At 40.0% G+C, this 288358-nt stretch overlaps 3 protein-coding genes, 2 long non-coding RNA genes and 1 other non-coding gene across 24 annotated transcripts; 2 read left to right on the plus strand and 4 right to left on the minus strand.

Annotated features, from left to right (window-relative positions):
• Positions 1 to 1448: 1448 nt before the first annotated feature.
• Positions 1449 to 84388, minus strand: Snx14 (sorting nexin 14). 5 transcript variants are annotated; one of them, XM_059268333.1, is made up of 29 exons: positions 84229 to 84388; positions 54187 to 54307; positions 51690 to 51766; positions 51312 to 51390; positions 44700 to 44743; positions 41604 to 41691; positions 35727 to 35811; positions 32452 to 32608; positions 30661 to 30736; positions 30045 to 30089; positions 29861 to 29941; positions 29653 to 29767; positions 28262 to 28417; positions 26999 to 27123; positions 26769 to 26827; positions 25522 to 25548; positions 23276 to 23408; positions 18986 to 19187; positions 16763 to 16846; positions 16271 to 16371; positions 14495 to 14606; positions 11385 to 11425; positions 11156 to 11275; positions 7668 to 7791; positions 7277 to 7441; positions 7017 to 7112; positions 5127 to 5218; positions 4491 to 4547; positions 1449 to 1646 (listed from the first exon to the last, which is right to left on the minus strand). In XM_059268333.1, exons 1-29 carry the CDS (start codon positions 84276 to 84278, stop codon positions 1608 to 1610), a joined length of 2751 nt encoding a protein of 916 aa, XP_059124316.1. In that variant the 5' UTR covers positions 84279 to 84388; the 3' UTR covers positions 1449 to 1607. The 5 variants fall into 5 exon arrangements, with proteins under 5 accessions (XP_059124316.1, XP_059124314.1, XP_059124317.1 ...); XM_059268331.1 differs by lacking the exon at positions 84229 to 84388 and adding an exon at positions 70877 to 71171; XM_059268334.1 differs by lacking the exon at positions 84229 to 84388 and adding an exon at positions 70704 to 70817.
• Syncrip (synaptotagmin binding cytoplasmic RNA interacting protein) lies at positions 81763 to 121404 on the minus strand. Of its 9 annotated transcripts, none has more exons than XM_059268341.1 (13): positions 121041 to 121148; positions 119556 to 119715; positions 118727 to 118845; positions 118495 to 118602; positions 116005 to 116118; positions 115737 to 115913; positions 100427 to 100562; positions 98647 to 98852; positions 96781 to 96930; positions 96367 to 96488; positions 91280 to 91646; positions 89233 to 89324; positions 81763 to 81878 (listed from the first exon to the last, which is right to left on the minus strand). In XM_059268341.1, exons 2-12 carry the CDS (start codon positions 119701 to 119703, stop codon positions 89283 to 89285), a joined length of 1689 nt encoding a protein of 562 aa, XP_059124324.1. In that variant the 5' UTR covers positions 119704 to 119715; positions 121041 to 121148; the 3' UTR covers positions 81763 to 81878; positions 89233 to 89282. The 9 variants fall into 9 exon arrangements, with proteins under 9 accessions (XP_059124324.1, XP_059124326.1, XP_059124323.1 ...); XM_059268343.1 differs by lacking the exon at positions 81763 to 81878 and adding an exon at positions 84306 to 84414 and having other exon boundaries at positions 89233 to 89321; XM_059268340.1 differs by lacking the exon at positions 81763 to 81878 and adding an exon at positions 84306 to 84414.
• Positions 121405 to 169610: 48206 nt separating this feature from the next.
• On the minus strand, positions 169611 to 170416 carry LOC131914431 (uncharacterized). 2 transcript variants are annotated; one of them, XR_009380134.1, is made up of 2 exons: positions 170302 to 170416; positions 169611 to 170100 (listed from the first exon to the last, which is right to left on the minus strand). It is a non-coding gene; the product is annotated as an uncharacterized LOC131914431 (long non-coding RNA). The 2 variants fall into 2 exon arrangements; XR_009380135.1 differs by having other exon boundaries at positions 169611 to 170106.
• LOC131915744 (small nucleolar RNA SNORD50) lies at positions 170181 to 170252 on the minus strand. The gene has a single exon (XR_009380400.1). It is a non-coding gene; the product is annotated as a small nucleolar RNA SNORD50 (small nucleolar RNA).
• Positions 170417 to 174214: 3798 nt separating the features above from the next.
• LOC131915257 (uncharacterized) lies at positions 174215 to 186453 on the plus strand. Of its 2 annotated transcripts, none has more exons than XR_009380306.1 (5): positions 174215 to 174540; positions 177237 to 177507; positions 177875 to 177983; positions 183477 to 183683; positions 186069 to 186453. It is a non-coding gene; the product is annotated as an uncharacterized LOC131915257 (long non-coding RNA). The 2 variants fall into 2 exon arrangements; XR_009380307.1 differs by having other exon boundaries at positions 177237 to 177414.
• A 25302-nt stretch (positions 186454 to 211755) lies between these two features.
• Positions 211756 to 236478, plus strand: LOC131915258 (zinc finger protein OZF-like). Of its 5 annotated transcripts, XM_059268350.1 has the most exons (7): positions 213168 to 213506; positions 216289 to 216492; positions 217269 to 217440; positions 225384 to 225510; positions 225747 to 225839; positions 227939 to 228087; positions 236270 to 236478. In XM_059268350.1, the coding sequence occupies exons 3-7, from the start codon at positions 217402 to 217404 to the stop codon at positions 236438 to 236440; spliced, it is 579 nt and encodes a 192-aa protein (XP_059124333.1). In that variant the 5' UTR covers positions 213168 to 213506; positions 216289 to 216492; positions 217269 to 217401; the 3' UTR covers positions 236441 to 236478. The 5 variants fall into 5 exon arrangements, with proteins under 5 accessions (XP_059124331.1, XP_059124329.1, XP_059124332.1 ...); XM_059268348.1 differs by lacking the exons at positions 213168 to 213506; positions 236270 to 236478 and adding an exon at positions 211756 to 213134 and having other exon boundaries at positions 227939 to 229552; XM_059268346.1 differs by lacking the exon at positions 236270 to 236478 and having other exon boundaries at positions 213160 to 213506; positions 227939 to 229552.
• Positions 236479 to 288358: the final 51880 nt, after the last annotated feature.

Here is a 288358-nt window from a genome sequence, read left to right on the forward strand (position 1 = left end):
GCTGTGAGTATTGTCTTATGGGTGATAATGTTAGGTCACAGAGGACTATGAAGGCAAAAAGTCACACTTGGATCTCTCTAATCTTGATGCTCTTGTTATTGTTGAAATATAAAAACAGTCTTGGCCCCTTTCAGAAGCCGGCTACCCTGGTGTATTTCAAATGCTTTACTGTGCCCATTCTTTCCCATCTGTTTTTATGTGTGTCTTAATGTATGAGCTTCATGGAGAACATTTTTTTGTTTTTGTTTTTGTTTTTGTTTTTTGAGACAGGGTTTCTCTGTGTAGCTTTGCGCCTTTCCTGGGACTCACTTGGTAGCCCAGGCTGGCCTCGAACTCACAGAGATCCGCCGGGCTCTGCCTCCCGAGTGCTGGGATTAAAGGCGTGCACCACCACCGCCCGGCAGAGAACATGTTTTAAATGTGTTGCTACAAACAGAATTACCAAAGGGAGTTATATGGTTAGAAGAATACAGTAAAATTAATACTATCTGGAAAACCCTCTGAAAATTAAAAAGCACATTATAAGATTGTCTATGAAGTGTTCTAATTTAGATACAGGTAGATCTTCAAATTGTTAAAAGCAAGCATTTACTCTTTACTGACATGATAAAAATATTTAATTTTAAAATAAAAATATAAACAGAAGTCTAATATGTCCAGTGTTGTAAGCAGCCTACGTATTTATGATTTCAGATATAGTTAGCATTAACATAAATAAGTGAGTATGTCTTGCCAATTGCTGTAAAAATGTGCTGTGTTATGTATATATGAACTAGCACTGCTAGACACACAAGGAGAAACCTTGAACCTTGGCCCACTTGCTTCTGTGTCTTCACACTAAATGCAACTGCATTCGGAGCAAAAGAATACAAAGATTGTTGGTCTTACTTGCTTGCCCTCTGCTGTGGGATGATGCTTTTGTATACTGTTTTAATAAAACACTGATTGGCCAGTAGCCAGGCAGGAAGTATAGGCGGGGCGAGCAGATAAGTAGAATTCTGGGAAGAGGAAGGGCTGAGTCAGGAGTCGCCAGCCAGACACAGAGGAAGCAAGATGACAAGGCAGAACTGAGAAAAGGCAATGTGGCTAAACATAAATAATAATTATGGGTTAATTTAAGTGTAAGAGATAGTCAGTAATAAGCCTGAGCTAATGGCTGAGCAGCTATAAATAACGTTAAGCCTCTGTGTGATTATTTTATAAAAGGCTGCAGGACTGTGAGTGAGAGATTTGTCTTGACCTCGGTAGACAGTGATAGAGAAAAATACCCAGTATCAACCTCAGGCCTCCACAGAGGTGCACACATGGGCATGAAGAGCCACACACATACCCCAACACACATGAACACATATGCTAGCACACACATACACACAGACTCAAAAAGCCCCTAGCAATAAGTGACTTATGGTCTCCTAAAATCAAGATAGTAAATATAAAACAGAAAGCCATAATACTTAATCACTTTTTATTGCTATTAAGTTTGTTAGTCTTTATTAAAACAAAAAAATATATTCCAAACACTAAAGTACATGATATTTATAAAAATATACAAAGTGAAAGAAAAAGTACATTTCTATTATACTGGTATTTTATTCTATACCAAGTGTTTACATCCAGGATGTCATGGAGGTAGCTTCCTTTTGTACCTAAAAGTAAAAATAAATCCACTTAATAGAAGCCAGTAGGATAGGGTTCATTTTTTTAATTATCTAATAGCTCTACTATAGTAATATGAATATGGTGAAGAGCCATCCAAAAACTCACAACATCAACCTTTGGCCTACAGATCACTCATACAACACACACACACACACACACACACACACACACACACACACACACAAACACACACAGAGCAAACCAAATACTTGCTGGCACACGCAACAGATAATAGCAATACACTGTCACAGACCTAATAAAAATCTCAAAGCTAAAAGTTTTCTGGTATTCATTTCAATGTAATTTAACATAAAATATCTAACGTTACGACCTTTTTTAAAAAATACATTTAATATTACTAAAATTTGAAAACTTACAATCAATAGATGAACAATCCAAATCTGGTTTCCCTACTCTACAGAAGTGAGTTAGTTTGTTTCAATCTAACTAAAGGGATTAGTCAAAAAGTAAGGGAGCTGGAGAGATGGTTCAGTAGTTAACAACCCCTGCTATGCAATTATGAGAACTAGAATTCCAATCCCATTAGCCATGTCACAAGCTAAGCACTTGTAACCACAGCTCCTAAGAAGACAGAGACAGGAGAACAGCTATGACTTCTTGACTTCCACATGTACATACACTCACACAGACACAGACATACACCCCCCACCCCCCCACAAGTACATATATACATAAATACATACATCTTTAAAAATAAGAAATGGTTATAAGACCCTACTTACAAGGATGCCGCACTTTGGCTATAGTACATAGAGAACTCAATCTGGAATTGACTGGGAAACATCCTCCCTGCTGGCTAGGTTTCAAAGTTCCAAAGGGTCCTAGACAGGCTACTAAGGAAGAGAAACAGCCAACAAGTGCTAGACCTTGCATGCTATGAACCTGCCAGCCAAGACATGCCCTGAGTACAAGAGCAGTGTGACTGTTATAGGGCTAAAACCTTTTTCTGATTGGATCTGAGGCTGCTCCACAGCATCGAATTCATGCCTGATACTGTAAATCTGGTCAATAACCAATGGCTGGAACAGTCATAGGCCTTAGGAGGGAACCGAGTATGGCTGCTAAAAGTCTTGTTATCGAAGAACCTTCTAAACACGTGTATTTACACCCATAGATTAGTGCTGCTCTCAGCCTTAGTCAGAGAAACGGCATTTTGCCATGGACAGCAGTTAATGAAGACTCCTAACTGGTCAAAGTGCTGAAGATATGTGACTGGGAGTGTTCAACTCTAACGGGACACTTATATCAACTCCCATATCCCAAGGCAAAGGAAACATCTAGGAAGAAAGGAGGGGAAGAATCCTAGAGCTTGAAGATGGGGAACAGTACTGTGAAATGCTGGTACCCTCATGAACTCACAGTAACTGGGGGTTCCTGCACAAGATTAAGGCAGTCATACAAAAGGCCCTAGGTTCAATCCCTAGCATCTCAAAAAGGAAAAAAGGGGGTGGGGGTTGCACTAGAACAAGACAGCTCAGTAGTAAGAACATTGCTACCAAATCTAACAACCGGAATTCAACCTGATAACCCACACAGTGGAAAGAGAACCAACCCTGAAAGTTGTCCTGTGAACGTCACACTTGCACTGTGGTGTGTTTATATATATTACACATGAATGTACCCCCCACACACACACACATCAATTAATCAATCTATCAACACATAAAAAAAAAAACCCAGTCAAAATTTCAGGATGCATATAGGAGGGGGTGAAGAGCCCCACTCCTGAGTAACCATTGGCCATTGACAGCTGTTAAGAGGAGTCATCCATGACAGTTGTATAGCTTGGTCTGTTTGTGGGACCCCTAGCAGCGGGATCAGGACCTGTCCCTGGTACATGAGCTGGCTTTGGAACCTATTCCCCATGCAGGGATGCCTCAGCACAGCCTTGATGTGTGAAGCAGGGGGAGGAGCTTGGCCTTGCCTCACCGTGATAAGCCATGCTTTGCTGACTCCCATGGGAGGCCTGCCCCTTTATGAACAGAGGAGGAGTGGGTGGGGTAGGGTGGAGGTGGAGGACAGCAAGGAGGTGGGGAGAGGGAACAGGAAGAGAGGAGGGAGGGAAAACTGTGGTTGGTATGTAAAATAAATGAAAAAACTTAATGGAAAAAAAAGGAGTCATCCTCTTCACGAGTGGCCTCTGGGAGGCTGCTCATGCTCCACTGGGTGATGTCCCCACACCGTGCACACATGGGCAGCACTAATTGGACTCAGTGGGTTATTTTAAAAGAAATGAAATTGGGAGAGAGACGTGTTGAGAGGGGGTCCAGAGGGAGTTAGGGGATTGAAGGATAGAAGGCTAAATGCATGGTATACATGTATGAAATGTTAAAAGAAGAAACTGTTAAATTACATTTTTAAAAAGCTCAACCTCCTCAAGATTAAATATAGTAATAACACCATGGACTACCTCCATTTCATTTTGTGTTCTTGAATTCATTGATCCATGTTCAAAAACCAGTGAAGTCGCTGATTTATACGGCAGACAATGTTACAGGTGACCATCTGAACAGCTAGGTCCATTTGAATGCTAAGGTCAGTGACATCGTCAGCTGAGAGCACAGTAAAGGGCCCTTACCTGCTTATAACTATGGAAAGGGGACATCAAGGCAGAGACTGTTCAGCATCTGCTACCCCAAATCCACTCTACCTTTGGACATGTTGGCTAAGGACAATACAAAAAGCCACTTGTCTCAGGTTGCTCAGCTGTCAAATGACTGCAGTCACAACGGCTTCCTTAAATTCTGTCTCTAATTAAATGTCTAAACACCATTCAGAGAAGAACAAATAAATTACTGCTTTCCAGTTACCTTATTTAGCTCTGGAAACAGTTCCTGTATCACAATGTCCAGCAAAACATAGGTCAGCTGCAGCACGAAAACATGTAATAAAATGTAAGGTACTAGACAGTAAAAATGACAAGCACAAAATCCAGGACTCTGGTAATCACTAAGTGAGAGGGCAGGGAACGCAATGGCAACATAAAGCATAAAATATACCTAACACCCACCAATAATGCTCTACCCTTAAAAGCATGGTAGAGACCTTTGTGAATAAAAAAAAAAAACTGACACTATTATATTTCACCCATAATTATGTAAATTTTTTGAACAAGTTTTAAATAAACAAGCAGAACATTGAAATTATATTAAAATTTCAACAAAATATACAGGGACTATATATATAAAAATGTTAGCTGGTTATTCTATGACTTGAGTTACCAAAATTTAAATGTTTACTTCATGTCATAAATTTTCTATACATTCAAAACTTTCTACTAAGAAGATACATTAACTTTAATACTACATGTTGCAAAGAAAGACAGCCTGCAAAAACAGTATATATGGATTTTCCTATCTGAACGCTTAGATTACATAGACTTGATTTTGTACAGTGACTCATACACCTTGTTGCTCAGCAAACCACACCAATGCTAGCCTACTTACCTGCTTGTTGAGCACTGGCTGCTGCAAGCCATCAAACAGAAGCCTGATGCTTTCGTACTTGGTTTCTTCACCAATACACTTGACTATCAGATCTAAACAAGAAAGTCACATGTGAAAACAGTTCATAATGTCACCACTAGCTGCCTCTTAAAGTAAAATGCCTCCTCTGTTCACAGACAACATGTAAAAGCTGTCAGTCAGTATTTCTCAAACCAGCTTTTGCAAGAAGCTCCTAGAAACAAGTTTTATGGTCATGTCAAAAAAATGTAGTTGTCATTAATCCTTCTGGAAGTTTACAATGCACAGGTCGTACTGCAGCATATAAATCAACTACCACTAAGTGATAAAAAGACTTAAAATTATACATATTTTATTACACATTAGGGTAAAGCAAACCAATTTTTTTAAGATTTATTTTTTCCTGTTTTTTGTTTGTTTGTTTATTTATTTATTTATTTATTTATTTATTTATTTATTTATTTATTTAGTAAAACCAAAACTTACTCCAAGCCACAGTCATCCTAGGGTCCCCCCTGCCATATAGCCTGCTGTGGGATGTATGGCAAATGTGTTGCTAATTAATCAATAAAACACTGATTGGCCGTTGGCTAGGCAGGAAGTATAGGCGGGGCAAGGAGGAGAATAAAGCTGGGAAGTGGAAGGCTGAGTCAGAGAGACACTGCCAGCCACCACGATGAGAAACAGCTCATGAAGATGCCGGTAAGCCACGAGCCATGTGGCAAGGTATAGATTAAAGGAAATGGATTAATTTAAGCTATAAGAACAGTTAGCAAGAAGCCTGCCACGGCCATACAGTTTGAAAGCAACATAAGTCTCTGTGTTTACTTGGTCGGGTCTGAGAGGCTGTGGGACTGGCAGGTGAAAGAGATTTGCCCTGACTGTGGGCAAGTCAGGAAAACTCTAGCTACAATAGCCTCCCTGGTTCTGTTAGAACAAGATTTACTTTTAATTATATATACAGTTTGTGTTTGTGAGGAAAGATGTGCAAATGAGTGTCAGTGCCCAAAAAGGCCGGAAGAGGGCATTAGAGTTTCTGGAACTTAATGTTCTCTGCTAGGACAGTATGTTACACCGTGCCCACCCCCACCCCCCATCCCCATCCCGCCAGGCCCCTCAGCCCTGAGACAGAGTTTCTCTGTGCAATAGCCCTGGCTGAATCAGAACCTACTCTGTGGAATAAGCTGGCCTCCAACTCAGAGAGCCACCTGCTTCTGCCTCCCGAGTGCTGGGATTCATAGTGTGAGCTATAATGTGTCCAACTGTACACTAAACTGTACTCTTAACTACTGAGCCGTCTCTCCAGCCCCCAAGCAAAAGAATTTAAACTGCAATGATATTTGTGCATTTGTGTACACACATATAGAAATACACAGAACAATGTCTATAACCAGATGTGGACACCTGTAACTTCGTCATTTGGGAAGCAAAGGTAGGAAGATGAATGCAAATGAGGCCAGTCTGCTCTACACAGCAAGTTCCATAGGAAGCCAGCCACATAACAGACCCTGTTTCAGAAAAACAAAAACCAACCAAACAAACAAAAGACCCTGATTATTGTGTGAGCAGAAATAACCTTGTCTTAAATTTTAGGGGTGAGCCAAATATGGCAGCTCAGACGTATAAATTCTAGTACTCAAAAGACTTAAGCAAGAGAACTGTTGCAAGTTAGAAGCCAGCCTGGGCTCCTACTGGAGAGTCTATCTCAAACAAACAAAATACTAGTGATATCAACAAAAGAACAAATTGCATTTATGAATGGTTAACTATTTCTAAGATTAAAAACTCATAATAACTACTAGTTTCAATAATCACATTGCAACTTCAGAGGGGTGCTGATCTATATGAAACTGAGTTATTTAAGCATTATACCTGGAATGTAATTCATCATTTCTTCAAAAGTCTGTTTTGCTCCTTTTTGCTTATCTTGGAGGGACCGAGGTTCAGTATTTTCACAAAATATAGCATCTAAAAATGAGTACAAGAAAATTATACAATTATTCTCCAATTTATACACAGTATTTCCTAATAGAAACGTTAGTTAAAACAAACAAAGAAAGCACCCTTTACTTTCTTAGCTCTAACTAAAATCACAAGCACACAACACGAAGAAAGACGGCTCAGATGCAAACCTCGGAGAAGCGTTATGAGGGAAACGAGCCGGTGCTCCTGAAAGAGCTGCTCGAGCTTGCACTGCAGGTAGTAGTCAGTGTACATTTCCAGTGTGTTCTTGAAGAGGATTCGAGTGCCCATCAAAAGATGATGAAGCCAATCTGGAACTTGAAAAACTACTCGTCCTGAGGAAAACCAATTGAGAATCAACTGAGATGGTTGTTGCTCAAGATGATAAATGCATACAAGCAACAGGGGTCAGTTTTACTCACAATCACTAGTAACTTTTACATGTTCAAGGCCAATGTATCAAATCTGTGAAAGGAGTGTCTTTTACAAAGCTGAGGTAGGGCTGTTATGTGCATCAGGAGGCAGATTAATGACGAACAACTCAGAGCAGTTAGACCTTACCTACATACATCAGGTAATCATAGACTCCGTCCACAGTCATCACCTCCATGAAGTAGTTCTGATTTTGCTTTCGCTCTGTAGTCTCAGCACGGTTTGCATTATTCTTAAACAGATCATTGAAAAGCTGAAGTAAAAATTGAAATAATAAAGAGATGTACAATTTATTGCACCTACTGATAATAATCACTAAAGGTAAAAGAACAAAAATGGCATTAAGAAAGTTTAAAATCTGTTTTCAAAGTTTCACATTTGTAACCAAAGCTACAATAAAAACATATACTCCTCTCAAACTATTACATAAAAGAGTATATTCACTTCTGACATTAGTTAATTCATTATCCATAAAGAATTTTTTTTTCTTTTCTTTGTGCATGCGTGTGTGTGTGTGTGTGTGTGTGTGTGTGTGTGTGTGTGTGTGTGTGTTTTAAACTATTCTGTTTGGTTGTTTGCTTTGTGGTGCTTGGTTGTTCTAAACCTGAGCTTCATGCAAGCAAGGCAAGTGCTCTACCACTAAGCAATATCCCTGCCCCCTCATTTTTACTGTTAATTTTTCAGAGAGATGCAGAGATAGGGCAAAGCTATGTAGCTCCAGACTGGCTCCTCCTTGGCCTCCCAAGAGCTAGGTTTTACAGGAATGCACCACAACAGCTGCCTCCCTTCCTTCGTGTTATGGATGTTAGTGTTCTGCATTTGGTCTCACTCTTAGCCCAAACTGGCCTGGAATCCAGTATGAAACTCAGGCTGATTCAAACTTTTTTGTTTTGTTTTGTTTTGTTTTTCAAGACAGGGTTTCTCTGTATAGCCCTGGCTGCCATAAACTTGCTCCGTAGACCAGGCTGGCCTCGAACTGACAGAGATCCGCTTTTCTCTGCCTCCCAAGTTCTGGGGTTAAAGGCATGGGCCACTACCACCTAGCAGACCTCAAACTCTTGGCAGTTCTCCTGCCTCGGCCACCTAAGATGCTCTCCTTTGTTTACATAAATCCGAAGAAACAAACTAATTTGTAATGGTGTGTAAACATATTACCAACAGCTAATTTTAAACTAGTATGATTTAAAAATCACAAATTGCTCACAAATACACAGATATAAAAAAGTTCACCTTTATACAAAGTTCATTTGTGCACTATTATTCAAACCCAAAACAGTTTAATTAATACAGAGAAAAACTGTTCTGGGGATCAGCTTAGTTGGACAAGTACTTGTCTAGCATGCATGAAGCCTTGAGTTCTATCCTCGGCACCACACAACACTGTGTGTGGTGCATGCCTAGACTCCCAGCACTCAAGAGGTAAATGCAGAAGGAGCAGTTCAAGGTCATCTCTGCTGGCTACACAGTGAAGGCAAAGCCAGCCTAGACCACATTAGATCCTACCCCAAAAAGACAAAGCAGTCCTACTGATCAAATCTTATAACAAGCAATGACTCTGTGGGCAGTAACAATCTAATATATGTTAGGTAATTCATTCTAACAAAGTCATTGTTTTCTTCATTTATGCAACCATCCAACAAACATTAAGTTCTATGAGCCAGAGATCATACAAAGAGCAGTAAGTGCAAAAGAGAACAGAAACTGAACATCTAATAGAAACAGATCAAGAAATACGCAAACTAAAGTCAGGCCTGGTGGCACACACACCTTAAATGTCAGTACTTGGGAGGCAGAGGCAGTCGGATATCTGTGAGTTAGAGGCCAGCTAGGACTACACAGTGTACCCTCCCCGGGGGTGAGGGAGGAGATGAAGATAAGAGAAACAGAGCAGCGGCTACCATAGAGGAAAGTGTATTTAACTGTACCTGAAGATGAATCTTCCCTCACCCACCTACATTTTAAGTTTAATTTTTCATTAGAAAACACAGAAAGGGAGAAAACCCAGCCCCCTATAATCCTAACTACTGTACTTGCTGTATATCCCTGTCTAGTGTCTGAACAGATCTGTAATCATTTGGATTCAAGAGAGCATTCCCTGGAGTTGCGTACTTAGCTCAGTGGTGGAGTACTTTCCTAGCATGCATAGTGCTGTGAGTTTGGTCTCCAGTTTAAAAAAAAAAAAAAAATTAAGAAAAAAAAAAAAAACCCAAAAAGATCAAAAAATGTTTTTCTACTTTCTTCACTGAGTTAAGTATCCATATTGTGCTTTGTATATTTTCATTAATATGATTTATCTGCCGATAACATTCTTTAAGATAATTAATCAGGCCTGTAATGCTAGAATTCATTTCTAAATGTCCCTTCTATAAGAAAATTTTAGCAGGTATCTTTACATATTATAGGCTTTTCTGTTAATTTACTTTCTTCTGTGAGGTCAAAGAGTATAAACACATGACGACCTATCGTTATATAATACCAAAATTTCTTATCCTAAAGACTGAGCCCATTCACAAGCCACCAGTAAAGTAAATTTCCAGTAATGACCACTTGCCTCAACTTTGCAAATGTGCCCTCTGTGTATGAAAATTCACACTCCAGTATACATCCTCTTTCCTTATGCTTCCCCCTGGACAATGCTCTGTGATGCTGCCCATCAGACAGCTAATATTCCAACACTCACAAGTATGCTAGAATGAAGGCCACCTAAAGGAGAAGCTCCGAAAACTTCAGCTGTTTTTGAGTTTCAACATGAAGGTGTATTCCCAATCCAGGAGAGAAGTGGGGATTACCAGGCAGGGGGTGTGCACTTGTACCTGTCTGCATCTGTCTCTAGGGAGCCACACTCTCAAGAACGGGGCTGAGAACAACTTTCAGCGATGGCTGAGGAGAGGAAAAAAGTGAGGCTCATGTTTTAATTTCTCCTCTTGAACATGTTTTTCCCTATAGCCTTTAATGGAATTTCTACGTTCAATACAGGAGAAAATGGGGGGCGGTGTCAAGTGTTTTGTCTGAACTGTCTGCAGAAAACAGTGAACCATTATTGAAAACAACAGCAGACTCGGAGGGAACAGTTTTTTAATTCTAAAAGTAAGCAACACAACTCTTTCAAAAGTCTGGATGGCTGGGTGGTGGCGCATGCCTTTAATCCCTGCACTCGGGAGGCAGAGCCAGGCGGATCTCTGTGAGTTCGAGGCCAGCCTGGTCTACAGAGCAAGTTCCAGGACAGGCACCAAAAATACACAGAGAAACCCTGCCTCTAAAAAAACTAAAAAGTCTAGATGGGTTTAAACAGCAGACAGATGAAAAATAAACAAGCTGCAGATGGATCAGGATAAACAGAGACACAAACAGTGGGAACGAGGGGGACAGAACACTGGAGAGCACTGGACGACGATGCTGGAAACAGAATGAGAATTGCATCCGTGCTGAAGGGAGACAGTGAAGGAATGGAAAAGGCATGGCTGCACAGAGAATAGCCGAGAACTTTTCAAAACCAGTAAGAACACCAAGACTGAAAAGTCAGCCCAGGGCCGTCCCTTGCAGCGTCTCCCGCACGCCCCCCCCCCCCACAGCTGTCTTCGGCATTACTTACTGCCTCTTTACACAATGTGCAGTACCTTCTTGTTGTTTTCAGAAGTGGGGCTGAGAATAGTCAGTTCTGGTCTACTCGGTTTAGGTTTTGGGGATTCACAAGAGTTAATGAAACTCATGATGAATGGTTCCAAGTGCTGACCTTTCTGTGGTGACAGAGGAGATAAGCACTTTTAATATCACAGAAGCCATACAATTCATCAGTAATTAAGAACATCACCATCATTTATAAATATACATAAATTGGTAATTCACCTCTTTCATTAGTTTTCCAGGAACAGACTTTATAATTTTCCCTGTAATTAAAAATAAAATATTAATTTTATGAAAATATAACTGTTTAATTGTTTACATGAACATTTCACTAGGTAGTTTTAAACAGTAAATAGTCAGATAAAAAGCCAAGGCTGTATAAACTATTTATAATTTATCATTTCACATTTCAACATAAATTTATAATAAAGGTGATACCCCAAACTATTTCACAGATACATTGGGATTTAATGTAAAAATAAGTCGTGAAGACGTACTAGAGATGCAAGAAGCTCACTGCTGGTAAATGTTAGTGTACAGCAAGGAGATGAGAACATAATCCTCTACTTTGATGTCTATTTGACCTAATGTTTATTCATTTGCCCACTCATTCATTTACTCCTTCCCTCCTGTCTCCCGTCCTTTTTTGTCTTTGGTGCTGGAACCAAACCTAGGGCCTTTACATGTCAGGCAAATGGTCTGCCATTAGCTTCATGCTTTGCCCAGAAAAATTTTATAAAGATGTTTCAACAGGACTGGAGAATTGGCTTAGCGATTAAGAGAACTTGTTGCTCTTCTGAGGACCTGAGTTGGATTCTCAGTCCAAGTTGAGCACCTCACAGCTGCCTTTAACTTCAGCTCCAGGGGATCTGATTGCCTTTTCTTGATTCCATGGGCACCTACACACAACATGGCATGCACACACACACACAAACACACACCTATACACACAAATTCAAAAAAGTTTTTTAAAATGCTTTCAGAAGATTTTAAACAATGATGACTATATCATACTGAAACATACACAAAAGTTAGTCAAATATATAAGAATGTTTTGAGAAATATTTAAGCTACTGGAATAGTTGATATTCTAAATTTTTAAATTTTTCCATTCTAGACAGGCATGGCACATACCCATCACTCCCAGTGACTGTGGCAGGAGGATCAAGAGTTCAAGGACATCCAAGACTATGTAGCAAGACCCTTTCTCCAAAACAAGGAGAGGAAAAAAAAAAAAAACCTATGCTTTCCCAAATTATTTATTGTTTATATCTCCTGGTTCCCTTATCAAAAATACTAAACATCTGAAGACTTTATCAAGTATTTAGAAAATAACATACAAATTAATCTAAATTTCCAAATACAACTTAAATTTCTTCTAAATTTCTTTAAATTTCTTCTACCAAATTCCATTTGGTAGGCATAACAATCCTAAGAAACAACGACAAAGACTTTTTTTAATGACAGAGAAACTATCCAATCCTCTCACAGCCTACTACCAAATCACTAGTCCATCTGTCTGTCTACTGGCTTCTTCTGCCCTGGAAAACTGGATTCTTAAACTCAGTAAGTGCAAAACTGTTCTAAAATGATCAAAAATCACAAAAAGCAACACATGCATTCAGTTGTTTATATTTTTTCACCTCCTGTCAAACCTAATAGGAAACCAGGTTAAATTAACTCTATTTCCTAAATACCAAATATAACCAAGTATAAAAAGGTCCTCACAATTTCTCCTGAGAAGAAGGCTACACATAACAAATGCTTTAAATCAACTAAATGTGTTCATATAGAGGTTTAAAGGGAAGCTGGTTCAGTTCTACTTAAACCTGTATCTTAAAAGACATTCTGAGAAACACTGGATTTATCATATATTGGCTTCAACAATTTTATACAAATATTTCTAGCAAGTTAGTTTAGCTAATTTGAACTTTACATAAAAGAAATGTTGTAGCCAAGCAGTGGTGGTGCACATATTTAATCCCAGCATTTGGGAGGCAGAGGCAGGTGGATTTCTATGAGTTTGAGGCTAGTCTGGTCTACAAAGTGAGTTCCAGAACAGTCAGGACTATTACACAGAGAAACCCTGTCGTGAAAAATAAAAAAAAAAAGAAAAGAAAAAAGTTGTATTTATTGATTTTCATGTGTGCTTTGTGTCTTTCATTTGACATGTGCTTTGTTTTGAGATGGGGCTCAAACCCAGGACCTCATGCATGTGGAATAAATAGGCAAATCCCAATGTCACACTTCTAAGACTCATCCACACTGTTGCAAGTTACTTCAAGCTACAGGCATTTATTTCTACAGGACTCAACATTAAGACTCTATAGTTTGGGGCTGGAGAGATAGCTCAGTGGTTAAGAGCACTGGCTGTTCTTCAGAGGACACAGGTTCAGTTCCCAGCACCCACATGGTGGCTCACAACTCTCTGTAGCTCCAGTTCCAGAGGATCCAACATCCTCACACAGAGCTACATGTAGGCAAAACACCAATGTGCATGAAATAAAATTAAATAAATTGAAATATATATATATATATATATATATATATATATATATATATATATTTTAAAGACTCTACAGTTTATCTGTCCATTCTTTCAATAATGAATTTTCATGCTGTTTCTAGCTTGAACTATGATCACAATCTGGCTATAAACATTCTCAAACACAGATATAAGATCCTCGACAGTAAATAAATGAAAAGAAATTATATAACTTGAAGTTAGAGGGGGGAAAAGGCCCAGATGAGTCTCTATATCAAACATCAAAAGCTATGGTATTTTTAAAGAAATTTTATTAAAGTTACTCATATGAGTGATGACTACGTATATTTACATCTGCTGGAAACACACTATCACTTATTTTTCTTATATGTATACCTAAGGATGGGGATACATCCTTAGAAATTTGCTGCTAGGTGATTTTGTTGCACAAACTTCAAAGAGTGCCCTTACACAAACTTATGACAGCTATAAGTCACCAGGTGACATAATTTAAAGGACCACTGTCATTTATGCAATCTGTCATTGAGTAAAGCACTGTTGTGCAATACATAACCTTATTTAAATATACAAATAAATGCAAGGATATTACTGGCTAATAGTTTTCTGTGATAAAACAAGTGGTTAGAAGTGACTAGTAAAATAATCAGGATAACATATCTCTAACTTCAAAAGAAGTCCTTTGGAATTTATCACACAGCCATCCATATTTTCAAAACCATTTTTCTACACTAGTCTGAAAACACTGTTTTTACATATATATATATATATATATATATATATATATATATATATATATATTTTTTTTTTTTTTTTTCAAATGACTTACCAAGATTTACATCTGGAAGTATCTTATCAAGAAACTGTGTTTCTCCACCATTAGGGGAGAGAAAGTCTGCCAGAAGTTGACTGTTACTCAGTTCCGGATGCTGCAGAAGTTTCTTCAATAAACAGAACAGAGGAGGGAAACAGATCAGAAACACAGAAGCATAATCAAACTGGTCTAAAATGATTGTAAACAAACAAAAAGCAAGAAACCTTAAGTCACCAAAATGTATTTCCTATTTAACCAAATGACTTTTAAGATGATTATATTATCCACTGAAATAATTTACATTGCTTACGTATATATTTTTGTAAATGATTACAGTGTTTGTGTAACACAATGTACATATACTGAGAAACATGGGAAGTCAATTCTGAGTGGTGACTGGTAGAGAGCTGATCCTAGGGAACCAAAAAGCAAAACCTACAAACTATATAATAAAAAGGACTAAGTAATAAAGCGAGAAGGACAATTCCCAAGCTGAGAAAGTTAAGCATCAAATCAGAGTTCAACATTCTTAGAATACATTTAATTTTTTTATACTAAAAGGTTTTCTTTTTAAGTCTTTCATATTAAGATTTTAATTAGCATAAAACCAATTAAAGCCCTCTCCAAGAAATAGCTATTATTTTATTGGTCATTAATTTTAAAAAAATACTGAGGATCAGGGATATAGACCAGTGGTAAAGTGCTTAGCTGACATGTGCAAGACCCTAAGTTTGATTCCCAGTGTCACAAAACAACAATACAAACAGTATATATATGATTTTTTCCCCCTGAGACAGGGTCTCACTATGTAGCTCTTTCTGGCTGTCCTGGAACTCACTATGTAGACCAGGCTAGCCTCAAACTCACCAAGATCTAACTGCCTCTGCCTTCCAAGTGCTAGCATTAAAGGTGTGGACCACCATGCCCAGCCAAAAGTTCATTTTAAAATACACATAGAAAAAGGTATGTTGGGCTGGAGAGATGGCTCAGAGGTTAAGAGCACTAGCACTTCCAGAGGTCCTGATTTCAATTCCCAGCAATCACAATCATCTATAATGAGATCTAGTGCCCTATTCTGGAGTACAGGCAGAACACTGTATATATAATATGTAAATCTTTAAAAAAAAAAAAGAAAAGAAAAAGGTATGTTTTAATTCTGTGGACAGGTATTACAGAGCAAAGCATGCATGGTGAACAAGAGACATCTGCATATCCATGTTTACTGTGATACTACTCACAATAGCCAAGTTTCAGAATCAGACCAAGATACTTACACATCAACAACAGGTCATGGATAAGTAAATGTATTGTGCATGCACACTGCTGTTTCATTCAGTCACAAAGAACAAAGTGATGTAATTTACCAGAAAAATTAATGGAACTGGAATCATCATATCAAGCAAATAAGCAACTCTCAGAAAGATAAATATTATATATTTTGTCCCATAAGATTCTAGATTTTTTAAAAAAAGATATGAAAGTGGAAGAGGGCTATTTAGGAAGAGGAAGGCAACCAGCTGGAGGTGGGGAAGGAGGAAAACAGAACAAAGGGTTACGAGGGAAGTGAATATGATCGAAATACATCATCCACACATACGGAAACGGCATAATAAAAACATTATTTTGTACAATGAATATATGCAAATAAAAACGTGAAGAAATAAATGAGGAAAAGAGGAAAAAAGCACATGCACATAAGAGAAGAGAAACACACTGGAGTTATTGATGTCTCGAATCCAGCACGTGAGGTGGTGCCGCAGCAACACACAGAGCATGGGCACTGGTGCTTACCTGCAGGTATTCCTGAAACTCCTCTCTCTTTGACTTTAAGAACTCATAGTTTTTGGGACCAATGATCCTTTTGGATGGAAGCTGAGCATCAGGAAACGTGCCTGAAATTGGTGCATAAAGTTCTTACTATTTTGGCTATTTGAAACTACTATGAAAATTCAGGTTCACAATACTGCCTTGTAGAGATACGACATTATGTTTGAATAATCTTCACACAATCAGAGTTAGATAGCACTTTTTCCAACCACAAACAGCTACTTTTAAACTTTTATCACTAAAAAAAGTTAATGTGCACTATAAAAACTTAAAATATAGATAAGGAAAAAAAGCAGAAAACCAACATTCTTATTTTCAACAGAACTACATACAACTGTCAACATCAACTTACTTAAAGTAAAATTTACTTAAAGTAAAAAAAAAAAAATCCGGCACAAGACCTTTCAAGAAGGCCAATCGCAGAATTATAATGTTTTATATAAGAATGCAACATACCATGAAATTCTGTTAGTTTTGATTCAAGTACATAGAATTCAAGGTATCTTCTATAGACAGACCAATGTTCAGGCTCATGTCCAACTGCAAGTTAAAAATAAGCAATTTTACAACCTACTACGAAAAGTGAAACATTAATAAAACTAAAATGGGGGATATTACATTACAGTCTTTATTTTAGTTATCACATTATCATATTTCATCCCATATTTTAATTCTAAATTATCTAGAAGAAATTGATAAATTTCATTTTTTATGATATGACAAGCAAACAGATGGTTTTCAGTAATAGAATCACAAAGCGGGTAGGAACTTTCAAAAGTATGCAATTACTGTTTTTAAAATTTACAAAATTATTTATTTTTGTATGTTTGTCTGTATACACATGTATGCCATGCCATAGCACACATGTACAAGTCAGAGGACAACTTGTGGGAGTTGGTTCTTTTTCACCATGTGAGTCCCAGAGCAGTAAATCAGGTTGCCTGGCAAGTACCTTCTTTTATTCAGAGTCATTTCACTAGCCCATAAAATCTGAGAATTGTATTTTCCTGCCCCAAAAAAGAAATCAATGTAACAAATGATGAAAATGATATACACTTTTCTCCTTCGGAGGTCATGCTTCCTAAAGGCACATTATGTGGACAGCAAGGCTCTGTGATGTTGATGACTATAGTTATTTTTAGATTATATTTATATTTTACATTTTAATTATTAAGCCAAACTTTTAAAAATAGAGCACAAAAAATTTAAATGTTTGTTCAAAAAATCAGTAACAAAAGCATTTGACCAATAAAAATGAGGCCTGAAGGGGAGATCAGACTCCAGGAAGGGTAATGATTTCACGATGTACTTCCTCAGCAGGACCAACAACAACTACTGTGGAATCAGCATTGCCTCTGACCCAGATGGGTAAGTCCTGCCTGCTACACAGTCATCACAGGAAACATCACAGCCAGCTACTCAGAACAATCTGCTCCTCATTTTATGCTCTGTGTTCCTAAAGTAAAATTAGTTTCTGGAAATATTTTTTGAAAATTCAGTAAGGGAAATGATAAGCACTGGCCTTCATTGCTACTCAGTTAACTAGTCTGAAAACCTCTTAACTAGTCTGTCACTCCCTCACCTCACAGATGCTTCCCCCTTCCTAAGCTTTACTTTAAGTTTCTATTGTCAGACCCAAAATGTACAGGACTTTGTGTTCCCTGTAGACTGAATGCCCCACCTGCTCAACAAAGCTGAGTGGCGAGGATTATTCTGCTGTCAGTGCTGCTCAGTTCTCAATTACAATCCACACCTGAGTCAGCCAAAGGAGAGATACAGCAAAACAAGAAGACATTCGGTAAAGTTGTGTTTGATCATAGTTCATCCAATTCTACTTCGCCTTTAACAAAAAAGGGGAGGGGGATGTGAGGAAAGGAAAAACATGATCAAAATACACTGTATGAAAAAAATGTAATTAAAAAATGGTTAAAATGAAAAAGAAATGGGAAAAGGGAATGTTGTTTGAACTGGTATAATACAAGGGCTGGAGAGACAGCTCAGTACAACCAAGCTTGATAGCTAGGATCCACATGGTAGAAAGAAAACCATTGTCCACAAGTGGCCTCTGTGGTGATATATTGTGTACTCTAATAAAGCTTCACTGCATATAAATTAATGTAGTAAGTTGGTGTAATACTTAATAGAGTGGCAAATGCATTCATGATAGCGAACTAAGTACAACGCTAAGGATGACGGCAACAAAACCAGTCAAAAGAGGCCCGGAGAAGTGGCTCGGGGGCTAAGCACTGGCTGCTCTTCCGGAGGACCAGGTTTGGTTCCCAGCACTCACCGGGTGGTTCACAACCACCTGTAACTCCAGTTCCAGAACTGCAGATACCAGGCGCACACACACACACACACACACACACACACACACACACACACACACATAAACATATAGCCAAAACTCTCACACACATAAGGTAAAAAAGAAATAATCTTTAAAAAACAAAACAAAACAGTAGAAGACCATTACATAAGATTCCTTGGGCTCTGCGGTAACTCAGTGTTGGCTGAATAAATTAGTTAACTGGTAACAAGTAACCTAGGGAACACTAAGCTTTCCTTCGGTTTTTGTTCTGGACACTTATAATCACATTCAATAGTTACAAATGGCGACAAGTTTACACTCAGTAAAGACAGACTCGTGGGCATCTTAGGAAGGCTCAGAAATCTTACCTGCTCGTCTATCGTTTCTTTCAACATCAATACAAAACACAGGAATTCTCTCCTTCTTCTCCTTCCTTTCCGAGGAAGGATCCTCAAAGAAGTCAACATATGGAATGCTGATCTTCCAGGCAGCAAGGTTTCGGGGAGTGTGAGGTGTGCTCACAGCTTCCACTGGAGAATCATCTTCCAGTACCACAATACCTTCCTCAATCTGCAGAAAGTTAGCAGGTGAACTTCATGTTCCTAACATATTGATTTATTTAGAGACAGGGTTTCTCTGTGTAGCTTTGGAGCCTTTCCTGGAACTCACTCTGTAGCCCAGGGTGGCCTTGAACTCAAGAGATCCGTCTGCCTCTGCCTCCCAAGTGCTGGGATTAAAAGCATGTGCCATCACCGCCCAGCCTAATTTTATTTTTTTAACTTAAGAAACTAGGTGATATAAAATTTTCTAAGAAAGTAAAGATAAACAGTTAAACTTTTTGTTTTGTTTTGTTTTTCCAGACAGGGTTTCTGTGTGGCCCTGGCTGTCCTGGAACTCACTCTGTAGCCCAGGCTGGCCTCAAACTCATAGAGATCCACCTGCCTCTGCCTCCTGAATGCTCGGATTAAAAGTGTGCACCACTACCCAGCAAAAAGTTAAACTTAACAAGTTACTAGCATCAACCCATGCTTCATGATATCATCTATAGGTCAAAGTATAAAAGAAAACAGAGAATAGACATTTTAGATTATGGAAAATAGATAAATGATGAAAATATAAAAAGTTCCAGAGGCTAGAGAGATGGCTCAGTGGTTAAGAGCACTGGCTGCTCTTCCAGAGGATCCCAGCACCCACATGGCAGCTCACAACTGTCTGTAATTCCAGTTCCAGGCAACCTGACACCCAAAGCAAAACACCAATGCACATTAAAAGAAAAAATTTTTTTAAAGTTCAACCTTGGTTAATAAAAATTATTATGCTCATATCTTTCATTTTCAGGGTATAAAATTTCATAAATGGCATCACCACCATTGATGTAGTTGACACAAATAAGCTGGATCTGTGGCACATGCCTGATGCATGTCAGCATAGTCTTTCTGAACTTGGCAATATATTTCTACAATGAGTCATTAAACAGTCTTGAATAAGACTGAAAACATTCTTACTTCAACTAATTTTTTAAACTGAAAAGGTAGTCTAAATATATTCACAGTAGCATAAAGAATGTACAATTCAAAAGAAGATCTAAAAAGGATCTACTTCTATAGAATTAGACTTTTGTTTGTTTTGAGATTGGGTTTTTCTGTGTGGAGAGACCCTGGCTGTCCTGCAACTGGCCTGTAGACCAGGATGACCTTGAACTCACACAGATACACCTGACTCTGCCTCCTATGTGCTGGGATTAAAGGCATGTGCCACCATACCTGGTAAATTTAATTTCTTACCTCTTTGCTTCTAAAATCATAAACATCTATAATTTCATTTAATATCTAAAAACAAAATAATTCTTTTAAAAAAAATGATCATTTATAAGCATAGTTCTTTTAAATCCTTCTGAGTCTCTGGGCACCTAGACATCTCTTAGTCACGTTAAAGGAGATAATTACTATAAATAACATATTCATCTTATTTATGTATTTGCTTTTTGAGACAGAGTCTCTTGCTATACAGCCCACACTGGCTTTGACCTGAACATCCTCCTGCTTCAGCTTTGTAGACGCTGAGATTTCAGGTGGGTACCACCATACTCAAGCAAATGTTAATAAAGTAAACTAAGTAATTTTTGTTTTATTTTAAAAAAAGATTCCCTCTAAGAAGGGTGTGGGGAATAAGGAAGACAGGGAGAAAAGGCTAGCTGAGGTTCTCTACTTACTTAAGAAATAATAATGTTTCCTATCTTTGCCTTTCCTATACGTACTTAACTGTCAACTTATTAATGGGCATATTAGGCTCCAGAAATTTATTTGTAAATTAGCTCTGAACTTGAACAGAAGCATATTTTCAGATGCTTTTTGAGACAAGGTCTCACTTCAGCTCTGGCTGGCCTTGAACACATGATTCTCCTGCCTCAGACAGTCATAATCTTATACACCAGGTTTTCATCCCTGAGCCAGTTACCACAGTGATGTGACCCTATCTGTTGTATCCACAGAGCTATGAGCCCTGATGGTACTGTGCTATACAGTGTGCAAAGTGCTTACTATACACCAGGCATCGTTCGTAGTGCCAACTGCTTCTTTAACTCTCCTAATTATACCCCATGTACAACAGATAGCATGGTCCCGATTTCCCTCTGTAAGGGAAGGAAATCACAATAAAATCGGGCAATTTGCCTAAACTCACATAGCAAGTAGGAACCACTGCCAAATATCATTTCAACTTTTCAAATCACACACCAGGGAGATTGGCAATTCCTAGAAAAACAATTCTCAAGGTCCCACAGCTCCTAACTAGCACAGTATTGTGTATGGGCTGTGATAAGATCAGCAGTACAACCTGCTCGGTGTCTTCTAAACTCTAGTAGCATCGTCCTTAGCACTTGTGCTTTCTTTAGAAACAAGATGACTACGCTCACTAACAACTACTTCAAAATAACTAGGAGAGAACACTGTGAATGTTTCCAAAATTAAAAACGTTAAGTAAGGGTTAGAGCTACCAACTACCCTGACCTCATCGTTATTCATTGCATATATGGATCATATATACATATTTATTTACTATACTCTATACCATATGCTATACCATATTATACTATATACCATATGTAAAATTACCATGTATTATTCAAAATAATAATATCAAAATTCAAAATAATAATAATAGTAACAGTAGCAAGGTCACAAAGTGAGGAAATTGAAAAATAAATAAATAAATGGTGAGAAAAGACTCAGGTCTATTGGCAGTTCATGTAAAGGTTAATGGACATAAAGCAAATTTAAAAGATAAATATGAAGTTTTCTGTGTAAAGAACAGAAGGAAAGGACCATCAAGTAGGACTGCATGTGCAAAGGCACAGAAAGGCCCAATAGCATGGTGAGCAAAATACACATACACACAAATAAGGAATCTTACCAAACAGGTCTAGCATGAGGCCTGAGAGCCTACATGGATAAGTTTCACAGTCTAAGCAATGGGAATTGAGGCTTCTAATAACACAAACACTCCTGAAGCATATGGTTGGAAAGAGATAACATCAGGATTGAAACAAAAGCCCAATGAAAAGATGATATAGGGCTAGGAAGATGACTCATTCCATAAACTGCTTGCCTTGCCAACAAAAAGGATCAAGTTAAATCTTCAGAACAGACATGGAAAAGCTATGAGCTGGATGTGGTGGCGTATGCTTTTAATCCCAGCATTCAGGAGACTGAGGCAATACCAGCCTGGCTTTACATAGTGAGCCCCAGGCAAGCCAGGGCTACATAGTGAGACAGAACCTGATTTATTTATCTACTTGTTTGGTTTTGGTTTTGGTTTGAAGCAGGGTCTCACTATGTATCTCTGGCTGGCCTGGAACTCACTATGTAGACTGAGGCGAGCCTCAGAATCAGAGATCTGCCAGCCTCTGCCTTGCAAGTACTTGGATTAAATGTATGTACCACTATTCCCAGCTAATAGACCCTGTTTTAAAAAAAAGCTGTGCACAGTAGTGCAGTAGTCCCCATAGTAGTTCCCACACCAGGAAGGTAGACATTGGCAGGTCCTTGGCTCTCAATGGCATGCTAGCCTAACGTACTTGAGCTCCAGGCCAGTGAGAGACACTCTCTCAATACATAAATAAATAAATAAGGCCAGCAAGATGCCTTAGTAAGTAAAGGTGCTTGCTGCTAAGCCTAGTGACCTAGTTCAATCCCCAGGGCCTACATGGTAGAAGGAGAGAACTGACTCCTTCCAAGTTGTCCCCTGAATTTCACATTCTCTCTCTGAAAAGAAAAAAAAAAAGAGGCATATCATGCCAGATGAATGGCACCTTACTTAGTCCTCTGGCCTTCACATACATGTGCGCGCACACACACACACACACACACACACACCTGCACACATACAAACATACATACACAAGCAAACACAACAAGTAGTAAACTGTTTGACGACCAGAAATGCCTAGGCTTATTTTCCTTAACGATAACTCGGGTCTAAGAAAAAAATTGTAATGGGGTAAGTACAATGAAACTACAAAACTAATAAAAAAAATTAACATTTATATATAAAGTCTGAAAGAAAGGGAAAATAAGTCACCCCACACTTAATGCTACATTAAGCACGAAACTGTAGATATAGCAAGTTGAATTTTTTTTAATTAAATAATTTTCACTTACAAAGTCATCTTCACCTTCAGCCAAACCATAATTGGGCAACATAGCTCCCTCCATTGTAGTACTCTTGAATACTCCTTTAATTTTGCTACCTATTCTGCTGATTCCAAATGATTCTCCTCTTTTTTGTGTGCTTCTAAATATTAAACAAAAACATATCAGGTACATAGTAAATTATTGGCATCTACTATACTATACACAATAGCAAAGAAAAAGCAAATTAGCTTTGAAATCGTAAATTAGAGGAAGACAAACAGTGTTTGGAGTTTTCAGTCACTGATTAAGTCTCAACATCCAGAAGCCAAAATTGTCAGAACATTTAAATTCTTTGTTTGAATGAGATAAAATTTACTAACTAACATTTGAAATGTAGCTAATGCTAACTTCAAAACATTAACTGAACTAAAAGTTTTGAAAGAATGATAGCCCCCTAGTGGTATATAGTTCTCATTGCCACAAGAATTTTGTCAAAACATACACATGTATGAACCTGCCAAACAATTTTTTAAAAACTGTACGTCCATTTAGAATAATGATTCTCAACCTGTGGGCCGTGACCCTTTTGGAGTAGCCTAACAGATGTTTATATTATGATTCATAACAGTAGCAAAATTACACTTATGAAGAAGCAATGAAAACATTTTATGGTTGGGGGTCACTACAACATGAGAAGTGTATTAAAGGGTCGCAGCATTAGGCAGGTTGAGAACCACTGATTTAGAAGAACTGAATCACTAAAATAAGAATGCAACATAAAAATATAAAACTATGATCTTCTCATTACATTTTTTAGATGAAACTTAATGAAAAACAATTTACCTCTACGGCAAATGCTCAACTAAGTTCAATTTTATAATCTTGGATTCCAGAAGGAATTAGGTATAAAACAAATGTACTTAACTTCAAAGTAACACAAATAAAAAAAAATTTTTTAAAAAGATGAGGGCTGAAGAGATGCCTCAGTGCACAGGCTGCTTTTCCAGAGGTCCTGAGTTCAATTCCCAGCACCCACATGGTGGCTCAGAGCCATCTGTAATGGGATCGGATGCCCCCTTCTGGCCTGCAGGAGTACATGCGGATAGAGCACTCACACCAAAAAAAGAGGGAAAGGCTAGCAGTGATGGAAAGAAAAGCAGGCATAGCTCCAAGGAAGCAACTAGCTCTGCCATAAACATGAAATACTAGTTCTACAATATTTTCAAAAGTGAATTTCCAAAAGCAGAAATAGCTAGAAAGAAAAAAGGGGGGAAAAAACTAAATGCAGCAAAAAAAATGATTCATTAGAGCCAAATGTTCCACATTTCAGGAAAGCAAATTATAAATTGTATCTAACTTAAAACATGCATAGTACCACCAGAGACCCAACTACAGAGACTGCTGTTAAATCTGCCCATTTGTTTAGAATACTCAGCTCAATGGAAGCTATTATTCCTGTAAGCACAATGTATCCACTACATTTGATATTAGAGATAGCAAAGAACACTGATCAAGTTTCAAATGTACCATGTTTACTGTGACAAGATTATTTCATGCATTGTCTTTGGAACAAACCAAACTTATCTTAAAGTTAGAAAACTATTAGTTAGTAGTGAACAGTACTAGAAGCAAACTAGACTACTTTTCTCTAAAGAAGCGTGCAGTTAAGTGTTTTAAAAAATAACAGTTTTAGACATTGTGAGCTCTAATAACAGGACTATTGCCATATGAAAATGTAAATGGCGACAAAAATACTAAAATTTCTAGACCCTAGGCAGGCTGTTCCAGGCTCTAGAGATTATAAAACAATACAGGTTTTGAACTGTGACATATTTTTAAAGGTCTAATTTGTGATTATGACTAGATCCACAGAAACATCATTATATTTATTTGGGGCAGGAAGAGAAAAAATAAAACCCACAAGTCTTTAAACCCAAATAATTATAAAAATTGTTCAGCAAAATCAGCAACTCTCCTTACCCCCAAAGGGAGTCAACAACTTTGAAAAGTAAGATACTGGTAAATAAATAATAAAAATATCTTAATAATATTAGGCCATTTTACTTTATAATTATGTTATTTCAAAAATATTTCTAGAACCAAAGTAGAGATCCACTTTAAAAATTTATCCTAAATAATTTATATAAAGGCAGGGACAACACAGTGATTCATATTTTTCCTTTTTGGATGCACCTAGGTTGCTTGGGGTGAAACTTTCTAGATTAAAACAGATAATTTATACTGAAAAAAAAAATCATATGCTCAAGACTTACCGGAAATCATCCAAACTTAGGCTACCTCTGCAATATCAGATATGTGAGATTATATGAGGAGGAGAGAGAGAAAGCCCAGATATTAAATAGGTTTCACTTTAGAATATAAAATCAAATTTAAAAAGCTTAAAAGTTATACAAGTGGATAGCATCCACCCTTGCAAAAGGAAGAAATCCTATGAATAACACAATGTAGGTGAGAAAGAACAGTGCATGGCTGTTTGGGTGTATGTGATCTAGATTACTAATGATCTTGAAAACACTATGTCAGGAAATAACTCATCATTTTCTTCTCCTTAGGCATCCCATTTGACACAGCAGAAAATATGTAAAGACTAAGCTAGCAAATGGCAGCTCCGATTCTTTAATGCAGAATGGTGTCTATGTTAGATGTACTCATACATGCTTCTTAACATACCTTTATTTATGCGGAAGTAAAGAAGAGTGCTTTTCCAAGCCTGCTGTCTCATACCTAGACCTATAATCCTAGCACTGCCACAAGTTTGAGGCTAGCCCAGACTATGCAGTGAGCTCCTATCTCATATAAACAACAAAATGTCTGGGGGCTAAGGATGCCAGTGGTAATATTGTTGCCTAATATTCATGATGCCCTGGATTCAATCCCAAACAAATAAACAAAAACCCACAACTTTTTAAAGAATACTTGAAGCTAAAAAGTAAACAAAATATTCCTAGAGTTATGCTTTGAATACATAATAAAGTAGGTCAGAATTAGCTATGTGCACTACAGTTTTACTTTTAAAATACAAGTAAACAAACCAAAAAATTAAAGACTACTTTATATACTGTAAGTCATTTAACAGCAACTTTTCCAGGCCACTCCGAATTTTCAAATTAAGAATATTAGCAAACTCTTCTACTGATTCTATTTAGGTACACGAATTCGTAAGTATCACAGAAGGAGTCCTCTTAAGTGTGATAGTTAACATTAAAGTCGGGTGAATATAAAAAAAAAAAACCAACATACTTTAAATGGCTATATTAGTATCTGTATTTTCATCCTGCTGTTTTTATATTTTAAAACTAGATAAGGATGTGCTAAAGATATCGGTTGCTCTTAAAAAGGCAAAGAATGCTTCCCCCCTAAAGCTGAAGCCTTTGACTTACATTTCTCTAGCAGGTGGATTTCATTCAGAAAAACAGTTGATAAAGACTATAATGCTATCACAGAATGATCAGCAACAGCAAGTCAAAATCAGTAGACACCCAGAGTTAAGTATGCCTACCTGTTGAACTTGGAATTGCGTGTTGGCGATTCTGCACCTCTTAAAAGATGCCTGAAATACTTCAAAACAATAAATACAAATTAGGATTAACGAAACCAGTATTTGACATTGAAATATACCTGTTTACCTTACTTCATTTTGTTTTAATTTTGCTACTTAATGACTACTTACCTAATGCTATCAGAGCCACTATGAAGTATAGAAAGTCCTCTATTGAAAGCTTGACTTACCTCATCACTGTGGCAGAACATAGGGGTAAACACATTCTCCAAGAGGGAAAGAACATGTTCATATGCTTCAAAAAGACATCTCATGGTTTGCAGTTTCACAACATCTATGTATGGGCCTTCAGCAACTATTCAAAAAAAATTAATTGTACAAATTATTTCTGAATAACAGAAATGTAATATATTCATTTAAAATCCATTAGTAAAACAAATGTACAAATTATGTTTTATAGAAACACCACCAGAAGAAATCTTACTAGAATGAGAGATGAGAATAACCTACCTCCGGTGCTGACAAACATTAGTTACATGAGTTGTTTTGGTTTATGAGTTTTTTAAATGACAGGATCTTACTAGGCAGCCAGACGATAGTGGAACTTGTAGTAAGGCTGTCCCAGAAACTGATCTTCCTGCCTCCATCTCCAAGTGCTAGGATTACAGACCTGCACCTCCAGGCCTGCCTCAGTTATGCAAATAGCCAACACTCCTCTTCTCAAAGCTTTCATCTTAGCAGTGAAATAAGTATGGAAAAACAGAATTCTTTAAACTAAGAAAGTTAATAAAAGATCTCTAGTATTTAAAGAAAAATAGCAACTTAAGCTGCCCATATAGCTTCTATAGCTGCTGGACTAAGTAAAGAATACACGAAGCGGTCAAGAGTACATACTGCTCTTGCACAGGACTGGAGTTCAGTTCCCAGAACCCTCGTTGGGTAGCTCACAACAACCTGTGACTCAAGTGCCAGAGGGAACGGAAGCCTCTGCCCTCCAAGGGCACCTGTGCTCACACACACACATGCACACACGCGCACACATGCATGCACACACACACACACACACACACACACACGAAAATAATAAAAAGGACCAGGTGTGGACCTAGGCTTTTAATCCCAGCACCAGCGAAATAGAGGCCAACTTGGTATGTAAAGCAAATTCCAGGCTAGCCAGGGATATACATAGTGAGAGAAACTTCCCTCAAATAAGTAAATGTATAAATACATCTTTTTTAAGAATAGAAAAAAATGCCGGGCAGTGGTGGCACACGTCTTTAATCTTAGCACTCGGGAGGCAGAGCCAGGTGGATCTCTGTGAGTTCGAGGCCAGCCGGGTCTACAGAGTTATCCAGGACAGGCACCAAAACTACACAGAGAAACCCTGTCTCAAAAAAACCAACCAAACAAACAAACAAAAATGGAAAAAATACATGAAGGAAACTTAGCAAACTGGAAAGATCTAGAATATCCACTCTCATTTTTTTACTTACTTCTTTGAATCTCTTCTACAATGAAGGGATCAAATCTAATTTTGTCAATACTTTCATCCAAGCAATATGTTTTATAAATCTTCTGCAATTCCTCATGTAGAGATAGCATTTCATCATTTGATAACTCTGGTCGCAAAATTCTATCATTAAATTCCTCTAACAAATCAAAGAAAGATTAAGAAAAAAGTTACTTTATTATAAATGCTTTCATGAAAACTTCATATTCTTATTCTAACTAAAACCAGCAAATACAATCAAATTAATTAATTTAAGCTTTTAAAAAACACTTGAGAGTAGAATACTCAGATGAAAGACAAAGTCAAGATTTTTATGTTAATATAAAATATGTCAATGTATAAATAGCAATACAAATTTGCAACAACAGAATAGTAAGTATATTTGTAAGATTTTCTCTAAAAAACATATTGGACTAGTTTCTTTCTTTTTTTTTTTTTAAAGATTTATTTATTTATTACGTACACAGAAGAGGGTGCCAGATCTCATTACAGGTGGTTGTGAGCCACCATGCTGGGAATTGAACTCAGGACCTCTGGAAGAGCAGTCGGTGCTCTTAACCTCTGAGCCATCTCTCCAGCCCTGGATTAGTTTCTTATACTAAAGGTCTTTAAATATTTTAAAATCTGATGATTCACTAAATAATAAAAATACAGCTTGTTGTAGAATAATCCTTTTGTACTCTGTGAAGATGTGCCTTTGCCAAGGTGCCTTCTGATTAGCTTAATAAAGAGCTGAATGGCCAATAGCTAGGCAAGAAGAGGTTAGGCGGGACTTCTGGGTAGAGAGAGAAGGAGAGGAGATAAATCGAGGTAAGGGAGAGATGCCAGGGGACACAGAGAGGAAACAGGAGGTGCAAGATGGAAGAGAGATAAGAAGCCACGAGGCAAAACATAGATTAATATAAATGGGTTAATTGAAGTTATAAGAGCTAGTGGGACAAGCCTAAACTAAAGGCCAAGCTTTCATAATTCATAATAAGTCTCTGTGCCATTTTTTTGTGAGCTGGGAGCCCAAAGGAAAATTCGTCTACAAGAGCTCATAAAGTTTCTCACAAATCCAATGACCCGTGACATTACAGTTTGATATTCTGAACAAAATGAAGACAAGGTGGTACTGATTTGGACTGTTAGTGTGATCTCTCACACATATCACTATGTTAGATTTTTAGTAATTCTTTTCTGCTATAGGATTTGACCGCAGCCAAAGATAAGATGATGCCCCACGTGGAAAGGGGTAGACACCTGAGAGAAATTCAGTCACTCTTAGAGTATCTAGCAGGTGAAATTTAGGCTGGGGACATCAGATCTGCCCTAAATAACCAAAGCATTAACAATCATGACAAAGACACTAGTAAAATGCAAACGAAGCCTCACCAACAGTCAGACAAAACTGCAGGACGTGCACGGCTCCTTCTTGTTTCAGAAAGTTCATAAACCGAAATAACAGATCTTGTTGTTCTCTGATTTGCTTCAATTCTAATTTCAGCACCTTGTCACAATATGAGAGGAAGAATAAGTTAAAGATACGTAAATGTATTTTAAAACTTTTATCTCAAAAAACGTTAGTGCTGAAAATACTCACAGATGGTTTTTTATTTCTAGGTTCTGCAAATTTCTGCAAGAATGGAACCAAAGGAGAAGCTGGTTCAGTCGCTTTTTCAGGCTTTGAAGAAACAGAATTATCATCTCAGTAAAATCCACACTGGAGTTGGCATACACAGTCAAAATTGAATGCAGTTATGTGTTGCAATATGTTCAATACTCACAGGACTGTCATCTAGGAAGATGATAAGCAAGTGATTGACAGTATCCTAATAAAAAGCAATAAACACAGGTCAAAACAATTTCATTGTCATGTTCTGCCAAGAATTCTCAGAACTTTCACATTATCAAATTCGCTAGAAAAATAAACAGCACAGGCTAAACTTCTGCACATACATATTACAGAGGAACTCCTAAAGAACTATAATAAGAAATTCTTAACTGTCTAAACAAGAGCAAAGAGCAATATGCTTTGCCATTTAAATTATACCTGTTTTTCAAAAATCAAACTGAGCCTAAGTCAGAATTGTCCAAGTATCCATCAATGGATAAATGAGCAAAATGTGACACATACATGTAATAGATTATTATTGAGAACTGAAAAAGAAAAGAATTCTAAAACATGTTATACAACTGCCAAGGACTCAAGGGGGAATAAGGAATTATTCTTTATGGGTACAGAATTTATAGGGTTTTGGTTTTGTTAAGACCAAAGTATTGGAAAGTGATGTTGACAGCTGCTCAAATAAGTACACATTTCATAACAATGTACTATACACATAAAGTAGTTAAATAGTGATTCAAGTATATTTTATAATTAAAATAAAAATTTAATCTTACTGGATCGGCGAGGAAATCCAAAGAAGGAAGAAATACAGAACCAGATAGAATCTCTCTTATAAGTAATGTCAGGGACCTGGAAATAGTAATAATTCTGTATTTAGTGATTTGCATTAGTTCCTCATCTTCAAGCACCTCTGAACTATAACTAAAGACCCTATTAAAGTAAAATTATGGAGCTGGACATGGTGTCCCATGCCTTTCATCCTAGCACTGGGAAGGCAGAGGCAATTAGATCTCTGAATTCAAACTAGCCTGATCTGTATAGTGACTTCCAGGCTAGCTACAGGGCTATACTGTGAAACCCTGTCTCAAATAAAATGATGGGGCTAAGAATGTAGTTCAGTGGAAGGGGGCTTGTCTGACAGGATTCCTCAGTATCCTCCCCCACCCACCTACCCAATCAACCGAAAATATCAGATTAAAATTCAAAAGGATGGGGATGGGTCATTGGACTCTGCACTTTCAGCAAGTGCCAGGTGATGTTTATGCTGTAGATTTGTTAAAAGTGACTGTTGTTTAAAAGAAATGAGTACTTTCTTACAAGAAGGACTAAGGAGACATCAGAACACTGCTCCTTCTAGAATCTTTAATATATTTATAAATTCATGTTTACAGGCTGGAGACCTAGTTGAGAGCTGACTAGAATGTACAAGGTCCTGGATTTGATCTCCAACAACACACAATATCATTTGTGAGCAGTATGTTCAATAGTATGCTCCCTAGGACTGAGAATATTTTCATTAGTAATACAAATTAGACTCAAGATTTCTTAAGATGGAGGAGCTTAGTATGATGCCCAGCATGCATTTTCAAGTTTGCACCCTCTCCTCCAGCTTCAGGTACCTACAGTGCTGAGATTACAGGGGCACATCCAGCTAAAGACAGCTTAATCAAAGTGTTAAAATACTCTACCAACATGTACTTATACATCATTTAATGGATACGTATTTTCAGGTATACCGCTGAGCTGGGCCAGGTGGCACATACCTACAGTCCTAACACTGGGAGGCAAAGCAGGCAAGGAACACTCCATAGTGTGGTTCTGTCTCAATAGATGGAAAGAAACAGAAAAGGGGTGGAACAGAACAGAGGGAAGGAGGGGACGAAAGAATAAGCCACAGTTTTTCCCTCTAAGAACTATCAGGCAGCACTCAAGAGGCAGATGCAGGCAGATCCCTGTGAGTTCGAGGCCAGCCTGGTCTACAGAGCGAGTTCCAGAACAGCCAGGGCTACACAAAGAAACTGTCTCGAAAAACAAAAACAAAAAAAGAACTCTCAAGGTAAGGGCAATGAAGTAACGTATGGGGAAAATCTAAATATACTTCTACCAGAAGAGGAGAGAATGGAGGACAGGACACCTAGTTATTCTTTCCAGCCAGACAGCTTAAACCCCAAACTTAGCTGCAGAGTCTGCTCAAAGTGCTTCTGCCTGTAAGAATCATAGTGTGCCTATCTTTTAAAAGAAACATCAAGAAAATAAAGCAGAAAGATTTCAAATAAAATTAATATTACTTGTACTTATTTCTAAAAATCAGTTTTTAATAACAAATTCTAAGGCCACACAACACACTTCAAATACTCAGCACCTAAACTGGCGTTTTAAAATCTGACCAATTATTCTCAAGTGAGAAACTATTCATACCATAAATTCATACCAAGTTTTAGTGAAGTCCTATTATAATAAAACATAGCAATATATCCATATAACATGTTAATGTATATATTATATATAATATATATATATACATACACACACAAATACTACTATATTTTCTAGTGCATTTATACCTGCAGTCAGTTGCTTTAGGAGGCAAAATATAAGGAAAAAGTAACTCAGTAAGTTTCCTTAAATACTGTAATTCATCTCTTCGACTTCTCAAAGCCACATGAAGCTCTGGACCATATTCTTCTAATGCAGCTTGTTGTAAATACTCCGTGTTTTTTACTGTAAATAACAATAAAAACTATTGAATGAATTAGGATATATTAAATTACTTCATTTCTATTACCTCATTCCTCTCCTAGCCCTGCTCTCTGAATATAAGGGGAAATTTTTCAGAAATAGGGCATAAAGGGAGATTTTCTCCTTTGCTGTGAACTTACTTACTGTGGTGGTTGAAATAGAAATCCACCCCCACAGGTTCATAGTTTCCAATGCTTAGTCATTAGGGAATGGCATACTTGACAGGGACTAGGAGGTGTGGCCTTGTTTGGAGTAGGTGTGGCCTTGCTGGAGGAAGTGTATCACTAGGGGTGGGCTGTTGCTCAAATTTCTAAATGGTCTTTTTAAAAAAAAATCCCAGAGCCAGATATTGGGGTAAATGCTGAAAGATCAGAGAGACAAAGGAACAAGCCACCTTTTACCTTTAGGACTCCTCAGCCTGAAAAGCTCCAGCCAAAAGGGCTTCTAGCTGAAAAGGACACTTCTGCTGAAAAGCCTTTAGTTCCTGTCTCCTCTCGCCTTATATACGTTTCTCCACCCAGCCATCACTTCCTGGGATTAAAGGCATGTGTGCTTCCCAGTACTGGGATTAAAGGAGTGTGCCACCACTGTCTGGCTGTTTCTCTCCTAGTCTGAATCAATCTCATGTAGTCCAGGGTGGCTTTGAATTCACAGAGATCCAGATGGATCTCTGCCTCCCGAGTGCTAGGATTAAAGATGTGTGCCACCACTGCCTGGCCTCTATGTTTAATCTAGTGGCTTGTTCTGCTCTCTCTGATCTTCAGACAAATTTTATTAGGGTACACAATATATCACCACAGTGGACTTTGGGGTTTCAAATGCTAAAGCCAGGTCCACAGTCTCTCTTTCTTCCTGCTGCCTGCCCATCCGGAAGTAAAACTCTCAGTTACCTCCCCAGCACCATGTCTGTCTGTGTGCCACAATGCTTCCTGCCATAACGATAATGGAACTGTAAGCCAGCCCCAATTAAATGCTTTCCTTTATAAGAATTGTAATGGCCAGGAGGTGGTGGCGCACGCCTTTAATCCCAGCACTCAAGAGGCAGAGGCAGGCAGATCTCTGTGAGTTGGAGTCCAGCCTGGGCTATGGAGTGAGTTCCAGGAAAGGTACAAAGCTACACAGAGAAATCCTGTTTCAAAAAACAACAACAACAATAAAAAAAATTGTGTTAATCCTGGTGCCTCTTCACAGTGATAGAACACTGACTAAGACACTTACTTTGCAATAAATTAATTTTCTGAGTCTATTTCCCCGAGCAAATACCAATTTAAACTCATGATTTCTACATAATATACTAGCAAATGACTTAATTGGGGGGAAACTATAGAAAATGTGTCCTAGTATACACAAGAGTTTAATTTTCAACTATCTTGTTCATTTTCTGTGACAAGAAAAATTACCAAATTCAAAATTCTTTGCTGCTTTTATATCAATATTATCCAGATAGCCACTAAGAGTATGGGAGAAAGTGGCTTCTTCAGGAGGTTTTGTATTTTTAGCCAGATCACAGGATACAAGAGGTATAATTGAATAACCAAAAGAAATGAGTTATCACACCTTTGAAAAGACAAAGGAGAGCCTTAGCTACTTGTTGCTAATAAAAAAAAAAATCAGCCTGAAACAGATGTGTGATTCCAACTATATGACACTATCAAAAAGTCAAGCCTAGGCCAGGTGGTAGTGGCATACGCCTTTAATACTAGCACTCGGGAGGTAGAGCCAGATGGATCTCTGGGAGTTCAAGGCCAGCCTGGTCTACAGAGCAAGATCCAGGACAGGTACCAAAACTACACAGAGAAACCCTGTCTTGAAAAACCAAAAATAAAAAATAAAAAAGTCAAGCCTATTGATATTTTTTCCTATCCTTCCTGTCAGTAAAGTGTTCTTTTACCACATCCAGCTCCCAAGTGTAAAATCCTTTTTTTTTTTTTTAAAGATTTATTTATTTATTATGTATACAGCATGTATGCCTGCAGGCCAGAAGAGGGCACCAGATCTCATTACAGGTGGTTGTGAGCCATCATGTGGTTGCTGGGAATTGAACTCAGGACATCTGGAAGAGCAGCCAGTGCTCTTAACCTCTGAGCCATCTCTCCAGCCCCCCCCCCCAAGTGTAAAATTCTTACCTGATGTAAAAACACAGAACAATTTTAAATAGTAAACTAATAGTTTTATTTAATTTAATCTCAAATCTAATTGCAGCACAATTTCCCAAAATGTGCACTAGATTATGAGGGATGGAAAAGTGGCTCCATGTTCAAATAAGGTCACACTTAAAGCTGTTTCTCCACTGCAGGATTATTCAGAGCTTTTGCTTACAGGGAATTTTGAGAAGTGAATACAAATAGTAATACCAAAAAATATGATCACAATACCTGTTTCTATATAGCCACCTATGCAGAATGGCATTCTGCTCTGCATAATGCATTTCAGAAAGCACTGATGAAGAATACTAAATACGGAAAAATCTCAGTCTCACACAGAAGCAAGTGCAAACTGTTAAAGGGGACATTTTAAACTTGATTTTAGAGCAAGAAAAGTCCTTACTCAAGATTTCCTTCATTCAATCAGAAAACACTTATTTAACACAGGCTTGGTGTAAATCACATCAGCAAAAGGCCTACAGATGCTGGAGCAGAGTTGCTTTAAAAGGAAAAGGGGGGGGGGGGGAGACCTGGAGAGAAGAGATGGCTCAGAGAGATGGCCCAGCACCCACACGACAGCTCACAGTTGTCTACAACTCCAGTCCCAGGGATCTAACACCTTCACACCAATACACATAAAATAAATTAACAGAAGAACTACGATATGGAGAAACAAACATGATACATGGTAGTCATATGTAGGATGAGCTAGAATAGTCTGAATTTTTTTTTTTTTTTTCGGGGCTGAGGACCAAACCTAGGGCCTTGCACTTGCTAGGCAAGGTCTCTACCACTGAGCTAAATCCCCACCCCCTGGGTTTTTTGTTGTTTTTTTTTAATTAGGCCATTCTTAAAGCATCTGTGAAGAGCAGTAGTAAGGGTGCCAGCACTCACACACTTTTAAATGGAAGCTGATGCATAAACAAAATCACTCAAACTACATAGAGCTGGATTACCTTTCTGTCTCGCTTTAACAATCACTTCTATATGTTTCATTGCTGCTTTTAATAGTTTCTTGGTTATAATAGATGGAATATCCACCTAGAAAAATGAACAAAAAAATAAATAAAACTTAAAAATAATTACTAAGTTGAAATGGTAAGAACACTTTATTTATAATACTAGAACAAAGCTGAAAAGGGCTAGATCTAAGAAGAATGAAGTGGGATATAATTAATAACAGAGATTGCACATTTCAAAACTGCTCTCACCACAAAAAAAAAAAAAAGAAAAGAAAAGAAAAGGAAAAGAAAAAAGTTAAGTATCTGAGATTGTGGGCATGTTAACTAGCTTGTCTTAGTTATTCCACACTGTACTGACATACCCTAACATCATTTGTATCACAAAATACATATACTTTAAACTGTCTATTTAAAATAAAAATTTAAACACTAGGAGGCACAAGATTTGAGTGGATATTTCTTCAAAGAAGAGATGCAACAGCAGATAAGCAAATGGAATGATGCCCAGCGTCCCTGGCATTGGGGACATGCAAACCAGTCACAAAGCGTTCACTCACCCAGGCTAGATAAGCAGAAACAGTGATAAAGAGGGTGTGATGGGCATGCCAGTTATCCCAGCAGGGAGAGGCTAAGATCTACAAGTCTAAGGCCAGCCTGGAACATCTAGGGAGAACCTGCCTTAAAAAAGAGTGCAAATCACAAGAGAGTGAGAATAATTTTGACAAGGGAGTGAAAGGGGCATGTTCACACACAGGCATGGCAATGCAAATGTGCAGCCACTTCGGAAAACAACGGATGAAACAAAGAGCTTCTGTCTCATCTCACCAAGCAATTCATTCTACTCTTAAACACAGACTCAAGACACATGAAAATACAACTACTAAATATAAATCTTCATGAGACTTAAGTTGAAAATAACCCAATATCCATCAACTGAAAATGATGAATAAATTATGAAACTGAAGTGCAGATATATGCTACAATATGACAATATAAATGGATCTAGACAACATTATACCAAGAGAATGAAATCAGTCACAAAAAGCCATGTATCAAATGATTCTATTTTCCCCCGGGTAGTGGTGGCACACGCCTTTAATCCCAGCACTCAGGAGGCAGAGGCAGGCAGATCTCTGAGTTCGAGGCCAGCCTGGTCTACAAAGTGAGATCCAGGACAGGCACCAAAACTACACAAAGAAATCCTGTCTAGAAAAAAACAAAACAAAACGAAAGATTCTATTTTCATCAAATATCCACAGAGACATGGAGACAGGCAGCAAAATGATTGCTGGCTAGGTGAGCAGATGGGAGATTATAGCAAACAGGTACAAGGCCTCTTTTCAGATAACAAACATATTCTGAAATTGATTATATGAGTGACATATGCAGAACTCTGAATAGGCTGTGAAAAGCCACTGAATCCTAAGCTTTATATGGATGAATTACATATGTTACATATCAATAAAATTGTTATAAAAATAGAGTGCATGCTGGGCAGTGGTGGCACACGCCTTTAATCCCAGCACTGGGAGGCAGAGCCAGGCGGATCTCTGTGAGTTCGAGGCCAGCCTGGACTACCAAGTGAGTTCCAGGAAAGGCGCAAAGCTACACTGAGAAACCCTGTCTCGAAGAAAAAAAAAATAGAGTACAGTGGTTAGTGCACATCTATAATCCCAGCACTACAGAGGCTGAGGCAGGAGGACTGCAAGTTTGAGGCCAACTTGGGCTATATAATAAGACCTTGTTTCAAAACAAGGTAAGAAAAAGAAAGAGGAAAAAGGAACATACATGCTCTTGCATGTGCATATAAATACTATACTCCAAGTACAAGGTACTACTGTTTTAGAATCCACTAGGCTAGTTCAAGCCTAACACATCAGTTCTACTAACTAATGACTATTAACTAATTCATCTGAAGAACAATTTATTTAAATGCTGTATCATTAACCATCTGATCTCTCTACCTCTCTCCTTTTCTCCCTCTGCAAGTGTGTGTGCGTGTGCGTGTGCGTGTGCGTGTGTGTGTGTGTGTGTGTGTGTGTGTGTGTGTGTGTACATGTGGAAGCAAGAGGCTCCACCATTTTTGGCTAGGCTCGCTGGCCAACAAAAACAAGGATCTCCTGCCCCGCCTTACAGACCTTACAGGCATATACAGTGTCAACTAGTTTAGATGTAGGTGTTAGAAATTTGAATTCAGGTCCTCATGCTCACTCAGCAAAAATTATACTCACTGAGCCACCTTCTCAGCCCAATCATCCAGTTTTCTCAATGAATAGTTTTCCACACTTAGTCCATTATGAAACAGTTGTTCCAGAACTATTTTTCAAAACACATGATTAAAATCTATTAACTTTGTTTTAATCATGAATATTTTAGACATGAAGATTGCATAATCCCAGCACTGGGGGGGATGAGGCAGGAGGATCTCAAATTTGAAACACAAAATAAAGATCACACACACACACACACACACACACACACACACACACACACGCATACACAAAGAAAACTAAGTAGAAAGACCGAAGACAGCATCCACACACCACTACAACCAATATTAATAGTGGTGGGATATTATTATGTCCTTAAACAGGCTTAATTTGTGAGCTTCATCCCTCTCAATGGAAAATGCCACACATATTATCTATTTCCCAGCATCTTCCATTTACTATTTCCACTTGTAAATAAGTATTACTCTACAAAGTGATTTTTCATAACTGTGTAGTTAGTTGTATTACAGTTACCCAATAATCAATCATTAGATATCAGTTTTTCATTTTGGTTTTCCTTATTTTAAAACTTACAAATATTCCTTAAGCTACAATAAATCTTTTACTGTGTGTTTTATATACATCTTTGCATATGTCATAAAAATGCAATTTAAAAGCCAGGCATGGTGGTGCATACTTTTTATCGAAGTACTTTGGAGACAGAGGAAAGAGGATCTCTATGTGGCTGAGGCAAGCCTGGTCTACAAAGCAAGTTCCAGGCCAACCTGATGTACATAGTGAAACTTTGCCCCAAAATAAATAAATAAATAAATAGATAGATAGATAGATAGATAGATAGATAGATAGAATTTAACGTGAATATAAAGATATATTTTCCTCTTTTTATTTTTTATTTTTTTATTTTTTATTTTTGTTTTTGTTTTTTGTTTTTCGAGACAGAGTTTCTCTGTGTAGCTTTGCGCCTTTCCTGGAACTCGCTTTGTAGACCAGGCTGGCCTCGAACTCACAGAGATCCGCCTGCCTCTGTCTCCCGAGTGCTGGGATTAAAGGCGTGCGCCACCACTGCCCGGCTCCTCTTTTTTATTTTAAATTAAAATATAATTACATTACTTCCTTCTGCCATTTCCTCCCTCTGATCTCTCCTGTGCCTCCCTACCACCCCGGAAACCACAGTTTCTTTTTTTCTGTTATTGTCACATATATATAAAAATATCTATATATATAAATACAAGCTGCTCAGTCCATTTAGTGTTGTGTGTGTATAGATATATAAAGATAGATAGATAGATATGATTTCAGGCTAACCACTTAGTACTGGATAATCATTTAGCGGATCATCCCTGGGGAAGACTATTTATCCTACCTATCCCTTAATTGCCTGTGTTCTTTGTCTGTGGCTGGGGGCCATGAGATACCCTTCCATCTTAGCATGTCTCTCGGTAGCGTACTTCTTCAGGTCTTATTTCAGCAGCCATATGGTTGAGTTATACAGATAAAGCTTCCTTGTCATTTCTAAGAGACATAATCACACAGCACATGTCTTGATCCCCTGGCTCTACAATCTTTCTGTGCCTTCTTCCAAAATGCTCCCTAAGCCTTAGGTGCAGGAGCTGTGTTGTAGATAGATCAATAATAATATTTTAACTTGCAAATCTAAATATATTTCTTTTAATAAAAAATAGGATATGGTATCACAGGTCTATAACTCCAGCATGCTAGGGTCTGAGTTGGGAGGATTGCTGAAAGATTAAGGCCAGTCTGGGCTACACACTCAAAACCTTGTTTAAAAAACAAAATAGGCCAGGTGGTGGTGATGCACACCTTTAATCCCAGCACTAGGGATGCAGAGGCAGGTGGATCTCTGTGAGTTTGAGGACAGTCTGGTCTACAGAGTTAGGTCCATGACAACCAGGGCTACATAGAAAAACCCTGTCTAAAAAAAAAAAAAAAAAAAAAAAAAAAAAAAAAAAAAAGATAACAAAAACCCAGACGTTTTAAAAGATTATCAATCCCAGCGAGGCATGGTGGCACATACCTGTAATCCTAAAATCTAGAAGGCAAAGGCAGAAGGATCTTAAGTCTAGGGCCACACCCTAGGTTACATGTAAGTTCAAAGCCAGCCTGAATGCCAGAACAAGGCCCTGTCTCAAAAAATAAACGACTAGGGAATAGATCTCAATGGCAAAGTAAATGGCTAGCATGAGCAAGGCCTTGTGTTCAATCTCTAGCACTAACAAAAATGTGTATTATTTTAATACTAAACTTCCCTCAAGAAAGGACACACCAATTTGTGCATGTGTGGAATTCAACTTTTACTCATTCCTTCTTTTAATAACTTCACCTGTTACCCAGAATATACAAACAACAAACAACTGATTTTTCAAAAATATTCTGTTGAACTTTCATCATTTTACTATTCCAAACTTTTTTTCATCAATTCAATATTAACTCTCTTTTGAGAATTTCATACATACATACATACATAGACTGTATTTCTATCCTTCTCTCCCTCTTCCAATTCCTGATTACCCCCTACCATCTCACACTCAAGACCCTCTTCTGTATTTATTTGTGAGTGTGAGTGTGTGTGTGTGTGTGTGTGTGTGTGTGTCTGTACATATGCATACACAACCTATGGAGTCTAATTAGTGTTGCCCCTTATTTGCATGTGTTTAGGGATGACCCCTTAGGATTGGTGTCTAGACCCTGAACAAAAAAAGGAAAAAAAAAACAAAACTAAGGGAAAAAAAAGAAGGAAAAAGGAGGAGGAGGAGGAAGAATGAAGAAGAAGAAAGAAGGGAGAGGAGGAGGAAGAGGAGGAGGAGAAGGAGGAGAAGGAGGAGGAGGAGGAGGAGGAGGAGGAGGAAGAATTGGTTCTCCCACGCCTCAGCAGCCACTGACTGTGTATAGCTCTTCATCTAGGGGTGGGGCCTTGTGAAATGTTCCTCCATCCATGTTGGCATGTCAATTGGAAGGCATGCCAATTTGAATTTCACATGCTTTGCCTATTTCCCCACAATCAGAATTAGTGGATATTAATCTCTTTTCTCATCTTTCCAATTTGACAGGTAAAAGAACAGTACAGTACCTCATTGCAACTTATATTTGATGTGCAACAACACGTTTCCAATTGTTCGCAAGCCATTTTATATTTTTCTTTTGTAAACTCATTGAATCAAGTGGATATAGAAACATTTAACATGGTTAAACTTTATTTTGTTAATTAATAGTAGATATTTACATTCTATACGTTGTTTATATGTTTAATCCTAGTGAACTGACAAAGCAGTAGAGAAGTACTGTTTATAGCCAACAAATACATACATACATATATATGCAAAACCTAAATAGACAAAATATCACTCAAAAATATTTTAGAAGGTAGATCATAATCACTGCAATTCACATAAATTCATTTAAATAAAACATGACAGTGTTTTCTACAGTTGTCTTTTCCTTTTAAATTCCACAAATCAGGAAAACCAAGTATCAAAGGAAGCAAAACTGACCAAGGGACCAATAGTGATTAATCAACTTTTAATCTAAGAAACGAAAAATGAAGAACAAATATGCATACTATAGGAGAAAAAATAAGCTTGTCATGATAATGTCCCAAATTGCTCATTATAATCATATATACCTTGTGAATTCTTCGTACTAAGACAGATGCAAAAAATCGTAAGGTGATTCTCAGTTCATCAACAAAGGATTCATCATCTGTCACATCCCTTCAATTAAGGAGAAAAGCAAAAATTCAGAAGTTCTGAGAAATACAGTTTCATCTTGTTGAAACCAAGAAAATAATTTTCCTTTTTTTAAAAAAAAAAAACTTATTTATGCTATTTTCTCTTTTCACTTACAAACAATATATTTTGTTGAAGAACAGAGAGAATGGATTAAAAAAAGAAAACAAATCACTCATGATTTTAGCTCCAAATCCTAATCACTATTAATTATTTCCTTGTATATATGCACACAAGAGCCTTTTTCAAAGACTAAGACCATTTTCTAAGCATCACCAAATAAACTTCAAAGAAAACAAAACTATCAATGATGGAGAAATAATAAGATACAAAATTTTAAGTTAGTTTAAAAATATTTATAAAGTAGTGTAATTCTCAAAAAGGGGGGTGCTCAAAGAAAACTAAACTGAAAATTCACTTTTAGGCAAAGACTCAACCATTGAGCTACATCCCATCCCCACCCTGCAAACATTCTTAAACTGAAATTCTTACAAATTTCACAGGAAGAGGTACTTTTCATTGTCCTGAAATTTTTTTTTGTTTTGTTTTGTTTTTTTTCTGAGACAAGATTTCTCTACATAGCCCTGGCTGTCCTGGAACTCACTATATACACCAGGCTGGCCTTGAACTCAGAGATCTACCTTTGCCTTCCGAGTGCTGAGATTGAAGGCATGCACCACCACACCGGCTAATTTTCCTGAAATTTTAACGTCCTTATAGGAAGTACAGCATATTTTTTAACCAAAGACAAGAAAGCCTGATGTGAATAATGGCCAGATCCTGAACTTGAGGATGGAGCTGTGACATCTCTAAGCAGAATATGAAAGACAAATGCCTCCCACTGCCAACTCAGAGGAGCTATTATAGCATTACTATATGCGCTTTAGAAATACAACCAGCCGGGCAGTGGTGGCGCATGCCTTTAATCTCAGCACTCGGGAGGCAGAGCCAGGAGGATCTCTGTGAGTTCGAGGCCAGCCTGGGCTACCAAGTGAGTTCCAGGAAAGGCGCAAAGCTACACAGAGAAACCCTGTCTAGAAAAAAAACAAAAAACAAAACAAAAAAAAAAAAATCTTTAAGGCTGGAGAAATGGCTCAGAGGTTAAGAGCACTGACTGCTCTTCCAGAGATCCTGAGTTCAATTCCCAGCACCCACATGGTGGCTGACAACCATCTGTAATAAGATCTGGCACCCTCTTCTGTATACATAATAAATAAATAAGTCTTTAAAAAAAAAAAAAAAAGAAATACAACCAGATTTTATGTCGGAAAAGTCTCAATTTGGCAATGAAAGAAAGGAGATTTAGAAAGTCTTTAGAAAAAGATTCAGTTTACAAAAGGTTTCATCAGTACCGCTGTTTAAGTGACAAATACTCCACATTTAAAACATAATCAAATGTAAAGAAAAAAATTATAGAGCTCGTGAGGCCACTCAGTAGGTGAGGGCACAAGCCACTGGAGCCCACATGGTGGGTAGGAAGAGAGAAGCAACCCAGGCAGGTTGTCCTCTGACCTCTACACTGTATGTGTAGCACATTCACGAATAAGCAAGTGCGAAACAATTGCATACCTTTTCAGAAAAAATATAGCATATAAACTGTTGTATTAAATTAGTCTTAACACACTGTGAACGAACTCAAATAGTAGGATGTTTTTAATTAGAAAATACAAAAAAAACCTGAATCAATGCAAAAGTGAGGTATATCATTAGACTGTCAGATTTATATGTTCAAATACAATAAACACACAATGATTACTTAAAGAAACATGCATCAATCAAATGACATTAAATTGGATGCCTGACTCTAAATTAAAATCTCGTTTTTCTTTTTATAGCACTAGAATGTTTTCTATGTCCTGCAAGAAACAGCATTCATGTACCTTGTATGCACTAAAAACAAAGTTTCTTGGGGTGGGGGGAACACGATTTTTTCAGAGAATCTATTAAAATGATCTTTCAATTTGTGTGTGTGTGTGTGTGTGTGTGTGTCCGCGCGCGCGCGTGTGTTTGTGTGTGTGTGTGTGTGTGTGTGTGTATGTACCTGTCTGTTTATGTATGCAACTGTTTGTGCATGCATGTGTGCGCACATGTACACAGAGACCAGAGGTCAACCCTAGCCGTTCCTCAGGCATCATCCACCTTACTAGGACCTCGTACTCACCAAGCCTAAGCTAGGCTGTCTGACAACCAAGTCCCCATGATCCCCAGTGATCCTCTGGTCTCTGCCTGCTCAGCACTGGAATTACAAGCATTCATGAACCACACCCAGCTTTTTACCTGTGTACTGGGGATAAAACTCAGGGTCCCATACTTACATGGCAAGTACTTTACCAACTAAGTTATCTCCCCAGACCCTGTAAAAATTGTATAAGAAGCCGGGCGGTGGTGGCACACGCCTTTAATCCCAGCAATCGGGAGGCAGAGCCAGGCGGATCTCTGTGAGTTCAAGGCCAGCCTGGGCTACCAAGTGAGTTCCAGGACAGGCGCAAAGCTACACAGAGAAACCTTGTCTCGGAAAACAAAAAAAAAACAAAAAACAAAACAAAAAAAAAATTGTGTAAGAAAATTTTGTTGTTGTTTGTTGCAGAGAGGATTTATTTCCTTATATAGGCCAAGTGGGCCTCAAACTTGTAATTCTCCTGCCTCCCAAGTTCTATGATTAAGGGCTTGCTTCACTATGCCTAGCTCATCAATGATTCTTAATTGGAGCCAATTAAATCTTCCAGGTATTACTGTGTCATTTCTGAGGTAGTGAGATTGAAAGAGAGTGTACTACCAGCATTTAATGGGGAATAGATCAGAGACACAGCTAAATATCCAACAACACACAATGTAGCTCTCCACAAAAAAGATTTGGCCTTAATTGTCACTGACATATCCTGGCTTACATGGAAAATACATCATTAACATGTTTAGTTTAATGCTATTGGCCACATTAGGGGCAGGGGAGGGGGAGTAGGGGATGGAGCTTTTATGGAAAAAAAAAAACATACCTGTACCAAGGATAAACAAAGTTTTCCAACACTAATTCAAGAACCTGCACAAGAAAATTTTAAAGAAAAATAATTAACTATAGGGAAATAAACCATACTACTATATGATATATATTAGCAACAACCAATTTTATTATACCAAATACCTCCCTTTTTTGGGGAGGGGAGGGGTTCAAGACAGGGTTTCTTTGTATAGCCTTGGCTGTCCTGGATTTAGCTCTGTATACTAAGCTGGCCTTGACACAGATACCCATCTACCTCTGCCTCCCAAGTGCTGGGAGTAAAGGCTTGTGCCACTGCCCAGCTGACAAAACTTCTTGACAATATATTTATGTCAACTTTACATGGCTGTGAGGCTCAATAAGAACTGAAGGGAAAAAAAACCTTGAAATTATATAATCCAGAAAAGAAGTTTCTATTAGAATGGCACACATATCTTGAATATCTCCATAATCAAAAGTGTTTCAACAAGGGCCATCAAGATGGCTCAACATGTAAAAGTACTTACTTGGGTAAGTATGGTGACATGAGTTTGATTCCTAGAATCCATGAAAAGGTGGAAGGAGGGAATTGACTCCAGAAAGTTGTCCTGATATATATATACATACACCATGCATGAAAACCCCACACATACATCATGCACATAATACACACAATAATAAATTTTTAATGTTTTTTCAATGAATTGTTCCTGACTGGTTTCACTAGACAAAAACCAAAACTGATCAACCAAAAAAACTAGTACATAAGATTTATACAGAGAATCAAAATCAGGTGTCCCTGATTTTCTCTGAAGGAACAATGGTGACTGAAGGGCATGAAGGGAAATTCTGGGATACTCCTAATGTTTTATTTCTTGCTCTGATGATACTTACATGGATGCACTTACTTTCTGAAAACTTTAGCTGTATACTTAAAACCAGTATATAAGATAACAGATCAAAAGACCCCTACGTTCAGTTAAATATTCCATTTCTTGGGTCTGAGTGGAGCTGCATGTTGTAACTTTAACAAGGAGTTGCAGCATTGTGCAGTAACTCACAAAAGCAAGAGAGAACAGGAAGCAATATGTGTTCACTAGTTTTATGTCAACTAGAGACATTATGATTGTGGTGGCTCACGCCTTTAATGTCAGCACTTGAGAGGCGGAGGCAGGCAGATCTCTGTGAGTTCAAGGCTAGCCTGGTCTACATAGTGAGTTCCAGGACAGCCAGGGCTACACAGAGAAATCCTGTCTCGAAAAACTAGGAAAGGACAGAGAGAGAAAAGAAGAGAAGAAAAGAAAAGAGAGATTGAAAAAAAATGCTTCCATAAGATCAGGCTGCAGGCAAGCCTGTAGGGCATTTTCTTAATTAGCGATTGATGGGGTAGGGCCTAGCCCACTGTGGGTAGTGCCATCCCTGAGCGGGTAGGCCTGGGTTCTATAAGAAAGCAGGCTGAGCAAGCTAGGGGCAGCAAGTCAGGAAGCAGCATCCCTCCATGGCCTCAGCATCAGCTCCTGCCTCCAGGTCCCTGCCCTATTTGAGTTCCTGTCCTAATTTCCTTTGGTGATGAACAATGATATAGAAGTATAAGCCAAATAAACCCTTCTCCCCAACTTGATTTTAATCATGTTGTTTCATCACAGCAATACTAACCCTGACTAAGACACAATGTATCTTTAAAAAATGATTTCCCAGCCAGGAGGTGGTGGCCCACACCTTTAATCCCAACACTCAGGAGGCAGAGGCAAGCAGATCTCTATGAATTTGAGGCCAGTCTGGTCTACAGATGGTCCAGGATAGCCAAGGCTTCACAGAGAAACCTTGTCTCAAAGGAAAAAAAAATAAGATTTGCCATTTCCTTTCCTGGCATCAGTAACCAAAGATGTCCATTTCTAAGCAGTAAGGCTAAAAATCATTTGGTTTTTTTTTTTAATTACCAAAACTAAACATTAATTATACTGGGGTGCGGGGGTGGGGGTGGGGGTGGGGGTGGGGGGGTGGGGTGGGGGGTGGGGGTGGGGGTCACTAAACCCTCAGCTCTCTTCTGTGGCTCCATTGCTTGAATTGTTTCCCAGCAACTGACTCTCAACCAGTCTCCCTGCTTCCAAGCTTGCTACCCTCTAGCCTCCAGATGTACCAGTGATCTAAAACATTCATTCACCACACACTTCCCTATGAAACCCTCAACGGATTATACCAAACCAAAATACCTGAAAAGCAAAACGGCTGTGCTAATTCTGGAGAGCCTGTATGCCAGCAACCACAGCCACTTCCTTCCTTTTCACTTCCTGCTACACCCTAAGTCACATCTAAAGCTCTAGTCACACAGTTTGAAAATCATTAGCTTCCAAGTTCAAATAATCTGAAGCCTTCTGATTTCTTTTTCTTGGAGACAGGGTCTCTCTATATATTCCTGGAACTCACTAAGGAGATCACAGAAATATGTCTGCCCCTGCCTCCCAAGTCCTAGGATTAAAGGTACACACCACCATGCCCAGCATGATTTCCTAACAGCTATATAAAATACTGGATAAGAACTAAACTGGACCTGACTTTTTTCTTTGTGTGTGTTGTGGAATATTATTTTAAGATGTGTTATATTTGTTTATGCTGTGGAACATTTGTTTAATAAAATGATGCAAAGATGTGTTGCATTCTTTTATGTTGCATTTGTTTAACTTTGTGAAGCTATGTTACTGTACCTGTCTAAAACACCTGATTGGTCTAATAAAGAGCTGAACGGCCCAATAGCAAGACAGCAGAAAGGATAGGCAGGGCTGGCAGGAAGACAGAATAAACAGAAGGAGAACAAGAGAGACAGGATCGAGTAGAAATAAAGAGGAGGAGGTCATCAGGAGCCAGCCATCCAGCTACACAGCAAGCCATGGAGTGGAAGTAAAGAAAAATATACTGAACAGACAAAGATAAAAGTCCAGAGGCAAAAGGTAGATGGGATAATTTAAGAAATGCTGGCTAGAAATAAGCCAGGCTAAGGCCAGGCATTCATAAGAAAGAATAAGCCTCTGTGTGTATATCTATTTGGTAGCTGGGTGGTGGGCCCCCCAAAGAGCAAAGAGCCAAAGAGTAAAAACACAACCAACTACATGTGTGTCTGTGTGCATGGAGGCTAGAGATCATCTTCAGCACCTTTCACTATCAACTCCAACCTCTTTCTCTCTCTCTCTCTAAATGGAAGTTCTAGCAAAGAAGGACCAACTGCACCTCATTTTTTTTTTCAGCCCCTAAGGCCTGCTACCCCAGTTCCTGTCTCTATCAAGATCATTTTAAATATGGGAGCTAGTACCAATACTGTGAGCCATACTAGTATGCTTTCTGTTGCTGTGGTAAAACACAGACCAAAACCGACTTGGGGAAGGAGTGGGTTTATTTCATCTTACACTTTACAGTTCAACAAGAGGGAAACCAAGGCAGGAACCTGGAGGCAGGAACTAAAGCAAAGGCCATGAAGAACTCTTGCTTACTAGCTTGCTCTCCATGGTTTGCAAAGTCTGCTTTCTTATACAACCTAGAACCACCTGCCCAGGGGTAGCAGCACATACTGTATGCTGGGCCCTCCCACATCAATCATCAATCAAGAAAATGACCCACAGGTCAGTCTGATGTAGGTAAATTCTCAAGTGAGAATGACTCTAGTTTCTGTCAAGTTGACAAAACTCCCCAGCACAACAGACATAGGGTTAAGAGCTTTACCTAAGTTTTTTCATTTTGTAATGAGTGAAGTGGTCCAAATTCTCTAGTAGCCACGTTTTTCAAAATGTAAAAAGAAATAAATGAAATTGTTTTATTTAACCTAATATAGCCAAAACTATTATCATTTTTTAACATTTAATCAATAGCTGGGCGATGATGGCACACACCTTTAATCCTAGCACTTAGGAGGCAGAGGCAGGCATATCTCTGTGAGTTCAAGGCCAGTCTGGTCTACAGAGCTAGTTCCAGGACAGCTAGGGCTGTTACACAGAGAAACCCTGTCTCGAAAAAAAAAAAAAATTTAATCAATATAACAGACATTTAACATTTCCTCTAAGCCTTCAATATAGTATGTATGCACATATACGTGTGTGTGTGTGTGTGTGTGTGTGTGTGTGTGTATGTATGTATGTATGTATGCATGTATTTATGTCTAGCACATCTTGGATTGTACTAGAACACTTCAGGTATTTACTGATGCTACATGTAGTTGTGAATGCCATACTGACAGCACAATAAATATCTTCCCAATGCTAGGGATGGAACCCAGGCTCTTGCACATGGTATACAGGCATACTACCACTGAATTCCATTCCCAGCTCTGGATTTGTTTTAAACCAACAAATCAAAGAAACAGAAAAAGCCCAAGAAGTAACAAGAATGAAAAATGCCAAGTGTTTGACACTGCATGCAGCTTACATTTAGAACACACACAAACTGAGATAAAGGACAAAGCAGGGCTCAGCTGCCTGGTGCTATTCTTGAACTAATTAGTATTCAGTGTAATTCAGTACATAGCTATCATCTATCATTGGTCAACCGCCTATGTTACTCCAAATCAGCTGTTGAAAAAGTGAGATACTCCACACTCCCTATCTTTAAGGACTTGACTAATATCTTAGATGCAAAGAAAAGGTATGTCTTTTCAAACAAATAAATAAATATGAAAGAAAAGCAAAGTAAAAACTTTGTGACTAGAATAGGATACAAACTTTCTAGAGAGCATTACCCTACAGCTTAGTCAGTGTTAAAACTGGGGTCATACTTCATTAAGATACATGCTTAAGAGTTCAATGTTCCTTTGCAAATGGTTATTTCCCTATCATAAAGACACCTGCTCTTACAGTAGTAGTTTCCTTGACTGAAATGTCTATATAAATTTGACATAAGTGTAATTTAGAATAGCTTAATATTCAAGGTGCTTACTTCATGATCATTATCCAACTAAGAACTCACTAGGTGATATACATTAAGATGTGGTTGTGGGGCTGGAGAGATGGCTCAGAGGTGAAGCGCACTGACTGCTCTTCCAGAGGTCCTGAGTTCAATTCCCAGCAACCACATGGTGGCTCACAAACATCTGTAATGAGATCTTGTGCCCTCTTCTGGCCTGCAGTCATACATGCTGTATACATAATAAATAAATAAATAAATAAATAAATAAATAAATAAATAAATCAATCAATCTTGAAAAAAAAGGTGTGGTTGTGTTTTTTGTTTGTTTGTTTTCATTGCTGTTGTTTATTGTTTGTTTGTTTGTTTGTTTGTTTGTTTGTTTAAGACAGGCTCTGTACTTACTCTGTAGCCCAGACTGGCCTCAAACTCAATCCCACTGCCTCAATCTCCCAAGTGCTGGAATTATAGGAATGAAACACCATGCCTTTTTGTTGTTTTTTTTCTGAGACAGGGTTTCTCTCTATAGCCTTGGCTGTCCTGGAACTCCTATAGACCAGGCTGCCCTTGAACTCAGAGATCCATCTGCCTCTGCCTCCCAAGTGCTGGGATTAAAGGCATGCGCCACCACTGCCCAGCAAAAACTTTTTTTTACCATGCCTAACTTAATAAGGTGTATCAAGATTAGATTTTCTGATAAAAGTATCAGGAAATTTTCTCTATTGGTATTCAATATTTTTTATTTGGATATATAGTCATGCACCAAATAATATTTCAGCCAACACAAATGGCATATTTAACAGTGGCCTCATAAGACTATAAAAGTTCCCACCTCCTGGGAGTTGGGAGTGGGTATCACAGCTGCTATAGCACATGTCTGCTAGAATGTTCATAGCAATTCAGGTATAAACAAAACTACTGTGCTGCCAGTTATAACAATCTATGCCACATAAATTATGCATAGTATATAACACTTGATAAGTACATTACTGATAATAAATACATTTACTATGTTATTCATACTTTATAATCTATGGCATACTATATTTTATAGTATATGTTTATATAATTTTATGCTTATATCTGTGCTACTTAATTTTAACTGTCAACTTCACATAACCCCGAATCACTGGAAAGTCTCAAATAGGAATTATTTAGATCAGGTTGGCCTATTGGTATATATATAATGAATGTCTTAATGGTTAATCAATGTAGGAAGACCCAGGCCACTATGGACAGCACCATTCCCTAGTTAGCGGCTCCTGAATAGTGTAAGAGAAAAGAGCTATCTGGAAGCAAGTATGCAAGTATCCACATGTCTACATCCTGCCCTAACTTTCTCACAACAATGGACTACAACATGAAACTGTAAGCCACATAAGCCCTTTCCTCCCCTAAGCTGTTTTTGTCACGATAGTTTATCACGGCAACAGAAATTAAATTAGAATAATACTGTACCTTTTATTTTAAAGATTACTCATATTTATTAAAATTAAAAAAAAGAATTTTCTGTAAAACAATACATATGCCATGTTAGGCCAGGAGCAGCTTCAAATCCCTCACATTTGCACAACTCTTGACAGCATCAAGAAGCCCTGTGCAATGACTGAAGTTACCATCAGAGTTTGTACAAGCACATTTTGTGATGCTCTCATGGGGACAAAACTGCCTATGATTTTCAGAACACAGTCCCATCCTTAAATAATACATGCTCATATTTGGCAATGTTAGTTAAATTACTTACCTCTGAGAGAGATGCATCTACCTTAGAAGAAACTTTCAGGTCTAGCCAGGGCTGGTAGTTTTCAAGTAGCAAGGAAGGCCTAAAGTAAATCAAACAACTAAATCACTTACAATAAAGTAATAACTTGTAATAAAATATAATAAAAAGATCAACAAATAAAAACATTTAACTTGAGGGCCAGCAAGGTGGCTCAGCATTAGGTAAAAGCACTTGCCCTAGAAGCTCAATTACTTGAGCTTGATTCTCAGAACCCAGATAAAGGTGGAATGAGAGGACCGACTTGTGCTCCGACCTCCTCCAGACATACAGCATGGACACACACACACACACACACACACACACACACAGAGCACAACTTTAAAAAAAAGTTTAACTTACCTATGTCGTTTACATTTTACTTTACCACAAACAGCACAGCTATGACCTTGCGGAAATAACTCTTGAAGTCCTAATTGCTAAAAAAGGAAAGAAAAAAAAGAGATTGGTCTTTAGTTTCCATAATATCTCTTTTACGAAGAATCAATTTTCAATAGCTTTGTTGCCCTCCATGAGAGCATTCAAAGAATTTTTTTTGTTTGGTGCTTCAAAACTAAAACTATTATTTGTAATAAGTACCCGCTAAATTAACTGCCAGTGGACACAAAACACCTTATGAACTGTTTTACCATACCTAAGCTGGGCCTGGGGTGTATGAACCACTCAGTGGTCCAGTAGTAGAGAATTTTCTAGCATATACAGTGGCATAAGTTCAATGCCTATTACCAGAAAGGTAAGAGTGGGAATCAAAAATAAAGGTTCCCTTAGCAGGCATGGTAATAATGCCTATAATTCCAACTCTCAGGAGGCCAAGGATCTAGAATTTAAGGCCCATGAGACCCTATCTTTAACAATAAATAAACAAACAAATAAACAAATAAATAAATCTATCTTTGACTGTGTCTTCAATTGCAAAAATATAAGAAAAAGAAAAAAAACATTCTTCTCCATTTCTCCCAAAGCTTGGCTTCAATGAGGGGGAAGGCATGTGATAAATCCTAAGGGCCATGACCAAATACGGCCCAGACTTCTATGTTCCCTCTACATAGAAATACCACAAACCTACAATGAGGGACTGTAACAATTTAAAGAACCATAATCCATGATTCAAAGATAGGCCCCTAGGGGCGCGAAGCACAGCTCTGAAGGGCAGCACTGGAATAGTAGGTATAAAGCCCCATGCTTTCTCTTCATCGGTGAGGGGGAAAAGGGTATCTCACTAAATCCTGACCTGTGAACAGAATTTTTTTTTTCTTTTTTTATGGTTTTTTTGAGACAAGGTTTCTCTGTGTAGCTTTGAGCCTTTCCTGGAACTCACTTGGTAGTCCAGGCTGGCCTCGAACTCACAGAGATCCGCCTGGCTCTGCCTCCCGAGTGCTGGGATTAAAGGCGTGCGCCACCACCGCCCGGCTAAGTGGACAGAATTTTAAAAGTCAGAATTTTGCCTTACAGAGGACAGAGTTAATATACTACTACCACTATTAAATTTCAGAAATACAAATTATTTTGGCTAAGCAAATTGCCTAATTATTTTGTTTTCTATTGTACATATATTCATTTAAGAGATTTGTAGGATTGGAGGGTTGGGGTTAGCTCAATGCTAGAACATTTGCTTAGGCACAAGGCTCTGAGTTCAATCCTTAGCCTGTGAGAACACACACACACACACACATAATTAACAGGGTTGGATTATTATTGAACCCAGAATTCCTTAAATGTCTGTGCTTCAGAACTATCTGTAAAGCTTTTAACAACACTATTTACAGGGCAGTAGCCTAGAACTTTTTAATCAAAATCTGGGGGAAAGGCCCAACAATCCAGATTGTTGATTATGCCCAAGGGGGGTCTTTTGTACAAGACTAAGCTAATTGCCCTTGTGGTTAACATGTACCCAGGGAACAAGCTGACATTGAGAACTGCAACTTTCTGAGAAGACTGTATTTCCTTTTTACAGTTGTTATTAGAACTGTAAGCCTTACAACTATGATTGAAGATGCAGCTCAGTGGGGAATTACATGCAAAGGCCTGGGTTCAATCTTTAGCACCAAAAAAATAAAATCAACTTAAAATAAGTATCTATGCATTTATACATGCACATATATAAAAATATACATAACGCTCATTTTAAACTTTTTTTATGGACTTCATGTGTTCCATTATAAAATAATAACAGGTAGATTTTTGAAAATCATTGCTTTAAGACTAAACAGCACTGAGCGGTGGTGGCGCATGCCTTTAATCCCAGCACTAGGGAGGCAGAGGCAGGTAGATCTCTGTGAGTTCGAGGACAGCCTGGTCTACAAAGTGAGAGGCAGGAGAGGCGTTCCAGGAGAGGCGCAAAACTACACAGAGAAATCCTGTCTAAAAAAAAAAAAAAAAGACTCAACAGCATGGAGTCACATAAACTGACTTTTAAAATTAAAAATCGCCAGGCGGTGGTGGCGCACGCCTTTAATCCCAGCACTCGAGAGGCAGAGGCAGGCAGATCTCTGTGAGTTCAAGGCCAGCCTGAGCTACCAAGTGAGTTCCAGGAAAGGTGCAAAGCTACACAGAGAAACCCTGTCTCGAAAAACCATAATTAATTAATTAATTAAAAAATCACAAGGCTGGAGAAAGGGTTCAGCAGTAAGTGCGCCTGCTGTTTTTCCTGAGGACCAGAGTTCAGTTCTCAGCATCCACATTGAGTAGCTCACAACTGCCTGTGACTCCAGCTCCAGGGAATCTAACGATCACTTCTGACCTCTAGGAGTATTCACACTTGTGATGTACGCTCACACAGACATACCATGTACACACATATATTTTAAAAAAAATTAACTTAAAAAAAACACAATTTTACCTTAGGTTTGTATTTTATTGTGAAGAATATATTTGGTAAGAGAGAATCGGGTCCTAATGAACAGTAGAATGTCACAACTCCAGCAACAAATGACCAGAAGATCATTAAGACATGAAGATACCTTAGAAATAAATAAAAATGATCAGAACCAAAGAAATGTATAACATTAAAAGTGATTCCTTTATTGGTCTACCATATATTTTAATCAAAATCAATTTTAAGTTTTCCAATCAGCTAACTTTCTGTAATATATTTGTTAGATATAATATAAATAATAGAATTATATTACCAAATACACAATTTCATTTAAGTATAGGAGGAAATTAAGTTCAACATTTCATAGTTTCATTTCTATGTTAAGTTTAAGTAGTCTGAATTCATTCTTCCAGAATACCTTCTATTCTCACATTCCACCAAAATTATGATGATCATTAAAATTAATTTTTCCAAGTGCCTACTTTGTGCTAGACAGTGTTGGGCTCTGGGGATATAACAGAGTACATCACTACCATGGTCTCTAGTAACACAGAGATCAGTCTGGCAGTGAAAGTTGAATAAATGAGCGTAATACAATGTGAACACTTGTTTGGTATTATGAAACAGAACTCAAATGCTGTAGAAAAACTTAATGATTAGATAAGGGAAAACCAACAGAAGAAGGTAGGGAAAGGAACGAGGGACTGGGAAAGAGATAGGGGAATTCAAACTTGACAGCACTGCATCCCTATGGTCTGCACACAGTTTCCACAAAGTAGAGGTTTAGGACACTTGTTGCTTTTTCATCAGAGGACCCAGGTGCTGTGGGATATCATTCTGTATGCTGTGAATACGTGTTGCTCTGATTCATTGATAAATAAAATGCTGATTGGCCAGTAACCAGGCAGGAAGTATAGGCAGAGTAAGCAGACGAGAAGAAGGCTGGGAAGAGGAAGTCACCAGCCAGACACAGAGGAAGCAAGATGACAAGGTAGAACTGAGAAAAGGTACCAAGCCACATGGCTAAACAAAGATAAGAATTATGGGTTAATTTAAGTGTAAGAGCTAGTCAGTAATAAGCCTGAGCTAATTAATATAAATCTCTGTGTGTTTACTTGGGGGATGCAAGTGGGAGAGATTTTTCCGACCGCCAGCCAGCCAGGACACAGGAAAACTTCCAACTACACCCAGGTTTGAGTCCCAGCACCCAATGGTGACTCACAACCATCTGTAACTCCAGTTCCAGGGGATCTGATGCCCTCTTCTGGCCTCCACAGGCACCAGACACATAGGCCAAACATTCATATATACAAAGTAAAATGAGTAGATCTAAAATAATTTTTTAAAAATGGCCCTAAGAGGAGCCTGAAGAGGCAAGAAGCCAGATTAGTTATTGTGTCATATAATATACCGTATTAAGGTGTCTCAAAACAGGCATGCTCAGTATGATCTTACAGATACCAATCTCCTCACACAGTTCAAACTTCAATGACCACAGTATGCTTTTTCTTTTTTTAATTTTTTTTAAGATTTATTTATTTATTATGTATACAGTATTCTGCCTGCATGTGTCCTTGCAGCAGAAGCAGGCACCAGATCTCATTACAGGAGGCTATGATTTGTGGTTGCTGGGAATTGAACTCAGGACCTCTGGAAGAGCAGTCAGTGCTCTTAACCACTGAGCCATCTCTCCCACCCCACAGTATGCTTATTAATTGTGAATAACTGCATAAATCATAAGCTTTACTGTTAACTCTTCAATACAAAAACCATAATATAAATAACAGATGTACAGGTGAGCAATTGCATCACCTCTGTTGGTAACTGATTACTCACATACAACAGCAAAACATGCAGTGTGCTACCTCCTTGTTCCCAATGATAACCTTGTATGACATTTTATAAAAATGGATAATTTCACAAGGAAACTGACTCACAAGCATAAAAGTGTGGTGGTATTGTGTTCCCTGAAGTATTGTGCACTCTAATAAACTTATCTGGGGTCACAGAACAGAACAGCCACAATATTAAACATAGAGGTTAGGCAGAGGTAGCACACGCATTTAATCCTAGCATTCCAGGGGCAGAGATCTGCCTGGATCTCTGTGTGTTCAAGGATACAGCCAAGCATGGTGACTCACGCCTTTAATCCCAGGAAGTAATGGCAGGAGGCAGAAAGGTATTTGAGGCGTGAGGACCAGGAACTATAGCCTGGTTAAGCTTTTAGGCTTTTGAGCAGCAGTTCAGGTGAGATCCATTCCGGATGAGGACACAGAGGCTTCCAGTCTGAGGAAACAGGATCAGCTGAGGAATTGGTGAGCTGAGGAAGCTGTGGCTTTTTCTGCTTCTCTGATCTTCCAGTGTTCACCCCAGTACCTGGCTCCAGGTTTGTTTTTATTAATAAGACTCTTTAAGATTCATGCTACATCTGGCACCCAACATTCGTGGTATGAATTCATGAAAAAGCCGCTTGCCTGTGGCCTTGCAGGCCCCAGCTCAGACCTGAGCTACCCTCAGCCAGTTGTGGTGGAGCACGCTTGGGAGGTTTGCTAAGGAGGGAGCCAAGCCACAAACAGTGGCAGTGGGACCATGGAGGCTGCTGCTCCGAGTTGCTGGCTGCTTCTCTTCGTGCTGGGACAAAGGGTTTACTACTGCTTATTCAGAGAAGAATTGCGAGGACCATCATGCTACAAGAAAGCATCGGCAAAGGTCAGTTTGGAAAAGTTTGGTAAGACAAATGGTGGGGAGAAATTGCTGTGAAGATATTCTCTTCTAGGGAAGAACACTCATGGTTCTGAGAGACAGACATTTATCAGACTGTGATTGCTCCAAACCACAGAGGAGGTACAATAAATAAATAAATTCTAAAGGGATCTATGACCACGCCTAACAGCAACTTTGAAATCTTCAAAAGGATGATGAGACCCCACAACGATGACTCCACATGGACTATGGTAAAGCCATTAAGCCGATTAACACCATCAAAATATCGACTTTGGACTACAAACTACTCAGGACAATTTTGAGATGGTTAGCTGAGAGGATCCAGATTCACAGACTACTCGAGCAAGGATTTTGAGATAAGCCCTGCATTTTCCCATTATGCAGATAATGGACAAATGATACAATTAACCCTCTCAGGACTTGACAATTAACCTAAAAATTTTCTTTTCAAGATTCCCTAAAGATGCCTTCACCCCTAGAAAGCAGGAAGTAATTTTAAGAAAACTATACCCATATTCCCAAGAGGTGGGGTGGGTGTTTTTTGGTCATTCAATGGATTATGGATAATTGTCATTGTTTACCATGGTGGGTTACAAGTTGTTAATTGTTAATGGTCAGGAAAAAAGCTGAAAAAGGAGATTAGATTCAGAGTTTTTGTTTAAAAAAGAAAAAAGACAATATAGATTTTTTACAATAAAGAGGTAGATCATTGAATCTACTCTAAAAAGAAAAATGGGAAGATATAAAAATGACAAAAGGTAGATTACTGAATCTATTATGAAAAGGAAAAAGAGAGAATATAGATACAATAAGATAAAAAGGGAGATTATTGAATCTACTTTTAAAAAGGAACTACTTGTTTTAAATAGGATAAGTAATGAAATTTTTTGTCTGAGTTTATCAAATGTTACTGGACTGGACATTGTTAATATATATAATAGAATTTTTGTCTGAATCTGTCAAATGTCAATGGACTCGACGTCATTAATGTAATTCTTGACTGTATATATTGTATATACTTATTGGATATAGTTTTTCTTGTATTAGTTATAAGCTTTTTTTCATTTTAGACAAAAAAGGGGAAATGTGGTAGTATTGTGTTCCCTGAAGTATTGTGCACTCTAATAAACTTATCTGGGGTCAGAGAACAGAATAGCCACAATATTAAACATAGAGGTTAGGCAGAGGTAGCACACGCATTTAATCCTAGCATTCCAGAGGCAGGGATCTGCATGGATCTCTGTGTGTTCAAGGATACAGCCAAGCATGGTGACTCACGCCTTTAATCCCAGGAAGTAATGGCAGGAGGCAGAAAGGTATTTGAGGCGTGAGGACCAGGAACTATAGCCTGGTTAAGCTTTTAGGCTTTTGAGCAGCAGTTCAGGTGAGATCCATTCCGGATGAGGACACAGAGGCTTCCAGTCTGAGGAAACAGGATCAGCTGAGGAACTGGCGAGGTGAGGAAGCTGTGGCTTGTTCTGCTTCTCTGATCTTCCAGTGTTCACCCCAGTACCTGGATCTAGGTTTGTTTTTTTAAGATTCGTGCTACATGAAAGTGGAACAGGAAATGAGCAGCAATAGTGCTAGAAGTGAAATTCAGATCAAAGAAAATGCAATTACAAATGAAATAGGTCCTTGCGGGAATTTGGACACTGCTATTGTTAAAGACTCTAGATAAGCAGGACTGAGGATGTAGGTCAGCTGGTAGAGTGCTTGCCTGGCATGCAGGAAACCCTGGGTTTGCTCTCTAACAGCACATTAACCAGGCATGCCTCTGATCCCAACATCTGGGAGATGGAAGTCTGCCTTAGCCAGCCTGGGCTCAAATGGTGACAGGAATATTAGCAACAAAAAGTGAAAACATCTCAAAGTGATTTGGGAAAAAATCTTTACATTTAAGGAAGTTTGGGAAATATGTTATGACAGTGAGTGAAAAACTGAAATCAATCCACATTTAGAAGCTTGGCCATTAGACACAGAGAAGATATCCCATATACTAAATTCAAATTACTCTATTTATAATTTTTTGCAAAGAAATAAATAAGAATGTGAACTATGTGAACTACAAACTAGTACCCTAAAACTAGGGTACAATCAGCTTGGCCATTAGACACAGAGAAGATATTCCATATACTAAATTCAAATTACTCTCTGTTACACATTTTTTTTTTTGCAAAGAAATAAATAAGAAGGTGAACTATGTGACCTAGAAACTAGTACCCTAAACTAGGGTACGATCAGTCTTTTCCCCTCTCAAGCAATGCTCTCATAACTGACAGCTATGTATCTTCAAAAAAAAAAAAAAATGGCAGTGAGAGAGAATGAAGTCACATTTCAGGGAGAACCCAGGAGAGTAAACGAAGAGATTTGTTGTTTGGTTTGGTTTGGTTTGTGAATAGGGTCTCACTCTGTAGTGCTGGCTGACAAAGAACTTACTATGTAGACCAGCCTGGCCTCAAACTCTCAGATCCATGGGCCCCTGTCTCCCAAGTACTGAAATCAAACGTATGCCCCACCACACCTAGCACAAGAAGGTGTTAGTAGTATATTCTCAATATTGTTCCGTGTTTCTCTGAGGCCTAGTTAACAGTATTCTGTTATTTAGTATTCTCTTGGCCAAACCTAGTACAAACTGAGTTTTTATTAGCTATTATCAAAAGTCCTAAGTGGCCTGGAAGATTGCTTAGTAAGCAAACATGCTTGCCTCCTGATGGTGTAAGCATGATGACCTAATTTGATTCCCAGAAATCACACAAAGGTGGAAAGAGAGACCCAATTTCACAAAGTTGTCCTCTGACCTCCACACAGGTGCTATGAGCTCCCATACACATCTACATATCTGACACAGACACATACATACAAATAATAAATGAAATCAAAAATACACAGTAAAGATGAAGGACAACTGCAAATACACAGGACAAGAAAAAAGAAAATATGAAAAGAGAGCACAAGTAAGTCCTAGTGATGCTAAGGAAATGATAAACAATCTTATGGAAGTCCTAGGAAGGAAAGGGACAGCATTATGCTGAGTCCACGCTGGCTGCAGTACAGAGATTGGCCTCGTCTAGGAACACACTGGCTATGTCAAAGCTGTTGCAATAATCCAGGAGAGGAGATAAGGACCCTCACCAGGGAAGAGACAGAGAAAAAAGGAGCTGATTCTTTTGACAAACAGAAGAAAAATGTAAAAAACTGAAGTAGCTGGTTAGGTATGAACAAAAAGAAAAGCCTTCAAGAAACAAATCAGTCTTTGGACTGGCCAAGTTTCAGGTGTCTTAGCATGTGCCACAGAAAAATGCCTACAAATAGCTATATATGGTAACTCTTTGCAGAGAATGTTAGTTAAAAACAAAGGATTAGAAATTAGAAAAAAAAAAAAAACTGAAGTCACAGGAATATATGACGTGACCCAGTAAGAAAAGGAAGAGTTTAAAAAATACAGAGAGGAAGCCTGTAATCCCAGCAATTGGGGGTTAGAGAGATGGCTCAGAGGTTAAGAGCATTGGCTGTTCTTCTAGAGGTCCTGAGTTCAATTCCCAGCAACCACATGGTAGCTTCCAACCATCTATAATGCGACCTGGTACACTTTTCTGGCATGCAGGCGTACATGCAGGCAGAACACTGTATACAGGATAAATAAATAAATAAACAAACAAACAAACCCGGCAATTGGGAGGCATAGGCAGACAGATCTCTGTGAGTTCAAGGCCAGCCTGGTCTACAGAGTGAGTTCTAGGACTAGCTCCAAAGCTACACAGAGAAACCTTGTCTTAAAAAAAAAAAATACAGAGGGCTGGAGAGAGGTCTCAGGAGTTAAGAGCAGAGACCTGCGTTCCATTCCCAGCAGCTCACTACCTGGCTCTAATCTGTCTATAACATCAGATCCAGGGGATCCAGCACCCTCTTCTGGTCTCCTTGGCTATGACGTGTGTGATGTACATAAACTCACACAGGCATACAGACATACATGTTAAAATAATATTTTTTAATTTTTAACTAAACAGAGAAGTAGCTAAGCGTAAGCCAACAAGCTGTATTCCTCCATGGTTTTTGCTTCAAGGTCCTGCATGGAGTTCCTCCCCTGCCGTCCCTCAATGATGGACTGTAGCCTGTAAGCTGAAATAAACCCTTCCCGGCCCCCCCCCCCCCCGCCCCCAAGCTTGTGTTTGATTTTACCAAGGCAGTGAGGAGGCTAGACCTCCCTCCCTGACTCAAGATGCGGACTGTGTCAAGTGAGTAGATTGAAAGCTGTTGAAGTGGACTAGCTGAAGTAGTAGGCCTTGAGATCTGCGTTAGCAGGACTCCAAACTCTAAACTGTACATGACAATAGAAGAGGACAATGGCTAGGAGGACAGTAGAGGAGTCAGGACACCAGGACTGACAGAATGAGAAATGCACACTAAGTCAACAGTACAACTTTTCATTTTACTTATTTATTTAAAAACAGAGTCTTGGCCGGGTGGTGGTGGTGCACGCCTTTAATCCCAGCACTTGGGAGGCAGAGGCAGGTGGATCTTTGTGAGTTCAAGGCCAGCCTGGTCTGCAGAGAGAGATCCAAGAAAGGCACAAAGCTACACAGAGAAACCCTGTCTCGAAAAACCAAAAAAAAAAAAAAAAAAAAAAAAAAAAACCAGAGTCTTAGTCCAGAGGAGGTGGTGTACAGTTTTAATGCCAGCACTTGGGAGGCAGAGGAAGTCTGATCTCTGTGAGTTTGAGGTCGGACTGGTTTACAGAACAAGTTCCAGGACAGCCAGGGATACACAGAGAAACCCTGTCTCGAAAAACCTGAAGAAAAAAAAAAAGTCTTGCTACAGGGTCCAGAACCCAAAGCCCAGGCTGGCTTTAAACCTGTGGTCCTCCAGCCTCAGCCTCCTGAGTGCTACCATCACAAGATATTTGAGTCTTAGGAGTACTTTCTAAGTGACAGCAAGGTCCACTGTATGTATGGTCAAACAAATGGGAGGCTGAAGAGTCACCTTGATATAGACTAGATTATCTGATAGTTGCTCACTCAAGCACTGAGGTCACCTAGTTTGGTAGCAGAATTTAAAACAGAAGCCAGTCTTGTATAAATGAGTCCAGCTGACCTGGAGAATGTCCTCAATGAGAAAACAGATGGCAAGTAAGCTCAAAGACTTGTGCTTCCTTGATAGAGTAAGCAGTACCAGACTTGTCTTCCCATCACAAAGAACCATGAAAGTAGATGAAAGACATGTGGCAACTATTTCTCAGCAAGGCAAACAGCACTGCGGGGTTGGGACCCATGAGAGAAGGGAAGCATCCTGCTGGGCTTCATGTGCATCCCAGATTCTTCCCTCATATCTTTCTACTTGCAAAAGAAATTGTGAGACCTAGAGCTCAGAATTTGAGTGATGCAGCAGCTAAGATGGGAAAAAATGTGGAAATGCTAATATCTTATGTATAGACAGTGACCAAGTAAGTCAAAAGGTCAGGCCACCCAGCTAGTGAAACCACCTGAGTGCCATGCTCTGAATTCTACACCTGAGAAACATCCACTCTGTGCCTATTACTAACAATGCTCTCGCCCACTGGTAAAAGGAGCCCGTTGCCAAGCCTGACTACGTGAGTTAGATCCATGGAACTCACACAGTGAAGGAGAGAACTGTCTCCCAAAAGCTATCCTCCCCGTGTAGGGGGGTAGGGGGTGGGGGGGGGGTGATATTGTGTTCGCCAAAATATTGTGCACCTTAATTAACTTATCTGGGGTCAGAGAACAGAACAGCCACTAGATATAGAGGCCAGAAAATGGTTGCACACACACCTTTAATCCTAGCATTCCAGAGGCAGAGATCTGCCTGGATCTCTGTGAGTTCAAGGCCACACTGGAAACAGCCAGGCATGGTAACAAGAGCCTTTAATCCCAGGAAGTGATGGCAGAAAGCAGAAAGGTATTTAAGGCGTGAGGACCAGGAACTTAAAGCCTGGTTAAGCTTTTAGGCTTTTAGCAGCAGTTCAGCTGAGATTCATTCTGGATGAGGACTCAGAGGCTTCCAGTTTGAGGAAACAGGATCAGCTGAGGAATTGGTGAGGTGAGGTGGCTGTGGCTTGTTCTGCTTCTCTGATCTTCCAGCATTGACCCCAGTACCTGGCTCCAGGTTTGTTTTTATTAATAAGAACCATTTAAGATTCGTGCTGTGTGTGTGTGTGTGTGTGTGTGTGTGTGTGTGTGTGTGTGTGTGTGTTGTGTGTACAATAAATGAGTGAAAGTTCTCACTCAGTAATTAAACATCAATACCTACCCCTCAGAAAACCACTATGGCTCCAGTGTTTACAAAATCTCTGAAGCCTTTCCAGTTCATGCTTCACCTTCCTAAATTGTTTCCTTTATTCAAACTTCCCATGGAACTAAAGAAGTATACTCTACATCTAAACAAAAAAAATAAGTAAATCTTACATTTGTAAGTAGTAACTATACCCATTTCCCCAAAATCATTCCAACTATGTATAATCCAAAATTCAGAAATTTAAGATTAATGAATAATTACGGCAATTTATATATATATATATATATCATTCCCAAGTGATATCGATGAAGTGTTCACATCATATATCAACCTCATTTCTATAATAAATTATATAAACAGTGAGAAATTAATCACTGAGAAATAAACACCATTAATAGTCTCATGTCTCTTCAGGTTATCAAATGTAATTTGGTACCTAATTTAGAAAAAAAAATTTTTTTTAGAGTGCTTTTGAGGGCTGGAGAAATGGCTCAGTGATTAAGAGCACTGACTTCTCTTCCAGAAGACCCAGGTTCAATTCCCAGCACCCACACGGCAGCTCATAATTATCTGTAACTCCAGTTCCAAGGTACCTGACACCCTCATGCAGTCAAAACACCAATGCACATAAATAATAATAAAAATAGAGTGCTTTTGAATTCTAAATTACAACTTAAGAACTGTAGAACCCACTACTAGTTACATGCCTGTGGTCTTGGTTACCTGGAAGGCTGAGGCAAAAGGAGGAGTTTGGAGCTAGCCTGGAAAATACAGTAAAAGCCCCATCTCTTAAAATAAAAAATCCTGTAGCAGGAAGTTCCCAGCCTGAGCTACATAGAGAGTTCAAGGTCAGCTTGGCCTACCTAGCCTGAGGCCCTGCCAAAAAAAAAATAAAGAAGACCTATACTTAGAATGAATGATAGTAAACTCTACATTCATTAGTGCTAGCTATAACTAAAATCAACTAGAACAAAGGCATTAAGATGAAACTTTCTAGCCTTAACGTATTAAACCAGAAATGTATAGCTTTAAAAGAATCAAGCTGGTGCTTCCAACCCAGGGATGATCTGGCTGCCAGGCAGCATTTGGCAGTGTACAGACAATTTCGCTGTAGCACCCCAGCACAGCACTATTGTCATCAAGAAGCTAGAAAAATACCCACAATGCACAAGAAAGCCCCCAACAACAAGGAATTATCTGGCTCAAAACAAGCTAAGCATTCCAAATGCTAGGGGATAAAAAGAAATTCCAAGTACACAGCAAGGAAACTATAAAGAACAAAAAAACAATAGGAAGGACAACAGCAGCAAGCAAACTTACCAAATATAAGGTGATTCTTAGAAAAAATAGTAAAATCAACCAACCTCTAAAGGAGTCTATTTACAATTACTAGAAAATCAGTTTTACTTTTTGTTGTTGTTTTTGAGACACGGTTCTTCTGTGTATCCCTGACTGTCCTGGAACTCAACTCTGTAGCCCAGGCTGGCCTCGAACTCAGAGATCCACCTGCCTCTGCCTCCCCAGTGCTGGGACTATGCACTTGCCACCACCGCCTGGGAAAACCAGTTTTTCTTTTTCAGACTTAATTCACTTTATTTTTCTTGTATAAAAACCCTTATGTGGTGGCCAGAGCTGGAGCCTGGGTCCTCTGAACAGACACTCTGGTGTGGGTTTTCACAAGATGGTCAGTGAATTCCTGATAAGGAGACTTGGTGAACACAGTTTCTTTCTAGAGGTCAGGGGTCAGGTAGCTGCAGGTCTTAGAGATGGCATCAAAGGTGGCCTTGGCAAAGTTACCCAGGGTGGCAGTGCAGCCCCTGGATGATGTGTAGCAGTCAGCAATACTGGCCATCATCAGTAGCTTCTTGGGCACAGGAGCAGAGACAATGCCAGTGCCTCTGGGGACAGGATGAGACACACCAACACAGAGCCACAGTTTTTATTGTAGTCCCTAAGGCTGGAATGTTTATTTGTTTGTTTGTTTGTGGATGTATACATGTGACTGTAGTATATGCACACTTATACACATAGAGGGATGCCAGGGGAGGATGTCAGGTGTCCTCCTCTATCACATCCTACCTTATTTCTTTGAGACAGGGGCTCTCCCTGAACTTGAAGCTCTCCATTTTGGGGTTTTGGGTTCTTTTTGGCTAGGCTAGTAGCCCCAGCCATCCTCTTGTGTCCATTTACCTCAGTGCTGGGGTGATGGGCATGGGACTAAGCCTGGCTTATTAGAGGAGTTAGGATCTAAACTGATGATCCCCACATATGCATAACGAGCACTCAACCACAGAGCTATCTCTACAGCTCCTCTAGTGCCCTGCTGCATTTTTTTAATCAAAGAATTTTTAAAGATTTAAGTGTGTGTGTGCATATGCATGACAACGTGAATGAGGATATGTACTGACTGGGTGGAGAGGTTGGATGAGGCACAGAAAGGACCTGTGAGTAGTGGCAGATATGTACATGTATGTACAAGTGCCCATAGAGGCCAGAAAAAGATGTCAGCTCTCTTAGAGCTAGAATTCCAGGAGTTTGCGAGCTGCCCAATTTTTGGTGCTGGTATCCTACTCTGGTCCTCATAATAGAGCAACAAATGCTATTAATACCAGAGCCATCTTACCAACATTCCCTCTATAGGTTTAAAGGACTGCCTTATCTGCCACTACTCACAGGTCCTTTCAGTGCCTCATCCAACCTCTCCACCCAGTCAGTTCTTCCACATCCTTCTCCAGGGTCTAGCCTGGTACTTTCTGCACCTCATCCAACCTCTCCACCCAACCAGTTCTTCCACATTCTTCTCTAGGGTCTAGCCTGGTACTTTCTGAACCTTATCCAACCTCTTCACCCAGCCAGATCTCCCACAGTCTTCCCTGGGGTCTAGACCTGTGGATCTGCTGACCTCCCAATCCATGCATCATCCCCAATCTGCCAGTTCCAGCCCTGGTCATACATCCAGTCCTCTGGCCTTGTCTGATCACCCTTGTGGGTTTGACAACAAAATATTTTAGCTGAAGAGAGGAATGAGCATAGCAAAGAGACTGTAAAAAAAATAATAAAAATACAAAGGCATAAATATTAAAATACAAAGTATCACTGAGAATACAAACAACACCACCAAACATAACAACAGGATGAGTCACATACACTTTTCCATAATAACTTTAAATATCAGTGGTTTCCGTTACCCAATAAAAAGACACAGGCTGATTGAATAGATCAAGAAACAAAATCTACCTATTGTCTACAAGAAATCCATTTTAGCTTCAACAATAAACACCTCATAGGGTAAAAGGATACACAACAGTAGCCCAAATCAGAGCAGAAACCAATGAAATATAAACAAAGAAAATAATATAAAGAATCTACAATCTAAGACCTGGTTCTTTGAGAAAATAAACAAGATTGATAGATTGCCCAAAAGAAAGAATGAGAGGACCCAAGCTGACAGAATCAGAAATAAAACAGTGAAACATTATAACAGACACCAAAGAAATTCAGAATATTATAAGGAAATCTTTTCAAAATATGTATTCTATTAAGCTGCAAAACCTAAAAGAAATTGATGCATTTCTAAATTCAGCCAAATCACCAAAATTAAACCAAGAAGTCAACAAACCTAAAAAGACCCATAACAAATGAGGTGATTAAAATAGGAGTTAAAAAGCCTTCCAGCTTTAAAAAAAAAAAAAAAAAAAAAAAAAAAAAAAAAAAAAAATTCCAGAACCAGGATTCACAGCAGAATTCTACCAGACTTCCAAAGGCCAATCCTTCATAAATTATTCAAAAACAACAAAAACAGGAGGAGCACTTCCGAATTCCTTCTACAAAGTCACTAATTTCTCTAATACCCAAACCAGGTAAAGACAGCAAAAAAAGAAAACTACAGTCCATATAATCTTAGGGGGGAAAAAAAAAACCTGCTCAATAATATGCTTGCAAACAGAATACAGACATATATCAAAAAGATTCTACACCATAACCAATTTAGTTTTTTCCCTGAAATGCCAGCAATGGTTCAACACATGCAAGTCAATGAATGTAATAAACCACATAGATGCACAAAAAATCACATGATCATCTCAACAGACACAGAAAAAGCCTTTGACAAAATTCAACATGCCTTCACGATAAAAGTCCTAGAAGATGTAGGGCTAGAGGGAACATACCCCAACACTGTAAAAGCTATAAAGGGGAAGCCCACAGCCAACATCATCCTAAATGGAGAAAAGCTTCAAGCAAACCCACTACAGTCAGGAACAAGACAAGGATGTCATTATCCCTGTGCCTTTTCAACAGTGTGCTCAAGTGCTAGCTGCAGCAATAAGGCAAGAGAAGAAAATTAAAGGGATACAAATAGGGAAAGAAGACATCAAACTATCCCTATTTGCAGATGACATCATACTATCCATTAGAGATCCCAGAATTTCTACTAAAGAGCTTCTAGAAATGATGAACAAATCCATCAATGTGGCAGGATACAGAATCAGCTTGCAAAAAATCAACAGCTTTTCTATACACTAAGAAGAAACATACAAAGAAGATCACAAACACACTCCCATTCACAATATCCTCAAAATAAAATACCTAGGAATAAACCTAACTAAGGAAGTGAAGGACCCCTACAATGAAAATTAAGCTCTGAAGAAAGAGACAGAAAAAGGCATTAGAAAATGGAAAGATATCCCATGCTCATGGATTGGTAAAATTAATATTGTGAAAATGGCCATTCTATCAAAAGTTATTTACAGATCAAATGCAATCTCAGTCAAAATCCCCTTCTCATTCTTCACAGAAGTAGAAAAAAAAAAACTATCCTAAAATTCTTATGGAACTGCAAAAGACCCTGGAAAACCAAAACAATCTTGAGAGAGAAAAAAAAAAATGTGGGAGGGATTACAGTTCCACATCTTAAAATATATTACAGTCACAATAATAAAAACAATATGGAACTGGTACAAAGACTGACAAATAGACCAAGAGAACAAATCAAAGACCCAAACCTGAGTACATGTAACTTTAGTCATTTAATATTTTACAAAGATACCAAAAATAAACTGCACAAAAGAAAGCATTTTCAACAAATGGTACTGGGAAAACTGGATGTCCAAATGCAGGAGAATGAAATTAGACCTGTATCTAGCACCTTCCAAAAAAATTAATTCCACATGGATAAAAGACTTAAATCTGAAACCTGAAACTGCTAGAAGAAAACAGTACGCTGCAGGATATAGGTATAGAAAAGAACTTTCTCAATAGGTCTCCATTTGCCTAAGAGGTGAAGGCCAACAATTGGTAAGTGGAACTTAAAAACTAAAAGGCTTCTACCCAGCTAAGAAACAATAACCTGGGTAAGGAGGACGCCCACAGAGTGGGAGAGAATCTTTGCTAGCTATAATCTCACTGGAGATTAATATCCACAATATATAAAGAACACACAAAAAATAAACAACCCATCCAAAAATGGACCTGAGACCTGAACAGAGAATTCTCAAAAGAAAAAAGGAAAATGACTAAGAAATATCACAAAAAAAAAAGTTCATCATCCTTAGCAATTAGGAAAATGCAAACCAAAACAACTTTGAGATTTCATCTTAACCAGCCAGAACGGCAAAGACCAACAAAACAGCTGACAACAAGTGCTGCTGAGGCTGTGGGGAAAAGGGAACCTTCATCCATTGTTGGTGGGATTGCAAAATGGTGCAGCCAGGAGAGAAAGGAGTGTAGAGAAATCTCAAAAGGCTAGAAGTAAAGCTGGGCAGCAGAGGCAGTCAAATCTCTGTGAGTTTGAGGTCAGCCTGGTCTACAGAGTGAGTTCCAGGACAGCCAGGCCTATTAACACAGAGAAATCCTGTCTCAAAAAAACAAAAAAAACAAACAAACAAAAAAAAAAATCTTAGAGTAAATGAACTAATTAGTGCCTATTGGCAGAAGGGACCAGGTTTTCTCATATGACATTCCAAGGACAACCTAATCATACACAGCATACATGTTTATGTCTCTCTGTCTCTGTCTCTCTGTCTCTCTTTCTCTCTCTCACACACACAGCAGTGCACATCTTAAAGAAAATTTATAAAAAAGTACATTATTCACTCTGTTCTGTACCCTCCCTAATACTTTTCCTGAAAGAGGCTCTCTAATCATTTATTTAAAGACAGCACTGTGGAGGCTGGAGAGATAGTCTCTGGTTAAGTATACAGGCCGCTCTTCCAGAGAATGAAGGGTCCATTCCAACACCCACATTCTCTAACTTCAGTTCCAGGAGACCCAAGGCCCTTTTCTGGCCTCCATCGGCACTGCATGCACATGGTGCAGACACATCTGCAGGCAAAACACCCCTTTACATAAAATAATAAAATAAAAAGACAGCACTGTGATATTTAAAGTCACTTTAGCTGATTCAACAATAACAAATGGGAAAAGAGTATGCAAAAACAATTTCACTCATAAACATGCCCACATCAGAGACAAAAATATATGTGTACTTTCTCCCTTTTTTACATAATACAAAATTCATGGTACAGATCCTATGTCACATACACCAGACAGCATTTTATGATTTAGCAACATATAATATTAGAAGCTATGACTTCCTAAGTTGATGACCTCAGAATGCTAGTTCAATATGCTCTCAACTAATGACTGTCCCACCTTAGAGAGGAATTACACTTAAATTCCTGTTGAAGAAAGTTGAGGACAAAACTTAAATCCTGTAGTTTACATTTAGTTCAATTGAACCTGTTAGTCTAGCTTGGAATGCCTTTCAGAGGACAGAATGGTAGTAATAATTTTTACTGTTTAAACGATCTCACTTCTTCCACAGTCCAACAAATACCTCACCATCACAACCCAAGCACTTTTTTTTAAAAAACATAGTAATCACTACTTAAGTCTACTTACTTGAGCCCCAAACCAACAAACAAAGCCAACATGAAAACAAAACAAAAACTGCTGTCACAGTCACTGGAAATGGTTAGCCTTAGTGAAAATACTAAGTTAAATCCCTTGTGTATGCTTTCCACTGTTATGCTTGCTGATGAACTACTTCGAAAATAAAATGACTGCTCGAAACATCAGAGGAAACAACATGATGTTCTTAAGTACACATCTTTTCTACTATCCCCTGCACTGATACTACTTCAGGAAACGGCAAAACTAAGGAAATCTACAAGCTTCAGGGGCGGGACCTGACCTCAAAATTTCAATTTAATCATTTTAACTTTTCAGAATATTTCAGCTCTTAAAAAGAGAGAAACAAGAATATTGTAGATATGTGATGGGTATTATTTCGCTTTCTGATTTCGGATCAAAAATCTTTAAAACAGATGAAACTGTGGCTACCAAGGTGTGTGCCCGCGAGTGTGTGTATATACTACTGCAAGAGAGAAGGGTTCCGCCTGGGACTGCGGCTGCAACCGGACTTTAAACCCTCCCTCCTCCGGTGACTGAATCGCCTTTTACCGTCTCGAACTGAGGTGGCTATACATATTTCGGTTGTGAAAAAAATGGGCGATAAAGGCCCAGATTTTGAGAAATGGTCAGAAAAGAAAGGTTCAGCGCTAGGTAACCTCGGAAGATGCCCGGCCCACGGGCAGCTGGCCAGCCCGCATATCCGGGCGCGACCTCGGCCGTCCCTCCCGAAGCCACTGTGCGGAGTTGGCTCTCGCCCGCTGTCAGCAGCCTGCAGCCCAGCACAGCCCGCGGGCTCCCGAGCGGCCTCCGCGGGGCCAACGGCAGGTACCTGTTGAGGAGCAGCGAGGCGGCGCTGAGGCAGAGCAGCAGGAAGCAGAACAGCGGGTACTGGCGGCAGATTTCGCGCCCCACGTCCAGCCGCAGCCGCTGCTTCAGCCTCCCCGCGATCGTCCGCATCCAAGACCCCATCTCGGTCCATGTAGCGGAGGACGTGCCGCCCTCAGAGGCCGAGGGGGAGGACACCCCCACCGCCCGGCGGCGGATCCACATAGCCACCCACCACCCAGCTTCGCCTCTACTCACAGCCGCACCAGGCCCCGCCCCGAGACCCTTGCCGCGCGTGCGCAGCCACCGCCCCCAACACACGCAAGACCGCAGTAGGTCCACCGCCGCCACCCTGCGGGAGGACCCGGGAGTGCTCAGACCGAGACATACTGGTCCGGCCACCCACTGGCTTATCCGGAAGTCCGGGAAAACCTAGACCGTCGAGACTGGCAGGATTACGGAAGAGTGGAGGAAGGTTACCTATGCACAGCACCCAAGTGCGGCACCCGAAGCCCTCTGGGAAGTGTAGTCCTTACAGCGTACACTGCCGCCCCACCCTTTGGATTCTTGTAGCCACGCCTAAGGGAAAGGAGGGAAGGACGCCTTGGAGTCCGCTTTTTATAGGGGATCAAACTGGAGATTATGACAGTGGGGAGAGAAACAGCCCACTTGGCCACCACCCACTGCAGAACATCAATGTCTTAGCCATGTCACTTCCAAGGTGGACCCAGAGTCACCTCGCCAGGCAGGCTTAGTCACAAACCCGTGTAGGATGGAAGCAGGTTGGTAGACTAGGTACTCCCTTTTAGAATCTCATTCTAAATTTTAATGTTCGTATTCTGTAGTAGCTAAAAATCCAAGCACCGTGCGAAGCATTTAAATTTAACTTGTACATTATCCTCATAGCGTAGGTGTTCTAGTTTCAACTATGGTATAGCCACATTGCTGGAACAAACAAGATCCTACTCCGGATCCCTTCTGATGAAACAAAGATTTCATGCTATCCTAACGCTGGCAAGTTCCATCATGTGACCTGTCATCTCTCATCCCTAGAATGTTAACCCTCCAAGGCAGGGAAACAGAAGCTCCTTATACGATTTTTTTTAAGTGTGTGCAGCTTCATCAATATTTCCTCAATTCTGAAAAGGTGGGTCATCCTTAGTGACTTGTTTCCTTTTCAGCAAGCACCATCCTTTCTTCCCATTATTACTGCTAAGCATTAAAATTTCATTGAAATCCTTGTTCTTGAAATTTACACGTTTTCCTAGCTTTTTCAGAATTAACTTTGGTATTACTTGTGGGCCAAAGGACATTAAATAACTCAAAATACATACCATCTTTGTAGATGGTAGTTAACATTTCCAGTGGCAAAGTATGCCTGTCACCATTAACTACTCTTTAAATATTATAAACTCATGCAAACCTTAAAACTTGTTTCAAGGCAATACTTAACATTAATTTCACTTTTGTAACTTTACACTATAACTCCATAGGGTATGGTAAATCACTGTAATCCTAGCACTTAAGGCAGGAAGATTAGTAATCTCAGGCCAGCCTAGAATACATAGCAAAGACCCTATCTCAAATCAAAAGACCACAGTCCAATAGTGGAGTGTTTGCTAAATATGTGAAAGGTCTATTCTCCAGCACTGCAAAATATTCCTCTTTTTTATAGAAGCACACTAGGATTAATACCAAAATAGAAAACCATTTACAAAAGGTTATGTTGAATTAATCTTCATTTATCCTTGAAGTGTGAATCTAAGTAGTTTGATCTTTGCTGGTAAACATCTGGTAAAATATTTGCTTCCAAGGCTTATTCTGAAATTAATTTGACCAAGAGCCAGCATGTACTTTCAACAAAATGTTCTCAGTTCTGTTCAAACTAGACAACTTCCTATTATTTGTCTTTCTAATTTCTTTGTAGGAGCAATTAGAATGAACTAGGGAATTTTCCTATATTGAAAATTAGAAAACAGTGAAATTGCTCCATTAAGAGTATTTTTGGCTGTAATAAGGATTGAACTTTGTCTCAAACATGGTAATCAGTGCACAACTAAGCTAAATACCCTACCTGATTCTTTAAAATCCACAAATAAAATCAAGAGGATACAAATTTCATCTAAGAAAATTAACCTTTACTAAATGCTGCTTCTTCAAAGTGTACTATTCACTTTACACTTATGTCTATAAAATGTCATTCTAATCTTGTATTAAATGTTAAGCTCCCTAGTGCAACTATGGAAATGTCTTGCCTAAGTTACTTAACAGTTAACTTTACTTCAGCACCTGAATTCTCATCTCTATAATGGATTTAATGAAGTGTGAAGATTAAACTGGGTGAAAAGTGCTTATTAAACATCATTACACATTAATACAAGGAATTCGTTTTGGATTTCAAATCATGAAAATTAAAGCCTAATCCACTGGTCTATATGAAAACATGAAATTTCTAGAGGTTTATCCCCCTCCCACCGAATCTAGGCAGTCTATTTTGGTGGTCTCTGACCCCATGACTATTAAACACATGAAATGTGTACTGTAGGTGTAAAATATAAAGCAAAACCAGAATGTTTTAAATCCCAAAATTTAGAACTTGAATAGTTTGAAGCAGTTTCTTTTTATTGGGAGAAAATTCAAAATATGCCCTGGACTATTACCATAGGGTGTGCAAGGCCACTACTATGTTAAGATTTTGGCAACATTGTCTCACACTGTAGCTCGGCTGGTCTTGAACACTTAACAATCACCCTGCCTCAGCCTCAAGTGCTAGGATTACATGCGTAAGCCACAATGCTCTACAAATGTGCATTTTTTTAATAAATAATGCAACTGTGTACTAGAGGTGTGTTTAGAAACTATGATAATCCATCTAAAGGCCCATAGACATCAAACTTCAATAGTATGTCCATTATTTTAACGAATATTTATTGAATAGCAAATAAGTGTAAGGCACTGTGCTAGATGTGGTGGAAGATACAATGAGTTAATAGTTGAGTTTCTGACCTCCAAAGGCTTACAATCTAGTGAAGGAGACAAGTCACACAAAGATGTAATGTATAAATAATACAGGGCAGATTTAAAGGCTATAAGTTTTTTTTTTCCCCTTAACAACAGGTAATGGGGCAATTTTTAATGGGTCAGGATCTGGAAATGCCTCTGGGAAGATACTTGCACAAACAGCAACTATGTTTATTCTCACTTAAATTTCATAATTAATCACTAGGCAAAGTTAAATAAAATACTCTAATGTTTCCACTTAATTTAAACCTGATTTCTCTCATCCTCCCAGCATATCCTAGTGTACAGGAGTCTGAGGTAGTACTAAGTCCCAGTTTACATTACATGTACTTTTTTAAAGACAGCGTCCAGCCTTGAACACCCAGCAATCTTCCTGCCTCAGCCTCCTAGGGCTGTAATTACAGGCAAGAGACACAATGCCTAGCTCATGTGTACTTAATCCTGATGCTAAATGAAAAACACATTTTAACACAATTCCACCATGTGAACAAATGGGGCACATGAGGAAGAGAATAGCATACTCTATCCCTAGAAGCCAGCCCCTCCCTTCAGACTCATCACAGGAGTTACATTTATTTTAAAGCCCCCTCCCTACTCAGTCATAAATCATTAAAGTATTTTTACTCATTTTTTACAATTTTAACTTTATTCTCAATATCGTCTTTCTCCCTGAAACATATAATTATGTATCAACATCTGAATATAAAAACCTACACACAAAAAAAAATGTATACTTCAAGTCCTTAAAAAAACTAACTAAAATGCAGATTAATTCACTCATGAGAAACGCAGTAATTTTTAGAGCTCTGAGGTGTTACTTTCAGCCAGGTGGTGGTGGCACATGCCTTTAGTCCCAGCACTTGGGAGGAAGAGGCAAGCAAGAGGATGAGTTCAGGACACACTGGTCTACAAAGCGAGTTCCCGGACAGCCAGGGTTATACAGTTAAACCCTGTCTCAAACCCCACCACCACCAAAAAGTGTTACTTTCATATTTAACATTTTTGTGGTATTGAGGTAAACCTCCATTAGGAAGAAACCAAGAACTACAACTTTACAGAATCAGTGGCTCAAGTATAGATACTCCCTGGGTAAATTAACCTACCACCACCAAAACTCTATGCCCATCTAGGGTTAGCACCAGAAAATTTAATATTTCACATTTGATTTATTTCTACCTTATAACAAGCTAGCTTCTAAAATCTGTTATGCAATTAAGTGTGATTCATAACTTTAGAAAATGTAACTGCCTGGCAATGGAAAACATATCAACTCACCTACTTAAAAATACTAGATTGGAAAAGGCACTTATAATCTATTATCACTAACTTGTGACAAGATTAACAATGTATATTTGTCTTATTTCTTAAACAAGTAAAATACTCTATAGTAACACTTGTCATAAAAATGTTTACTGTATTACTTCAGATGCTTAAATGTCTACATAAGCTATCTTTGTAGTTTAAATATTTAACACAAAAAATATTTTAGAAGTTTTTAACAGTTCTTACCCTATCAGTATTTCATACAACTTAAAGCACTTTGAGCCAAGTCTGATGGTAGTGTGTAATCCCAGTATTCAGGAGGCAGAGGAGGAATGCCACACTTTGTGGTGTACATAGTGCTTCCTTACACCAGCTATGACACTGGGCAAACAAACCCAAAGGGGGGCTGCAGGAACTTTGACATGGGACTTATAGACCATCCCGCAATTAGGCTTTTGGTGTACCAAATGTGGTGGCTCACAGCAGGAATCCCAGCACTTGGAAGAAGCAAGAGCCACTGCCTTGAGCTTGAGGACATCCTGGTTACACAATGGCTAGACTGGGCCACAGTATGTCCTTGACACAAAAACAAAAATTAGTGAGTTTTTCTAAAATTAGTATTTTAATTATAGTTCTACTAGTAAGGATTTAACTAAATAATTTAAATAAGTTTTTACCTTTCCTTAAAAAAAAAAAAATGGGTAAGTCTATTCTAGTTGGAAGAAATCCAACATAGTATATCCAAATTTAAATTTTGAATAAAGTTATTTTGGAAATTTTTATTGAAAAGTATTTACTGGAAAACTTAAAATGCAGTTACTATTTAGATGTGTGCTTCTTTAAATCACATGCACACAAGACTATGAAGATCCTAATTTTTAGTGAAATCAGTCTCACAGCCTACACTCAAGAGTTAGGAGTTCTGCGGTTTTCCAGGTGCTTGGATAACAGTTCAGTTACTTCTACTGTAGATGTACACAAGTGCACACACTGAATAATGTAGGATCAACTTTTATTTCTTGAGGCTAAATAGCTAAGCTTTCTTAATGCTTACAGAGTCGATGATGCTATCAGTGATGGAGCCATTCTGTGGGGATTCATTACTTCAATTTGAGACCTGTATTGCCATCATCCCTAACAGACCCTTTCAAACACTAGGTGGTCCTCAAGATGTTGAAAACACAATTGACTTAATTATTTAAATGTATAGTCACAGGCAAATTCCAGTTGTTTCCTGTTTTGTTTTGTTGTTTGTTTTACTTTCCCTATGTAAATGTAAAGAAATCATGGAAAACTAGGGATGTAATTAGCACATGAAATGCTAGAAATTCAATTTAAAAGGTATCAGTAATAATTTAAGTGGTTCTGAAGATTCAAGTAAAATTCTGCCACGTTTTAAAACTATGGCTTTCCTCTAGGATACCTTTAGGTTTACAAAGTGCTTCTTTTTCCCCCTCAAAATAGACAGCATACATAACACACATGAAAAACCCACTTAATTGCCCAAGAAAGCAATGTCAGATTCTCAGATTTATGTTCAGTTTTGATATGCCTGTAAGATTTTCGTCTGAAGAAGGTAGTTTGAAGTGTGGCACAATTCTGAAACATGGTGAGGTGGCTTAGCAGTTAAAGAGCACTGGCTGCTCTTCCAGAGGACAAGGGTTAGATTCACAAACATACGGAAACTCAAAACCATCTGTAACTCCAGTTCTAGGGCATAGGGCATGTCACCCTCTTCTGGCCTCCTCAGACATAGCATGCACATGTTGGACAGACATACATTAAGGAAAAACTATAAACATACAAAAAAATTTAATGTTATCCAAAAGCAGATAGTAGTTGATGCATTGATGACTAGTAAACTGGAGTCTACTTAAACTTGCAGTTTCCATCAGTGGCCTGCATTTAATATTACAAAGTGCTATTGTGTCTAAAACTGTATTTTTTATTCTCTTTAGAAATTTAACGTATCTGTCACCCCAGCCAAATGTTTAAGAATATTGTATGATTGGGTGTGGTGATATAATAAAAGTACTCTGATATGTAGAGACAACTACGAGCAGATTTACACATAATACAGAAATCAAACAAGCCTTGAACTTAAAAAATACTTATGATATAAAGCTGTACTATAAACAATGGAAAATAAAATAGGGAAAACACAAAAAACGTGTGATAAGAGGCTCGAAAACTATGAAGTGGTGGGGGCGGGGTTTTTTTTTTTTTTTTTTTTTTGGTTTTTTGAGACAAGGTTTCTCTGTGTAGTTTTGGTGTCTGTCCTGGATCTTGCTTTGTAGACCAAGCTGGTCTCGAACTCACAGAGATCCGCCTGGCTCTGCCTCCCCAGTGCTGGGAATAAAGGTGTGTGCTACCACCACCCAGTTGGGAGATGAGGGGGAAGGTGTGGGGTGGTTCAAGACTGATTTCAGTAACAAGGAACCACTACAAAGGCTAAAAAGTTTTGACAAATACCCAGGTTTTGTATAAGAATGCGAACATCCTGTTAATAGCTACAAAAAACAAGTGAGAAGAAACCACACTTAAATGTCCATCAATCTAATACTAAAAAACTCAGCAGAAACAGGTACAACTCTAATTATTGAGCATGATAAGTCTCAATAGACATTGTTTATTCTGTGTGAGGGGTGCAGTTACTGATACTTTGGGGACAGAGCATGTTAACTTGGAGTTTTTGTTTAACCTATACTTGTTTAGAAACATCCTAATTACCAATAAAATAAAGGTTGGTCCAGGTGTGCTAGCATACGTATTTAGTCCCAGCACAGAGAATATCAATCTCTTGTGAATTCCAGCACAGCTTGGTCTAAACAGAGGGATCCAGACTAAGCAGGGCTATATAGTCAGACTCGGTCTCAAAGACAAAATGAGAGGTTCAGCCTTAAATTTCCAGATCAGGCTCAATAAATTATCACCATTGTATTTCATGAAACTTGTCTATAACCTCATGATATTTGAAATAAACATATATCCTAGAAATTAAAATACACAATTTCTACAAGAATATTAGTTGGGATTTACATGACATGTCGACTTCCAACTCAAACATTATCACAGCAATTTAGGAAAATTTAGGAGTAACAGTAATACTCTATGGCTTGATCATTTTCCTTTAAAAAGGACTAGATGTTAGCTTCCTTACTGAAAAACTCTTTCCCTGAAGAGCAACTAAGGAACAGCAATGTACTTGAAATATTATGCTGGTTAATGAATAGCCTTCACAACACAAAGCATAAAGAAAGATTAGGCAGGAAAAGTTTGATTAAAATGCAAGAAGCTACATGTCATAGAATATGGAACACTACACTATCAATTTAATACCATGTTGTCTTCAGCAGGTATGAAAACTTGAGTTTGGGAATTAAGTACTTAACTACACATAGTTGCTTCTAACAGTTCCCATGACTAAAAGGCTTTACTGATTTCACCTAAAAATACTAAAGTTGGTGGGAATTATTTAATTCACTGGAACCATGACTCTTTAGAAGCAGCCAAGTATTTTGCTTTAGCAACATGTATCTTGTCAGTTTGTGTGAGAAATTAAAGTATAGACCAAATCAGTCGCCAGAATGAGAATCCCTATGAATATAAACACACCAGTCCAACTGTCAGATATCCAAGTTTCCTCTTGAGTATCCTGATGTATGTACACATACAGACTGAGCTAATTGAGCTTTGTGGAAGGATGAGTAAGTTCTATTAGCATTGAGAAATAACTGAGATTTTTATATTCAAAAATCTTAATTCATTAAAATAAAAATCATAAGCCTAACATAATGATCTGGAAATCCCAAAAACAACATAAAAAAAGGTCCACGTATAAAGAAAAAAAATTTAAGGGATTACTCTTTATCAGTTTAAGAGCAGTATAAAGAAACATATTCCAGAGAAGACAAACGAGCACTCATCAAATCTCAAAATATCAAATCTGAAAGCTACCTGCAACAGTAAAGAACTGAAGCCTCATTATCTGGTAAAATATGAAAGCTGTAAAATGTAAAAGAAACAACTCAGTGGTTTTCTAAACATTCTGAAACCCTAAGCTAAAATGTTATGAACCTTTGGTCTTATTTCTAGACACTTCAAAATAATCTGCTTTGCTCAGTGCCAATTTGTGTAATAAAATGTCCTTTAGGGTGTATTTAAACATTCTAGGTGCTGGTTTTAAGTTCAGTCTTTCCATGTACCCCAGGTTAACCTCTATTGCACAGGATTACAGGAGTGCACCAAGATTCCGCCCTAGTACTTGATTTTTGGTTTTGAGACAGAGTTTCTCTGTATAGTCCTGGCTCTTCTCAAACTTTCTCTGCAGATCAGGCCTGATCCATCTGCGTCTGCATTCGTCATGACGCCCAGATCTCCCTAGTGATAACTATAAAGTGATTGTAAGATGTGATATCTTAATAAATCTAGTAATATTTCCCATGATGTACTCTACTAGCCACTTCCATTTTAAAATTCAGCATTTAAACTACACTAAAAATAAAGATTTTCTCCTGCAAAAGTTATAGAACTGAAGCTCCTACATACTTTGTACTTACTGAACTATACATACAATTGCATTTTCCAAGGGAGGCAATAGGCAAGGCCTCTTGGTTTGAAAAAGTAGGAAGAAAACTGGGGTGAGAGTTGTAAAACCACTTTTTAAGGTCTATGACCAATCAAAAGTGAATACTGTGTAAGTAAGTGTTCATGACTCCTATCAATTTAAGTGTTATTCTTCTCTGTTCCTAATCTAAAAATAAAACCTGAATAGTCATTTTTTTTTCTCTCAGAGAATTTGCAGTTGGCTATCTCAATGGATTAACAAACTTTATCAATATTTCTTTCATAAATACAAATAAGGAACCACCAAACAAAAGAAAATTTAGAAGCATAAAAATAACCAAGTGGACTCTTTTTCAACTTACTGGATATTATCAACTCAGAATTCTCCCATTTAAGATTAATCAATGGTTGAGTCCAGAAGTCCAAGTCCACAGCTGAGTGCACTATATCAATTATACATCTGTAGAAATTGCAAGGTGGTGACCTCAAAAGAGGAGGGACCCACCACAACTCATGAGTCTTGATCAGTAGTGAATTAGAACCTGTGAACAGCTACTGTGGTCTGATTTAAGACACTGAGGCCCCTCTTATAATTTAAAATATAAGACTGATCTAGACAGTGCACTTGAAATCCCACATCTGCCTCTAGATTATCTTACTTTCAAGAGTACCTGTGTCTTAATCTTCATGCTTAAAAACTGAATAAAAATATTTTAATAAATTCAACTCTACTATATTAAAAAAAAAAAACCCAAAGAGAAACAAAAACCCAATACAGATAAGGCATGGTGGCACTGACTTTTAATTCCAGCAATCAGGAGGGAGAGGCAGAAGATCTGAGTTCTTGACCAGTCTGGTCTATATAGTTCTTGACCAGCCTATCTCAAAAGTTAAGAGTGTGTGTGTGTGTGTGTGTGTGTGTGTAAACTCTCAGTAACAAACTCAACACTTGATGTTGAAAGCAAAATAAGCCAACTGAGGGAGTCAAGACTATTCCATAAAGGAGAGTAAGTTATGACCTATACATGAATCCTGAAGGAGGTTAGAGAGTCTGAATGAAACAGCTTAAATAAAATTAAACTTATCAAAGTATCTCTGAAGTTCTGAGAAAAAAAAATGATTCCCAACTATCAAACAAGAGCAAGGTATAATAGTTACCGTCCACTATGAATAAGTGTTCAAAGGTCATGAAGCATTTCTCAGAGTACGACCTGAAAACAAATTCAAATGGCACTGAAGCACTAGCTACGGAACTCGGCATTACAGTTAAAAAAAAAAAAAAAATTCTCACAATGTATTAGGCAAGTGAGTAATGAGAAGCCGCCAAGAAGGTTATCTTTAAAAAGGTAACTAGAAACTCAAGAGAAGGGAGAAAAAAATCAAGTCATAGCTCTTAAGTAACTGCAATGGCATCTACCTAGACAAATGGTGATACATTAAGGAATTCATTTTGTTCTCCAAAGGACCTATTTTGGCATAGTAGAATTGTACATTATATACTATACTGTTTTGGCTATCTTCAGTCTACTGACAAGGTAAATGTAACAGTGTCAACAGTTCTGACAGAAAAAAAAAAAAAAAAAAAAAAAAAGGATAAAAGTAAAACCCAAAAAGTAATTACAAGATGAAGGGAAAGTAAAGTCTTCAGTCTACTGACAAGGTAAATTAACAGTGTCAACAGTTCTGACAGCAAAAAAAAAAAAAAAAAAAAAAAAAGACAAAAGTAAAACCCAAAAAGTAATTACAAGATGAAGGCAAAGCAAAGTATTCTGTGCTGTTTACTTACTTTAGGCCATAGTTTTGCTTTTGTGTCTCACTATATCCTCCATGATGGTATCATGTCAATTCATCCTGTCTCAGCCTAAGGACTGACATTACAGATGTGTACTTTTAAGCTCAGCAAGTGTTTTTTCTAGCAATAACAGTAAGCACATAACTAGCATGAGCCAAATTCTTCAAAAAGGGGAAATACTGTTTAGACATAGTAATTAAAAGTTTTTTTTTTTTTTAAATTAAAAAAATAAAAGGCAGGCATGGTGATGTACATCTTTAATCCCAGCACTTAGAGGAGACAGAAGCAGGTGGATCTGATTTTTAAGGCAAGCCTGGTCCACAGGTGAGTTCTAGGGCAGACAGAGCTACAGAGAAACCTTGTCCTAAAAACAAAAACAAAGAGGTTAAACATCACTACTAGAACTATGGGAGTTGGGAATGCGCTGGAATATAGGATTCATAACCTGTGCTGTTTAAGTGTTCTCCAATAAGTTTTAAGTTATTATCAGTGAGAGTGGGTGCGGAGTGCAGACTTCATATATGTAAGGTCATGAATTCCATCTTCAGTACCAAAGGAAATAGTACTATTCAAGATAAACTGTCAATTATAAACACAATAAACATGAATATCGTCTTTACTCAAAACTAAAGTCTCTTTTTATGATCTAACTTTCATTTCCTATCACTTGGTAGATTAAAAGGCTATTCATGTAGATATAGCTATTTTTTACAAAGTTATATTTTAAAGTATATAAGTGTAGATACTTTAAAATCAGTAATTTCCAGACATTAATTAGCCTCTCAAACTGCTATGTAAAGAACTTTATATATATTGTGACTAAAAACCTTCAACTCAATCTTTAAGTACCACTACTTCATAAATAAACATGAAGAGTTTTCTGTAGCATAATACACTTAAACTGAACACTATCGTGAAGGAAAATTGATAGAATGGATTTTCAGAGGGTCACTGCTAAGGATGATTTTTAAGCATTCTTTTCCCCTCCAATTTCAAATTAGGAAAATGTAAATACTGACTTTCACACAAATATTTGAAACTTTATAAAAGACATAAAGCATTTAAATTGTACTGCATCTGGTCCTGCAACTGAAGGCAACGCTATTCATAATTTTTGTAAATTTTTGTAAAGTCATATTGACAATTTAAACATGGAACTTCATAACCTTAATTTCTAGGATGGCAACATCATGTTAGCATTTAAAAGGATTCTAAATGAATTAAACAATACAGCAAATTAACTGAATATCTACAAAGGGAAAAGTGCTTAAGATTGTTTTTGATCTGCCTGCATAGCACCATTACTCAGATGCCCTGCCCTCAAGGAGCTTCCATTCTAAAATAAGGCTAAAATAAAATAAAACATGACTATAACTAGGCAACTTAAGCAAACTGATCAAAAAACAGTAAGCCATACAAACTGAATGATTATAGTATCTTCTCTCTACAGCCTTTACTTGATGCTCCTAAATGCTAAATGGATTTTCAGGAACCCAAGAGGTCCGCTAAAATTTGTGTAAATTTATAAAAATAAATATGACATCAGAAAGCATGGTAAAGTTTAAAGGAATTGCATTTGCCATTAATAATTCTGAAGCATTCTCAAGAAATAATTTTTTACTAACATGTGAGTACTATTTGAAGAGGAAAAAAAGTAAATTCTATTACCCAAAACTATACATACACGTTGACTGTAGAAAAGAAGTGTAATATACAAACATATACATAAACTTTACCGTATTACTTAGCTTTTGTTCTCTTACGTTTTTTGTCCTGAGGGACATTCAAAGTAAGTGAGAACAAGTAATGTACACCCTTTTCTAATTCATCATGGCATATTAAATAATTTCAAGCAATTACAAGTGGAGCTCATACCTCTTCAAGCTTCTGCCTCAACCTCCTGTGTAGCTGGGATTTTAAGATGCACCACCGGGTATGGCTGACTATTCTATAGCCAATATAAATTCTGATATTCTCTTTAGGTTTTAAATAATGATATATATGCCTTCATGTTTGGCAAATTTGCCCTTCAAATAATACAATACCTGTATTTCATAAATGTCATGACTACTCAAATTTCATCTCATTTTAAAGTTACCACCATTAAATGATCCCCAACACAAAGGAATGTCAGGATTTCTGTGGGATGCCATGTAGAATCTAATTTTCCCATAAATGGTATATTACTGTTAGGAAGTCTTATTTTACTCAGCAATCTGTAGTAATGGCCTGTCTACCCAAATCCTTTTGACTTCTTTCCCTGAAAAAGCAAAAACTGATGTAACTTTTCTCCAAGTTGAAATTCCATCACAATAATCCTTTCAGAATAGTTAAAGGAAATCACAATACATAAAAATTACATGTAACCTTTGTAATTCTCAAATCAGAAATCAAGTTTAAATTATAATAAACTAAGTCATTTAAGCCTGTAAAAAGCAATTTCTGTAGTGACCCTGTTTTTATCACAACTAAATTTATTGTGTCAGAAACACACTTGAAGACAATCTCTAAATGGCTTCCGATTTACCAGGACTTCCCCAATCATAAGTCTTGAAATGATATTCTCATTAATAAATACCAACTTGGGTAGCTACAACAGAAACTTTAAATCAAGTAGCAGTTACTAAAGTATTTCAAACCACCCCTATCTCCTTCCTAGACCCCACCTCCAACTAGCCTGGAACCGGGAGCCAGAAAACCCGGAATATACTTACAAGTCCTGTACGAGGCCACTGACTTTAATATGCAATGGAGCAGAGTTCATTCACATAAACTCATTTGTAGTAATCTAAATGCAAATTTTATCAAGAGATCATTTTCTTCTTCCCCTCTCCTGAATTATTTGGTACTTCAATCTCATTTTCCAGTCTTCAAAGAAATTTTATTTGCCAGAAATAAAACTGGAGAATAGAAGAACACTACATGGTGAAGCATGTTCCCAAAACAAATTATCATGGAGTTCATAAATCTATTGGCATGTATGTGACCATATATTTCCAAAACTTAAAATTAAATTAAGACCAGCCCAAATTATTTATTCTATACATTTCCCAGTCACGTGGCTTGCAATTAGAGGTATTTGGGGAATTTGTTTCTACCATTTCCTAGTTACTTTGAATGTATGCATGATCAAAAGGCGACAGAGCTCTAAAGATTCCAAGTGTCTATTAAAAAGCTGTTGAGTGAAAAATGATGAAATGGAGGACACTCACAATAACTCTTGGACTCCTGGAGATCCTAAGACATGCTACAAAAATAGGTCTTTATTCTTAGGAAAATATAGTCAGAGCTAGCTTCCTTATGCTATACATAAAATCTTAACATCAGAGGCAGTACAGATAGTACAGATAGTTTTTGAACTGATCTCCAAACAAGCACAAACCCACTACGTTGGGAAAAAAAAACAGGTAATTTGAGGTTTTTGGCGAAAGACAGTACTTCACACATCTAATCCAAATCAAAAAGCCTGCAGACAGCTTTCAGTGAGACGAAAAGAATGAAATAAATATAAACTCTATGGATAAATAAATGTAAAAGAATTTAAATAAGCTAAAATCTAATTTTTTAATTAAAATACTCAGGTACAAGCTTTTGTTTCTCAATGTCAGACTTCTAAATGTTTACCAGACTACTGTTAATATTAAAAACTTAATCTTTGACCCAGAGTAATACTGATTTGCGTTTGCAAAAAAGGTTGTCCAACTGAATGCTTCTGGTCCTGAAAAACATTTTAGGTACATTATTGAAGGCAGACTGTGGTGTTAATATGTTTTATGTTAAGAACTTTTAAAAAGTGACAGACTCCAAAAGTCCATCTATACATTGGCTCAGTTTTTAAAAAATGCCTGTGTGAGCCTTGGTTCATAATTAGCATCTTTAGTGGCATGCCCTATTGAGTGGTAAGATTACTAAGTAAATACTACACCGTAAAAATCATCCCAAGAAGTCTGTTCCATGTATTGTTAAAATAAGTTGTTTATTTGTTAACTTTATACCCACCGATTTCCTGTTTATGTTATGAGTAAGTGGGGAGAAAACAGTCTTGGAGGGTATTATTGGAGTTTTTAGGAACCTGAGCAACCATTTACTCTCGGATCGGCTACCTTTTTCATGCATGAAGCCCTTCTGTATTTTAATTTCTCCCCATCAATTAGTGACTACATCATAACATGATGTATTTGCTGTTTCTGACCAAGTAATTTCAAAAAAGCTGTACTAAAGTTATTTTTCCTGTGTGGTTTGATGTTCATCCTAATACTAAATACATCTTTTCAAATATCTTATATACAATTATATAGCCCAGATCACCCCATCAATCCATTTGTGTCATTCCTGATCTGCCATGAGAAAATGTTTATACTTTTGTTTAGTCAGATTTGCATCAAGTAGTAAAAGTTCTGCAGTAATCCATAAGTTTCTCATGATTCTGTTAAGTGCCATCGTGAACATATTCCTTTTGTGCAATTCAATTCTCCATTTTTAACATGTGATTCAATTGCAAGGACTAAAAATCTTGCACAAAAAGCATGCTTGGGAAGAATATAATTAACACAACTTTCTCACAAACTAACTTCCTAAAAACTGATAAGCTAAATTTATGAACACTTTTGATTGCCAAGTAGTCTGCAGAAACAAAATCTTGCGTCTGTTTTGGTTACGTAACTTTTCAACAATCAAAATTCTTTTTTACAAACTTTTTACCTCAAGGAAGGGACTATTAAAAACCCTTTCCTTGACAATATATACAAAATTTAACTTGTCATCTGTCCATTCTTTGAAGCTGTCAAAGCCAAGAACCCATAAACAAATCACAAACGCAATAACCTACATTAGTTAACATTCCCCCTTTTAACATGTTGACATTTTCACTAAAGGATTAGTTATTTTCGCATTTCCATTTCTCATATCCCATGACATTCCATATAAATTGCATTATTGCTTTATAGGCCACACAACATTCAAAATTATGTTTATATGCATTGCCTGTTTTTTCTTGATTTCTGATAAGAGTTTGTTACTGATTTTACTACAGAAAATTGAAGTTTGAAAATACCACGGTTAGTATTCTTCTTAGAACTTAATTGTTCACATCACTAATCACTACATGCATATTTAGCTCTGATTATATTGCTCAAAAACTGCACCCATTATCAGAACAGTGCAAATGATATTTAATTTTAAAAGTAATTATAATGGCTTAAATTCAAAGTCATTAAAATGAACACTGTCAAGTATTTTCACTTGAGTTTGTATTTCATCACCACTGTTTACATTACCCTTAAGTATAACCATCAATTCTTCACAATTTTTTAATCAGTTTTCCCTCCCATGTCCCCAAACTAAAATAGCCAAGTCTTAGAAACCCACAGAGCTCAATACTCCAATGTTTTTTTAAAGAACACATTTGTGAACCCACAAAAGTGTTCATCTTTCAACTTTGTCAATGCAGTTAAGTCAAACAACCTGTTCTAGCTTCCCAACAAATAAATCCAGGAATTAACTAAAAGACCTTGACAGTGTCCGTTAAAAATGGTATGACAGTTAAGCGCCAATAGGCATGGCAATGACCTCTTAGATGGGATCATTTTACTCCTTGGACCTGGGAAGTGCCAGCACCAAGGATTACACTGAGATTCGATTTTGCTGAAGGCTACATATAATTGACCCACTTTCCACGACCTAGTGTACTTACTATGTCAGAATGAAATGTACATGTTTTGTGTAGCCCTCAAACTTACGATTTGAGAGATGTACTTTTAAAAAGCACAGGGTTATATATAAAATCAGTGGAAGAAAGTTTCATTAAGCACCAGGAACAAATTTTTGTCACCCCATACTCATTTTGTAGGTAAGTTTCAACAACCGGCAAGGCACATTTACATATATTCCAATGAATACTTATTGACAAATTTTAAATTACACTCTATGCCCCAGCTATCCCAGTAACTGACATACAACATACTAAAATGGTTTATTAAGGTAACAAAAAAATAAAGAAAAAAAAACCAATTAATGGGAAACATACAGGCTATTGGCAACCACTATTCTAGAATTATGTAAGTACAAATGAACATACTGAAATGTGTGCAATTCTAAGTTTTTAAACCAGAAGATTTGCTATACTAACACACATTTATATTAATGACACATAAAAAAAATAAAAACTTTATTACAAAAATAAGTTACACTCGCCTCCAGCTTACAGTATAAAACAATTTTATTTGCAGGAATGCAAAAATGATTGTTTGCCATGAGCATTTTGAACATATGACATGTCTAATTTTCTTGTTAAATTTGCATTTACTGGGGAACTGGTGTGTATAAAACCTTAATTAGGTATAAGCTCTGATCTTCATCGTGGTGCCTATTGGGTATGTGATATAACTGCAGTATCCCTTTGGGGAAGGGGAGAAGGTATTTCTTTACACCAAGTCCTACTTAAACTATCATTTTACTTTTGACTTTAAGCTATCAACTTAGGACTTGGCAAAAAATTTTTTGAGGGTGATTCAATAGAGGATGCTTCACCACTGAACACTCACTGTCATCAAGGTGCTTTAGAAAATTAAAAACATAGCACAAATGATTGTACTCTATTCTACAAGTTATCATGACCTGCATAAGAAATGGAAAGCTGATTCACATTTTTATAGTGATCAGCAGTAACAAATGCACTAATGAAACATACCTTTTACCTAAAAAGCTAAACTACAGCCATATACTAATTTCTATGATTTATGAAAAAACTTCAAAATATCCAAATGTCAGGCTTTGCTGTACAATTGTCAGTTTTAGTCTGACTTTTTATAAAGGGACACTGCAGTATTTAGTACAAGTTCGGATGCACTTTTTTGAACATCTGATGTCTTACAAAAGTAACATCTTGCTAAACTATTATACATCCAAATAACTACAATATCTGAAGAAGCAAGGCTGCTTTTTCAGCCACAAAATACGACAAAAGCAAGGCCTGTTATGATGGTCATGAGGAAGTCTTACAAGCCTCTGAAACTAAAGGCAACTAAGAATGTTACATTTGGTTTATTAAAATCTTACCCTCATATCATATTTAACAAGCCTTGCTTTTATCTACAAAGATTTTCTATGTACAGTACAGACAGGGTATAGTTCAATCCTCTGCTACTGAGGTAGTTAACCAACCCTTTAAAAAAGGTTCTGAAAAGAACCACTATCTGGAATGCCTGACTAACCAGCTCTGATGATTACACCTGAAACTGCATCTGAACACAATTCAAAAGTGATTACTATAAAAAAGATATAGACAATCATGATTAACCTTGGTGAGCAGAAATAAAATTTAAGGGTACCAACAGTGGCATTCATCTATATCACTGCAATAAAATTTAAATGCACAAATTCAAGAGAATATTTCAGAATACCACTGCTGAGATCCTTAATTAAAAAAAAGAGGGGAAAAATCTACTTAGAGCAGATTTTTTAAAGAGAAGAACTTTATTCTTTATTAAGATACCATGCTAGAAGTTATGAAGGATTTTTGTTGGAACACATTTGGAAAATAGAGTAGCTTTAGTTTAATAACTTGCACTGCAGAGAAAATTGTTAAAGAAATTCATATCAAAGTCCAAGTATTAGTTCAATGTCCCGTATTTGATTCCATGATCTTCATAGGAAGGTCTTCTGCAATAGAATATGCTCCTATACAGCCGAGATATTTAAGGTTGCTTGATTTTCCTTACCATTACTCCACTGCAAGCTTCTGGTGTAATCCCACATAGCAAGTCAGTCTTCATTGTAACAGGTCAGGACCGGCCTCGACCCCTTTTCCCTGCTAGCCAGGTAACAAAAGGAATCAGTTAGATAAATCATTTTAAATTAATTATGTGTACATACACAATGATAACATTAAAAATAAGAAAGTTTTAAATACCCTAAGTCTTATATAAACTCTATCCAACAAGTTAATTGCCTTTAGAATAACTGAATTTCCTTTTGCTTTGTTTTCTCACTTGTTTCAGTTGAATCTTGAGTTTGCTTTTGTGGGGGCATATTTTGAGAACCCCACTTTTTTCACAAACTGATTTTATTTAAAGCACTAAGGGGAAAAACCTAACAACTTACACTTTAAGAGACTTGTCCCAAAATTGATAAGTATTCCCATTTTCAGACATGGAGTAATCAAAGAAAACATCTGAGATTTGTTTACCTAGTTATTTAGAATTCATTGGTTTACTTTTCTTAAAAGCACATCCTTATGTATCTGTCTCACTTAGCCTGTCAAATATAAATTTCTGAATTTTGGGAGAATTGCAGGTTCACTTTGGACCTTACATCTATCCCCACCTCTGCACAAAATGAAATAAATAAATAGATAAATAAATAAATAAATAAGCTTTAATTTTCCCATCATTGCTATTATAGACCATGGCAACAGCCATGAAATTTTTGATATAAACCAATTTGTGAAGTAAATTTAAGCTTTCAATATTTACTAATTAAAAATGTTCTTTTCATTTTAGAGGGAAACACAATAACTTAAAGAAAATTCAACTCATAAACACTCACATTATTCCCAATATCACATTAGTGTTTCTTTGCTGTCCCATGCTGCACAAAAATAATCAAGAGGGGCAATATACTCAATTGAGTTTTACACTGTTAGGATAAACTTCAAACAACTAAAGTGTTAAGTGTATCCCACAACTCTTGTACCTATAATTGTCCTTGTTATAGTTTATCATAAAGTTAAGAGCTATAAAAATACTTACCAACTTAAACTTACTACACATACTAATTATAAATTTTGGTTGAGAACATGAGTCTGTTGTATAATAGCACTTTTAAACCAGAAGCAGAAAACTGCAACAAATCAGTGTTGTGTAATGTGCAGACATATTCCACACAAGGCTTTACAAGGCACAAAACCCTTTAATTGGCCTTGACATGCTATACAATTTGAACCAAATTTGCAGGAAATTTTGTGAAAAACGAATTGTAAACACAGTTTTAGTAAGTATACATTTAGATGTGAATTTTTTATTGAAATTAACAACAGCATAAAGAATACAAGTAGCCAAATGGTTTTGAAAACCCAATTAGGTCAAAGTTCTAAATTAAAAATAGCAGTTGTGTACCAATTTACCTTATTCTAGCAATTTAAGTTGGTAACATACAAATAGTTGTCCTGATACAAGATATTAAAGACATACTTGGTTTTTAATCAACTACCTTTTCAAGACACCAAATCTAAACACTACCCAGAAACATTGTATATACTACAGCCAATGAGCCAAATTCTCAAGCAGGAATGCAAACTCATTAACTATTTTTCTCTTATCTAAGAATACCTTTATTGGAAAAAATTAAAAGTAAAAATAAATCAGTTTGCCAGAAGCAGTTAGTTAGAAGTGTGGCTTTGTTTGTGTCCAAGCGGATTGTTAAAATATATACATAACGGGAAAATCTTGCCAGATGTCTCAAATTATAATGGCACCTGTTCAGATTTAGGGCCACTTTCTGGTCAACCTATCAGTCTCCAATTTTACAGGTGCCCTATTGTTTCTATTTCCACTGTTGCCCAAAAGTATCCTGATAGAACTCCTGGTTTTCAGTTTTGTAACCATAGTTACCAGAGTGATCACCACCTTGGAGCGGTTGCTGAGCAATGGGTTGGGAGCCCCAGTTCTGATTATTGGTCTGGCGCCGCTTGGAATCTGGCTGGTTGTACCCATCAGCTTTGCGCTTTCCTCCTACATTTCCACCGCGGCCACCCCTTGCACCACGTACCCCGCGGCCTCTTTGTTGTTGGGCACCTCCTCTCGCACCACGAACGCCTCTTGCTGATCCAGGGCCTCCTCTCTGTGAATAACCGGCTCTACCACGGGGAGGAGCAGCCCCACGACCTCTGGATGGAGCAGCACCCCTTGCTCCTCTACCACCCCTTCCTCTAGCTCCAACTTGAAAATCTTCATAACCATAGTATGGATCTTCATATCCACCACGATAGTTATGGTAATCATAGCCATAATAATCATAATAATCTTCATATCCATAATAATCTGGAGGATATCCATAGCCACCTCTACCTCCACGCCCTCGACCTCTTGTTGGGGGGGGCATATGAGGTGGACCATAATAGTAGTAATCATCATACCTATTAAAAAAAACAAAAACACAAAGATTAGAGTATAAATCAAATTAGTGAGTTAACATGCAGGCATTTGTAGCAATCAAAGTCTGTTCTAAGACTTTAATACAGAATTATTTGCACTATGTAAGTTCTTAGCAGTAATAATCAGGACCAGGATAAAAGTAGACATCCCAATGTATCACAAATCTCTAGTTATGAACCTTATTTATCCTTTATGATTTTACAAGGATATAAATTTCATTAACGGCATTTTTACAAACTGGTTAGGCTTTCAAACTTATCACTCTGAATTACATCTCCTCTACTTTTATATTTCCAATACACAAAGGTCATTTATTATAAAAATAAAATGGAAATATCAAGTCAATTAAATGGCCAAAATTTTCTAATTTCTTCAGCAAAATGGTCTAAAGACACTGTAAATTTTTTGTGTTTTTTTCAGAACAGAGTTTCTTTTGTATAGCTTTGGAGCCTTGTTCTGGACCTCGCTCTGTAGACCAGATCTGCCTGCCTCTGCCTCCCGAGTGCTAGGATTAAAGGTATACACCACTATCACCCAGCTGCAGACACTGTAAATTTTTGTAAAGACTTATTATATATAATGTGTTCTGCCAGTATGACAGACCTCATTATAGATGGTTCTGAGCCATCATGTGGTTATTAGAAATTGAACTCAGGACCTCTGGAAGAACAGCCAGTGCTCTTAACCTCTTCAGTAAACTTCTAAGTTGCTCCTTTAACCCTAACAAATAACACCATGACTACAGCACTGTAGAATAAAAGTAGTATTACAAACAAGAGTAACAACGTGTAACAAAAAAGCATCCTTAAAAAGAAAATTGTTAAAAATCTCATTATTTTTCTGACATTTTTCATTGCACACATTAAACACACGAAATACTCAACTTTGGGTCTACCAGTTATTCTTACTACTAATAGTAAAGATCCTATTCAAAATGGTATGATACCCTTCCAAATAAGTTTGGCTGATAAACCAAAATCACTAATATTGCTATTTTACCCAAACAAGAGAAGCAGATATTCCATGAGAAAAACAAAAGTCTCTTAACAATGAAAGCATAAAATTTTAGCTTCAAAATATAAAAAGCAATCACAAAAATAACTTATGTTGAGACTGGAGATATGGGTCAGAGGTTAAGGATATTTGTTACTTTCAGAAGGCCTTGATGGGTTCTCAGCACAGACATGGCAACTCACAACTGCTCCTAACACTGGTTACAGGGATCTAACACCCTCCCTCTTTCTGGCCTTCATGGGCTCTTGTATGCATATAGTATACATAAATAAAAAGTAAATTGTTTAAAAAAAAAGAAACATGTTAAAACACTTTAATAATGGTCTAACTCATTCTAACACTAGTATATTTTTCAATAGTATTATTACTTAAAACTTAGATGTATGTATTACTGACCTGAGAGCCACAATAACTCCAACAAACATATAAAAACAATTTCCCTGTAAAATAATTTACTTCATTTGTTTTGGGAGATGGGGGAACTGAGTATGCCATAACTTCCATGGTAGAAGTCAGAGAACAACTTTTAGGAGAAGGTTCTGGATTCTCCTTCCACCATATAGATGGATTCCTAGGACAGAACTTGGGTTGTCAAACTTGGCAGCTAGCAACTTACTTGCTTAGTTACCTCACCCAACTCCAGAAACAATTTCCCTTTTTACACTCAATCCATTAAAGGCACAGCTTTTCCCTATTCCAACAACGGACACCTAAAAAACACAATTCTAGTACAAAAGGTTTCCAGACCTTTTTTGATAGAATATGTGGTTTTTGTTGTTGTTGTTGCTTTTTTGATTTTTTACTTCGAGATAAGGTTTCTTCTCTGTGTACCCCTACCTGTCCTGGAACTCAATCTGTAAATCAGGCTGGCCTTGAACTCAGAGATCCACCTGCCTCTGCCTCCCATATGTTGGGAATTAAAGGTGTGTGCTACTGTCAAGATAATTTTTAATCTAGCATAACGATTAGTATTTCTGACTTAAGGAAGAACACAAGACAAACGGCTAATCTATGCAATGATTCTCACTAGGGATAATGGTTCAGTTCCAACTCCTACCACTGGGTACATTTGGTAATGTATAGGGACATAAGTGGGTGCTGCTGCTACCTAGAAAAGGCTGGGGATGTTGTTAAATGTCTTACAATGAAAAAAAATTAGAAAACCTAAAATGTCACTAATATAAAGACAAAGAAGCCAAGGGTTAGGGATTTAGCTCAGTGGCAGAGCGTTTGCCTAGCAAGCGCAAGGCCCTGGGTTCGATCCTCAGCTTGAAAAAGAGAGAGAGAGAAACAGGGAAGCCATAGTATAAGTCGTTAAGCATAGAAATTATAATTTATTGTTTTTATTTCATGTACATTGGTGTTTTGTTTGCAGGTATGAGGGTATCAGATCCCCTGGAACAGGAGTTACAGACAGCTGTGAGCTGCCATGTGGGTACTCACAATTGAAACTGGCTCCTCTCTAAGAGTAGCCAATGCTCTTAACCACCAAGCCATCTCCCAGCCCCAAGCATAGAAATTATGGGGCCAGAAACATTGCCTTAGTTCAATGCCATCTCTATACTAATTACTGTATAACTAACTGGTCTTAGGCAAGTTGACATCTGTGCCTCAAGAATTTCCTCATCTCAAACTGAGTAAAAGATTCAGATGCAATGTGGATTTTCAAATACATGTTATTGCTTTAATCAAGTTACAAATGTAACTTCTCTCATCTCAACCTACAATAATTTGTGATACTTATATCTGATATTAATAATCTCTATCTTCTAAAAGAAATGTGAAAAAATCATTTTTATTTCGTACAGAATATTCAATAGCTTGAGTATTAAGACTATGAAAATTCTTTTCTTCATTTATACTCCCACCATCAAAACTATACAGTGCACTTCTTTAGTTCTTCAACAAAATACGGATCACAACGATAACTGTTGCATAAGGTACCTGAAAAATTCAATTTGACCACAACTTACTTAGTTGACGTTTGAGATTAAGGGCCAGAACTTACTATTCTCCAACTGGACATTTAACTGTGTAAACTAGAATGTGGTCACTTTTTTGATTATAAAAATAACAGGTATACATAAGAAAAACCTTTTTCTTTTGCAACTCACAGAAAATTGTCCTAAAATACTATTAACTTAGTGGGGCATGGTGGCCCACACCTTTAATTCCAGCACTCATGTGGCAGAGGCAGGCAGGGCTCTGTGAGTTCAAGGCTAGTCTAGTCTACAGAGCAAGTTCAAGGACAGCCAGGTTTGTTACACAGAGAAACCCAGTCTCGAATAAATATTTATTTTATATTAAACATCAATTACCTGTGTTTCTCCCTAACAATTTGTAAAGTACTATCTTCAGTTCTTAGACTCAACAAAATTTCCCTGACCTTTGTAAAAACATTTGGTTGTGTGTACATCATGGGAGTGCATGGTCCAGCGCACATAACAAAACCAGAGGCTAACTTCTGGTGCTCTCCTACTATGGAGTGTCCTAGAAATTGAACCAAGTCTCCAAGCTTGATGGTTAACAACACTGAGCCACCTCACTAGCACCTCCCACTTTTTTCTTCTTAATTAAAAAAAGGTTTTTGTTTACTGTGTTTGTGCAAGCATGAGGACAACTAGGATGGGCTGTTTCCCTCATCATTTGGTTTCAAGAAAATGGAACTCAAGTCAACAGGCTTCTTTACCCACTGAACAATCTTGTGGACCCCTCTATTTCCTTAAACACACACCTACACAGAGAAACTCTGTCTGGAAAAGAAAAAAATACACACACGTACCTCCTTGAAAAGCCTCTACAAAAGCGTCTCAAATTAATACAATTCATCACACATCTATTTCTAAAATTTTCTTTTTTACTTTTGTGTATGTGTATATATATGCACAAATGTACATGAACACAAGTGCCAGGAGAGGCATCAGAACTATCTACAGCTAGAGCTATATGAGATACCAGATGTGGATGTTAGGAATTCAACTCTGTCCCACTAGCACTGCAGAAAACACTTTTGACTGCTAAGCCATCCCTTCAACACCCCTAACTTGTCTAATATTTTATTTTACTATCTATACTCATTTCACAGAGTCTATTCATCAACCTATGAAATCTTTGAGTGAGGAGATTTTTTTTTAAATGAATCTTTGTATCTCTCTTTGGTGCAAAGGTAACAACCTAATAAAAGACTTAATATTCTATACCTCTCCAAGAAGAAATTCTCAACTAGTCTTGGTGGCACACACCTTTAATCCCAACACTTGTGGGAGAAGCAGGTAGAGCTCTCTGAGTTCAAGGCCAGCCAGGCTAGTAAGTGCTACACAGTAAGACGTGGCCTCAAAAAAAAAAAAGAAAAGGGAAGAAAAAAAATCGGGATGGGGAATACTTATCCTTTTACAAAAATATTAAGTCATATAGATCACTAATATACATGGTACTCTCAGAAGAATTTTATACAGTAACATTGAAGGCTGACTTTCCCTTACTCAAATATAGGCTACTAAGAATTATCACAAATATGGTCAACAGAAAGACCTTAGTAAACAATTAGATCCTTGCGATTTTTCTGTTATACAAAGTTCTCAAATCAAGTTGTTTAAGGTAGTTCATAGATTTGATTTTTCAGTAACATAAATTATAGCAAAATTATATGCATACAATTTTTCTTTAAAGTATTCATTTTTTACTCACATTTGATTCTTTGCTGCTTGCCTCTGAGCTTTTCTTTCTTTCCTTTTCTGATCTGGTGGCTTAGCAAAAACAATTTCAATATTTTCTCCCTCCAAGTCTTTACCATTCATTTCTTCCATAGCCTTTAAAATGTAAGACAATGATCAATATGCAAGAAGGGCTTTCAAAGTAATTTTACTTTAAAACTTACAAAATATTTACATTAGCTCTGAAAGCTAATAGACATGGTTGGGCTTTAATTAAAGATCTTCCTCTTCACTATTTTTACTTTAGAAATTGGGTGAGACCAATAAAGGTTTGTTTGAGTGAATTTCATAACCTGAACTTTGCCTCCAATTTATAAAGCATGCTGATTTTAAGACTAAAAACGTTGGTCTACTTTACATGCCTACTGAATTTCTACCACTTGTTTACCTTGACAGCACCATCTCGTTCATCAAAATGAATGAAAGCATAATCTTTTAGCTTCTTCACTCGTTCCAGTTTCCCAAACTGACTAAATGACTTTTCTAAAATTTCTTCCGTTACAGTATTGGCAAGGTTGCGTACAAACAGCACTTTTACCTGAAATAAAAAAGCAAATTCCCTAAATATTTCAATTTCTGAAAGCAATTACCCTATCATATAAAGCTAACTTGAATTACAACCAGTAGAACGTAAGATATATAGCTTCCAACTTCTCTCATAAATACTAAGAAGTGAAACTGCTAGTCAAGTGAAGGGGAAAAAAAAACCAGCTAATTACCAAAACAAGTTTTACCATGAAAACTGTGCTCATCAGTTATTAGCAAACAAGCAAGCTAGCTGAAGTATAAACTACACACCTTTAAACCCAGAACTAGGAAAGCAGAAAAGAGGAGATCTCTTGTGAGTTCAAGGCCAGACCGGTCTACATTGAGTTCCAGGACAGCCAGCTGTTACACAGAAACCCTGTCTTGCACAAAAAAGGAGAAAAAAAAATTCCAACAAACAAAAAAAAAAAACTACATACATATTGGGATTACAAACGTTTGTGAGGCTATAGGAGAGAAAATTTCATTCACAGAGGAAGAGATGCAAAATGGTGTAGCCCCTGTAAAAGACAGGCCCTTACAAAACTAAACATATAGTCTTACTTTATGATCCTGTGTCATTATTTCTTGCTATTTATTCAAGAGTTGAAATTTTATGTTCATACAAAAACCCGCATCCAGATGCTTCTAACAGCCTTATAACTCCCCCAAATTAGAAAGAATCAAGATATCCCTCAGAATACGAATGGACAAAGCAAAATTTTTAGATATAAGCCAGGCACTGGTGGTACATGCCTTTAATCATAGCACTCCATCCACTCAGGAGGCAGAGGCAGGGGAATCTACAGGAGTCCCAGGATAGCCAGGACTACACAGAGAAACCCTATCACAGAGCCAGGGGTAGATGTTGCTATAGAGTCATAAAGCCACAAAAAGAGGGCACTTAAAATGTTACCACCACTTGGTGGCAAACGACTTTAATCCCAGCACTCGAGAGGCAGAGCCAGGTGGATCTCTGTGAGTTCGAGGCCAGCCTGGTCTACAGAGCGAGATCCAGGACAGGCACCAAAACTACACAGAGAAGAAACCCCGTCTCAAGAAACCAAAAAGTTACCACCACTCTGAGAAGTTTCTATCATTAATCGAGACACTCTGAAATGGTAGAGACAAGGGGCTGTCACGGTTTGAGGGATAATAAGCCAAAGCACAGGATTTTTCAGAGCAGTAATACAATTTCTAGGATACTGTAATAGTGACAACATATTGTAATCTGAATCTCTACACTCCCTCAAAGACCCATATATTAAAGGCCTGGTCTAAAGGCTGTGGTGTTTTGGGAAGGTTGTGGAACCTTTAGAAGGTAAGCCTACTAGTAGACCCAAGGGCTGGAGAGATGGCTCAGAGGTTAAAGCACTGGATGCTCTTCCAGCGGTCCTGAGTTCAATCCCCAGGAACCATATGGTGGCTCACAACCATCAATAAAGAGATGTGGTGCCCGCTTCTGGCATGTAGGCATATATGCTGGCAGAAAACTATATACACGGTAATTTTTTTTTTAAAAATTAACAAGGTGCTAAGTGTCTATAAAGATTTCTATTTTCACATTCCATGCACTCCCACTTCTTAGTGTATAACTCTAATCGCTTAGTAAACTATACTTTTTGCCTTCAAAAACATCATTTAAAACAACGCATAAAATTCGTTTAGTAAGTTTTCCCTCATCCTCCTATTACCCCCAATAAAAATTGTTCTACCTAACTATATTTACCTTTGCCATAACTTCAGGATCAGGATCTTCTATGGGATCAGCCCATTCAACAGTTCCAACATTTCCCCAGACTTTGACTTTACCACTCATTAACCTACGCCTTGCCTGGGCAGCTGTTTTGTGATCTTCATATTCAAGAAAGCAAAAGCCTCTGTTTTTTTTCTTGTCATCCGGTTGGTGATATAAAATGACATCTGTGAGACCCTCTGAAATTAAGCAAACATTCCAGAAGTCAGTTAACTGGCAAAAATTTGTAACAGCAAAGCTTTGTTTTACTAAGATAATATTTAAGTTAAAAAAATGAGAAATAATGTTATCACCTTGTCAAAGGTGGTTAGATTAATTCACTGCATTAAAATTCTATTTAGGAGGGAATGGTCACATGTACAAGAACCCAAGTCTTCAAGCTTAGGTAAAACTTTTACCTAGGCTGAGCTACATCAATAGCCCTTACTTTTTGTGTATTTGAGATAAGGCGTCACTATTTTGCCAGGCCTAAAATTCATTTAAATGGCATCTTTTTCTGCTCTCAAATATACATGGTATTACTTCAAAGGAAAACAGTAAATATTGCTAATGCTGAACACTTTCGTGTTTATAAAGACTATTAACAGAATAAATTTCTGAACACTATAGGCAGATGAACAATTAAAAAAATTATACCATGTTAACAATATATCTACTTATAACCATTTGCTCCTTTAACATGGGGAAAAGCCTCATTCATATGTAAGAATTAAAAACTAACAGCTAGCTGGGCAGTGGAGGTGCATGCCTTTAATCCCAGCACTCGAGAGGCAGAGGCAGGCCGATCTACAGAGTGAGTTCCAGGAAAGGCTCCAAAGCTACACAGAGAAACCCTGTCCCAAAAAACCAAAATATAAATAAAAATAAATAAATAAAATAAAACAAAAAAACTAACAGCTTAAGTATGGAAATAAATACAAGGGAGGGATGTACAATGTCACAGACTGAACTCAAATTGCCGCTGTTTTCCCATGTTTAGTTTTGTCTTACTATTTTTAAGGCAAGGTCTCATGGTGCACAAACTGGCCTCAAATTCACTATGTATGTTGAACAACTTCTCTCCTCCTACCAAGCACTGAAATGACAAATGTGTTTGTACCACCAACACCAGGCTTTATGTAGTTACGGATATCAAAGCTAAGGCTTTGTGAATGCTAGGTAAACTCTATCCCCAGCCCTATATATTCCTAAATTAGCTTAACTGCCAGGAAATGATCCCTAAACCTCTATGTACACTTGCTTGTTTTCTTTAAATTTATTTATGTGTATGGATGCCTTTGCTTGCATATGTCTGTGTTTGGTGCCAGACGCCAGAAGAGGGTGTCAAGTCACCTAAAACTGATGTTTCAGAACCACCAAGTGTTTGCTGGGAATCTAACTCTGAGCCTCTGAAAGAGCAGCCAATGCTCTTAACTGGCAAGTCATCGGTCTCTCCAACTCAATGTTTGCTTACTCCCCCACCACAGACAGACACACACACACACACACACACACACACACACACACACACACACAATTTTTCTTTGTATCCCTGGCTGTCGTAGAACTCAAGAGATCACCTGCCTGTGCCTCCTGAGTACTGGCATCATCACCATCTGGCTTATCTTATTAACAAGGTTACCTAACTCATAAAGCTTAAGTAAAAATTCTTAGTGAACAAATACAGAATTTGTACTGTTTAGAACAACACTTGGCATCAAAGAATTTTCATTACTGATAAAGTTGTACCTCCTGCCAATTAAATCCAACTTACCTGTCACTTTACTAAATTCTTCAAGAATCTGTTCCTTTGTTTTACTCTTAGGAATAGAGCCCACAAAAAGCCTATTGTTGGCAACTGAGATGCAGACACCAATGTGCTTTCCGGAACGAATTTCATGATTATTATACTGAAAGAGGAAAAACATTTTAAAATTGTTATGATATATTCATTATAGAAGATTCTCAATCCTATGCAAAGGTAAAACTATTTGTTTGCAAAAACTTTAGTACTTTGTATCAAGTGTTTTCAGTTTTTAAAAAAGTTTCCTTTCTCTTATGGAGGGGAAGCATATAAAAAAGGTGAATTATTAGGGATGTGGAAGAGAAAAAGATGTAAGGTGGGGTTAAAAAAAAACCGGACTGGACATGATTAAGTTATATTATATGAACATAAGGAAATGCCATAATAGTTTCTTTTTTCAATTAATACCCAACAGTATAAAAATTTTAGCATAATTTCCATTTTAGAAGGAATGACAATCTAAGATTTCACACACAAACACCAAAAAAAAAAAAAGGCTCATGATTTTAATGTCAATTTGTTTTTTAATTCTTTAAGTAAAAAAACCCTTGAAATTAAGTGACAATATTTTAATCTCTAAAATCATTCTTCCATCCAGGTGTTCAAAAACCATGGAAATCTCATTCAAGATGATCAAGTTTCCTGCCTCCAAAGTAACCATAACATACATAAATACATTTTCTCATTCCCACATCCTCTTGTAACAAGTTTCAATAAAGAATATAAAATAATAAAAAAAATCTTCAAATCTAAAGATGAGATCTTTTTTATTCTATACTTAGCCTTATTCTTTCCCCTCCATTTCATTTTCGCCAAATATACAATAAAAATAAAGGAAAGGGACTAGTTGTTTTTTCTTAAAAAAAAAAAAAAGGCAGATTGCCAACTATAAAACTACAATAAAAAGTAAATGTAATATTCAAGTAACCATATCCTATAGAATGGTGAGATATGGAAGAGCACTTCAAAATATAATCTTATCAAGTGACAATGTATCAATCTTACTATTTACAAAGTTTTGTTTTGTCTTTTTGTTTTGTTTTTCAGGTCAGGGTCTCTCTGTGTATCCCTGGCTATCTTGGAACTCCCTCTGTAGACCATGCTGGTCTCAAACTGTCTCTACCTCCTGAGTGCTGAGATTAAAGGTTTGTCCCATCATAGCTGGGCCAAAATTAATCTTAAGAGTTGTCCGGTAACAACGAATTTTATGAATTGTAGTTCACAAACTTTAAATTTTAAAAAAAAACCCTCAATTTTGTATGTTAATAACAATGATAAAGACAGGAATAATTCTTGATGAACCAATCCCACCTATACTTGACCTCAAAATCTACTTTGTCACAAATGGTAAGAACCAAGATGAGTTCTAGTCTTGCAAAACAGGCGTTATCTGCTATTACTGGACATAGATAATTCAGAGAGGTGACTCCTCATCACCTTGTTCAATTCATCTCCAGATAATTAAAGTTCACATACTTTATCTACAGTTCAAAACAGTTTAATGGCTTCATTTTTGATCAAGCCAATTAAAGATTTACATCTAATTCTCAATATTCATACCAAACACATGACTTTAAGATTGCAATTTTTGCCTATTTTCATCTCAGAGCTAGAGGTATGTCTCAGTAGTTCAAAGCACTTGTTACTCTTCCAGAGGGCACAGGTTAGATTCTCAGAACCCACACAATGCCTCACACCCATTTGTAATTCCAGTTCCAGAGGCTCCCATGCCCTCTTCTGGACTTTGCAGGTGCCAGTTAACATACATGGCAGACACACATACTTCAGATACACAGTAGGCAAAAACACCCATAAACACATAAAAACTAGTGTTGAAATTAAGAAAAAAAAAAAAAGAAAAAAAGAAAGTCTCAGTTTACCATGCCAATGAGATACATCAAATATATCCCAAAACTCCTGGCTTATTTTCATTTCTCTCCACAATATCTATATAGTTTCTAAGATACATAATTTTTGAACCTCTGAGCCTCAAAAAATTTTGTCAGGCGGTAGTGATGCATGCTTCCAGGACAGCCAGAGCTACGTAGAGAAAGGAGGGGAAAAAAAGTTTCCCTGAAACTTTCACCAGCTAAGCTCATCCTATAAACTGAGCTCATACAAACACTCTTGATCCACAAGTCCTGTAACTGTCAACAAAAGCACTCTTTCATGATGACATCCCCCTAAAGTACTCACTAAGAGTAATTCTGGCCCCCAGGAGACATCTGATGTTACTGGTTGCCACATAATGAAGGGGACAATTGGAAGGCAGGAATATCGCTCCTGGTATATGATGGATAGGAGGTCATACATTCTATTCTAACACAGTACACCCAAATTTATCAGTTAACAAGAGGCTGACAAATCTTCTCATGTATTTTATTTCTTCATATAGCATTTACATTTTTATTTACATCTTATCCTTTAGACAAAAAAAAAAAACAAAAACAAAAACCTCTCATTTTTGTTTTGTTTTGTTTGTTTTTCGAGACAGGGTTTCTGTGCAACTCTGGCTGTCCTGGAACCCACTTCTGTACAAAAGCCTCCTATAAACTTAAAAAAAGAAAAAAAAAAAAAAAAAGTTTTCTGAAAAGAATGATACAGTGGTTGAATCTATTATTGCAGGAGACTATGAGTAAGAAGTAGATTACAACATCTTATTTTCCAAATAGCTAATCTAAATTGTATTTTACCATGTAGCGTTCTACCCAATATTCACATAATTTAGCATTAAATACCCAGCCTTAGTAATATTAACAAATGCTTTCAATTTGATCATTTAGTCTGTTTAACATTTAAGAATTGATCAAAACAAGCCGGGCGTTGGTGGCGCACGCCTTTAATCCTAGCACTCGGGAGGCAGAGCCAGGCGGATCTCTGTGAGTTGGAGGCCAGCCTGGGCTACCAAGTGAGTTCCAGGAAAAGGCGCAAAGCTACACAGAGAAACCCTGTCTCGAAAAACAAAAAAACAAAAAAACAAAAAAACAAAAAAAACAAAAAAAAAAAAATTGATCAAAACAAAATATCAGGAATACAATGGAAATTACAAACTTTAAATATAGTCAGATACAAGTTACAATAAGGTTAACAGAAACTTTTGATTCATATTCTCATTCACATTTTCTCTCTCCATTTAAATGCTCTAAACAAAAGAAGGTATTTACTTAAAATACTTAGGCCAAATGTGATGACATGCCTTTACTTCCAGCACTCCAGAGGCAAGGCAGGTGAACTCTATTGGTTTTGAGGCCAGCGTGGTCTACATAGTGAGACCCTGTATCAAGAGCAAAGCAAACAAAGAGAAAAAAGAACTAACTTTAAAAATATCCTGGCAAAAGTTTCTTGGTTATACCAACAATTATTATTGAAAGCCAACAAAATCCTTAGGGGGGAAAAAAACCCTAGGAAAAGCAAGACCAAAAAAAAAAAAAAAAAAAAAAAAATTCCATAAAGGCAACAGTAATTAGAAATTCTAAGGACTGGGCATAGTGGCACATGTCTAATTCCAGCACTCCAGAAGCAGAACAGGTAGATCTCTGTGAGTTGTAAGTCAGCCTGGTCTACAAAGTGAGTTCCAGGACAGCCAAGGCTATGGTTATGTCTCCAAAAGAAAAAGAAAAAAAACTTTAAGGGAACCTGCCTATCTGTAAAGTAGCAAACGCTTCTTCAGTCACAAACATTACAGCACTACTTCTAAGTAATGAATATTTCTACGAATTATTATCTACAGAAAAACCATGTCCTCCCTTCTAGACCATCATCATATGCCTGGATCAACACAGGGTAAAATGAAAGGTTTGAAGTTTAGAGTGATTTAAATAAAATAAATAAAATTGTAACCTTTTCACCTATATTTGAATAAACAAAAAGCTGAGTGCAGTGATGCACACCTGTAATCCTAGCCCTTGGAAGGCTGAGGCCAGAGACCAGCATGGGCTATATATGTGGACAGACTACAAAGGAAAGAAGGGAGGGGAAGAGACAAGGGAGAGGTGAGAGAATACCTACCTCATTTCCTACAGAACAACCCTGAGTCAAAGGGAAAGAGTACAAACAACCTGATTTTTATGAGAAGTTCTAATTTAATATGATAGGCCCTAACTTTTGAAACATGTCCCTCAGGCAGTTAGAGTTTTTCAGCACAGCATGATGGTATGAAGGATGAACAAAATGTGAAGCATTACATATTTAGCAAAATGGGTTCTCAAAAAGGTTTTAAAAATCCAGCTTTCTGGCCCAATGTCAGTGAGGTGACCAAGAATAAAATAAAGATGAATTCTGACCACTAATTAGACTGTGAGGAGATGGCTCAGGGGGTAAAGTGATTGTCATCCAAGCCTAAGGCCCATACCATGAGTTCCCATACCCAGAACCCATGTAAAGTCAACACAGTAGCATTGTAATGTAACACAGCACATCTTACAGAGATGGGAGGCAGAGAGAGAAGAATCCCTGGAAAATTACTGACCAGCTAGCCTGGCATACATAGCAGCAAACAGCAAAGATACCCTGTTCTCAAGGTAGAACAGGACTAACCAACACCTAAGGTTGTGCTCTGACCACTCTATGAGCACTGTGGCACATGAGCACCTGTGCATGCATACAGACGCATTTTCTTTCTCTTTCTCTCTCTCTCTCTCTCTCTCTCTCTCTCTCTCTCTCTCTCTCTCTCTCTAATAAGCCTGTACACACTCTCTCACTCATACAATGAAGACAAAACACTCTCTAATAACCACCTGCGAATACTCTCTCACACACAAGACAAAGCACACACACACAAATTTAGCAATCTCATATTTGAATTGTAATCCAGAAGTGATTACTGTCATAACTCTTCTCAAAGCCACTATATACTATAAGCCTGTTCATGTATTTTAAAACATTTAATTAAAGTTTTCTCTATGTTGAGACAGAAACCTATCCGTAAAAATTCTACAGTGAAGCCAGGCGGTGATGGTCTACACCTTTAATCCCAGCACTCAGGAGGAAGAGCCAGGCGGATCTCTGTGAGTTCAAGGCCGGCGTGGTCTACAAAATGAGATCCAGGACAGGCACCAAAACTACACAGAGAAACCCTGTCTCAGAAAAAAAAACAAAACAAAAAAATAAATTAAAAAAAAAAAAAAAAAAAACCTGTCTCCTTACCAGAAAGACAACTCTTCAGATTCCTACACAAAATGCTCAGGACTTAAGTTGTTCTTTATGTTTGACTAATCATTCTATTCCAACAATGGCAAGCAAAACTACCTACCTCCAAGAAGCCAGCACTCTCAAGTATCACTTCAAAGTGTCATCTACAATATAATATTGGTAGATACAGACTGAGATTGAGGAGACTACTAAATAATCCACCCATAGACACATACACCTCTACTACACATACTCTACCTTATTTAACAGTCACAGCACATTACTTACATTAGTTACACAAGGATTTGACTATATCTTGTGAACTATTTTTCCTAGGCTATCAAATGTTTCAGACCCTGATTTTTTCATCCAATGTACAATCTTTTTTCTTCAAAATCTTTGACCTCCTCCTTGTTGTTGTAATCCCTCTTTTGGCCTCTGTTCTTTTCATTCAAACATTTTCCATTATTCAACCATTTATGTCATGCCACCCACTCCAAGGTTCAAAACTTTATACTATGCAAGAAAGCATTGCCATTTTATAAATAACTACCTCTGGCATTGTTACAGAAGCTTTATCTTATATTTATTTCCATAAAATGTTACAACTAGCCATATTTTCTTCACTGTGCCACTCACATCTTTCTCAGGCCTTCTCTACTAACCCCAACCCATGTAAATCCTTTCACCCTTCTTCCTTTATCCTTTGCCCCATTTGCTTGCCCCTCTCCTGTCCATATAAACTCTCCAAAATCAACACTTTATCCACCTATAGTAGAAACTGTCACGCTAACATTTCTCTCATATATAGACTACAGGATTTATAAACACGTGACATGAACGCAAAAGGGAAATTATGTGAAGGAAGAAAGCAGACCAGTAAGGGAGAAAAACAGGAGACAGAAGGGGAAGCAGTGACAATGAACAAGGGATTATTATGCAATGTATGTTAAAATTTAGTAATGAAAATTATAGAGACCCAAAAGAATTTAATAAGTTCACATGTTAAACACATTTAAGTATTTTCTAAATTGCTGGTAAAATATTTCATGGATTTATTTCACCAGCTTCATTGTTTAAAATGGTTATATATACATGATGGTAGTATACACATCTATATGTGTATGCATGCAAGTTTGTGTTTAAGAAAGGGTCCCATAACATAGTAAAATTAGCTTCAAACTCATGGCAAGAACCTTAGCCTCTTGCATGCTGCATTTATTCACCAGCAGACACAACACAAGGGTGAGGTATGTTGTTTGAATGTCTAAGACCCCAGCACTAGCAGCCTAAGGTAAAACCCTCTTCCAAAAACAACAGGAATAAAAACTGCACTGTCAATATAGAAGTAGACATCTCATCTATCAGTGTTAACACAGGTACTACTAGGCAGAATTTTTTGTTGTTGTTGTTTTCCATGACAATATTTGTACTCTGGAGAATTATTATGGACCCTGCAGCCACTATTCACTGAATCCAATTCAGCAGCACAACACACAAGTAAACATACATACTTGCCTGTACTGTCCTCTTTCCTGTTGTTTTTTTGTTTCTAGGTTTTGCTTTTTTTTTTGTAAGGGAGGGATGTTTATTTTATATGTACAAGTGTTTGGGCTGTTTATGTGCCTGGTAACACCTGAAGTCAAAAAAGGGTCTCAGATCTCCTGGAACTGAAGTTATAGATGGTGAGCCACTATGTGGTGTTATAAATGGAACCCAGGTCCCCTGTAAGTGCAGTAAGTGCTCTTAACAGCTGAACAATCTCTCCAGTCCCTTGTTTTTGGCTTTTGTGTGTTTTCTAAAGACAAAGTCTCACATATCTAAGGCTGACTTCAAACTTAGGTAGACAAGGATGACTTCTAACTTCTATTCCTCCTGCCTTTTCTTTCCTAGTTTTAGGACTATAAGTGTGCATCACATACTTGGTTTGTGTGTTGTCTAAGATCAAATCCAAGCCTTTATGAATTCTAGACAAGCACTCTACCTCCAGAGGTTCATCCCCAATCCCATTTCTTGGTTTGTTTCTTTGTTTGTTTAGACAATCCAAAATACTATACTCCTAAGCATCTCAGATGAAAATATAACCCATTAATCTAGTCTTAAGCCCTACAAGTGAAAATTGTATCACATTTAAAATTATTACAAGTGGAGGCTAGAAAATCATCAAGCTACATACAAATATAAATTCTGGTGTAAGAAATGATGACACTAGTTGGGTTATTTACCCAGCAGCTACACAGTGGCACTGTTTTTTGTTTGTTTGTTTGTTTGTTTGTCTGATTGTTTTGGTTTGGTTTTTTAAGACAGGGTTTCTCCCCGTGTAGTTTTGGAGCCTGTCCTGGATCTCACTCTGTAGACCAGGCTGGCCTCGAACTCAGAAGAGATTCACCTGGCTCTGCCTCCTGAGTGCTGGGATTAAAGGCGTGCACCACCACCCCCTGGCTCAGTGGCACTGTTTTAACTGAAATAATTTAAAAGCAGGCAGAGGCATGCAGTTCCAGGCCAGACAGGACATCATCTCAGAAAAAAAAAGAAAAAAAAAAAAGAAAATTTCTCTATAAACACACATGCCATGTCAGGTACTGTATACATATCCATCCATACATATATACATGCATGCAAATGGTCTTACACATAAAAGTAAACTTTTTTATTCTAGAAATGAAGATATTATTTACTTTGAAATCCTCTATACTACCTAACTGCATTATTCAAAAATTATGCCTAGTTTATGTTAGGCATCCCAGATAAAGAAACCTAGTATCACACTAACGCTATGCTAATAAAATACACGGCCTCACAGATCACTCACTCAGCCTTTATACAGATTCAGGTAAACTGCCCTCTCAATTTTCTCTAAACTCAAAGATTAGTACAGTTCTCAGAACTCAAAGAAGTTTCTTTGAGCAATGGATGATGGTTCAGGCAGAAACTCACAACTCAACAAAGTGTTAAGGATAAATGTCAACTGGTACTCAGTCAAAACTGGGACCTTTATCAAGAAGAGACAGAAGGGCAGGGAGGACAAGAGGACCAGAGGACCAGAGCAAAATGTCTTCTAGATGGGGCAGGACCACTGCACTGATGAATACACAAGCTAGCCAACACTTCAGTATGGAGAAGCAAGAGGTTCACTAGCCCCCAACTCCTAACCGAGCACATATAGGCAGTTAATGGCTTAGGGGTAAAGGGAGTCAAGTTTTAAGGGTATGGCCCCTAGTAGGTTGACCACACTCCCTGGATGGCTCCCACATCCAGAAACATATAGGCAGCACAAACTGGACTCAATGGGTTAAGTTTTAAAAATAATAAAAATTTAATGATACTTGTATTTAATTCAAATGCTCAGAGGAAGAAGCAGACAGATCTGTGAGTTCCAAGGCCAGCCACAACCACTTAAGACTTTGTCCTTAAAAAGAAAAAAAAGAAAAGAAAAAAGAACATTGGGGAGAGGGACAGAGAGGTAGTAATGGAGCTCGGGAATACTTAGAAGGAGGAATGTGAATACGATCAAAATACATTTTATGAATTTTTAAACAAATAATACATATATACTGGCTTCCAAGACAGGGTTTCTCTGTATAGACCAGGCTGTCCTGGAACTCAGAGACCCTCCTGCCTCTTACTACAAGTGTTGAGATTAAAGGCGTATGCCACTGTGCCCAACAAAATTAATTTTAATAGAAACCTGAAGTTGTTTTAACCTCATGACTTCCTTTAGCTATCAACAATTAATCCAGTTTATAACCATGAGTTTATAAAAAAAAAAAAAAACCTATTGTGCCGGGCGGTGGCGACGCATGCCTTTAATCCCAGCACTCAGGAGGCAGAGGCAGGTAGATCTCTGTGAGTTCAAGGCCAGCTTGGTTTACAGAGCGAGTTCCAAGACAGACACCAAAACTACACAGAGAAACCCTGTCTCACCAAGGGGGGGGGGGGGGGGAGAACACCTGTTTTATAGATAACCCACAAGAAAATGCAAATTTATTATCTGTAATAGTTTGGGTTTTTTTTTCTTTGTTTGTTTTGAGACACAGTTTCACTATAGAGGTCTATCTGCCTCTCCTCCCAAGCACTATATTATAAGTGTGAACCACCATGCCTGGCTTAAAATAGTTTTTATTCTAAGGAAACAAACCACTATACATTTTTTTTTAATATCTAAACATCTTAACCTAAAATATTTCTCAAGACACTACATAGAAGGAAAAAGTATCTCAATTTTATCTGTGAATAACTCAGAAGAGACATTTTCTCATTATTTGGTTGTATATAACTAGAATAACACTCCAATTACATAAAAATTCACATTAGTCAAGAGTTATAACTCAAATAGAACCTCAAAATATGATCCAAATCAGGATAATTTCTAAAATATGTTCTATTGAGAAATTATTTAGGAAAAGCATGCTCATTCATATCCAGACACAAAGTAGCAGAAAACATTTAAGTCAATTTCAATTTTGTATTTTCATATGTTTCAATCATTTCATTCCCTCCAAAATCTAGTTATTTTTCATCTTAAAGTAAATCTCCTAAATCCCATGCACAATAATGAATCCCTTTTTAAGGGGCTAGGGAAATGGCTCCAGCTCTAAAGAGTATCAGCTGCTCTTTCAGGACTGAGGGTTCAATTCCCAGCACCCATATGGCAGCTAATCTTCTGAACTCCAAGGGCACACAGTGCCCTTGTTGCACAGAAATATATGCAGACAAAATACCTTAAAGAAATGTTATTTTTAAAGTGGCTGGAAGAATACAGACCAGCAGTTAAGAGTACTAGCTATTCTGTCAGAGGACCCAGATTCAATTCCCAGCACCCACAGGGTGACTCACAATCATCTGTAGTTCCAGTTCTTGGAGATCTGATACCTACTTCTTGCCTTCACCACCCACAACAGGAACACACAGGGTTCACATACATACATGCAGGCAAAACATTTATATACAGAGCTAACTTTTATATACAGAGCTAACTTTAACAAGAAAAAAAATCTTAAAAATAAAGGACGATACATCCAAGAGATTACAGTGGATCTCAGTGCCACCAAGAATATCTTTTAAAAGGTACCAAATTGCAAAGTCTCCTATTTACCCAAAATTAAAACATTATGAGGACCATATAAGGACCTGAATCATAATCAGAAAAACCTAGATATATGGAAAGGAGCCGTGCAGTGGTGGCACACGCCTTTAATCCCAGCACTTGGGAGGCAGAGGCAGGCGGATCTCTGTGAGTTCAAGGCCAGCCTGATCTACAGAGTGAGTTCCAGGACAGGCACCAAAACTACATGGAGAAACCCTGTCTCAAAAAACCAAAAAAGAAATATGGAAAGGTTAAGGATGAGAGTTCATAGATCAATCAAAGGTTAAGGATGAGAGTTCATAGATCAATCAAAAAGGCTATATGGTCATCTATGTTAAATTTCTGTTATTAGTCAAAATAAAAATTAATACATGTATATTAAAACTACACAAGCAAACCATAATAATACAAATTTGGATTGTATTTATTAAACCATGGAAGTTTTCTAAACTAAAACATCTCATTCTATTTATTGGTACTCAAAAATCATGTTAATAGTGAATTATATGTTCTTTTTTTTTTTTTTCCGGTTTTTCGAGGCAGGGTTTCTCTGTGTAGTTTTGCGCCTTTCCTGGAACTCACTCTGTAGCCCAGGCTGGCCTCGAACTCACAGAGCTCTGCCTCCCAAGTGCTGGGATTAAAGGCGTGCGCCACCACCACCCGGCTATTTAATACTTCTTGAATTCATCTAGAAATGAGAATCTGATACAAAAAAGTAGTCCACAGGAATGGAAAGCTGACATGGCAGTTAAAAGCACTGCTGCTTTTGCAGATGACCCAGGTTCAGTTCCCAGGACTCACATGGTGCTTCACAACTATCTGTAACTCCAGTTCCACAAGACCAGATACCCTCTTCTGACCGCCTCAGTACCAGGCAAACCATACAACCCACATACATGCATGCAAGCAAAACACTCATACATACAAAATAAATCTAAACTTTCACGTTAATGCCACTTTAACACTTTTTTCCCTCAAAAGTTGAGTCTAGTATCAATAGATAAAATTCTCTATTAGCTTTTCTTTAGTAAGATGGTTCTTTGTCTTCATCATTTATATTACTACTCCAACTTTAAAAGGCTTCTGGCTTTTATTGTTTTTAAAGAGGCTAGAAAAATGGCTCAGTCGTTAAGAGCGCCAACTGCTCTTCCAGATGACCCAAAGTTTGACTCCCAGCACCCACCTGGCAGCTCTCAATCCTCTGTTAACTCCAGTTCCAGGGATCCAACACCCTCTTCTGGACTCGACAGGCACCAGGCACACAAGTGGTACAGATTTACATGCAGGAAAAACACCCATACATGTAAAAAAAAAACTTTTTAAGCTACTTTGTTGCTACCTAGCATAAATGGTGTGATTTTATACCCCAAGCAAATGATTTTTTAATGTGTTATGTACACATGTATACAGTGGGCATGCAAGCTAACTGACACTAGAGGTCTTCCTTTTATCAATTCCCATCTTATTTTTAAATGACTGGGTCTTTCAGTGAACCTGAATGGAGTTCACAGGCAAGATGGCTGGCAAATTGGTTAAAAGGATTCTTTGTTCCCATCCACCAGTGCTTAGGTTACACAAGTTTATCACCAAGCCTGTCTTTTACATGAGTGCTGAGGATCTGAACTCATATCTCAAGCTGGCATTAACAGGCACTAGGTCACTGAGTCATCTCCCTAACTCCAAGATGATTTCTAAAGCACTTCTTTCTGCAGCTTCAAAAAGTCCTTCATTTCACCTCAACTGATGAAATTCAACTTTTGATAGCTCAAAGGTTACCAGGCTACCAGAGAATGGCTCCCTGCAGAGCTATATCATATTTCCTCTGAAAGAGAAGTATTCTTGTAAGGAAAAAGTGAGCTATTATTTAAAAAAAAAAAAAAAAACACCTGAATTCCTGAATTCTTTAAAGAAATCAAGAAACATAAGCATACATATTCAATTATACTCATCAGCAGAGATTCACACAATAGAGAACTGCAAAATACACTTATTCTTTCCCTTGAGGTCTGCCTTAAAATGATGGTGAGAATATCAAATCTGAAAAATCAGAAAGATACAGCATACAAAAGTTTGCTTTCAAGCCAGTCATGGTTAAGATTCAGAAGAATCCTGAATACAAGGTTTTCCTTGGCTACACACAAGTTCAAGGCCATCCTTTGGCTACAAATACCCTTTAAAAATAAGGTGGTCTAGCCGGCGGTGGTGGCGCATGCCTTTAATCCTAGCACTTGGGAGGCAGAGGCAGGCGATCTCTGTGAGTTCGAGGCCAGCCTGGTCTACAGAGTAAGTTCCAGGAAAGGCACAAAGCTACACAGAGAAACCCTGTCTCGAAAAAAAGGTGGTTAGTCATGAGGCTGGAGACGGCTTAGAGGTTAAGAAGAGCACTTGCTGCTCTTCTAGGGGACTTGGGTTCAATTCCCAGCACCAACATGGCAGCTCATAGCTGTCTGTGACCCTTTCTGGGGATCTGATTCCCCCATACAGACATACTTGCAGGCAAAACATCTATGTATATAAAATAAACTTTTTTTTTAAAAAAGGTCTATTTTAGCACATTTCAGAATATTGAGTTATGTACACTATGCCACTATGCCAGCAAAACAACCACTTTCTAATTGGATAAGGTCACCTCCTTGAAAGAGAATACAGGTCCAATATTATAAAACCTAGTGAAAGTCTATGGCTGGGGAGGTCACAGGCAAGCCCAAAGAGGCCAGTATCTGCTGATGTTTTGCTAAGCAGACATTTAGTTAACTGTCTTCTAAACATTTATGAGTTTCTTTTTAAATTTTATTTCATTTTTTTGATTATGTTCTGGCCCAAGGAGGCCAGAAGATGGTGCTGGATTAACCGATGCTGGAGTTACAGGAGACGATGAGCCACCCTATGCGGTTACTGGGAACTAAACTGGAGTCCTCCACAAGAATATATATGTTCTTCATTGCTGAGCCAACTCTCCAGACCCCCTCAACATTTGTTTATACCCATAAACTAGTGATGCTCTCAGCCTTGGGCATAGAAACCCTTATTGCAAAGGATAATGCGCAATGTAGACTCATAACTGGTCAAAGTGCTGAGAATAAGGGACTATTGATTGCTTGGCCCTAAATGGGTCAACTATATTATTCCCTCCAAAGCTCAGGGAGCAGCAGAGGTGGCAGTAGAAAGACTGTCAGAGTTGGAAAATGTGAAGTACTATGAAGCATGAACCCTTTGCAATCAAGAGATACACGGGAGCTGAGCTACCATTAGCTCAAGGATTAAAGAGGGCCTTAGGAGGCCCTACCCCTCCCTGAGGAGCACTTCAAAGTTAATAGAGGAAGGGTGAAAGTCATTTTCTTCAGTCGTGTAACCACTACAAAGTAGTCCAGAAAACAGCATCCTCCTCATGCTCATACTAGTTGAGAAGAACAGGGTGTCAGCAAGAGAGGGAAGGTAATTGTTGAGGGGATAAATATGATAATATATTGTACACAAGTATGAAATTTTCAAAATTTTAAAAATGACTGTAAATATCTCAAATTTAAAAAAAAAAAGCAGCAGCAGCATGCCTTTAATCACAGCACTACAGAGGCAGAAGCAGGCAGATCTCTGAGTCCAGAGCTACAGTGAAACCCAGTCTCAAAAATAAATACATATATACATACGCCTCAGATATCTGAAGGACTTCTAATTCAAATATCCTACTTATCCTCTTTAAGAATTTTCAGGAGAAATCAGCCTGAAGATTTCAAATTTGTTTAGATTCCACAAAATGGATAAGCCACTGTAACAAGTAGCAGTCATAGTGAGTTGTCTACAGAAATCATAGGCACGTGGAGAAAAAGGTAGAAGATTTCTGGAAGTCTGAAGCCAGCTTGGCCTACAATTTCAAGTTACAAGTAGGCTAAAGCTACGTAGTGGAAAAGAAATAACACACTCCTTGAGTTTTAACTAACCCCTGGCTCTTAAACTTTTTATAATTTTTAGAAGTAAAAATATAATTACATCATTTCCCCCTTCCCTTCATCCTTGCAACTCCTCCCATGTACATACACTCCCTTGCTCTCTCTCTCTGAAGTTAATGGCCTTTACTTTAATTATCATTGTTGCAGGTGGTGGTGTGTATACACACTATTGGGTTTCTTACTACCCTTCCTGGCTGACCTCAAACATGGTAATCCTTGTGCCTCAGGTACATTCAGGTGTAAGCCACTACATCTTTCTCAATCTTTTTGATTCATATAATTTAATAAAACCAATCTGTTATACAAGCCATTAGTTCTTAACATTTTTAGAATTAGAAAAACCAATTAGGTCTCACCTGATATCCAGTGTTTTTAAATCAAGTACTCCCACTCACAATGAAATCCTTTATGTTGCTATCTAGAAATTTATCATCCTGGTCTCTGATATTTATTCATTTATTTATTGGTTGGTTGGTTGGTTGAGACAGGGTTTCTCAGTGTAGCCCTGGCTGGCCTTGAACTCAGAGAACCCCCTGCTCTGCCTCCTGAGTGTTAGGATTAAAGGCATGCATCACCACCACCTTCCACCTGAATATTTATTTTTTGATTGTTTTATTTAAGTGTATGGATGTCCGGCCTATATGTATGTTTGTATACCACATGCATGCCTGGTGCCACCAGAAGAGGGCATCAGATCCCCAGGAACTAAAGTTACAAATGGTTTTGAGCTGCTCTGTGGGTGCTCAGAGTTGAAACCTGGGACCTCTGGAAGAGCAGCCATTTCTTCAGCCCTCTTTTGTGCATTTCTGATGAAAGGAAAAATATGGTCCAGGTGTGGGAAAAACCTTTGGGAGCTACATCATAAACCTTTTCACATTCCTTTAAACTTAAAGATATAGCCAAAGACATGTTTCAGTAATCAACTAGGAATTCTATACAACCATCTTACAGATCCTGAATCTTAGAATCCACTAATCCCTGCTATAATATTTTCATAGGAAAGTAAAAGGCACATTGACTCATCAGCACTTCAAAAACTGCCTGATATGGCACATAAGAAAAATCTGACATTAGGGATAGAAAATGAAAAGTCTAAAAGAGGGTAGGGACAACTTACCAGTTTAACAGCCTCTTGTGCTGCTTCTTTTGTACAAAAAGTGACAAACGCATAACCTCTGTTGAGACCAGTGAGTGGGTCCATCATTAAACGAAGATCCCATATAGGTCCAGCTTTCTCAAATAATGGAACAAGCTCATCCTCAAATAGATCTCTGGGGATCTTCCCCACAAATATCTGTAAATTAATATGAATTCACAATCATGGCGAATTCTTTAGGAAATTAGATACCTTTTATACAAATGGTACAAGTTTTAAGTTTCTTTACCTCAGTGCCAACAGAAGGCTGCTGACCTGAATAAACGGAATCTGGAGGTGGTCCCCCATACTTCCTCTGTCCGGTTGTCACATCAAGTGTGTAGCCTGTTCTTTCCAAGAGTGCCTTGAAAAGTTCAAATATTATTAATGCTTTATTCATATGATCACATACATAGAATTACAGTTAAGTCAATCCTGTTCAAATCTATCCAATTATTTCAGCAACATTCCTCCATACAAATGTGTATAGTCTGTGCTAGAACTCTTCCTTTTACATATACTTATCAAAATTTCAGGATCCTGTAAATATTAGTTTCTAGTGTCCAATTAATTACTGAGCAATAAAAAGTAAAATCAAACTATCAACACTTTTCAAGATATATCCACTCTGCCTCATTTAAAATGAACACTTCTGGCCGGGCGTGGTGGCGCACGCCTTTAATCCCAGCACTTGGGAGGCAGAGGCAGGCGGATCTCTGTGAGTTCGAGGCCAGCCTGGTCTCCAAAGCGAGTTCCAGGAAAGGCGCAAAGCTACACAGAGAAACTCTGTCTCGAAAAAACAAAAACAAACAAACAAAAACAATAAAATGAACACTTCTGATTATCTCCCAACTCTGGATTTCTTAATAAATTCTTATAACCCACCCCTAGACACACAATGCCATTTATGGGCATTTTGTCACCTCTGAAGATACCACTCCACTCCTCAAACCAAGCCTATACACTTGGAAAAACTTTATTATCTGGTGCAGAAGTGGTGTGCCACACAGCATGGCTCATTCAAAAAAAATAGCCAAAATGACTTTGAATATTTTATGAAACTACAACAATGTAACGTCTAGATTTATTCCTCTCAACTGTTAAAACACAATTAAGAGTTTCTCTTCATCTCTCATTATAGGTAAAAGTAACAAAAGGATGTATGTAATCCATTAATAAGCCATAAAACTCCATTAAGCCACAAAACCCCAAAAGTCCTGTTCTCCATTATATCAACTACAGAACAGTTTTGTAAGTAACAAAAACTGTGTTAATAACTAGCTGGCAATTCAAAATAAAGACATGTTAAAACTTATCAAAATGTTAAATGACTAGAGACTGAGTCACCTCAGTACCCCAAAATTTCATCTTTTCTACTCAAACATGACCTGTCCAAAAAAAAACAACAATTACTGATTTATGAAAACATATCAATTTAAAAAGTATTCATATACTTTTTTAACAAAATTTCTTAAACAGCTAAGAATCTTAAACAGTTCTAAGAATCTTTTTCATTACTCAAATTTTTACTCCTTAAAAGTTTAACACTAGGGGTTAGGGATTTAGCTCAGTGGTAGAGCGCTTGCCTAGCAAGTGCAAGGCCCTGGGTTCAGTCCTCAGCTGGGTGGGAGGGGGGGAGTTTAACACTAAGAATATCAATTAAACCAAATAGGTCATCTTTCCTTTCCCTCATATAAAATCCCTGTGCTACAAAAGGTTTTTTAAATGTAATATTATTCTTATGTCCCAAATAACACTGTCAATCTAGGGAAAAACTACTTTATCACTTCCATCAAACATCCTTATAAAAATGTCATAAATTTAAGTCCCATTCAAGTTCATTCAAACCACCTCTTTCCAGACTTTTAGAAATTTTTCATAAATTCCCCAATCACTGGAATAACTGCAATGGAAACAACTACACCCCCTTTTTAATGGAAATCTAAATTATAGTTCAAACTCAATCCACTCACAGCTAGGTATGTCAAAACTCATGGTTTCTGATAACTACTAACTTCATATTCCAATCTGTCCATGATCTAAGCTTTCTTTTCCAATATGGGTAAAATACCACATTTATGCCCTGTTTAGCAACTGGTTTTCTTACACTATAGCCTTTACCTCAAGAACAGTGGAACAACAGTAAAGAACATCAACTTAAAAACTAACAAACTATACTCAACTATATACATTCAACAAGACAAATATAAAAACATAGCTAAATATGAGGAAATTTAATCTCCTTTATGACCTTAATAATCAACTAACCAGCAACAACAACAAAAAACTTTCACCCCTAACCCAATGTCCTTGCTTACCACACTGAACAGTATTATTGTCGAAAAGTTACTTTTAGAAATAGCTATCCTTGGTAACCCAATTTAAGAGGCAATTATTAAAATTCCAAATTCATCAGGACCCAAGCCTCCCAAGAAAAACAACCATTTGCCCCCAGTTGTGTCAGTAACCTATAAGTATGAATTTAGACTTAACCATAGATCACACAGCATGGAACATTAGTGGCCAGACAAGATAAAAATGAATTGTTTTTGAAAACCAAAATAAAAAACTGGGTAAGTTACTTTTCAAAATTTAGTCATTAGAAGACAATACCTTAGAAATATACTCTGCCACACACAAGGAATATTTACCAAAGCTAGAAAATAACTCTTAAAAAAAATTTAATTAAAAAAAAAAAAAAAAAAAACCTTAAAGCTACAGAATGCTTTTAAAGACATACCTTAATCTTTGCCTCATCTGGTCCTTTACTAGAGTCCGCTACTTTGGTCCCTTGTTTCTCTCTCTGCCTGTAAGTCTTCATGACTCCACATAAAAAGGCACTTTTGTTCTGTAAAGAAATTTTCCATTCATATTAACATTACTATTATGTCTGTGTCTAATTAAATTTAAATGAGCAGATCAAAAGTACTCATTTTTTTATTCTTTTTACACTGACATTAAATTAACATTACCTGAACATGAGAGAGATCACTGTCTTTAAACTGTTGAAGTACTGCCAATGCGCCGTCTTCATTGAACTCTTTTAAAGCTTCGATAGCTCTTTCATCTAAATCACTATGTGCAACTAGCCCTGGAGAAGAGAAAATTTAGTTAGTTATCACCTTTTAAAATTTCCAAATTCTTTCTTCAGGAAGTCCTGTATTGGCCAATACAGGTACACGTGTGACAGTGATTCTACTCCCCTTATCTACATAATGAAGATCATACTTTAGCCATTCTGAACTAAGTAAGTCCTCTCAACCACACAGAAGTCAACGTAATTTTATATCCTGTTTTGTGTCCAAGTAATCCTGAACACTGCAATATTTCTACAGTGAATACATAGGCCTACAAATCCTAAGTCAACCAACAAAACACCAAGCATAACAACTGAACATCTATCTACTCAATGTCAAGTACCACTAGAAAAAGGAACTACCACACCAAGAAAGACAAGAGAACTAGCCTACACTTACCAAGTTATTAAACAAGAATCCTGCTTTAAAAATACCCCAAAAAGTCACATGGGCTGCTCTCAACATTTAGCAGCTGTTGCTACTATCATATACTTATCCATCAGGCCAGACAGCCTTCCCCTAGGGAGGTCTTTCCCCCCACTTCATCCCTCCCTCTACACTTTGGAAAAACTCTAGATCAAACCTAAATTAACCAACTATCAGAACAAGGCAAAGCTCCAGTTCCCACATTTATTGGAAACCACAAAAAGTTGCTATTTTAGCTCAAAGCCAGAAATCCAATAGAAAAATTTCATAATGTAATTTTGCAAGTGTTAGTTCTTACCTGCAACGTAAATTTCATCTAGTTTTTCAGCAACTTTCTGTGGTAAACCAGCATCAAGCAATGTCTGAAAATTTTCTGAATGGATAACTGCAGAAGTAGTATCCATGGGCTCTTCAGTACCATTTCCATTAACATGTTCTGTAGCCATGTTTCCAGAGATCTGTTCAAACGCAATAAGCAAAATTAAACTAGGATCTTCAAAAAGAATAGAGGACAATGACAGTCCCAATCTTTACTTTCTCTACCAGTAACTACAACCAGCCAGCCTGCGCCTCCCTTGAAAGAAACCTCCTTAAAGTCACCATCTCCTGACAAGCCAGATTTGGAGCCCGGGGTACAGAAGGACCGATTCACTACATTCTTCCTGAGCACCACCCCTGACTTCACCTGCTAATAACACTCGCTAGGAAAAACATTACTACCAATGAAGCCCAATCAGCACAGGGACCGGCCCAGCCTGCCACATGCAGCAGTTCCGAAACGGAGAATAAGGTGTGTGTGTGTGTGTGTGTATATGCGTGTGAAGAAAGCAACGCTGGGCTTGTCTCTCTCCAAGGTAAACCAGAAAGTGCGCTTTTCCCGCCTGCCGCTTATAGATCAGTAACAACAGCCAGCGAAGAACAAAGCGCTCACACAAGCCACCTTCCCACCACCCAATTCCTCCACCCTTCACCCCCACACCCCAAAGCCCGCCCCCGACTCCGCACCCGGAGCGGCAGCCTCACCACTGCGGCCGCCAGGAGCCCATTAGAAACACGTGCTCTGCGCCTTCAAATGTCCTACAACTTCCTTCAACGGAAACCCACCGAGCACCGGGCCAAGGCGGTCGTCACCGCCTCCCAACATCAACCCGCAGTCGCGGTCCGAGCCCCCCGCACGGTGCAGCCGCACAATCTCGCCCCTCAACACCGAGGCCGCGGCGGCGCCAGGCCACGGGCTCTCCCCGCCCCCCAGCGCCGCCGTCTCCGCCGTGACACATGGCTCTCCGCCCCGGGCGCTCCCCAATCGCCCGCGACCCCCGGCCTCCCGCACCCCTCGGTGTAGCGGCTGCGGCGCCGAGGCCGACAGCCCGCGCCGGGAGGGCGTTCCGCCGCCGGGCGCACGCCCGCGGGAGCCGAGCACCGCCCAAGCCCGCCGGCCGGCCGCGGGACGGCACCCGCGCCTCTCCGCCCACTCCCGCGCCGCCGGCCACGACAGCACACCAAGTCCGCCGCCGCTCGCGGTCCGCGCGGGCCACGGGGCTGCCGAGGCGCCTCCTCCCGGAGCGCCGCAGACAAAGCCCAGCCGCGGCAGCACATGGAAGAGGAGGAAGTGGCGGCGCGGCCGCGGCCTACTCCCTGGCAGCCCCGGCCAACGTGCTCCTCTCTCCCCCTTGGAATCCATTTTCCAGAAAAGCCGGTTTTCCCCCCCGCGCCGCCCTCCCCCAAGCTCCCTCCACAATGTCATGGAGCTCCCCTCCCGGACCCGGGTGCCGGCGGTCGTTACCTCCCCGCGGGGCTGCGGCCGAGGAATCCTGTCCGACCGGGTCGGGTGGCGGGGAACGCGTGCTCGCTGCTCCCTGTGTCCGGCGCGAGTGGAGCTGTTGTAAAATGGCGGCCGAAGCTCACGCCGCTGGCAGCAAACCCGATCCAGTTCCACTCGCCTCCGAGCGCGCTCCCAGTGCGCGCGCGCGCCCCCGCGTGACCCCCCTTCCCTCCCCTCCCTGGCGCGTCCGCTTCTCTCACTCACTCCCTCAGCCCCTGCCCTCCTCCAGCTCCTCCTTCTCCCCCTGCCACCTCCGCCGGCCACCGGCCGCCCGGTCCTCTCGGCCTTCCTCCTTTCCCTCCCTGCACCTCCTCCACCCAGCGTCCCCACTCCCCGTCCCGCGGCCGCTCAGACACGAGTGGCCGCCCTTCTCCTCCTCGCTGGCACTCTGGCTCACGCCCTCCCTCGCTAGCTCTCCCGGCCCGTCCCCAGTCCCTGCCGAGTCGCTCTTTCTCTCTCCCGCGCTGACGTGACGACGCAGCCGACGCCTCAGGACGCGCGCCCGCGGGCCCCGCCTCCCGCCCCGCCCCTCGCTCCTGGGTGGGGGGGGTGGACGAGACCCCGCCCTTCCGCCGCCGCGGCGGCAGCGGTGAGGGGCCAAGTGAATGAGAGACCCGCCCTCTTGTGCGGACACTCCCTCGTGCTCCGCGGGCGGGGCGGCCTGCTCGGCGTGTCCCACTCGTTCTTTGTCAGGAGACGAGCAGCTCCCCACCCCGCCCTCCCCGCCCCCCACCGCCGGCCGGGGCTCCGAGGGTGCCCGGCACTGGACGCCCCGTTCTGCCGGGGCCGCCGCCGCCGCCGCACCGCGCCCTGGGCGCTCGGGAAGCTGCAGGCGCACGTGTCCCCCGGGGCGGGGCGAGGCGAGGCAGACAATGGGGCTGCGGGGGAGGGGAGCCGCACGGGGCGGGGGAGGGTGAAGAAGGGGGGGGGGATGGCGGAGCTCGGGGCGACCGGGTGGCGGGGCTCGAGTTCGGGAGTCACCCCGGGGAGCCCCGGCTCCCGCCGCTGGACAATGGGGCATCCCGCGGCCCGCCCGGCGCGCGCCCTCCTCCGCTTGCACCGATACCCTGGGCGGAGGGAGGGAGGGGCGCCGCGCCGTGGGTTCGCGAGGAAATCCCAGTGCCTCCCGCCCCGGGGATGACACCGAGGCCAGATTTGGAAGCTTAACCCGCCCGGTGGTGTTGGGTTGTGCAATATTCCGTTTCTGTCCCTGGCCTTTTAAGCAATTGAGTGCTCCTCCTGGCACACTTTGAACAACTTGAAGCCGCACAAAGCTTCGTGATTAGGACAACTGTAAGGAAAATGTCTGTGTTTCTTTTCAAACGTCTTGGCAACTAAATGTTATGTGAAGTGACATTTCCTTTGTAACCGTTTACTAGGTACAAGAAAGACAAGACAAAGGCGTTTGTATCTCAGACGGTATGGATACTAATTTTATCCAGAACAACTGTAATGAAAATAGCATTATCCTTTTTACAAAAAAAAAAAAAGCTTATTTTTAGAAAGCTACTGGTTCCCCCCCGAAATGAGCTTTATGCTTTAACAAGCCAGTAGTCCAAAGAAAGTTAGACACTCTTCAAAGTGCCTACACACATAAAATTGTAGGGGTTTTTTCCGTTGGCAGGTGGACCAAATAGGAAATACTTCTGAAGTACTATTTAACCAAAACCTGTTTAATAAGGCTATCCAGAGCCTAATTTCCTTGCTATCAAACATATTCATGCTATGGAATTTTATTAATTCAACAAGAGATTTTAGTTCATATCCCAAAGGTCTGGATGATGGTATCAATGAAAAAACAACCAAAACGTTAATAGGGGTAATAAAAAAGCCTATGGACTAGACAAGGCGGACAAAGATTGAAACGAGGTTTTATTTAATGAGTCCGGAATACAAGAGCCTGCTTAAAAAGCGCCGCTCCCTAGGCAATGTCAAGAACTCTCAGACTGAAAGCTCTCCATCTCTGACCTAAATTCCTTTCGTGTCTTAGACCTTACTTTTCCTTGCACTTTTTTCAAGATTTAATTATCTGTATGTGTGTGTCAACATGTGAGTATGTGCTTGTGAGTGCAGGTGCCCCCAGAGGTATTGGATCCCACTGGAGCTAGAGTTAGAAGCAAGCAGTCATGAACTCCTGGACTTGGGTGCTAGGAACCAAACTTGGGTCCTCTACGAGGCAGCAGTAACCGCCCTTAACTACTGGCCCATCTCTCCAGCCCGCAAACCTGTTTTGTTTTGTTTTGTTTTGTTTTAAGGCTCTCTGATAATCTCTGATGTTTCAAAAGAGACTGAACACCAGACCCTTCCTTTAATTGTTTCCATAATCCCAGCAGGAGGAGGCTAGATAGCAAGTTCAAGGCCAGCCTGGCACTTTGAGATGCTATCTGAGAAATAAAACAGCAACATCTCCAGAGTCGCCACTGACAAGACAGTTATCCATTAGCATCCAGCATCATGAGCTGGAAAAGGAGTCATGTAGGACACCAGATTCTCTTGCTGACGTTATCAGTCAAATCCTGTCAGTTATCTCCTCCCAGAGTTCCATATCTGCCTTACAACCATCCAAAGCCACCACCCTTTACCATGTATACTAAAAATGGATCATTCTGATTCATCCACTCTTGAAGTTCTGATCCATTCAAGGCTAGCCCATTTGTGTGCACTCTCATCCCCCTGCCCAGCCTAATACTTTTTAAAAGAGCCTGTGAAACATTTGTAGTTCAGTGCTCAATCCTGCTTGATCTCCAATATCCTCCCCCACCCCCACCCCCAAGGGAAAAATTACACTTAGGAGAAAATCCTAGACTGTCTGTGTCTACCCCCTAGCCCCCACCCTGCACCCCTACAGAAGTAGGTAGTTCAGCTGGCCCATGATGACCTTGAATTTCTGATGCTCCTAACTCCACCTCCCAAGTGTTGAGCCTGGCTTCAGGTAAGCCAGGCAAGCACTCTGTCACTTGAGCTATATCCCAAGCCCAAGACCTCAATCCTGAAGTCAACAAGGCCCTCCACTACCTAACACCCTTGTCTCCCCATTTTAGCTACTTAGCCAACCTCAGCTGACTTTTCCTTGATTCTGGCATTTTTAAGGTATCTCAGACTAAAGACTCAGAGAAGTGGCTGGGGTCCTGGGTAGAATTAAATGAAAAACATTCAGCTATGCTCACTTACTGAACAACTCTCCTCCTTGTTTCTTCTCTGTCTCTCTGTTTCTCTCTCTCTCTCTCTCTCTCTCTCTCTCTCTCTCTCTCTCTCTCTCTCTCTCTCTCTCTCTCAGATAGAAGGGTAGACTTCATTATTTTCCCAGAGTGGTCTCAAACTCCTAGGCTCAAGTTGCCCTCATGCCTCAGTCTCCCAAGTAGCAGGGACTACAGCAAATAACCACAATACCCAGCTCATTTGACATCTTTCAAATGAGAGATGAAACAATAATATAATTGTCCTCCTGGCACTCAGACATTCTGGTTCCAGGCTTGATCTGGAAGTAGCATTACTAAAATATGGGGAAATCCCAATAAGCTAAAAGCAGAACAGGGCCAGGCATGGTGGTGCACACCTTTAATCTCAGCACTTGGAGGCAGAGGCAGGTAGGATCTTTATGAATCTGAAGTCAGCCTTGTCTACACAGCAAGTATCAGGGCAGGGAAAGCTAACTATTGAAACAGTTTCAAAAAAACAAAAATTAAAATTTTATTTAAAAAGCTGAACAGATGATGGCTTTTATTTAGTTTTATGGTATTTTTACGTTTATAGCACAGGGTTTCTCTGTGTAGCCCTGGCCGTCCTGGAACTCAAGACTCACCTGCCTCTGCTTCCCCGGTGGAATACTGGGATTAAAGGCATGTGCCACCACCACCTGGCTGGTTTTAGGATATTTTTAAAAAGAGGAAAAATTAAAGGCACATGCCTTTAATCCCAGCACTCGGGAGGCAGAAGCAGGTGGATCTCTGTGAGTTCAAGACTAGCCTGGTCTACAGAGCGAGTTCCAGGACAGCCAGGGCTACACAGAGAAACCCTGTCTCGAAAGAAAAATATGAAATTCTCTGGTCTGAGAAGTCTTATTTCTGTGTGAGAATCGTCTTTATTATCTAGACAAGAATTAAATGCTGCATTAAGCCAAAGGATATAACAGGCTGACGTCCCAGATCTGCTACTGAATAAACTAGGGGCTTTCTCATCTTAGAACTACTATTTCTTTGTTTAAAAATCATTAGTGGTGCAGGAGGAATAGGGGCACCTGCCAACTTAGTGCGAAGGTGAGAAGTCAAGTCTGTGCAGTCAGTTCTCTGCTTGCATCTTTACCTGGGTTCCCAGAATCAAACTCAAGTTGTCAGGCTTTTATGGCAAGTATGTTACCCACTGAGCAAATGTACAGGCCCCAAATTGAGGTTTCCATATCTATTAAAGAGGTGACTTGAAATACAAATTTCTACCTCAAACATTATAAATTTTTCAAACTCCAGTTTCATGTTATTTAAATATATGATAATGCTTTGCCATTTAAGGTTTTCTCCATTTGAATTTTAGCTTGTCTTTATAGAAAAATAGCCTACTTTTTCCATTATGTGGACCCTCACTGCCCCTACACACACACACACACACACACACACACCAAAAAAAAAAAAAAAAGCAATAAATCTAGGTATGGCTGTACACCCCTGTAATCATAGCCCTGTGAAGATTGAGGTAAGAGGATCAAAAGTTCAAAGCCAGGGCTGTTGAGATAGCTAAGTAGATAATAAATTCAGTCTCCAGGACCTACATAGCAGCAACTCCCCAAAATTATCCTCTGACCTCAACATGTGCACTAATAGACATACATCCACAGGTGTAAACATACACAAAGAAAGAAAGAAAAAGAAAGGTTTTAAAGTACAAGGCTAGGGCCAGCAAGATGCTGTAGTAAGGGAAAGCGCTTGTTTCAAAAGCCTGCTGATTATGGGAGCTAGAGAGATGACTCAGTGAGTAAGCGCACTGACTGCTTTTCAAGAGAACCTGGGTTCAATTCCCAGCACTCAGGTGGCAGCTCACAACTGTCTGCATCTCCAGTTCCAGGGGTTCCAACACCCTCCATACAGCCACTGCAGTGGCGTATGGACATACATGCAGGGGAAAGATCCATATAAAAAAGCTGCCAATCTGACTTGGTGAAGAGTACTTGCTGCTCCTGCAGAAGTCCAGGTTTAGTTCCCAAGGAGCCACACATGACAGCTTACAAACTCCAGTTCCAGAGGATCCAGTACTCTCTTCTGTCCACTATGGTCACCAGGCACAAAAGTAGAACACATCCACTTTTGCAGGCAAAAGCACTCAAACCCATCAAAATAATTTTTAAAAATCAAAACAAAACACTAAGGGGCTAGACAGATGTCTATGTCAGTGAATTGCTTGTTGTGCAAGTATGGTGTGCTGAGTTCACACCTCAGCACACATGTAAAAAGCCAGGCATAGTTGCACACTCCTATTATGTCAGCATTAGAGAGACAGAGACAGAAGGGGCTCAATGCTCAGCCAGCCTAGCCTAATCAGGTCCTAGTGAGAAACCCTATTTCAAAAACAAGGTGAACTGTCCTGAAAAATGACGCCAGAAACTTACCTCTAGCCTCCACGAACACAAACATGTATGCACATACACACATACATGCTTGTGCACACACATGCACCGCCCCCCACCACCACCACTGCCCCCACCACCACCACCACCACCACATACACACACACACACACACACACACACACACACACACACACACAGGCTGATAATCTTTGGTTTTGGAATTTTAGAGATCATTCCCAGCTTGTATGTGGTGAAATCAACACTCACATTCACTGTGCATGACTCACATTTTTGTTTTTTGCCCAGACAAGGTCTCTCTATGTAGCCCTAGCTGGCCTGGAACTCACTAGTTAGATCAGGCTGGCCTTGAATTCACAGAGCTCTGTCTGTCACTGCCTCCCAAGTGCTGCAGTTAAAGGCATGCTCTACCATGCCTAGCTGATAATTTGATTTTAATGTTTACAGATACATATATATGAAATATAAACAATACCTGTGCCGGGCGGTGGTGGTGCACGCCTTTAATCCCAGAACTCAGGAGAGAAACCCTGTCTCAAACAAACAAAAACACACAACAACAACAAAAAAAAATTATTCTCTGCATTTCTAAATTTTCTGCAATGATTGTATATTAGATTTTTCAGGCGAGGAGGGGATCCTCCAATCCACCCCCTCACCCCTCCCCCACCCCCTCCTCCGAGACGGGGTTTCTCTGTGTAACAGTCCTAGTTGTCTGGGTTGGCCTCTAACTCACAGAGATCTGCCTGCCTCTGCTTCCCAAGTGCTGGGATTAAAGGTGTGCTCCACTGCCGCCCAACCTAAAACAAAGTTTCTTGGAGGGGAAAAAAAAAACACATTATTTTTTTCAGAGAATCTATTGAAATGATCTTTCAATTTATATATATCATATATATATGCAATATATAAATTACATATATAAACAGACAGGTATAAACTTGTCTGTTTATGTATGCAACTGTTTGTGCATGCATGTGTGCACACATGTACACAGAGACCAGAGGTCAACCCTGGCCGTTCCTCAGGCATCATCCACCTTACTAGGACCTCGTACTCACCAAGCCTAAGCTAGGCTGTCTGACAACCAAGTCCCCATGATCCCCAGTGATCCTCTGGTCTCTGCCTGCTCAGCACTGGAATTACAAGCATTCATGAACCACACCCAGCTTTTTACCTGTGTACTGGGGATAAAACTCAGGGTCCCATACTTACATGGCAAGTACTTTACCAACTAAGTTATCTCCCCAGCCCCTGTAAATATTGTATAAGAAAATTTTGTTGTTGTTTGTTGCAGAGAAGATTTCCTTATATAGGCCAAGTGGGCCTCAAACTTGTAATTCTCCTGCCTCCCAAATTCTATGATTAAAGGCTTGCTTCACTATGCCCGTTCATCAATGATTCTTAATTGGAGCCAATTAAATCTTCCAGGTATTACTGGGTCATTTCTGAGGGTCTTTATGGTAGTCAGATTGAAAGAGAGTGTACTACCAGCATTTAATGGGAAATAGGTCAGGAATAGATAGAGACACAGCTAAATATCCAACAACACACATAAGATTTGGCCTTAACTGTTACTGACATATCTTGGCTTACACAGAAAATACATCATTAACATGCTTAATTTAATGCTATTGACCATATTGGGAGGGGAGTAAGAAGGGTGGAACTCTTATGGGAAAAAAAAAAAAGACATACCTGTACCAAGGATAAAGTTTTCCAACACTAATTCAAGAACCTGCACAAGAAAATTTTAAAGAAAAATAATTAACTATAGGGAAATAAACCATACTACTAAGCTATATATTTTAGCAACAACTATAGCATGAATCTAAAAAGGTCTTATTAATAAAAATAAAACCAGGAGCCAGGTTTTGGGGTAAATTCTGAAAGATCATAGAGACAGAACCAGCCATAGCCAACCTCACCTTGCCAATTCGTCAGCTGATCTCATTTCCTCAAACTGGAAACCTCTGTGTCCTCATCCAAATGGATCTCAGCTGAACTGCTGCTCAAAAGCCTAAAAGCTTAACAGACTCTAGTTCCTGGTCTCACACCTTATATACCTTTCTGCTTCCTGCCATCACTTCCTGGGATTAAAGGCGCGTGTCACCATGCCTGGCTGTTTCCAGTGTGGCTTCGAATTCACAGAGATCCGGATGGATCTCTGCCTCCAGAATGCTAGGATTAAAGGTGTGTGTGCCACCATTTTCTGGCCTCTATGTCTATCTAGCAGCTGTTCTGTTCTCTGACCCCAGATAAGTTTGTTAAGGTGCACAATATACTGGGAGACACAATATCACCACAAACAACCAATTTTATTATACCAAATATTGACAATATCTCTTTTGGGGGAGGGGAGGGGTTCAAGACAGGGTTTCTTTGTATAGCCTTGGCTGTCCTGGATTTAGCTCTGTATACTAAGCTGGCCTTGACACAGATACCCATCTACCTCTACCTCTCAAGTGCTGGGAGTAAAGGCGTTCCCCACCACTGACCATCGGAATTCTCCAATTTATATGAGGGAGGGGGAGAATCCATAATACAACATCCTTCTTTAGACAGAACTATAAGAATCTACCTTGGAAGAAAATAAAGAAAGAATCCAATTTGAAAATAGGCAAACCCTTCTATTAAAGGTGCATGCCTTTAATCCCAGCAGAGGCAGAGAGGCAGGCGGATCTCTGAGTTCCAGGCCAGCTTTGGTCTACAGAGCAAGTTCCAAGACAGGCTCCAAAGCTACACAGATAAACCCTGTCTCAAACAACAACAACAACAACAACAACAACAACAAAAAGTGAACTATCTGAAGAGATATCTAATGAAGAAACACAGGCAGAAAACAAGCATATGAAACAGTTTGGTTTGAAGGAGAAATGCACCCTATGGTCTCAAGCATTTGAACACCTGTTTATGGTGTGGCTAAGGGAGACTTAAGAGGTGTGGTCCTCTTAAGTATGTCCCTGAAGACAGGCTCTGAGAGTTTAAAAATTCAAGCATTGTTGAGTTTGCATCCTCTGCTTCATGCTTGCAGTTGAAAGTGAGTTCCCAGTTGTTCCTGCCACCATACATGCTGCTGGCTGCCATGATTTCTTCCGTAATGGACTCGTATCCCCTAGGAACCATAAGCCCAAACAAACTCTTCCTTCTATAAATTGCCTTAGTCATGGTGTTTTAGCACAATAGAAAAATAACTAATACAGAAACTAAGGGATAACAAAGTCAAATCATAGCAAGATGCTATCATTTATATTAGGATGGCCCAAGTCCAGAACACTAACATCACTAGGTGTCGGGAAGGATGTGAAAACCAGGACCTGCCATTGCTGTTGGTGATGCAAAATGGTACAGACCCTTTATATGATGGTTTGGGCAGCTTATTGCAGTTAAACAGAATCTTATCATTCAACCCATGAGTTGCACTCTTTGGTATTTATACTCAAAGGATTTTGAAATATTTGTCTACCAAAAAAAAACCTGCTCATGGATCTTTATGGTAGCCTTTCTACAGTTGCCCCAAACTAGAATAAACTAGAAGCATCCTATGTGATGACCTTCCATAGATGAACAAATAAACAAGCTGTGAAATGGATAGTTTAGAGGCACTGGGAAGGCTGGGGCCAGCCTGAGTTTCATAGTGAGTTCCCTTCCAGCCTAGGCCACAATGTGAGAGCCTGTCTCAAACAAACAAACAAATGAACCAAATTCTATAAAGCAATAAGTAGACATAGAGAAATGCCGAGTGTGTGTTACTCAATGAAAAGAGCTAATCTGAAAAGGCTGTCTACTGTGTGCTTCCACCTATGTGATGTTCTGGAACTAGAGACAGGCTGGAGAGACAGTTCAGCACTCACTAGTTGCTCTTACAGAGGTCTCAAGCTCTATTTCTAGCACCCACTTGGTGGCTCATGACAATCTGTAACTCCAGTTCCAGGGTATCCAACGCCCACTTCTGGCCTCTGTGGGCACCAGTCACATACATGGTGCTCATATGTTCATCCAGGCAAAATACTCACGCACATAAAATTATATATATAGTTATATATTTTTTTTAATTCAAAAAAATGACTGGAAGCTCAACATGGGAGAAGGAAGGAGAAACAAGATCTAAATGGGATACACCAGGATTTTTAAGGTTCTGTGATGACTGGTTTTAAGTCAACTTGCCACAAGCTAAAGTCATCTCAGAAGAGGGAGCCTCAAAGAAATTCCTTCCAAATGATCTGGCTGTAGGCAAGCCTGGGGGGCATTTTCTTAATTAGTGATTTGATGGGCAAGGGGCCATCCCATTGTGGGTGGTGTCACCCCTAGGCTGGTGGTCCTGAGCACTGGGCAAACCATGAAGAGCAAGTCAATAGGCAGCACTCCTCTGTGGCCTGCTGTGGGATGTATGGCAAATGTGTTGCTAATTAATCAATAAAACACTGATTGGCCGTTGGCTAGGCAGGAAGTATAGGCGGGGCAAGGAGGAGAATAAAGCTGGGAAGTGGAAGGCTGAGTCAGAGAGACACTGCCAGCCGCCACGATGAGAAACAGCTTGTGAAGATGCCGGTAAGCCACGAGCCATGTGGCAAGGTATAGATTAAAGGAAATGGATTAATTTAAGCTATAAGAACAGTTAGCAAGAAGCCTGCCATGGCCATACAGTTTGAAAGCAACATAAGTTTCTATGTTTACTTGGTCGGGTCTGAGAGGCTGTGGGACTGGCAGGTGAAAGAGATTTGCCCTGACTGTGGGCCAGGCAGGAAAACTCTAGCTACAGTGGCCTCTACATCAGCTCCTGCCTCTATGTTCCAGCAATGTTAAGAGTTCCTGCCCTGACTGCTTTTGATGATGAAATAAAACCCATTCCTCCCGGAGTTGTCTTAGGTCATGGTGTCTCATTACAGCAATCGTAACCCTAAATAAAACAAGTGGTAAAATTGTACTGTACAGATAGATGTCACTATATATTTTACCTAAACATATAGGGTGTAATACAGCCAGAGTGAGCTCTAATGTGAACTATAGACTTTAATAAAATGTATCAATATTGGTTTGCCAATTGTAACAAAAGTGTCAACTAATGTACTATGCTAATACTAGGAGAAAGGTTTGGAGAGGCAGTATGTGGAAACCACACACTGCTGTTTTCTGTGGAGCTAAAAGTCCTCTTGTTGTAGTTTGTTTCTCTGTTGCTGTGATAAAACACCATGACCAAAAACAACTTAGGGGAGGAAATGGTTTATTTGGCTTACAAGTAAGAGTCCATCACTAAGAACTCAGGGCAGGAAGTGAAGCAGAAAACATGAGGAATGCTGCTGGCTGACTTGCTTCCCATGGCTTGCTTTCTTTTACAATCCAGGCCCTCCTACCCGGGGATGGAACCACCTATAGTAGTCTGGGCCCTCCCACATCAATCACTAATCAAGAAAATGTCCCACAGACGTGCTTACAGGCCACTCTGATGGAGGTAATTCCTTAACTGACTGTCACTTCTTCCCAAGTGACTCTCGTTTGGTTCACATTGACAAAAACTAACCAGCACAGCTCTAAAAATGAAGTTTATTAAAATTTTAAACTCGACATCTTCAACATGAAAAAAACTAGAACTATATTTTGATTATAGCCTTTTTGTTTTGTTTTGTTTTTCGAGACAGGGTTTTTCTGTGTAGTTTTGGTACCTATTCTGGATCTCGCTCTGTAGACCAGGCTGGCCTTGAACTCACAGAGATCAGCCTGCCTCTGCCTCCCAAGCACTGGGATTAAAGGAATGAGCCACTGCCACCCAGCTATAATAGCCTTTTTTAAAAAAAAAATCTAAATTACATTTATTTGTATGTGGATAGGGGCACATGTTTGTGTACATGTACATACATGCCACTGGGCACATGTGGATAGAAGACATTGGGGGGGAGTCTGTTCTTCCTTCCATTGAGAGGATCCTGGAGATATAACTGAGATCATCAAGTTTGGTGGCCAGTTCCTTTACCCACTGAGCCATCTGACCAGCTGTCATGATTATAGCTTTTTATCTCGATATGCAAGATTCATAGCTCAGTCTCATTTTAGTTCCTTGGTTCTAACGTTGGTAGTGGAAAGGTAGATTTTAATTATAAGAAGCCATGCACTGGGTGTGGTGGTACACACCATTGATCTCAGCCCTGGAGAGGCAGAGGCAGGCAGATCTCTGTGAGTTCGAAGCCAGCCTGAGTGTCTACAGAGTGAGATCCAGGACAGCCAGAGCTGTAATACAAAGAAACCCTGTTTTGAAAACAAACAAATAAAAAAACAGAAAAAAGAAAAAAAAAAGGAAAAAGGGAGTTTGTAGAAGAAATAACTACACAAAGAACAGGGTTATGCAAACATAACTTCTCAAAATTGGTTTATAAATGCCTTCCCAACTCGCTGACTAGAGTTCAGTATATGAGCAACCTTCGGTTGTTGTGACTTTCAAGATGATTTATTACAAAAAAAAAGAAAGCATAGCAATACTTCTTTCACAGAGCATGCCCATGGCAGGATATCTCGAAGCTCTTCTCAAAGGTGACTTTATTCAAACACTACCCCTAAACACACACATACCTGCTAAGGAAGCCACAATGGCTGTCTCATTGTTATTATAGCACACTTAGCCTAGGACACATACTCCATGTCTTGCCTAATTACAAATAAGGAATGACCGAACACAAATTATGGGTTGCTTTATCTTTCTCTTTCTTTCTGTGTCATTATTTCCAGTATAATGACAGGCCATTAAGGTCTGTAGTCACAAATATTTCTTAAAATGCCATTGCTCTTTTTTTTCTGTCTTCAAAGCAAGTTCTGGGCCCTCAGTGGAAAGCCAGACATTTTTTGTGTTACTTTAGATTACCTTGTACTCATTTTAAGCTTCACCGCACTCTGATATGTGGTAAGTCCACTGGAATCCTGTGCTTAGGGGAGGTGCCATGGCCACTTTAATGAAATGGAGTGGGATGAAATGACAGGCACACATATTGTTTATATCTCCCCTGCTCACAAACATATCCTATTACAGAAGCAGAGTTTCTTTGTTGTTTGTGTATTAGAGACCTGGTTTCAGAAAGCCCTGGCTGGTTTTGAACTTACTCTGTAGCTGAGGATAATCATCTCCCTGCCTCCTCCTGCTCAAGTACAGCAATTATAGGTATACACCGCTACACTGGGCTCAAAGTACAAGTTTAAGATACAATTATAGTGATTAAAATAATGCATGCCCATAATTTCAACACTCAAGAGGCTAAGAAAGTTTCAAAGTTGATGGCCCTCCTTTATTGTATGAGGAGTTCAAGACAAGTCTGAACTAAATAGAAACGTTGTCTTGAAAAGAAAGAAACTGCCTAGGAATACTAGATTAATTAAGCACAGAAAAAACCTGGTACAGAACATTAAGTAGCATCAACAGTGCTATAGAAGATGGATATTGAAAAGATATAGAATATGAGGAGCCGGCCGGTGGTGGCGCACACCTTTAATCCCAGCACTCTGGAGGCAGAGGCAGGTGGATCTCTGTGAGTTCCGAGACTAGCCTGGTCTACAGAGTGAGATCCAGGACAGCCAGGGCTGTTGCACAAAGAAACCCTGTCTCAAAAATCCAAAAGAAAAGAAAGATGATGGAGAAGATGATGTTAGAGACATTGAAGGAAAGACCATTCAAGAAGGAAGAAGTGGTCAACATGGTAGGCTTATTTAGGGTTCCTATTGCTGTGATGAAACACCACATCTAAAAGCAACTCCAGGAGGAAAAGGATTATTTCGCCTACATATCCTGAGTAATAGTCTAGTCCATTGAGGAAAACCAAAGCAGGAACTCAAACCGGGTAGGAACCTGGAGGCAGGAGCTGACGCAGAGGCCATGAAGAAGTGTTTGAAGGGATGCTGACCCATGCAAGCATGTGGCTCTGACAGGCCTTGCCCTTCCCCTTCCCTCTGCCTTGCTCAAAACCTTTAGATTATATCCATAAAGCTAGCTATCAAGGTCTATTCTCTTATTTAGACATTTTCTTTTTCTTTATTTTCTTTTTAGAAGCATAAATATTTATTTGTAACAAAGGAGTTTGTGTACAGTGTTGAAAGTCTACAACTTCAGCCAGGTGGTGGTGGAGCACGCCTTTAATTCCAGCACTCGGGAGGCAGAACTAGGCAGAGTTTGAGGCCAGCCTGGTCTACAGAGTGAGATTCAGGACAGGCACCAAAACTACACGGAGAAACTCTGTTGTGAAAAACCAAAAAAAAAAAAAAAAAAAAAAAAAAGAAAAGAAAAGAAAATCTATAACTTCTTGGTAAATTCACATTTGCACTTCTCCTTTTTAAACAAACATTTATAATCATTATTTTATACAGATGTAGATAGTAAATACAACATCAAGTTCAATGGTCCTTCAGCATTTTTTATGCTTTGGACATTTTCTATGCCTGACTGATTCCGGAGGATTAATACCAAAGTCCAGCAATCAAAACTCCCCTTTGGTTCACCTAATTAACATGCCCAATCAAAATATATCACCATATCCTAGCCCATTCTACCACAGACTTTCCCTTTTTCTCTTTTTTTTTTTTTTTTTTTTTTTTTGGTTTTTCGAGACAAGGTTTTTCTGTGTAGCTTTGCGCCTTTCCTGGAACTCACTTGGTAGTCCAGGCTGGACTCGAACTCACAGAGATCCGCCTGGCTCTGCCTCCCGAGTGCTGGGATTAAAGGCGTGCGCCACCAGTGCCCGGCCCCTTTTTCTCTTCTTAAAAATTACACCTACCAGGCAGTGGTGGCGTACACCTTTAGTTCTAGCGCTCGGGAGGCAGAGCCAGGCAGATCTCTGTGAGTTCAAGGCCAGTCTGGTCTACAGAGTGAGATCCAGGACAGGCACCAAAACTACACACAGAAACCCTGTCTGGGGGGGGATGGGGATGGAAGGGGGGAGGAATTACACCCGTGTGGTGGTTTGAATATAATTGGCCTCACAAGCTCATAGGGAGTGGCATTATTAGGAGATGTGGCCTTGTTGAAATAGGTGTGGCCTTGTTGAAGAAAGTGTGTTACTGTAGGGGTGGGCTTTGAGGTCTCCAATGCTCAAGCTATGCCTAGTTAAGTTCACTTTCTATTGCCTGCAGATCAAGATGTAGGATTCTCAGCTCCTTCAGTACTAAGTCTGCCTGCATGTGGCCATGTCCTGCCATGGTAATAATGGAATAAATCTCTGAACTGTACACCACCTGTGTTAGTTAGGGTTTTTATTGCTGTGAATCTCTTCATCTCACCATGACCACAGCAACTCTTACAAAGGAAAAACATTTAATTGGGATTTTCAGAGGTTCAGTCCATTAACATCATGACAGGAGCATGGTGGCATGCAGGCAGACAGTAGCTGAGAGTCCTACATCTTGTAGGCAACAGGAAGTCAACTAAGACACTGGGTGGTATCCTGAGCACAGGAAACCTCAAAGCCCGCCCCCACAGTGACACACTTCCACCAACAAGGGCAAACCCACGCCAACAAAGCTGTGCCTCCTAATAGTGCCACTCCCTATGAGATTATAGGGGCCAATTACATTCACACTACCACACTACCCCAATTAAATGTTTTTCTTTTGTAAGAGTTGCCCTGGTTGGGGCTGGAGAGATGTCTTAGAGGTTAAGAGCACTAGCTACTCTTCCAGAGGACCTGGGTTCAATTCCCAGCACCCACATGGCAGCTCACAAATGTCTGTAACCCCAGTTGTAGGGGATCTGGCTCCCTCACAAGGATATACCTACAGGCAAAACACCAATGCACATAAAATAATAATAAAAAATAATTTAAAAAAAGAATTGCCATGGTCATGGTGTCTCTTCAAAGCAATAGAAACCCTCACTATGGACAATGTGCAAGGTCATGTGCTGCTGTTTTTTTCTGACTGAATCGGAAAGCATCCACTTGAACTTTTCTTCCCCACTTAATAAAGGATCTCTCTGTGAAAACTGGTGTTTGGGTGTGGTTTACGCTGATCTGGGGCCTGGGAGGGAGCCCCACTATACAGGCGTCTCCTTCAGTGCTGCTTACTGGCTTGCTCTGCCTGCCTGCTTTATCATGGAACCCAGGACCACCAGCCCAGCAATAGCAGCACCTACAATGGGCTGGCCACTTGCCTCTTAGTCACTCATTAAGAAAATGCCCTACAGGCTTGTAATGCCTACAGCTCAGAGACATTTTCTCAATAGATGCTTCCTCATCTCAGATAACTCTAACTTGTGGCAAGTTGACATAAAACTAGCCAGCACAGCAGGGTGGTGGTGGTGGCAGCACAAGCCTTTAATCTTAGCACTTGGGAGGCAGAGGCAGGCAGATCTCTGTGAGTTCAAGGCCAGCCTGGTCTACAGAAGTTAAGCTTCCATTGGATTTGAGGATAATGAAGTTATCTATTTAGAGTGGCAAGAGTAGTTGAGTAGAATGGTACAGGTAGGTAGACATGAGAATGCAGTGAGCTAAAAGTAAGTAGAAGATAAGCATACAAAGACAAGTGTAGACAAATCTTTCAAGAAATGTAGCAGGGGCTGGAAAGATGGCTCAGAGTTAAGAGCACTGACTGCTCTTCCAGAGGACCTGGGTTCAATTCCCAGCACCCACATGGGGGCTCACAACTATCTGTAACTCCAGTTCCAGGGGGCTGGACACCCATGGCAAAATACCAAGGCACATAAAATAAAACTAAAAAAATAAAAAGAGCCGGGCGGTGGTAGCACAAGCCTTTAATTCCAGCACTAGGGAGGCAGAGCCAGGCAGATCACTGTGAGTTCAAGGCCAGCCTGGTCTACAGAGTGAGATCCAGGACAGGCACTAAAACTACACAGAGAAACCCTGTCTGAAAAACCAAAAATAAAAAAAAGAAAAGAAATGCAGCATAGGAGCCAGAGAGGTGGCTCGGCAGTTAAGACCACTTCCTGATCTTGCAAAGGACCCTGGTTTGTTTCTCGGCACACTTATGGTGGCTCACAACCATTCATAACACCAAGAGAATCCAACAATCCCTTCTGCTGGCCTCTGCAGGCACCGGGTACTCACATGATGCTATTGTGTAACAGTTTCCTCCAAGATTAAAACAGTCCGACCTACAGTGAAGCTCCTTAACCAGGAAGGTAAACACTCAAAATAGCTCCAGGAAGTCCCTGAAATTGATCAGATTCACTAGGCCTCTCCTTGCCAGAGTAAACAATAAAAGCTGAGAGTCCATTTCAGGAGAAGAGCTTAGCTGCTAGGAAGACTTACTGACAAGCTGGGCTGCAAAGATTCCGAGACAAGACCAGCTTCCTGGAAGAGGTTTTAGCCAGTCACTTTGAAAGGATACGCTCCAAGCTGTTGAGCTGCCTGCAGGCTGTGCATTATGCTGCAGGTTTCCCAGCACTGTCTGGGAGGGGCGGGGGAAGAATGTGGAATTACCTTTGAGCTAGAATGAAATACAAATCATGGAATATTTCAATGCTTATATAAAGTGACACTTTTTTTTTCTTGAGACAGGGTTTCTCTGTGTAGTTTTGGTGCCTGTCCTGGATCTTGCTCTGTAGACCAGGCTGGCCTCGAACTCACAGAGATCCGCCTGGCTCTGCCTCCCCAGTGCTGAGATTAAAGGCATGCACCACCACCGCCCGGCATAAAGTGATACTTAGTCGAGTGGTAGTGGTGCACACCTTTAATCCCAGGCACCAAAACTACACAGAGAAACCCTGTGTCGAAAAAAACCAAAATAAGTAAGTAAGTAAGTAAATAAATAAATAAAATAAAGTGATACTTAAAGTTGAGAGGAGCTGGAAGAGAGGGAGAAATTGAAGATAGAAGTGAAAGAAGGAAATGTCTATCATCTGTGTAGTATTTGGGTTTATAGAAACTAGTGATGTTCCATACATAAGGACAGGGACCTTTGCCTTCTTCCCTTTTTGTGTCTAGAACAGTACATTCTTTTCATAGGAATACCACATGGAAATACCTTGAGCTGAAAGGCTCAAAATAACACAAAGGTGTCATCTCACAGTTTTGAAGGTAAGGTGTGGAGAGTCAAGGTTGGTAGATTCCTGCTTCCTTTGAAACCTTCTTTGACTCTTTGTCCCTGGAGGTACTTGGGCAATCTTTAGCATTCCTTAGCTTGCAGCTACATAACTCCAGACTTTCATTGTCACATGGTTTTCTTTGTTTTTTAATAGCCCTCTGCCTGTAAACATAGTAGTCACATTGGGTTAGGAACGTGCATTACTCTAGTATGACCTCATCTTGAGTAATTTTACTTGCAAGTTGCCTATTTCCAAATGAAGACCCACCTTGTGATATTGGAAGTCAAGGTTTGAACATCGTTTTTTGGAGGGAGGCATAATTCAGCCCCAAGTAAATAGAGTAAATCCTGAACTATCATTGAATGAGAGGATGAATGTGCTACAGAGCACTGGGGGAAGAATTAACTTTACATTCATTGTAGGACACCATTCCATTTGGTATGCTTTGCATCTTTAATGTCCCCTAAACCTCATGCATCAAAGGCTTGGCTTCCTATATAATGGTGCTGTTGAGAGATGGGGGAAGCTTCCGGGAGTGAGACATAGTTGTGGGAAATAGGTCATTGAAGTCATACATTTGGAGGATCCACTGGGTTCCTCTCCGTCTCTTTCTCTTGCTTTCTGGCCTCCACCCTATGAGCAGTTATCTATGTCCTATGCTGCTTTCAATGCACAGCCTTACCACAAATCTCTGAAACAATAAGCCAAATACATCTTGCAGTTCAGAAGACTGAGAACAAGTTTGTGGAAGGAATTTGAAAACTTTTCGAGTTGCTAGCTAGGAAAATCTTGGAATACTGTAAGCAGAACTTGATGGGTAATTTTGATGTGAGCCCAGAAGACCAGAGTGCTGACAGAAAGGCAGACAGCGAAGAGCATTCTCATAGGGTTTCAGATGGAAACAAAGACTCTACTGGAAATCACTGTGGCAAGTAACTTGTTGACACTTTCTTCATGCCTTGAGACTTTGTGCAAGGCTGAGCTTAAGGTTAGGGTTGGGGATTTAGTTCAGTGGTAGAGCGCTTGCCTAGCAAGTACAAGGCCCTGGGTTCGATCCTCAGCTCAAAAAAAAAAAAAGTGACAGATTAATTAGACTGGCAGAAGGAATTTCAAGGTAGCCCACATTTGTTCTTTGGCATGGATGTTGCTGGATGCTTTTAGCCATGCTTAGAAGGATAATTGTGAAATGAAGCCAGAGTAGACAAACTTGTAGATTCACCAAGAATGGAATGCATTTAAAGTTGAAAACAAACTGGGTGTGGTGGTGCACTCCTTTAATCACAGAGGCCGAGTCAGGCTGATCTACATAGAGAACTCAGACCAGCCGGAATGACATAGTGAGACTCCTTTTAAAAGACAGTAATAAAGTGGAAAACAGCCGGGCGGTGGTGGCGCACGCCTTTAATCCCAGCACTTGGGAGGCAGAGCCAGGCGGATCTCTGTGAGTTCGAGGCCAGCTTGGGCTACCAAGTGAGTTCCAGGAAAGGCGCAAAGCTACACAGAGAAACCCTGTCTCAAAAAAACCAAAAAAAAAAAAAAAAAAAGTGGAAAACAAAAAGAGTGTGGTATTTAAAGCTATTGGCACCACTAGTAGAAACAAAACAATTTACATTGGGAGAGATTTTAAAGAAGAATTCAGAACTCAGCAAGACTCCACTCATCATAAACATAAAGATATAAAGTTGTAAACTCATTTGAAAGACTTAGCTTTGAGAAGTGCTCTCTAGGGCCCCCTATTCTCACAGGGTCATTTGGGGAATTGTTTCCCCATATTACTATTGTGCTAGCTAGGTTTTTTGCTTGTTTATTTTCTAGACCAGGCTGGCCAGGAACTCAAAGAGATCCTCCTGCCTCTGCCTCCTGAGTGCTGGGATTAAAGGCTGTTTGTTTTTATCAACAACACAGTTAGGATCACCTTCGAGGAGGGAATCTGGACAGAGAAAATGCCTCCATAAGATTGGCCTGTAGTCAAGTCTGTTAGGACAATTACTTACTTCACTGTGGGCAATGCCACCACTGGGCAGGTGGTCCTGGGTTGTATAAGAAAATAGGCTTGAGGGCCATGGGGATGGCTTCACTGTTAAAGGTTAGGTTCACAACCAAAGAAAGCAGACTGAGCAAGCCATGGAGGGCAAGCTCTCTTCAATGATGGACTTTGATCAAGACAGGTAACCCAAATAAACCCCTTCTTCTAATTGCTTTTGATCATAGTCTTTATCACAGCTATAGAATGTAGCTGGAATTTCTCTCCAGCTCCCACTGCCAAGTCCCGCCAGTCCTGGAGCCCATTTATAAAATAAACACACAGACTCTTACATTATTTAAACTGCTTGGCCATTAGCTCAGGCCTATCATTGTCTAGCTCTCACTCTTATATTCAGCCCATTTTTATTAATCTTTACTTTGTCACATGGCTCGTGGCTTACCGGTACTTTACATCTTCCTTGTCTTGGCAGTGGCTCCAGCCGGTCTCCCTTTCCTTCCTCCTTCCTCAATTCTCTCTCCTTGTCCCACCTATACTTCCTGCCTGGTCACTGGCCAATCAGTGCTTTATTTATATAGAGCGATATCCACAGCGATAAAAAGCAAAAACAAAACAACCACCATCTAGACACTGATGTTGTGGTGTTGTGCCCCAGGGATTGGTGGGGGGGTTGATTGATGCCCAAGCTGGCAGCAGCCTTCAGTCTTTGGTGTTATTCACATGATGCTGGTTTCACAAACATCCGAAAGATAAGAATTGTGAGTTATGGAGGCTTCCACCCAGATCTCAAGGTAAGCACTAGGAAGCTAGATAAGGTGGAGCAGGATTGGGGTCCCTTTGGCATCCTCTGACAGGGTATGTTTGAAGCTATGAGAGTGAAGTCCACAGTGCAATAAGGAATTCAGTAAGCTAGAGACGTCAGGTGCATGGGAGACATGCTGATGAACACTGCAGGTAGCCTGAGTCCCAGAAAGACCTGTGGCTGCAGTGGGAAAGTCCATAGGGATGGGGATGCCCAAACCCTGGATGATGGACCTGGAACCATGGTACTTAGTTTTCTGGGGAGAGTTTGAACTTGTACATTTGTTTGTTTGTTTTGTTTGTTTAAGGCAGGGTTTCTCTGTGTAACCCTGGCTGTCCTGGAACTCACTATGTAAACCAGGTTGGCCTTGAATTCAGACATCCGCCTGCCTCTGCCTGCTGAGTGCTGGGATTAAAGGCGTGCCCCATCACTGCCTTGATGAATTTGTAGTTTTGTACAGTTACAGAACTATTGAACTATCAGAGGGAAAGAATTTCAAATTTTATTGTACTCCAAATAGTTATATTATGTTAGGTGCCATTATGAGCTTGTTATCTTTATTTTGGAGCATTTTTAGACATATTTAAAGAAAGTATGTTTGCATGTCAAAAGAAGAACTCACGATGGTTAATCTTTTTGTTTTGTTTTCCGAGACAGGGTTTCTCTGTGTAGCTTTGCATCTTTCCTGGATCTTGCTCTGTAGACCAGGCTGGCCTCAAACTCACAGAGATCCACCTAGCTCTGCCTCCCAAGTGCTGGGATTAAAGGCGTGCTCCACCACTGCCCGGCGTAATTTGCTTCTTGATTTTACACAATTACAATTAAAAGATTACTTTGAGCTAGGCTTGGTGGCACACGCCTTTAGTCCCAGCACTCGGGAGGCAGAGCCAGGTGGATCTCTGTGAGTTCGAGGCCAGCCTGGTCTACAGGGCAAGATCCAGGACAGGCACCAAAACTACACAGAGAAACCCTGTCTCAAAAAACAAAAAAACAAAAACAAAAACAACAACAAACAAACAAAAAAGATTGCCTTGAGTCTCAGAAGAGAGTTTAGACTTTTAAACAATGGTGAGACTGTAAAAAACTATCCAGACATCTCAAGCTGGACTAAGTGCATTTTGCATTAGGATACAGCCATGGAACTATGGGGGGTCAAGAAGTGGAAGTGGAATATAGTGTTTTAAATGAGAATGTCCTCCCAACCCCACCCTGTGAACTCAGGTATTTGAATACTGGCAGTGATGTTTAGGGAGGCTTAGTAGTTACGGACTTGCTGGAGGAAGTACATCACGGGGGGGGGGGGGGTAAGATTTTAGAGTAAAGTCTCCCCTACTTCTAGTTTGCGCTCTCTGTTTCAAGCTTGAGGTAAAAGATGTGAGCTCTCTTCATCCTTTCCTGCCACCACACCTGCTGCTTGCTGCCATACCTCCCCTTGGTGATGGTCTGTTAGCCCTCTAAAAACATAAACCCAAATAAACTCATTCTTCTAAAAGTTGTCTTTGACAATTTGTATTTTTATTATAGCAACAGAAAAGTAACTAAATACACTAGTGAAATGTTAACTATTTGGAGAATCCATTGATCATATAATTAGTCATCATGGTCGTGTTCAAAGCACCTTAAAGATTCAGCATTAAGGAATTGGCCAAAGCCAGGCGGTGGTGGCACACGCCTTTAATCCCAGCACTCAGGAGGCAGAGCCAGGAGGATCTCTGTGAGTTGGAGGCCAGCCTGGGCTACAGGGTAAGTTCCAGGAAAGGCACAAAGCTACACAAAGAAACCCTGTCTCTGAGGACCAAACCCAGGGCCTTGAGCTTGCTAGGCAAGCGCTCTACCACCGAGCTAAATCCCCAACCCCACTAAACCAATTTATATACATCAGCACTGACCTTCCCAAGAGCTAGGAAACTCGTGTATAGTTTAAGATATTTTGAGTTGAGTTTTAAATTAACTTCATGCAAAAATATCATTAGATAGAGATGACAGTATATTAAAAGATATTTTAAAGCTGGGATGTGGTGGTGCATGCCTTTAGTTCCAGCACTTGGGATCTCACTGAGTTCCAGGGCATCCAGGACTGTTATACAGAGAAACTCTGTCTGGAAAAACAAAAATAAAAACAAAGCAAACAAACAAAAAAGATATTTTGAGTTATTGCTTGGATATTAAATAGCTTCAAAAGTTCAGTGGTAGGAAATATGATTGCCAGATGATGGGCTTTTCAAAACTAACTGGATTGTGGTATTCATTGGTGTATTAATCCACAATGGATTCATAATTTGATGGCACTATTAGGAAGTAGTGTAAACTAGGAGATGTGGCCTAAATGGAATGGGAGTGCCCTGGATTAATTTATCTTGTCCATGACACCTTCCTTATCCTTTTCTTCTTGGCTGATATGAGAACAGTAATGCCTACTGCCTAGGTGTTCTACTTTACAACATCCTAGATGCTACAGAGCAAGCTAACCATCTCAGAAACTATGGGCCAGGACAAAAGTTTTCTTCTTTTATACTGCTTCTGGTATTTTATCACAGTGATGAAGAGTGACTGACTTGTTAGAACATAAAATGGTATGTTTTGGAAGTTTCCATTAAGTTTAGTAATTTGTCCTTTAAAAAAAACATGGGGACAGAGAAACAGTTCAGTAGTTAAGAGTACTTGCTGCTCTTGCAGAGGACCTGGTTTAGTAACGGGTACCCTCATGATGGTTTACAACCATCTGTAACTCCAGTTCCAAGGCATCTGATAGGCTCTTCTGAACTCTGCAGGCACCAAGCATGCACATGTACACATACAGACTAACAGACAAAACACACATATAAAATAAATCTTTTTAAATTATGTAATGTTCTCTAAATTTTACAAAATGCTGAAATAGTGGAGATAGTCAATTAATATGAATTTTTTAAATTATATAGCAAAAAGAATAGTATATAGATCTTTAATCAGTTAAATTAATGATTTGAAAAGGAGAAGACAGATGTTTATGGCTTCAAGTATCTAATACATTGTTCTTTCATATTTCAAAATCATACTTGAAATTCTCATAACAAGAAGATGGATAGATATAGAGCTTATTGGATTGGGAGGAGATCATAAAGAAATAGGGCAGAACTAATCATAAGAGGAATATTAGCTGTCTTGTGTAATGCATTGTCATCCCTCATGCATTCTGTTAGTCAAAATGACTTTTCTGGACAGTGGTGGTGCATGCCTTTATCCCAGCACTCAGGAGGCAGAGGCAGGTGGATCTCTGTGAGGTCAAGGCCAGCCTGGTCTACAGAACTCATTCTGGGACAGCCAGGGCTACACAGAGAAACCCTGTCTTGAAAAACACATACAAAAAACAACAAAAAATGACTTTCCTGAGCCAAGGAAATGAGACACTGTATAATTTCTTGTGAGATACATTTCTCCTACCTACCAAGTACACTATTAATTGTAAGTTTTAATAATCTGACAATTTGACAGTAAATTTAAACACACAGAAGCCAAATTCATCTTTCAGAGATAAAAGTTATAATGAGAAGAGACGTTTCCATAGTTATCTGTGTAAAAAAGTGAAGCTAATGGGACTGGTATCAGATTGATTGCTTACAGAACTGAATGAAAATAATCAACATTTGTTGTGTGGAACTCTGAGATAAAAACCTATCTTGGGGGGAGGCTATTTAAGACACAGGATATTCTCAGGGAGGTGAAACATTCCATATTGCAAAGGCTTCAGGAAGTCCCTGAAACTGATCAGACACACTGGACCTCTCCCTTCACTAGCATATATAAGTAGTAAGGACTGCTGAGTGAACCCCAGATCAGCTGAACTGCCCAGAAGAGGCTCAGAGCAGCTGGGCTGTCTGGAGGAGGAAGAGACCAGCTAAGCTGCCAGGAAGAGACACGTCCTGACCTGTTGAACCTCCTGCAAAGTGTGCAGTGAGTTCCAGGTTTCCAGCTTGCATGAGCTATCATCCATGCTGGGGTGAGATTTTGGTGATTCAGTTACCTGAGTAATTTCTGCTCCTGTAAATAACTCCAATAAATTCATTGCTTCATCAAGTTTGAACTTTGGCAATATCCTTAACCTGTCCTCAGTTTCTGATCTAGGGTGAATAGACATTTGGTCACTTCTTCCTAGGAGTAATGTCGTCACTTTGTAAATTCTCTTCAAATAAGTCATGGAAGGTAGACTAAGGAGCTAAGACAGAGCATGGAGAATAAATTTATTCTAATATGGTGATATGTTTTTTAAGTTGCAAGACATGTACAAAGCCCTGAGTTTGATTCCTAGCACAACATGAAACCAGGCTTAGTAGAACTGTGCCTGTAAACTTATATTCAGGAAGTAGAAGTAGAAGGATCAGAAGTTCAAGGTCACGTCTCCATTTGCATATGGGAGACTGTTGAAGGAGGAAGGGAAAAAAGAAACTGGTGAGAAGCTGTATTTAGTTGTTTGTACAGGCGTGTGACAAATCACACACACACATTAGTGCTGGGTTTCTGCCCAGGTTCTTCATACATGCTGTCAAGTGCACTAAAAGAATCTTCCAGGCTAACCATACATAGTTCCAGTTGGAGGAATCTGATGAACTTGTTCAACTATAGTGTCTCAAATACTATTTATTTATTTATTTCCATGAAATAGAAGCACTCAATTTTGTTAACAGTTATAGCTAATGCACAGAACACTACATTAGTAATTTTTTTTTTTGAGACAGGGTTTCTCTGTGTAGTTTTGGTGCCTGTCCTGGATCTTGCTCTGTAGACCAGGCAGGCCTCGAACTCACAAAGATCAGCCTGACTCTGCCTCCTGAGTGCTGGGATTAAAGGTGTGCACCACCACCGCCCAGCTACATTAGACATTTTATACATGTTATTTCATGTAATACATGTGTGATGGTCAATACTGTCAACTTGGTTTACAGAATCACAAAAGAGACAAGTCTCTGGGCGTGCCTGTTGGGGATTATCTACATTAGGTTAATTAATTAAAGTGGGAAAACCTACTCTAAATGTGTGTAGTATCTACCATTGTAGGGGTTGGGATCCCAGACGACAAAGGGGATATTTAGTTGAGCATTCTGCGAAGTCATCTTCCTGAGTGCAGACACAAGCTAACAAGCTTCTTCAAGCGCCATCCACTGTGACTTCCCCATCATGAGAGACTGTTCCTGGAACTGTGTGTCAAAGTCAACCTTCTCTTCCTTACATTGCTTTGGTCAGATACTTTGTCCCCAAGGGAGAAGCGACAGACACAGCATGGCCAAGAACCTAGTGCCTCTGCTCTGAGCTGCATGTCTTGAAGTGACTCACCAGAGGTACTCAAACGAGAACAAACACAGGTGACAACGGGGAAGCTGTCCTGTCATTGTAGTGCTTTGAATGCAGCGGAATGAACTGGTGAGGAAACAAAGAATCTTTTTGGTTTAGGTTAGTTTTGGTTTTTCAAGTCAGGGTTTTTTTGTTGTTTTGTTTTTGTTTTTGTTTTTGTTTTTCGAGACAGAGTTTATCTGTGTAGTTTTGGTGCCTGTCCTGGATCTCATTCTGTAGACCAAGCTGGCCTCGAACTCACAGAGATCCGCCGACAGGGTTTTTCTGTATAGTCCTGGTTGTCCTGGAACTCACAAGTGGGAACTGGAAACTGAACTCAGGCCATCAGACATGTTGGCAGCAAGTCCCTTTATCCACTGGACAACCTCACTGGCCCATTAGAACTTTGTAAAATGTTTAACTTTGTTTTGAAAAGTTGATTTTAGGGTGGCAAGAGGACTTAGCAGGTAAGAGCACTTGCCACTAAATCTGAGGACCTGAGTTTGATCCCTGGGACCCACTTGTTGGAAGAAGAGAATCAACTATTTATTGCAAGTTGTCCTTTGACCTCTATGAGAGCACTATGGCACATTTGTGTCTCTTTAACACCATAAAATAAATAAATAAATATTAAAAAATTTCAAGTTGATTTCATTTTTAAAACTAAAAAGATAGTCAGGCGGTGGTGGCACATGTCGTTAATCCCAGCACTTGTGAGGCAGAGGCAGGTGGATCTCAGTAAGTTCGAGGCCACGTGGTCTACAAAGCAAGTTCCAGGATAGTCAGGACTGTTACACAGAGAAACCCCATCTCCTATATTGAAAAACCAAACAGGAGAAAAAAAGAGAAAAGAAAAGAAATTCCCATGAACCCACTTTCCAGCTCCCATATTTGTTAATTTGAGACTAATTTTGCTTTACTTATATTTACTCAAGCACTTACTCAGATTTTCATATTATTCTGTAGCAAATTGTAAACATCAGTTTCATCCATAAAGAATTCAGTATGTATTTCTAATAATAACAAATCAGAAACAACACCATTATCCTACCAAACAAAAGCCCCATTGATGGCATACATCTTTAATCCAGAGACTCAGGAGGCAGAGGCAGGCGGTTCTCTGTGAGTTCGAGGCCAGACTGTTCTACATAACAGATTCCAGGCCAGTCAGGACTTCATAGTGAGTGAGAATCAGTCAGTCAGTCACTTTGTATACCTGTCTGATTGCCTGTCACACACACACACACACACACACACACACACACACACACACACACACACACAAAAGCCCCAATGATCTCCTAATTATGTGAAATACAAAGTCAATGTTCAGATATCTCATAAATGTCCTAATTTCTTACAATATTGATTCAGAATCCAAGTACAAACATTGGGAATATAGCTGTATCTACCTAGTCTCTAAGTTTATAAGTTACCCATCCATTCATCTCATTTGTTAGAGTGGTGTTTTGGTTTGGTTTGGTTTGTTTTTTTTGAGGCAGGGTTTCTCTGTGTAGCCCTGGCTGTCCTGAAACTCACTCTGTAGACCAGGCTGGTCTCAATCTCATAGAGATCAGCCTGTCTTCTCCCTCCTGAGTGCTGGGATGAAAGGTGTGCACTTGGCTGGTAGGGTGGGTTTTTTGTTTTTGTTTTTTGTTTTGGTTGTTGCTGTTTTTTTTAAACTTGTGATACGTATGTTAAATAAAACATTTACTTTCCCATCGTTTGTATTTTTTTACTATAGTTCTGTGTGTTCTCTAAATTAGCAGTTATACCCAGATGCTTTATTAAATTCATATTCAATATTTGCTCTTTTGAGGCAAGAGCTCTTCATAGACAATGTACATTGTTGTCAGGAACATATACTATCTGGTTGCTTCTCTTATTTGATGTCAACAGGATCAGTGCCTGCATATATTAATTTATTGAACCTTGAAAAGTGATGATATTAAGCTGGGCAGCAGTGACACATACCTTCTATCCTAGCATTTGAGAGGCAGAGGCAGGTGGATCCCTACAAGTTCAAGGCCAACCTGGTCTACAAAGCTAGTTCTAGGATAGCAAAAGCTACGAAAAGAAACTCTTGTCTCAAAAAACAAACAAACAAAATGAGAAGTGGTGATATTGGGGCTAAAGAGATTAAAGAGATGACTCAGTGGTTAAAAGCACTTACCGTTCTTCCAGAGGACCAGAATTCAGTTTCACCAACAACATGGTGGCTCACAACCATCTGTCATTATAGTCCCAGGTGATCTGACACTCTCTTTCAGCCTCTGTGGGCACCAGGCATTCTTGGGGTGCACAGATATACATGTAAGCAAAAAAAAAAAAAACCCACCCATATACATGAAAGAGGAGGAGAAAGTGGTGCTATTATGATTATGTCAGTGTATTTTAATTACTTACTGAAATAAATCAATAAAAAGAAACTTATTCTCACCTTCTATCTGGTTATCCACTGGCATACTTAGTGTTGAAAAGACCTTTCATTTACAGTTTTGGTATGAATAACCTGTGACATTATATTTAGCTTTCTTGTCACTGTGATCGAATACCTAGAAAAACACAACTTAGAGGAGGGAAGAGAGACATTTGCTCATGGCCAGAGGTTTCCGTCATCATGACTGAAGGGGTATGGTAGAGCCAACTTGCTCACCTCAGCAGCCAAAAAGCAGAGAGGCAGAATACCTGCGCTCACTCACAGCCTTCTTTTATTCTTCCCTGGTACCCAATCTTGGGTGGATGCTCACATTTAGGGTGGCTCTTCCTTCTTACTCTCTTAAAGGCCTTCATAGACACACCAGAGATGTTCTGTGATGATTTCCTAGGCATTTCTTTTTTTTTTTAATCATTGAAAATAAATTTTTCAGCCAGGTATGGTGGTGCATGACTTTAATCCTAGTAGAGGCAGGCAGGTCTCTATGAGTTTGAGGCCAGTCAGTGTGGTCTACAGAGTGAGTTCCAGGACAGCTATGGCTGTTACACAGAGAAACCCTGTCTCAAAAAACAAAAACAAAATAAGAAGAAAGAAAAGAAAAGAAAAATTTTAAGTCAGAAGAACAGATCAGTGCTTAGCCCAATCATCATCAGAGGCTTCCTCCTGCAGCCGATGGGAACAGATGCAGAGACCCATAGCCAAACATTAGGTGGAACTTGGGTAATTCTGCAGAAAAGGGGGAGGAAGGAGCCAGAGGGGTTGAGGACATGTCCCACAAAATTAACTAAGCAGGGCTCATAGGGGCTTGGAGAGACTGAATTGGCAATCATGGAGCATGAGGGTCTGTGCTAAGTCCTATTATGTTATGGTTGTTAGCTTGGTCTTCTTGTAGGACTCCTAAAAGTGGAGGTTGGGGTGTCTTTGGCTCTTTCACCTGCTCTTGGGATCCTTTTCCTCCTACTGAGTTGCCTTGTCCAGCCCTGATATGAGGGTTTGTGCCTGGCTTTTTTTTTTTTTTTTTGGTTTTTCGAGACACGGTTTCTCTGTGTAGCTTTGGAGCCTGTCCTGGATCTCGCTCTGTAGACCAGGCTGGCCTCGAACTCACAAAAATCTGCCTGCCTCTGCCTCCCAAGTGCTGGGATTAAAGGCATGCTACCACCGCTCAGCTGTGCCTGGTCTTATTGTAACTTATGTCTTGTTTGATTGATATCCTTGGGAGGCCTGCTCTTTTCTGAAGAGAAATAGAGAAGGAGTGGATCTGAATAAGAAGGGAGGCAGAAAGGGGCGCTGGGAGGAGTAGATGGAGGAAAAACTGCATTTGGGATGTATCGTATGTGAGAAGAATACTTTTTTTTTTCCGAGACAAGGTTTTTCTATGTAGCTTTGGCACCTTTTCTGGAACTCACTCTGTAGCCCAGGCTAGCCTCGAACTCACAGAGATCCACTTGCTTCTGCCTCCCAAGTGCTGGGATTAAAGGCCTGTGCCACCACCGCCCAGCTGAAAAGAGTAAGTTTTAAACAAGAGAAAGAAATTAATTTTTCTCATAAAGTGAGCCTTAAGTCAAATCTAGAGGTTCATGTACTTTCTGTCATGTGATTTAGTCTCCCTTCAAGAGTCTCAAAGCCACAACAGGTTCAACATCGTTTTAAAGTTCAAATCCAGCCAGGCGTGGTGGCCCATGCCTTTAATTCCAGCACTGGGAAGTACAGACAGGTGGCTCTCTTGTGAGTTAAAGGCCAGCATGGTCTACAAAGCAAAGGACAGCCAGGCTGTTATGTTAAGAAACCCTGTTTAGCGGGCTGGAGAGATGGCTCAGAGGTTAAGAGCACCGACTGCTCTTCTGCTCTTCCAGAGGTCCTGAGTTCAATTCCCAGCACCCACATGGTGGCTCACAACCATCTGTAATGAGATCTGGCGCCCTCTTCTGTATACATAATAAATAAATAAATCTTAAAAAAAAAAAAAAAAAAAAAGAAAAGAAACCCTGTCTAAAAAAAAAAAAAGTTCAAAACCAACATCTCCTCTGAGACTCCAGGCAGATACTTGCTGTGAAACTCTCACGAAATTAAAAAATAAGTTACGTGCCCCTAAAATCACAATGACCCAGAATAGGCATTCTTGTCCCAAAAGAGAGGAGTGGAGGAGGCACAGAAATCAGGACTGGAATCCAGAATGACAAACATTAAACCCTATAGCCCCATGCATAGCATCTAGGGCACATAGTAGGATAAGCATTCCAAAGGGTTTAGGAAGTGCCACCCCTGCGGCCTTGTCGATTCCAGACCACTCTCGGGCTGCTACTGCCTGGTGCCTGCAGACTTCCTAGGCGGACATTCCACGTTCTTGGCATCTCTGACTTCACATGCTCTCTATGCAGCTTTAGCTTTATCCTCGGAACTTCACATATTGTCCTTCCAAGGGAAGCCTACAGAAATCTTTACTATGCAATGCATCATCTGGCTTCTCGGGCCTTCCTATGAAATCTAGGTGGAAGCCTCAAGGACCCTCTAACTTGGTTTCAGTCATTCATTTTGAGGAGGACCAAGGCTCATGTAGCCAGTGTTAGCCTCAACGCTGCTGTGTAGCTGGCTGGCTTCCAGTTCCTCATCCTTCGGCCTTTGCATCCCTAGTGAAGGTATTACACATGTGTGCCACTGTGCCTGGCTGACCCTATAACTCTTACACTATACGTGCTTGTAACACCTGCAATGCCAAGGTCAGCTGATAGCTAGAGCAGTACCCAGCCACTCTTGGATAATAGCTGCGGTGGCCTTTGAGTGACTAGATGGCTAAAAATGGAGAAACGCTTTCCTAGGTGGCCCTGTGCAATTAGAAGCTAAAGGCAGCCAATAATAGCCATGTGAAAGCCAGAATGCTGGAAGCCATCACATTTTCTTCACTAACTTAATCCATTAGACACAACCAACCACAGGATCTTAGGTCAAGAACACACACAAAATGTTACATTGTGGCAAAAACTAAACAACCCCCCCCCCAAAAAAAAAACCTTGTCCACATTTTTCCCAGTAGAGTCCTCTTTCTCATTTGAAACCTCATGAGCAGTCTTTTCTGTCCAAATTCTTCTTCTTCTTTTTTTTTTTTTTTTTTTTTTTTTGGTTTTTTGAGACAGGCTTTCTCTGTGTAGCTTTGGAGCCTGTCCTGGAATTCACTCTGTAGACCAGGCGGCCTCGAACTCACAGAGATCCTCCTGCCTCTGCCTCCCAAGTGCTGGGATTAAAGGCATGTGCCACCACCGCCAGGCTCTGTCCAAATTCTTATCAGCAGTCTAATTTTCAGGACCCTCACTAGACTCCCCATTAAGTTCTGTCTGCCTGCCACATTCTAGAATTTCTCTACTGGCTTGCATACCTAAATTTTTCCAAATTGCTTCCATCAATGATTCCATAGGCTTCTAAATCATATCCATCAAGAATAAACATGCTGGTCTGTGGTGGTGCAGGCCTTTAATCCCAGCACTGGGAGGCAGAGGTAGGCAGATCTCTGTGAGTTCGAGGCCAGCCTGGTCTACAAAGTGAGTTCCAGGACAGCCAGAGCTGTAACACAGAGAAACCCTGTCTTGAAAAACAAAACAAAACAAAAAAGGAATAAACACTGTGGTAGGTAGTGGTGGTATACACCTTTAATCCCAGCACTTGGGAGACAGAGGCAGGCAGATCTCTGTGAGTAGCCTGGTCACAGAGTGAATTCCAGGACAGCCAAGGCTAGCTACACAGTGAAACCATGTCTCGATCCCCCAGCCACCACCAAAAAAAGGACCCTACAACGACCCCACATCTCTGGCATCAATTTTTCTGTTAGCTTTTTGTTGTTGTTTCTGCAACCAAATACCCAAGAAAAACGATTTAAAGAGAAAAGATTTATTTATTTATTTATTTATTTATTTTTGGTTTTTCGAGACAGGGTTTCTCTGTGTAGCTTTGCGCCTTTCCTGGAACTCACTTGGTAGTCCAGGCTGGCCTCGAACTCACAGAGATCCGCCTGGCTCTGCCTCCCGAGTGCTGGGATTAAAGGCGTGCGCCACCACCGCCCGGCGAGAAAAGATTTATTTTGTCTCGTGAATTCAGTCCATTGTGGCAGAAGGGTATAAGGAACAATATTCCAAACCTCGTGGCAGCCAGGAAGCAGAGAGACACAACACCTGAATTTAGCTTCTAGTTTCCTTGCTTTACTCAATTCTGACCCCCAGCCTGCCATATTCAGAGTGGGCGTTGCCCCCCAGCTAATCCTCTCTGGAGATGCTCTTACAGTCCAGCGGTGTGCTGCTGATAGTCTGCTAGGTACTTCTTGACTGCTCAAGTTGAAATGTGTTCCCTCTTTGTCAGTGGGAGATCCTCCAAGCAAGCTCCTGAGTTCTAACGCATCCTGGCATTTGGCTTCCTTGGAGTGTCCTAGAGAAAGATTTCCTAAGCACATTTCGTACATTCCTTGTTTCAGATCTGTAGTCAGCCTTTCTCCTTTGAGCTCTGATTTCTTCAAACAGTAAAAGGTATTTAGGAGTCACTCTCTGGGCCCTGGGGGGTTCAGGCATTAAATGTGCATGAATCATTTTTAGAGTCTATGTTTTCTTTCGCAATGCTTCCCATTTCACCGCAGTTTTGGATGACTCATGAGGGTCTATATAATCTGCATATCCTGTTTCTACTCTCCCCTTGCCGTGCATACTCCTGTGCCCGAGGCACTGCCACGGAAAAGGCCCTCTCCCAGATGTAAGTGCATGGTTCAATCCTTAATACTCTAAAAACTTTTGCTTCATTAATCTCAACTTTTTATGGACATCTTTCCTGTCAACCCCATTTAATATTGCAATAATTTGCAATTGTGTAATAATTTGCTAGTGGTATAACTCAGTGGTAGAACATGTGGTTAGCAAGCATCAGAGTCTGTGTTTAACCAAAGTAACAATAAGAATTACCCTCCAAACCCACCTAACAGCTCATATTCTATTTTTATATCAGTTTTCATTTGGTAGCACACTTTATACTATTGGTGGTATTCTTCCTTTTCTTCTAAACTATGAGCTCCACAAAGACAGGAATTCTCATCTGTTTGATTCATTGCCATCACAGAACAATACCCACACATGCTAACCATTGAGTATGTGTTTATTTAATGAACAAATGAGTGTGAACCTTTGTATGTTTCTGAATCATCACACATCTAGCCTATTAAGATGACTTGATACCAAAAATAGCTGATCAGATTTAAAGCAAACCAGATGCTTGAAGAAAGTAAAGCCATGGTGGCATTCACCTGCAATCCCAGCCCTTGGGAGGTGGAGGCAGGACAGTCAGGAGTTCAAGATCAGCCTCAGCTTTGTCAAGAGTTCAGCCAGTGTAACATACATGAAACCATGTCTCAACACACCCAAGCTGCCCTCCTCCCACCGCCATCTGCAAATGAAGAGCTGTATTCACAGATGTTGAGATGGATCCACAAATTTCAAAGCTGTTTTGACATTTTGGAGATATCAAAGTCTGAGATATTTTTAAAATTACAGTGTGTGTGCGCGCATGCATGTGTGTACATACAGTTATGTACCAGGCCACATGTGTGGAGGTCAATAGACAACTTGCAGGAATTAGTTCTTTCCTTCTTCCATGTGTCTTAGGCATGTAACTCAGGCTGTTAGGCTTGACAACAAGTGTCTTTACCAGCTTAGCTTAGCCATCTTGCCAGTTCTCTGAGAGTGTTTTTGCATTCATTTTAAAATTGTATTTGTTTGCTTCTTTATTTGTTGTTTGTTGTTTTATTTTCGGTTTTTTTTCTTTTCTTTCTTTCTTTTTTTTTTACTTTTGGAGACAGGGTCTCACTATGTAGTCCTGACTGTCTTGGAACTCACTATCTAGACCAGGCTGGCCTTAAACTCACAAGAGATCCTCCTACCTTGGTTGCTGGGATAAAAGATGTGCACCAGGTTGAGACAGGATCTCTCTACATAGGCCTGGCTGTGTAGATTAGTCACACCTCTAACTCACAGAGATCCTCCTGCCTCTGCTTCCCAAGTGCTGGGATTAAAGGTGTGCACTCCCAGGCCTTGCTCATTTTTAAATTTTAAATACAAATATATACATATTATATACATAAACAAATTAGCCTCTAGTTATTACAATATAAATATTATTAAATGTTAAATTATATTAAATATTATTAAATTATATTAAATATAAATATTACGATATAAATATTAGCAACAATAAAAACATAGGCCACATACATTACCTTTTTTTTTGTTTTTTGAGACAGGATTTCTCTGCATAGTTTTGGTGCCTGTTCTGGACTTCGCTCTGTAGACCAGGCTGGCCTCGAACTCACAGAGATCCACCTGGCTCTGGGACTAAAGGCATGTGCTACCGCTTCCCAGCTTTTTTTTTATTTTTTTTTTTATTTTTTTTTGAGACAGGGTTTCTCTGTGTGACAGTCCTGGCTGTCCTGCAATTCACTTTGTAAACCAGGCTGGCTTCCAGCTCACTGAGATGTGCCTGCCTCTGCCTCCCGAGTGCTGGGATTAAAGGCATGCGCCACCACCACCTGGCCTACGTTACCTATTTTTATAAGAAAGTGTGGTTCCGGGGGGCTGGAGAGATGGCTCAGCGGTTAAGAGCACTGCCTGTTCTTCCAGAGGTCCTGAGTTCAATTCCCAGCAACCACATGGTGGCTCACTACCATCCGTAACGAAATCTGGTGCCCTCTTCTGGCCTGCAGGTGTATATGCAGACAGAACACTGTATACATAATAAGTAAAAATAAATCTTTAAAAAAAAAAAAAAAAAAAAAGAAAGTGTGGTTCCGGGACTGTCGCTGATACCTGATAAATGTAATTACAGCAGTGATTACAGAGAATAGGCACCAAACACTAAAGTCCTCTGGGTCAGTAATAAAAAGTGACATCTGGGGCTGGAGAGACAGCTCAGTGATGGTGCTAGCTGTTCTTCCAGCACATGGCAGCTCACAACTGCTTGTATCTTCAGTTCCAGGGGATATGACACACCTTTTTCTGGGCTCTGCAGGCACGTAAACACAAGGTGCACAGACATACATGCAAGTAAGACACCCATACATATAAATAAAAATAAATCTTTTTATTTTTTCGAGACAGGGTTTCTCTGTGTAGCTTTAGAGTCTTTCCTGGAACTCACTCTGTAGCCCAGGCTGGCCTCAAACTCACAGAGATCCTCCTGCCTCTGCCTCCAGAGTGGTGGGATTAAAGACGTGAGCCACCACACTGCCCAGGTAAATCTTTTTTAAAAAATAAGATTTGAGTATGTCATACCCCTTTAATCCCAGCAACCGGGGGTGAAGAGGCAGGTAGATCTTTGAGTTTGAGGCCAGCGTGTTCTACAGAGTGAGTTCCAGGACAGCAGGAGCCAGAGAAACCCTGTCTCAAAAAACAAAAACAAAAACAAAACAAAACAAACAAACAAAATGGGTACCTGTAGCTAGAGTTTTCCTGCCTGGCCCATAGTCAGGACAAATCTCTATCACCTGCCAGTCCCACAGCCTCAGACCCGACCAAGTAAACACAGAGACTTATATTGGTTACAAACTGTATGGCCATGGCAGGCTTCTTGCTAACTGTTCTTACAGCTTAAATTAATCCATTTCCATTAATCTATACCTTGCCACATGGCTCGTGGCTTACCGGCATCTTCACATGCTGTTTCTCATCGTGGCAGCTGGCAGTGTCTCTCTGACTCAGCCTTCCACTTCCCAGCTTTATTCTCCTCCTTGTCCCGCCTATACTTCCTGCCTAGCCAATAGCCAATCAGTGTTTTATTTATTGACTAATCAGCAACTCATTTGCCATACAGAACATCCCACAGCAGGTACCTCTTGATTCTGGTTTCTGAATTTTATCACAGGTGAAGACTTTCAGTCCGTAATGCATTTCTTTTGGAGCAATGTTAATATGTGAATTTGGAGGGGAATATACACAAACCATCCTCAACAGCTTCCAGATTTTCTTATTTCTTTTATGTTTGTTTCAGAAAATTTAAATCATACCTAACGAGTGTTCACCTTAAACACACACACTGAATTTCATTCAACTAGAAAAATATTCCATAAAATTCACTACCCCGCTCTGTCCATTGACTTTATAGAACACACAGCTGTGACAGTCTCTGTTTTCAAGGAACTCAAGCTTCAGGGCTAGAGAAAGATAAACCAGGAATCCAAAACAATAAGCTATGGGCTTCTGTGTAGCATCGTCAGGGAGAGTCTGATTTTACTCAGTTTTCACCAGTACCTTCCTATGGCACACCTAGTGGTCACTCTTACTTGGGATAGTTTCCTAGCAGAATCTTTACTGCCCATCCTGGATCCACCAGCCTGGACCTTAAGATCCATAATTTTAACACTTTTCTTGTGTCCTCAATACCCTTGACAGCCCTTGCTCCGATCCTCCCAGGTGATTTATTCCTAAATTCGATTAAACTGGTTATCTGTTTTCTGCTCCCAAGCTGATAAGCACAGTAGGAGAATAATGAAGAAATATGCAGTTAACCTCATTCAAATATGTAGTTTCCAGCCTCCACTGACATTTTAACACTGTGAGACAAACCTATAACTTGGTCAAGGTCAACTCCGTTTCCCCAAGTTCCACAATGTCTGATGAAAACCCTTATTACACCTGTTAAATTTCTCATCTCATTCTTTCCTGAAGGTTACTTTATTGCTTTGCAAATCTGTCATCCAAAAAGTCACCCTTTCCATTTTCTTCCCATGCAATGCTCTGCATAAAATTCCAAGGTCATTTCAGCCCACGGGGGTGGGGAGGTGGGGGGGGGGATGGGAGGGGAGAACGGACCCGTGGTTATTTGTGTGGTTCTCATCCCTGGGTTTGTTTTTTTTTCTGCTCATTTGGCTTTAGGTCTTCTTCATCATTCCTGATTCCTGTTCCACATGCAGCACCTGAACCTGACAACACAATAATGTCTGGAATTTGAACGAAATGAATCTGAAATGTCCTAATTGTGGAATACCACAGAGCTCAATTTATCTATTACTTCTCTTTCCAATCATTCCCCTGGTTGTCTTATTTAGCTTGTTGGCTTTGTATGTGATGCGGTGAGTTCTCCTACTTCTGGCTACTTTAGTGACACGGGAGATTCACTTGAGCCCATGAATTTGAAACTAGCATATGGAGCACATGAAGAATATCTGAAAAATAAAACGAAACAAAAATCTCTGGGAGATGTAGCTCAGTAATAGAGCAGTTGACCAGCATGTATAAAATCCTGGATTCACTCCTGGTAGTATCAAAAATAAAATAATCTTGCACCTGTTTTTGTTTGTTTGTTACTCTTTTTTTTTTTTTTTTCCCTCGAGATAGGGTTTCTCTGTGTAGCCCTGGCCCTCCTGGAACTCACTCTGTAGACCAGGCTAGCCTTGAACTCACAGAAATTTCCCCACCAGTTTGGCCTGTGGGCAAGCCTACGGTACATTTTCTTGATTGATGATTGATGTGTGAGGACTCCCTGGGGAAGTAGTTCTTGGTGTTACAAGAAAAGCAAACTGAGCTGGGCTGTGGTGGTGCACGCCTTTAATCCCAGCACTCGGGAGGCAGAGGCAGGTGGATCTCTGTGAGTTCGAGGCCAGCCTGGTCTACAGGGTGAGATCCAGGACAGGCACCAAAGCTACAGAGAAACCCTGTCTCGAAAAACCAAAAAAAAAAAAAAAAAAAAGAAGAAAAGAAAAAAGAAAAGCAAACTGAGCCGGGCAGTAGTGGTTGTGTACCTTTAATCCCAGCACTTGAGAGGCAGAGGCAGGAGGATCTCTGTGAGTTTGAGGCCAGCCTGGTCTACAGAGCGAGATCCAGGACAGGTACTAAAACTACACAGAGAAACCCTGTCTTGAAAAAACACACAAAAAAAAAAAAGGAGAAAGAAAGAAAGAAAGGAAGGAAGGAAGGAAGGAAGGAAGGAAGGAAGGAAGAAAGAAAGAAAGAAAGAAAGAAAGAAAGAAAGAAAGAAAGAAAGAAAGAAAGAAAGAAAGAAAGAAAGAAAAACAAACTGAGCAAGCTACCAAGCTACAGGAAGCAAGCCAGTAAGCATGGCCCTTACTCTATGGCCACTGCTTCCTGCCTCCAGGTTCTTACCCTGTCTTGAGTTCCTGTTCTGACTACCTTCTGTTTGGGTGGAATCTTCAGCTCACCCCTGCATGACCTAGAAAGCCCCATTCCTGTCTCTCTAGCTTCAACTGAGTCTCCGAACAAAGAAAAGGCACAAAAGTCCAATTCCGGATTCTTAGTGACTATGGCAATTTCCTCCCGTTGCTGCCAGCAGACCAAATCCCCGCCCAACCACTCAGCTTTTGACAATACTTGGGCACAAACCCAGCTTGTGGCAGACACATCATCACCTCACACCTAAAACCTATAAAGTCTCCTGCTTTAGTTCAGGGTGCAGCTTCTTCGGCCTCAATCTCTGGGACTAGAGAACTCACCTGGGAGTTGCTTTGCTCAAATAAACCTTCAACTTGATCTGGCTTACTTCAATTATTGGGGAAGTGGGGCAGAAAACCTATTACCTTCAATAGTAGACTACGCTGTGGAACTGTAAGAAGAAATAAACCCTTTCTTCCCTGAGTTGCTTTTGATTGTGGTGTTTATCACAGCAGTAGAAACCCTAACTAAGACAATCAGGGTGATTAGTGGAACTGTCACCTCAGAAAAATCATCATTTCTTTGTGCTGGGAACATTCAAAATCTATTACTATTCTGAAACAGCCGGTTAATTGATGTCAACTACGGTTATCCCACTGTGCTACACAGAGCATTAGAAGTTATTGGATTTAGCTCAGTGGTAGAGCGCTTGCCTAGCAAGCACAAGGCCTTAGGTTTGGTCCTCAGCTCCAAAAAAAAAAAAAAAAAAAAAAGTTATTCCTCCCACTCCCTGCACCACGTTAGACATCCTTTTGCTATTTCTCCCTTTGTTATCCTTTTTGGGTTTTAGTAACTACTAGGTCTCAGGCAGTCCATATGTCTGGAATCGAGCTCAAGCTGGACTATAGAAGGATTTCTTGCAGTTAGATAAAAGCCAGCATTCCTCAGGAACTCGTGAAACAGGTCACTAAAGAGGAGTCATTTCTCTTACCTCTGGCAGAAGGGACTATGGCTCTTTACTGACATGTACCTGTGGTAGCGTATCAAATCCCATGTTGGCCTTTAGGGTCCTACAGTCCCTATTCACAAGTACCTGTTACACACTTCAAAGCCCTTCTCACCTCCCCAGACTTCCCTCCTCCCAGATATCCATTTTTTAAAATCTGTATATAAAGGCAACACCCCCATCTCTTGCTATCTCCACTACCCCCACTTCTCTAGCCCTGGCCATGTCCCCAGTTTACTTCTTTTTCTCTCTGTTCTAGACTCTTCCAGATGACTCTGGGTATTTTCTCTTTCTTATAATGAATAATATAATACATTTTCTATGATAAAATCCTTTCCCTTAATTGAGTGGGCATTTTAGCAGTTTCTTTACTGAGCCCCCATGCATACAGCAACTATTACTATACTCCCAATTTCCATGAAGGTTCCCCATGTGAATGAAACCCAGGGACTTGACATTTAACTCAGAGGTGGAGCATGTACCTACCACATACAAAGCATTGGGTTAGTTCACTATTACAAAATGAAAAAAAACAAAAACCAAAAAACAAAAACTAAACAACAGGACAGTACTTGCCAGAGACTAGCTGGCTCTTCTCACTTAATACACTGATCCAGTGCCATCATGCATGTTCTACCAAATGTAAGAATTTCAAACGTTTTTGTTTTTTTGAGATGGGGTTTCATTTAGCTTAGGCTAGCCTTAAATTCATTGTGAAGTTCAGCAAGGGGAAGACCTTGAGCTTCCAATCCTCTTGCCTCTACCTTACAAGTTCTAGGATTAAAGGCATGAACATTTTGACATTTATAGCTATTTATTTTTATTTTTTTGTTTTTCCAGACAGGGTTTCTCTGTGTAGCTTTTGGAGCTTGTCCTGGATCTCACTCTGTAGACCAGGCTGGCCTCGAACTCACAGAGATTCACCTGGCTCTGCCTCTTGAGTGCTGGGATCAAAGATGTGTGCCACCATTGCCTGGTGCAAATTTTATTTTTATTGTTCATGCATGTATGATGAATACATGAGTATGGGCATGAATATAGAGGTCAGAGGACAACTTTCAGGACTTGTTCTCTCTATGATATCTGAGGACCAAATTCAGGTGGTCATGTTCATGTGGCAAGTGCCTTTACTAGTTTCCATTTCAAGAAATTAGAGCTGGGTGATGGTGGTTCATGCCTTTAATCCTAGACCAGCCTGGTCTACAGAGTGAGTTCCAGGACAGTCAGAGCTACACAGAGAAACCCTGTATCGAAAAATCAAAAAAGAAAAAAAAAAGGGGGGCTCGAGAGATGGCTCAGTGGTTAAGAGCACTGGCTGTTCTTCAAGAGGTCCTGAGTTCAATTCCCAGCAACCACATGGTGGCTCACAACCATCTGTAATGAGATCTGGTGCCCTCTTCTGGGCTGCAGGCATATATGCAGGCAGAATATTATATACATAATAAATAAATATTTAAAAAAAAAAAGAAAAAAAGACATCATGTCAGGGTTTGCTACTGAGTTGGAGTTTCTTATATATTCTGTATATTGTCAGACGTACAATTAACAAATATATTTTCCCAGTTGTAAGGGGTTTCCCCTCCCTTTTTTTGTGGTATTGAGGATTCAAGCCTGGACTTTACACATACTAGATGGGCTCACTACCTCTCAGCTTTATCCTCAGACCTCTTCTTTCTCTCTCCCCTTCTACCCTCCTTTCCTCCTTAATATGTAAAAAAAAAAAAAGTTCTGTTCTTCTCTTTCATTACATCTATTTAGTGTGTGTGTGTGTGTGTGTGTGTGTGTGTGTGTGTGTGTGTTGAGGTGTGCCATGTCATGCATGTGGAGGTCAGAGGACAAGCTGGTTTCCCCGGCTTGACAGCAAGTGTCTCTTATTGGCTGAACTGTTCCTACTTTGAGGCAGGTGCTCACTAAGTTATCCAGTCTGTGCTTCCAGTTTGTTCTATTCTTTTTAAGATTTTGTTTGTGTATGTGTGTCTGTGTACTTGAATACCTGTGTAAATCCAAGTATCCACATAAGTCAGAGGTGTGGGATCCCTCCTTGGAGCTGGAGGTACATGTGGTTGTGACTCACCTGACAACAGGTGCTGGGATTTGAACTCGAGCCCTCTGGAACACTCTCCCCAGCCCCAGCCCCAGCCCTTCAGTTTGTGGTCAGCCTCTCAGCACACTGTCTGTCACTGTGCCCAGCTCTAAGCATTCTCTTCACTTGCTCTGTCCATTGCTATGCAGCCTTTTTAGTTCTGTGAGTAGCTTCCTATTCCCAAGTCTTGCACTTAAGCCTTTGATTCATTTTGAGTTTTTATCATTCAACCTGAAATACAGGGATCTTCCTCCCCAACCCCCAATGCTTCGTACATGATAGGCACATGCTTCACCATTGTTAAATGTCAAGTCCCTGTGTCTCGTTTACATGGGGAACCTAAAAAGCTTACTTCATGGAAATTGGGAGTATAGTAATAGTTACTGTATGCATGGGGGCTCAGTAAAGGTGCTTATTTTCATCAACGTATATTCCTGCTGCCTTTGTTGAAAATCAGTTAACTATAAATATGCAGAGTTATTTCTGGGCTTTTTATTCTGTCCCATTGGTCTATGTGTCTGTTTCATGCCAGTACTATGCCATTTGGCTGATAGCTTTGAAGCATACTTTCAAGTCAGGTATTTTAATGCATCCAGCCATGTTTTTGCTAATGATGTCCGATTACTCAAGGTCTCTTACGGTTCCTCACAAATTTTAGGAGTGTTTTTCTAGTTCTGTAAAAAATATCATTGGTATCTTGGCAAGAATTTCATTTTGTTTTTGTCGTTCAAGACAGGGTTTCTGTATATACCTCTGGCTGTCCTTGAACTAAGAGGTCTGCCTTCCTCTGCCTCAAGTGCCGGGATCAAAGGGGTGTGCCACCACTACCTAGTAAGCATGTACATTTTAACAATGTTGATTTTTCTTTTCTCTTCCTTTTTAAATTTTATTTTTTATGTGCATTGGTATTTTGCCTGCATATATGTCTGTATGAAGGTGCAGATGCCCTGGAACTGGAGTTACAAACAGTTGTGAGCTGCCATGTGCATGCTAGGAACTGAACCCAGGTCCTCTGGGAGAGCAGCCAGTGCTCTTAATCCCTGAGCCATCTCATCAGCCCCTCTCTTCCTTTCAAAAAACAATTTTTTTTTTTTTGGAGACAGGATCTCACTATGTAGCTCTTGGTGTCCTGGGACTCTGTAGACCAGGCTTGCCTCAATCTAACAAAGACCTACCTGCCTTTCTAGTGCTGGGATTACACACATGTGCTACCATGCCTGGCTCAACTCTGTATTAAATAACAGTTGTGAAACTGCAAATTCTTTTTTTGTTCTTAATTGTTAAGGAAACATTTGCTCCTTTCCTTATTCAGGACAACACTTTTACAGATGGTGTTTCTTGAGTAGTGTAGCTTGAGTTTTCCCGCCTGGCCCACAGTCAGGACAAATCTCTGTCACCCGCCAGTCCCACAGCCACTCAGACCCAACCAAGCAAACACAGAGACTTATATTGCTTACAAACTGTATGGCCATGGCAGGCTTCTTGCTAACTGTTTTTACAGCTTAAATTAATCCATTTCCATTAATCTATGCCTTGCCACATGGCTCGTGGCTTACCGGCATCTTCACATGCTGGTTGTCATGGTGGCGGCTGGCAGTCTCTGACTCAGCCTTCCACTTCCCAGCTTTATTCTCCTCCTTGTCCCGCCTACACTTCCTGCCTAGCCAATGGCCAATCAGTGTTTTATTTATTGACTAATTAGCAACACATGTGACATACAGAACATCCCACAGCAGAGTAGTTTTATTTTATTTTATTTTTTTTTGTCAGATAGGGTTTCTCTGTGTAGCCTTGGCTGTTCTTGAACTCAGATCCATCTGCCTCTGCCTCCCCAGTGCTGGGATTAATGGCATGTGCCACCACTGCCCAGCAAAGTATTCCTCATTTTTGTAATATTTTTTCATGAAGTGATGCTGAGTCTTTCCAGTATTTTTTCTTCTGTATCTATTGAGATAATCAGTGTTTACCTTTCATTCTGTTGATGTGATCTATTTCAAATTTTGTCTCATGTACTAAATCATCCTTATACCTCGAGGCAACACCTTATTTCCTTATAATCTTTATGTATTCTATAGGTTCAGGGGAAATCCTCTAGTGATTAGAGATAGTCCCTAAACATAGTCTTTTTGTATTTTGTGTGTGCACATGCACCAATGCTGAATGCCATGGTTTGAATTTGAGGATCAGAGGGCAAGTAGGGTTGGGGAAGTGGGTTCTCAGGATCAAATTCAGGTCATCAGGTTTGGTGGCAAGTGCTTTTTCCTGTTGAGCTGTCTTGCCAGACCCTGAAGGTATAGTCTTAATGTGAAGATTTTCAAATAATTACTGAAAACATTTTTAGGGGGGTTGGGGATTTATTAGCTCAGTGGTAGAGCGCTTGCCTAGCAAGCGCAAGGCCCTGGGATTGGTCCTCAGCTCTGAAAAAAAAAAAAAAAAAAAGACAAAACAAAAAACAAAAACATTTTTAGGGAAAAGTTTATTTTAGTTAATGGCTTCTGTATTGCTGTGATAAAACACCATGACAAACTTGGGGAGGAAAGGGTTTCAGTTTACAATTCTCAGGCCATACTCAGTCACTGAGAGAAGTCAGGGCAGAACTCAAGGCAGAAACTGAATTGTTCGTTTGTTTTGAGAGAGGATGTCTCTGTGCAGATCTGGTTGTCCTGGAACTTGATCTGTGGACCAGGCGGGCCTTGAACTCAGAGATCCTGCTTGTCTCTGGACCACTGGGATGAAATGCTTGGCAACCACCACCACCCAGCTCAGCTTGTTTTCTTATACTATCCAGCCCCTCCCACCATTGGTGGTACTGTTCCAGTGAGCTGGACCCTTCTATGTCAACCATTAATCAAGAAAATGCTCCATAGACTTACCTATAGGCCAATCCTAAGGGGACATTTTCTCAGTTAAGATTCCCTCTAGAGGGGCTGTAGAGATAGATGGCTCAGTGGTTAAGCGCACTGGCTGTTCTTCCAGAGGACCCAGGTTCAATTCCCAGCACCCACAGGGCAGCTCACAACTGTCTGTAACTCCAGTCCCAGGAGATCTGACACTCTCACACCAATGTACATAAAAAAAAAAATTTAAAAAAAGATTCCCTCTAGAACCAGAATGGTGGCTCATGCTTATACAATCCCAATACTTAAAAACTTGAGTTAGGTTTGAGGCCAACTTGAGCTGCACAGTGAGACTGTCTTAAAAAAAAAAAAAAAAAAAAAAAAAGATTGGGGATTTAGCTCAGTGGCCTTGGGTTCGGTCTTCAGCTCCAAAAAAAAAAAAAAAAAAAAAAAAAAAAAAACCCAGGTAAGGTAAGGGCTCTAATCCCCACTGGGCAATTGGAGAAAAAAATGTCATGAAAACAGCCAGAGGCTGATATACTGCAAGCAGCAAGCTCTTAAGGCCTTAGTCAGTTCAGAGGACACTTGACTGGAAACCAAATGCTGTGCAGATTAGGTTTCTGGCAATAGAACTAATTTTAGAAAGCACCAAATGGTAATTTGTACTTACTATATTTTAAGATTATCTGGAAGCCTGACACAAGGCAGGGGCAACTGAATTCCAGTTGGCTAAAGTTACTAAAGCCAGATATGTCAATTCTGCTCTCAACCTGCAAAACCAGTCTGAAACAAGCAAACACATTTCATATTATTGTAGTGAGGTCCCGTTAAAGTTTTTGTTCTGTTCTTTTAGACTTGAGTCTCTAGTGAGCTCTCAGGTAGGTTCCTTAACAACCCTAGGCCCCTGATAATGACTAGTTTTAGCCTTTTACTAACAAAAAGAATTACTCAGTCAACATCCATAAAGTAGAAGGCTAGTCTTTCATGTTTAGTGAAAAAAATGCCATCCAATGTGTATCAAAAGGTTTAAGCTAGTAAGTTTGATGAAAACTAATTTTAACTATAAAATGTAGAGCTTTCAAATTTAGTTCCACTAAAATGATGCCTTTTCGGACTTGTTTCTTGTTCAGGTATAAATTCTTCAGTCATTGATCTAGTCCATTCCTTTTATCCAACTCATGCCAACATCCCCACCAATTTATCACAAGCAGGTTCTAAACCATACTTTATGCATGCATGGTATTCCTTAGGCCTAACTGTATTTTACCTATTCTTGAATTGGTTTTGACTCAGTTTAATCCTTTGATAGAAAAAAATTCTCCTGCTGTGCATGGTGGCACATGCCTGTAATTCCTACACTTGAGAAGCAGGATTGCCATAAATTCAAGGCCAGCTTGGTTTGAGTGAGTTCCAAGCTAGCCCGGTCTACATAGTGAGGACCTCTTCCAAACTGATCAATCAATATTTCTTTTCTATTCTATAAGATTGCCTTTTTTTTTTTTTTTTTTTTAAAGACAGGGTTTTTCTGTGTACCCTTGGCTGTTCTGGAACTCCCTCTGTAGACAAGTCTGGCCTAGAACTCAAGAGATCCGACCGCTTCGGCCTCTGTTGGGATTAAAAGCCATGTGGAACCACCACCTTTCCTCCTGGCTTGCTTTTGATTTTTCTTGGCATCTTGACAAAGGGAATGGAGAAATTGTTTATCTTTGAGCTCCTTGGCAGACTAATACTCTGTAATACATAAAGAGCATGCACAGTAATTCAGATCAACTGAATATGCTGTATTAAAAGACCCATTAGAAGACAAGGAAATAAACGGAAGGAACTGCAGAAAGAGGTCAGAGGGCTTCAAAACAAACCGTTTCACAACCTTGCCTTGCTCTTAACTGTTTGCCAGCTGGGCTAAAGTGCAATGTGCCTTAAATTTCTTAAGTCCCTATCCCCTGACATGGTTGTTCTGGACAGCCCTGGCTGTCCTGGAGCTCTGTAGACAGGCTGGCTTTGGAACTCAAAGAGATCCACCTGCCTCTGCTGTGATTAAAGGCATGTGCCACGGGGCTGGAGAGATGGCTCAGTGGTTAAGAGCACTGGCAGTTCTTCCAGAGGTCCTGAGTTCAATTCCCAGCAACCACATGGTGGCTCACAACCATCTGTAGTGAGATCTGGTGCCCTCTTCTGGTGTGCAGGGATACATGCAGGCAGAACACTGTATACATAATAAATTAATCTTTAAAAAAAAAAAAAAAAAAGGCATGTGCCACACCAGTTTTATATATATATTTTTACTGTACAATACTATCAAGTATCTGACCCGGTTATGGACCTGAGATCTTATCGATTAATGAAACATTATTTTAGGACCTCAAAAGATGAGTTTTTATTAGATAAAGATTCAAGCAGAGAAAGACAAAAACTAGGGAACCAGTAAGAATTCAAATATTGTTCACCCCACTTCACGTACAATGTTATTCACGACTCATCATTTGTAAAGTGCAACCTGAGGGTCTCACTGTTGTCTGAGTTAGCATCAAACTGGGTTCAAGTGATCTTCCTGTCTTAGACTCCTGAGATGCATCTCCATTTTGTACTTTACGTGGAAATTCAGTAACTTACTCTTGAATAGCCAAAGAAGGATGAAATCAATAGGGAAATTATGATACAGCAAAAGCAGTGCTAGACAGGGAAATTTACAGCAATCAACATGGCCTTTAGTCCCAGCAGCACTCAGGAGGCAGAGGCAGGGGGATCCCAGTTAGAGGGCAGCCTGGTTCTACATACAGTTCCACAGCCAGGACTACATAGAAACCCTCTCAAAACAAATCCAAAGCAACAAAGCCAATAAAGAGTATCAAATGAAAAACTTTTTAAAAGTACTAAAGAAAAACAAATAAGCCAGTTAATGGAAGATATAAATATCAGCAGAAATAAAAACATTTAAAAAAGGGGGCTGGAGAGATGGCTCAGCAGTTAAGAGCACTGACTGCTCTTCCAGAGGACCTGGGTTCAATTCCCAGCACCCACATGGCAGCTCACAGCTGTCTGTAACTCCAGTTCCAGAGAACCCTCACAGACATACATGCAGACAAAACACCAATGCATATAAAATAATTTATTTAAAAAAAATAGGGGTTGGGGATTTAGCTCAGTGGTAGAGTGCTTGCCTATGAAGCACAAGGCCCTGGGTTTGGTCTTCAGCTCCCGGGGGTGGGTGGGGGAAGACAACAAAAGAAAGTTAGTCATATAATACACCAACATCGGACATTGAAGAAACCTTAGGATGTCTTTAGACAACATAAGATTCCCACCCACCCCCTTTCACCAGTTTAATTCAGTACTGCATGTCTTACAGCAACCAGGAAAGAAGGAACCTAAATTAATAAAGTTGCCATTGTCAGCAGTTCTTATACCAAAAGGCTACTCCAAAGTTGCTATTCAGTGAGTCTGTAAAGGTCTATAGGATGGAAATTTACCTATTAACATTGCTGTATTTCAGTGGAAATAAGAAAATGTACATGGAACCAGAAGCGTCCCTGATTGTCAGAGCTAAAAAGTATCACAGCTGGGGACTCAAAATCATGCTTCAAGTACATCCAAACAGCATGGTGCTGGCTTGAGGCACACAGGCCAATGGAACAGAAGACCTCATAAAGAAATGAGTACCCACAGCCATTTCATTTTCCAACAAAGGCAGCAAGATTTACTTTAGAAATTTGAAGTCCAATGGTTACCAGGAAACTTGGGTGCCTATAGGGGAGGGGAAAGAATAGATTCTGCTCATTACTAAAAAAAATTCTAGGACACTGGGCTGGGGAAAAAGCTATCTTGGATTAGACCCTTCAAAGCAGGAGCCAATCAAATGTAATTCTATCCAACTAAAAAGTGAGATCACACTAGAACATTTACCTAAAACTAGGTACAATGACACTACTTTGCAAAGGCAACTTTGGGAGACTATTTTAAAATCTGAGGTAGAGGCAGCTGGATCTGAGCTGAGGCTAGCTGTTTATATTATGAACACCAGGACAGTGGTAGAGACCCTGTCTCAAAAAAACCACAAGTTCAACCCTTGGCACTTACTACATAAGGAAAACTGGAGTTAGTTAAGTTAGAAGGGCAAGGTGGGCACTGTAGGCCACCCTGAACCTCAGCACTTGAGAGGCAGGTGGATGTGCTCAAGCCCAGCCTGGTCTGTAGGGAAACAAACCAAAAAAACCAAAACCAAAAAAAGAAGACAAAACACTATCAATGTGTTGTGTAACTTGTTAATGTCAGAGGGAAACCTGATAATAATGTGCACCTGTGAGGACAGCCCACCAACCTTGAAGCCTCAATTACCATGCAAATAGAAACACAAAGGGCAGTCAGGTTATCTGTTGGTGCAACCGAACAGTTTATTGCAGCATTCACAGTAAGCCCTGCTGGATGAGGAAATGTAGCTTGTAACAAATTTTACAAGTCACAAAATTGCTGAATTCTGTTCACTAGACAGATTGCCATAATCCTACTAGATTCTCATGAATCACTGCAAACTTCCACACAGCTTTAATTCCATCCACATCTTAAATCCAATAAAATTAAAGAATGAATATTTTCACTTATTACAAGAAATTCAACAACCCTTTTTAAGAAGCAGTGATCTCATGTTCTATCCATTAATAAAAATTAGTATCATAGTTGGCCTTATTGGCACAAAATCCCCAGCACTTGGGAGGCAAGATGGTTGAGTTCAAGGCCAGGGCTATGTAAAGACCTCATCTCAAAACCCCCTAGTCAATACTGTACACTTTCTTCTTTTGTCTGCCTTTTTTTGATGTTCACAACATCCAATTCTTATACGCCAGCAAAGCCTTGTGCCACTGTCCCTAGAAAAAGAAACACAGGGATTACAACACCACCAACACTAAAACTTAACACAACAGTGCCTTTGTAATGGTCTATCTCAGAAGCCAGATCCGTAATTTTAGTTTTTCAACAGGAATTCAGGTTCGGGATAGGATCATCATAGACTAGACCAAAGACGGTATGTTCAGCAAAACCAAAACAAAAAAGCCACTCACACTCATTCTCCCAGCAGCTCTAGGAACTTTACAGGCAGCTGGCATCTCTATGCGTTGGCAGTCACTGCTGGGAGAAAAAAGTACCACGACATACTTAAGTACATTAATTACATAAAAAGTGCTACGCTAGATTACTTCGTTCTTACATATTATAGTCGTTCTTCAGGTAACCATCTTTGAGATATAATTCATGATTGATTAGACTAATGTCTTAATAGCATAGCCACTCCAAATTAAAAAAGGCAAGCATAGGAGAAGGCATATGGATTAAGTCACATGACTACAAAATGGAGTAGCTGGTCAGCATTGTTTCAGAATTAAAATTGTGGAAGCTGTTGGCGCACATTTTACACTATGTTCTGTATAGGATAAAAATTAAAAATCTAGGCTCGATACACACCTTTTGAAATGAGAAAGAGTCAGGTCTTTAGCAAGTTACTTTCTGTTATGAATTCCCTCGGATGGTTTGGACCTCTTTCTTCCATCTAATGAAAAGAAGCAAAATTTTAAGCACCACACTACTTCCTATTGCCAAGGCAACAGTCTGCTCCTTCAATTAAAAAACTAAGCTGCATCACCCTTACCTGGGCATCTCTTTGCAACTGCTTTGAAGACCCAGAAAATGACGGCGTCATTGCTCCTGTGAAAGGATTGTGTAAACAGTCGACTCTGGACGATACCAGTACCTTCCGAACAGCACATAACTCATGAAACCTTCCTCCACAAATCCCGATGTGTCTGAACCCACCCATGCTGGGGTTGAGGAATCAGACCCCGGCGGCCATTAAGCTAGGCCGCCCAGCGACACTCTTCTGGGCCTACGCTCCAATCCTGCAGTCTCCCATTGCAGATGCGCATTTCCCCGAATAAGCTGGCAACAGCAAGCTAACCTCAAGCCTCCGAGGCTGTCCCACAAAACCGAAGCCTCCAATTTCTCCCTGCGCCATCCTATTCCGCTTGGTCATCCACCCACACCGCTCACTCACCTACAGATGAAGACAAAGCCTTGGGTTCCCGACGTAAAAGAACGAGCCGAGCCGCCCGCGGCTCCCTTTATAGCCTCCGCGGCGTGAGACCGAGGCTGCCCCTCCCTCTCGCACCCGATTGGCCGCGACGCCGTGCGGGGGCGTGGCCTTCCCCTGAGGCCCCGCGTGGGAGCGCGCGCGCCGCGGCTCTTTTCTTCCGGGCCATGCTGGGGCGTGGTGCGCGCCGCCCGCTCGTTCATTTCTGCGCGCATTCCCGCCGGCACGCTGCCACCCGTCTCTTCCGAGTCTGTCGGGCCGCTCGGCTCTACGTGGCGTGGGAGTGGCGCCAGAATTCAAACGAACAGCCGCAGTTGGAGGCGAGGTCACCGCCTGCTTCGAGCCAAGTCGGCTAGCACGGTCGGCGGCGGGGAGCGGCCTTGACTTGGCCGCGCAGGCGGCCTTTGCGCGCGGCCGCTGGAGGAGCCTGGCCGGTCCGGTGGCCGGTGCTGCGCTTGCTACCCAGCGGCGCCGCCGAACGGACCCTTGGCGTACAGATCTACGCGGGTGAAAACCGGAAAGCCCTGCGTTTATCCTTCGTGCACCCTGCCGGTACCGCAGGTCTGCAGCAGGCCACGCTGTCGCGTGCACGCCTGCTTAGGCACTCAGCCCTGTCCGGCCTTCCCCACCCCCACCCCTACCCCCGCCCCCGTTACCAGCCACTAGTGACAGTTATTCTGTGGCAATCCTGAGAAGTTAAGCACTCCATTTCACAGAGGAGGAAGCAGGTCAAAAGCCGTCAGTTGGCCTAAGGTCACACAGCTATCCTTTGCTATTTTTAAGTGTCTTCCTACTAAATTATAAATTTAAAAAGGAAAGAGAATAATTCAAACGTCAAACTTAAGATTCAAAAATAATGCTTCAGTAATTGGCATGTATGAGTGAATTATAGGTGCACATGCTACATTTGAAGTTTTCAGCATTTGGAAACTCGGCTCTTTATTTTGTAGCATTTTTCACTAATTAAAATCATGTGTGCATTTGTCATTAGTTCCTGTTACAGTGTGTGAGGAGCACCTCTGGTTTTGTGCATTTTTCTTTATTTGGCTTAAAGCAGAGCCTATGGTGAAGTCGGTGTCAGTAATTGTTAAATGAGTAAATGAATATGTGTGGTGCCTTTCAGAAAACTCGAATGATTGGACTCCAGCAAAAGGTAAGAGTAAAGATGAAATTTCTCCTTGGCGACAACATAATTACTAGTTTTATGTGCCCCCCCCCAATAATGTACATCGTAAACTTACGTATTCCTCACATTGCTTTTAAAACACCTGCGGTGGGGCTGGAGAGATGGCTCAGAGGTTAAGAGCACTGACTGCTCTTCCAGAGGTCCTGAGTTCAATTCCCAGCAACCACATGGTGGCTCACAACCATCTGTAATGAGATCTGGTGCCCTCTTCTGGCCTGCAGGCATACATGCAGGCAGAACACTGTATACATAATAAATAAATAAATAAAATCTTTAAAAAAAAAAAACAAAAACAAAAAAAAAAAACAAACACCTGCGGTATGTAAGGATATAGACAAGTATATATCCTTGTATGTAAGGATATAGACAAGTAAATGTCCTCACATCTCTGGCACTCTTCTCCCCAGTACTACTCCCAAGTAGTACTGGGAGTACTACTTGGGGGGAGTACTGGGAATACCACTATTAGCAATTTTTTGGAATTTTTTTTTTTTTTTTTTTTTTGGTTTTTCAAGACAGGGTTTCTCTGTGTAGCTTTGCGCCTTTCCTGGAACTCACTCTGTAGTCCAGGCTGGCCTCGAACTCACAGAGATCTGCCTGGCTCTGCCTCTCGAGTGCTGCGATTTAAGGCATGCAACAACACCACCCGGCTGAACAAACAGCTTAAGAATTAGTGTAACCAGGGCTGTCAAGATGGCTTGGTGAATAAAAGTCTTATCAGGAAAGCCTGGTGATTTCAGTTTGATCCTTGAAACCCATGTAGACATGGAAAGTGAGAACAAACTCCAAAAAGTTGTCCTCTGACTGTCATACATACATTGTGGCACGAATGCCCACCCACCCACCCACACATGCAATAGTAATGATAATACATGCAATTAATAATTAATTAGATAATTAATGCAATCATTTGGATAAGATATTGTGAGGGACATCACAATAGTATTAGCCATAGAAAGAAGGAAACCGATTTGTATATGTTAAGAACTTGTTATAGCATCTTGTGTTAGCTTCAAGTTAAGTGCTTTGTCTCTGGACTACATTTCCAGCCTGTGGTGTTAGTTTTGTGTTTTTAAATATATGTGCTCAGATGTGCACATGGACGTGGAGGCCTTAGGTGTTATCCCCATGAACACCACCCATTTCCTTTGAGAGGGGTCTCTTATTTTCCTGGAGCTCACAAATTTGGTTGAGATATGAGTCCTAGGGAGCCTCCTGTTTCCACCTCCCAGGGCCGAAATTAGAAGCACATGCTACAACTAGCATCATTTTTATGTGGTTCTGGGGATCAAACTCGGGTCTTGGGCTTGCAAAGCAAATGCTCTACCTATCAGACTAACTCCATAGCTCTGGTATTAGGTTGTTAGATCATTAGCTCAATGTAATCTTCAAAACGATTTTAGTATGTTTTTGTTTGGTTTGGTTTTTCAAGAGTTTCTCTGTGTAACAGCTGTAGCTGTCCTGGAACTCACTTCGTCAACCATGCTGGCCTGGCACTCACAGAGATCTACTTGCCTCTGCCTCCCCAGTGCTGGGATTCAAGGTGTGCACCACCATCACCTGGCTCTAGTATGTATTTTTAACCTTATGCGTTAGCTTTCATCACAGTAACAAGAGACTTTAGATTAGTGGTTCTCAACCTGTGGGTCTCTAACCCTTTGGCAAACCTCTTTCTCCAAAAATATTTGCGTTATGATTCATAACAGTAGCAATGAAAATAATTTTATGGTTGGGGGGTCACCACAACTTGAGCTGTATTAAAGGGTGGCTGCACTAGGAAGGTTGAGAGCCACTGGTTTAGATAATGATCTTCTGTGAAAAGAAAAGGCTTATTTTGGTTCATGGTTTGGAGGGTCTAGCCCATGACTGGATGGTCCATTGCTTTGGGCCTATTGCAAGGCTGGATGCTATGTTGGAATTGTATGACAGAGCAAAACCACTCACCTCATGGCCAGGAATGAAAGAGAAGAGAAAGAAACCAGAGCCCCAGAGTCTTCTTCAAGAGTATACCTCCACTGACCTAACAACCTGGTAGGTGCTTCTTAAATGCTGGTTAATGTTTATGGTCAACTTGACAGGATTTAGTATGACCCAAGAGCCATGCCTTTGGGTGTATTTGTGAGGATGTTTCCAGAGAAGTTGAACTGAGAAAAGATCACCCTGAATGTGGGTGGTGTCATCCCCTGGGGGGTGGGGGTGGGGGAGGCAGACAGAATAAAAGTGACAAAAGAGAAAGTGAGCTGGGCGCCAGCATTCATCCCTGTCTGTGGAAGGCTTGCGACCCGTTGGTTCACACTCCTGCTGCTACAGCTGGAGCCGTTTTTGCCAGCACTCTTTCTCCTCAATGGTGGAACGTGCCCTCAAAACACGAGCCAAAATAAATGGTACTTTGTCGCAGTAATGGAAAAGTACAACGACTGAATAACATGGCTGCTGTGAAGAATAAGTAAGAATGTGTGGCTTAAAAGGACAGGTGGGGGGCTGGAGAGATGGCTCAGAGGTTAAGAGCACTTACTGCTCTTCCAGAGGTCCTGAGTTCAATTCCCAGCAACCACATGGTGGCTCACAACCATCTGTAATGAGATCTGGTGCCCTCTTCTGGCCTGCAGACATACATGCTGTATACTAAATAAATAAATCTTTAAAAAAAAAAAAAAAAAAGGACAGGTGGATTGCCAGGTGGAGTGGCACAAGCCTTTAATTGCAGCACTTAGGAGGCAGAGGTAGGATGATCTCAGTGAGTCTGAGGCCAGCCTGATCTACAGAGTGAGATTCTGTGTCAAAAGTAAAATAAAATAAAAAAATAATTCCTGTCCAAAAAAAGTACAACCACTTTCCAGTACTGCCAACATGGGGACCAAAGCCTCTAACACATGGGGTTTTAGAAGACACCTAAGATCCAAGCTATTGTGTCTTGCTTTAAAAATGAGGAAGAAAATGCACTGAGATCTGAGTAAACTCTTATTTCCAAATGATTGTGATTCCAGACTCACAATCATGTCAGCCAAGCAGGCTATTGCTGAGGAAATGGTAGGATGTGATGGTGGACTGTAGGAGCAGAAAGGAGGCAGAGTGGACCCTAGTGGTGAAGAGAATGGCAGCCCCAGTGACTCATGGGAATTTGAGTTCAAGGACAAGAGGATGATGCAATTTTGCTTTTGTTAAATTAAAAAAAAATTATTTATTTGGATGTGTATGGGTGTTTGGTTGCTTTTGTGTCTGTGTGCCATGCATGTGCAGTGCCTACTGAGGCCAGAAAAGGGTGTCAGATCCCCTGGGACTGGAGTTACAGGTGGTTGTGAGCCACCACATGGGTGCTGGAAATTGAATCCAGGTCCACTGGAAGAGCAGCCAGTGCTCTTAACTGCTGAGCAACCTTCCCAGGTCCTTTTTATTAAATTTTAGATTTAATGTTTGGCTACTTTTGTCCAATGAGACATCAGAATTGTAAAACTGAATTCCAAGAGAAAAGTTGGGACCACAGAAAGGCTACTGGACAAATGCTGATTAGGATCTCTGGCTAAGGGCTAATATAATAGCAGCAGCCTGGGATTGGCACCACAGTGTATGCAGACATTTTACCATAGCCAGCCTTGGAAAACATAGCACCTATAATATAGGAAGATTGTTATATAATAAAAGATAAATAGCACTATTGCAGCTTTCAGTTAAATCACAGGAAAGTATGTACACCAAGCTAAGTATGATAAGCACAATTCATTTATTTCAAAGCAGAAAAATAATCTTAAAAATTCAAAAATCCTATCTTGTCAGTGTAGTGATCCCCTTTACCTCTGGTCTGAACTACCCAGCAAGGGCTAGGTTTTACAGCAAGACAGACAACTGGCAATCTTATGAAAATTAAAATCAAACAGAGTGAATAAACAATAAAGTCAATGAACTCAAGGAAAGAAACTGTCTCTTAACCACTGAGCCATCTCTCCAGCCCCGAGAAACTGTCTCATATTTGTGGAAACATTAAGGAGGCAGTTGGATACACGAGTCTGAAGTTCAGAGACGAGGTTGGGGCTTGAGTGTCACTGGCATAAGAAAGTAATTTAAAGCATGACAGGCGTGAGATCATCGGGGAAAGAATATAAATAGAGAACACGAGAAAGCCCAGTACAGGGGCCTGGAACACTAGAAACTTGAGAGTTCCAGTGGAGGATGAAAAGCTAGCCAAGGAGACCCCTAGAGGGGAAAATTGGAGAATGTGATTTTCCAGAATTGAAGAGTTTCAGTGAGAAGTAGGTCAACTGGGTTGAATGCTTCTAAAATGTTAAGTTTGATAATAGAAACAATAACTGGGGTTGGCAACATAAAGGCCGCTGGTGGCATCCCATGGTCTCAGTGGCACAGCAGTGAGGGTTGTTTATTTGAAGAGGGCTGTGGTAAGATGAAGGTGAGAAGGCAGATATGGATTAGCAGGTAGAGAGGAACGTAAGGCTAAAGGACTGCTTTTATAAGTGGGTGACACTAGACATGGACGTTGTGTGGCCTTATAAGGCAGGAAAGTGTGAAGGTATCAGGAGACAAATCTTTGACACAACAAGAACTCCTCCTCAGAATAGAAGTGAAGTCTTTGATCAGAGCAAGAACACTTCGTCTGTTAAAACAGAAGAGAGGGCAGGTGTTGGCAGGGGAAGTCCCGTGCAGCCTGTCCACCATCCGATGGCTATGTAAGAGTGTGCTTTGGCTGAGCATAGAACATTTTCTTTTTTGCACAGAGTCACGAAGTCCTCACAGGCTGTGCTGGAATATCACCGTGTTTGGCAATAACTTTCCCTGTTCCAGGGTGTGTGTGCACTTCTCTATTCTGCTTCAAGAATGTGTATTCTCCAGAGACCTACAGCCAAACATCAGGAGGAGCTCCAGGAACCCAAAGGAAGAGGGCGGGGAAGGATTGTAAGAGCCAGAGGGGTCAAGGAGAACACAGCCCACACAGTAGGCCCCTAGAGGCTCAGAGAGACTGAAGTGGCAATCCTGGAGCCTGCATGGGTCTGTGCTAGGCCCTCTGCGTATATGTTATGGTTGTGTAGCTTGGTGTTCTTGTGGGACTCCTAACAGTGGGAGTGGGGGTGTTTCTGACTCTTTTGCCTACTCTTAGAACCTTTTCCCTCCTACTGGATTGCTTCATCCAGCCTTGAAATGAGGGTATATGTCTAGTCTTACAGTAACTTATGCTGTGTTTGGTTGATATCCCTGGGAGGCCTGCTCTTTTCTGAAGGGAAACAGAGGAGGAATGGATCTGGAGGAGAGGGGAGGTGTTTGTGGGGAACTGGAAGGAGTGGAGGGAGGGGTAACTGCAGTTGGGATGCAATGTATGAGAGAATAATAATAATAATACAGAATGTGCATCTTCTAGCGCTTGGTCAATCCCACTGCTTTATCTGTCCCTGGTCAGAAGAAACAAGCTCATTTGGCCACGATCCAAGAGTAATACATGTAGATCATCACTCTGAGGCTGCTATATGGTAAGACCTGCTGGCCACGAGGGGACAATACTCACTGTTAACTAATCTCTATCTCCCTTATGTGGGGAAAGTAAGGTTCCATGTGAGCCATCACTTTCTTGGTGAACTTGACATCTATAATTTTTAGAGTGCATCACCTAACAGGTCTGCTACTCCTGTTGTTAGTTGATGAACAGTTTGGCACAGAAACAGAATCACCACAACACAGAGGACACACAGGTCTTATCATTCTAGCAAGCTCAGGGTGGTGCCAGTTCCCTGAGAAGGTGTCAGGCTGACCAAGTTGTCTTTTATCTGGTTGTACTGGGTAAATGGGATATAGACCACCTCTCTGTCAACAAGGGAAGAGAATGAAAATTCAAGAGGTAGCCTGGGCCTGGTGGTGCATGTCTTTAATTTCAGCTCTTGGGAAGGAGAGGCAGGTAGATCTCAGAGAGTTCAAAGCTAGCCTGGTCTACATAGAGAGTTCCAGGCCAGCCATGTCTACAGAGTGAGAAAAACCTGTCTCAAAAAACAAAACAAACACCCCAAACACAGCTATGACAAATGTAGCCTAGGCTTCAATCCTGATAAGGTCCAGGGACCTGTTTAACAAATGCATTTTGGGGAAGAAATCTAGGCCAGTATGTGGAATATATATATTTTTTACACTGAACATATGTCACTATGATTGGTTTAATAAATAAGCTGACTGGCCAATAGCTGAACAGTATGAGGTTGGGCAGCCAACTGAGAATGCTGGGAGTAAGAAAGGTGAAGTCAAGAGTTACTAGCAGACACAGAGAAAAGCAAGATGGGTATGTTGTACTGAGAAAAGGTACCAATCCACATGGCAAAGCATTGATAAAAAATATATGTTAATTGAAAATTTAAGAGATAGCTAGTAACAAGCCTGAGCTATTGGCCAAACATTTATAATTAGTATTAAGACCCTGAGTGTTTATTCCAGAGTGGCTGCCAGCACAGGAAAACTCCGCCTACACCAGTAGTCAGAGAAATATTGATAAAAATGAAACAAAAATTGCTGTCCTTGGAAGTATCTATAAATAAGAAAGAAGATCCCTGATTACTTAGTCAGTTTGGGTAGTGCAGATAGCATGTGTTTTATCTTGGATATTCTTTTGGCCCCATTAGTCAATATTGCCAAAAACATGACCACCTTTACAAGTGCCAAAGGTCATAAAACATGGAACAATACAGACTCTACTAATGGAGACTGCAGATTGATGTCAAATATGGTACACTTGGGAGGCTAAGACAAGAGGATTGCAAGTTCTGGGCATAGTGGCACACAGCTTTAATCTCAGCACTCAGAAGGCAGAGATAGGAGGATCTTTGTGAATTACAGCCCAGCCTGGTCTACATATCAAGTTCCAGGACTGCCAAGCTGCAAAGAGAGACTGTCTCAAAAACAAAACAAAACAAAACAAATAAATGAACAAACAATAACAAAAAAAGGATTGCAAGTTCAAGGTTGGCTTGGTATACGTAATGAGGGTTTGAATATGCAATGTCTCTCCACAATCTCATGTGTTGAGGTTCTGGCCCTCAGCTGTTGGTGCTATTGAGATGTGGAAGCACTAAGCTCACCAATGGGTATCCCACGTAGAGCTGAGTGGACTTTAAGGAGGAGGAAACTAGTCATAGGAAGGAGGTCACTGGCAGTGTACCTTTGAAGGATAGATATATCTTGTTCCTGCAAACACTTTCTGTCTCTATCTCTCTCTGTCTCTCTCTGTGTCTCTCTTTCTCTCTCTCTCTGCTTCCTGGCTGCCTTGAGGTGAGTGTCTTCTTCTACTATGTGCTCCACTGTGTGGATACTGTCCAGTTTAGGCCCAAGGCAATTAAGCCAACTGACCATGGACCAGATCATCTGAAATCATGAGCCCAAACAAATATTTCCTCCTCTTAAGTTGGCTTTCTCAGTTATATTGCCACAGCAACTTTTACTCAAATAAATTTGAGCAGGTAACAAGAGACTACTTCATCTGTACACAATACATTAATATGCTGGGGTGGTGATGGTGGTGCACACCTTTAATCCCAGCACTCAGGAGGCAGAGGCAGGAGGATCTCTGTGAGTTTGAGGCCTTCCTGGTCTACAAAGTGAGTTCTAGGACAGCCAGGGCTACACAGAGCAACTCTTGTCTTGAAAAACAAAAACCAAAACTTAAAAAAAATCCACCAAAAATCATTAATCATTAATACATAAATGACCTGAGGTATACAACCTTCAGATGGTAACTTTGCTTGCTATTGGGCCTTTCTGAAATAGAACAATCAACCATTGTGACCTTAAAGATCTATATGATGTTAAATCCAATGCTACCAATTAGTATATGGGCACTCATTCATTCTATTAATAAAAATATCTTAGCAAAACTATGTCATTAAACAAAATTTTACTACCAAGATATAGCTCAGCTGGGACCCCAAGAAATTAATCAATTCCATTAACAAATAGCTGTCTTGCTGAAGGGAACGACCAACCTACAGGGACTCTTCTTTTTCTTTGGCTAAATGGAACTCACGATTCAAAGATGTTTTAGCTGATGATATGGTTTGGTTCACAGATAGATCTTCAAATCTCAAGGTAATGGAGTCTAAAGCTCTATCTTCCCTAAGTGAGCTGGTTAATTTTATGTCAACTTGAACCAAGCTATAGTCATCTGGAAGGAGGGAACCCTAATTGAGAAAATGCATCCACAATGTCAGGTTGTAGGCAAGTCTGTAAGACATTTTCTTAACTAGTGATTGGTGAGGAGGGTCCAGCTCATTGTGGGTGGAGCCACCCCTGGGCTTGTGATCCTGGGTTCTAGAAGAAAGAAGACTGGGGAAGTCATGAGGAATAAGTCACTAAGCAGCACTCCTCTATGGCCTCTGCATCAGTGCCTTCCTCCAGCCCTGTTTGAGTTCCTGCCCTGATTTCCATCAATGATAAACAGTGATGTGGAGCTGTAAACCAAATAAACCCTTTCCTCTCCAAGTTGCTTTTGTCATGGTATTTCATCACAGCAACACCAACATAACTAAGATACTAAGCATGGCCAACTTCTGTCTGAAACCAGTCTAGTACATTCTGCCTCATGGTCCAAATGCTATATAACAATAGCAACTCCCAGTAGATATTTTATAGATATGAGCCTTACATATGTGCTAGTCATGTGGTTGATGATTAAGATTAATAAATAGACCATGAAACAAAACCTGTGGTAACACCTTGAAAACTGAAAATATACCCTTCATGTTGCAGCCCAGGACAAAGGATTATTCAAAAGGAAACATAAAATGAAACTCACAAATTGAGTTAGCAAGTGCTCAGATGGTCACAGTTGCCAGCTCAGTTCTCCATAGCATATGACATAAAAATCCACCCCATGCACAAAAGTAGACAAAATCATGAGGACTTAATGAGATATAACAGGCATGTGATTCCTGTTAGTAAGTCCCAGGCATGTGACATAGTAAAACCCAGAGTGTGATAACTGGGACATAGGTCTTATGTGAATGTGGCAATTGAACCTGGGAGCCTGACAAGTTACAGTCACAAAGATTTCAGTGGTGCTTCACGGACAAGCATAGACATTCCAGGTATGGAACTGTCATTCCAGTGCACCACGTTGATGTGGAAACCTGTAGGATTGCATCAAAGATCACTTCTGTCTTGCATTCAAATACCTAGTAGAATTCCAGTCGAGACCTGCATGCTCTTGACAGGTTACATAGCTATGGGCATTTTCTTGGGGCATTAAATGGTGTTCCATTTTGCTTTCTGTTGCTGAAACGAACACCACAACCTAAAGAAATTTGGAAAGAAAATTTATTTGTCTCACACTTCCATGTAAAAATCCATCACTGGTGGAAGCCAGGGCAGAGACTCAAACAGAAACTATGAAAGAACACTGTTTACTGGCTTACTCTCTGGCTTGTGCTCAACCCCCTGCCCCTTTCTATATTTGGTTTTTTGTTTTTGTTTTGTTTTTTCTTTTTTTCTCTTCCTTCCTTCCTTCCTTCCTTCCTTCCTTCCTTCCTTCCTTCCTTCCTTCCTTCCTTCCTTCCTGCCTTCCTCCCTCCTTCCCTCCCTCCCTCCCTTCCTTCCTTCCTTCCTTCCTTTCTTTTTCTTTTCTTTTTTTTTTTTTTGAGACAGGGTTTCTCTGTGTAACAGCTCTGGCTGTCCTGGAACTCACTCTGTAGACCAGGATGGCCTCAAACTCACAGAAATCCACCTGCCTCTCTGCCTCCCGAGCGCTGGGACCAAAGGCATGCGCCACAGCCCGGCCCTATGTTTGTTTTTTTGAGACAGGGTTTCTCTGTGTAGCCCTGGATGTCCTGGAACTTGATCTGCAGACCAGATTGGCCTCAAACTCAGAGATCTGCCTGTCTCTGCCTTCCAAGTGCTGGGACAAAAGGTGTGTACCACCATGGCCCAGTCCCACTTTCTCTAGTTGATCAATCCCTCATTGAAACTCTCTTCCCAGGTAATTCTAGGCTGTGTCAAGTTGACAGTTAAAACTAACCATCACACTATCTAAAATGTGAGAGTCAGAGGAAAGGAACAGCTTACTTCACCAAGATGGCCCCTAATTGATACTTGACAGGTGTCCACTGACATTCCCTTCTGCACATTGAGCAGTGCGATCTCAGCTGAGTTCTCAATAAGTAAGGGCCTTGAAATTGGGCAAAATTCTGTCATACTAAAAAAATGCTATGCTAGCTAAGTAAGGTAGCACATAGCTGTAATTCCCAGCACTTTGAAGGTAGAGGCAGAAACATCAGGAATTCAAGGCCAGTCTGTAGTGAGTTGAAGGCTTCAGCTATGTCTCAAATGAACAACAAATAACAAAAAAAACTCTAGCTAAACTGAAGAGGATATAGTTCAGTTGGTTGAGTGCTTGCCTAGCATGTATGAAGTGTTAGGTTTCATCCCCAGCGCTACATAAAATCTGGCATGTTGGTGCAGCTCTGTAATCCTAACACTCGAGAGGTAGAGGCAGAAGGATCTGAAGTTCTACATAACAAAATGTGTATGGATGTTTTGCCTGCATGTATGCATATGTACCACGAGCATGCCTGGTACTTTCAGAGACCAGAAGAGGATGTAAAACTGGAGTAACAGATGGTTGTGAGCCACCATGTGGGTGCTGAGAACTGAACCCATGTCCTCTGGAAGAGCAGCCAGTGCTCTTAACTACTGAGCCAACTCTCCACCCCTCACCACATGTAAGATACTTGGAGGAAACATCAGCATCTGGCTTCCCTGAACTGCTAAAGAATTATAGCAGACACTATTGTTCTTGACCTTTTCAGTGCAGATTCTGCATTTGCTCAAGAAGGTTTCCTAATTCTTACCTTTATGGTTTATGGTTTGTATGTATTGGAATCTTTTTATCTTATTGATATGGTTTCCCTTTATCGTTAGCCTTAGTTGCATAGTAAGTAAACTTCTGAATGATAGTCACTTACAAAAACCAATCTCTGTCTCATATGCCACAGAAACCCATTGTTTTGTCATCCAGGACTGCTGTGGTGGACTGTCTGTACTAGAAATTCAGACTTCCGTCTTTCTGCTATACCACCCTGGCATGTGGTTTGCACGATCTGGGCTGCATTATGAGTCTGTGTGTTCCTGTAGCTCTGGTCATTGTGTTCATCTTCCAGACAGCAGGAGAATGTGGAAAAACACTGAAGCATACATAAAAGGTCAATACTTCTCTTTTAAGAGGTATTCCCTAAAATCCTGCTCCAAAAGCTCTATTTAAATATCTCTAGCTGTAACTTAATCAAAAGGTCATGCTAAGATTCAAGGGAAGGAGAAAATGTCTTTTGTGGGGCACTTTGATGCCCCACCTATCCTGAGGGCAGGGAGTATCTAACCCATCCTTGGACAATGTCCTGGTCTGCTTTCTGTTGCTGGGATAAACATCATGACCAAAAGCAACTTGGGGAGGGAAGGCTTTTTTCAACTTAACAGTTTTATAGTCCGCCATGAGGGACATTAGGGCAGGAACTCAAGGCAGAACCTGGAGGTAAGAATTGACCAGAGACCGTGGAGAAATAGCTGCCTCTCTCTCTCTTTCTCAATATGTGTGTGTGTGTGTGTGTGTGTGTGTGTGTGTGTGTGTGTGTGTGTGTGTGTATGTGTGTGTAACCCGGGCCAACATGCCTACGGCCCACAGTGGGCTTAGATTAATCAGTAATCAAGAAGGCCACACAGACTTGCCTATGGACCAACCTGAGGGAAGCATTTTCTCAGTCGAGGTTCCTCTTCCCAAATGATTTTAGCTTGTGTCAAGTTGATTAAAAAACAAAGACAAAAACAAAAAACAAAACAAAACTAACCAGAATAGACAATTTCTGGAACCTGCCAAGCCCCAGGGTCTGTCTGAAAGCCTTGGATGTGTGAATGGTTGGCTCTGGGGTTTCCCTGGGGCTGGGAGAGTGACCACCCCTAAGGGTGGCTGGCTGGTGTCCAGAAAAGTGTGGAGCTTGGCAGCATCCCATGGTTATCCAAGCTACTTCCCTGCTTGTCGCCCTCTGTCAAACAGCCATGCCTCATTCTAAGACCAGGTCTGGCTGATCAAACTGTATTTGTTCTTTCTCAGCAGCCTAATGGCCCCAGTGCTGCCCCTTAAGGTCTCACAGTCTTCGGTGGTCAGAGAGATCGTTGATGTTCTGGTGCCCTCTCGTCTAGTTCTGGCAGAATTCTTCACCCAGAGCCTAGGTTGGGTTAAAGTCTGGTGGGTGGGCTGGATGCCTGCAAGGCTGGCAAATAGAGTCTCACCAGGTAGGACACTCTGGCATTGGCTTTGTAGCTGCTGTGGCAACGGCGCTGCAGATGGAGGGTCCACATCCCATTGACTGCTAGTGTCTCTGGGTTTTCATGATGCCAGTGGTCTGGGAGTGACAATGGGTGGGCTTGGCCTACTAGGCCTAGTCTCCATGGCTCCTTCTTGCAAAGAACTTTGCAAGCATGATGTTATTCAATCCCCTTCACAGCCCTGTGAAGTTGCTTTGATTAAACCATTTATGGATCACAAATTGAGGCTCCAAAAGTGAAATCACATGCATAAGTGACTCCTGTTCAGTTGGCCATCTTGGCTTAAGAGGACTCTCCGTGTCTCTTTCCCCCTAGGTCTTTACTCCTGACAGGGGCCCCCTGATGCATCCACGGTTGTAATCTGCATCCTAAGTCACGAGACCCCAGCATTCTGCAGTGACCTTCCGTGTCAGGGCACAGGGCCTTAGCAACCTGAGCTGGCCATGGCATCCCATAAACAGCGACTCCAGCAGGGGCTGTTCGTTTTTATCAAAGTCTTTCAGAGTCTGGTAGATGTCCTGTACTACACTCCTTCTCTAATGCTAAGTATTGAAGAATGGCAAAATTTTCATTAAGAAATTAAAAGCCAATAGCTAGTTATGTGTGGCTCTGCTTTCCTTCTACAGGAGTGTCCATTATCTTCTTCTTGAAAACAAGATGGCACACACCTTTAATCCCAGCACTCAAGAGGCAGAGGCAGGTGGGCCACTGTGAGTTTGAGGCCAGCTTGGTCAACAGAATGAATTCTAGGACAGTCAGAGCTACATAGTGAAATCCTGTCTCAAAAACCGAAAAACAAAACAAAAACCAAAAACACAAATAACAAACAAACAAACAAAAAACCCAACCCACTCAAAATAAACAAACAAAACAAAAAAACCAACTGTTGCCCCAGTTTCTTTTTTTCCCAGTCAAGTTGGTTTGGTTATTGTTTTTTTTTTTTTTTTTTGTGTGTGTGTGTGTGTGTGTTGTACTCAAACCCAGGCCTTCATAGCACACATGATAACCAACCAACCAACCTTCTTGAAGTAGCCACCCACATTCATAGGCTTCAGTTTCTTACCTCTTCAATCCCTAGCCTGTTCTAGGTTGGTTTCTACTTTATGCCTTCGTAGAAGCTGTGTTTATCAAACTAACTTCCTGGTTGGATTCATATTCCCCATTACCTACTTTGGCTTTCCTAGAACAGTTCTTGGTTCTACTAAATGTTATTTGAAAAATTGCCTAAGCATTTTTTTTTTAAACCAGAAATGTTCTTTTCTTCTCAGAAAGAAGGTGTCAATTACATAAAGTAATTCCATCCTGGACCAGGCTTGGAAGAAATTTATTTTGCAAAGGCAGCTGATTTTAAAAATCGAGGGATGATATGGGCCAAAACAAAAGAAACAATGACTGAAAGCCAAAGCAGACATCTGGAAAGAAAGAGTATGGCCTGGTGGGATGGAGTCCAGGGGGGAAGAATGGACAATGAAGGACCATGATGAACTATGACTAAATGTTTGCAGCCCCAGGAGAAGAGACTTGGTGCTTATGAAAGTGGGTGAAAGCCAACAGAAGTCTGAATAACGACCTTTTGATCTCTCTATGTATTATTAGGGAGTTGTAACTGAAAGATTATTTTATTTATTTTAAAAGTTTTATTTTTTCAGCTTTTTTTTTAGTACATTTAATTAAATCACTTTCCCTTTTCCCTTTCTTCCCTCCAGCCCCACTCATGTTCCTGCCTTACAACCTCTCCCATGTCCTCCATCTTACTCTCAAATTGATAGCTTCTTTTTCTTTGATTATTATTGTTCCACACACGTATTTATATAGATGCACAATATGCAAATACAGTCTACTGTTTTTGCTGTGTGTATATGGTTTCAGGGATAACCACTTTGCAGTAGATAACCAGTCTGGGCCTCACTCCCAGGATAGACTAATTCTCTCTCTCTAAGCAGTTATTAGTTGTCTGTAGTTGTTTGTCTCAGGGTGGGATCCTGTGAGATTTCCTTGCTTTGGTATGAGTATGTCTATCTTAGTCACTGTTCTATTGCTGTGAAGAGACACCATGACCGAGGCAACTCTTGTCAAAAAAAGAAAAAAAATAATAGAAGAAAGAAAAGAAAAAAAGCATTTAGCCAGCCGTGGTGGCGCACGCCTTTAATCCCAGCACTCGGGAGGCAGAGCCAGGTGGATCCCTGTGAGTTTGAGGCCAGCCTGGTCTACAGAGTGAGATCCAGGACAGGCACCAAAACTACACAGAGAAACACTGCCTAGAAAAACCAAAGGAAAAAAGCATTTAATTGGCGACTTGCTTACAGTTTCAGAGGGTTAGTTCATTGTCATGGCAGCAGCATAAGTGGTGTTGGAGCAGTAGCTGAGAGCTTTATATCCTAATCCACAGGCAGCAAGTAGAGAGGGGGAGGGAGAAGGGGGGGAGGGGATATTGTGCGTGGCATGGGCTTTTGAAGTGTCAAAGCCCACCCTTAGTGACACACATCCTCCAACAAGGCCACACCTCCTAGTCCTTCCCTTACAGCTCATCAACTGGGAGACTAAGCATGCAAATATATGAGCCTATGGGGATCAATGTCATTCAAACCACTACCATGTCTATTGTCACTGTCCAGGTCTTGTTTATGCAGCCATTTCTAGGAGAGGCAGCCTTATAGCAGATTTCCTGGTCTTCTGACTCTTAGAATCTGAAAGACGATTTTAGCTGCATATGGTGGCACATATCTGCAGTCTCAGCACTAGGAGACCTGAGGAAAAAGGACTGTGTTCAAGGCCACCTGGGCTGCACAGTGAAGCTCTGTCTCAAAACCTCCCAAAATTAATTATCTTAATCTCACTTTTATCCACATGCATCTGAAGAAAAAAAAATTTGTTTTTGTTTTTGTTTTTTGTTTTGTTTTTTGAAACAAGGTTTCTCTGTGTAGCTTTGGTGCCTGACCTGGATCTTGCTCTGTAGACTAGGCTGGCCTTGAACTCACAGAGATCCACCTGGCTCTGCCTCCCTAGTGCTGGGATTAAGGGCATGTAACACCACCAGCCGGCACATCTGAAGAAAAATTAAAAAAAAAAATTAGTGCTTTTACCACTTAGAAAATTTCTACTGAGTAACTCTGTGGATCTTTCTTTTGCAATTCTGTGACCTACCAGGATCTGGTGTCTGAAATCAAACTGCAGCAACGAGTGATTTATAGTCTTGAAGCTACTCTGTCAAGCTGAACTAAATGTAGCAAAGACTGAATTTCTCCATTTGAAGATAAAATGGTGGAATTCCCACTATTTAAAAATCTTTTTTTAGTTATCACCCTAGTGTGGCCTATAAACTAACTTTGCTTTTCCCCTCATTATTCCTAGTTTTCTCTTGCCTACTTACTAGCACATCTTTTTTTTATTTTTCTTCTCTCCTTCCCACCTCTTTTTTTTTTTTTTGAGCAGAGTAAATGTAGATTTATTAAGTAAAAGGAAGAATACCCATCTCATGTTTTTGTCATGAGACAGTTTCCAGTGGATGTTCGTGGACAATCTTTTACATCTTAGGCAGTCTCCAAAACATTAGCATTATCAGCACCGTGTAGTGGCTCACACTTGTAATCTTAGCATGGAGGTGGGGGTTGGGGAGCAGAAAACAGGACTGGCTGTTCAAGGGCAGCTATAGGGTGAATTACAGGTCAACCTGGAATGCTTAGCAAGATCTTGTCTCAAAAACAAACAAACAACACCAAACAACACCAAAAAACACAAAACAAAAACAAAAAAATGCAAAGAACTGCCCCAAACAACAAAAACTCTGAACTATCTAATGATTTACCTCATGTGTAATCTTAGCAAGTTCTTGGCTTTATTTAAGAAAGGTGCTGGCAATCTCTAATAATAAGAGTGGTAAAGTGATCTTACTTATCAGCAGAGTGACAAACTTATTACCAGAGCAGGGCATATGTACTAAGCAGCCTGTGGCATGGGCTCTGGAGCCCATAAAACAAGGTTTATTTGTCCAATCTTTTTTGGTTTTTCGAGACAGGGTTTCTCTGTGTAGCTTTGCGCCTTTTCTGGGACTCACTTGGTAGTCCAGGCTGGCCTCGAACTCACAGAGATCCGCCTGGCTCTGCCTCCCGAGTGCTGGGATTAAAGGCGTGCGCCACCACCGCCCGGCTATTTGTCCAATCTTAATCTGAGTAAGATGGGATAAAGAGAAAGCCAGAAGAGGCTTTCCCTTTTCCTGGTTTGCCCAGATGTGTGGGAGTCCACAGAGACTCTCTAGTGAGACTTTATTCAGGGTCAGAGAGTCTGAGCTTGCTTTACCCAGCAGGGCTGCATAATGGGTGATTTAACCAGGGGTGTGGTTACCAGGTGTTTGGAAGGGTCTGCACTTGGCTGTATGGTGTGCTTTGATCTTGCAACGGGGAGGTCTTTTGGGTGAGGCTGTTGGGTATTGACCCAGGCCCTCCCGAAGCTATCCTGTGTTTCTGTCTTTCTTCTCATAATCTAGGTCTCCTTTTCTTCTTTTCTTTTCTTTTCTTTTCTTTTCTTTTCTTTTCTTTTCTTTTCTTTTCTTTTCTTTTCTTTTTTTCTTTTCTTTTTTCTTCGAGACAGGGTTTCTCTGTGTAGTTTTGGTGCCTGGATCTCGCTCTGTGGACCAGGCTGGCCTCAAACTCACAGAGATCCTCCTGGCTTTACCTCCCGAGTGCTGGGATTAAAGTTGTATGCCACCGCCGCAGCCACCGCCCAGCTGAGATCACCTTTCTTTCTGATATTTTCTTATCCCTCTCTCCTCCACCTAAGAACGCTTCGAAAGGTGGGACTTGGACTCCCACACAGATGTTAGCAAACAGCTTTATGCACCTATTGATGTGGTCAAAATTTCTCTTGTCTCCATGTTTTTCCTATCACAAATGGACTGTATTCTCAAAATTATCAAAGTAAACTTCCTTTCCCTTAAAAAACTGAGAGGGAAAACAGGGGATCAGAAGAAAAGAAAAAGACTGTCCAATAACAAACAAAAGAATAAACGATCCAAGATAAAAGTATGAAGGGGGAAAATCATGAAAGTTTAAAAAAAGCTAATAAAGTAAAAATACCCCTAAAATTATAGTTTAAAAAAAAAGATGAACAAAGGGAATATACAAGGGGTGGGGAGAAAAACAAAAAAATATGAAATGTGGAACTGTTTTCTTTCTGAAAGCTGGGGAGGGTAGGCTGAATCTGTTTACTATGGTCTTTTTGGGTCTGAGCCTGTATAGGACAAGCATATGGTATCTGCCAGAAGTGCCTTCCCTTCATAATTTTCCTTCTTTGCATACCAGGGTTCTCTGCTGAATGCTCTTAGTTTTACAGCTATGAATTGGACTGATTCTCCTGCCCTTTAGAGTTGCCTCAGTTCCTGCCCTCAGGGTGGCTAATAGTCTACTTGGGAGGTTGGGAGGTGTCTCCTCGACACATTGGGATCGAGGAGAGCAACCACAGCACTGAGATCTGACCACTAAGCATCAACCACTTTGTTGAAGCAACGAACAGCTTTGGCTGTTAAGTATTCCTCTGGAGCCTCAGAATTCCTGGACTCCGTAACAGCTAACCTCAGGCAGAATGCTGGCTCCAGCATTTGATCCACCCACTGACCTCATTCTTTGGAGTTATTCTGTTGATGAGGTCAGTTCCTGGCCACTGAGGGTAGGTCTGTCTTTCCTGATAGACTTTACTGCCAGAGCTGAGCTTCCTGCTGCATGCAGTGTGTGCTTGTCAATGTCTAGCTTTCCTGATCCCTATACATGTCTCTTACCCAGGGGGCTGTGGCAGTTTAATTTAGGTGTCCTGACTTGTGATTATTCTCTGATTTCAGGCCTTTAAGTAAGTCAGTTTTAAACAATAAAATTCGTTGTGAGGATGGTACTTGGTCAATGCCCTGTAAGTTATATAGAGTAACTGAGAATTCTCTTTATTGATGATTCATCTTGCTGGATGAATCACTGACTCACCAAAACTTGTGACTGGATTTTAACTTGTGGGGACTGAAGGCTTTTCCTGAAAGTAACACTTCCAGTCTTTTACTGGGACCATCTGGTCTACCTTCTGATGGGGCTTCTGCTTCTTAGCATCCTGGGAGCTGCATGGCTGGAGCGGAGGGCTTGAATTTGTTCTCGGTGCCTTGATTCTCTGTCTCCAAACTTTTCAGCTGTTCAGTCACCGCTTTTGTGAATTTTTGAAGCCCTTCCTCTCTTTCTCTTTTGGAAGTAGAGTTAGTTTTTCTAATGCTAACGCTTTTCACCAGGCCACACAGAGGCAGCTTCTACTCTGCCATTTGACCAGAAGCCTTCTTCCCCATTTCTGAGATAAGATCCCATGGCATAGCTCAGGCTGACCTTGAATTCCTGATTACCCTATGCCTCAGCCAAGGATTAGCAGTGTTTCATCACATCTGCTGTTTTTGTTTTATTTCCTTTGTTGTTTTATTTTGATATATTGGCTCTTAGCTCCTCAGAAACATTTGTCATACTGCTTTAATCATGGTAGATAATAATTAAATATCTAATGTTGATGATGATATGTGCTGCCTCATATGAAGAGGTCAAAACCTTTTTTTTTCTTTTTTTCTTTTTTCTTTTTGGTTTTTTCGAGACAGGGTTTCTCTGTGTAGCTTTGCACCTTTCCTGGAACTCGCTCTGTAGACCAGGCTGGCCTTGAACTCACAGAGATCCGCCTGCCTCTGCCTCCCAAGTGCTGGGATTAAAGGTGTGCACCACCACCACCACCACCACCACCACCACCACCCGGCTGAAGAGGTCAAAATCTTTAAACATAATTTTCTAACATTAATGTTGTGTAGTCAGTAAGGCATATGATATTTCCATTTTTAAAAATGCAAAAAGGGACACAGAAAAGGTATGAGATTTACTTACCTAAGAAATTAGCAGGGGAGCAGTCTTCAAGGTCCTCCAGAAGTATTCTCCAACTGTCTTTTAAAAGACTTTATCATTCATTCATGTAAAGTGACTTCAATAGCTTTGCCTTGGTCAATCTATGGCACAGCTATGCAAAGGTCTAGTATACTGGACAGTTTCCAGGATGAAAAATGCCATGAAATGAGATTTAAAGATATGTAGTTGAGCCAGCTGCGGAGGTGGCACGCATCTTTAATCCCAGAACTCGGGAAGCAGAGCCAGGTGGATCTCTGTGAGTCTGAGGCCAGCCTGGTCTACAGAGTGAGATCCAGGACAGGCACCAAAACTACACAGAGAAAGCCTGTCTCGAAAAACAAAACAAACAAACAAAAAGATATGTAGTTGAACTTGAACTAACTGAATTTGAACTTGATAAATGATAGTTACTCATTTATTTAGAAGCATGACAGATGAAAGTGGAGAAATACTTTATTCGGGCTCCTCTGTTTCTCTTTTCCATGCCTGTTAAATACTTCGTTATTATATTAATATAATATTTAGAGCTAGGTGGAAATTGCAGTTGGTGTTGCATATGTAGAATCCCCATATTTTTTAAATACAAGATGCTGTTGTAACTTATGTAAAAAAAATCACATTGATTAATGATTTTAGGGCAGAAGTGTGTTATTTTATATATTTTGGATTTGTAAGATGGGGGTCTTACTGTGTTGCCTAGGCTGGCTTGAAACTTACTATGTCACTTAGGCTGGCCTGTGACTCATGATTCTCCTGCCTCAGCCTCTAGAGTACTGAAATTATATATGACAGCCACCATGCCTAGCTTAGATATATGCTTTTTATAAAACAAAATGCAGAAGGAAGCATATTTCATATCTGTATAGGAATTCAGTGGCCATAATTAATCTGCTACAGTACAAATAGTTACTTAATAACAGTCTAAACTTATTTCTTCTGCTCTTGTTAGCAGCTTTCCTTTCTGTTAAAATTCCCAAGATGGGGCCTATGAAATTAGCTCAGTAGGTAAAAGCACTTGGTGTGCAAGCTTCACAACATCAGTTCAATTACCAGAACCCCCATAAAGGTGGAAAGGGAGAACTGACGACACAAAGCTGTCCTCTGACCTCTATATGTGAGCCATGGCATGTGTGTGTCAGTACATATGCTCATTGTGCACACACACATTCTCATGATAATAATAAAGTGAAATAGAATTGAGTTTCTCAAGGTGCTCTCAAAAATTTCGTATCTTGATTGAATACTTTAAAACAGAGAAATAACATTTGAAGAATCTCAGTCACATTTACAGGAAACAATTCTTTGCAGTGCAAAGTCCCTTTCTCATTTCCATGGAGAAAATGACATGGCTTACTGTTAGTGCTGACCTCAGCCTACCTGCTGGCACAGTCTTCCTAACTACTCCCTTAACTGATGGACTTCACAATAAGAACTCACACTTGTTTTGAGATATTTGATTGTCCTGTATAAAGATGTGCCACTGTGATCAGTTTAATAAAAAAAAAGCTAAACTGCCAATAGCTAGGCAGGGGGAATAGGCGGGACCCATGGACAAAGAGAGGAATGGGATGAATCTAGGCACATAGAGGAGACTCCAGGAGATGCAGAACAAGTTGGAGGTTGACAAGAATGAAAGAAAGGTAAAAAGCCATGTGGTAGAATGTAGATAAAAAATATGGGTTAATTTAAGATATAAGAGCTAGTTAGGAACAAGCCTAAGCTATAGGCTGAGCTTTCATAATTAGTAAGAAGTCTCCATGTGATTATTTGGGAACCGGCTGGTGGGACAGAGAAATACTCATTACACACACTGGAGGTTGGGAGGAGGTTCATGAGTACATGTATTGACTCAGTATTCTGTGTCATCTTCATTGGCCCTCACGGCTCCTTCTCAACTCTCCCAACCATCTGATTTAATATTGAAAATTATGACCACCCCATATGCATAGAAGTAGACATTTTTTTGAGACAGTCTCATATGTTCCAAGATAGCCTTGAGCTGACTATCTAGCTGAGACATGTATGTGTGTGGTGTGCATGTATGTGTATTATGTGTTTGCAAGTGTGTTGGAATATGTGTGTGTGTGTGTGTGTGTGTGTGTGTGTGTGTGTATACATGTGTGCCCATGCAGGCCCAAGATTGATACTAAGAGTCTTCCTTGACTATTCTTTAACTATATAACCAGCTGTCTCTGCTTCTGAGTGCTTACACACACACACACACATACACACACACACATACACATACACACACACACACACACACACACACACATACTCTGATGAGTCTATTTAATGTTCGTATCTGTATTTTTTCATGGCTGACCTGTTAGGTAACCAAGTGGGGGCTCATCCCTGGAGAAGACTAATTCTTTCTCTCTCTCAGCAGTTGTTAATTGCCTGTAGCCCTTTATCTAGGGGTGGTTTCTGGTGAGACTTCCTCCTTCCATGCTGCCTGTCTATTGGTGGTGTCATTATACAGGGCTTGTTTAGGCAGCCATATTGTTGAAGTTTCATGAATGTGGTTTCACTGTCATTTCTGGGAGACACAATCTCACAGTAGACTTCCTGGTCCTCTGGTTCTTACAGTTTTTCCACTTTCTCTTCTGCAATGTTCTGAAAGCCTTGGATGTGGGGGTTGTGTTATACATGTATCAGTTGGGGCTGGGCACACAGTGTTAGTTGTTCTCTACATGTTGACCAGTTATGGCTTTTTGTATTAGTCTCTATCAGCTGCAAAGAGATGTTTCTTTGATGAGGGGTGAGAGCTGTACTTATCTGAGTATAAGAATAAGTCTTGGCCAGGTGGTGGTGGCGCATGGCTTTAATCCTAGCACTCGGGAGGCAGAGGCAGGTGGATCTTTGTGAGTTCGAGGCCAGCCTGGGCTACCAAGTGAGTTCTAGGAAAGGCGCAAAGCTACACAGAGAAACCCTGTCTCGAAAAACAAAACAACAACAACAACAACAAAAAAGAATAAGTCTTTAATGGTTGTTTGGCTCGAACTGTTTGGGGGGCACCCAGGCGGGGGATCGGGATCTGTCCCTGGTCTATGGGCAGGCTTCTGGAACCCAGTGCCTGTGGTGTGACACCTTGCACAGCCTTGGTGCAGTGTGAAGGGGCTTGGACCTGCCTAGGCTCAGTGTGTTGGGCTCTGCTGACTCCCCATAGGAGACCTCGATTTGGGGGATGTGGGGATGTGGGGTAGCTTGGGAAAGAGGGCTGGAGGTGGGAGGAGGGAGGAGGGGAGGGATCTGTGGATAGTATGTAGAGTGAGTAGAAAATTTCTTAATAAAGAAAAATGAAAGAAAACAAAACAAAAAAAAAAAAAAAAAAGAATAAGTCTTTAGCCGGGCAGTAGTGGCACACACCTTTAATCCCAGCACTCAGGAGGCAGAGCCAGGCAGGTCTCCGTGAGTTCGAGGCCAGTCTGGTCTATAGAGCGAGATGCAGGACAGGCACTAAAGCTACAAAGAGAAACCCTGTCTTGAAAAACCAAAAAAAAAAAAAAAAAGTCTTTAGAATACAGTTAGGAATGTTAGGAATGATATTTATTTATTTAATTAACTGGCAGTAGTAGGAGCTCCTCTAAGATCCATGACTTCACTAACCACAGGTAGTTGGCTGTTTTCAGTACCAGGCTTTAGATCATGATTTTCTTCCCATTGAGTGGGGCTTAAATCAATTAGAGAGCTGTTGGTTACTGCTAAGATATGAGTACCACTATTGCTGGTCACTTTTGTGGTTCATAGGCATCGCAGCTGAGTAGAACTATTGATTACTTCCTTCCTTGTTGGCTTGTAGAGCACCTTCTGGTACTTTGAAAGCTAGTTTTCCCAAGTCCTGCATCTAAAGTGCATGGTGTCTTCAGCAATGGTGACTTGCCTTCAGCCTCTGGGAGGTAACCAAGGGCAAGAGCAATAGCCTATATGTTTTCAAATTCTCTTGGACTCTTCTGGCTAATAGCTTGAGTTTTCTCCTAGACACAAATGTTTTTGTTTGTTTTTTTGTTTTTTGAGACAGGGTTTCTCTGTGTAATAGCCCTTGTTGTCCTGGAACTTGCTCTGTAGACCAGATTGGCCTCGAGCTCATAGAGATCTGCCTGCCTCTGTCTCCTGAGTGCTGGGATTAAAGGTGTGTGCCACCACCACTTGGCTGACATGAATTTTTTAAGTGCATAAATTTTGGTAAAAGTTCATGTTGAATTGCCCAACCTGTTATATAGCTTTAAGTAAGACATATCAGTAACAAATCTAGATAGCTTTAATGTTTGTAGAATACATGCCAGTACCAAAAGTTCTGAATTTGGAAGGTTAGAGGCAAAAAACAGATGATTCTAGAGCCTGGTACTATTATTTACTATTATTTCCTCCTCCCTCCCTCCCTCCCTCCCTCCCTTCCTTTCTTTTTTCTTTTATTGGCTCTTTTCATACAATATATTCTGATTATGGTTTCCCCTCCCCAACCTCCTCCAGGATTCTCCCCACCTCTTCTCCCATCCATCTTCTACACCCTCTCTGTCTCTCATTAGAAAACAAACAGGCAACTAAAGAATAAGACTAAACCAGGTGGTGGTGCACATGCCTTTAGTCCAGCACTTGGGAAACAGAGGCAGGTGATGCCAGCCTGGTCTACAGAGTGAGTACAGCCAGAGCTGTTATATAGAGAATCCTTGTATCAAAAAACAAAACAAAATAAAAGGCAAAACAAACAGACAAATAGAAGAAAAGGGCCAAAGAAAAGGCACGAGAGGCCAAGCAGTGGTGGCACACGCCTTTATTCCCAGCACTTGGGAGGCAGAGCTAGGTGGATCTCTGTGAGTTTGAGGCCAACCTGGTCTACAGAGTGAGATCCAGGACAGGCACCAAAACTACACAGAGAAACCCTGTCTTAAAAAAACCAAAAAAAAAAAAAAAATAGAAAAAGCACAAGAAACTCTGTAGATGTAACCAACCGTCTTATTAAATAAGAAACACAGAGCCGATTCAGAGAAGAAAGCCAAGAGGTCAGAGCTAAGAGCCTTACCCTTCCTACTTCAGCCAAGAGAGCTCTCCGAAAAGGGGTCTACTTCCTGTCTGTTCGTCTTTATATAGACTGTCTGTTCTGCCTTCTTATTGGTTGTACACCCAAACACATGACTGCTTCGTCACTGCCTGTATGTACAGTTGTCCAGGTCCTCTATGGTATTGAGATTAAAGGCGTGTGTCTCCAATGCTGGCTGTATCCTTGAACACACAGAGATCTACCTAGCTCGGTCTACCAAGTGCTGGGATTAAAGGTGTGCGCCACCACCGCCACACTCTTGCTATGGCTCTAATAGCTCTGACCCCCAGGCAACTTTATTTATTAACATACAATTAAAATCACATTTCAGTACAAATAAAATACCACCATAAAACTCTTATAGAGACACATATTCTCATGCACAGAAATCCCATAAATGCCCAAACCTGAAAGCCATAATGCATATGCAAAGGCCCTGTAAGGTTAAAAAAATGCCCTGACACAACATTATAAGACAAAACCTCGAAGATTTGAATTCATTTTGTGTTGGCCATCTACTGCTGGTCATGGGGCTTGCCCTTAAGAGTGGTTTGTATCATCAGTGAGGCTCCACTAGAGAAAGCTAACTTTTTTTATTTGAAGGGAGGCATTTGATGGAGACATGCCATTTTGGATAGAGTGTTCCAAGGTCTTTCACTGTCTGCACATTGTCTGACTGTGAGTCTCTGTATTTGTTCCCATCTACTGAAGCAGGAAGCTTCTATGATGGCTGAGCAAGGCATTGATCTATGAGTATTGCAGAATGATATTAGGAGTCATTTTATTGCCATGTTCCTTTAGCAGATCAGTCGTATTTGGTTTTACTATAGGTTCCAGGCCTATCTGGTCTCAGGTTCTTGGCCACTGACTAGTGTTGGGGATGGGTTCCATCTCATGAAATGGACCTTTAATCCAATCAGGTATTGGTTGGTTGCTCCCACAAACTTTGTGCCACTATTGCACTAGTGCATCTTGTGGGCAGGTCATCATTGTAGATAGAAGGGTTGGTGTTTACCTTTCTCCTTTGATAGTGTGCCGAGTACCTTCCTTCTAGTACCATGTTACTATTTCATAGGAATAAAGGCTCTTGGTAGGCACCAGCTCAACTTCTCCATGTTCAATGAGTTGTGTAGGTATTGTCTTCAGCAATAGGGCCTTACCATCAGTTTGTAGAGAGCAACCAACAGCCTTGGCAATAGCCTAGGTTGTTTGGGGGTGCCCATGGGAACCTCTTTGGCCAACAACTTGGTTAGATGTATCCCATTTCTGGTACTGGAAACTTCATTTGGTTATAAGAGTTACCTAGTTGGAGCTCTGTCTACCCCGTTATTTGGTGATTTCATTTAGATTGCCTTCATATATGTATATATTTTAGGAAGCTTCTCCTGTATTAGGTTCTAATACAACAACTGAAATGGCCCTTAGTTTTACTGTCCTTCCTCATATTCCCTCTCTTACTCTCTTCATTCCTTCCCCTTCCCATCTGATGCTCCTGTTTCAGGACCTTCCCCTGTCTATCCGTAACTACCTCTTTTTTTTTTTTTTTAAGATTTATTTATTATGTATACAGTGTTCTGTCTGCACGTATCCCTGCAGGCCAGAAGAGGGCACCAGATCTCATTACAGATGGTTATGAGCCACCATGTGGGTGCTGGGAATTGAACTCTTTGGAAGAGCAAGCAGTGCTCTTAACCTCTGAACCATCTCTTCTATCTCACCTTCCTATGGAGATCCCTCCCTCCCTTCTAATCCCTTACTCTATACATAACTTCTGTGGTTATACAGATTATAGCTTGCTTGTCAAAGACTTAACAGCAGATATTCACATATAAGTAAAAACATAAAATATTTGTCTTTTTGGGTCTGGGTTACCTCACTCAGGATGATCCACTTATTTATGCATTTCATAAATATTGTACATATTAAAATATTTACTGTGAATTACATGATTTCATTTTATTGGTCAAATAATATTCCATTGTATAAATGTACCACATTTTCTTTATCCATTTGTCCACTGATGAACATCTATGCTATTTCCAATTTTTGGCTATTATGAATAGAACTGCAATTAACATGGTTGAGCAAGTGTCCTTGTGGTAGTATGAAGCATCTTTTGGATATATGCCCAAGAATAGTACAGTTGGATCTTGAGGTAGATTGATTCCCAGCTTCCTAAGGAACCACCATACTGATTTCCATAGTGGCTGTACAAGTTTGTACTCCCACCAGCAATGAGTGAATGTTCCCTTTACTCCAAAGTAAACATGAGCTGTCATTTGTTTTATTGATCTTGGCCTTTCTGACCAATTGTATTTCCTTGATGACTAAGGATGTTGAACATTTCTTTAAGTGTTTCTCAGCCGTTTATGCTTCCTCTGTTGAGAATCTGATTAGATCTATACATCATTTTTTAATTGGGTTATTTGTTTTCTTGATTTCCAGCTTTTTTTTTTAGTTCTTGTTATATTTTAGATATTAGACCTCTACTGGATGGTAGTTGGTAAAAAAATCTTTTCCCATTCTGTAACCTGCTTCCTTGTCTGAATGATGGTGTCCTCTGCCTTGTAGAAGCTTTTCAGTTTCACGAGGTCCCATTTATTAACTGTTGTTCTTGATGCCTATGGTATTGGTGTTCTGTTGAGAAAGTATTTTCCTGTGGTAATGAGTTCAAGATTATTCCCCATTTTCTCTGAAGACCCAGGCAATATGTCTGCATACCTATGGGCACCTGATTTTTGATAAAGAAGCCAGAAATACACACTGGCAATAAGACAGTATCTTCAACAAATAGTGCTAGATGGCTGAATGCAGCAGAATGCAAATAGATTTACATTTATCACCCTGTACAAAATTAAACTCCAAATGTATCAAAAACCTCAGCATAAGACCAGCCACACTGAACCTGATAGAGCCTAGCATGTCTACGGAATGCCATGGGATGCCATAAGATGCACATGGGAAGGGGATCAGAAGAATGGACTTCTGAATATAGTCTTTTTTCCCCCTAAGGATTTATTTATTATGTATACAGTGTTCTGCCTGCATGTATGCCTGTATGCCAGACGAGGGCACCAGATCCCATGATAGATGGTTGTGAGCCTCCATGTGGTTTCTGGGAATTGAACTCAGGACCTCTGGAAGAGTATCCAGTGCTCTTAACCTCTGAGCCCTCTCTCCAGCTTCTGAATATAGTCTTGTTGGCTTGTTTTCCAGTCACTTTCCTTATCTGTCACTGTCTATATAAAAGACACTATTATCTCCTTTCACCCCACTTTACCTCAGATCTCTTTAACTAGACTTTTGCTTATTCATGACATTACTGGAAGGCTTCTTCTAGCAGACACAATGTATGCTTTGATGGTGTGTGATGCTTTTTTGGATCTATTGCTGGACACAGCAGGGACACAGATGTGCTAGGGTTGTCTTTCTGTGTGCTGTGAAGGTGTGTTGCTCTGATTTGGTTGATAAATAAAACACTGATTGGCCAGTAGCCAGGCAGGAAGTATAGTACAGGTGGGATAAGCAGAGAGGAGAATTCCAGGAAGAGGAAGGCTAAGTCAGGAGTCGCCAGCCAGACACAGAGGAAGCAAGATGTGAAGGCAGAACTGAAAAAAGATACCAAGCCATGTGGCTGAACATAAACGAGAATTACAGGTTAATTTAAGTGTAAGAGCTAGTCAGTAGTTAGCCTGAGCTAATGGCCAAGCAGTTTTAATTAATATAAGCCTCTGTGTGTTTACTTGGTTCCATGTGGCTGCAGGACTGGCAGTGAGAGAGATTTGTCCTGACCATGGGCCAGGTGGGACACAGGAAAATTTCAGCTACACAGATGCAGTGATGTTTAGGGCCAACAGGTTAAAAACCTCTAAGCCCAGATCCCCTTCATCCTGCAACTGATGTCTATGGGGATGAAGGATAGTAATGGGAGGAGGAAAATAGGCCTTTACCAGAAGGGAGCACTGTGCTACAGCCCCACCTTGGCGTGAAACCAGTGTTCCATACAGTCCAAGCCAAACTGCATACTAGTGATCAAATAGTAGCTTGATTGGGTCCTTTGCAACATTTTCCTTTTAATTAAAAAAATTAAAGATTTATTTTATTTTATGCATGTGAGTATTTTTGCTTGTATGTATGCATGGATACCATGTGCATGTCCGGTGTTGAGGAGGTCAGAAGAAGGCACTGAATTCCCTAGAACTGGAGTTACAGATGTTTGTGACCCACCATGTTGGTGCTGGGAACTGAATCTAGGTCCTCTGAGTGACAGGTGCTATTAACCACGGAGCCAACTCTTTAGTCCTCCTTTTCAATTTTTTTTTTCATTCATTGAACACTAAGCTCTTACTATGCATATATGTAACTCAATAAATGTTATGGCTTGATGTAGTGTTGCACACCTTTAATCCTAACACTCAGGAGGCAGAGGCAGGTAGATCTCTGAGTTTGAGGCCATCCTGGTTTACATAGAGTTCCAGGACTGTCAGGAACTCTCCAGGGCTACACAGAGAGCCCTGTCTCAAAACCAAACCAAACCAAACCACATCACACCACACCAAAACCAGAACAGAACAGAATGAAAAGTTAAATGAAGAGAAAATACCTGTCAATTCTGAAGTCATGCTTCATCTTGGCCTTACCTCTCACATTACAGGTGGATTAAAGCTGCTACAAATGAAAACTTAAGCACAATATGACATACTGCAAATGTCTGTCCTACTAAGATGTCATCTCTAAAGGCTCCACAAATATTAGTGAGCCTTTAGCTTTTTCTGAGGACATAACAGAGATGGTGCCTGCTAGAGAAGACCGAGACTTCCAAGTTCCATGGTGTTAGGATCAGACTTTTAGAGCCCCAGCTCGTTCCAAAGGACTTCATCATGTCCAGAAGGATGCTGCTTGAGAGACTGAGTAGGAGGAAGGACTGGAGTTACTGGGTTTTTCTTCATCAACTTTATTGTACTCATGCAAAGGTGATGATTTCCCTCTTCATCCTGTTTGTGTAGAGCCTTTCCCATCTGGAGAAAGATTTTTTTTTCTTTGAGATTCCTAACCAGACTCAGCAGGAGAAAGTTGTAGTAGGGAGTAAGTGTTGTGTAGCAGTTTCTCCATAGATTGAAACATTCCATCAAAGTCAAACTCTTTAAGACAAAAGTTGTAAATAACTCAAAATGGCTTCAGGAAGTCCGTGAAATGGACCACATTCACTAGGCCCCTCCCTCCCAAGAGTAAACAATAGAGACTACTGAGAGTCACTCTCAGGCAAGCCAAGCTGAAAGAAGACAGAGTAGATCAGCAGCCTGTAAGAAGAGCTGCCTGGAAGCGGTTTATACCAACTGAGTCACTTGGAAGGGACACTCTGGAACCTGTTAAGTTGCCTGCAGACTGTACCGTGTGCTCCAGGTTCCTAGCTTTTGCAAACTGTCACCCATGCAGGGTGATCTTTCATGCTCCTGTAAGTAAACTCTCACTTATATTCTTGTAGATAACCCCAATAAAACTCATTGGTTCACCAAGTTGGACTTAGGTGGTATCTATACTTTGGTCTATCATGCTCTCCATCTGGGGTGAATAGATCTGTGTCTCCTCAGGAAAAGTCTTGTCACACAACAGGAGGTAGCCCACATTTGCCATTCTCTGGTGATGCCAGAGGTAAGACACATGCTTTCCACTCAGAAGATGGAGCTGTAGTTGAAATAAATCAACCAGTTCAGGCTGGCTAATGTGAGGCATAAACAGAGAGAATGAATGGGTTCAAAGGGCTGAATGTTCTGCTCTAGACAGTGTGGCCCACATTGACTAGTCTGAACCATTTATTACCAGTGCTCAGACTGGACCCATTTCTTTTTTATATTTTAAAACTTTTGAAAATTTTCATATTATATTTTAGTAGCATATATTAGTTACACATGCCAAAATTATGACATTTTCATACATGTACATACGTTTTGAACATATTACTCTCTTGCACTCTCAATGGACCCAGTAATTTCTTATCTTCTCTTTGACAGCTTCAGGCTCTAACCTAAGCAATGGGCGTGTGCACTGAATATCTCTGAGAAGTCAGTCCTAGCCCTGAGTCTGTTTGGGGAAGTGGGTGAAGGCATCCATGGCTCTCAATCTGAGGTCACACATTGTACCCAGATCTCTCTTGGGTCCTCTGGCCGTCTAACCAGGTCCAGGGAGAGTAAGTACCAGAGTGATAGCAGGCTGAACCTCTAGGAGTATTACATTTCCCATATCTGTAGTGCTTGTTCCAGTTTTTGTGGCCGTGATAAATGCCACCGCCACAAAGTAAATCAGGGAAGGAAAGAGTTAATCTTCTGACAGGTTCCAGTCCAAATGAAAGGAAGCCAAGGCAGGAACTCAAGACAGAAACCAGGAGGCTGGGACCGAAGCAGAGAGCACAGAGGAACGCTGCTTGCTGGCTTGCTTCCAGGCTCACATTTAGCTACGTTTCTTGTATAGCCCAGGCCCATCTGCCTAGGGACAGCATCCCTCACAGTGGACGAGGCCCTCATACATCAGTTAGCACGGACAAAATGCCCCACGGGTACACAGGGCAGTCTGACAGAGGCAGTTCCTCAGTTCAGAGGCTCTCTCCCCAGGAGTGTCAATTGACACAGTTAGTTAACCATGACATCTCTGTTTAGAGCTTATGCCACAGGCTGCGTGATACATATGCTCCAATTTGGTCATAAATCAGTTATTTTCATTCTGCTGATAAGTGAGGCCATTTTATTTACTTTTTTGTTTTTTCCCTTTTATTGAAAATAGATTCCCTCTCTCTCTCTCTCTCTCTCTCTCTCTCTCTCTCTCTCTCTCTCTCTCTCTCTTTTTGGTTTTTCAAGACAGGGTTTCTCTTTGTAGCTTTGGAGCCTGTCCTGGAACTCGCTCTGTAGATCAGGCTGGCCTTGAACTCACAGAGATCTGCCTGGCTCTGCCTCTCAAGTGCTGGGATTAAAGGTGTGCACCACCACCACCCAGCAAAACATATTCTATTTCCATACAATATATCTTGACTATAGTTTCCCCTCCCTTTGCTCCTCCCAGTTCCTCCCCATCTCCTTTCCCATCCAAATTCACTCCCTTCCTGTCTCTCATTAGAAAAGAACAAGCTTCTAAGGGATAACAAAACTTGACAAAATAAAATATAAAAAATATAATAAGATAAAGCAAAAACTATCATGTCGGAGTTGAACATGGCAAACAATCAGAAGAAAAAAAGCTGCAAGAGCAGGCACAAGAATCAGAAATCCACTCTTTCTCATTCTTAGGAGTCCCATAAAAATACTGAGCTAGCTGGGTTGTGGTGTTGTACGCCTTTAATTCCAGCATTCAGGAGGCAGAGGCATGCAGAGCTCTGTGAGTTCAAGGCCAGTCTGGTCTACAAAGCTAGTTCCAGGACAGCCAGGGCTGTTACAAAGAGAAAACCTGTCTCAAAAACAAAACAAAACAAAAAAATTGAGCTAAAAGCTATAATATACATGCAAAGGACCTGGTGCAGATTGATGTAGGCCTGTGCTTGCTGCTCCAGTCTCTGTGAGAGTATATGTACTTTGCTTAGTTGATTCGGAAGGCCTCATTCTCTTGGTGTCTTCTGTCCCCTCTGGCTCTTACACTCTTTCTGCCTCCTCTTCCATGGGATTTCCTGAACTCTGAGGGGAGGGATTTGATGGAGATCTTCCATTTAAACTCTCTGTGTAATGTCTGGCTGTGGGTCTCTGCATCTGTTCCCATCTGCTGCGGGAGGGAGCTTCTCTGATTATGACTGAATAAGGCACACATCTATGGGTATAGCAGAATACCATTAGGAGTCATTTATTGATACTCTGTTTGTTTGTTTTTTGAGACAGGGTTTCTCTGTAGCTGTTGAGCCTGTCTTGAAGCTCACTCTGTAGACCAGACTGGCCTCAAACTCACAGAGATCTGCCTGTCTCTGCTTCCTGAGTGCTGGGATCAAAGGCATGTGCCACCACCGCCCAGCTAGATTTTTTTTTAAAGACCAGTAGTGTTTGGTTTTACTCTAGGTCTCTGGGCTATTTGGTCTCTGCTGTGCTGCCTAGGTGAGGGGCAGGCCCATTACCTGAGTGTCAGCACTGGTAAAGAGGAGAGTCAGCTCTCTCATCCGTTGCAGGAGGTAAGAGCAAGGGGTAAAGGGGGACACCCCTCACCCTCCCACATCGACCCATGACAGTAGTGGTGACAGCTCTTCCACATTTACAACTTCTGAGCTGGCAACCCACACCTCTGCCAACAAGGTTGACTGTATCGTGTTACTCAGTGAGGTGCAGGGCCTGCTCTCCCAAGTGTTGCTGCTGGTGGCAGGTGGGGACAGCTCTCCAGCTCTGGTGACCTCAGGGCCAGTTCTCACACCTGCTGAGGCCGTTTTATGATTAGAATTTGTTTCTGCTGTTTCTATACCTGGTCAGGTCACTCTTTCCTCACTCTTCTTCCTGGCTTACTTTACCTCCTTTGTGTTCTGACCTAACCATTACCTTCTCAGTGTGGGTTTCTTTGATCAGCTCACTCAAAACTACAGTTCTGATCCAATAGTTCCCACTCACCTCTCTCATTTTCTATTCATGGACTTTTTTTTTTTTAAATGTTTCCCTTAGTGAAACATAGGTACCTCGAGGCCAGGAACCTATACTTGTTTTATTCATGGTTTGGCTAGCAAGAGATCCCTAATAATTATTACCAAATGATGTCTGGATAAATGTATTTTGGTACTTTAGTAATTTACAATGTCATATGGAATTCAAAGGATAGCTATACATAAAAATCTACTAATTAGTGTGATGATTTCTGAGGCTCCTGTATAAATTTCTAGGGCAAATCAGAAAAGAACATTGTAAGTGTTCAAAACTTGAAATGTAGCTGGGCATGGTGGCACACACTTTTAATCTTAGTACTTGGAAGGCAGAGGCAGGCAGATCTCTGTGAGTTCCAGATCAGCCTGATGTACAAATCAAGTTCCAGGAGAGCTAGGGTTGGTACACAGAGAAACCTCATCTCAAAAAAACCCAAAAAATCAAAACCAAAACCAAAAACACCAAATAAAAACCAAACCAAACCAAACAAAAAAACTTGAAATGCTGTAATTCAGAGAAATGTTGGCCACTTACACTCATTTGGACTCATGATAGTCATAATTCCCCAGTAATAGTTAAAAAGCTATATAAAAAATGCAGTAGAAGTTTCCTTACCTTGTTGACATGAAGACATAAGAGTCTTGCAGCTCAGGTATTTGGATTTATTTAAAATGATCATGGAGTGCCCTCTTTTGGTGAGGACTCCACAGAGTCACCTTCGAGGATGTTTTATTGAGATCAGCAATATCACAGCAGTGCAGCTAGGGGATGTAGCTCTGTGGTAGAGTGCTTGACTCTCATGCATGGCCCTACGTCCAATTCCCAGTAGTTTCAAAAGAATAATAGTGTACTTTTAGGTATCAAATGTTCATACAGGGACAGTGAGATGGTGGGTAAGGGCACCCAAGCTTGACAACCTTGAGGCTGTACTACTCCAGGTGTGTGCCTCCCCCATAATAAATTTTTAAAAATTTAAATATTTCCACATGTTAGTGACAAGATGCTACAGTATGACTTTTAGTGAGAGTCAAACTTTTGGGTCACATGGACCAAAATTAATTTTAGAATCTGTACATAGTCACCATTCATGCATATTTTAATCTCTCAATTAACCTTTCAGTGTTAGTGAATCAAAAAGTTAGTCAGAGAAGAAAATCAAAAGATAATATGTTTCTAAATGATTTCATTTTAGTGTAATATATAAACATAAATGGATATTTTGTGACTCTTTTCACTTTGGTGAATGCTTTTATTAAAATTCTAAGTCTGCTGGAGTTAGCTTTTGAATTTAAAGTTCTTCCAAGGTTTTCTCCCTCCCTCCCCTCCCTCCCTTCCCCACTCCCTTCTCTCCTTTGTCCTGATCTTGTTATGTAGCCCAGGCTGGCTTCATACACACACTTCTTCTGCCTTAGCTTTCAATGCTGAGATTACAGATATACACTGCCACACCGGGTAATTTCTCTATTTTTTATGTCTTTCTTATACATGTTCATTTTCAAAAAAGTTTATTCCCCACCAAGTATCTTTTCTGAAGGCACTTAAGTGTGTCCAGCATAGTCCTCTTTTACCTAAATACCAGTTTTTCTTTTAGTAATAAATGCTTTACATATTACTCATTATTTAATTTTTCAGTTTTGTTTGTCAACACAGGGTTTCTCTATGTAGCCTTGGCTGTCCTGGAACTCCGTCTTTGTACTAGGCTGGCCTCAAACTCAGAGATCCGCCTGTCTCTGCCTCTCAAGTGCTGGGCTTAAAGTTGTGCACCACCACTGCCCGGCTTTATTTTGAAATGTGGAGATGTGTTTCTTCTATTAATTTAATTGAATGTGTGTAAGTGTTTTGCCTGCATGTGTATTTGTGTACTATGTGCATGTAGTGCCTGTAGAAGTCAGAAGATGGCATTGGATCCCCTGGGACTGGAGTTAAGGATGGTTGTGAGCCACCACGTGTGTTCTGGGAATTGAACCCCAGTTCTACAAGAGAAGGTAGTGCTCTTAATCACTAAGTCTTCTCTCCTGCCCCAGTTTTTAATTGTTTAACATAATGGAACCAATTGATCTTTGAAAAGCAGACACCTCATCCAGTGAGAACTTCAGAGTGGAAGCATATCTCAGATGACTTCCCTGGTGTAAGACTTTCTGTTGTCCTGGGACTCTGCATTTCAAAGTCAGAAAGGGGTGTCTTTGCTCCCTATTTAAGTGATCAGCCTTCATTCCACTAAGATTTTGTTTGAGCTATCAGAATCATTTAAGGAAGAACATTTTAGTGTTATTTATTTATGTTGTCTGTTAACATTAGCAAGTCCTCTGAGACTGTGACTTTTTTTTATTTAAAAGCACTGGTACAAATTGGTTTAGTAATGCAGGGTATTTTTATGTTTGTGAAATGATTTGATTTCAACTGTTTTCATATGCTACTGAAAAGTATGTACAGACAAATGTATACACCTAGCCTGTCACTAGAGGGCACTCATGCTCCATTCTTGTGAATGCTGCTCTGGGTAGTGTGAATGGAGAAAAAGAAATAAGAAAAGGAAAGGATATGATTGCTCCTAGTTATGGTGGAGGAGAAAGTTTATTGTAGATAAAAGGGAAAGCGTATTTAGAGGCATGGACAGGGACATCTGAGAGAGTCCAGAGTGGACATGACCAGACTGAGCTGGGCCATGGGGGGCTGGAGGGGGAAGAGGGGAACCAGGTGCAGGAACTAGGAGGCCGAACGTACAAAAAAAGTGGGTAACAAAAATGTCTGGATTATACAGGGAAGATCCTCTGGGGGAAGGGTGGGCCAGTCCCTGGGCTGGAGGGTAGGAGGTAGGGTATGCCAGCCATGCCCTGTAACAGGTAAGGACTGAGGGATGCTGGGAGAACCTGGTGGCCAGGTCTGCTTTGATATGTTAAGTAGGCACTTCAGTTTGTCCCAGGTTTGAAACTTAACAGGTATTAATTCTAGAGGAATGATCAAAGAAGTGCAGTTTGGATCAGCAGAGTGAATTTGGAGTTCAATAGAAAGTTATTATCAGACAGCACTGGGAGTCTGCTCATGCAAATTTATTAATTTCATAAAAGGATAGTTAGTTAGGATTTTGGAGACAGGATTTCTCTTCATAGCCCTGTGTAGTCCTGGAACTCACTCTGTAGATCAGGCTGTCTTGAACTCAGAGATATGCCTGCCCCATGCCTTGCTACAAAAGGGTTTTTAATAATTATACAAATGCAAATTCTTTTTCTTGATGTGTTGTTCAAGAGCTCCTTTAATTTAAAGTTCAATTACCTGCAGAGCATGGTGGCACATGACTTTAATCCTGGCACTCAGGAGGTAGAGGTAGGCACATCTCTGAGTTTGAAACTAGCTTGGTAAACATGTGTTCTAGGATAGCCAGGGCTATGTAGAGAGAGACCTTGTATCAAACAAACAAATAAAAATACAATTCAGTTACCATTTCATTGATCATGTAATTATTGAAATGAAGTTATTGTTTATCATATTAACTAGCAAACATTACTAGACATCTATTCTTTGAACAAGAGAATTTACTTATTTTACATATTGTATACATTCATTTAAAATATTTTTTTTGTTTGTGTATATGTGTATGCATGTGGGTATATGTGTTCACATGTGGTGCCAGTGCTCATGCATATGGGTATGGAGGCCAGAAGTTGATGTCAGGTGTCTTCCTTGTCTGTTAGGTCAGAAGTGGCCCCTTAAAATGGTAGTGCTGGTGACAATATCCTAAACAGAAAGACTTTGGACTGGTAACCTGAGGACTGTTGTTGGATAAACAGAGGCCTAAGGATCTGGTTTCTGTTTACCCAGGAACTTCCCTTAATCCTGTCCTCAAAGCTTAACTACCTTCAGCAAGGGCAGCTAATTGCCCATCAATCCAACCAGCCAGTGTTAGCTCAAAGATCCCACCCTGCTGACTGTCATCTAAAATCCCCTTGCTTTTCCTCTGCTTTTCTCTTCAAAGCTGTGGCAGTTTGATCCCCAATAATCTTTTTCTTTTCTACCCATGGAGTGGTTCAGTTCGGTGGTTTCACTGCACCTCAATTACACTCTCCACTTTATTTGAGGCAGGGTCTCTTGCTGAACCTGGCCAATTGTGGATCCCCAGTCTCAATCTCTTGCGTGCTGGTATTAAGGGTGGTTAGCATGAGCAGGCTGATAGTGGCACACGCTTTTAATTGTGGCACTCAGGAGGCAGAGGCAGGCTGATCTCTGAGTTTGAGGCAAACAGGTCTATAGAAAGAGTTCCTGGACAGCCAGGGCTACACAGAGAAACCCTGTCTCAAAAAACAAACAAACAAACAAACATTCCCCCAAAACAAAACAAAATGAAACAAAAAACAGTGGCCATTGTATCTACCTGGTTTCATGGTTCTGGGGATCCAAACTCTGGTTCTCACTCTTGTATGGTAAGGACTTCATCCATGAGCCTTCTCTTCAAGGACCAGACAGTGGCTTTAATAGCTATTGGTTTTATGCATCTGTTTGCTTTTTGTTGTTTTTGAGACATGGTTTTACTATGTAGTCTTAGCTGGTCTGGAACTTGACATATAGATCACGCTGGCCTTGAACTCACACAAATCCTCCTGCCTCTGCCTTCCAAGTACTGGGATTAAAGGTTTGAACTACCATGCCTGGCTGTGTACTACCTATTATTGTTGCTTAATGAATTTCTAAAGTTTAGTGGCTTAAAATCTCAGTAATTTATTATAATTTCTGGGATCCAGAAACTATGAGTTTATTAAAGTGCTTTTGGCCCTAAGTCAAATTTTTTATCCAGGGTACAGTCATCGAAAGCTCCAGTTGAGCTGTAGAATTGGCTTCTAAGATCAATCACTCACATGGACCTCTCTACAGCACAGCCTGGCAAATGACATTTGGCTTCCTTTAGGCCAAATGGTGTAAGAGGAAGAAAGAATGTATGAATGGAGGCTACAATTGCTTTATAAGATAATCCTCAGGATGATGCTTCATTACTTTGTTAGGAATAAGTTATTAAGGGCTAGACCTGGTGGCGCACACCTTTAATCCCAGCACCTGGGAGGCAGAGACAGGTGAATCCCTGTAAGTGTAAGACCACGCCTTTCACTTTACAGACAGAAAGTGATGTAGCACAAATCTTAACAGATCGTATTAATAAAATCAAACCCGAGCCAGGTATTGGGGTGAATACTGGAAGATCAGAGAAGCAGAACAAGCCACAGCCTCACCTCCCAACTCCTTAGCTGATCCTTTTTCCTCAGACTGGAAGCCTCTGAGTCCTCATCCGAATGGCTCTCAGCTGAACTGCTGCTCAAAAGCCTGAAAGCTTAACCAGCTCTAGTTCCTGGTCCTCACGCCTTATATACCTTTCCGCTTTCTGCCATCACTTCCTGGGATTAAAGGCTCACTTCCTGGGATTAAAGGCATGAGTCACCATGCCTGGCTGTTTCCAGTGTGGCTTTAAACTCACAGAGATCCAGATGGACCTCTGCCTCCCAAATGATAGGGCTAAAGGCGTGTGTGCCACCATTTTCTGGCCTCTGTATCTAGTGGCTGTTCTGTTCTCTGACCCCAGATAAGTTTATTAGGACACACAATATTTTGGGAAACACAATATTACCACAATAGGAACTTTATTATTATTATTATTATTATTTGGTTTTTCATATATATATATATATATATATATATATATATATTTGTGTGTGTGTGTGCATTGGTCTTTTCCCTGCATATATGTCTGTGTGAGGGTGTTGGATTCTGGAGTTACAGACATCTGTGAGCTGTCATGTGGGTGCTGGGAATTGAACATGGGTCCTCTGGAAGAGCAGCCAGTGCTCTTAACTGCTGAGCCATCTCTCCAGCCCCTGGTTTTTCAAGACAGGGTTTCTCTGTGTAGCTTTGGAGTCTGTCCTGGAACTCGATTTGTAGACCAGGCTGACCTCAAATTTGCATAGATCCACCTGCCTCTGCCTCCCAAGTGCTGGGATTAAAGGTGTGTGCCACCATACCCTGGCTGCAGGAACCTTATTAAGATTATAGTGAGGGGGCTGGAGGGTTGGCTCAGTAGTTAAGAGCACTCACTGGCTGCTCTTCCAGAAGACCCAGATTCAATTCCCAGCACCCACATGGCAGCTCACAACTGTCTGTAACTCTAGTTCCAGAGTATCTAACACCTTCATATACAGACATACATGCAGGCAAAACACCAATGCACATTAAAAAAAAAAGGGTTATAGTGAATGTTTAGATTATGTTAAAAAAAATCATCTTAATAATGTGGAATCTATCAACTCAACTCTGAGCAAGGAATGTCTTTATTCATTTAGATTTTGTTTGACTCAATTCAACTCTTTGGTTTACTGAATTCTTCTTCTTCTTCTCCTCCTCCTCCTCCTCCTCCTCCTCCTCCTCCTCCTCCTCCTCCGTCTTTTTGAGACGGGTTTTCTCTGTGTTGTCTCTGCTGTTGTGGAACTCGCTCTGTAGAGCAGGATGGCTTAGGACTTAGATATCTGCCTGCCTCTGCCTCCCTTAATCACTCTGCTGGGATTAAAGATGTATGCCACCACCCCCAGCTTCGAGTAGTTCATTTTTGAAGATTTCTTGAAAATGATTTCAACTTTAGTAATTTTTTTTTTTTATTCCGAAATAGGGTTTCTCTGTGTAGCTCTGGCCATCCTGGAACTCCCTCTGTAGATGAGGTTGGCCTTGAACTCAGAGATCTATGGAGTGTTGGGATTAAAGTCATGCATTACCATTGCCCAGGAGGAAGTGATTTTTTTTTCATTTCAAATTCCAATTATTCTTATACATTATTGGCAATGTGCAGGAAATACCTTGACTTTTGTCTCTTGTCCATCTACATAGTTTCTTTTTCTTTTTCAAGATTTATTTATTTATTATGTATACAGCATGTATGACCAGAAGAGGGCACCAGGTCTCATTACAGATAGTTGTGAGCCACCATGTGGTTGCTGGGAATTGAACTCAGGACCTTCTGGAAGATTAGTCAGTGCTCTTAACCTCTGAGCCATCTCTCCAGCCCTCTACATAGTTTCTTGTTATATCCTTGTCACAAGATCCAAAATGGTGGTTCTATTTCAACATGAATTTTGAAAATTACTGTATGGTATAACCAGAATGCTGAATTTGACAATTCACTGCTGATGTTGAAAGTGGTTCATAGTCTTTGGGGAACGGTAAGCATTCAACTTCCTGTGGTGCTCTGGACAGCCGACAGAAGGTATTGTAACAGAGCCCCAGACCTTAGTAGGCTCTAAGACCATAGCACAACTGACTCCATGATGGAAGTACCATTCAGGCTGTATAACTCAGCACCTAGACAATACCACCTGCCAAAACTACAGCAAAGGCCTAATCTATCAAAGCCCATAATTATGAGAAAGTCTTTAAATGTACTAACCTTGCTTTTTGGCTTCTATAGTTCTCCTGGGTAACTCTTCTTGATAACTAAAGTATGTCAACCCAGGACGTGGTTTTTGTGCTTAAAAGCTCACCCTGAGAAAGGCTTGGGGTTTCACTGGGATCCCGAACACACAGGGTAGTCGCCAGCCGGCTAATAAAGACTTTCTATTGGTTTAAATCCATAGAAAGCAGTCTTCCCTGGTGAATACCCCACAACAGGTATCATAACGATTTTCTGACTCAGTGTCTCCCACAGAGATATTTGCTTTGCCTCTAGAATGAATACACTGGAGCTTCCTTCTCACATTCTATACTGCTTTGGGACACCTGCGGTTCGACTGAGAGAAAGGTGAAGGAATTTCATATCACCGTTATGAGGTGGGTACCTGTTCTGAATCATGAAATGCACTATTCCTGGTAATTCAAGTGTGGACCTGTGGAAAACTGTCCTTTTATACTTGCCATAGTTACTCAGAGGCTCATGGGTAATGTAGTCCCTCACTTACGGAGCCATCCCTCACAGGATCAGGTAAACAGCTCCCGCAAATCGGCTTGTGGACGCCTCTGTCCAGCACTCTCCTGGAAACTGTGGCTTAGAAATTCGCGACCTGGCGTTGTGACGCCATCTCTCAGGCTGAGAGTTTGATGCGGGGGTCCTGGAGGCGGATGCGAAGAAGAAAGAGGAGAGTGACCTCACGATCTTCGGAAGCTGGATCCGAACCCTTTCGTTTGGTGGAAGCAGAAACATAGGTGGGTCTTGGTGGTGGGGCTGAGACGTGGTGCAAGAGCAGACCGGAGAGGGTCTGGGAGGAGACTGCAAGGATCCATCATTTCCATTTGGAACAGACGACCTGGACAGTGCGTTCATGGTTGCTGTGTCAGAAGACTGCGCTAGGAGGTGTCTGGGTCTGTGATTCCAACTGTCCAAGGGCTTTACAGAAGCTCTGCCAAGGAGGTGAGAGCCCAAGATGGCGATTTGGGGATGGGGGCGGTGCGTGTCTTTAGATTGCCCTGGCCAGCAGGCCTGAGGTGTGAGCTCAAGTTCTAGCCCTTGCCGGTGAAGAATCCTGTTGAGACCAGACTACAGAACCGGGAATTTTTCACTAGCATGAACCCAGAAATCCCAAACTGCGAGCCTGGGAAAGTGTAAGTTGAAAGTGTAAGTGCTGGAGACTGAAGGGGGCCTGTGACCCACACGTCCGTACTAAAGAGGGGGTTTGTTATCCTAATGAATTGACCTGAAATTCCTAGGGAAATTTTCACATACTGAATTTAGACTCTGTCGGGCATTGGCGATTCTGTTCTTTAAATTTCCTGTCTCGTCACGGTTTTTGGCTTCCTATGCACCGCGTAGCCAGCTTGACGTGGCCAGCTTGGCACTCCAGGTTTGGAGCTCTTAGCGATTCTCAACCTATGGGAAGGGTCTCATATTAGACATCCTGCATATTAGATATTTACATTATGATTCATAACAGTAGCAAAATGACAGTGATGAAGTAGCAACAAAGATAATTTTATGGTTGGGGGGGTCTCCATAACATGAGGAACTGTATTAAAGGGCCACAGCATTGGGAACGTTGAGAACCACTATCTTAGAAGGTTTTGTTTCATTTTTGCAAATATCAAATCGCCAGAGACGAGAATACCTTTCAGGAGATTCTAGTATTGAAATAGGAACGTTTTCTTGGGAACAAAATAGAGGGTTTCAAGTTCTGAAGGGGAGGGTGTTTCATCACTAGGAATTCCATCACCCTAGTGTGGAGGAAGACCTTAATAAGAGACTAGGAAGCGCTGAGTCCTGGTAGGGAATTAGCTCTGGGTCCAAGCCTTAGAATGCTGCCACCTAACTCTACAGAACTGCAGGGCCTTGTGATACAGGCCCCTTTGACTAAAACTGTACTTTGACTAAAACTGCCCACATTTTCATGGCAGAGATTGCATAATTGAAAGTTACCTGTACATCATGATGTTTCAGAACAGTACAGTGGCCAATCTGGAGTCCTTCCCCATTACCTTAGTGCTCAGCCTACTATGTTGGTGGCCAGTGCAGGGAAGGATTGCTGAGCTGTTAATGAATTTGCCCTTTAGACCAGAATAGAAAGTATGTTTATTGAGTATAATGCAACAGAAGAGCAAGCAATTATAGTACCACCTGCCTCATAGGCTAATGAGCTGTGGGTGAGAGGGGATATACTTGTTCAGTTAGAGGGAGATTCTTTATGTGCATTTCTCTGGCATGTAATACATGATGTGCGAAGATCAGTCTACATGAGTCAGTGTACATCTCTAGGGCGTTAAGCAAGAGCTACTGTGAAGGTAATTCCAGCTGTGTGAAGGTAATTCCAGCTGTGTAATGGCCATGCAAACAATCTCAGTTCTGTGAAAATTCTCTAGTGGGGACCTGCTCCACAGCAGGCAAGATCTACTGTTAATGACCTTCCCTCCACAACTAGTGCATTTGGGCAGAGGCAGAGTGAGGGCGAAATTCTTAGCTTTGCATGACCTAAGCAATTACTGATCCCATTGCTTAGAACAATTTTTGGGCAAAGCTACCACCTTCTCAGAAGCTATCAATATATGGGTGGTAGTGAGGGCCTTGATCCTCTTTAGATGGTTAAGGTTAGTGCTCTTCTACCAGCTTAGTTGAAAAAGATAGGCAAGGACCCGGGAAATATGTATTGGATCTGGAAGTTGTGATATAGTGTGGAGAGGTGCCCTGTCACACCTGACTGAATCAGTGGTTGGTAGGTTTACTTTTCCTCTTCCCTCACTGTTCCCAGTGTGTGAGCTCTTTTAATTAATTTTGTATGTTTGAGTATATTGTCCACATGTATGTCTGTTTACCATGTGTAGCTGACAAAAACCAATGTTTGTATATTTTCTAATACTGATTACTAGTTACCATGTAAATGCCTTAGATTTATGTGTTTTTATATTTGGTGTTGAAATCCAGTGTCCAAGTGTGAACTGCAAATGCTTTACCACAGAACAAGGTGACTGGTTTTCAAATAATTTCCAAATACCTTTTGCTAAGCTTCCTACCCCTATTATCATTAATACATTCTGTACATTATGTAACCTTAAAGGTTAAACATAGAAGTGTTTTACTTAATGCTAGCATTCTGTAAACCAAAATTCATAAGAATGAAAATAATAGGAATCAGTCTCAGTTTTGTAAAATGAAGAAATTAGATCACATTAAACTTATGCTCTAAACCTATACATGCAAATACTACAGAATGCCACATTCACATGAACCTAACAGCTTCTCTGTTTAAAAGGTTAGACCCTCTTTTGCCAGACAGTGCTGGTTTGAATAATGAGACTTCAGCTATTCTTACTGTGGTTTTCAAACCTTAGGCATCTGGTTACAGAATACTTTTTACTGTGTTTGTCATGCTTGGAAACTATTTCCCATTATATGTTAAAATAATTGAATTCTAAATTATTAGATGTATCAGTTTTTCTTGTACAACAACAAAAATATTACTTTAAAGATCAATTTGATTTTTTTTTTTTCACATTCCTGTAGGTTGATGTCTGGACTGGTCTCAGCTGGGAAATTGCTGTCTTTTGCTGCCTTCAGTGACAAATGAGGTTTGAGTCATCAGTGCTTTGAGGCTGTCTCATTCTGGGTGTTCCGTCTCACATTCAGGGGTTCCTGCAGAGTCTCCTCAAGGCTCTATTTTCATCAAGCTGCCACCAAGGTTCTTCACAACACAATTGTGTCTAGTAGGTGAGCACTAGTCAGGAAATACTTTTCAAGCTTTGGTTGTCTTCACATTTGCTGAGTTCTCTTGGTAAAATGGCTCATTATTATTCATGGGAACGAAATCAGGGTGTGGATACATAGAGATGCCCCATTTGGAAACATTACTGTAACAATCAATGTCCTATAAGAAATGTGCATTGTTTAATTTTTTCTTCCTGTATAAGCATGGGCAAAACAAATCTTGCAATGTGCATATTTTCCATGAAAATGAGCTGTACAAAGGAAGAAGTAGTAGGAGAAAGTGCTCATATGGAGCCCATTTTGGTGGATTAATAGACTATTTCATGTAACAGGTGCATTTCTGTGTTAATGGTAAGAGCAAACATAATGACTTCTAGTTTCCTTTTAAAAGGGAATGTTAATTATTACTAACATGTTCATTACTTGCTGATGTTTGTACTCATTAGTTCAGCCATAACTCTCATGTGTAATGGCTCTGAATGCACTCGTGAGTCCATTATCAATGCTTTCTTTGTTGCACTTTCTTGTAGATGGGACGATTTTCTTCTTTAAAAAGATTGATTTTTGTGTACATTGGTGTTTTACCTGCATGTATGTCTGTGTGAGGGTGCCAGATCTCCTGGAAATGGAGTAACAGACAGTTGTGAGCTGCCCTGTGGGTGATGGGAATTGAATCTGGGTCTTCTGGAAGAGCAGCCAGTGCTCTTAACCACTGAGCCATCTCTCCAGCCCCTAGGAACTATCTTCTTACAATTTTAACTTTTCTTCTTCTTTTTCAGCTAATTGTATAGTGTTTTGAGTGGAGACTCTAGGACCAAGCCATGAATATCCTCTCACTCTCATGACTCTACACTAGTCTCCTTTTCTCAACTGTATCTCCAATGTCATCTGTGTGTTTCCGAGGGCAAAACCATGAACAAGCAACTTACAAACATCATGAATGAATATGTGGTGAGTTGTTTAGTCCCCACTTGATTACATATTGTTATTTTACTCATATCTGTTGTTGCCCTGTGTCATGGAGATCCTGCAGCTTTGGATCTGAAGGACCGGCCCTTTCATATGCTCCAGCAGATCATAGATGGGGTGGGTGTTGGTATAAGATGAATTGCTAAATGGTCTTATAATAAAAAAACTAGAGCCAGATTTGGGGTGAAAACCGAGAGATCAGAGGAATAGGACAAGCCACAGCCAACCTCACCTTACCGACTCTCAGCCTCCAAAGAGACTTACTTCCTATATATCCACTCCTTTATGCCTTTCTGTTCTGCCATCTCACTTCCTCTGTCTGCCCAGCTATATCACTTCCTGTCTGTCTGTACAGACCTCCAGACCTCTATGGTTAGTGCTGGGATTAAAGACGTGTGCCACCATGCCTGGCTGTTTCCAGTATGGCCTTGAACTCACAGAGATCCGGATAGATCTTTGCCTCCTGAATGCTAGGACTAAAGGCATATGCTACCATTGCCTGACTTTTATGTTTACTGTAGTGGCTGGTTTTTCCTCTGATCCTCAGATAAGCTCTTTATTGGGGTACACAGATAAAATATCACCACATGTTGGGGTGGGCCAACTAATAGCCCTGGTTCTGGGTCTGGATGGTTGCTGCATTGGTCAGCCCACCAGCTCTCCCTCATTTTCACTACCAAGGTGAACTCTCTAGCACTGCCCTGGCTAGCTCATCCTATGCAGCAAGCAGCAAGGGGTGGGGCTGGTTCTCCTGCTCTCATACCCTTGGGGATGGCTCACCCAAACCTACAGCACAGGGTCAACTCTACTGTGCTGCCCAGGTGAGGAGCAGGGGCCACTTTCTCAAGTGCTGGAGCTAGTGAGGGGCAGGGCCAGCTCTCCTACTCTCGTGACCTCAAGGTCAGCTCTCTTACCTGCCACAGGCAGCAAGGGATGAGGGGGGAGGGCATCTCTCTCCATATGGCAGATGAGGGGGGCAGGATCAGCTATCCCACTCTCATGCTCTCAGGGCCGACTTACCTGCACTCTGCCAACAGGGTCAAGGGTCAGCTCTACTGTGCTGCCCAGGTGAGGTGCAGGACCTGCTCGCTCTCCCTAATGCTGCAGTTGGTGAGGTGCAGGACCTGCTTTCCAGAGTGCTGCAGCCAGTGAGGGGCAAGGCCAACTCTGTGCAGCCTAAATCCTTGGCCTTTGGTGGTCACAGGAGCCACAGACATCAACAGAGACTGTGGCTGCAGCAGGGACACTGACCCAGACATGGGCCCTGGCAGCAGCCCAGGCCCAGGCATCACCATAGCCCCAGGTGGCAAGCAGGCCACCTATCTCAGCCTGCTGCTCAACATTTTCACCTCTTCAGATCTGCCTCTCTCCACAGGACATGAACCATTCTGTCTCTTTCTCCCATACCACACCATATATTTGTTCACCATATAGTGCCCAATGCCAGGTGCCTTTTGGCTGGGTGGGCCTGAGTTTTCTCCTCTCAGACAAGGGCAGGCAGCCCCCAGGCAAGCATATGGGTCTCCTGCTCAGTCTTTTTTTTTTTTTTCAGAGACAGAGTTTCTCTGTGTAACAGTGCTAGCTGACCTGGAACTCACTTTATAGATCAGGCTGGCCTCGAACTCAAAAAGATCCACCAGCCTTTGCCTCCTAAATTCTGGGATTAAAGGTGTGAGCTACTGTCCGATGTCCCACTCAGTTTTAATGGAACTCTTGCTCTCTTTTTCTGACTGTGGCCTTTTAGTACTGGAAATGAAACCGAAGTAAATATTTTTTAAATATGTACTTAGAATTCACCAAAATCCATTACACAGAAGCCACCCACATTAGCAACCTTGTTTCATTATGTCTAACTAGATCAATCTTGCTTCCCTGAGAAAGGAGAATATCTTTTGGATCTTGTATCTTTTTACTAAAACATTGGGTTGAATTCTTCCAGTGAACCATATTCCCATCTCAGTAAATCCTACCTGTTTATTTTCCCTAAATACTTGAAATTTTAGCATCCTTTATTAGTTTTATCTTTCTACTCTCATTTTTTCCAAAGGTAGAGATAGGTAACTAGGTAGTACTTTGTACATTTCCCCAGGAATTTGCTTAGACAGCCCCATGAGATATCAGTTGCGCTTACCATTTTGCGTGTCCTGTTAGGTAAGAATTTTGCTCATATCCCTGTTTACTTCCTCCCTATTTTTGACCCATTTCTGACAGTACATTTATGATCCCCCTTCACACCCTCATCAAGTGTTGTGGTGTCCTTCTAGTTTGAATTTCGGGTAACCTTTAGACATCACCTTACTTGCAATGACAGGGTCACGGTGTATAACTTTGTATTAAGACAAATCCCATTTCTACATAACAGATTATATTTTATTTAGCTAGCTATTCTTCTTGAATTAGGCTTTTTGTTGTTGTTGTAGCATGATAACTGGAGAGCAACAACCTATTGGAAAGGACTTTTTGTTGTTGTTGCTCATGGTAATTGAAGGTTGTTGAGTCTATGGTGTCCTGGTCTCCTGTCCTGGAACAGAACATCATACATCACACTGGTAGGTATGAGTGGCTTTGAAGCTTATTCTTCTGGTTGTAGAAAGTAATCAAAGAGGCCAGAAAGGGCCAGAGACTATAATGTTCAAGGACATGACCCCAGTGATCTATTTCTTCTAACTGGTCCCAACTTCCTGAAGTTTTCTTCACTTCTAAAAATAATGTCACCAGTTTATGACCAAGCATCTGGTGCATGAATCTGTGGAGGATCTTTCATATTCAAACCATGGATCAAAAACCATTTTAAAAATGTGACAACTTAGAATAGTTTATGACTGCTGGTTCTGTGATAGGGATTCTCTGCTGGCTGGCTTTAACTCAGTGTTGCAGTGATCTGGCAGCTGGAGTGGGTCCCTGAAAGCAGAACTGGGATGATGTACAAGAACACTCACTGTTGCCTGACAGTGGGTGGCTGCAGGAATTTCCATGTGTCCTAGGAAGAAGGGTTCTTCTGGATTTTCATTGTGCTTCTTTGGTTGTCTCAGGATAGCTGGATTTCCTACCTAATGCCTAGCTTCCTAACAGAGCTGTGTTGTTGGGGGCACAGAGGCCCTTTTACTCAAGAGAAGCCCCAGGAGAACCAGGAATGTTAATCATTGCAGGAGTGTCTCCTCAATGGAGGAGTTAAAAACCAAATACCACTATTCCATCCAGAAAGCTGAGAGTGGATTTTGTTAATGACCTGGTGACTTTTTTCCTTTCTGTGGAGGCAGACCTCACCCACCTTTTGCTACAGAGGCAGACGTTGCCCAAATTCACCAGAATGTTTATTCCAGACTCTTCCCTCCCTAGATAGTTACCAGTCCTTAGGAAAGATGTTCCATGCACTTAAAGCCTGCTCACCTCTATGCATTGGTCAGAGACCAATCTAGATTCTAGGTCTTTTAGCTATAGAACTCACCCTCATGGTCACATGTACCTTGTAAAGGAGTTTCTTTGTAGTCACACTTTGAGCTTTATTGTGCACCTGGAATTGGATTGATTGGACTGATTGTTGCCTAGAAACCTTTTCCCAAATTGTACTGTTTTAAACATGCTGACAACGAATACCTGGCATTAGACTCCCCATAGTCTGATCCAGGTTGACAAAGTCAATCTGCACCAGGTTTTTTTTTTTTTTTCTTTCTTTCTTTCTTTTCCTCCCTCCGTCCCTCCCTCCCTCCCTCCCTCTCTCCCTCCCTCCCTTTCTTTCTCTCTTTCTCTTTCCTTCTTTCTTTCTTTTTTCTTTCTTTCTTTTTCCCCTTTCTTTGAGATAGGGTTTTTATGAGTAGCCTTGTCTGTTCTGGAACTTGCTCTGTAGACTAGGCTGGCCTCAAACTCAGAGATCTACCTGCTTCTGCCTCCCAAGTATTAGGATTAAAGGCATGAGCCACCACCACCCGGCTCCAGTTTTCATTCTTTTTTTTTTTTGAGCTGAGGACCGAACCCAGGGCCTTGTTCTTGCTAGGCAAGTGCTCTACCACTGAGCTAAATCCCCAACCCTCAGTTTTCATTCTTATCTCTTCAGTGGTTTGCTTCCCTGTATGACACCTGCAGGGACCCCCTCACTGTGTGACTTTTTGCAGCCTTGCCTATGAATTTCCCAGATGGTACCTTTGCCATGTTTCATTGATCAAACCAGTTGCTACAGATAAGGCCTAAGAGGATTTAGTTTCCACCAAAGATGGAAGAATTGCCTAGTAGTTGTGGCCCACTCCCAAAAGTCAGTATCCAAGTTCACTTCAGTATTCTTCATGTATACTTGCTTAGTTCCAAGGTTATTTCAAAGTATAGTATTTAATTTCTGAATATTGAGTCATTCCTAGACTCTTGATTTGATACTGGTTTCTTATTTAAAGGATTTATATTCAGAGCATATATGGGGTTTTATTTTGGGGACTTGTGTTATGGGTCAACATAATGTTCTGTTTTGGTGACTTTTCTGTTTCTTCTTTAACACTAAAGTCAAGATTTTTGTCATCAATATCTGCCTTCTTCTTGACTTTGTAGCCTATGTCCCATTAATTTCTTTTCTTTTCTTTTTTTGGTTTTTCGAGACAGGGTTTCTCTTTGTAGCTTTGGAGCCTGTCCTGGAACTCACTCTGTAGCCCAGGCTAGCCTCGAACTCACAGAGATCTGCCTGCCTCTGCCTCCCGAGTGCTGAGATTAAAGGTATTTCTTTTGATTTCTACCTTAGAACTGAACTCAGGTCCAGAATAGTTCTACCCCTCAATTGTTGAGCAGAGTGTGTGGTGTGTCTCTCTGCATGTGTGCTTTGTATGCTAACTTTTTATTTTAATTTCATTGATTTATTCTTTGATTCTTTTTCTTCTCCCATTGCTGTATTCAATTTTTGTCTTTCTGCTCTCAAAAGGCACAAACTTAGATTACTGATCTTAGCTTATTCTTCCTAATATTTTATTTCATGCATCAGTTTCACTCTAGTAGCAGTTTATGCTGTGGTCTACAATTTTTATCTTACTCATTTTTTTAAAATTGAGTTCAGAATATCCGTTTTTGCATTTGTGTGTGTGTGTGTGTGTGTGTGTGTGTGTGTATGTGTGTTTCCTCCTCTGTATCTGAAAACACTCCCATGTCTCACTCTCTTTTCTTCCTTCTGACTATCCCATAAGCCTTTCTAGTTTTTCTAGGGGATGGCTGTTGAAATCCAGATCTGCTCAGTTCACTTACCTGTTCTGATACAACTTCATAGTATTATACTATAATTTTGGAATTAGTAGGTCTTACAAATAACAAGTAATAAGCAGTTATTTGTATGGACAAGAAAATATTGGAATGTCAGAGTACACACCTTTAATCTGTAAGGAATACCAGTCGGCATATAAAGCTTACCTATTGCTGCCATGAGGACCAGCCTCCAGCAACTCAAGGATTGAGGGGAAAGCCACAGAGTTGGTGAACTAATAAAGTATGCCTTTAAATTGTTTTCCAAGATATTTTTACCTCAAAGCCAATTAACAAAATTTTTTTTTAAGTTTTTTGTTTTTTTTTTTGAAGTTTCGTCTTTTTGTTTTTTAAAGATTCATTTATTTGTTACATATACAGTGTTCTGTTTGCATGTGTCCCTGCAGACCAGAAGAGGGAGCCAGATCTCATTACAGATGGTTGTGAGCCACCATGTGGGTGCTGGGAATTGAACTCAGGACCTCTGGAAGAACAGCCAGTGTCCTTAGCCTCTGAGCCACCTCTCCAGCCCTCCAACAAAAACTTTTTAACCTAACCTCAAGTCATTATTTATTTAAAACTTTGCTTTAGCTACGATGTACACCAAAACCTGTGAGCACATCTCCCAATATTAAGGTTAAAAGAATTTAAGCTATCCGGGCTACTGGGACTCAGTGTTTTTCTTTCTTCCTTTTTTCTTTCTTTTTTTTGTTTTTTGAGACAGGGTTTCTCTGTGTAGCTTTGGAGCCTGTCCTGGAACTCACTTTGTAGCCCAGCCTGGCCTTGAACTCACAGAGATCCACATGGCTCTTCCTTCTGAGTGCTGGGATTAAAGGCGTGCACCACTGCCTGGCTTCAATTGTTTTTCTTAATCATTAACCTAAGTCACTAGTCAATGTCTATAGGGCTCCTCAAGAGACATTTTCTTGTTCTTATTTTCTATCCTCTGTAGCCCCTGCTTTATTAGGGACGGGGCAACATTGTATCTTACTTTTACCTATATTAGTTTTCCCACTAAGCTAACCTTTATCCTAATCTCTTACTCTATTTATTAAAGACTGTCAATCATCAAAATCTTATTTAAGCCAGGTGGTGGTGGTGCACGCCTTTAATCCTAGAACTCGGGAGACAGAGCCAGGCAGATCTTTGTGAGTTCGAGGATAGCCTAGTCTATAGAGTGAGATCTAGGACAGGCTCCAAAACTACACAGAGTAAATCCTGTCTTCAAAAAACAAACAAACAAAACAATAAAAAAATCCTATTTAAACTAACACTACTATTGTGTAAAATCATTGCTTTAGTTACAGTACAGTTTAGGAGGAAATCATCTTCACAATAATCCACAGGTAAAAATGCCCAGCAGAGCAAGATATTTCCATGAGGTAATCACACTACATTAAAGGCAACGGGGATCCTCCCATGCTGATTCACACCATGCCAGATACCAGTGAAAAATTGCAGCAGCAAACATATAAAGGCACAGCAGTAGGAAGAGACATTTTGGGGCTGAAGCTCTCGGGGCCTTTCCTATCCAAGATTCACCTATCAAAGCTTTGTTTCCTGGTGGGCTGACTTCTCTCACTTCAATTGCCACCTGCTGCTCCTCTGACATGCACTTACCACTGAAATCAGTCTATATATATCTAGCTGGGTGGTGGTGGTATACACCTTTAATCCCAACAGAGGTAGGTGGATCCCTGTGGGTTCGAGGCCAGCCTGGTTTACAAAGCGAGTTCCAGGACATCCAGACTGTTACGTAGAGAAACCTTCTCCCCCAGTAATTGCCAGGCTGTGGTGGTCCATGCCTTTAGTCCCAGCACTCAGGAGGCAGAGGCAGAGGCAGAGGCAGGTGAATCTCTGAGTTCTAAACCAGCCTGGACTACATAGTGAGTTCCAGGACAGCCTGACCTTCACAGGGAAACCTTGTCTGAAAACCTTGTTTGAAAAACCAAAACCAAACCATTCCAAAATAAAAAACAAACAACTCCCCTCTCCCCTACCAAAAAAGAAAAAGAAAAAAAGAAATTAGTCTAGATATGTAAATACAGAATCATTCACTTCACAATCAGTTCCTTCAATTTTATGTTTTCCTGTTGTCACAATATGGGGAGGTTCATTCACCTATATATGATACTATGTATAGGACTATTACTATGGTGTGTGGTTGCTTGTGTGTTTGAGACAGGATGCTGAAGGAGAGTTTCAGCCATGCCAGGTGAAGCAAAGGTTATACTTTCAAAGGTTCCTGAGGAAGGGGAGGTCTTTCAGGAAGCAGGTTTGGTTAACATATGACTTATGCTGCATGACGTAGTGACAAGGGTCACTCTTTCTTTGGGAGTGGCGATTATTATTGCATGAGCCATACAACATGACAGTAGTGAGGCTGCCTCCAACCCCTAAGAGGGAAAGTGAGGCCTGGGTATGTTCATGCCTCACATGCAGCCCTATGTTATTAAGGCCTAGTTACCTGAATAGCCTTGGTTCTCTTACATCAACAGTGAAGGTTTTAATCTATAAGGTAATCATTGTAGTCCATTCATAAGTCAATAATATCAGAATAGTTCTTTGATATTTCTTTTTCTTCACTATATAAGCAGGGGAAATTATAATGTAAAATATACATGAGAGCCTTCCACTCCTTAAGACAAGCTGGGTCTTCAGGTTCCTGTTTATAAGCATAGAGTAATTGACTGAGGAGAAATGTGCTGTTACAGGATTTGGTGTCATTTGAGGATGTCACTGTGAACTTCACCTGGGAGGAGTGGCAGAATCTTGATGATACTCAGAGGGTGCTGTACAGGAATGTGATGCTGGAGACATACAGCAGCCTGGTGTCCCTGGGTAAGTAGTCTCAGGAGCAAGCACTTTCAGTGTAGGAAACATATGAACAAATGTGAGACCTAAAGCTGTTTAGGGGTAAGGTTCTAGGCCACACATTAGGATTGTTCAGTGCTCTCTAGTGAAACGTCTACATTTGCACTTTGGTTGCACAGATCTTAAAACTTGATTTTGTCTTTCTTCAAAGAACCTTATTAGCAGAAATTTTCTCTAAGTCCTACACTATTTCTTATTAACAGGACAATGTATTCCTAAGCCTGAGTTGATCTTCAAATTGGAACAGGGAGCAGAGCCATGGACAGCAGAGGAAACTGCAAACCAGAGTCTGACAGGTTAGTTGTACTCATGGATGGGGAGATCATGTCTAGCATAGGTTGGCCATTTTACCAATTTGTCCCAAGTTCCATATCTGAGGGTGTAAACTTGTTCATTACATACTCTACAAGGAGAATTCTCTTGAATATGTTCCTACCTTTCATTTGATGAAAATTTTGTAAGATTTATACCCGAAGTCTGATCTTTGACATCTGTTTTTTGATAATTTCCTCTGGTAGTTCTTTTTTGATAGTTTCAGTTGCCTCTTACAGTTTAATCTCATGGGGATTTTGTTTTCAGATACTTTTTCATGTGTTTGTTTTTGTTTTAGCACATTTTAATGAAGCAGATTTCAAGTGCTGGTCATTTTATATATTGTACATCAATAAAAAATGTAAAACTAATGTCCTTACTTCATGGAATTAACATTTTGGTAAAGGATAGATAAGTTTATTTACACTAAGGAGTCACAAACAACTCTATATAATGTTGAACCAGAGTATAGTGAATAACAGATGGTGTTTAAGTTATAGATTATTTTACTTAGGTAGTTGATAAGAAAATAGAGAAAGAGATCTAAAAGTTAGACTTGTGAGGCATGACCTAAGAAATCAGAAGGAGGACCCAACATAGGAAGAGGTGTTGTTCCTACTTAAGAATCAAGGAAAAGTGAAATAAGTTTTCATATTGAAGAACTTTGCACCGGGCAGGTGTGGTGGCGCACGCCTTTAATCCTAGCACTTGGGAGGCAGAGCCAGGTGGATCTCTGTGAGGTCAAGGCCAGCCTGGTCTACAGAGTGAGTTCCAGAAAAGGCACAAAGCTACACAGAGAAACCTGTCTCTAAAAACCAAAAAAAAAAAAAAAAAAAAAAAGAGAGAACTCAGTCTTCTTTTTTTTTTTTTTTAAAATGGGAACTACAGTCTGAGTGCAGCACTACCCTCTCTTTTCTTTCTGTCATTCTAAAGCAACAAAAATAATGAGAAATGGCAGATTCTACTTTTTATGAAACTAAAAGAAGCAATGTCTCTGTAAACATGATAACATCCTCGATAAGCTATGGATTATAAGACACAGGAGTGTGTATCAGCAATTTGGAGGTGAATGCCAAAGCTCATGAGATCACAAGTAGCTAGACACTTTAGAGATGATATACAGCATACATATTTCACCAGTGTGGTGGTAGACAGGTGTTTCCTTGTATTTATTCTGGTTTTGAAAAGAATAGCACATGTTGTTCAGTTAAGTCCTCAATTACTGGTATCTGTTTTGTGTGGAAGAGGAAAGGAAGAAATTTCATGTTTGAAAAACTCACAATCCATGACTACTCCTGAAGTAGTAATTCTAAACAAACTAAGATGCAAATTCATGACCATCAGGGAAGCTTCAGGTTAGGAAGCAGTCCACTGGACTTCTCTCATAATCTGCAAAGAAGATGTTTTAGAAATTATTGCCCATTTTAGACCAGAATAAAGAGAATGCCAGAAAGAAAAGATCACAATTGTCCTATATCAAAGTATATATGAGAATAGAACAGTGTAAAAAAAATGTAACCATTATCTGATTGGAAAAGTATGCCTAGCCATTAATAGATATTTCATTTATTTATTTATTTATTTATTTATTTATTTATTTATTTATTTATTTATTTATTTATTTATTTATTTATTTATCTATCTATCTATCTATCTATCTATCTATCTATCTATCTATCTATCTATTTATTTATTTGTTTTTCAAGACAGGGTTTCTCTGTGTGGCTTTGGAGCCTGTGCTGAAACTGGCTTTGTAGACCAGGCTGGCCTCAAACTCACAGAGATCCTCCTGCCTCTGCCTCCCAAGTGTTGGATTAAAGGCGTCGGCCACAACCACCCAGCTTGATATTTTAACAAAATATTTCTTCACAAAAATAAAATAAAATGAGAAAAAATATGTTAACCTATTAGTGTGTTTCAGTATGTTCTATCTAAAGTTTATAAATTAATCCTTAATATGATCTAAAAACACTATGCTAGTAATATAGGAAAAATTTCTTAACATGAACATGAGAATTCCATTAGAAAACCTAAAGTGTAATTAACAGAAATGATTTTTTTTTTTTTTTTGGTCCTTTTTTAGGCTTCTACAATGTGGATGGCAACCTCACTGAACACCAAGAAACATACTCAGGGAGCAAATCTTGTAAATGCCTTGAAAGTAAAAAAACCTTTACTAGCCAATCAGACCTTACAGTTCATCTGGGGACACAAAACCAGAGGAAAGCCCATGTATGTATCCAGTGTGAGAAACTCTTTAGCACTAAATCTTCCCTTACTAGTCATCAGAGAATTCACACAGGAGAAAAGCCCTATGGTTGTAGTAAATGTGATAAAACCTTCAGGCAAAAGTCAGCCCTCATTGTACATGAGAGAACTCATACTGGTGAGAAACCCTTTGAATGTTACGAATGTGGTAAAGCCTTCCAACATAACTGGTATCTCAAACTGCATCAGAGAACTCACACAGGTGAGAAACCATATGAATGTAAAGAATGTGGAAGAGCATTTCTAAAGAAGTCATACCTCAAAATGCATCAGGGAACTCACAAGAGTGATAAACCATATGAATGTGAAGAATGTGGAAAAACCTTCCATAACAGGTCTTACTTCAACACGCACCATAGAACTCACACTGGTGAGAAACCCTATGCATGCAATGAGTGTGGGAAAGCCTTTTACCAAAAGTCAGACCTCAGGAGGCATCAGAGAATTCACAACAGTGAGAAATTACATGAATGTAAAGAGTGTGGAAAAGCCTTTCAAAATAAGTCATACCTTAAAACTCATCAGAAAGTTCACACAGGTGAGAAACCATATGAATGTAAAGAGTGTGGAAAAGCCTTTCAAAACAAGTCATATCTCAACAAACATCAGATAATTCATACAGGTGAGAAACCCTATGAATGTAATAAGTGTGGGAAAACATTTCAGTGGAAGTTAGTCCTTAGTAAGCATTATAGAATTCACACAGGTGAAAAGCTCTATGAATGCATTCAGTGTGGGAAAATGTTTGGCTACAAATCATCTCTCATGGTACATGAGTTGATTCATTATGGGGAGAAACCCTATGAATGCAATATATGTAGAAAAACGTTTTCACAGAAATCAAACCTAAGTAGGCATCAGAGAACTCACAGACATGGGGAAGTATGATGATGATGGGTATATAAAGACATTTAAGCCTCAGAATGCTTCAAATACTCCAACCAAGAATTCCCTTGAGTATGTGTAGTATAGGTGTTCTTTCTGTAAAACAACTCTCAGTTAACATGAGAGAACCCTCACAGGGTTGAGAAACATTAGGAACATATTGAATGTGAAGGAAAGTTTCAGGAGAACTTGCCCTTAAAATGATATGAGAAAACTCACACAAGAGGAAATTTTTATAAATGTAATACATATGGGAAAATGTCCCACACTACAGGTCTAAACTTGGAATGCATCTAAGTATTTACATAGGAGGAAACATGAATGTAAAAGAATATAGATGTTTTAAACATGTTTTAAATATATCTAACTCATATTGGAGAAAACCTCAATGAAAGTCATGAATGTGGAAAATACTTTTTATAACTGGAAAAAATCTATGAATAGAATTAAAGTTGAAAATCATTTTGGCATCATTCATGCCTTAATATGCATGAGAAAGTCTGCACTGGCAAAAGACTCTTCAAGAAATGTAATCATTAGAAAACTATCTCGAAGTCACACCTTGTTAAATATGAAATAATCCTGTGAGGAAAATCTCTGTGAATGGAATAATTATGGAATCTGTCCAGTAGAAATTTCCCCACAGCATGCATCAGAGCACTCACTTGAGAAAGGAATGCCTATAATGTTGAAAGCCCATTCATTAACCATACATCACACCTAAGCAAGTATCAGACAGCACAATCTAGGAAAAGTCTTATAGTATTGAAGAACATCAAGAACATTTAGAAATGAAGCATTGGCATATATCACAAAGTGTGTACAATGAAATAATACTGGGTAGCAGAGTGGCTACGTGTCCCCCAGAGACCTTTTTCTTATATCTCTGGACCTAGCCTGCAATTCTCAGCCTCTACTATGGCCATTACAAGTTAAGTGAGCTTTGCTAGGAGACTATGAACTCAGCTGATATGCAGTATTTCTAGACTTGGCAACCCAAAGAACAGCAGGCATTGTTTTCCAGTTTATGTCAAAGTGAAGTGAAGGTGATCCCCCCCTTTTTTTTTTGAGACAGGGTTTCTCTGTGTAAGTTTGTCACCTTTCCTGGAACTCTGTAGCCCAGGCTGGCCTCAAACTCACAGAGATCCGCCTGCTTCTGCCTCTCGGGTCCTGGGACTAAAGGCATGCACCAACACCACCTGGTACAAAGGACATTCTTGCAAACATTGGGGAAAATTTATTGGGATTGAAGAATTGGTTGAAGAAAACAGAGATCTTTCACCTTTGTCTTTGTGCCCTATGCCTGGCATATTAGTGTGAAATAAATGTTTGTAATATTTAGTCTTCCCAAGTGTGATCTGTTCTCATTGTATTACTAACAGGTCACTCTTTTTTTTTTTTTTTTTTTTTGATTTTTCGAGACAGGGTTTCTCTGTGTAGCTTTGCGCCTGTCCTGGATCTCACTCTGTAGACCAGGCTGGCCTCGAACTCACAGAGATCCGCCTGCCTTTGCCTCCCGAGTGCTGGGATTAAAGGCGTGCGCCACCACCGCCCGGCAACAGGTCACTCTTGATAATTCATTTTATGAATACAGGGAGTCTTTCTGAAAGATGTGAGTAGCCTTTTATCAGCATATTCATACAGAAGAGAATCCTGCCTAATCATTCGTCATTTCCAGCTTAATTCTAGAAGAATCAATTGTGGAAAGATCACAATGAATCATTTTTGGGTAATTTTTTTTTTTTTTTATCATGCAGGGGTATCTCCCTAAAGAAAAAATAGATCACTGTCAAATATTTTTATAGTATTTTCATTTTTCTTCTTTTTTTTTTTTTTTTTTTTTTTTTTTTTGGTTTTTTTGAGACAGAGTTTCTCTGTGTAGTTTTGGCGCCTGTCCTGGAACTGGCTCTGTAGACCAGGCTGCCCTTGAACTCACAGAGATCTGCCTGGCTCTGCCCCCTCCCCCCAATGTTGGGATTAAAGGTGTGTACCACAACCACCTGACTTTTCATTTTTATAAAAAATTGTAATGAAGAGAGACTTACCAACTTGTATATTATACATATGGATACAAGTAATGTTAAACATAATTACTTTAACAACAAATATTTGAGTATTGGCCAGGCATAAAACATGAGTGGTGATATAGTCTGTGAAGGTACATTTGACTGAGTCTGGAGACATTCTTGTCTATTTAACTGGATGTTGGGAGCTGCTGATCATCAGCTCCTGGGTAGAAGCCAGGGATCTGGTACATTGCTTAAGAAACACTGAACAGCCTCCTCAGGTTAGAAATTTATGTCAGAAATTTCTCTTAATGACACCTTAACTGTGACATGATAATACATACAGCTCATATAATAAATATTGTGACAAATAGTGTGCTCTGTCATTTTCTGTTGCTGTAACAAAACACTTAATGTTTAGAACTTCACCAGGAGATTAAATTTATTTGATGATAGTTTCTTTTTTAGGTTGAAAATCCAAAATCAGGTAGTTTCATCATTTTAGCTTCTACCGTGGGCCTGCTTAGCTGTTTTACAACGTGTTGAAGAGTTGTAAAGGGAACAAGCTATGTGTGGAGAGATAGCAAATGTGCTTTGACCCTGCATTAAAAGTGATACACAATTACGGGAGTAAGCCCAAGATTAGCACTAATCCCTTTTGTGGCATTTTCCCTTCATCCAGTTCCTCTTCCCTCCTTTCCTTGCCATCTGGCAGAGGTTCACTCACCTTGCAACACTACCACATAGTGGGCCAAGGTTTACTAGCACATACAATTTTGAAAGGATTTTTACACTAACTGCTACTGCAAGATCATGTTGTTTTAAGTATGAAACATAGAAGAATTATACATTTTCTACTAATGAATGTAAAATTTTAATTTATTTAAAGATTTTTGTTGTTGTTTTGAGACAAAGTCTCCTTATTATGAAGCTTTTGCTGTCCTGGAACTTGCTATGTAGACCCATCTGACCTTGAAATTTGCTCTGTAAACTAGGCTGACCTTCAATTCACATATCTACTTGTCTCTGTCCCCCTCCCCCCAATTCTGGGTTAAATGTGTGTGCCAACATTGCCAGCCAGTTTCTATTTTTATTACCTAAATCATAAGTAAAACACATCCTCCCCCAATGTATTCAATGTGCATAGTTACACCCAGTAATAAAAAAAGCGTTTTTGTAGACATGTACAATCCTTGCACATTACTTTGAACAGATTAACTGTTAATTACCTCAGACAGCTGTGAACAATGATAATATTTTATTCCATCCAGTTAAATGTAGTCTCTGGAAGATGAATTTCTAATGTTGAAATTGGTACCTGCACAGGTGTAGGTATGTATGCCAAAGGATGTGTGATGAGTTACTCTGTATAATTGAATCTCCAGTTATGGAATGCTAGGTACGTGCCCATTAATAGCTACTTAATTAGTAAGCTTTGTTTCCACTACACTTTAAAGAAAACAAGAGATGTATTTACTTGACTTTATGTGTAAGGGTTTTGCCCGAATAAATGTATGTACGTTATGTATGTCCACCACATGCATGTCTGGGGCCTGAGGAGGTCAGAAGAGGTCCTAGATGGAAAGCCACATTCATTTTTATCCCATCTCTCTTGCATCTTGAAAGATCATAGAGAGAGAATGTGGGATGGCTATGTAAAAACTTTAGCTACAATTTCTCAAAGACAAGCATTACTGGTGTAAGCCTTTGCTTCTTCCCCTACTTTTGTTGGAATGACTGTACAATGGAGTAAAATGAAGCCTGTTTTAAAATCTGCCCACAAAGATATGTTTTACAAAACATTACTGTGTTCCAGCAATATATAACACAGAAGTTTTAATGGGAAACAAAATAAAGTTCAGAGACTCTAGCCAGGGAAACAGGCTAACTGTGGATCATCACTTCTCCCTCCTCTCTTCCAAATCCAATCCCCTAGTCTCAGCCTAGGCATTGTAGCAGACCAGCTGCTATGATCTTCCCCTCCTCTCTGGCCCCTGGATTACACAGATCTTCCCTCCAACCTTCTTTCCTGCTTCTAATCACATATTTCCAGCCTCCAAATACCAGCATGCATTCCATAGGAACCCTTCAGTGAAGCCTGCCAGAGAAGCAAGTAGGCTAGGGAAGCAGGCAGGCTAACTGAAGATCTTCACTCTTTTCTCCAAATCCAATGTTCTAGTCTCAGCCCAGCTCTATAGCAGACTACCTGCTGTGGCCTCTCTTCACTCTCTGCCCCATTTCCCAGGGGACAAAGTAGATCCTGGTGGAACACTTGCTTTTCTCCCTCCTAAGGACTCCCTTAACTCCCCTACCCCAGCATACCCATCACTACTTGTCAGCTCCCAGAACTTAGAAACACATTTTGCCTAGAATATTTGCTAATTTCACAGATTGATATCATTAAGTTTGAAATTACAAAAGGAAAAGCAAGAATATAAGCACACCACAAATTATTTAGAAACAGTGAAATATTGTAGCAAAATTTCTCTTTATTTATTTAAAAATTTTTTTTAGAAAAGTTCTCACTGTATATCCTAGGCAGGCCTTAAACTAAAACTCCCCCTGCTTCAGCAGCTCATCCTCTGGGACTCTAAGGATTAAAGGTGTGAGCTACCACATCCAGCTAAGCATGACCTCAGGAAACCTTGTTGTGGAGATTTGTTTGTGGATACTGGCCATAGAGTTAATTCAATCTTCCATCCATTTAGAATACTGCTATTTACAGGAGCTCACCTACAGCAAACATCAGTAAAAGCAACATGGGAGGAAGTGGGCATGGTCTTTAGAGAGTATATAAGGACACTCCAGGGGCCAGCCAGGTTCATTCTTCTCTAGAGCAGACAGAGTGAGTCTCCATATCTTGTGGCTCCTAGACTGCTAGATCTATCTCCTCCACACATTGAGGATCATACCCCAGAGCTGAGCTACTATTGCTGTGTCTCCACAAAACACTGCTGAGGCCGGAGACTCTTTCTTGGGTGAGTGCACAATTTAAAATGGAAAGTTGTTGGTGTTTTCTATTTTAATTTATTACCAAACTGAGGTTTCTGCTTAAAAATGCTTAAAATTTTGCTATTTATCAAAAGAAATTCTGCTCCCATTTGGTCATCTTGCATTTTAAATATATTGTGAGTTACAGGTATAGATAATTGTAGTTTATCCATTCACAGTCTTTCTTTGCTCTGATGTTCCAACTTTCAATTTTGATCTTTCTCTAAATTTTAAGAAAATTTATAGAGTATTTCTCTATGTCGTTCATAGATGTGAGATCAACAGCTCTAAATTAATTTTACATGTATAATATATAAAATAATTGCTCTGAATAGATTGATAATTACTAGCATTTAGAGATATATTCTATGAGTATTATGTATAAAAGTGAAAACTCATTATTAACAAAGGAAAATATTTTAGTATTTCCCTGTTGTAAACTATAGGGAAACATCACAGTGTGAAATAATGCTTGATAATAGTTTACCGTCTTTGAAAAACTGGCTCTTCCTGCTATTGGTTGGTTTGCTAGGTTGGAAGTATACATGTGATTAAATTAGAGAAAACTGAACACAATATTCTATTCAGGAAAGTAGATCCTGGTTATAATCTGGTGCAATTTTTTTAATTCTGCATTCAGTTTTCATTATTTCTGTGAATTCATAAATTATTTTGGAATGAAGTATCAGAAGCTCAATTTTTAGTAAAAGGGGGACCTGTATGGCCCTGTCACCCGTTTTGGGTAACTATTGGCTTGCTTGCTGACCTTGATCTTGATATCCTCCCTATGTTAATTCCCTGCCGGGTTCCACCCTCCTGAATGCTTAAAGGAAGTTCCTTGACTGTATATCCTGCATATTGGGCGTTAACAGCTTAGATGCAAGATTGTAAAACATCAGTAGCAACTTCTGCTCTCTGAGATTCTCCCATTGTGCTGTAAGTCTGTATTTAAGACCTCCTCCCTCCTTCAATAAACGGCATTAGGCATTCAAAAAAAATGAAGTATCTAATATATAGAAAAAAATACCAAATGGGCGTGATTAGGTAAGTTAAGGAAGGCAGCATTGGAGTCTCCATCTCTTTTCTAAAATAATCTTGTGAATGAGTATTAGTATTATTTTCAAGGTAAATAAGACCATCAGCTAAAGCCATGGACTCCATTTGCTTCAGACCTCAGAAGCTGAAGTTATTTGGGGGATGTTTATCTCACTGAATCCAAGATTCTTTATTTGTGTAGACCTTCAAAGAGAAGGAACAATGGGCACCTGTTGATTAAATAGGAAATTCTGCTATAGTCATGAGAACCTCATTTATGCCTCAAGGTTCATCCCATAAACTGAAGCCAGGAACTGTATCTTTGATAAACAAACAAGTTTTTATAGAGAGTACCCTAGAATTCAACTTGATGGGAATTAGGATAGATATGGAAACTTTTGGGGATGTCTGTGAAGGATTATTGGGGGTGGGGGTAGATTCACTACAGTTGGTAAGATCCACACTAAATGCTCATGAGATCACTTGACCATTCCATGGTTTGAGGTCTCAAACTAAGGAAAAGGGAACAGGAGCTGAGCAGCAAGTGTTCCTTGTTTTCTTCTTGCTGATTTTGGATGCAATGGGACCAGCTCCCTCAAGCTCCTGCCACCATTTTTTTTCCCACCATGATGGACATATCCTTGAATTATGAGCCTCCCAAATTCTTATTCTTGTTAACTATTTGCATCAGAAAGAAGTCAAGTAACTAATGTTGCCTTCAAGTGTTGAGGGGTGGGACAGGAGGATGTGAAGGACTAAGATGTTAAAATCAGAAATTAAGCAAAGCATTTACAAGGGACCATATGAAATAGGGAGTGTTTTCTTGGATAGCCAAAAAAAAAGGGTGTGTTTACCCTACCTATGTCTGTAGGGAAAGGCAAACATGTGGACTTGAAGGAGTTTGATCACTCTAGTGTATATTTATTTATAAACACTGGGAAAGCATGTCTCAGACCAGCAACCAAGACCCTAATTTGAAGGGAGTCTCCAAAAAAGCTGCAGGTGGAACGGCTCAGAAGGACATCAGATTAATCTATATTTCTGTCAAGAAGAGTGAAAGAGGAAAGATCAGCAGCTGCAATCCTATACTTATCTTGATTTTTTGTTCCTGAAAAATGAAGCCTGCTTTGCCATACACAGAATTAAATGACAACTTGCATCAGTTTTTGTGCTGTTTCTGGCTTCTCTGGGGTCGAATAATAGCAATTCTTCTGCTTTTCTTCCTTCAGAAAAATGGAGTCAGACATCTCACAAGCCTTCCAGAAAGAACTCACCTGCTTCATCTGCCTGAGCTGCCTGACGGACCCAGTCACCATAAGCTGTGGTCACAGCTTCTGTCGAGCCTGCCTCCACCTTTCCTGGGAAGACATCCAACCTCCTGTCCGATGCCCTTTGTGTAGAGAACAATATGGGAAGGAATTGAGAACCAACATTGTTTTGAAGAAGCTGGTGTCCATTGTCAGACAAGCCAGCCTCATGAAGGACCTGAGCTCTGAGGAACATAAGTGTGTGACCCACGAGGATACTAAGAGGATCTTCTGTGCTGAGAATAGGATCTTTCTCTGTCCATTCTGCTCAAACTCCCATGAGCACAGAGGACACAGACACTGTCCCATTGAAGCTGCTGCTGAGGATCAAATGGTAAGTGATGCTTCTGAGAGAACTTGCAAGCTGGAGAGAGGTAGGCTTAGCAAACCACAGGAAGATACTGGTCCTCATTATGACAAAGGCACTGTTTTCAGAATGGTGGTACTTTATTAACATCTAATGAAGAAAGGGTGACTAGGAATGTAAACATCCTTTGGGGTACCCTGAGTGTAAAGATCATTTGTATTTTATGATACATTATGCCCAGGTCACTGGAAAGTGCAACACTAACTTTCTATCTTTTAAAAGTGTCTATGGCTGGAGACTAAATTAGGAAAAGTACATGGGTGTCAGGTACAGCCAAGCAGGTAATCAAAATAATTCATCAATATACCTGAGCAAAAGGGTAAGCTGCATTTTCTAATTCTGTGGGCTAATCTGGTATTCATAGCTACAAAAAGAAAAAAATGAAGGATAATTTTAATTCTGGTACTCTCACTATAATAATTGTTTTAATAGCCCCAGAGTCTGTCAATCAGTTATATTTTTCAAAATTGATATTCATTTTTTTTTTTTTTACAGGATAGACTTTTGAAGCAAATGGCATCTTTATGGGAGAAGGTCCAGGAAAATCAAGAAAATTTAGAGGCAGAGAACAGAATGAGAACTCTTTGGACGGTGAGTATGAGAACCATGCTTAAAATAAGCTCGATGCATATATTTTCAAAATTCGCCATTCAAGATTTGAATATAAGGCCTCGGATAGTATACTTGGAATATGTATTCTGCTCACCTCTAATTCTGAGTTTATAATATGTCTCTGGTCTTGGAAAGAATGGTCTGCCTGTGGCAGAAGAGTCTGGGACTAATGAGTGAATTGCTGATGGTTGAGGACACTGCGTTAGACTTTGTGACTACACCGTGAATTCTAATTACTACATGCAGAGTTTCATAACTTTGTGAACATATGAATGATCTTTAATTTTCAGGCACCTCTGCACCTCTAATATAGGTGTAAATGCATCTTAGGGTTGGATTGCCTGTGTAATTAATAAAGAAGAAATAAATGAAAACAAGGCATTTACATTTTCTGAGGTGTGAAGATAGTCAATCAGAGTATATGCATCAGAGTTATACAAGTCATTTGTGGAATTTAATCATAGGAGGATGGAATGAGGGAGGACAAAATACTTTGCAAATATGATTGGGAATGTCTTTTTTTCTTCAGAACTACTTGACTTTTTGGGAAGAAATGATATGGACAGAGTATAGAAAGCTACAGCCACTCCACTGTGAAGAGGAAGAGAAACATATTGAGTCTATGAGAAATGAAGGTCAATGTGTTTTAGAGAAACTCAGGACAAGTGAAGTCATGATGGTCCAAAAGAGTAAAGAACTAAGAGAAATGTACCAGGAACTGATGGCAAAGTCCCAGGAGCCATATGTAGTCCTGCTGCAGGTGAGCATGGAGGAGTGGAGGAAGAGGCTTTATTGTCTGAGTCCCACAGTGGTAATTGTTATACTAAGATAGCTTTCAATATATCCCGAATTTTTAAGGGAGTTTTCTTTTCAGATATTTTTGGAGAAACAAAATTCTGTAATAATCTTGAAAGAAGAAGCTTTTTGAAATTATTTCCATATATTCTCCAGGGATTTTGTCCCAACTTTTGGCTTTTGTTCCTTGCTTTTCTGATAACTGAAATTCAGTGATTTCTGTTTCCAACATTCTTTACCTCTACTTATATATTGTGCACAATATTAAAGTAATCTATGGCTTAATTTCTTCTTTTTGAGCGATGTGTTTTTGAGAGTCCTTTAGGAGGTTGGCATTTTGAGAAACGATCCTTTTTGGTAGTATATGATACCTTGCAACTCACAGTAATGCTCAGGCCTCTAACCCTGCAATTCTGAAATACACATGAGAAGCACCATGCAGGGGTGAGGCCACCCTTTTGAGGTATCCTTAGCTGAAGTATCTCTATGGCTTGTAGAGAAGCTCAGGGAAAGTTACCTTTGCAGACAGGTGTGGGTTCAAAAGCAATGTACAGTCTATACCCATGCCCTTCTCAAATTACTCTTTAATCTGATTTCATCAAGAATTTGAGTTCTGCTAATCTATTTGGTTGGCATTATTTTAAGACATGAATGTAATTTACCAGGATAGATTGGTGTGATGGTGACTGGCATTTATATGAACTTCAGAAACTAACATTGCATTTCATTTCTTCAGATATCTAAGTTTTTCTTGTTTTCTTTGCAGGGTTTGGACGACATATTTAGAAGGTGAGTTTAGCCATCAGTGCAAGTCAGGATATCCTGAAATATGCTATAAAATTGTCCAAGTTGCCTAGGAAAGTGCAGAGATCTTTTATATAGAAAATACTCAATTGCTTTAGTGTGATAGTTTTGGGATTCTCTTATTGGTTTTGTTATTTTAATGTGTGTGTGTGAATATGTGTGCATGTACACGCACATGTGTGCAGGTCAGAGAATAACTTTCAGGGGACAACTTCTCCTTCCATCAAAGGTTCCAAGGATTGAAGTCAAGTTGTCAGGCTTGTGTAACCTGAGGTGTTTGGCTGAACTTGGAATGAAGTTTTTCCTAATCACTGTGTGATATCTTTAGCACCATGGAGGTCAATATTTTCTTTTCCTTGCAGAAGTGAGTCAATGCAGCTGAGCATGCCACAGGCTATTAAGGTAGAACTCAATGCCCTACCCATCACTGGACTGACCGAAAGTTACAACCAGTTCCAGGGTGAGTGTCTCCACTGATAAAATGAGCAGAGGTACCCTTCAATAGTGAGATTACCTTTGCAAACACAAATATTTTAACTCCCCAGAAATATGTCTAGGTAAGTCACATTGTATTGTTATTGAATCCCTTGGTCATCTTATAAAAACCAACAAATAGAAATGCATACTAATTTCATGTTGTATGTAATAGTGGCTGAAAAGAGACTATCAGTTGTTCATTGAGTAGAATGATTATTTCACTCTGGACAGTATAATTCAAAGGAAGTGTAGCCAGTGATGGAGATATTTGATTATATTCTTTTCAATGTGTTAGAAATTAATTTCTTACATTGCATTTTACTCCACAGATTAAAAAATACACAAGATAAAGAGGTTCACACTAGTAATCCCAGCATCAAAAACCTAGTTTGTGGAGGACTGCCAATGAGTTTGAGGACAGTCTGGTCAACATATTGAGTTCTATGCCAGTCTAGGACAAATAAAAAGACCCTATCAGAAAAGGAACAACAACAACAACAAAAACACCATAAAATAGCTTAACAGACAAAGCCATGTATCATGAGCAATGAAAATGAAACAAATTGATGGGACATGAGGCAGTGTGTAAATCCTCCTTGTAGATCTAAAAGTCAATTGTAACCTCACAGAGAAAGAATATCAGATGAACCAGAGGTTAAAGGAGGACAGATACATTCAGGGATCCACTTCTAGAGCATATTTAGATTCTCCTTGAGTATAAATATGCTCAGTTAGATGCAAATGAAAACACCAATATGAAAGTTATCACTACTTACATCTTCGTAAAATAACTTTTCATGTAGATCCATGAGCACAGCCTTTGCTCTGGCCCTTGCTGCAATGCACACATCTTCCCTGAGGCATGTGTAATTTAAAGTCTTTTCAGCATGCTACCACTCTTTTCTTGTGGAAATCCTTGACATTGGTGTATTTGAGCCAAATTTAACCTCAGGTCTTATCTTTCTCTTTTTAAAATCTGAAGACTCTATGGACCTCTCTCACCTGAGAAATATAAATGGTCACTTACATAAATGTTGTTTCTTCCCACAGTGCACATTTCCTTGCCAAATGTAACCATTATCCATCACAAGATAAACCCCTTTAATGCCATGAGAAGACTGAGCTTCAGACCTCACAGTAAAGATACATCTATGGATTCTGTTGGATGCTATTTTGGTAGCTGGAGATCACAGAGCTTCATCTTAGGGAAATATTACTGGGAGATTGATTTGATTGACTCTTGGGACTGGGCTGTAGGGGTCTGTAAGGATTCCTTGTTAAGGAATAGAAACCAACTGATTGAATCTGAAGATGCCTTTCTTCTTGTGTGTGTGAAGGAGGGTAATCATTACAGTCTCCTCACCACATGCCCAGTATTCCAGCACTATATAGAGAAGGCACTGGGCCGAGTTGGTGTATTGATTGATTATGATGTATTGATTGATTATGAGGCAGGATGTTTAAGTTTTGTGAATATTGCCAAGTGTTCCCTCATACACAAGTACCCTCCTGGCACCTTCAAAAACCCTGTGTGGCCTTACGTCTGCATGGGGGAAATCGACAATCCAGTACCAAGTGATTTTTAAGTATTCCCCACTGTTATGTTACTTTCGTTATTGCTATTAAATATTAAAATACTATTGAATGAAAAAATGGTAGACTATATTACCTTTTATTCTGTAGTCCACATATTCCATAAAGTAACCTTATTTTCGTAGTGTTTTTTGTTTGCTTGTTTTACATATTTGACATTAAGTTATTATGCTTAGATACTGAGAGCAGTCTTAGAGACTCAGGCTCTAGTTGACTCTGCAAGTCCCTTTTAAGTGTACTCAGGACCCTCAGCTGCATTCTAGCACCATAAAAATATGCTCTACCTATGGGATTCCCCTTAATGGTGTCAAGCTGGAGCACAGGTATGTATTGTGCTCACTAACTTAATGTCAATTTGAAACAGACTCTTTTGGTGTTTTGAGACATGGTTTCTCTGTACAGCTTGGGCTGTCCTCTGCATTCCTGGTGCTGGGATTAAAGGCTTGCACCACCAACACCTGAGAGAAACATCCGTCCTTTCTTCTTTCCTTTCTTTCTTCCTTTCTTCCTGTCCTTTTTTTTTTTTTTTTGTTTTTTGAGACAACATTTTTGAAACTTTGGTTATACTGGACAAGGCTATGGAGGCAGCTTGTCTTGAAGTCTCAGACATGCCTCTGCCTCTGCTTCCCCAGTGGTTTGATTAAAGGCTTGTTTTACCATCACAAAAAGATGCCATTCTTCTATCTATCTATCTATCTATCTATCTATCTATCTATCTATCTATCCATCTATTTGTTATTTATTTATTTATTTTTGGTGAAAGGTGGGGTTCAAGACCAGGTTTCTTTCTGTAGTCTTGGCTGTCCCAAAATTTGAACTGTAGATGAGGCTGGGCTCAGAGACACAGAGATCTGTCTGCTCTACTTCCTGAGTGCTAAGGTTAAAGGAGTGCACGCCCACCCCCAGGCCAGAATTCTTCAGACATCTTGAAAAGACAATTCTCAGATTCATATGGAAATACAAAAAAAGAACAAAATGAAAACCAAAAAATTCCAATGACAACAAAAATGCCAAAAAAATAGAAAAGCTAAAGCAATCTTGAATAATAAAACAACTGCTGGATCCATCACTATTTCCATTTTCAAATTGTACTACAGAGCTATAATAATAAAAATAATTTGATGTCATAAAAATAGATGCATTGATCAATGGAAGCAAATTAAAGCTCCACACATAAGTTCATAAATTCATACACATATGAATACCTGATATTTTTATTTTTAAAGTGAAAAATACACACTAAAGTGAAGACATCTTTAATAAATGTACCAGGTCAAACTAGATGGCTTCATGTAGAAGACTCCAATACATCAATTTTTATCACCCTGTATGGAAATCAACTCTAAATAGATCAAATACCTCAGCAAAATATTTTGAATATGACAGAAGAGAAAGCAGAGATTAGCCTTAAACTCACTTGGAACAGGAAATGCTTTCTGAACAAAACACCAATAGCTCAGGCACTAAGAATAACAATTAATAAATAGGACCTCATGGAATTGAAAAGCTTCTGTTTGGCATAGAACACCATCATTGGGACAAAGTGGCAGCCCACGGAATAGCAAAAGAAGTTTAACTACTACACAGCCAACAAAGAGCTACTATGTAAATATATATAAAGAACTAAAAAAACTGGACATCACGAAAATAATTAACCGAATTCAAAATGGAGTATAGATCTAAACAGAGAATTCCCAAAGGAGGAAACACATCAAACTGCACTTCAGGTTGCCTTCATCCCAAGCCTCCTTTCCTAATCCTGAGCCTACCAAAGAGAAGGATCAGGGAGCTAACATAAAGCTTAGTTCACACCCCAAAGGTTTCCTTAAATGAACCAAATCATCCAACTTCTTCTGCCCTGGTATTATCAAAGGCAGATTCTAAATGGCTTCTATGACCTACTCAACTAGGGTTAAGGCTATGACTTTAGAGGCAGAGAAATTTGCTTAAAGGGAAGTGAAGGGCTCCATCTCCTGGTCTCCTATCAGGTAACACTTGTTACTGTAGTGATTTTAATTCAAACACCAGGAAGATGCCACAAAGAAGCTACAGCATAAATGATAGCACAGGACATGACTCCATCAATAGGAGTCATGCTAATTCCAGTTAGGAATAATCAATATCTGAACTGTATTTATAGCTAGAAAACTGAATAAACTTTACATACAAGAAATCTTCACCAGTCTGACAACACCAGTTCCCTCACCCAGGATTTAACGGGTAACTTACATGTAATATTATCGTGTTTCCCATCATCATTTTACACACTCCTTGGAAGCTGTGTTAAGATACACATTATGGTTCTTTGTGCTGTATAAATACTAAACACATCTCAATGATATGACAAATAATTCTAAGTACATTTTTTCTTGCCAGTCTTCTTAGTAGTTATTCCTATCATTGTGTAACCTCACAATCCCTGAAATAATATATCCTTGATTGGGATTAATATTAAACAGAACAATACATTAGATTTCAGATCAAGTAAGAAAGTCCTCGTCATGCTTATTTACAACAACATAAAAAGACCTGATCGGCCATACAGGCAGACACTCCCAGAATATGACAACTGGACAGAATTTAAAAATCAAGAGATCATGGGTATCTGAATCCTAACAGATACCTCTATATCCTACATCAATGGCTCCAGATATGTTGTGAAAGTGGGCTCAGAAAGACAGTGAGAGTCAGAAGACCAGGAAGTGTGCTGTGAAACAGTCTCTCCTAGAAATGGCTGCATAAACTAGAACAGAACAATGAATATGTTGATATGAATGTTGGAAATTTTGAAAGAATCCCATGTCTAGACACAGAATTAGCCTCTATGAGCAATGAGCTCCCTAAAGGTTCACCTAATACAAAGTGATCATTTTTTGTGAGGGCTATTCTTGATTGTCAATTTGACTACATCAGCAACTAAAACCTAAGAGGCTATGATTTTTTTCTTGATAGGGATTTTTCTTGATTGAGTCTTTTAAAGTGGGAAGAATGACTGAAACCTGGATCTTCTGGAGTGTTCAGATCACCTTACAACCTGCCTACATGATCCACTTGCAGCCTATATAAAAAGGAGCTATAAGTAGGAAAGGGAGGAGAAAGTGGTCCAATTTTATTTCACCTAAATCATATTAGAAATAAGAAAACCACACAGCATCCAGGAGCAAAGCAATCTACAGCACTTAACTGAGATCCAGAAGGTTATTCGATATTTCATATCTTAAATTTGGTTATCCTTGTAGTTTCATGGGTGTTACTCATGCATCCAGTTTCTACTTGACCCTGAAAAAGTGTATCCACTTTTCAGTTATCTCTGAGTACTCTACTCCTCCAACTAACCTCCAAGCTCATTCTTTATGTTCCCATTCCCTCCCACCATCATTCTACCAAGGAAATCTCTTCTATTTTTAATCCCAGAGAGTCCATGTGTCCCCTCTTGGGCCCTCGTTGTTACCTAGCCTATTTGGGTCTGTGGATTGCAGCATGGTTATCATTTACTTTAGTGTTGATATCTACTTATGAGTGAGTGCATACCACGTTTGTCTTTGTGGGTCTGGGTTACCTCACTCAGGATGATATTTTTTTCTAATTTTATCCATTCGTCTTCAAAATTCCTAATGTCATTATTTTTAACAGCTGAGTAATACTCCATCCAGTAAATATAATGCATTTTCATTTTTTTTTATGGTTATTATGTTTATTATAGGACATGTTCAGCAGTTGGCAGTAAAGTATCTTTTTTTTCCACATACATTTTCTTTTTTTTATTTTATAACATCAGTTATTTTTACATATCAGCCATAGATTCCCCTGTCCTCCCTCTCCCCTCCCCCGGCCTTCCCCCAGCAAACCCCCATTTCCATCTCCTCCAGGGCAAGGACTCCCCTGGGGATTCAGCTCAACCTGGTAGATTCAGTCAAGGCAGGTTCAGTCCCCTCCTCCCAGGCTGAGCAAAGTGTCCCTGCATAGGGCCCAGGTTCCAAATAGCCAGCTCATGCACTAAGTCCTGGTCCCACTGCCTGGGTGCCTCCCAAACAGTTCAAGTTGGTCAACTGTCTCATTTATCCAGAGAGCCTGATCCAGTTGGGGGCTTTTCAGCTATTGGTTCATAGTTCATGTGTTTCCACTAGTTTGACTATTTGTCCCTGTGCTTTTCCAATCTTGGTCTCAACAATTCTTGCTTATATAATCCCTCCTCTTTCTTGCCTATTGGATTTCTGGAGCTCCACCTGGGGCCTGGCAGTGGATCTCTGCATCCACTTCCATCAGTCATTGGATGAGATTTCTAGCACAACCATTAGGGTGTTTGTCCATCATATCACCAGAGTAGGTCAATTTGGGCTTACTCTCGACCATTGTCAGTAGTCTATTGTGTAGGTATCTTTTTTGATTTCTGGGGACCTCTCTAGCACTTTGCTTCTTCCTATTCCTATGCGGTCTTCATTTATCATGGTCTCTTTTTCCTTATTTTCCCTCTCTGTTTTTGATCCAGCTGGGATCTCCCGCTCCCCTAAGCTCTCTTTCCCTCGACCCTTGCCCTTCATTACCTCCCCCCTCCTCATGTCCAGTTAGCTCATGTAGATCTCATCCATTTCTCTGTCATGATCGATCCCTGTGTCTTTCTTCAGGTCCTGTTTTCTAGGTAGCCTCTCAGGAGTTGTGAGTAGCAGTCTAAGTCATTTTTGTTTTACATCTAGTATCCTCCTATGAGTGAGTACATATGATGTTTTTCTTTCTGAGTCTGGGTAACCTAACTCAGGATGATTTTTTTTTTTAGATCCATCCATTTGCCTGCAAACCTCATGATGTCAGGTTCTGACTATTAGAAATAAAGATGCCATGAACATAGTTGTTCAAGTGATCTTGTGGTATAATTGTGTATCTGTTGGATATATAAGCAAGAGGGGTATCACTGGGTATTGAGGTAGATTGGTTACTAATTTTCTGATAAACTGCCATGTTTATTTCCAAAGTGGCTGTTCAAGTTTGCACTCTTACCAACAATAGAGTAAAGTTCCCCTTATTCCAAGTTCTCTCCAAATCACTGTATACCCTAGGCTGCCTTTGAACTAGAAATCTTCCTGCTTTGGCACCCTACTCCTTCTGACTGTGGGATTGAAAGTGTAAGCTACTACACCCAGCTAAGTAGTGACTCAAGAAATCTTGTTGTGGAGATTGACTGCTATATGAGTTCAATCGTTCATCATTTAGAATAATGTTAATCACAGGAGCTCATCTATTGGAAGCATTATTTAAAACAACCATGGAGCAAGTTGGTGTGGTCTTTAGAGACTACATGAAGGACACCTAAGAAGGAATAGAAGGAGAAAATGATGTACATTCATTCCCACTAACAACAAATTAGAAATAATACAAAAAACAGGGCATCGAGGTGCAACACAATCAACACTATCTGACTGAAATGTCCAGATCTTGGGAGGCAGATGCAGGTAGATCTCTGTTGTGTCCAGTCCAGACTGTTCCACACAGTTACTTCCCAGAGTGCTAAGGCTACACAGAGAAATCCAGTCTCTGATAAGAAATATGTTGCAGGTTTTGAACTGCTTCACATCCACAGCATTTCCAGCTCTCTAGGGGGTTAACTTGAACTCTAGACAGGCTGGGACCAAGGATTCTTTGAACACGAATGTCACTGTACATTGTTGGAACTGAAATAAAGTGATACATATGAAATGATTTTTTTTTTTAAGGCAAGAGAGGTTTATTCTCGTTAACAATTTGAGATGAAACCATTCAATATAAGGGCCTGGGGTGTGATGGAAGGCGGGAATGGCTTGAAGCTCTGTTTCCAGCAGTGTGGTACTGTTTAGTAGAGTCTCCATGAACAAGGTAGGATAGAGGGGCCAGGAAACAGAGCTCATCTCTAAACCTCAAGTCTCCTCCATCTCCAGTGCCCTACTCCTCCAGTTTGGTCCCACCTCCTAAAGCTGCCATGTCATTTATAAAGAGCACCACCGCATATATGCATGTGTGTTTGTGTGGATATTTAATATCCAAAGTTCTACACCTTGATAATCCAGGATAAAATTTCATCTCAAAAATCCTTCATTTAATCCTACCTACAAATCCTGTTTAGAACAAAGAAGACAGCCATAGTTTCCAGGGATTAGAACCTGGGAGCCATTTATGGTATCCCATGGAGCCACTGGGGTGAATTGGATAGCAGAAGCGCCAGTCGAAAATCCAGCCACAATCTAGAGTACCCATTGGTGCCTCCAGCAGAGGGCCTCTTCAAGTCCATAGCAATAGTTGGGTCATGTGGTGACCCCAGGAGCTCCTGGAATACATTCAGTGCCCAATACTTAGTGGAATCAACCAGCAAACCAACAGATCACCAGCATCTACAGGGCTGTCCCATTGGTCATTCAGGCCTGAAACTCTCAGTACTTATTAATGCCCTACTTTATGTAATTGTTATTCTAAACAATTGGGATCCATCAATGTGCAAAACAAAGAGAAGTTTTCCCTCTTAGATAACTAACACTCCATTGGTGTCAAGAGGCAATCATTAAATCAAGTGAGAGCAGTCATGTGTTATACTGTGAGGTAACAACATATGGACAAAAGAAATAGTAATGCAGAGGAAGGACAAGTTTGATTTTTATGGGATAGTTTAGGTGAGGGTATTAAAAGGACTATTCACAGAAGCTGTGCATGGTGCTTCTTACCTTCAATCCTAACAGTCAGGAGGCTAGAGGCAGGAGATCTGTAGTTCAAGGCCAGCTTGGTCTGCATAATGAGTTCCAGGCCAGGCAGCTAGAGAGAGAGAGAGAGAGAGAGAGAGAGAGAGAGAGAGAGAGAGAGAGAGAGAGACAGAGACAGAGACAGAGACAGAGACAGAGAGACCAGAGTGAGTTCTGAAGAAATAAAAAGGCTATCATGAGAGGTCACCTCAGCTTGTCTTGAAGCTGAAATCTAAAAGATCTTTTGCTGGGATGTCATATGTGCTTGAATGCTGAGATGGGATGGATGCTGGACTAGACATTTGTCTAAAAAAGATAATGGGATGTGCCTGTCTAGTTGCCTTCTAAACATTTGTGTTTACACCTGTGGGTTATTGTTGCTGTCCTCTTCATCTTAAGGGAAACTTTTCATTTCAGCTGGAGGTAGTTTTTTTTTTTTTTTTTTTTTTTTTGGTTTTTCGAGACAGGGTTTCTCTGTGTAGCTTTGCGCCTTTCCTGGGACTCACTTGGTAGCCCAGGCTGGCCTCGAACTCACAGAGATCCTCCTGGCTCTGCCTCCCGAGTGCTGGGATTAAAGGCGTGCGCCACCACCGCCCGGCTGGAGGTAGTTTTGATGTAAACTTATAACCAGTAAAGCTGCTGAGAATAAGTGTCTGTTGCTCTGAAATGGTGGCCCTGTGCTTAGCCTTAAAGGACAGAAAATATTAAATGCTATACCCTCTCCAAAACTCAGGGAATATAATTATTTTGTTTTATAAAGAACAGCAAGTTGATTGGGTAGGGAAAGGGGATGTATTTGGAAGGAGTTTCAGTAGAGATAAATCTTATAAAAAATAATATGTGAAAAATTCTTGAAGGACTAACGAGACCTTTTTAATGTTGATATTTGATAAAATCACAGATTGATATCATTATCTGTGAAATTATAAAAGGAAAACCAAAAATATAACCATACCGCAAAATATTTAGGAACAAGAAAATATGGTTTTAAAATTAGAATTTTAGAATTTTTTTTTGTATTTTTATACAAGTTCTTACTATATATGCTAGGCTGGTCTTGAACTAAAACTCCTGCTTCAGCAGCCTTATCTGTAGGACTCTAGGATTAAAGGTATGAGCTACCACACCCAGCTAAGCTGTGACTTAAGGAATCATCTTGTGAAGATTTGAATGTGGATACTGGCCATAGAGTGAAATCAATCTTGCATTCCATTTAGAATAGTGCTATTTATAGGAACTCACCTACAGCAAGCATTAGTAAAAGCAATACCAAGACCCCCCACCAGACCCTGTAATCTACATTCTCTGCCCCCATATCCATCCACCTGACATCTTAGCCACTTCCTGTAGCATGGAAACCGAATCACCTGCTGGCATTAGACCAAGAGCTCTCATTGGACCAATAACTCCAAATGGACCAAGAGAGGAGGAGATGGGCAGACGTCAATGCAAAATACATACAACAACATAAAGAACAATAGGAAATCACTGGAACTTAGCCCTCTTTCAACAGCAAGACCTGAACATCACAATATAGAAGAAGCAGAAGAAAGTGACCTTAAGAATAGCATCACAACCAGGTGGTGGTGGGGCACACCTTTAATCCCAGTACTTGGGAGGCAGAGACAGACAGATTGATGTGAGTTTGAGGCCAGCCTGGTTTATAGATTGAGATCCAGGAAAAGCACAAAGCTACACAGAGAAACCCTGTATGGAAATACTAAAAAAAAAAAAAAAAAGAATAACATCATAATGATGTTAGAGGCCATTCAAGAAAAAATGAAAAATGTAATTGAGGAAAAGACAAACAGAAAATTGAAAGAAATCAATAAATCACTTCAAGGAAGCAAAAAACAACAACAAAAACCATAAAAAAGCAATTAAACATGTGAGGGAAACAGCTCAAGACCTGAAAAGGGAAATAGAAACAAGGAAGAAAACACAAACAGAGGGAATGATGGAAATAGAAGATCTGAATAAATGAACAGGAAACACTGATGCAAGCATAACCAACAGAATGCAAGAGATGGAAGAGAGAATCTCTGGTGTGGAGGATAGTATAGAAGAAATAGATTTGTCAGTCAAAGAAAATACCAAAACCAAAAAAAAGCATAACACAAAACATTCAGGAAATCGAGGATACAATGAAAAGGCCAAACCTAAGAATAATAGGGATAGAAGAAGGAGAAGAATACTAACTCAAAGACATAGAAAATATGTTCAACATGATCAGAGAATAAAACTTTCCCAACTTAAAGAAAAAAATATCAGCTGGGAGTGGTGATGCACACCTTTAATCCCAGCACTTTGAAGGCAGAGCCAGGTGGATCTCTGTGAGTTTGTGAAACCCTGTCTGGAAAATCCAAAAAAAAAAAAAAAAAAAAAAAGAAAGAAAATATCTATGAGGATACAGGAAGCCTATAGAACACCAAACGGACTTGCCCCCCCCCCCAAGTCCCCTTGCCACATAATTATTAAACAACTAAATCTACAGAATAAAGAAAGAATATTAAGAGCAGCAAAGAAAAAAGTCCTAGTGACTTATAAAGGCAGACCCATCAGAATAACACCCAATTTCTCAATTGAGACTTTTGAAAGAAAGGACCTGGAAAGATGTAATGCAGACACCGAGAGACCATGGATGCCAGCCTAGACTAATATACCAGGCAAAACTTTCAATAACCATAGACAAAGTGAACAAGACAAAACAAGTTTTAAACAATACCTACCCACAAATCCAGCCCAACAGAAAGCACTTGAAGAAAAATTCCAACCTAAGGAAGTCAGATATACCCACAAAAACATAGGCAATAGATATCCCAACAGCAGTAAACCCCAAAGAAGAGAAATACACACACACTACCACCAAAGGATAACAGGAACTAACAATCACTGCTCATTAATACCTCTTAATATCAATGGACTTTATTCACATATAATAAGACACAGGCTAACAGAATAGATTTGAAAACAGGACCTATCTTTCTGCTGTGTATAAAAAACACACCTCAATTTCAAAGATAGACACTACCTCAGAGTGAAGGGCTGGGAAAAGTCTTTCCAATTAAATGGTCTTAAGAAGGAAGCTGGTGTGCTATCCTAATATCGAAGAAAATAGATTCGAACTAAAATCAGTTGAAAGAAATTGAGAAGAACATTACATACTCATCATAGGAAAGGTCCACAAAGATGAAGTTTCAATTCTGAAAAATTATGCCCCAAACATAAGGGTACCCACATATAAAAAAGAAACATTACTAAAGCTTAAATCACATATAAAACCCCACACATTAATAGTGGGAGACTTCAACACCCCATTCTCACCACTGGACAGATCTGCACAATTGAAACTTAACAGAGAAATAAAAGGTTTAACTGATGTTATGACTCAATGGACTTAATTGACGTCTACAGAACATTCCACCCTACCATAAAAGAATATACCTTCTTCTCAGCACCCCATGGAACCTTCTCTAAAATCGATCACATACTTGGCCACAAAGCAAATCTCAACATATACAAAAAAAACCTGGAATAACCTCATGTATTCTATCAGACCACCATGGTATAAAGCTAGATTTCATTAACATAAAAGGCAGAGAGAGAGAGCATCTAAATTAGCAAAATCAGAAAAGAAAAGGGAGACATAACAACTGACAATGAGGAAATCCAGAGAATCATCATGTCATACTTCAAATAACTTTACTCCACAAAATTGGAAAACCTAAAAGAAATGGACAATTTTCTGGATAGGTACCTCATACTTAAGTTAAACCAAGACCAGATAAACTATTTAAATAGACCCATGACCTGTAAGAAAATAGAAGCAGTCATTAAAAGTCTCCCAACCAAAAAAAGTCCAGGACGAGATGGCTTGAACACAGAATTCTACCAATTATCCAAAAAGAGTTAATACCAATACTCTTCAAATTGTTCTACAAAATAGAAACAGAAGGAACATTACCAAACTCCTATGAAACTACAGTTACTCTGATTCCCAAGCCAAAAAAAGATGCAACAAAGAAAGAGAATTACAGAACAATCTCCCTCATGAACATTGATGCCAAAATACTCAATAAAATTTTGGCAAACATACCAAGAACACATCAAAAACATTATTCACCACCACCTCAGAGATGCAAGGTTGGTTCAACATACAAAAGTCTGTCAATGTAATACATCATATAAACAGATTGAAATTAAAAAATCGCGTGATCATTTCATTAGATGCTGAAAAGGTGTTTTACAAAATTCATGATAAAGGTCTTGGAGAGATCAGGACTACAAGAAACATACCTAAACATGGTAAAGGCAATTTATAGCAAGCCAACAGCCAATATCAAAGTAAATGGAGAGAAACTAAAAAAAAAAATCCACTAAAATCAGGAACAAGGCAAGGCTGTACAATCTCCCCATATTTACTCAAAATAGTACTTGAAGTTCGAGCTAGAGCAATAAGACAACAATAGGAGATCAAGGGGATATAAATTTAAAAGAAGAAGTCAAACTTTCAGTATTTGCTGGTGACATGATAGTATTCAGAAGTGACCCCAAAATTCAACTGAAGAACTCTTATAGCTTATAAACTCCTTCAGTAAAGTTGCAGGATACAAGATTAACTCAAAAAATCAGTAGCCCTCCTATACAAATGACAAAGAGGCTGAGAAAGAAATTAGAGAAACATCACCCTTTACAATACCCACAAATAATACAAAAAACCTTGGGGTAACTCTAACTAAGCAAGTGAAGGACCTGTATGACAAGAACTTTAAGTCCCTGAAGAAAGAAATTAAAGAAGATATCAGAAAATGGAAATATCTCCCATTCTCATGGGTAGGTAGGATTAACATAAAAAGCAATCTACAGATTCAATGCAATCCCCATCAAAATTCTTCACAGACCTGGTAAGAACAATACTCAATTTCCTATGGAAAAACAAAACACCCAGGATAGCCAAAAGAATCCTGTAGAATAAAACAACCTCTGGAGGCATCACGATCCCTGGCTTCAAGCTCTACTATATAGTTACAGTAATAAAAACAGCTTGGTACTGGCATAAAAACTGACATGTGGAACAATGGAACCAAAATGAAGACCCTGACATTAATCCGCACATGTATGAACACCTAATTTTTGACAAAGAAGCCAAAACTGTACAATGGAATGAAGAAAGCATCTTCAACAAATTGTGCTGGCACAACTGGATGTCAACAGGTAGAAGATTGCAAATAGATCCATATTTGTCACTGTGCACAAAGCTTAAGTCCAAGTGGATCAAAAACCTGAACATAAATCTAGTTATTCTGATCCTCATAGAAGAGAAATTTGGAAGTAGTCTTGAACGCATTGGCACTGGATATCACTTCCTAAATACAACACCAGTAGCACAGACACTGAGAGAAGCAATTAATAAATAGGACCTCTTGAAACTGAGAAGCTTTTGTAGGGCAAAGGACATGGTCAACAAGACAAAAGGACATCCTACAGAATGGGAAAAGATCTTCACCAACCCCACATCCAACACAGGGCTTGACACAGGATATTTTGGTGTTTTGAGACAGGGTTTGTCTGTGTAGCCTTGGTTCTCCTCTACACATCCCAAGTGCTGATATTAAAGTTATGCACCACCAACACACGAGAAAAAAACTCTTTCTCTCCCTCTCTTTCTCTTTTTTCTTTCTTTCTTCCTTTCCTTCCTTCCTTCCTTCTTCCTTCCTTCCTGCCTCCTTTCCTTTCATTCTTCTCTCCTTTCTTTCTTTCTTTCTTTCTTTCTTTCTTTCTTTCTTTCTTTCTTTCTTTCTTTCTTTCTTTCTTTCTTTCTTTCTTTCTTTCTTCTTGCATTTTTGCTTGCTTTTATTTGTTATTTTAGACAGGGTTTCTTTGTGTAGCCTTGTCTGTTTTGACCAGGCTATAGACCAGGGTGTCCTTGAACTCAGGAGATACCCCTTTCTCTGCTTTCCCCATGCTGAGATTAAAGACTTATGTCACCAACACAAGAAAGATCCCCCTGTCTTTATTTGGGTTGTTGGTTCAAGAATGGGTTTCTCTTTGTAGCCTTGGCTGTTCTAGAACTTCAATTGTAGACCAGGCTGGTCTCAGACTCACAGAGTTCTGTCCACTCTGCCTCCCAATTCCTAAGATAAAAAGAGTGAAAATCCACTACTAGCCAACAATTCTTTTTCTTTTTATTAAGACATTTTTTTCATTCATTTTACACACCAATCAAAAATCCCCCTCTTCCTCCTTCCACACTCCTCAGCCTATTCTTCCCAACCCACCCTCCAGTCTCCCCCACCAGAAGGCAAGTCCTCCCATGGGGAGACACATCCAGCTGAGGCAAGTCAAACGCTTCCCCCTGCCTCAAGGCTGCACTAGATGTCCCATCATAGATAGTGGGCTCCAAAAAGCCTGTTCTCATACCAGGGATGGATTCTGATCCTTGTACCAGGGGGCTCCCCAAGCAGATCAAGTTACACAACTGTCTAGCCATGCAGAGGGGGGCCTAGTCCAGTCCCATGCAGGCTCCACAGCCAGTGAACCAAGTTTCATGAGTTTCCATTAGTTTGGTTTGGTCGTCTCTGCAGGTTACCCATCATGATCCTGATACACTTGCTTGTAGAATCCCTATTCTCTCTCTTTGACTGGACTCCTGGAGCTCTGCCTGATGTTTGGCTATGAATCTTTGGAGAGAAGCTCTGTGATGACAGTTAGGGTATTCACCGGTCTGGTCCATGGGGTAAGCCAGTTCAGTTCAGGTACCTTCTCCACAATTTCTAGTAATCCATGCTGGGGTCATCTTTGGGGATTCCTGGCAACTTCCCAAACACAAGGTTTCTCTCTATCTCCATGGTATCTCCCTGTATCATAGTATCTCTGCCATTGGTTTTCCCCTCAAGCCCTGTTCCAGCTCAACCATTCCATTCCCTTATGATCTCATGCCCTATCCCCTACCCTCCTTGGCCCACCCATCATCCCCAGTTTACTCATGGAGATCTCATGTACTTCTCCTTCCCATGGCGATCCATGCATCCTTCTTTGGTTCTTCCTTGTTAACTATCTTCTCTGGAGTTGTGGGTTGTTGTCTGATTATCCATTGCTTTACATCTAGAATCCACTTATGTGTGGGTACACACCATGCTTGTCTTTCTGAGTCTGGGTTACCTCACACAGCATGACATTTTCTAGTTCCGTCTATTTGCTTGCAAGTTTCATGTCATTGTTCTTTTCTGCTGAGTAGTATGCCATTGTGTATATGTGCCACATTTCTTAATCCATTCTTCAGTTGAGGGGCATCTAGTGTGTTTCCAGGCCCACAATTCTTTAGAGATCTTGAAAGGACAATTGTCAGATTTATATAGAAATACCAAAACAAAACAATCAAACAAACATAAGATCAAAAAAACAGGCAAAAAACTCAGGAAAACAAACACAACCATGAACAATGAAAGAACTGTTGGATAAATCACTATCATTGTTTGTAAATTGTATTACAGAGCTATAGTAATAAAAAAGTTTGATGTTGGTATAAAAATAGACACATTGATCAATGGAATCAAATGGAGATCTACAAATAAAGTCATATATCTAGAGACATTGGACACCTGAATTTTTTGTTCTTAAAAAGGCCAAAAATATATACAAAAATGGAGACATCATCTTTAAGAAATATAACTGATCAAACTAGATGGGCTCATGTGGGAGACTACAAATACATCAATATTTATCACCCTGTATAGAACTCAACTTTAAATAGATCAAAGATCTCAGCCACACACATTGAATATGATAGAAGAGAAAGTGAGGAATAGCCTTGAACTCAGTGGGACAAGAAAAGACTTTCTGAACAGAGCACCATAGCACAGGCACTAAGATCAACAATTAATAAATAGGATCTCATGGAACTGAAAAGCTTCTGTTTGGCATAGGACACCATCATTGAGACAAAGTATCAGTCTACAGAATAGGAAAAGAAGTTTAACTACTACAAAACCAATAATGGGCTAATATCTAAAACCTATAAAGAATTAAAAAAAAACTGGACATCAAGAAAACAATTAACCTAGTTAAAAATGGAGTATAGATCTAAAGAGAGATCTCCCAAAGGAGGAAACACATCAATCTCCACTTCAGGATGCCTTCATTCTATAGTCTCCCTTCCTAATCCTGAGCTCACCGAAAAGAGAAGGATCAGGGAGCTCTATATAAAGTTTAGTTCACATCCCAAGTTTCCTGAAATGAACCAAATCATCCAACTTCTTTTGCCTTAGTATTCTCAAAGGCAGATTCTAAATGGCTTTAACTTGGGTTAAGGCTTTCCAAGACCTAGCTATGACTTTAGAGGCAAAGAAAACTGCATAAAGGGGAACCAAGAGGCACCATCTCCTGGTCTCCCATCAGGTAACAACTGTTACTGTAATGCTTTTAATTCAAACACCAGGAAGATGCTACATAGAAGCCACAGCATGAATGATAGCACAGGTCATGCATGACTCCATTAATAGGGTTCCTGCTAACTCTAGTTAGGAATAATCCTTATCTGAACCATATTTATAGCTAGAAGACTCAAATAAACTTTACATACAGGAAATCTTCACCAGTCTGACAACTCCAGTTCCCTCAGCCAGTATTTAATCGGTAAGTTACACGTAATATTATCATCTTTCTCATCATGATCTTACACACTTCTTGAAAGCTGTGTTAAGATACCCATTATGGTTCCTTGTGCTCTCTAAATACTAAACACATCTCAGTGTTGACAACTTGCATGACAAATAATACTAAGATCATTTTTTTTCTGTCAGTCCTCCTAGTAGTTATGCCTATCATTTCCTTGAACTCACAATCCCCAAAACAATTTAATCCTTGATCTGGTTTATTATTTAACTAAAGAATACTTTAGATTTCAGATCAAGTAAGTAAAACCTAGTCATGCTTATTTACAAGAACATAGAAAAGAATCGGTCAGCCATACAGGCAGACACTCATAGGATACCACAACTGGACAGAATGTAAAAATGAAGAGATCATGGGGATCTGAACCCCAACATACACCTCTATATCCTACATTAATGGCTCCAGAAATATTGTGGAAGAGGGGACAGTAAGACAGTGAGAGCTAGAGTACCAGGAAGTGTGCTGTGAAACACTCTCTCCTAGAAATGGCTGCATAAACAAGACCAGAACAATGAATATGTTGGTATGAATGTGGGAAATTTTGAGAGTCCCGTCCCTAGACAAAAAATTAGGCTCTATTAGGGACAAGCTGCCTAACTGATCATCCAACACCAAGTGGTCAGCCCTTCTGATGGCTATTCCTTATTGTCAATTTGACTACACGTGGAGTTACCTAAAACCCAAGAGATAAGTGTAGCAACCACCTTGAATCTACAGGAACAAAACTAAATGGATATGAGCACACATACAGAAAGAGAGAGAGACAGAGAGAGAGAGAGAGAGAGAGAGAGAGAGAGAAAGAGAGAGAGAGAGAGAGAGAGAGAGAGAGAGAGAGAGAGAGAGAGAGAGAGAGAAGTGGTTCAGTCTACAAGGCTGGATGTACCAGCTGGTCTTCAGTATACTTTGAAATCCTCCCTAAAAATAGCATCTAATACCAGTGATAGGATGAACTTGGCAGTGAGAGTGAGAGCAAGAGGCCAAAGAGCAAAGATGAGAGAGTTTCCTTCTTCCATGTCCTTTATATAGGCTGCCACCAGCTAAGATTTAAGGTGGATTCTCAAACCTCAAAACTTCTGAGTTTAGGTGGGGCTTTTCACTTCAAATGATTCAATCAAGAAAATTCCCTCCCAAGGAAATCAGAGACACTTGGGTTTTAGTTAATCAAATATTTTTTTTATTCAGACCTAGTTTCTCTGTGTATTGTTAGAGCACAGATTTGAATTCATTTTGTAGATCAGGCTAGCCTCTAACCCACAGAGATCTGCCTGCCTCTGCCTCCAGAATGCTAGGACTGGAGGTATGTGCCACCACTGCCTGGCTTCCCCAAGTATTTATTAAAAAAAGAAAAAAGAAAAGAACAGACAGTTGAGTGGGTAGAGAAAGGGATGAATCTCTTTGAAATCGCAGTTGAGGTAAATATAAAAATGAGTTGGGCCGGGCGGTGGTGGCACGCCTTTAATTCCAGCACTCAGGAGGCAGAGCCAGGCCGATCTATGTGAGTTTGAGGCCAGCCTGGGCTACCAAGTGAGTTCCAGGTAAGGCGCAAAGCTACACAGAGAAACCCTGTCTCCAAAAACCAAAAAAAAAAAAAAAAAAAAAAATGAGTTGAACAAATCTCTAAAGAATTTTTGAGAATTCTTTAATGTTGATATTTGCTAAAATCACAGATTGATATCATTAACTGTGAAATTACAAAAGGAAAAGCAAGAATATAAGCACACCACAAATTATTTAGAAACAGTAAAATATTGTAGCAAAATTTCTCTTTATTTATTTAAGTTTTTTTTGAAAAGTTCTCACTGTATATCCTAGGCAGTCCTTCAACTAAAACTCCTCCTGCTTCAGCAGCTCATCCTCTGGGACTCTAAGGATTAAAGGTGTGAGCTACCACACCCACCTATGCAGGAACTCAGGAAACCTTGTTGTGGAGATTTGTTTGTGGATACTGGCCATAGAGTTAATTCAATCTTCCATCCATTTAGAATAATGCTATTCACAGGAGCTCACCTACAGCAAGCATTGGTAAAAGCAACATGGGAGGAAGTGGGCGTGGTCTTTAGAGAGTATATAAGGACACTTCAGGGGCCAGCCAGGTTCACTCTTCTCTAGACTAGACAGAGTGAGTCTCCACATCTTGTGGCTCCTAGACTGCTAGATCTATCTCCTCCACACACCTAGGATCATACCCCAGAGCTGAGCTAGTATTGCTGTGTCTCCACAAAACACTGTTGCGGCCAGAGACTATTTCTTGGGTGAGTGCACAATTTAAAATTGAAAGTTGTTGGTGTTTTCTATTTTAATTTACTACCAAACGAATGTTTTTGCTTAAAAATGCTTAAAATTTGGCTATTTATCAAAAGAGACTCTGTTCCCATTTGGTCATCTTGCTTTTTAAATATACTATGAGTTACAGGTATAGATAATTGTAGTTTATCGATTTATAGTCTTTCTTTGCTCTCATGTTCCACCTTTCAATTTTGATCTTTCTCTAAATTTTAAGAATATTTATAGAGTATTTCTGTATGTAGTTCATAGATGTGAGATCAACACCTCTAAGTTAATTTTACATGTATAATATATAAAATAATTGCTCTGAATAGATTGATAATTATTAGCAGTTAGAGATATATTCTATGAGTATTATGTATAAAAGTGAAAACTCATTATTTGGTAAAGGAAAATATTTTAGTATTTCCCTGTTATAAACTATAGGGAAACATCACATTGTGAAATAATGCTTGATAATAGTTTATCATCTTTGAAAAACTGGCTCTTCCTGCTATTGGTTGATTTGCTAGGTTGGAAGTATACATGTGATTAAATTAGAATAAACTAAACACAATATTCTATTCAGGAAATTAGATCCTGGTTATAATCTGGTGCAATTTTTTTAATTCTGCATTCAGTTTTCATTATTTCTGTGAATTCATCAATTGTTTTGGAATGATGTATCAGAAGCTCATTTTCTAGTAAAAGGGAGGACCTGTATGGCCCTGGCTCCTGTTTTGGGTAACTGTTGGCTTGCTTGCTGACCTTGACCTTGATATCCTCCCTATGCTAATTCCCTGCTGGGTTCCACCCTCCTGAATGCTTAAGGGAAGTTCCCTGTCTGTATATCCTGCATATTGGATATTAACAACTGACACGCAAGATTGTAAAACATCAGTAGCAACTTCTGCCCTCTGGGGTTCTCCCATTGTGCTGTAAGCCTGTATTTAATACAGCATTAGGCATTCAAAAAAAAAATGAAGTATCCAATATACAGAAAAAAATACCCAATGGGGGTGATTAGGTAAGTTAAGGAAGGCAGCATTGGAGTCTCCATCTCTTTTCTAAAATAATCTTGACAATGAGTATTAGTATTATTTTCAAGGTAAATAGGACCACCAGCTAAAGCCATGGATTCCATATGCTTCAGACCACAGAAGCTGAAGTTATTTGGGGGATGTTTATGTCACTTAATCCAAGATTCCTTATTTGTATAGACCTTCCAAGAGAAGGAACAATGGGTGCCTGTTGATTAAATAGGAAATTCTGCTAGAGTCATGACAGCCACATTTATGCCTGAAGGTTCATCCCATAAACTGAAGCCAGGAACTGTATCTTTGATAAACAAACAAGTTTCCACAGAGAGTACCCTACAATTCAACTTGATGGGATTTAGTAGGATAGATATGGAAACCTCTGGGGATGTCTATGAAGGATTATTTCGGGGGGGGGGGGGTGTAGATTCACTACAGTTGGTAAGATCGACACTAAATGCTCATGAACTCACTTGACCATTCCATGGTTTGAGGTCTCAAACTAAGGAAAAGGGAAGAGGAGCTGAGCAGCAAGTGTTCCTTGCTTTCTTCTTGCTGATTTTGGATGCAATGCGACCAGCTCCCTCAAGCTCCTGCCACCATTTCTTCCCCACCATGATGGACATATGCTTGAATTATGAGCCCCCCCTAATTCTTATTCTTGTTAACTATTTGCTTCAGAAAGAAGTCAAGTAACTAATGTTGCCTTCAAGTGTTGAGGGGTGGGGATGTGAAGGACTAAGATGCTAAAATCAGAAATTAAGCAAAGCATTTACTAGGGACCATGTGAAATAGGGAGTGTTTTCTTGGATAGCCAACAAAGAAGGGTGTGTTTATCTTACCTATGTATGTAGGGACATGCAAACTTGTGGACTTGAAGGAGTTTGATCACTCCAGTGTATATTTATTTATAAACACTTGGAAAGCATGTCTCAGACCAGCAACCAAGACACTAATTTGAAGGGAGTCTCCAAAAAAGCTGCAGGTGGAACGGCTCAGAAGGACATCAGATTAATCTATATTTCTGTCAAGAAGAGTGAAAGAGGAAAGATCAGCAGCTGCAATCCTATACTTATCTTGATTTTTTGTTCCTGAAAAATGAAGCCTGCTTTGCCATACACAGAATTAAATCACAACTTGCATCAGTTTTTGTGCTGTTTCTGGCTTCCCTGGGGTCGAATAATAGCAATTCTTCTGCTTTTCTTCCTTCAGAAAAATGGAGTCAGACATCTCACAAGCCTTCCAGAAAGAACTCACCTGCTTCATCTGCCTGAGCTGCCTGACAGACCCAGTCACCATAAGCTGTGGTCACAGCTTCTGTCGAGCCTGCCTCCACCTTTCCTGGGAAGACATCCAACCTCCTGTCCGATGCCCTTTGTGTAGAGAACAATATGAGAAGGAATTGAGAACCAACATTGTTTTGAAGAAGCTGGTGTCCATTGTCAGACAAGCCAGCCTCATGAAGGACCTGAGCTCTGAGGAGCAAAAGTGTGTGACCCACGAGGATACTAAGAAGATCTTCTGTGCTGAGAACAGGATCTTCCTCTGTCCACTCTGCTCAAACTCCCATGAGCACAGAGGACACAGACACTGTCCCATTGAAGCTGCTGCTGAGGATCAAATGGTAAGTGATGCTTCTGAGAGAACTTGCAAGCTGGAGAGAGGTAGCCTTAGCAAACCACAGGAAGATGCTGGTCCTCATTATGACAAAGGCACTGTTTTCAGAATGGTAGTACCTTATTAACATCTAATGAAGAAAGGTTGACTAGGAATGTAAGCATCCTTCGGGGTACCCTGAAGGTAAACATCATTTGTATTTTATGATACATTATGCCCAGGTATCTGGACGGTGCAACACTAACTTCCTATCTTTTAAAAATGTCTATGGCTGGAGACTAAATTAGGAAAAGTACATGGGAGTCAGGTACAGCCAAACAGGCAATCAAAATAATTCATCAATATACCTGAGCAAAAGGGTAAGCTGCATTTTCTAATTCTGTGGTCTAATCTAATATTCATAGTTACATAAAGAAAAAAGTGAAGGATAATTTTGATTCTGGTACTCTTACTACAATAATTGTATTAATTGCCCAAGAGTCTGTCAATCAGTTATATTTTTCAAAATTGATATTCATTGTTTTTTTACAGGACAGACTTTTGAAGCAAATGGCATCTTTATGGGAGAAGGTCCAGGAAAATCAAGAGAATTTAGATGCAGAGAACAGAATGAGAACTCTTTGGACGGTGAGTATGAGAACCATGCTTAAAATCAGCTTGATACAGATATTTTCAAAATTTGCCATTGAAGAGTTGAATATAAGGCCTAGGATAGAATACTTGGAATATGTGTCCTGCTCACCTCTAATTCTGAGTTTATAATATGTCTCTGCTTTTGGAAAGAATGGTCTGCCTCTGGTAGAATAGTCTGGGTCTAATGAGTGAATTGCTGACGGTTGTGCACACTGTGTTAGACTTTATGACTACACCATGAATTCTAATTACTACATGCAGAGTTTCATAACTTTGTGAACATATGAATGATCAATCTTTTTTCAGGCACTTCTGCACCTCTAATATAGGTGTAAATGCATCTTAGGGTTGGATTGCCTGTGTAATTAATAAAGAAGAAATAAATGAAACCCAGGCATTTACATTTTCTGAGGTGTGAAGATAGTCAATCAGAGTATATGCATCAGAGTTATACAAGTCATTTGTAGAATTTAAGCATAGGAAGATGGAATGAGGGAAGACAAAATACTTTGCAAAGGATATTGGGAATGTCTTTTTTTCTTCAGGACTACTTGAGTCTTCGGGAAGAAATGATCAGGACAGAGTATAGGAAACAGCATCCACTCCTCTGTGAAGAGGAAGAGAAACACATTGAGTCTATGAGAAACGAAGGCCAATGTGTTTTAGAGAAACTCAGGACAAGTGAAGCCATGATGGTCCAAAAGAGTAAAGAACTAAGAGAAATGTACCAGGAACTGATGGCAAAGTCCCAGGAGCCATCTGTGGTTCTGCTGCAGGTGAGCATGGAGGAGTGCAGGAAGAGGCTTTATTATCTGAGTCCCACAGTGGTGATTGTTATACTAAGATAGCTTTCAATATATTCTGCATTTTTTTAGGGAGTTTCCTTTTCAGAAATTTTCTGGAGAAACAAAATTCTGTAATAATCTTGAAAGAAGAAGCTTTTTGAAATTATGTCCATAGATTCTTCAGGGATTATGTCTTAACTTTTGGCTTTTGTTCCTTGCTTTTCTGATAACTGAAATTCAGTGATTTCTGTTTCCAACATTCTTTACCTCTACTTATATACTGTGCACAATATTAAGGTAACCTATGGCTTCATTTCTTCTGTTTGAGCACTTTAGGAGGTTGGCATTTTGAGAAAAGACCCTATTTGGTAATACATGATACCTTGCAACTCACAGTAATGCTCAGGCCTCTAACCCTGCAATTCTGAAATACACATGTGAAGCAGCATGCAGGGGTGAGGCCACCCTTTTGAAGTATCTTTAGCTAAAGTATTCCTATGGCTTGCAGAAAAGCTCAGGGAAAGTTACCTTTGCAGACAGGTGGGGGTTCAAAAGCAAGGTACAGTCGATACCCATGTCCTTCTCAAATTACTCTTTAGTCTGATTTCATCAAGTATTCGAGTTCTGCTAATCTATTTGGTTGGCATCATTTTAAGACATGAATATAATTTACCAGGATAGATTGGTGTGATGGTGACTGGCATTTATATGAACTTTAGAAACTAACATTGTATTTCATTTCTTCAGATATCTAATTTTTTTTTGTTTTCTTTGCAGGGTTTGGATGACATGTTCAGAAGGTGAGTTTAGCCATCAGTGCAAGTCCGGATACCCAAAAATATGCTATAAAATTGTCCAAGTTGCCTTAGGAAGTGCAGAGATCTTTTATATAGAAAATCCTCAATTGTTTTAGTGTGGTATTTTTGGGATTCTTTTATTTATTTTGTTATTTTTATGTGTGTGTGTGTGTGTGTGTGAATGTGTGTTGTACTTGCACATTTGTGCAGGTCAGAGGACAACTTTCTCTTTCCATCAAGGGTTCCAAGGATTGAAGTCAAGTTGTCAGTCTTGTGTAACCTGAGGTGTTTGGCTGAACTTGGAATGAAGTTTTTCCTAATCACTATGTGATATCTTTAGCACCACGGAGGTCAATATTTTCTTTTCCTTGCAGAATTGAGTCAATGCAGCTGAGCATGTCACAGCCTATTAAGACAGAACTTAATGCCTTACCCATCACTGGACTGACCGAAAGTTACAACCAGTTCCAAGGTGAGTGTCTCCACTGATAAAATGACCAGAGCTAACCTTCAATAATGAGAAAACCTTTGCAAATACAATATTTTAACTCCCCAGAAGTATGTCTAGGTAAGTCACATTGTATTGTTATTGAATCCCATGGTCATCTTACAAACAAACCAACAAACAGAAATGCATAGTGGCTGAAAAGAGACTATCAGTTGTTCATTGAGTAGAATGGTTATTTCATTCTGGACAGTATAATTCCAAGGAAGTGTAGCCAGTGATGGAGATATTTGATTATTTTCCTTTCAATGTGTTAGAAATTAATTTCTTACATTGCATTTTACTCCATAGATTAAAAAATACACAAGATAAAGAGGTTCACACTATTAATCCCAGCATCAACATCCTAGTTTGTGGAGGACTGCCAATGAGTTTGAGGACAGTCTGGTCAACATATTGAGTTCTATGCCAGTCTAGGACAAATAGAAAGACCCTATCAGAAAAGGAACAACAACAACAACAAAAACACCATAAAATAGCTTAACAGACAAAGCCATGTATCATGAGCAATGAAAATGAAACAAATTGATAGGACATAAGGCAGTGTGTAAATCCTCCTTGTAGATCTAAAAGTCAATTGTAACCTCACAGAGAAAGAGTATCAGATGAACCAGAGGTTAAAGGAGGACAGATACATTCAGGGATCCACTTCTAGAGCATATTTAGATACTCCTTGAGTATAAATATGCTCAGTTAGATGCAAATGAAAACACCAATATGAAAGTTATCACTACTTATATCTACATAAAAATAACTTTTTATGTAGATCCATGAGCACAGCCTTTGCTCTGGCCCTTGTTGCAATGCACACATCTTCCCTGAGGCATGTGTAATTTAAAGTCTTTTCAGCATGCTACCACTCTTTTCTTGTGGAAATCCTTGACATTGGTGTATTTGAGGCAAATTTAACCTCAGGTCTTATCCTTCCCCTTTTAAAATCTCAAGAATCTGTGGACCTCTCTCACCTGAGAAATGTAAATGGTCATTTTACCTAAATGTTTCTTCCCACAGTGCGCATTTCCTTACCAAACATAACAATGATCCATCACAAGATCAACCTGTTTAATGCCATGAGAAGATTGAGCTTCAGACCTCACCGTAAAGATACATCTGCGGATTATGCTGGATGCTATTCTGCTACCTGGAGTTCACAGAGCTTCATCTTAGGGAAATATTACTGGGAGATTGATTTGAATGACTCTTGGGACTGGGCTGTAGGGGTCTGTAAGGATTCCTTGTTAAGGAATAGAAACCAAGTGGTTGAACCTGAAGGTGCTTTTCTTCTTGTGTGTGTGAAGGAGGGTAATCATTACAGTCTCCTCACCACATGCCCAGTATTCCAGCACTATATAGAGAAGCCACTGGGCCGAGTTGGTGTGTTCCTTGATTGTGAGGAGGGATGTTTAAGTTTTGTGAATGTTGCCAAGAGTTCCCTCATACACAAGTACCCTTCTGGCACCTTCAAAAACCCTGTCTGGCCTTACTTCTCCACGGGGAAATCTGAGATCCAGTACCATAGTGATTTTTAAGTATTCCCCACTGTTATGTTACTTTCGTTATTGCTATTAAATATTAAAATACTATTAAATGAAAAAGTGGTAGACTATATTACCTTTTATTCTGTAGAACACATATTCCATAAAGTAACCTTATTTCATAGTGATTTTTGTTTGCTTGTTTTTGTGTATTTGACATTAAGTAATTATGCTTAGATACTGAGAGTAGTCTTAGAGACTCAGGCTCTAGTTGGCTGTTCAAGCTCCTTTTAAGTGTACTAAGGACCCTCAGCTGCATTCTACCACCATAAATATATGCTCTACCTATGGGATTCCACTTAATGGTGTCAAGCTGGAGCACAGGTATGTATTGTGCTCACTAATTTAATGTCAGTTTGACACAGATTCTTTTGGTGTTTTGAGACATGGTTTCTCTGTACAGCTTGGGCTGTCCTCTGCATTCCTGGTGCTGGGATTAAAGGCTTGTACCACCAACACCTGAGAGAAACATCCTTCCTTTCCTCTTTCTTTTCTTTCTTCCTTTCTTCCTTTCTCTCTTCCTTCCTTCCTATTCTTATTTATTGCTTTTAGACAAAATTTTTGAAACTTTGTTTATACTGGAGAAGGCTATGGAGGGGGCTGGTCTTGAAGTCTCAGACATGCCTCTGCCTCTGCTTCCCCAGTGATTTGATTAAAGGTTTGTCTTACCACCACAAGAAAGATGCCATTCTTTTTTATATCTATCTATCTATCTATCTATCTATCTATCTATCTATCTATCTATCTATCTATCATTTATGTATCTATCTATCTGTTATTTATTTATTTATTTTTGGTGAAGGGTGGGGTTCAAGACAAGGTTTTTTTCTGTAGTCTTGGCTGTCCCAAAATTTGAACTGTAGATGAGGCTGGGCTCAGAGACACAGAGATCTGTCTGCTCTTCTTCTTTGAGCTAAGATTAAAGGAGTGCAAGTCCACCCCCTGGTCAGAATTCTTCAGACATCTTGAAAAGACAATTCTCAGATTCATATGGAAATACAAAAAACAAAACAAAACAAAACAAAATCCAAAATATCCCAATGATAACAAAAATGCCAAAAAAATAGAAAAGCTAAAGCAATCTTGAGTAATAAAACAACTGCGGATCCATCACTATCTCCGTGTTCAAATTGTACTACAGAGCTATAATAATAAAAGTATTTTGATGTTGTCATAAAAATAGATGCATTGATCAATGGAAGCAAATTAAAGCTCCACACATAAGTTCATAAATTCATACACATATGGATACCTGATATTTTTATTTTTAAAGTGAAAAATACACACTAAAGTGAAGACATCTTTAATAAATGTACCAGGTCAAACTAGATGGCTTCATGTAGAAGACTCCAATACATCAATTTTTATCACCCTGTATGGAAATCAACTCTAAATAGATCAAATACCTCAGCAAAATATTTTGAATATGACAGAAGAGAAAGCAAAGATTAGTCATAACCTCACTTGGAATAGGAAATGCTTTCTGAACAGAACATCAATAGCTCACGCACTAAGCACAATAATTAATAAATAGGACCTCCTGGAACTGAAAGCTTCTGTTTGGCATAGAACACCATCATTGGGACAAAGTGGCAGCCCACGGAATAGCAAAAGAAGTTTAACTACTACACAGCCAACAAAGAGCTACTATGTAAATATATATAAAGAACTAAAAAAACTGGACATCAAGAAAATAACCCAGTTAAAAATGGAGTATAGATCTAAACAGAGAATTCCCAAAGGAGGAAACACATCAAACTGCACTTCAGGATGCCTTCATCCCAAGCCTCCTTTCCTAATCCTGAGCCTACCAAAGAGAAGGATCAGGGAGCTAACATAAAGCTTAGTTCACACCCCAAAGGTTTCCTTAAATGAACCAAATCATCCAACTTCTTCTGCCCTGGTATTATTAAAGGCAGATTCTACATGGCTTCTATGACCTACTCAAGTAGGGTTAAGGCTATGACTTTAGAGGCAGAGAAATTTGCTTAAAGGGAAGTGAAGGGCTCCATCTCCTGGTCTCCTATCAGGTAACACCTGTAACTGTAATGATTTTAATTCAAACACCAGGAAGATGCCACAAAGAAGCCACAGCATAAATGATAGCACAGGACATGACTCCATCAATAGGAGTCATGCTAATTCCAGTTAGGAATAATCAATATCTAAACTGTATTTATAGCTAGAAAACTAAATAAACTTTACATACAAGAAATCTTCACCAGTCTGACAACACCAGTTCCCTCACCCAGGATTTAACAGGTAACTTACATGTAATATTATCGTGTTTCTCATCATCATTTTACACACTCCTTGGAAGCTGTGTTAAGATACCCGTTATGGTTCCTAGTGCTCTCTAAATACTAAACACATCTCAATGATATGACAAATAATACTAAGCACATTTTTCTTGCAAGTCTTCTAAGTAGTTATTCCTATCATTGCATAACCTCACAATCCTTGAAATAATGTATCCTTGATTTGCCTTACTATTAAACAGAACAATACATTAGATTTCAGGTCAAGCAAGAAAGACCTCATCATGCTTATTTACAACAACATAGAAAAGACCTGATCGACCATACAGGCAGACACTCACAGAATATGACAACTGGACAGAATTTAGCACTTGTTCAGCTATGTTCATATCAGCATTGTTTGTAATAGCCAGAACATGGAAACAACCTAGATGCCCTTCAACTGAAGAATGGATAAACAAAATGTGGTACATATACACAATGGAATACTACTCAGCAGAGAAAAACAATGACATCATGAGGTTTGCAGACAAATGGATGGACCTAGAAAAAATCATCCTGAGTGAGGTATCCCAGACTCAGAAAGACAAACATGGTATGTACTCACTCATAACAGGATACTAGATGTGGAACAAGGATGACTGGACTGCTACTCACATCACCAGGCAGGCTACCTGGAAAACAGGACCCCAAGAAAGACACAGGGATCACCCAATGACAGATAAATGGAATGAGATCTACAAGAACAGCCTGGACATGAGTGGGGGTAGTGAAGGGCGAGGGTCGAGGGAAAGAGAGCTTGGGTGAGTGGGAGATCCCAGCTGGATCAACAACAGAGAGGGAGAACAAGGAATAGGAGACCATGGTAAATGAAGACCACATGAGAATAGGAAGAAGCAAAGTGCTAGAGAGGCCCACAGAAATCCACAAAGATACCCCCACAACAGACTGCTGGCAATGGTCGAGAGACAGCCCGAACTGATCTACTCTGGTGATGGGATGGCCAAACACCCTAATTGTCGTGCTAGAAACCTCATCCAACTACTGAGGGATCTGGATGCAGAGATCCATGACTAGGCCCTAGGTGGATCTCTGGGAGTCCAATTAGCGAGAATGAGGAGGGTTTATATGAGAGAGAATTGTTGAGACCAAGGTCGGATAAAGCACAGAGACAAATAGCCAAACAAACGGAAACACATGAAATATGAACCAATGGCTGAGGGGTCACCAACTGGATTAGGCCCTCTGAGTGGGTGAGACAGTTGATTGGCCTGATCTGTTTGGGAGGCATCCAGGCAGTGGCACTGGGTCCTGTGTTCATTGCATGAGTCGGCTGTTTGAAGCCTGGGGCCTATGCAGGGTCCCTTGGCTCGGCCTGGGAGGAGGGGACTGGACCTACTTGGACTGAGTCCACCAGGTTGATCTCAGTCTGTGGGGAAGGCTTTGCCCTGAAGGAGATTGGAATGGGGGGCGGGCTGAGGGGAAGGTGAGGGGGGCGGGAGGGGGGAGAACAAGGGAATCTGTGCCTGTATGTAGAACTTAATTGTATTGCAAAATAAAAATTTAAAAAAAAAAAAGAAATAAAAAAAACCCCCAGAATTTAAAAATCAAGAGATCATGGGGATCTAAATCCCAACAGATACCTCTATATTCTACATCAACAGCTCCAGAAATATTGTGAAAGAGGGCTCAAAAAGACAGTCAGAGTCAGAAGACCAGGAAGTGTGCTGTGAAACAGTCTCTCCTAGAAATGGCTGCACAAATGAATATGTTGAGCAGAACAATGAATATGTTGATATGAATGTGGGAAACTTTGAAAGAATCCCATGTCTAAACACAGAATTAGCCTCTATGAGTGATGAGCTCCCTAAAGGTTCACTTAATACAAAGTGATCATCCCTTGAGATGGCTATTCTTGGCTGTTAATTTTACTACATCTGGAATTAACTTAAAGCAAGAGGCTGTGATTTTTTTTCTTGATAGGGATTTTTCTTGATTGAGTCTTTTAAAGAGGGAAGACTGACTAAAACCTGGATCTTCTGGAGTGTTCAGATCACCTTACATCCCGCTCACATGGTCTACTGGCAGCCTATATAAAAAGGACCTGTAAGAAGGAAAGGGAGAAGAAAGTGGTCCAATTTTATTTCACCTAAAAACATATTGGAAATAAGAAAACCACACATCATCCAGGAGGGAAGCAATCTACAGCACTTGACTGAGATCCAGAAGGTTATTTGATATTTCATGTCTTCAGCATTTTACATAGTTTTCTGTGTGGTTACTGTGATCTCTAGATGCTGGGAAGCAAGGCATCTTTTGCCTCTATTGTCAACCACAAAAAGTTGAAAATGAAATAGAATGAGATTAATGAAATTTTTTTAAGACAGCGAGTTGAGTGAGTAGGAAAAGGGGATGGATCTGGAAGGAGTTGCAGTTCAGATGTATATGCTCAAAACTAGTTGTACAAAATATTGTAAAAAAACTAGTAAGGATTTTTTAATGTTGATATTGCTAATATCACAGATTGATGACATTATTTGATGAATTATCTAGAGTAAAATATAAGCACACTGCAAAATACTAAGCACGGAACAATAGTTTTTAATTGTTAATTTTTAGTCTTTTTAAAAATGATTTTTTTATTTTACATGCTGACCTAAGTGTCCACTGCCTCCTTTCCTCCCATTCCCTCCTCCCACTGCTTTCTGCCCACCCAAAATCTACTCCTGTTCTGGTTCTGTTCAGAAAAAGAAAGGCCTCCCTTGGGTATCAACAAAGCATGGCATACTAAGTTTCAAATAAGACTGAGAATCTCCCCTTGTATTAAGGCTGGGCAAGGCAACACAGTATGAGGAACAGATTACCAAGAGCCACCAAGAGCATTGTGGAAGCCTCTGCTCCCATTTTTATGAGTCCCAGAAATAGACCAAGCTACACAACTATCTATATTGAGAGAACTTGTGTTAGTCCCATGCTTGTAGGCTCCCTGTCTGTTGGTTCCTATGAGCCAGGTGAGTTATTTCTGTGGGTCTTCTTTTGATGTACTTGACCCCTCTGGCTCTTACAATCCTTCTTCCCTGTCTTCAGCAGGATTTACTGAGCTCTGTCTAATGTTTGGCCATAGGTCTCTGTATCTTTTTCTGTTAGTTACTGGATGAAGCTTCTCTGATGACAACTGGGGTAATCACCAATCTGAACAGAGGAGATGGCCAACTCAGGCTACCTATCCACTATTGCTAGGAGTCTTAGCTGTGGTCATCTTGTAGATCCATAGGAGTTACCCTTACATCCAGTTTCTACCTGACCCTGAAAAAGTGTCTCCCCTTTTCAGTCATCTCTTTGAGTACTCTTCCCCTCCAACCAACCTCCAAGCAAATTCTTTATGTTCCCATCCCCTCCCAACATCAGTCTACCCAGGAGATCTCTTCTATTTCTCAGTTACAGAGAGTTCATGTGTCCCCTCTTGGGCCCTCCTTGTTATCTAGCCTATTTGTGTTTGTGGATTGCAGCATGGTTATCCATTACTTTAGTGTTGATATCTACTTATGAGTGAGTGCATAACACGTTTGTCTTTGTGGGTCTGGGTTACATCACTCAGGATGATTTTTTTTCTAATTTTATCCATTCATCTTCAAAATTCCTAATGTCATTATTTTTAACAGCTGAGTAATACTCCATCCCTCCATCCTGTAAATATATTGCATTTTCTTAATTTTTTGTATGGTTTCTGTGTTTATTATAGGACATGTTCAGCAAGTGACAGTAAAGTGTTGTTTTTTTCTACATACATTTCTTTTTCTCTTTTAAATTTTATAATTTGATTTAATTTTACATATCAGCCATGGATTCCCCTGTCTTCCTCCTCCCACCACCCCCTCTCCCCATTCCCCCAGCACATCCCCCATTCCCATCTCCTCCACGGCAAAAACTACCCAGGGGATTCAGCTCAACCTGGTAGATTCAGTCAAGGCAGGTTCAGTTCCCTCCTCCCAGGCTGAGCAAAGTGTCCCTACATAGGCCCCAGACTCCAAAAAGCCAGCTTGCCAGCTCATGCACCAAGGATAGGTCCTGGTCCTACTGCCTGGGTGCCTCCCAAACAGTTCAAGCTGATCAACTGTCTCACTTATCCAGAGGGCCTGATCCAGTTGGGAGCTTCTCAGCTATTGGTTTATAGTTCATGTGTTTCCACTAATTTGGCTATTTCTCGCTGTGCTTTTTCCAATCTTGGTCTCAACAATTCTCGCTCATACAATCCCTCCTCTTTCTTGCCTATTGGATTCCTGGAGCTCCACCTGGGGCCTGGCCGTGGATCTCTGCATTCACTTCCATCAGTCATTGGATCAGATTTCTAGCACGACCATTAGGGTGTTTGGCCATTCTATCACCAGAGTAGGTCATTTTGAACTTTCTCTTGACCATTGCCAGTAGTCTATTGTGGAGGTATCTTTGTGGATTTCTGGGGACCTCACTAGCACTTTGCTTCTTCCTATTCCCATGGGGCCTTCATTTATCATGGTCTCTTTTCCCTTATTCTCCCTCTCTGTTCATGATCAAGCTGGGATCTCCCACTCCCCTAATCTCTTTTTCCCTCGACCCTTGCCCTTCATTACCTCCCCCCCTTCTCACGTCCGGTTTGCTCATGTAGACCTCATCCATTTCTCTGTCACTGGGCAATCCTTGTGTCTTTCTTAGGGTTCTTTTTTCTAGGTAGCCTCTCTGGAGTTGTGAGTAGCAGTCTAGTCATCTTTGTTTTACATCTAGTATCCTCCTATGAGTGAGTACATACCATGTTCCTGTTACTGAGTCTGGGTAACCTCACTCAGGATGATTTTTTTCTAGATCCATCCATTTGCCTGCAAACCTCATGATGTCAGGTTCTGGCTATTAGAAATAAAGATGCCATGAACATAGTTGTTCAAGAGATCTTGTGGTATAATTGTGTATCTGTTGGATATATGAGCAAGAGTGGTATCACTGGGTATTGAGGTAGATTGGTTACCAATTTTTTGATAAACTGCCATGTTTATTTCCAAAGTGGCTGTACAAGTTTGCACTCTTACCAACAATAGAGTAATGTTCCCCTTACTCCAAGTTCTCTCCAAATTCTCACTGTATACCCTAGGCTGGCTTTGAACTAGAAATCTTCCTGCTTTGGCACCTTATTCCTTCTGACTGTGGGATTGAAAGTGTGAGCTACTATACCCAGCTAAGTAGTGACTCAAGAAATCTTGTTGTGGAGATTGACTGCTGTATGAGTTCAATAGTTCATCATTTAGAATAATGTTAATTACAGGAGCTCATCATTGGAAACATTATTAAAAATGACCATGAAGGATGTTGGTGTGGTCTTTAGAGACTACATGAAGGACATCTAAGAAGGAATAGAAGGAGAAAATGATGTACTTTCATTCCCACTAACAACATACTAGAAATTAAACAAAAAATCAGGGCATCGAGGTGCAACACAATCAACACTATCTGACTGAAATGTTGCAGATTCTGCCTGGTGGTGGTGGAGTAAGTCTTTAACCCCAAAACTTGGGAGGCAGAGGCAGGTGGATCTCTGTTAGGTCCAGTCCAGACTGTTCCACAGTTACTTCCAGGAGAGCCAGGCTACACAGAGAAATCCAGTCTCTGATAAGAAAAATGTTGCAGGTTTGAACTGCTTCACATCCACAGCATTTCCAGTTCTCTAGGGGGTGAACTTGAACTCTAGACAGGCTGGGACCAAGGATTCTTTGAACGCTAATGTCACTGTACATTGTTGGAACTGAAATAAAGTGATACATATGGAATCATTTTTTTTAAGGGAAGACAGGTTTATTCTTGTTAACAATTTGAGATGAAACCATTCAATATAAGGGGCTGGGGATGTGATGGAAGGCGGGAATGGCTTGAAGCTCTGTTTCCAGCAGTGTGGGACAGTTTAGTAGAGTCTCCATGAACAAGGTAGGATAGAAGGGGGGCAGCAAACAGAGCTCATCTTTAAATCTCAAGCTTCCTCTACTTCCAGTGCCCTACTCCTCCAGCTAGGTCCCACCTCCTAAAGCTGCCAAGTCATGTATAAAGAGCACCTCCATCTGCATACATGTGTGTTTGTATGGATATTTAATATCCAAAGTTCGACACCCTGATAATCCAGGATAAAATTTCATCTCAAAACCCTTCATTGAATCCTACCTACAAATCCCGTTTAGCATGAAGAAGACAGTCATAGGTTCCAGGGATTAGAACCTGGGAGCCATTCATGGTATTACATGGAGCCTCTGGGGGGGAATTGGATAGCAAAAGAGCCAGTCAAAAAGTCAGCCACAATCTAGAGTACCCATTGGGGCCTCCAGCAGAGGGCTTCTTCAAGTCCATAGCCATAGTTGGGTCATGTGGTGACCCCAGGAGAGCCTGTGTATACATTCAGTGCCCAATACTTAGTGGAATCAACCAGCAACCAACAAATCACCAGCATCTACATGGCCCTCCCAGTGGTCATTCAGCCCTGAAACACTCAGTACTTATTAATCCCCTACTGTATGTAATTGCTGTTCTAAAAAGTTGGGATCCATCAATGTCAAAAACAAAAAAAAGTTTTCCCTCTTAGTTAACAAACACTCCATTGGTGTCAAGAGGCAGTCATTAAATCAAATGAGAGCAGTCATGTGTTATACTGTGAAGTAACAAGGTATGGACGAAAGGGATAGCAGTGCAGAGGAATGGCAAGTGTGCTTTTTATGGGGTAGGATAGGTGAGGGTATTAAAAGGACTATTCACAGAAGCTGTGCATGGTGCTTCTTACCTTCAATCCCAACAGTCAGGAGGCTAGAGGCAGGAGATCTGTAGTTCAAGGCCAGCCTGGTCTGCATAATGAGTTCCAGGCCAGGCAGCTAGAGAGAGAGACAGAAACAGAGACAGACAGAGACAGAGAGACATAAAGAGATATAGAGACTCAGAGACAGAGAGACGAGAGTGAGTTCTGAAGAAATAAAAAGGCTATCATGAGAGGTCACCTCAGCTTGTCTTGAAGCTGAAATCTAAAAGATCTTTTGCTGGGATGTCATATGTGCTTGAATGCTGAGATGGGATGGATGCTGGACTAGACATTTGTCTGAAAAGATAATGAGATGTGCTTGTCTAGTTGCCTTCTAAACATTTGTGTTTACACCTGTGGGTTATTGTTGCTGTCCTCTTCATCTTAAGGGAAACTTTTCTTTTCAGCTGGAGGTAGTTTTGATGTAAACTTATAACCAGTTAAGCTGCTGAGAATAAGTGTCTGTTGCTCTGAAATGGTGGCCCTGTGCTCAGCCTTAAACGAAAGAAAATATCAAATGTATATATACCCTCTCCAAATCTCAGGGAATATCATTATTTTGTTTTATAAAGAACAGAAAGTTGAGTGTGTAGGGAAAGGGGATGTATTTGGAAGGAGTTTCAGTAGAGGTAAATCTGATAAAAATAATCTGTGCAAAATACTTGAAGGACTAATGAGACCTTTTTAATGCTGATATTTGATAAAATCACAGATTGATATCATTATCTATAAATTATAAAAGGAAACCAAAAATATAAGCACACCACAAAATATTTAGAAACAAGAAAATATGGTTTTAAAATTAGAATTTTAGAATTTTTTTGTATTTTTAGACAAGTTCTTACTGTATATGCTAGGCAGGCCTTGAACTAAAACTCCTCCTGCTTCAGCAGGCTTATCTGTAGGACTCTAGCATTAAAGGTGAGAGCTACCACACCCAGCTAAGCTATGACTTAAGGAATCATCTTGTGAAGATTTGAATGTGGGTACTGGCCATAGAGTTAATTCAATCTTCCATTCCATTTAGAGTACTGCTATTTAGAAGAACTCACCTACAGCAAGCATTAGTAAAAACAATACCAATACCCCCCACCAGACCCTGCAGTCTACATTCCCTGCCCCCATATCTATCCTCCTGAGATCTTAGCCACTTCCTGTAGCACAGAAACCAAATCACCTGCTTGCATTAGACCAAGAGCTTTCATTGGACCAAGGACTCCAATTGGACCAAGAGAGGAGGAGATGGGCAGACGTCAATGCAAAATATATACAACAACATAAAGAACAATAGGAAATCGCTGGAACCTAGCCCTCCTACAACAGCAAGACCTGAACATCACAATATAGAAGAAGCAGAAGAAAGTGACCTTAAGAATAGCATCACAACCAGGCGGTGGTGGGGCATGCCTTTAATCCCAGCCCTGGCGAGGCAGAGGCAGGCAGATCTTTGTGAGTTGGAGGCCAGCCTGGTTTATAGATTGAGATCCAGGAAAGGCACAAAGCTACACAGAGAAACCCTGCATGGAAAAACTGTTGGACCCAAAGTTTAGGGTCTCAAGTGGGCGCCCCAACAACCCAGACTCCAGTCCAGTTGATGCAACAGCATGAGGAATTTATTGGCTTCTGTACAGAAGGGCAAACTCTGCTCCTAAGAGCAAGAGCCGCATCTTACTGCAGCCACATGGGGGTTTTTAAAGGAAAACCCCGCAAAAGCCATAAGATTACAGTTCCCATACAATTTAGTTTCACAAGATCATGGTCTGATCACAGAGTGGGTAATTCACCTCAACAGGCACATTTTTCCTGAAATTTCAAGGGGGGGTATCGGGGTGGGAGTGGTGTTTACACAAAGGTCACAGTGGTCCTTCCTGGAACACTTGCAACTATCCCAGTCACAGTTGAGCACATCTCTTAACAGAAATCTTTGTACATTGTTATATTGTTACAGGGGTGATTGAGTAGTGGCTGAGTCAGGTGGCCCTTGGAACTAGTTTTCTTTTTAGTTCCTTATTTCCTGGGGCTTGGGGGGTGTAAGCCTAAAGGGTTAGGGTCTTTCAAAACCAAAAAAAAAAAAAAAAAAAAGAATAACATCATGATGATGTTAGAGGCCTTTCAAGAAAAAATGAAAAATAAAATTGAGGAAAAGACGAACAAAAAATTGGAAGAAATCAATAAATCCCTTCAAGAAAGCCTAAATAACAACAAAAACCATAAAAAAGCAATTAAACATGTGAGGAAAACAGCTCAAGACCTGAAAAGGGAAATAGAACCAATGAAGAAAACACAAAGAGAGGGAATGATGGAAATAGAAGATCTGAGTAAATGAACAGGAAACACTGATGCAAGCATAACCAACAGAATGCGAGAGATGGAAGAGAGAATATCTGGTGTGGAGGACACTATAGAGGAAATAGATTTGTCAGGCAAAGAAAATACCCAAACCAAAAAAGTCATAACACAAAACATCCAGGAAATCGGGGATACAATGAAAAGGCCAAACCTAAGAATAATAGGGATAGAGGAAGGAGAAGAATACCAACTCAAAGGCACAGAAAATATATTCAACAAGATCAGAGAATAAAACTTTCCCAACTTAAAGAAAAAAATATCAGGGCTGGAGAGATGGCTCAGTGGTTAAGAGCACCGACTGCTCTTTCAGAGGTCCTGAGTTCAATTCCCAGCAACCACATGGTGACTCCTAACCACCTGTAATGAGATTTGGTGCCCTCTTCTGGCCCGCAGGGACACATGTAGGCAGAATACTGTATACCTAATAAATAAATCTTTAAAAAAAAAAAAAGAAAAAGAAAAAAAAAAGAAAAAAAATATCAGTCAGGGCATGGTGGTGCATGCCTTTGATCCCAGCACTTGGGAGGCACAGCCAGGTAGATCTCTGTGAGTTCATGACCAGCCTGGACTACAGAGTGAGTTCCAGATAAAGGCACAAAGCTACACAGAGAAATTCTGTCTCAAAAAAAAAAAAAAAAAAGAGAGAAAGAAATGAAAAGAAAAATATCTATGAATACACAAGAAGCCTATAGAACACCAAACAGACTAGATCCTCAAAAAAGTCCCCTCACCACATAATAATTAAATAACTAAACCCACAGACTAAAGAAAGAATATTAAGAGCAGCAAAGGAAAAGGCCAAGTGACTTATAAAGGCAGACTCATCAGAATAATACCTGATTGCTTAATGGAGATTTTGAAAGCCAGAAGGACCTGGAAAGATGTGATGCAGACACTAAGAGACCCTGGATGTCAGCCTAGACTTATATACCCTGCAAAACTTTAAGTCACCATAGACAGAGTGAAAAAGAAATTCCAAGACAAAACAAGATATAAACAATACCTACCTACAAATCCAGCCCAACAGAAAGCACTAGAAAAAAAATTCCAACCTAACAAGTCAGATAAACCCACAAAAACATAGGAAATAGATATCCCCACAGCAGTAAATCCCAAAGAAGAGAAATACACACACACACACACTACCACCAAAAGATAACAGGAACTAACGATCACTGCTCATAAATAGCTCTTAATATCAATGAACATAATTCACATATAATAAGGCACAGGCTTACAGAATGGATATGAAAGCAGGACCCATCTTTCTGCTGCAGACAAGAAACACACCTCAAATTCAAAGATAGGGATTACTTCAGAATAAAAGGCTGGGAAAAGACTTTCCAATCAAATGATCTTAAGAAGCAAGCAGATGTAGCCATCCTAATATCCAGCAAAATAGACTTCAAACTAAAATCAATCAAAAGAGATCAAGAAGGGCATCACATACTCATCACAGGAAAGATCCACCAAGATGAAGTTTCCATTCTGAAAATTTATGCCCCAAACACAAGGGCACTCACATAAGTAAAAGAAACATGACTAAAGCTTAAACCACATAAAAAACCCCACACATTAATAGTGGCAGACTTCAACACCCAACTCTCACCACTTGACAGATCAGCCAAATCGAAACTTAACAGAGAAATAAAGGACTTAATTGATGTTATGACTCAAATGGACTTAATTGACATCTATGGAACATTCCACCCTAACAAAAAAGAACATAACTTCTTCTCAGTACTCCATGGAACCTTCTCTAAAATCGACCACATACTCGATCACAAAGCAAATCTCAACAGATATAAAAACAAAACAAAACAAAACAAACAAACAAACAAACAAACAAACAAACAAACCGGAATAACCTCCTGTATTCAATCAGACCAAAATAGTTTAAAGTTAGATTTCAACAACGTAAGTTTCAGAAAGCCTACAATCTCATGGAAACTGAATAATGCTCAAATGAATCACGAATGGGTCAAGGAAGAAATGAAGAAAGAAATTAAAAACTTCCTAGAGATCAATTAAAATGAATATACCACATACCCAAATTTATGGGACACTATGAAAGCAGTACTAAGAGGAAAATTCATAACACTATATGCCCACATAAAGAAGTTGGAGAACTCTCACACTAGTGACTGAACAGCACACCTGAAAGCTCTAGAACAAGAAGAAGCAAAGTCACCCAGGAGGAAGAGACGCCAGAAAATAATCAAATTGAGAGCAGAAATCAATAAAATAGGAACAAAAAGAACAATACAAAGAATCGATGAAATAAAGAGTTGGTTCTTTGAGAAAATAACAATATAGACAAGCCTTTATTCAGACTAACCCAAAGGTAGAGAGAGCGCATTTAAATTAGCAAAATCACAAAAGAAAAGGGAGACATAACAACTGACAATGAGGAAATCCAGAGAATCATCATGTCATACTTCAAATAACTTTACTCCACAACATTGGAAAACCTAAAAGAAATGGACAATTTTCTGGATAGGCACCTCATACTTAAGTTAAACCAAGACCAGATAAACTATTTAAATAGACCAATGACCCATAAGAAAATAGAAGCAGTCATTAAAAGTCTCCCAACCAAAAAAAGTCCAGGATGAGATGGCTTGAACACAGAATTCTACCAATTATTCAAAAAGAGTTAATACCAATACTCTTCAAATTGTTCTACAAAATAGAAACAGAAGGAACATTACCAAACTCCTTGTATGAAACTACAGTTACTCTGATTCCCAAGCCAAACAGAGATGCAACAAAGAAAGAGAATTACAGAACAATCTCCCTCAGGAACATTGATGCCAAAATACTCAATAACATTTTGGCAAACAGACTCCAAGAACACATCAAAAACATTATCCACCATGACCAAGTAGGCTTCATCTCAGAGATGCAAGGTTGGTTCAACATACAAAATCTGTCAATGTAATACACCATATAAACAGATTGAAAGAAAAAAAACCACATGATCATTTCATTAGATGCTGAAAAGGCATTTTACAAAATTCAACACCCCTTCATGATAAAGGTCTTGGAGAGATCAGGACTACAAGAAACATACCTAAACATGGTAAAGGCAATTTACAGCAAGCCAACAGCCAATATCAAAGTAAATGGAGAGAAACTAAAAAAAAAATCCACTAAAATCAGGAACAAGGCAAGGCTGTACAATCCCCACATATTTACTCAAAATAGTACTTGAAGTTCGAGCTAGAGCAATAAGACAATAGGAGATCAAGGGGGATATAAATTGGAAAGGAAGAAGTCAAACTTTCAGTATTTGCTGGTGACATGATAGTATTCAGAAGTGACTCCAAAATTTGACCCAAGAACTCTTACAGCTTATAAACTCCTTCAGTAAAGTGGCAGGATACAAGATTAACTGAAAAATTCAGTAGGCCTTCTATATACAAATGACAAACAGGCTGAGAAAGATATTAGAGAAATATCACCCTTTACAATACCCACAAATAATTCAAAAAACCTTGGTGTAACTCTAACTAAGCAAGTGAAGGACCTGTATGACAAGAACTTTAAGTCCCTGAAAAAAGAATTTGAAGAAGATATCAGAAAATGGAAATATCTCCCTTTCTCATGGGTAGGTAGGATTAACATAGTAAAAATGGCAATCTTACCAAAAGCAATCTACAGATTCAATGCAATCCCCATCAAAATTCTTCACAGACCTGGTAAGAACAATACTCAATTTCATATGGAAAAACAAAACACCCAGGATAGTCAAAAGAATCCTGTACAATAAAACAACCTCTAGAGGCATCACGACTCCTGGCTTCAAGCTCTACTATAGAGCTACAGTAATAAAAACAGCTTGGTACTGGCATAAAAACTGACATGTGGACCAATGGAACCAAACTGAAGACCCTGACATTAATCCGCACATGTATGAACACCTAATTTTTGACAAAGAGGCCAAAACTGTACAATGGAATGAAGAAAGCATCTTCAACAAATGGTGCTGGCACAACTGGATATCAATAGGCAGAAGATTGCAAATAGATCCATATTTGTCACTGTGCACAAAGCTTAAGTCCAAGTGGATCAAAGACCTGAACATAAATCTAGTCATTCTGATCCTCATAGAGAAATTTGGAAGTAGTCTTGAATGCATTGGCACCAGAGATCACTTCCTAAATATAACACCAGTAGCACACACACTGAGAGAAATAATTAATAAATAGGACCTCTTGAAACTGAGAAGCTTTTGTAGGGCAAAGGATATGGTCAACAAGACAAAAGGACAGCCTACTGCATGGGAAAAGATCTTCACCAACCCCACATCTGACAGAGGGCTTGACACAGGATATTTTGTTTTTTTGAGACAGGGTTTGTCTGTGTAGCCTTGGTTCTCCTCTACACATCCCAAGTGCTGATATTAAAGTTATGCACCACCAACACATGAAAAAAAACCTCTTTCTCTCTCTTTCTCTTTTTTCTTTCTTCCTTTCTTTCCTTTCTTCCTTCCTACCTTCTTTCCTTTCTTTCTTCCCTTCCTTCTTTCTTCCCTTCCTTCTTCCTTCCCTTCCTTCTTCCTTCCCTTCTTTCTTTCTCTTCCTTCCCTTCCTTCTTTCTCTTTCTTTCTTTCTTTCTTTCTTTCTTTCTTTCTTTCTTTCTTTCTTTCTTTCTTCTTGCATTTTTGCTTGCTTTTATTTGTTATTTTAGACAGGGTTTCTTTGTGTAGCCTTGTCTGTTTTGACCAGGCTATAGACCAGGGTGTCCTTGAACTCAAGAGATAACCCTTTCTCTGCTTTCCCCATGCTGAGATTAAAGACTTATGTCAATAACACAAGAAAGATCCCCCTGTCTTTATTTGGGTTGTTGGTTCAAGAATGGGTTTCTCTTTGTAGCCTTGGCTGTTCTAGAACTTCATCTGTAAACCAGGCTGGTCTCAGACTCATAGAGTTCTGTCCACTCTGTCTTCCAATTCCTAAGATAAAAAGAATGAAAATCCACTACTAGCCAACAATTCTTTTTCTTTTTATTAAGACATTTTTTTCATTCATTTTACACACCAATCAAAAATCCCCCTCTTCCTCCTTCCACACTCCCCAGCCTATTCCTCCCAACCCACCCTCCAGTCTCCCCCACCAGAAGACAAGTCCTCCCATGGGGAGACACATCCAGCTAAGGCAAGTCCAAACACTTCCCCCTGTCTCAAAGCTGCACTAGGTGTCCCATCATAGATAGTGGGCTCCAAAAAGCCAGTTCTCATACCAGGAATTGATTCTGATCCTTGTACCAGGGGGCTCCTCAAGCAGATCAAGTTACACAACTGTCTAGCCATGCAGAGGGGGGCCTAGTCCAGTCCCATGCAGGCTCCACAGCCAGTGAGCCAAGTTTCATGAGTTCCCACTAGTTTGGTTTGGTCATCTCTGCAGGTTTTCCCATCATGATCCTGATACACTTGCTTGTAGAATCCCTCTTCTCTCTCTTTGACTGGACTCCTGGAGCTCTGCCTGGTGTTTGGCTATGGATCTCTAGATCTGCTTCCATCAGTCTTTGGACAGAAGCTCAGTGATGACAGTGTATTCACCGGTCTGATGCATGGGTAAGCCAGTTCAGTTCAGGTACCTTCTCCACAATTTCTAGTAATCCATGCTGGGGTCATCTTTGGGGATTTCTGGCAACTTCCCAAGCACAAGGTTCTCTCTTATCTTCATGGTATCTCCCTGTATCATAGTATCTCTGCCATTGGTTTTCCCCTCAAGCCCTGTTCCAGCTCAACCATTCCATTCCCTTATGATCTCATGCCCTATCCCCTACCCTCCTTGGCCCACCCATCATCCCCAGTTTACTCATGGAGATCTCATGTACTTCTTCCCATGATGATCCATCCATCCTTCTTTGGTTCTTCCTTGTTAGCTAGCTTCTCTGGCGTTGTAGGTTGTTGTCTGATTATCCATTGCTTTACATCTAGAATCCACTTATGTGTGGGTACACACCATGCTTGTCTTTCTGAGTCTGGGTTACCTCACTCTGGATGACATTTTCTAATTCCATCTATTTGCTTGCAAATTTCATGATGTCATTGTTTTTCTCTGCTGAGTAGTATGCCATTGTGTATATGTACCACATTTTCTTAATCCATTCTTCAGTTGAGGAGCATCTATGGTGTTTCCAGGGCCACAATTCTTTAGAGATCTTGAAAGGACAATTGTCAGATTTATATAGAAATACCAAAACAAAACAAACAAACAAACAAAACAAACACAAGAACAAAAAACAGGGAAAAAACTCAGGAAAACAAACACAATCATGAACAATGAAAGAACTGTTGGATAAATCACTATCATTGTTTGCAAATTGTATTACAGAGCTATAGTAATAAAAAAGTTTGATGTTGGTATAAAAATAGACACATTGATCAATGGAATCAAATGGAGATCTACAAATAAAGTCATATATCTAGAGACATTGGACACCTGAATTTTTTGTTCTTAAAAAGGCTAAAAATATATACAAAAATGGAGACATCATCTTTAAGAAATATAACTGATCAAACTAGATGGGCTCATGTGGAAGACTACAAATACATCAATATTTATCACTCTGTATAGAACTCAACTTTAAATAGATCAAAGATCTCAGCCACATTCATTGAATATGATAGAAGAGAAAGTGGGGAATAGCCTTGAACTCACTGGGACAGGAAAAGACTTTCTGAACAGAGCACCAATAGCACAGGCACTAAGAACAACAATTAATAAATAGGATCTCATGGAACTGAAAAGCTTCTGTTTGGAATAGGACACCATCATTGAGACAAAGTATCAGTCTACAGAATAGGAAAAGAAGTTTAACTACTACACAACCAATAAAGAGCTAATATCTAAAACATATAAAGAATTAAAAAAAAACTGGACATCAAGAAAACAATTAACCTAGTTAAAAATGGAGTATAGACTCATCCAACTACTGAGGGATCTGGATGCAGAGATCCATGACTAGGCCCCAGGTGGATCTCTGGGAGTCCAATTAGCGAGAATGAGGAGGGTTTATATGAGCGAGAATTGTTGAGACCAAGGTCGGATAAAGCACAGAGACAAATAGCCAAACAAACGGAAACACATGAAATACGAACCAATGGCTGAGGGGTCACCAACTGGATCAGGCCCTCTGAGTGGGTGAGACAGTCGATTGGCCTGATCTGTTTGGGAGGCATCCAGGCAGTGGGACCGGGTCCTGTGCTCATTGCATGAGTTGGCTGTTTGAAACCTGGGGCCTATGCAGGGTCCCTTGGCTCGGCATGGGAGGAGGGGTCTGGACCTACCTGGACTGAGTCCACCAGGTTGATCTCAGTCTGTGGGGAAGGCTTTGCCCTGGAGGAGATTGGAATGGGGGGCGGGCTGGGGGGAAGGTGAGGGGGCCGGGAGGGGGGAGAACAAGGGAATCTGTGGCTGATATGTAGAAGTGAATTGTATTGCAAAATAAAAATTAAAAAAAAATGGAGTATAGATCTAAAGAGAGATCTCCCAAAGGAGGAAACACATCAATCTCCACTTCAGGATGCCTATATTCTATAGCCTCCCTTCCTAATCCTGAGCTCACCGAAAAGAGAAGGATCAGGGAGCTCTATATAAAGTTTAGTTCACATCCCAAGTTTCCTGAAATGAATCAAATCATCCAACTTCTTTTGCCCTAGTATTCTCAAAGGCAGATTCTAAATGGCTTTAACTTGGGTTAAGGCTTTCCAAGACCTAGCTATGACTTTAGAGGCAAAGAAAACTGCATAAAGGGAAACCAAGAGGCACCATCTACGGTTAACAACTGTTACTGTAATGATTTTAATTCAAACACCAGGAAGATACTTCATAGAAGCCACAGCATGAATGATAGCACAGGTCATGACTCCATTAATAGGGTTCCTGCTAACTCCAGTTAGGAATAATCCTTATCTGAACCATATTTATAGCTAGAAGACTCAAATAAACTTTACATACAGGAAATCTTCACCAGTCTGACAGCTCCAGTTCCCTCAGCCAGTATTTAATGGGTAAGTTACATGTAATATTATCATCTTTCTCATCATGATTTTACACACTCCATGAAAGCTGTGTTAAGATACCCATTATACTGCCGGGCGGTGGTGGTGCACGCCTTTAATCCCAGCACTCGGGAGGCAGAGCCAGGCGGATCTCTGTGAGTTCAAGGCCAGCCTGGGCTACCAAGTGAGTTCCAGGAAAGGTGCAAAGCTACACAGAGAAACCCTGTCTCGAAAAACCAAAAAAAAAAAAAAAAAAAAAAAAAAAAAAAAAAAACCAATTACAAAATCTTAGAAAAAAAAAAAAGATACCCATTATGGTTCCTTGTGCTCTCTAAATACTAAACACATCTCAGTGTTGACAACTTGCATGACAAATAATACTAAGCACATTTTTTTTTCTGCCAGTCCTCCTAGTAGTTATGCCTATCATTTCCTTGAACTCACAATCCCTGAAACAATTTAATCCTTGATCTGGTTTATTTTTTAACTAAAGAATATATTAGATTTCAGATCAAGTAAGTAAAACCTAGTCATGCTTATTTACAAGAACATAGAAAAGAATCGGTCAGCCATACAGACAGAAACTCATAGGATACCACAACTGGACAGAATGTAAAAATAAAGAGATCATGGGGATCTGAACCCCAACATACACCTCTATATCCTACACTAATGGCTCCAGAAATATTGTGGAAGAGGGGACAGAAAGACAGTGAGAGCTAGAGTACCAGGAAGTGTGCTGTGAAACACTCTCTCCTAGAAATGGCTGCATAAACAAGACCAAAACAATGAATATGTTGGTATGAATGTGGGAAATTTTGAGAGTCCCATCCCTAGACAAAAACTTAGGCTCTATTAGGGACAAGCTCCTTAACTGATCATCCAACACCAAGTGGTCAGCCCTTCTGATGGCTATTCCTTATTGTCAATTTGACTACACGTGGAGTTACCTAAAACCCAAGAGATAAGTGTAGCAACCACCTTGAATCTACAGGAACAAAACTAAATGGATATGAGCACACATACAGAGAGAGAGAGAGAGAGAGAGAGAGAGAGAGAGAGAGAGAGAGAGAGAGAGAGAGAGAGAGAAGTGGTTCAGTCTACAAGGCTGGATGTATCAGCTGGTCTTCAGTATACTTTGAAATCCTCCCTAAAAATAGCATCTAATACCAGTGATAGGATGAACTTGGCAGTGAGAATGAGAGCAAGAGGTCAAAGAGCAAAGATGAGAGAGTTTCCTTCTTCCATGTCCTTTATATAGGCTGCCACCAGCTAAGATTTAAGGTGGATTCTCAAACCTCAAAACTTCTGAGTTTAGGTGGGGCTTCCAACTTCACATGATTCAATCAAGAAAATTCCCTCACAAGGAAAATCAGAGACATTTGGGTTTTAGTTAATCAAATATTTTATTTATTCAGACCTAGATTCTCTGTGTATTGTTGGAGCACAGATTTGAATTCATTTTTTAGATTAGGCTAGCCTCTAACTCACAGAGATCTGCCTGCCTATGCCTCCAGAATGCTAGGACTGGAGGTATGTGCCACCACTGCCTGGCTTCCCCAAGTATGTGTTAAAAAAAGAAAAAAGAAAAGAACAGACAGTTGAGTGGGTAGAGAAATGGATGAAACTCTTTGAAATCGCAGTTGAGGTAAATATGATAAAAATGAGTTGAACAAAACTCTAAAGAATTTTTGAGAATTCTTTAATGTTGATATTTACTAAAATCACAGATTGATATCATTAACTGTGAAATTACAAAAGGAAAAGCAAGAATATAAGCACACCACAAATTATTTAGAAACAGTGAAATATTGTAGCAAAATTTCTCTTTATTTATTTATTTATTTATTTATTTATTTATTTATTTATTTATTTATTTTTGAAAAGTTCTCGCTGTATATTCTAGACAGTCCTTGAACTAAAACTCCTCCTGCTTCAGCAGCTCATCCTCTGTGACTCTAAGGATTAAAGGTGTGAGCTACCACACCCAGCTAAGCATGACCTCTGGAAACCTTGTTGTAGAGATTTGTTTGTGGATACTGGCCATAGAGTTAATTCAATCTTCCATCCATTTAGAATACTGCTATTCATAGGAGCTCACCTACAGCAAGCATTGGTAAAAGCAACATGGGAGGAAGTGGGCGTGGTCTTTAGAGAGTATATAAGGACACTTCAGGGGCCAGCCAGCTTGATTCTTCTCTAGACCAGACAGAGTGAGTCTCCATATCTTGTGGCTCCTAGACTGCTAGATCTATCTCCTCCACACATTGAGGATCATACCCCAGAGCTGAGCTAATATTGCTGTATCTCCAAAAAAACACTGCTGAGGCTGGAGACTATTTCTTGGGTAAGTGCATAGTTTAAGATTGATAGTCGTTGGTGTTTTCTATTTTAATTTATTACCAAACTGAGGTTTCTGCTAAAAAATGCTTAAAATTTGGCTATTTATCAAAAGAGACTCTGCTCCCATTTGGTCATCTTGCTTTGTAAAAATACTGTGAGTTACAGGTATAGATAATTGTAGTTTATCCATTCACAGTCTTTCTTTGGGATGATGATCCAACATTCAATTTTGAATTTTCTCTTAATTTTAAGAATATTTATAGAGTATTTCTGTATGTAGTTCATAGATGTGAGATCAACACCTCTAAGTTAATTTTACATGTATAATATATAAAATAATTGCTCTGAATAGATTGATAACTATTAGCAGTTAGAGATATATTCTATGAGTATTATGTATAAAAGTGAAAACTCATTATTTAGTAAAGGAAAATATTTTAGTATTTCCCTGTTATAAACTATAGGGAAACATCACAGTGTGAAATAATGCTGGATAATAGTTTACCATCTTTGAAATACTGGCTCTTCCTGCTATTAGTTGATTTACTAGGTTGGAAGTATATATGTGATTAAAGTAGAGAAAACTAAACACAATATTCTATTCAGGAAAGTAGATCCTTGTTATAATCTGGTGCAATTTTTTAAATTCTGCATTGTTTTCATTATTTCTGTGAATTCATCAATTGTTTTGGAATGATGTATCAGAAGCTCATTTTTTAGTAAAAGGGAGGACCTGTATGGCCCTGGCTCCTGTTTTGGGTAACTGTTGGCTTGCTTGCTGACCTTGACCTTGATATCCTCCCTATGCTAATTCCCTGCCAGGTTCCACCCTCCTGAATGCTTAAAGGAAGTTCCCTGTCTGTATATCCTGCATATTGGGCATTAACAACTGAGATGCAAGATTGTAAATCATCAGTAGCAACTTCTGCCCTCCTGGGTTCTCCTATTGTGCTGTAAGTCTGTATTTAATACAGCATTAGGCATTCAAAAAAAATGAAGTATCCATTATACAGAAAATAATACCAAATGGGGGTGATTAGGTAAGTTAA

This window comes from Peromyscus eremicus, chromosome 7 (assembly GCF_949786415.1).
Source record: "Peromyscus eremicus chromosome 7, PerEre_H2_v1, whole genome shotgun sequence".
Classification (NCBI taxonomy): Eukaryota; Metazoa; Chordata; class Mammalia; order Rodentia; family Cricetidae; genus Peromyscus; species Peromyscus eremicus.

What these genes read in the sequence shown, in the direction of transcription:
- Syncrip (XM_059268344.1), bottom strand. Translation starts at nt 119,703, where the DNA reads ATGGCTACAGAACATGTTAATGGAAATGGTACTGAAGAGCCCATGGAT. An exon ending in AGCCTTCTGTTGGCACTGAG is followed by an intron (nt 115,914 to 116,004) that starts GTAAAGAAACTT and finishes ATTAATTTACAG; the next exon opens with ATATTTGTGGGGAAGATCCC. An exon ending in AGAATTTAGTAAAGTGACAG is followed by an intron (nt 98,853 to 100,426) that starts GTAAGTTGGATT and finishes GCTTAATTTCAG; the next exon opens with AGGGTCTCACAGATGTCATT.
- LOC131915258 (XM_059268348.1), top strand. Translation starts at nt 217,402, where the DNA reads ATGAACAAGCAACTTACAAACATCATGAATGAATATGTG. An exon ending in CAGCAGCCTGGTGTCCCTGG is followed by an intron (nt 225,511 to 225,746) that starts GTAAGTAGTCTC and finishes TCTTATTAACAG; the next exon opens with GACAATGTATTCCTAAGCCT. An exon ending in TGCAAACCAGAGTCTGACAG is followed by an intron (nt 225,840 to 227,938) that starts GTTAGTTGTACT and finishes GTCCTTTTTTAG; the next exon opens with GCTTCTACAATGTGGATGGC.
- Snx14 (XM_059268331.1), bottom strand. Translation starts at nt 71,097, where the DNA reads ATGTGGATCCGCCGCCGGGCGGTGGGGGTGTCCTCCCCCTCGGCCTCT. An exon ending in CAATAAAATACAAACCTAAG is followed by an intron (nt 51,767 to 54,186) that starts GTAAAATTGTGT and finishes TTCCTTTTTTAG; the next exon opens with CAATTAGGACTTCAAGAGTT. An exon ending in TGGATTTCCTCGCCGATCCA is followed by an intron (nt 30,090 to 30,660) that starts GTAAGATTAAAT and finishes GCTTTTTATTAG; the next exon opens with GATACTGTCAATCACTTGCT.